The sequence below is a fragment of the Crinia signifera genome, chromosome 2 (assembly GCF_055691185.1).
Source record: "Crinia signifera chromosome 2, ASM5569118v1, whole genome shotgun sequence".
In the NCBI taxonomy this organism is placed as follows: Eukaryota; Metazoa; Chordata; class Amphibia; order Anura; family Myobatrachidae; genus Crinia; species Crinia signifera.
Genome location: NC_139218.1, coordinates 316,938,211 through 317,226,568, shown reverse-complemented (window position 1 = coordinate 317,226,568; position 288,358 = coordinate 316,938,211). Strand labels below are relative to the sequence as shown.

At 44.0% G+C, this 288,358-nt stretch overlaps 1 protein-coding gene across 8 annotated transcripts; it reads left to right on the top strand.

Annotated features, from left to right (window-relative positions):
* The first annotated feature begins 70,950 nt into the window (after positions 1 to 70,950).
* ADCY6 (adenylate cyclase 6) lies at positions 70,951 to 266,877 on the top strand. 8 transcript variants are annotated; one of them, XM_083169056.1, is made up of 24 exons: positions 70,951 to 71,256; positions 122,097 to 122,182; positions 128,169 to 128,330; positions 131,820 to 132,678; positions 215,673 to 215,822; positions 216,916 to 217,037; positions 219,008 to 219,119; positions 220,809 to 220,936; positions 222,970 to 223,128; positions 223,297 to 223,438; positions 225,284 to 225,412; positions 231,747 to 231,772; positions 232,646 to 232,793; positions 234,943 to 235,040; positions 235,584 to 235,671; positions 238,620 to 238,736; positions 238,942 to 239,100; positions 239,977 to 240,152; positions 247,220 to 247,252; positions 248,006 to 248,135; positions 248,702 to 248,965; positions 252,617 to 252,821; positions 256,866 to 256,990; positions 257,502 to 266,877. In XM_083169056.1, the coding sequence occupies exons 4-24, from the start codon at positions 131,824 to 131,826 to the stop codon at positions 257,628 to 257,630; spliced, it is 3,495 nt and encodes a 1,164-aa protein (XP_083025182.1). In that variant the 5' UTR covers positions 70,951 to 71,256; positions 122,097 to 122,182; positions 128,169 to 128,330; positions 131,820 to 131,823; the 3' UTR covers positions 257,631 to 266,877. The 8 variants fall into 8 exon arrangements, with proteins under 8 accessions (XP_083025182.1, XP_083025183.1, XP_083025186.1 ...); XM_083169054.1 differs by lacking the exon at positions 70,951 to 71,256 and adding an exon at positions 74,033 to 74,277; XM_083169055.1 differs by lacking the exon at positions 70,951 to 71,256 and adding an exon at positions 74,302 to 74,422.
* Positions 266,878 to 288,358: the final 21,481 nt, after the last annotated feature.

Sequence of the window (288,358 nt, the reverse complement as noted above, 5' to 3'; positions counted from 1 at the left end):
GGTCGTTGCCTAGCAACGCCCCGACGCCCGAGTTCAGGACGAGGCGTGAGACGCTGGCGGGGACCACCCCCAGCGCTCTCATGCCCTGTGACGTCTGCCGGCTGTCCGGGCGCAGGAGATCCCGGACAGCGGCGTTTAACAGTACCCCCCCCTTGAGGAAGGGTCAACAACCCCTTACCACCAGGTTTATCCGGAAATTCTCGAAAAAAAATTTTTTTAAGGCTGGGCGCATGAAGGTCCTTATCAGGAACCCATGACCTCTCCTCAGGACCAAAGCCCCTCCAATGCACAAGAAACTGCAATAAACCTCTAGTAAACTTGGAATCCAGAATTTTCTCTACGTGAAACTCCTGTTGTCCCCGTACCATTACTGGGGAAGACCCGGCGTTACTCCTGCGATGAAACTTCTGAGAAAAGAACACAGGCTTGAGGAGGGAGGCATGAAAGGTATTGGCGATCCTGAGGGACTTTGGTAGAGACAAGCGAAATGCTACCGGATTCACCCTTTTAATGATCTGAAAAGGACCAATAAATCGAGGTCCTAGCCTGGCTGAAGGTTGATGGAGTTTGATATTACGGGTCGAAAGCCAGACCCAATCACCGACCTTAAAGCGACAAGGACGCCTAGACTTGTCTACAGACGCCTTCTCTCTCAATGCAGCCTCCTTAAGAGCAATGTGAATACTCCTCCAGATGACTCTGAGTCGAGAGGCCGAAGACGACGAGGCCGACCCAGAAGCTTCAGGTCCCAAGGAGTTGGCTCGCGGATGGAACCCATACACTGCAAAGAACGGAGAGGTCCTAGATGCTGAATGATGTGCGTTGTTATACGCAAATTCAGCAAGCGGTAAAAAGCTTGCCCAATCATTTTGCAATTTGGACACAAAGCATCTCAAGTATTGTTTGAGGGATTGGTTCAACCGCTCTGTTTGTCTGTTGGACTGTGGGTGAAAAGCCGATGTCAAACTGGTCTTGATTTTTAATGCAGAACAGAACAGTCTCCAAAACTGTGCCACAAATTGCGGCCCGCGATCAGACACGATATCTGTGGGTAAACCATGCAATCTAAAAATGTGTTGCAAAAACAGAGCAACCAACTCTTTGGCCGAAGGTAATTGTCTCAAGGCCACAAAGTGCGCCATTTTTGAAAACCTGTCGATCACGACCCAAACCACTTGACAGTGAGTGGATACAGGTAATCCTACAATAAAATCCATGGCCAAGTGTGACCAGGGTCTGACAGGAATTGACAGGGGAATCAACTCTCCCATGGGTCGAGACCTAGGAACCTTATGCTGTGCGCAACCATGACAGGATAAAACAAATTCCCTGGTATCACGTGACATGCCAGGCCACCAAACAACACGAGAAAGCAGTTTCAACGTTTTGAAGACTCCTGGATGGCCAGCCAGTTTGGAATCATGAAACTCCGATAGGACTTTACGTCTAAGAGACGGGGGAACATACAACTTGTTGGTGGGGGTTTGAGCCGGAGCCTGACTCTGAGCTTGGCGGATGAGGGCTTCTAAGGTCTGCTGGGCTCCTGCATGAATGCAAGATGCAGGCAAAATGGGACTCTTGCTGATCTTGTCGTCGTGTCGGGGAAGAAAACACCGAGACAGCGCGTCGGCTCTGACGTTTTTTGAGCCTGGTCTATAAGATATGGAGAAATTAAAGCGCATGAAAAACAATGCCCACCGAGCCTGCCGGGCGTTGAGCCTCTTAGCTGTTTCGATGTATTGCAGATTCTTGTGGTCAGTGAGGACAAGAATCTGATGAACCGCTCCCTCCAACCAATGACGCCACTCATCAAAAGCCCATTTGATGGCGAGCAACTCTCTATTTCCAACATCATAGTTGGCCTCTGCCGGGGAAAACTTTCGAGACATATATGCACAGGGATGCAAGTCCAACGACTCTGGATCCCTTTGAGACAAAACTGCTCCTGCCCCTACTTCGGAAGCATCCACCTCCACAATAAAGGGAAGGTCAGGATTAGGATGTTTAAGAACAGGAGCTGAGACAAAGGCTTGTTTCAAAGATTCAAAGGCCTGTTCTACCTGAGGGGACCACTGTGACGGATCGGCCCCTTTCTTGGTTAACGCCACCAACGGAGCAACAATAGAGGAAAAAGAGTGAATAAATCGCCTATAATAGTTGGCAAATCCCAGAAAGCGTTGGATTGCCTTCAAACTGGTAGGACGGGCCCAGTCTACCACAGCTTGAAGTTTCTTTGGGTCCATTTGGAACCCCTGAGAAGAAATAATGTAACCCAAAAAAGAAACCTCTGTAACTTCGAACTCACATTTTTCCAGTTTGGCAAATAATTGATTCTCCCTCAATTTTTGCAGGACTTGACGCACCTGAATTCTGTGAGACTGTAAATCTTGTGAAAAAATCAAGATGTCATCTAAATAGACGACTACAAACTGCCCTAAAAAATCACGAAGGACATCGTTGATAAAGTCCTGAAACACAGCGGGGGCATTTGAGAGACCAAAAGGCATCACCAGGTACTCATAATGCCCCGTCTGAGTACTAAACGCCGTCTTCCATTCATCGCCTTCTTTGACTCTAATGAGATTATAGGCGCCTCTGAGGTCGATCTTGGAAAATATCGTTGCGGATCGTAATTGGTCAAAAAGTACCGCAATTAATGGAAGAGGATAGGTGTTTTTCACAGTGATTTTGTTTAGGGCCCGAAAATCAATACAAGGCCTTAAGGAACCATCCTTCTTGGCCACAAAAAAAAACCCCGCGCTGAGGGGGGACTTAGACGGGCGGATGAACCCTTTTTTTAGACTCTCCTGTACATAATCATCCATCGCCTTAGTCTCCGGAATGGATAAGGCGTACAATCTACCCTTGGGTAAGGTAGCGTTGGGGACCAATTTGATGGCGCAATCATATGGGCGATGGGGCGGAAGTCTGTCCGCCTTCCCCTTAGAAAACACATCCTCAAAGTCTTGATAAGGAGGAGGTATCTCGGAGAGGGAGACAGACGCCACCAAGGCCGAGGTTTTAAGACAATGCTGAATACAGAAGGGACTCCAACGAGCAATCTGCGCCGAACTCCAGTCAATAATGGGATTATGTTTGACTAACCAAGGATATCCCAATACTATGGGAACAAGAGGACATGAGGTTAACAAAAAGGAAATCTCCTCCGTATGAAACAAACCGATAGTCATCAAAACTGAAGGGGTTTGAAAAGAAATTGCCCCATTGGACAAGATATTCCCATCCAAACCCCGAAGAGTAACAAGACCTTGGAGTTTCAGATGAGGAATACCCAATGTCTGGGCTAAGGTGATATCCAGGAAATTCCCGGCCGCACCACTATCTATGAATGCTGTACCGGAAAAGTTATTTTCCTGAAAACAAACACCACATGGAACTAATAAAGAATCGTGAGAGGAAAACAATTGCAGGCCTAAGTGAACCCTCTCCTCGTTCACTTGGCCAAGGCTTTTACTGGCCTGTTGGGACAATTTTTAAGGATATGCCCTTTGTTCCCACAGTATAAACAAAGGCCCGAACTGAACCTACGGGCTCTCTCCTCCGGAGATATGCGAGTCGCCCCAATCTGCATGGGCTCATCGATCTCCTCAGGAACTAAGGGAACGTAGGGAAGTGACCGTGCTTGTATACCCCGCTCAGATCTCCGTTCACGGAGACGGCGGTCAATCTTTATGGCCAGTTCCATTAATTTATCCAGAGAACTGGGTGCAGGGTACTGGATTAAACTGTCCTTGATGATATCGGACAAACCACAGCGGAACTGACTCCGTAAGGCAGGGTCATTCCATCCACAATCATTTGACCACCGGCGGAATTCGGTACAATAGGCCTCTGCGGGGTCTTTCCCTTGTTTAAGGGCTCGGAGATGAGTCTCCGCGGAGGCCTCTCTATCAGGGTCGTCATACAACAAGCCTAGCGAAGTGAAGAAGCTATCAACCGAAGATAAGGCCGGACTGTCAGAAGGTAGCCCGAATGCCCAAGTCTGAGGGTCCCCCTGTAATAAAGACATCACCATGCCTACTCGTTGGGACTCAGAACCGGATGACCGGGGACGGAGCCGGAAATACAACTTGCAACTTTCCCTAAAGTTGAAAAACGCCCTCCGATCCCCAGAGAATCGGTCGGGCAAATTCACCTTAGGTTCCGACACCCCTGGATCTGGAGGACGCATCCTCTGTTCTTGGGAGGCTACCTTTAAAGACAGATCCCGGACCATTTGGGTTAGCCCCTGGAGTTGATCCGAGAAAGTCTGAGGAGTAGGATTCATTAAACAAAAAATGGCAAGAAACACACACAAAAGAATTTGTTATATAAATCCCCTTTATATAACCTGTATGGCCGGTTATAATGTTATGCTTGCAGCTAGACTCTGGGGAACAATTACAGGGAACGGGGAATTGGAGGTCAGGCGTGAGCCTGTGGCCGGGACCGCCGGTTAGGACGGCCACGGCGAAACCTACGCTGACTCTGTTGAGTACCCCGGGCAGATGACAAACCCCTGCAGGTACTAGGCTTCACCTGTGGCCGCCGCGTTCGAAGGAGCGAGTTAGGCCCGCTCCAACCCCGATGCAGCTAGGTCTATGAGGGGACAAGGGGTAAGCAATCGTCAGGGGTAACTCAAAAGGAAGAACCTAACTACCGGGCCTGACTGTAACGAAACCCCTGTCTGCCGGCACCGGGCCAAATCCGGGAATGTGACCCAGTCACAGGCACAAGTGACAAGAGACGGGGAATCTCCACTCAGAAACACAATAACCAGAAGACTGGCAGTGAATCCCCAAAACAAGGACTGGGACAGGAGATGGGAAAGCCCTGCCTATCCAAAATAAAACTACAGGCAAGGACGGGAGTGGGAGTAAACAATGGATAAAGAGGTGTGGGCCAGGCCCCACGGAGGGACAAGGTCCTGAAACACCCACAAAATCACAGACAAACGGCGGGACAGCCTAAAGGGCAAAAAGAGCTAGGCAGCTCCAAAGAAAGGAAGGAACCAGGCTCCACAGGAGCACTTACGCGACCACAAGGCAGATCACCAGGGTGGCTGGGCTGGGAAACAGGAGCCGAATGGAGAGGTTCCAAATCCCCCCAGCAGGCATGCAGGAGCTCGAGCTGGACGACCAGGGACTGGTAAGGAGCTGGAGGCAGGGACTGCACCAGGGACCGGGGGACAGCTTGAGAAGCTATAACCGGCGTCTGTGCCCAGCAGACGCCGGCTTATATTTGAAGTTCGCGCCGCCTAGCTGACGTCAGCTGGCGACGCGGGGAGCCGCCGGGCGGAAGTTCGGGGTCGTTGCCTAGCAACGCCCCGACGCCCGAGTTCAGGACGAGGCGTGAGACGCTGGCGGGGACCACCCCCAGCGCTCTCATGCCCTGTGACGTCTGCCGGCTGTCCGGGCGCAGGAGATCCCGGACAGCGGCGTTTAACAGGGAGTAGCTGCAGCCCCCAGCAATCACCCTGTATTAACTTCTCTGGTTCAGGCAAGTCTCTGCGCCGCGACCCAGCGCACACCCATGGAGCTGGTTCCCCCCTCCACCGCTAGGGCTGCTGAGCCCTTATTACGCCACTGCCCACATCGCATTGAATATGTGATATGATGATGATGATAAATGGGCCTATGTATTGCAAGCTAATATATTCCTTTTGTTTTCTGAATGAACATCTGATGGCCTTCCCATCCACTGTATTTCATCTCCAGGCATCATCATTAATTGCTTAAACCAACTAATAGTTTCCTACCCTTTTGCAGCATGTTGGAGACTCCTTATTTAGTGTAGAGTCTTCCGCTGGTCTGCATTATAACTCAAAACATTAAAGGCCCCCATACACTATGCGATTTTGGGACGATTTCATCCGATTTCGGCACTTTGGGCAGATGACCGGGTGAAATCGGCCCAAAATCGCAGTTGTGTGACATCAGATCCGATCCGATGCGTGGTCCTGTGCGCATCGGACCGGATCAGGGAGGTAGGACGGTCAGCACATAAGATCATGTCCAACCTCCCTGTATGCTATGCATATGCCTGCCCACCTGACAGGCATACAGTATGCATGCAGACTGACCGGGAGCAGCACGGCGGGTAGCGGGTCCCTGAGCACTAGCACGCACACTGACCTGGCCGGGTATGTTGTGATCACAAATAGCAGCGCTGCGGGACGGGCAGTGCAGTGGCAGCTATTAGATTTTTAAAATACCTGTCAAATGACAGGCCATTCTCTTATTGGTTGACAGGTATTTTGAAAATGTAATAGCCGCCACTGCACTGCCCGTCCCGCAGCGCTGCTATTTGTGATCACAACATGCCCGGCCAGGTCAGCATCACTTGCCGCACCCGGCACCCGCCGGGAACTCATTTGAGAGCCGCCGCCCATCACCACTACTACCGCTGCCTTGCTCCTCATTGGCATCGCCGCTGGCCGCCCCACTGCTCCTTACCGCCCTGCAGCTCCCCATTTGTTTTACATGTGATAAATCGCAAGCGATTTATCACATGTAAAAACTGGCTCATCAAGTGCCAAATTGTATGTGAGCCTCCCGGGGAGCTGCCGGGCGGCTCACAGGAAAATTGGGTCCGACTTGTCCTAAGGACAAGTCGGCCTAATGTATGGGGGCCTTAAGTTTCTTCACTGAAGCTCAACTGAGCCTTCTGCAGGATCTCTCACAGAGATGTTACCATTTGTAGCTTATATTTTAGCATCTCTCACAGAGATGCTGGCACTCAAAGGGTTAAACTTGAAATCAAAGAATCATTGAACTAGCTTAGCTAGACTGGTGTTACAGGAGCACAAAAGGACAGTGGTCTACCCAGAAACCACCATGACCATGCAACATTTTGAAGCAGGAAGGTCAGTCGCATACATGGAATTTTACATAACACACGTAGTGTATAATACTTTAACATGGCATTTTATTAGCTGAAGCACGTAGAAGTATTTTCTTATGTGACATGGAAATTTGCTGGGCGTTTCAGGCTAGTGTGGCATGGTAATATACAAGGGTGATGTCAACCATTGTAAGAAGTAAGACGGATAATTTAATGGACATGCTAATTTCTTGCAGCCAACATGTTCTGTGTAGCTGCTTGTTTTGCTTAATTGACCAGAATGTAGAATAATTGGATTATGGTCATGTTCTATTGTGAAACAAAATACAGGACGTTGATTATCATAAAAACAATTAAGAAATGTTGTTTGTAGAGGAAAAATATTGTAACACACATTTCCAAGCAGTTATCACCTTTTTTCCATCATCCGTTGTAGCCATTATCATACTTATCAGCAGAACTTGTCCTTGTCCTAAAGCCACATACACACTAGGACGATCCTGCTGAAGCCGATATTGGTGGCAGAGGGACCCGGCGGGGAGAATCTGCATTGGCAAGTGCATATGCACTTTATAAAACATGTTGGGGAACTTGTCGAAAAAGTTGATAATGGGAATTATTATATATTTCAAGAGGGATTCTATTGGATCTAACAGCACAATGCGGAAAAAAAGCATAGACTGCTACAGGGTAATGCAAGCAATAGCGGACGTTACCCTCCGCATTTAAGTCCAGGCCAGCATTGTATATATGAAAATGCCGTAATATGCCTGAAAACTGTTTTTATTCCATATTTTCCCTTTAGCACATCACATGCAATGTAATCACATTTTAGAACTCTATCACAAGGGAAGTTGCTGTTGATATTACTATTATTCATTTATAAGATACATGAGTATATTCAACTGACAAAAAGTTATTAAAGTACAAACTACACTTGGGGCAATTTTAGCCCCATTTCTAATCGATCTGACTAGATCACTTAGAAAATAAGCACAAATCTCTGTGTGTGTGCGTGTGTGTTCCCCATAGCAATAGAGATGCACAGCCCAGCATTAGATATAGCAATAATGACCCCCAATACACAGAGAAGCCTTGATGACAGCTTGGGGGCTTATTCGCAAAAAAATGTAGCCAAAATCTCTAAATTCTATTGCCATGCACTATTTATATCTGGTTACTGGTGTCTGTCAGTGTGCTAGGGTAACCATGTATTGCTGGATAGCATCTCATTGTTCTTGATCCCTGGTCACACAGCCTTTTTTCAAGATATATACATTTCTAGAGGAAGGGCCTCAATATACTTGTACATTACTCAGGGTTACCTACTTTCAGGCTGCCCTCTCCAGGAGAGGGCAGCCAGCTCAGGAAGTAGGGGGCAGGGCCAGCGTCCCTGTCACAAAAGGGGTGGAGCCAGAGGCTGGGCTATCAACATTATCATTAGAGTGGGGGTGTGGTCATTGCATTTGCATCATTGTGGTCACGCCCCTCGCTGTTTAATGTTGGTACTGTATTTCAGATATTACACAGCAGTTGGTGGTTTCACGATGACGTGATTCGAATAATCGGGTGGAATGGACACCCCCCCCCCCCCTTTTCTGGGGGGCCGGGTGGCCAGAAATTTTCGGGACCCTCTCGGTCATTCCGTGAGGATAGGAAAGTATGACTCTACTAGACATAATTTACATAACAAGAAAGAGTAATTACATCTCTAGTCATAAACTCTTTGCAAAATTATATTTTAACCTTGGATTTATAGTTTCATTTTTACATTCAGTCCAACCATCCAAGCAGGATTAGACTGGTTATAAGCCTGCTCATGTTTAACACATCAGAACGTAGGGGACACTGAGGCAGATGTATTAAGCCTGGTAAAGAGATAAAGGACCTTATTCTGGTTGATTCGCAAGGCTACAAATTCACAGCCTTATGAGTCCACCAGACGCCGCCCTGCAAATGCCGGGTCGACATCCCCCCCCCCTTACACGCCACATACGCTCATATGGGCTGCAAATCAATGTTTTACATAAACATCCATTTGCAGGTTGTGTGGGAACATGATGTGGAAGGCACACGCACATCTAAGGTTACTCTGAGGTAACCTTAGGTGTGCCAGGGCATTCGGAAGGAAGTGGACAGGCAGCTGACATCCGGTGATGTCGACTGGCCGCCCCAGGCACCCACGTCACCAGGCGATTTCCATTGGAACGCCCATAAAACACTGAGTGTTCCCATGGACAGGTACCCTGGCCCGCCGCCCCACGCCGTCCCCACTCCCGATGCAATGTTGGGTGCATGCTCCCAACAAACAATCTGTTTGCCAAGGCTGCACGCACCCAGTATATGCACATGCTTAAAAATGTGGCTTTGCCAAACATTGGTCCCCATGCGAACGTACGGTCCGGGTTAAAGGACCAGAATAACCCCCAAAGTCGAGATAAAGTGAATATAAAGAGAAAGGAGATAAAGCACCAGTCAATCTACTCCCAACTGTCATTTTCATACACAGTTCATTGGCTGGTGCTTGATCTCATTTTACTTTGGGCGGGATTATCTAATAAATGCGGCTGCACATCGCCGGCATTCGCATAGTTAATAATCGCATATGCGATCAATTAGGCAAAGGACAGCTCTTGCAATAAGAGCTGTTCTTTGTGCTGTGGCCGATGATGTGCAGCAGGTCCCCCCTCCCTCCCTGGATCCGTACCCGGTTCTGCCTCCTCCTTCCTGCACTCAGAAGCGGTGCAGGGAGTAGGAGATCACTGGTCCGGGCAGCACAGCAGAAGGCTGCCCGGACACAGGTGAGGGGGGGTGGCGCAGATCGGCGCGGGCGGCGGGGGATGTGAAGGGAAGCCCATAGGCTTCCATTGGGTTACGCCATCTAGAACTGGCGTAACCCCCGCAGCGAAGCCCCAGCGGCAGGGCTTTGCTGCATATGAAAATGCAGTAAAAACCCAGAAAACTGAGTTTTTACAGCATTTTTTGTTTGCAGTATCTCGCCCCTAATCTCAACTTTATTTCCACTTTATCTCTTCTCCAGGCTTAATACTGTACATCTGCCCCACTGTTAGATCATATACTGTAGAACAGAAACTGTCTATCAACTTTCTCAGAAGTATAGGGGCAAATATCAACCTTTGCAGAACATATATGACTACCTCTATAATAAATTTAGATATTACAGATAATGTTTTTCCCCTCCATATATACAGTATACAATACTGCAATGTTAAATGTACAGATACCATCCTGCTATAATTCAGATGGTATTGCATAAAGTAGTAGTGATCTTGCTTTCTTTTTCTAAACCAAACTGTTTGACCATGTGGTGGAGGGAGGATCATTAGGCACATATATAAATACATGTTATAATCATAGGCATGTGCACAGGCACCTCCTAATGACCCCCCGCTCGATTGACGGCGTTTCCGTCCTTTTTTTTTACTAAAGTTTGGCGTGTAGTGGGCATGACGGTGTGAGGTGTAATGTGTAATGGGCATCACGGTCTGAGGCGTACCGTGTAAGGGGCATCACGGTGTGAGGCGCAACGTGTAATGGGGATCACAGTGTGAGGCACAAACTGTAATGGGCATCATGGTGTGTGTGGCATAATGTGTAATGGGCATTACAGTGTTTGGTATAACGTGTATTGGACATTTTGGTGTGTGGCATTATGGTGTGTGGAATTATGTGTAAAGGGTATTATGTTAAGTGGCATTATGTGGAATGGGCATGTCCCTATTGACCCTATTTAAGAAAAAATTGTCAAGCCCTGGCATAATGTATAATGGGCATTATGGTGTGTGGAATTATGTGAAATGGGAATTACTGTATGTGGCATTATGGTGTGTGGCATTATGTGGAATGGGCATTACTGTGTGTGGCATTATGTGTAATAGGCATTAATGTGCATGGTATTATGTGTAATGGGCATTACAGTGTAAATTTTTGCAGGGTACTTGTGTATTATTATGGCGCCCACTACTCCATTTGCGTAGAGGGCTAGTGAAATCGCATCGCATTGCATGCCATATTGTACTGCGATTCGATGCGATTTTCCTATGTAATGTATTCACTGCTCTGTGTCAGTGAATCCATTAAAAAGATAGGATGCGATAATAAATCGAATCGCATCGCATGCCATTATTGTATGGCATGCAATGCGATGAGATATTGGTTCTGATGGAACCTAGAATAATGCCATTTAATGGTAAAATTACATATAAGGGGAAATTTACTAAGATTTGTTTTCTACTTCACATGTGATGTTGCTATGGGATACCAATCAGATTCTGTCTACTATTTTTTCGAGGGTGCTAAATAAATAAGAAGTAGATTCTGATTGGGTATAGAATCGTGGATAGTGGGAGTATGAAAAGGTCGGTCGGACGCGTGGGGGGGGGGGGACACACAAAATATATGACATTATATTTTGTGTGTGTCCCCCCCCCCCACGCGTCCGACCGACCTTTTCATACTCCCACTATCCACGTCGGCGTGGAGTTGATTTCATATAGTGTGGCGAACGCAGCGAGCCACCGAGCCCGAAGCGTGGCGAGCGCAGCGAGCCCCGCGAGGGGACGCATAATACATGTGACATAATACACGTCCCCTCGCAGGGCTCGCTGCGTTTGCCACACTTCGGGCTCCACGCCAACGTGGAGAGTGGGGGAATGAAAAGAACGGTCGGATGCGTACCGCCGACCCTCTCGGGATCACGTCGATACTGTGGGGGCATTAATAAATGACTTTATATGTCATTTAATGCTATAGTACATTAAATGCCATTATAAGCGTCAAAATCGCATCGCGTCGCATGCCATACCATAACGGCATGCAATGCGATGCAATGCAATTTCATTACATTTGCGTACGTAGTAAATTCGGGCGCCGCGATAATAAACAAGAACCTTTTGCAGCCCTTTCGGTGCGCACTGTCTCTATTTCTGGTATGTGTGTGGGGGAATGATTAATTCTGAAGCCCATATACATAAATAAGTCACCTTCTGTTTAGTTTGGATTGATGCCCAGTAGGTGGTAATGGACATGCCCATTAGGCGGTAATGGACACGCCCAGTAGGCGGTGATGGACACGCCCCTCCAATGGTGCACCCCCTAAGAAAATGGGCTGCGCACACCTATGGTTATAATGTATGTATGTAATATACTGTATGTGCTGGATCAATCCCCTTGGATATACATAGTACATACATGAAAACATGTCTGTATATATGTACCTAGCGTCCGCGCTCTCCACTACATGGTCGCGGCTGCTGGAGGCCTAGTGAATTAAGCTCTCAGCGCTGGTAATCCCCTGGGATGGATCCAGCACATGTATTGCATACATTATAACATGTATTTATATATTGCACCTAACAATTTGTGGGTGGGGCCATGGGAGCTGTTTTGGTTGGGGGAAAATTGTGAACAGTTCCAGATCCAAGCACTGGCAAGTGTCTTCTTTCAGTTACCTATCTATTGCTGCTTTCACACCGCAAAAAGGGCATTGACCCGGTAATTTAAAACGTTTTTAAAAATGGGTCAGACAGCCTTAACCCCTTTTACACTGCATATCTTGAACGGTATATTACCCGTTTAGCTGCGGTCTGAAAGGGGTATTACCGTTTCAATGCCGTTTTGTCCCATCACATTACACAAGGACACTGAAACGGGTAGGACCCAGCTTTTTAACCATTTTGAATTACCGGTTTTCTTGAACCGGTAAATTCAAAACGGACCTTTCACACTGCACATATTACCGTTTTGAAACAGTAAAAAAACAGCATACAGTAGGAGCAAGTTTCATCTTTGCTCCTTTGGGCGTGGCTAGCCATGGCTAGCCATGGCTATTCTATTGTTCTCAGCTGCAATACAATACGTATTGCAGCTGAGAACAATAGAATAGCCATGGCTGGCTTATTACCCGGTAATAAGTGCGGTCTGAAAGGGGTATTAGTCTGTCTCTGTCATGTCTGTCATATCCCCACCCCTGTCTCTCTCATCTCTATCCCTCCTTTCCAAGTTGCTCTCTTTCATCTCTGTCACATCTAACTAAATATCCCCTTCTGCCTCTCTGTCATCTCTTTTCTCCGTCCAGGGCCAGATTATGATGCACATGGTGATTTATGTCTGCAGCATTGGCCACCTCAGAGGGGTAAATATAATTATCTGACTGCACCCATTATAGATATGCCTATGGTTGCCATCATAAATGTACTAAACTACTGTATGTGACAAACATTCTCTCCATGAGGTCTAACAGAACCCTGTTCTGTCTGCCACTCCTTGGTAAACATGAATAACAGGTGTTACAGAGGGAATCAGAAATGCAAAACTCAAATCCATAATTTATAAAGCCAATTCTTCCATGGAAGTCAATCCAATCAAACACAAATCAGCATTACAGTATTTATACTAGATGTATTTAATTGCAAATGCTTATTGCATGCAGATTTTTGTAACTATTTTTGTAGCAAATGATAAATGACTGTTGCAAGCAGAATTGTGATTCCTTACTGTTCATATCCGTGTATTGCTTCTAGTAACTCATGTTATCATGTATGTAGACTATATGGCTGCCTTCATCACAGGGGCGTAGGGAGGGCAGAGCCGGTGGAGCATAAGCTCCGGGCGCCGAGGGGATGCAGGGCGGTGGCACACACCTTAAATAAATAATGATGTGCCTGCCCTGCCTTTGTGCTGCCCGGCGCCTGCCACCCGCCCGGCTGAACCTGCAGCCACCATTCCAAAAGGCGTGCGCACCTCCTCAAAGACCGGCAGCCGCCCCAGCTGACAAGCAATAGTACACCCGCCTGAGCTGACAAGGGGAGGGGGGGGCGGCAGCGGCGACCGGCTCAGCTGGGACTTGAAACTTGGTGAGAGGCAGCACTGTGTGTGCGCGTGCAGCCACCTGGACTAATCCAGTGTGCACCATTCCTGTACTCCTACTTGGCTTAGAGCATGCAACCCCTGGCATAGAGCATGAGAGGCCTCCGCTAAGTTGCCCCTGCTGCCCTGACCTAGCAGGGCCCTCCTACTCAGCCTAGAGCATGCAACCACTGGCATGGAGCATTGAACCCTTGGCATCAAGCATGAAACATTGAAACCCTTGCTGTCGAGCATGAAACCCTCTCTGAATTCTCTCTGTACATTTTACATCTACCCCACCTGCAGTGCACATGGATTTGTCCATCTAAGAAGGAATTTGTCAGAAAGAGTAAACCAAAATTACCCCCATTGTACCAAGTGCTTGCTTATTAGAACTGCATCAGTGTGTTACACTGAGCCTGTTACATCCTGACCATCCATGTTTAAACATCTTATGCTATGCCAATTATTCTGTGAATATATATATCATAACTGCATTATTGAATTACTGATTGTAAAGCTTTGTTACCTTTTGCTGCTGTCTTCCATCACCTCCATGCTTAATAAGGACTTTTTACATTTATTTTGCTGCTTCCTGCATTCTGGTCACGCCTTCAGACCAAGTACCACATTGTGGTTTCATCTCATGTACAAAATCTGCATTAAAGCTCCCTGATTTATTCATCGGTCTGACTCTATGCCTGTGGCCTCCACTACTCAGACCTCATGACACTTTATTATAGAGATCTATTCCTAATCCAAATGTACTAATAGTTGATTTGGAAATCATCCAAAAACAAATATATCGTCTAAATATCGAACATTAAAAACAAAAAACCACACAGTAGATATGCAAATTAGCCCAGGAATGAGGGTATTTGTGGTTAATAAAGTGCATATGACTTGTTTTGGCCCATAGGAATGCTTTTAGATAATTTTGCTAATTTTTAGTCCATTTTCAGCCAATGATGGCATGAGTACAAATAGCAGTGGAGTCAGGTTATCATGGCCAAGATTTTGGACAGTTTCTTGTGGGTGCAATAGATAGGAACAATTCATGAAAAGGAGAGTGTACTTCCATGATGAGCAGTGACGTGCGGTGAGGTGAGGCAGTCTTTCCTGTCATCATCAGTATACTCTGGAATTTGAATACTAGAAATTTGCAGAATAAGAGATTATTATACAGTATTATATATTCTTTGTAGTATTCTAATTATTTTTATAGTCAAAACTCCTCTGGAGTATACTGGAGTTTGTCAGGTGTGGAAATGACACATATCTGATCTAAACTCACCATATTGTAAGCAGTATACTGTATACTGCTGCACCTGTGTATAATACCCACATGAACCCTTGGGCTCATATATTGTCTGCAAATCTGGCTCTGCTACTAACCAGTCCGACCCATATGGTTCCTAGGTCTCTCTCTCTCTCTCTCCTACTCTTGCTGCTGGTCTGGGTTGCAGGCACACATACAGCATACCTCCCAACTGTCCCGCTTACCACGGGAACATACCTTTTTTGGGGCCTTCCCGCGTCCTATCCGGGCCCGGCAGTGTCCCTTGATGGGGGGGGGGGGTAGTTGGGAGTCCCCACTGTTGCTCGTGAACAGACGCTGTTCATGCCTCACAGCAGCGAAAACAGGGCGCGGCCTAGCGGGAGAGTCACGAGTATAGGTCACACCACTTTCGCTAGGCCATGCCCCCAAAATTTCTGGCGCGCATGTGAGCATCCCTGCTGCTGCATGAAAGTTGGGAGGTATGATACAGTAATGTTGAGGTGGTTAAAAGCACAGCAAAACCATTCATTACTTACAGTATTTATTCATCCATCATGACTGTTATTTGAGTCTTACAGGAAGAGGATGAAATGTCCCAAAAAAACTAGAATGGAACCCTGCCCATCTCTGAGCATTTTCTGTACTTTGAAGAATCCCGCAGCAGGGATTAAGAAGAACACAAACTGTACAATGCAGTTATTGAGCGACATGTACTAAAAAGTAATTTTTCAAACACAGCCTGTAGCAAGACAGGTAGGAGCTGATTGGCTGGAGGTTAATCACTCTCCTTTTTATCACTTTTCAAGCTTAGAACATCTGGTCCATAGGCTGCTGTACAGAGATGGGGCGGAGCGAAACACTGTAGGTGGGAAGAAAACAGGAAGAAATAGTTCTTCCCTACTTATCTCCACCAACAAGACTTGTTACTCCACTCTGAGATTGTGCTATGATTTCTTCAAAGCAAATGGTAAGTGAAGATTACGATATATAAATTGCAGACATACTCGGTGAGGGTGGGGGGATCTGTTCCATGAATAGCTAAAAGCAGTGAAAACCCCTTTTATCACAGGTCACAACTGATAAGGAGCTTTTCAGTGGTACATGAACAGACCCTAAAGTGGCCTACACACAAAGAGATTTGCTGAGCGTTCTGAGAGGTGCTAGATCACTCAGAACGCTCAGCAAGATCCCTCAGCACACAACGATGTGTCAGTGTTGTGTGCTGAGTGATCTTTTAGGGACAGTGTTCTCTGAAGAGAACACTGTCCCGAAACGTCGTAACTAGATTTATCCAGCATGCTGGATATTAATCGCTGGGTGATAGCGACACTCTGGGCTGAGCATCGCTATCGTTATGGCCCCTACACACGGAGCAATGTAGGGGCATTTACTAAGCGATCTAGTGAGAATTGCCCCATGTGTAAACCCCATTAAGGCATTATTTTTATTAAGATGGGAGTTCTATATGGTGAGGGCAGTAAAGGTGTGGAACTCGCTGCCAGCGGAGGTGGTGATGGCAGATACATTATATATATTTAAGATCAGCTTGGACAAGTACTTGATGGGGTAATAACATTCAGGGTTATAATCAGCAAGCCATAGTCTAGTGGGGAGTCCAGCGGGTTAAAAGAGGCCATATAATTAAACTTACAGATGACATATAAACACATTTAATCATTTTTTTCTCAATTTCTCTAGAAGAAACTTATGGCCTAGAGGTGCTACAAATATAATTCTGATACTCTAGGGTGCCGTAAGTCCAAAAAAGAATGGGAACCCCTGAAGAAGTTGTTAGCTAGACGTCCCCATAATTAGTTACCATTGTATTGCTGACCAGTCCACCTAATTAATATACATTACCCTGTGTTTGAACCCAGTATGTTTTTGACCGCTAGAAATGTGTCTAGCCCTCTTTTACATGTATTTAATTAGTCTGCCAACTCTACTTCTTCTGGCAGAGTATTCCAAACATTAACTGCCCCGACTGATAAGAATCCCCTCCTTCGGAGAGTATAAAATTTCCTCTCCCTACTAATTGCAATAGGTGCCCATGTGTCCTATGCATAGTCCTCAAAGTAAACATGGCAGTTCCGTATACTGCCCCCTGATATATTTGTAGATATCGATTATGTCCCCTCTTAAACGCCTATTTTCCAGCTTAACCATACCCAACCTGGATAACCTTTCCGCATAGCTCAATGACTCTAGACCAGGGGTCTCCAAACTATTTTGCTCGGGGACCCCATCAGACAATAAAAATAATTACAGGACCCCAGTAAGTTACTACAGAAGGTCATCCCATCACATGTGTAGTCAGCAGACAGCACATACATGGCAGCATTGTGGAGGCACAAAATGATGTTAGGGGCCAAATGTAATAGGGTGAGAGATTTTGGGAGAGTTTCCCCATGTTTTTTAAAGCAGCAATCAACTACATGGTAAAATCAACCTGGTTTTGCAGTGCAATTGATTTCTGCATTAAAAAACATGGGAAAACTCTCCCAAAATCTCTCACTTTCTGAAACTCTCACCCTAATACATTTGGCCCTAGGAGTCTAAAATAAAAGACAATTCAACAGATTTTTCAGACTCCTTGAATTACTGACAGATTAGAAAATTAATCAGTCTGATGGTCAGTAACATGGAGTCGCGACCCCATGTTGAGAAGATGGGGATCCATCTTGGGGTCAGGAGCCACTGTTTGAGAACCGCTGCTCTAGACGCCCTGATCAGTTTAGTTACCCTTACTGTACCTTTTCCAATTCAATTATATCCCTTTTATGATGTGGTGCACAGAATTGCACTCTAAATTCCAGGTGAGGCCTCACCAATGGTTAATATAATGTTAATATTACTGTGTCATTGCTTGCCTCTATACCTCTCTTTATACAAGCTAGTATCCTATTTGCCTTGGCTGCTGCTCTGTGACACTGAGCACTGCAGCCAAGTTTGTTGTCAATTTGTACCCCTAGGTCCTTTTCCATTAGTAATTCACATAGCACTAACCCATTTAGTTTATAAGTTGCACGCTGGTTACTGTTCCAGAGGTGAATGACCTTACACTTATCTACATTAAACCTCATTTTCCATTTATCTGCCCAATCCAAGTTTTTTTAAGTCCCTCTTTAAAACTAAGGCATCTGATTTAATAACCCTGTACAATTTAGTGAAAAAGGGGGTGAGCAGCGCTGGGTTTCACCGAAAGTATTGATATACACAATGTATTATGAAAATATATTTAATGAAAAACAATATGTAAAAACAGAAACAACATTCATAGATAAATATACGGCCTCGAATTAGCAGCAATACACACTATTAACATGTATATTTCTCCTGCGATATTGGAATGATAAAACGCACCCTTTTGTGAGATTTGGTTGCTAGAACCTGAGTTCAGTTGGCAATGCAATGAGGGCTCCTTTTGTTGATGGAGGAGTAGGGCATAAAAATATTGCCAATGTTAGAAAAAGTTCCGGTATAATACCCAGCTTGGGGAGAAATAATTACCCTATTGGGTTGCTCAAATCTGTCTGCATGTGTCCGTGTATTTGAGCAAGTCTTCCTCGCAGAGCTGTTCCACGGGGACGGTGAACTTCATGACCTCAGGACTCTGGTGCTGGTCCAGAACTGTGACAGGTATCTCAACGCGTTTCGGTGTATAAAGCAAACATGCATTTCGCTGTATAATGCAAACAGGGCCGGATTAACAATGGGCCTGATGGAGCTACAGCTCCAGGCCCACTCTCGAAATAGGCCCATTTTGTAGCTGAGGGCCAGGGCTTTCCTACGAGCCCAGCCCCGTGTCGCTAGCCCCCCGGGAACCGGAGATACCGCCAGGCAAACCTGGAAAATTTTCCCCATCGAATAACATTGGACCTGATAACTCCGACCTCCACCCGGTTCCAATGGCTGCCAGTTCCCCCTCCGGCATCACAGAAGCTCGAGTTTGATCTCAGTCGAACCCAAATCGCTGGGCCTTCAATCTGATACCTGGTCCATATGGGTTCATTGGTTCTAGAGATATTGCGGGTAAACACATTTTTTTTTTTTCATTTCTGGCTGTTCATTATGTTTGAAGACAGATTTCTCTGGAACCAAACAGCCAATTTTCACGGGACCAAAATCATTTGAAGCCTACATGTAAATGGTTCAGTTGGTTTCGAAGACATAGCTGGTTGTTTAAAGGGGGGCGGTGGTGGTTTTCTCTCGCCCTCGCACCAGAAAATGCAGAGACTAGGCTGGTGGAAAACGGGCCCGTCCGGGAATGTCCCTGCATGATCCTGGGACCATATTACCGGGTAAGTCCCTGCATTTTCTGGTGTGAAAGGGGTATTATTTTAAATAGCCGGGACATGCAGTGCTCTGAATACAGCCGGGCAGCCCCCAATTAACTGCTCGGCTGTCAATGGCTGTCATTTCTGCCCGTCGGTGCTGTCCCCCAGTTACCGCGAGCATGTATTCCCCCTTGGCAATGAGCATGTAATCCCACATGGCAATGAGCATGGAACCCCTGGCAATGAGCATGAAACCCCTGGCAATGAACATGTAGGTAAGCAACACTTATGTAGCATAATTTTTAATAGGCATTATGGTGTTTGGCATAATACGTAATGAAGATTTTGGTGTGAGGCTTAACATGTAATGGGCATTGTGGTGTAAATTTTTAATGCGCGCCTTCGGTGCGCAATGCCCCTATTGATGAAGCATATTGTGCATTATTGCTCAATCTGTTTGGTATAGTGCAGGCATGTCCAAACTATGGTCCTCCAACTGTTGTGAAACTACAAGTCTCATCATGTATTGCCACAGTTTTGCTATTAGGGAATGCTAAAACGATGTCAAGGCATGCTTGGATGTGTAGTTTCACAATAGCTGGAGGGCCTGGTATAGTGTGTATTTTGGCTCAAGCCTCAAGCCATGTAGCAAAATGTGAATTTTGCCTAAATCTGTGTGCCATAGTGTGAATTTGGCTCAATCGGTGTGAATTTTGGCTCATTCCATGTGGTATAATGTGTAAGAGGCAAGTACAGTATAAGGGGGTTTTCCGTGTCCCCTCGCGGGGCTCGCTATGCTCCCCACACTTCGGGCCCAGTGGCTCGCTGTGCTCGCCACACTATATAAAATCAACTCCATGCCGACATGGATAGTGGGGGTATGAGCATACTAACTATAGTGGGCGCCCAACTAACATATAAGTACCGGGGTTACTATTGTGTTGCATGATTTGTATAAGGGGTATATGGTGTGGTAAACTTAGGTGACCACATAAAAGGTGCTGAAATGTTGTCTACCAAGTTTCGACTTTCAGTATTTTATTCATGACTGGAGTGCCGCCTCACCCCGCAAGTATCTTAGGACATCGGCATCCTGTGGGTGCACCTTTAGAGGGCATATGCATTTTTCTAATATCAGCCCGCTGCCTTTTCCAGGCATATATAATTAGTTGAAAGTATTTACACAAATAGAGACACACCCATGAGCAGCCCACCAAACCTGAACCCTGGTCACGCCCCTCACATTATTAGGTGCTCGCTACAACCCCTAATATTGCGCATAATAGGCCCTTGATCATTTTCAGCTCCAGGCCCATTTAGACCTTAATCTGGCTCTGAATGCAAACACCTCAGGAAGGTGTTTGCTTTATACACAGAAACACGTTAAGCTACCTGTCGCAGTTCCGGACCAGCACCAGAGTCTTGAGGTTGTGAGGTTCACCGTCCCTGTGGAACAGCTGGAGGGCAAGACTTGCTAAAATACACAAACACATGCAGATAACTTGAGCAACCCAATAGGGTAATTACCTCACCCCCAAGCTGGGCATTATTTCAGAACTTTTTCTAACATTGGCAATATTTATATGTTTTTTTATTAAATATATTTTCATAATACATTGTGTATATCAATACTTTCGGTGAAACTCTGTGCTGCTCACCCCCTTTTTTCTCTTTTTCTGTTCATTATCAGATGAGGGTTTCCACAACCCCTCAGAGCAGCAGCTTAGACCGCGCCGCTTCTTGATACAGCTTTCTCCATTTGCCTGTACATTTTAATGTCATCCGCAAAAATGAACACCTTCCTTTCCATCCTCTATATCTTTAATAAATATATTAAAGAGAAGACTCTGCAACCACAGAGGGGTCAGGAGGGGTGGAGTATATAGATGGGAAGCTGCAGCTCTTCCTGGCTATCTAATTACATACTGTACACTACTGCGAAGTATCGCATGTCTCCCTCGCATGCAATTTCCCGCCAACTTTCTGTCGGGGAGCTGACCGGCTCCTGGGTAGAAGTCCCGCTAATTGGAGACTCCTGATCAGGGCCACCGAGAGGGGGGCAGGTTCTAATTACCCAGGCCTGGCTTGCTGGAGGGGCCCTGGCCCTTCCCCTTCCGTTCCTCTCAGGCAGCAGCAGCACACACCTACAGCATGTGCTGTGCTGTCAGCAGGCTCAGCATGAGCATCTTACTGACAGCGTGAGCCTGCTGCTGTAGGTGTGTGCTGCTGCTGCTGAGGGGGTGACAATAACACTCGCCCCTCGACTTTAGAGTGTTTTTCACTCCTTAAAATTTTTGGGGGCATGGCCTAATAGCAGAAGGTGGCCACGCCTCCTGTGATAAGGCCACCCCCAAAAAATGTTTTTACCAGGGCTGCCCTACTCCTGATGTCCCTCCCACGGTCACAATGTCCTGCACTGCAGACAGGGAAGGCAGTCAGGGAAGCTGGAGATCGCTGAGAAGATGCCATGTGCATCTCTTCAGTGCAGGGAGGAATCCGGGTATGTCCCCAAAATGATAAAAAAAACTGTGGGTGTCACAACTGAAGGGCTGGATGAAGTCGTGTGGTGTGTAGCAACCGGAGACGGACCAGAGGAGGAAGGATTAAATCGTGCAGGTTTAATAATAGAATTCATAAATAGAACAATACACGCTTGAATACTTTGTTAAGTGGCAGTTTAGCAGTAATAAGAATTGAGCCGGCACGGCACTTTGTAAAGAAGAAAAAGTTCATTTAAACAATGACAGTTCAAGCACTGCGGACTGCAGGCTGGGGTCTTGGGAAATGAAGAAATCCGGAAAGAGAATGTACTTGATGGTAATGAGGGATCCTTGAAGACTGAAAGAAGATGGATGATGACAAAAGAATGGGAAGTTGCTTGGAAGCAGACGACTTGAAGAACTTAGGCCAGGAAGCTCAGGGATGCAGGCAGAGACCAGACTGTGGAGAGATCTGGCAGCGATGGGGTTAAGCTGAATCGAGACCAACACAGAGCACTGAAGCAAGGCACCAAGTCAGGAGAGGTGAGTCAGAGAGCCGGAGTCAGCTGGGAGCTGTGAACGCCTCTGGAGACTCTTTGTACTGACACTGAACAGGCCTAGGCAGATCCCCTATATCCCTAGAGGGCGGCTGCCATTGGCTGTCAGGTCAGTATGGGCGGAAACCTCAGACAAGGACCAATCTGCTATTTGCCCTTAATCAAGATGGCGGCGCCAACCTCCCGGCGCCCCTACAGCACATACCGCTACACTTGCTGGCGTCCCACGCTGCCTGCTGCCCACCAGACTGCCGCTGCCTGCTGCCGCTGACCTGGAGACCACTACACGCTAGCCGACGGCGGGCGCGAACGGGTGAGTAGTAAGCCCGCCGAGCACCGCCGCGGCTGCGTGTGACAGTACCCCCCCTTTCTGGGTGACCCCAGGGCACCTACGCACCTTGTGTGGATTTCTTTGAAAGAACTGTCTCACCAGACGAGGAGCATGAAGATCTGCAGCATCAACCCAGGAATTCTCTTCAGGACCGAATCCAAGCCACTCTACCAGATACTGAAGATGGGTATTGCGGCAACGTGAGTCGATAATGCGCCTCACCTCGAACTCTGTTTCTCTTTCCGAGCCAATCTTGGGCGGTTTAGGCACCTTCTTCTGATATAAGTTCAAACGCAAAGGTTTCAGAAGAGACACATGGAACGAATTTGATATTTTTAAGGAAGGAGGGAGCTGTAGTCTGTAGACCACCGGATTAATCACCTGAGTGATCGGGTACGGCCCGATGAACCGAGGAGCCAGCTTCATGGACGGTAACCGAAGGCGTATATGGCGGGTAGACAGCCATACTCGATCTCAAACCTTCAACTTAGGAGCTGCTCTTCTTTTCCTGTCCGCCATCCTTTTATATGGAGCGGATGCTTTGAGGAGAGCTGTATGGACATCTGACCAGATCTTTGCAAACCGTTGTAGGGAAGAAGCAGCTGCAGGGACTTCGGACAATGATAGATCTGAGTACTCCGGAGATCGGGGATGCTTGCCAAAGACAGTGAAAAAGGGAGTGGTGCCGGAGGAAGAATGATAAGAATTGTTGTGCGCAAATTCCGCCCAAGGCAGAAGGTCTACCCAGTCGTCTTGAGAGGAAGAGACGAACAAACGAATGAAGGCCTCCAAGTCTTGGTTGACTCGTTCTGTCTGCCCGTTGGTTTGTGGGTGGAAAGCAGTGGAGAACTTGAGCTTGACTTGAACAGCAGAACAGAGGGCCCTCCAAAACTTTGCGACAAACTGCACGCCACGGTCAGAAATAATCTCTTTGGGCAACCCATGGAGTTTGAAGATGGTGGAAATGAAGAGCTGAGCCAACACTGGAGCAGATGGAAGACCTTTCAATGGGAAAAAGTGCACCATCTTTGAAAAGCGGTCGACCACCACCCAAATTACTGTATGCCCTTTGGAGGGAGGAAGTTCGCAGATAAAGTCCATAGACAGGTGGGACCATGGTTCTGTTGGTATGGCTAGAGGTAGAAGAGGACCGACAGGAGACGTTCTGGAGGACTTATGCTGAGCGCACTTTACACAGGAAGCGACAAAGGAGTTTACATCGCGACGGATGGTAGGCCACCAGTATGACCACAACAGGAACATTAAGGTCTTCTGTGCCCCGGTATGCCCTGCGAAACGGGAAGCGTGTGCCCAGGACAGCACTCTCTTCCGGAGATTGAGAGGAACGAAGGTCTTGCCTGGTGGAGGTGAAGGCTGGACTGTTACTTGAGCAAAGACCAGAGGATCGAGGATGGGTCGAGGAGGAGTCTCAAGATCAGCGGAAGTTTCAAAAGAGCGTGAAAGGGCATCGGCCTTGGCATTCATCGTCCCGGGTCTAAATTTGATTTGAAAATCGAAGCGTTCGAAGAACATGGCCCAGCGGGCTTGACGAGCTGTAAGACATTGGGCCTGCTTGAGGAATGAGAGGTTCTTATGGTCGGAGTACACCGTAATTTTATGTCGTGCCCCCTCCAGGAGGTACCGCCACTCCTCTAACGCTGATTTGACTGCCAGTAACTCCTGCTCTCCAATGGGGTAATTCTTCTCCGCTGGAAGAAACTTCTTGGAAAAGAAGGCACAGGGATGAAGCACCTGGTCCTCCCCTCTCTGCGACAAGATTGCCCCTACCCCCTCTGAGGATGCGTCCACCTCAAGAATAAAGGGTTTGTCGAGGTTTGGCTGGAGAAGGATTGGGGCGGAGACAAAAGCATCCTTTAGTTGTTGGAAGGCTTGAGAGGCTTCAGGTGACCACTGACTTGGATCAGAACCCTTACGGGTTAGAGCAGTAAGAGGTGCAGCAAGGGTGGAGAAGTTCCGGATGAAACGACGATAGTAATTTGAAAAGCCCAGGAACCTCTGGATGCCTTTGAGCGTGGTGGGCGCTGTCCAGTCTAAGATGGCTCTTACTTTCTCTGGATCCATCTCTATCCCAGTGCTGGAGAGGATGTGGCCAAGGAATGGAATGGAGGTAACCTCAAAGACGCACTTGTCTAGCTTGCAGAATAATTTATTTTGTCGAAGGCGCCGCAAGACCTCAGCTACTGTTTGCCGATGGAGATGGAGGTTCGATGAAAAGATGAGAATGTCATCGAGATACACCACAATGGAATGATACAATAAATCTCGAAATATGTCATTTACAAATTGTTGGAAGACGGCTGGAGCGTTGCAAAGACCAAAGGGCATCACCAGCAGAGCCAGATTAAGGTCTAAATGGGCCTGGAGCTGAAAATGATCAAGGGCCTATTATGCGCAATATTAGGGGTTGTAGCGAGCACCTAATAATGTGAGGGGCGTGACCAGGGTTCAGGTTTGGTGGGCTGCTCATGGGTGTGTCTCTATTTGTGTAAATACTTTCAACTAATTATATATGCCTGGAAAAGGCAGCGGGCTGATATTAGAAAAATGCATATGCCCTCTAAAGGTGCACCCACAGGATGCCGATGTCCTAAGATACTTGCGGGGTGAGGCGGCACTCCAGTCATGAATAAAATACTGAAAGTCGAAACTTGGTAGACAACATTTCAGCACCTTTTATGTGGTCACCTAAGTTTACCACACCATATACCCCTTATACAAATCATGCAACACAATAGTAACCCCGGTACTTATATGTTAGTTGGGCGCCCACTATAGTTAGTATGCTCATACCCCCACTATCCATGTCGGCATGGAGTTGATTTTATATAGTGTGGCGAGCACAGCGAGCCACTGGGCCCGAAGTGTGGGGAGCATAGCGAGCCCCGCGAGGGGACACGGAAAACCCCCTTATACTGTACTTGCCTCTTACACATTATACCACATGGAATGAGCCAAAATTCACACCGATTGAGCCAAATTCACACTATGGCACACAGATTTAGGCAAAATTCACATTTTGCTACATGGCTTGAGGCTTGAGCCAAAATACACACTATACCAGGCCCTCCAGCTATTGTGAAACTACACATCCAAGCATGCCTTGACATCGTTTTAGCATTCCCTAATAGCAAAACTGTGGCAATACATGATGAGACTTGTAGTTTCACAACAGCTGGAGGACCATAGTTTGGACATGCCTGCACTATACCAAACAGATTGAGCAATAATGCACAATATGCTTCATTAATAGGGGCATTGCGCACCGAAGGCGCGCATTAAAAATTTACACCACAATGCCCATTACATGTTAAGCCTCACACCAAAATCTTCATTACGTATTATGCCAAACACCATAATGCCTATTAAAAATTATGCTACATAAGTGTTGCTTACCTACATGTTCATTGCCAGGGGTTTCATGCTCATTGCCAGGGGTTCCATGCTCATTGCCATGTGGGATTACATGCTCATTGCCAAGGGGGAATACATGCTCGCGGTAACTGGGGGACAGCACCGACGGGCAGAAATGACAGCCATTGACAGCCGAGCAGTTAATTGGGGGCTGCCCGGCTGTATTCAGAGCACTGCATGTCCCGGCTATTTAAAATAATACCCCTTTCACACCAGAAAATGCAGGGACTTACCCGGTAATATGGTCCCAGGATCATGCAGGGACATTCCCGGACGGGCCCGTTTTCCACCAGCCTAGTCTCTGCATTTTCTGGTGCGAGGGCGAGAGAAAACCACCACCGCCCCCCTTTAAACAACCAGCTATGTCTTCGAAACCAACTGAACCATTTACATGTAGGCTTCAAATGATTTTGGTCCCGTGAAAATTGGCTGTTTGGTTCCAGAGAAATCTGTCTTCAAACATAATGAACAGCCAGAAATGAAAAAAAAAAAATGTGTTTACCCGCAATATCTCTAGAACCAATGAACCCATATGGACCAGGTATCAGATTGAAGGCCCAGCGATTTGGGTTCGACTGAGATCAAACTCGAGCTTCTGTGATGCCGGAGGGGGAACTGGCAGCCATTGGAACCGGGTGGAGGTCGGAGTTATCAGGTCCAATGTTATTCGATGGGGAAAATTTTCCAGGTTTGCCTGGCGGTATCTCCGGTTCCCGGGGGGCTAGCGACACGGGGCTGGGCTCGTAGGAAAGCCCTGGCCCTCAGCTACAAAATGGGCCTATTTCGAGAGTGGGCCTGGAGCTGTAGCTCCATCAGGCCCATTGTTAATCCGGCCCTGTGGCCATCTATCCATTTTCGTGCCATGGGCATTAAAGTTCTTATTTTGACCTCTACAAATGCAGGATAAATTTTTGGTGGTGTGTATCTTGCTTAGTATTCACCCTGGTTGTTGCAGTACGTATTCTGGTGTCCCCATTTCTTTCACCATTGCATTTGCAGGGTAACACATGTTTGGAGATATGCAACCTCTTGTTCTGGCTGTTTTTTTATTTTTGTGTCTATTTTATTTGTTTATTTGATTTATAACATGAAAGTGTCTACTAAGCTGTGATGCTGAACAGCAAATACATTTATTTTACCAATTAAAACAAAATTGTTGTATGTGTAATTTCTTGTGTGAAACAAATACTAGATTTATGTGTACTTACTGACCAGGGTATTTTTGAACATTTGTTGAAGTGTGGTCGAAGTTTCCCATGTGTAACCCTCTCCATGGTCATTCCCATGTTCCTATCCAACTTTTCCCTGCTAATTAGTTTGTGTCAGCACATGTGCAGAGCAACTTAATAGGTGAGAAAGCAGTTTGTGTGCAGGTGAGGTAGCTCCTACAGTAGTAGGTAAAAGCAGGTCCAGAACAATGCTTTCCTCATGGAGTGGGTGAGGCAGACAAACAAGGGTCAAAAGGTACATTTGTGTAGGAATGCATATGTGTCCTCCCTAAAAAAAGATGTGTGAATCGGCCAAACATGATAAAATTGCTTGTGAACAAACATGTATAAGTTTTTAAATATATATGATTTTACAGTGTCATAAGCAGATGTAGGAATCCTTTGTTAGAGAGATGTGAGTGCAATAATGTGATTGGTGGCATCTTACATCCAGAGTGTAGTCAAATCCAATTCATAGCAGATCAGATAGTGGTACAGTTCTGTATTTTGGGTACTATACAAAGATTGTGTGCAAAATAGTGGCCATGGGCTTAAAACATTGCTGAAACATCCTTTGTAGGTGTTAGATGTGGTTTATGTTATTGTATCATAAATACAAAACCTATGTTTGTATTAGAGTGAACACGTTGACACATGTCGACATGTGTAGATTGAGTGTGCTACTGTGTAAAGTCTATGAAAGCACGTAGTGAATGTGTCTAACTGTTTAGCAAATAGCTACCTTAGCATATATAAGCAGGTCTTAAAAAGATTCTTACCTTAAATTAAACAAACCTTTAAATGTCGAGAAGTATAGAAAGATAAGCTTCCAATGTGTTTGAGTGCTGTGTGTGGCTTGCAGGTAGTGAAATCATGGTTTGGACTTAATAGACTGCAGCATTGCTTATTACATTCAGGTGTATGTGTTTGAGTAGTAATCAGCGTTAATTAGCAAACCCAGGCGCACGCTGGCATGCGGTATCTGTAGGGGTGGTTTGAGATGGCGGTTGGCGGCCGCCTGTTTTGTGTCCGAAATGAACGGTGCCTTAGTCGATCGTGCGGTAGTAGCACCGCTCATTTTTGGTGCACACCCCCGTGTACGCCCATATTTACGCCCATTTTCCCTCATTATTTCGGCCGCTCCCCTCATCACGCCCCTATGCCGCCCCCAATGCCCGTACACTCGCGTATAGGTTTTTTCGCACGTAGAGACCCGTCCGTAAGCGTTGTGGAGTGTTCGCGCCTGCGCATTAGCGAATGTACGCATGCGCAGATCATAAAAAACCCCGGGACGTACGCGTACGGCCCGGCCGCACCAACCAGAATAAGGCCCAAAGAGTGGTTGTGAATAGTGCCGTATCAGATATGATACCGGTACTAAGTGGAGTGCCACAGGGTTCGGTTTTGGGGCCCATTTTGTTTAACATTTTTATTAACAATATTGGGATAGGGTTACTCAGCAATGTATCCATCTTTGCGAACGATACAAAACTTAGCAAAGTCTTCAAATCATCAGAAGATGTCACCATGCTTCAAAATGATCTTGCAATTCTAGATGAGTGGGCAAAAAAATGGAAGATGAGGTTCAATGTAGATAAATGTAAGGTTATGCACCTTGGGAGACACAACCAGTGTGCAAGCTACAACCTTAGCGGAGAGGAACTGGGTAATTCCATACTTGAAAAGGATCTAGGAGTCCAAATAGACAGCAAACTAGGATGTAGTGCCCATTGTAATGTAGCTACAAAAAAGGCCAACAAAATTCTGGCATGTATTAAGAGGGGAATGGAAACTAGGGACTCAAGGGTAATTATGCCACTATATAAAGCATTGGTGAGACCTCACCTAGAGTACGGTGTACAGTTCTGGGCCCCACACTATAAAAAGGACATCATAGAATTAGAAAAAGTCCAAAGGCGAGCAACAAAGCTTATTAGGGGAATGGAGAATTTAAGCTACGGGGAGAGATTAAGCAATTTGGGACTATTTACATTAGAAAAGAGACGTTTAAGGGGAAACATGCTCAACATGTACAAGTATATCAAGGGCCAATATAAGGAACTGTCACACACCCTCTTTTCTACTAGAAAGGAATCTAGGACGCGAGGGCATGAGTATAGATTAGAAGAAAAAAGATTTCATTCAGCTAGTAGAAATAATTTCTTTACGGTCAGAACAGTCAAACTCTGGAACTCACTTTCCAGAGAGGTGGTAATGGCTGGCTCATTAAATGCGTTCAAGGCAAAGTTGGACAAACATTTACTGGAGAAAAACATCCATGGGTACAAATAAGAAATATAATTTGTCTGTAAAATACCAGAACCTACCAAATCAGCAATGGATATCTATACCAGGTTGAACTAGATGGACGCAAGTCTTTTTTCAGCCTTACCTACTATGTAACTATGTAACTATGAGCCAGGAAACACACCCATATCCTGAGTCACCTAAAACACAGATAGGAAGTTATTGCCTTATATGTAAGGTATGTGCTTTGTGCAAACAGGAGACACTGGGAGAACATCAATATGCTTGTGAAACTGGAAACACACACATTAGAGCAGGTACAAATAAGGACAGACAGGGTAATATGTGAAAATGTACTTACCTAGTAGCCAGCCCTCTGGCATTTGTTGTTGGGTAAATCGGTTCCAGAGGCCGGAGTGTCTCAGAATATAGGCGTCATGGCAGTTCCCAGGAAAGCCTGCGACACCACTTAGGATTTTGAGATGAGCATTGGAAACAACCTGCACGTTCAGGGAGTGCCGCCCACGCCTATTGACATAGACGTGGCCCCGCACGTGCGGTGCCCTAATCCCAATAGAAACATAGAAACATAGAATTTGACGGCAGATAAGAACCACTTGGCCCATCTAGTCTGCCCCTTTTTTTAAACATGTTACCTCAAACCATATTTGATCCTTATTTTTTGTAAGGATATCAATATGCTTATCCCAAGCATGTTTAAATTGTACTACTGTATTTGCGTCTACCACCTCTGTTGGGAGGCTATTCCACTTATCTACTACTCTTTCTGTGAAAAAATTCTTCCTCGCATTTCCCCTGAATCTTCCTCCCTGTAGTTTCAGTGCATGTCCTCGTGTACTGTTGCTCCTCTTCCTGTGAAGAATGTCTCCCACCTGTACCTTGTTAAAGCCCTTGATATATTTGAAAGTTTCTATCATGTCCCCCCTTTCCCTTCTCTGCTCTAAAGTATACATATTAAGATCTTTTAGTCTTTCCTGGTACGTTTTGTGATGCACCATTTTAGTTGCTCTTCTTTGTACAGTCTCTAATGTATTTATATCCTTCTGGAGATATGGCCTCCAGAACTGAACACAATACTCTAGGTGAGGTCGTACCAATGACCTATACAGTGGCATTATTACTTCTTTCTTTCTACTGCTGATACCTCTCCCTATGCAACCAAGCATCTGACTTGCCTTCTTCATTGCTTTGTTACATTGCCTACCTGCTTGAAATAGTGAAATAGTGACACCTAGATCCCTCTCTTCCTCAGTAGTTTCCATTATAGTGCCATTTATACTATATTGAGTCTTTGGATTTCTGAGACCCAAGTGCATGATTTTGCATTTTTTGGCATTAAACTGTAGTTGCCATTCTCTTGACCATTTCTCTAATCTGCCTAGATCCTCAATCATTTGTTTTACCCCTCCTGGTGTGTCTACCCTGTTGCATACCTTTGTGTCATCTGCAAAAAGGCACATTTTACCCTCAATTCCATTTGCAATATCACCAATAAAGATATTAAAAAGCACCGGTCCAAGTACAGATCCCTGGGGTACTCCACTTGTAACCTTTCCCTCCTTTGACTGTACTCCGTTTACTACAACTCTCTGTTTTCTGTCCTGCAACCACGCTCTTATCCATTCAACTATCTTAGAATCCAATCCCAAGCTTTAAAGTTTATTTAACAGTCTGTGATGTGGGACAGTGTCAAAAGCTTTACTAAAGTCTAGATAAGCTACATCTACAGCCCCACCTTGATCTATTACTTTAGTCACCCAGTCAAAAAAGTCAATAAGATTTGTTTGACATGATCTTCCCCCAGTAAACCCATGCTGTTTTGGATCCTGTAAATTGCTGGTTTTGAGATATTCTACAACTCTTTGTTTTAAGAGTGTTTCCATCAATTTCCCTACTACTGATGTAAGGCTCACTGGTCGATAGTTGCTTACCTCTTCCTTGCTTCCACTTTTGTGCAGTGGGACTACATTCGCTGTTTTCCAGTCCTCTGGGATTACTCCAGTAGCTAGTGACTGGTTGAATAATTCTGTTATTGGTTTTACCAGCTCCCCTTTAAGCTCTTTTAGTATCCTTGGATGTATCCCATCTGGCCCCATTGATTTATCCACTTTCAGTTTTGAGAGTTCTGTGAGGACTTTCTCCTCTGTAAATGTACTTGTCTCTCCCTCAGTTTTCTGACTATACTTGCAACTTAACTGTGGCCCCTTCCCCTCTCTTTCAGCAGTGAATACTGAGCAGAAATAATTATTAATATTATCTGCTATTACATTGTCCCCCTCAAGAAAACTTCCACTCTCTGTCTTCAGTCTAATTATTCCACTTTTTGTTTTTCTCCTTTCACTTATATACCTAAAAAAAGTTTTCCCCCCTTTACCCACTGACTGGGCCATTTTCTCTTCAGCCTGTGCTTTTGCACATCTGATTACCTTCTTAGCCTCCTTCTGTCTAACAAGATACACCTCTTTGTCCTCATTCTTCTGCGTCTGCTTAAATTTCTTAAAGGCCAACTTTTTTGCTTTCACAATACTTGCTACTTCTTTTGCAAACCACAATGGCTTTCTTTTTCTTGTGTTTTTCCTAACTCTTTTGACACAAAGTTCTGTTGCTTTTAGAATTGCACTTTTTAATTTTTCCCACTTATCCTGCACTCCTTCCAAGTTCTTCCACTCTGCCAAAGAATCCCTTACAGAGTTTCCCATCTCTACAAAATCAGCCTTCCTAAAATCTAACACCTTTGTTTTTGTGTGCGATGAGTCAGTCTCTGTCTTTATTTTGAACCATACTGCTTGATGGTCACTGGATCCCAGATTTTCACCCACATTTATGTCAGATATTCTGTCACCATTTGTAAGTATTAAGTCTAATATTGCGTCCTTACGAGTGTGCTCCCTCACCAATTGCTGGAGGGATGCTCCTTGTAAGGAATTCAGCATGTCCCTACTTCTGGTGGAACTTGCAACAGGCAGCTCCCAGTTTACATCAGGTAGATTAAAGTCTCCCATGATTATCACCTCTCCTTTTAATGCCATTTTATTGATGTCCTGCAATAGGCTCTTGTCTAGTTCCTCTTCCTGACCTGGTGGTCTGTAGATCACCCCTATACGAAGAATCGCCTTCTCCCCTGTTTCTATGGTCACCCAAAGGGCCTCCGTTTTTTCTTCAATACTTTGTATTAAGGTAGTCTTTATATATTTTTTCACATATATTGCAACCCCTCCTCCAATTTTTCCCATTCTGTCCTTCCTAAATAAAGTATATCCTGGTATAGCTATGTCCCAGTCATGATTTTCATTGCACCATGTCTCTGTAATAGCCACAATATCCAGTTCATTCCTTGTCATTATTGCAATTAGTTCTGGGATTTTATTTCCTAAGCTCCTACCATTTGCACACATAGCTCTTAAAGTTGTGTTTGTGCTTCTCCTGCTGCTAGCTATGTTCATCTTTCTGCCTATATCTATTCGGTTTTGATCGGCATTATCTTCTGTTGCAGTGGATAGGCTTTCTGTTCCATTTGCCTGCAGAGACAATACCTCTAGGTTGGGGGAGCAGATTTCTTCATTCTTATGTGTGTGCAGTCTATAGCTCCCAGCATGTGAGGGAATGCTGAGAGTCTATAGAAAGCCACCTTGTGGTCCTGCCACTCCAACTCAGAACTGGGGAATCTGATGTATGTCCGCCACAACTTCTTTAAAGCAAGTGACACTTGAGTAAAATGCTTAGAGAAAGTGGGCTGTGATACCCCCAAGGACCATGAGGTCACAGACTGAGTGGAGCCTGTGGCCAAATAGTAGAGGGTACACGTTAATTTCTGCAGCCCAGACACTGCATAGTTGCCTCCCCCAAAAGGGTCCAAATCATCTCTCACCTGCTCATATAAGTCCAACAGGTTATTGCGGTTCAGCCTAAACATCCCCACAACCTGTTGATCCGAGAGGGAGTCCAGGTACAGCCGAGCACGATACATATGTGGGGTACGCAGTAGTCGGGGGGCTACCTGGATCTGGTGCGCAGCTTCCTCCCTCCTACGCAGCTCCTCCAAATGGGCCACATCACAAATAAGCAACTCCAAACCACTCTGCAAAATCTCCATGTCTCAAACCCTCACAGGTGTCCTAAATGCTGTTGGGGTTTATGTAGGGGTGTTTGTGAGTGAAAATGAGGGCACCTGTGCTGAAATTAACCATGTGTGCACTTGACCAAAGTGAGTTCTGGGCCAAATCGCCCAACAGAACCTGGTCTGAAAAAAGTGCGATTATTAGACACCTAAAAAGTGCGATTTGCGAAAACACATTGCAATAAGCGATTTGTATTCTTTTCTGTACGAAAACATCTGGATGCGATAAAAATACGATTTTTTCACGCACTTTTGGTCCGCATGAGTTATCGCACATAATATGCGATATCCGTCCCTTAGCGCTTCCTATTAAATATGCGATTTCAATGAAAAATGTGATGTCGCCATTTTACTAATATTCGCAAAAAAACACAAATCTCATCCCATAGAATGTCACCCATTGTATTATGTGATTTATTTATTTTTTACTAAGGGGCACACAGTACAGGAACCGTTTTTGGGCAGAATTTTTATTCTTAGAACTATTTAATGAAATAGTATCTACAATAGTATCTACATACTTACCTATAAAGCTTATCTTAAGGCACTAATTTTATTTAAAATGGACATATCACAGTGCAATAAGAAGCTAGGGAACCTAGTCAAATGTCCTACCAATAAGAAGTCCCATCCTAAATATGAGCATATAAAGATTGTTTCGTATTTACAGGAATTGAAAAGCACCAAAGTACAGAGGTGCCCTCATGTGGCCACTGGTTAGTATGACACGCAAGCAGCCTACTTTGTAAACAGTGTTTTATCGTATTTGTGTTTGGTATGTGATGGCTTTAATCACGTATCTTGCATGGCCACATCGTATGACATGGTTGTATACCATGGTTGCATTTCCCTTTGTCTACGGAGTTTGAAATGGAAAACAATTCTACACAAGTACAGAACTAATATTCAGCTGTCGTCCACCCCCAGACTACAATGCTGTACACCACAGTAGTGGCACCCTAAGGCTGGGTACACACTAATAGATATATCTGAAGATCAGTTGATCTACAGATATATACAGGTAGATATACTGGCCATTGGGTTAGTTGCACAGCCAACAGGATAGGTCTGTGAATGACATCGTTCACAGACATATCACTGTCGCACACTGGCTGAGAGTCCAGTAATATACTGTATATTGAATGTTTCATTAAAATGCCGATATATTATCGGCCAGTGTGTATGCAGTACTGTTTTTAAGGAGCTTGCCCTCTGGCAGCCAATCAGGAGTGGCAGTGGTAGCTCCTGATTGCCTGCTGGACCACTAGCTCCCATTGGCGGGAGATTTTAAATAGCTGTGGACCTGCTCTGAGGACAGCCCACCGCTCTCTGCCCGGCTGTCACTGCTGTCAATTCTGCCTGCCTGGCTGGTGGCTGTCTGGTCACAGCCTGCCGCTCGTGATAGGTGCTGCCCCTACGCCTCACGTGTCTACTGACAAATCCGGCCCTTATGCTGTGCAAGTCATGGGTAATGACAGGAGAGCAACATTGCTAATTTTATGATGCGTACATATGGAGTTGCCAGGTGACATTAGCAATGTTTCACAGTTTTGAAGTTTTTTGTCAGCAGAAAAAGTTAGGATTCTTTCTGACCCAATAAAATAGATTAACTCACCTGTGCATGCTTAGAAAAATCCACAAAACATGACCTGTTGGTAGTTAGTACTTGAGGACTGAAGTTTAATGTATTAAAGATAACATTTCATAGTAGTCCAAACATCTATTTTCTCAATTACTATACATTTCTGTGTGCTCCTCGGGGTACCAACACTGAGAAATCTTTGTATCTGCTGTACAGACATCCACAAGAATCACAGACAACAAAGAATGAGATAGCTGCTTCTTGCAGTCCTTTAATGTAACCTCATTTATTTCTGCACAACAAGAACCATAAACCCAGGGCCCTTAGCCAGAACTTGGGCATCTGTCCCAATTGCTTAGCAAGTGGAATGCAACTTTATAACCTGGGACTAGCCCCCCCCTATGTCTCTGGGCCCCTTGCACCTTATATAGGGGGTTATTCTGGTCCACTCGCAAAGGCCAATCACTCTCTAATGGGCAAAACCATATGCACTGCAGGTGGGGCTGATGTAACGTGCAGAAAAGTGGGTGTTTTATTGTTTCTGTGCAGGGTAAATACTGGCTGCTTTATTTTTACACTGCAATATAGATATCAGTTTGAAGTACAAACCCCACCCAAATCTAACTCTCTCTGCACATGTTACATCAGCCCCACCTGCAGTGCACATGGTTTTGTCCATTAGAGAGTGATTGTGACTTTATGAGTGAACCAGAATAACCCCCATAGTTATGACAGCGCAAAATCCCTAGCCAGTCTTAACTTCAAGATTCCGTTTAGTCTCCTGCAATGACCTTCTATCATACTTACCTACTCACTCGGAGCAGCCAGGAGGTTTCCCCGAAATCGTGAGGCACTCACATCCCCCTAGGAAAGTGGACAAGTCCCCCTGATCCTGCCTTCATTGTCCTGCTACCTAATCCTAATGTTAACATTGGTCCAAAGACAAATTCCTTCTCAAATGGACAAAACCATGTCTACTGCAGGTGGGGCAGATGTAACTTGTGCAGAGAGAATTATATTTGGGTGGGGTTTTACTTTAAAGTAAGATATACTGTATATTGCAGTGAAAAAATAAAGCATTCAGTATTTTCCCTGCACAGAAGCAAAATAACTCACCCAAAACTAATTCACTCGGCATAAGTTACATCTGCCCCACCTGCAGTGCACATGGTTTTGTCCATTTGAGAAGGAAATTTCCTTTGCGAGTGAACCAGAATAAGGGCCTTTATGCCAATGTTCACATTTCGCAGGTTTACATTATGATAATGTCGATTCTCACTGTGGGCAGCTCAGTATCTTCGGGATCCCCAGAGTGACATAAATCATTTTTGGGGATGTGATACCTTGCCCCCTTTTCTCAGCATAGATCCTTTGGTGCCATACAAGGTGTCATTGGGGTAAGTGGAAATAGAGGCTTCCTGGAAACATTCCCCTTTCAGTAGTATTGTAAAAGCTATTTCATTTGTAATGTTTTTAAGCAATCCACACACAAAGCTGATGTTCTCGTAGTCGATGGACTTTTCGCAACTGCGCATGCATGAACATTTCTATGGTGAATGTTTTACAGAGTATACGCAAATAGGTGTTGTTGCAATCTGGACCCATAGTATCAGAAATCTGGCAGAACCGTGATGGACCTTCTTGAGCACCTACTCAAATTGAGGAACGTAAAAATGGCCTGATATGGGAGTGTCGGAGGCATGCCAATTTAAGCAGCTGCATTTACAGATGCACAGCTGCATACATACATATGGTGCAACCAATAGTGGCATCTAAGGACATATCAGTATTGCAGCTTGTACAGATACAAAAAAAAATCAGGCCCACAGTCCTACTGTGGTAGAAAAACAACAACAACATATAACTAGAATTAAAGAAAAAAGATACAAAAAATAAAATATAGTAAATGTGCACAAAAGAGGGCATTAATCACTGATATGGTATATAAAACTAGATAGAAATAGACACTCTCTCAAAACTACTCCAGTAAGCCACGAAAAACAGGATGCCAGGAATTAATTAGTAGGACTGCCAGGGGCAACTATAGAATTGACAGAAACCATGCAAGGACAAAAACATCAATAGATCCTTCATTTTCCTAATCTGCTGCTCGCTTAAAATGCAGCTTCTGTTGGAGAAGCTGCTTTCAAATTATTTATTGCGACATAATTCATAATGCTGCTTATAGTCCATGTATTTTCAGTAAACAATAGCATCTTATGGCTGCCGTCTGGCTCTCTCATGACACTGATTGAAAATATAAAGAAGAGCATTGTGTCTGTATTATGATACTCCCTATCCTTTTTGCTTTGGACAGATTCTATGCAAGGTCGTTCATCATAAGGAGTTAACCTTCTCTTACAATAAAGTTGTTGTATGCAACATTTTTGTTCAAATATATATTACATGCAGGGGCGTAACAAGAACATTGTGGACCCCATAGCAATATATTGAAGAAGCTTCTGTCACATTGCTTCTTGCGAGATACGTCAGAGCGCAGAAGTATTTATTTTATGCCCCCTAGTTCCTTTTCTAAACCATATATGTTCCCTAATTAATATTATGCTCCACAGAAATTTCTTAGTTCATTTTTTAACCCTTATAGGCAGATGCGGATTTTCCACAAGGCAACCTAAGTACCTGCTTAGGACCACGAAGATCTCAAGAGGCTCCATAAAGATATCCTGGACGTTCAAAAGGTTCCCAGAGGAAAATTGCGCAACTAAAGCATGACATCATGACATCACATGGACCCACCCACACCACAAGTCCCTTTCATGTTCTTTGATGGGGCAAAAAAGTTTGGACGCACATAATGGTTTCATCCAGTGTATGTGGGCACTCTATTCTTCTATTCCATTTAAATGTGACACAGGTATTAAGCCTATTTCTAAAAGACCTAGAGCCTGTCAGATTTGTAAGCATTGCCAATGTTCACACAGCTGAACATTTATTGGTAGACTTTGCCCATTCCAAGGTGCTCTATGGAATGCCGGGTAAGGTTTAGCCAGTATAGGGGAGGTTAGTGTTAGGCTGCAAGGGGAAGGGGGGGGGAGTGTTTGAGGATTTGAGTATTAGGCACTGAAAATGGAGGGGTTACGGTTATGTACCACAGGCATAGGCGTGCGCACGGGGGGTGCCGGGGGTGCACAGGCACCTCCTAATAACCGGCACCCCCACAATTACAGGACCTCCTTGACCGGCAGCAGCAGTGATGAATCTGATGCCGCTGGCTGCTAAGTAAGCTGACCAACACATCGCAGCCACGTATTTTAGTCCCCACTGAAGCGCATAGAGAGCCCGTTGTGCAGCAGCCGCCCCGCCCCCCTTCATTCTATCACAGGCGCTGTCCCCACCGGGCATAGAGCTGCCAGCCTACAGAGTGCAGCTTTATTATGAATGAGTCAAACAGACTCATTATACACCTCCGCGCTGCTCAGCACACTCTGGCCGTGACAGCACAGCACACTAAGCTGGCGCCACGTTCCGGGCAGTCAGGAGGAGGAGGCGGAGCTACCCTCTCATCTTTCCCCAGCTCCTCTCCTCTGCTTCCTGTAACTGTTATGGCTGCTGGGGAGACGGGACTAGTTGGGTGATTCTGCAGTGCAGGCTGTGCTGCTGGGGATGATGATTGTGGCCAGGTGGATGCAGTAAGAGCTGAACCCTGTCCCTGCCTACAAGAAGAGCCATCCCATCTCATCCTGCCTAAAGTGTAAGTAAACTTATCAATGTCACAGCCTGTTGCCATCTCACAGCTTTCATCCAATATCTCACCATCACCCACTATGTCTGTGTCACCCACTATGTCTGTGTAACCCACTATCTCCCTGTCAATCACTATACAGTATGTCACCCACTATCTCTGTGCCATCCACTATATTTCACCCACTATCTATGTGTCACCCACTATCTCTGTCACCCACTATCTCTCTGTCACCCACTATCTGTGTCACCCATTATATGTCACCCACTATCGCTGTCACCTACTATATGTCACCCTCTATCTCCATGTCACCCACTATTTCCCTGTCTCTCTCTATCTGTCACGCACTATATTGTCGCTCACTATATCCCTTTCACCCACTATCCCCCTCTGATACATATTTCTGCGGCTGTGATTGTGTCTGAGACTGCGTCTCCCGGGGCACTGCATCTCCACATGGCATTGAGCAGGTAATCCCCCGCTGGGCAATGAGCACATAATCCCCTGAAGGGCAATGAGCATGTAATCCCCTGCTGGGCAATGAGCTTGTAATCCCCTCTGTGAAACAAGCCTGTAATCCCCCCTAGGCAACGAGCATGTAATCCCTCTGGGCAACAAGCATGTGATACCCCTGGGCAATGAGCATGTAATCCCTGCTGGACAACGATCATGTAATCCCCCTTGACCAACAACCAGGAAATCCCCTGTGGAAACAAGCATGAATCCCCTGGTATCAAGCATGTAACTCCTAGCAATGAGCAGTGTAGGTAATCACTACTTATGTGGCATAATATGTAATAGGCATTATGGTGTGTGACATAATGTGTAATGGCATAATGTGTAATGGGCATTAAGGTGTGTGGCATACTGTGCAATAGCATCATGGTGTGAGGCGCAACATGTAATGGGCATTACAGTGTTTGGTATAATGTGTAATGGACATTACGGTGTGTGGAATAATGTGTAATGGTCATTATGGCATGTGGTATACTATGTAATGGGTGTGTGATGTGTAATAGGCATTACAGTGTATATTTTTGGTGCGCACCTTCAGCGCACACTGTACCTATTGTCCATGTTTTACAAAAATGTGTCAAGCCATGGCACAATGTGTAATGGGCATTATGTGGAATGACCATTACAGTATCTAGTATGTGTAGGGGGGGGAATGATTCCTTCTGAAGGGCATTTACATAATGCTTCTATTTAGTTTGCATTAATGCCCAAAAGACGTTGATTGGCACACCCAGTAGGTGGTGATGGACACGCCCAGTAGGCGGTGATGGACACGCCCAGTAGGCGGTGATGGACATGCCCCTCCAATGGTGCACCCCCTAAGAAAATGGGCTGCGCACGCCTATGACCACAGGGGTGCGGTAGGGTTATGCTTCAGGTACGGAGGATTAGGGAGATAGCGGAAGAGAAGTGCCCTATAAAATTTTATGAATAATGGCAGTTTCCTAGTTTACATGTTGTCACACTGTAGGGCTCTGAGTACACATTAGGCCCTGCAGTATCCCTAATTCACATTATGACCTGCAGTGACCCCAGTTCATATTATGCCACATTACAGTTCCCCATGTTTGTTGACACTATGCCACACCAAGCTTGATGTTTCCTGACAGGGGCAGAGGAACAGAGTCCTACAAGCCTCAACACTGCATGGGGATTTGGGCTTTGCTGCTGACCACTTTAGTCAGTGCAGTCAGTGGAGTGTTGTGAATGATAACTGTAATGAAGTGGTTCCAGTAAGTTGTGCAAATCAAGAAAGTGTGTGATGCAGGTGTAATTTCAAGTCTGTGAGGCATTTTTGAGGGCCAAAATAGCTGAGAAAAATGTTTCAATGGCACACAATATGCAGAGCATCTGAGTGACCTCCATGGAGTATGCAGAGCATCCCAGTGACCCCTATACAGTACACAGAACACCTGAATAGCCACAATAAGGTATGTGGAGAATCCTAATAACCACCATATAGTAAATGAAGCATCCCAGTGAACACCATACAGTACACCATTTATCCAGTGACTATCACACAATACAGCAAGCATCCCAGTGAATACCATACAGTACACAGTTTATCCAGTGACTATCACACAATACAGCAAGCATCCCATTGAACACCATACAGTACACAGTTTATCCAGTGACTATCACACAATACAGCAAGCATCCCAGTGAACACCATACAGTACACAGTTTATCCAGTGACTATTATTATACTATTATTATACTTTTATTTATAAGGCGCCACAAGTGCTTCGCAGCGCCGTACAAAGGAACAATACAGGGAGACAAAACTTGGCATAACATAGAATAAATAACAAAAATAGAGTACAAATAAAGAGCGCCACAGCTCAATACACATTACAGCTTAAATATAAGTAGGGAGGACTCAATCAACATACAACTAGAGGCTTGAGGCCGATGATGGAGATGAGTATGCAGACGACGATGGTCACTATCTTGACTATCACACAATACAGCAAGCATCCCAGTGAACACCATACAGTACACAGTTTATCCAGTGACTATCACACAATACAGCAAGCATCCCAGTGAACACCATACAGTACACAGTTTATCCAGTGACTATCACACAATACAGCAAGCATCCCAGTGAACAAAAAATGATAATGATAATTTATTGTTATGGTCAAGGGCATAACCAGAAGTTTGTGGGCCATATAGCAACATACTGGCCCCTGTCCCAAAGCTTCTCAAGTGACAGCTCTCCATAATAGTAATTAATTTTATGCTCCATAGAAGTTCCTTTTCTGAACCATCGTAAGGTCCTGGATAATATTATACCCCACAGAAGTTTATTCTATGAATAATGGCAGTTTCCTAATTTACATGTTGTCACATTGTAGTGCTGCCAGTATACATTATGCCATGCAATATCCCTGATTCACATTGGGGGCCAGATTCTCTAAGCTTCAAAAGTGATAAAATGGAGAGTGATAAACAGCCAACCAATCAGTTCCTGCTTGACATTTTTCAAACACAGTCTGTGACATGGCAGGTAGGAGCTGATTGGCTGGCTGTTTATCACTCTCTATTTTATCACTTTTGAAGCTTACAGAATCTAGCCCTATAACATGCGGTATACCCAGTTTATATTATATCACATCACAGTGTCCCATGTTCATACTGTGCCACATTAGAGTGCCCTTCAGGTAAAATTATGCCATGTTACAGTGCCCCAGTTCATATTATGCCATTATATAGTGCCTCCATTTCATATTGTGCAACATTAAAGTGCCCAAGTTCTTATTATATAACAATACTGTATACTGCCCTTCACATTACAATGAGCAGATCACGTAATGCTACAGCGTTCAGGGACAAACGCAGGATTTTCAGAAGGGGGGTTCCAGAGGGGCGGAACAAAGCATGGAGATGGACACTTAGGTGACCCAGTATATGCCGGGTCAGTTAAAGTATTATAGATAGACCAAATGTATATTAATAATAATAATATATATGTGTATACATATATACACACACACACACACACATGTATACATATACATATATATATATATATATATATATATACATACATACAGGGGCATCAACAGCAGTGTAGACCCCTGGGCATAGCAATGTATTGGGGCCCCTACCGATCCTCCAGCGGTAGGGGCGGGGGTGCTATGAGCAGAAGCTTTGATGTCCTGCGGGTGGCTCAGCTGGTAGGGCCTGTATCAGTAATTTCAACTAATTACCCCTTTACTGCACAGGTGGTATGAGATGGGGTGGGAGAAGGGGGCATTGGCCTGAATGAAGGGGCCCTGATACATAACTTCCAGGGTGGTAGAGGATGTTTAATATGCAGAGGAGGGGTGTATAGTGGAGTGGGCTTATTATTCATAATTTTCTGATGGGAGGACAGCTTGCTTGACTGCAGATATCTCCAGTTCCCGGAAATAGATTTCTTAGATTTTAATGGAATTAAAAACTAGAGAATCCCACCTACCAAAGGTGGGACTAGGGGATCAGAGTTCAGGAGGCAGAGCAATCTGCCAACGAGGATATAAAACTACATACCAGGTGTGTGGAGCTGGAGCAGTAACCAGCTGCTGGAAGGCTGATATCTCTGGTTCTGGGAAAAGTAAAGACAAGCTACTAGTGTCCATTAAAGGGGGAGAGTCCCAGCTTTTGAAATATACCCTCAGAAAAACTCTAAGTAAGACAGAACCTGAAATATCTGACTGGGAACAGCAATTAACAGGCTTGGATGGGGACCACTGCTTTAAAGTCAGATATCTCTGGTTGTTATCTAAAGTTCTTATTTGGTCCTTATGTGGTGGCCGGTGCACGAAGTGAACAGATTCTCCTACCTTGGTGCTTCAGTGGCGACAGGTTCGTCCGTTCTATTATCCGGTGGACGGGAGAGGGACACTTCAATGAAAGGGGACACGTTCTGCTGTACAACTCAAATTTATTGTAAATTAGGTGCAACCTTTGCCCACTGACCCACTCGGCGGAGCAGTAACAGAGATTGAAGGCACTTTGGTGAACAACAGATAATTACAACGATTATTCCGACAATTGGTATCTGTACTAGGTAACAACAAAGAACACGCCGCTAAGGCGTTTGAATTACCAAGCCGGCTTGATAGTGACAATTACAAACAACCTAACCCAGGTACCTGTGTGTCCACTAGGACTTGCAGGCCTCACGTGTTCAGAGTACCGTAACGGCACTCAGGGTCAAACACCCCCGCTTTAAGGTTACTACTGGATCAACAGGTCGACACAGTACCCTTAACACTGAGGTCTACCTGCAGCATATACATACATCAAACTTTACATAGACATGTTATGTTGATAAGCATAACAATAGGCCACAAATGGGTTAACTGCCAAATAATCTCGAAATGTTTCAGTCACCGCCCACACCAGCACCAAGAACTCCAGCTTAAAGGCGCTATAGTTGGCGTCCTTCCTCTCGGTGGGTTGGAGGCTGCGGCTAGCGTAGGCGATGACCCTTTCTTGGCCCCCTTGCTTCTGGGCCAGGACTGCACCAAGCCCCTGCTTGCTGGCGTCTGAGTAGAGCAGGAAAGGGATGCTGTAATCGGGGTATGCTAGCAGTGGGGCGGTGATCAGGGCCTCCTTGAGGCTGTCGAAGGCTTGTTGACGAGATTCGGTCCATTCTATCGGGATCTTCTTATGGTACCCCTCCTTCGGAATCCCACGGAGTAACTAGGCGAGGGGACCGGCTAACTTCGCAAAACCTTGAACGAATCGCCTGTAGTAGCCCACAAACCCCAGGAACCGCCAGATATCTTTCAATGTCTGGGGTATAGGCCATTCCAGTACCGCTCTGATCTTCTCTGAGTCGGGCGCGACCCCCTCAGCGTTCACGACATGGCCCAGGTATCTGACCTCCGGCTTCAAGAGATGACATTTCTCCGGCTTCAGCTTGAGCTAACTGTTGGAAGACCTTTCTCAAATGCTGGAGATGTTCACCGTAGGACTCGGAGAAGATAATGATGTCCTCCAGGTACAACAACATGATCTCGAAATTCATGTGGCCCAGGCAATGCTCCATCACCCGTTGGAAGGTTGCGGGAGCATTGCATAGGCCAAACGGCATTCGGTTGAACTCGTAAAGGCCCATGGGGGTCACGAAGGCCGTCTTCTCTTTATCTTCTTCTGCAACCCTGGTATCCGCTGGTCAGGTCCAGAGTGGAGAAGTACTTGGCGACCTTGAGGGCCGTCAGGGACTCCTCTATACGAGGAAGGGGGTAGGCGTCCTTGTGAGTGACGCTGTTGAGTCTCCTATAGTCCACGCAAAAGCGTAATTGTCCATCTATCTTGCGGACTAGGACAATCGGGGCCACCCATGGGCTGTGGCTTTCCTGTACCACACCACTGGACTTCATTTCCTCCAGCATCTGGCGGACTGGTTGGTAGAGGGCTGGTGCCACCGGTCAGTGCTGTTCCTTCACGGGATGAGCCTCTCCTGTTGGTATGTGATGGCAGATGTCTCTCAGGACTCCTATATCGGACGGGTGCTTGCTAAAGACGGCGGCGTGTTCTCGCACCACTTCCAACACCCCTTCCTTTTCTCCTAGCGGTGTATTTTCGTCCCCGACTTGGAGACCCCTCCACCAAGTGGGCGGCTGTTCTGGGCCGGCGTTCATGCTGCTCTGCTGTCCCACGGACAGTGGGGGCACTACATCCTGAAAGGTGGTCCACCTCAGCGTCGCTAGCGGTTGATTGCGGTACACTTTCACCACTCGGCTGTGGGGGTTCAGTACCCTTACGGGGACACGGCCGCCTCTGACGGTCACAAGGGCACTTGCCAAGACGACGTTGTACCGTGCCGGAATCAGTCCTGCTTTGACTAGTGCGTCGTAGTCGCACCCATTGGGTCCACACATCGGGCCTTGCCCCATAAGATTGTCTCGGAGTTCGGTTGGAGCTTCACCGGTTTCCCATCTGTTAATCTGACTTTTCCGACTTCACCTGTCTTGGGTACGAACCGTTGGTGCCCTTGTAGCACTTTGATGGTTTTCTGTAGGGCTTGGTCCCCGGCCGTCGCGCGCCTAGTTAGTTTGGCCTTGAACGTGGTTCCCAGTTCATCGGGGCACCTGTGCAGCACATTTATCCCCAGGATAACGGTGGCGAACTGGTCTCCTTCTACAGTCGTGACTAGGCATCCCTGTTTGGGCAGTAGCGTGTCTCCAATTCTAATGTCAGCTTCCCAGTAACCCACGCAGGGTATGGCGAGATCATTGCCGGCTATTAGCTGTAGCCACGACGGAGGTGGCAAGACCACCCGTTCTTCATCCCAGTGTTGTCGAAGGGTCGGCAGCTGGATCATGGTGATCTGGGAGCCGGTGTCTAGCATGGCCGGAATCTCTACTCCCTCGATGGTCACTGGTACAATCGGGCATCGTCCGATGAATTTGGGCCGCCACTGGTTTGGGTCTGGTTCTACTCCCTGTATTCGCTCCGAGGTCCGGCACTCGACCTCGGGGTGTTGGCGTTTAAATGTTCCTCCTGTCCGCAATTTCTTTCTATATGCCCGACTTCCTGACATTGGCGGCATATCGGACGTCCTTGGCCGTCGAACTGATCGGACGATCGCCGCCTGTACTCTCGGGGGCGGTTCCCACCTACTTCGAGCCGGTCTTTGACTTTCAGCCCTCCATTTTAGCTCTGTGTAGTTCGGTGCCGGTGAACTTGCCATTCGGCGCATTTCTCTCTGCATCTCCGCCATCCCAACGGCCAGTTCCTCCATTTGTTTCTGGAGCGTTTGCAGTGCGTCTCTGTCGGGCTGTTGGCCACCTTGTACTGCCAAGTCTTGGGTCCGTTTTGCCCTGTCGGTGCTACTGGCTGTGGCTCCGGTTGAGTTCGCTCCTTCTTTGAAGCCGATCAGTTCTGGGTACTCTTCTTCCCTATTTTTAGGGTTACCAATGATGGCGAGGGCAGCCGTCTTAAAGTCCCAGAAGGTCTTGCCTGGCATCTGCGACTTCAACAACCTTAGTTGGATGCTAACATTTTCTTGAGCCGCTCCTTCGACAAATTGGATGGTTAAGGCTTCGTCGGCATTTCGCACTTCTTCTGGGTCCACCGCTCTAATAGCCTTTAATGTCTCCTGTAAACTCAGGGCTTAGTCCTGTAGTGTCTCATTTGGCCGTTGTTTGCGGGCATACAGTTTCATCTTCAGCTTGGGGATGGTCTTTGTTTCAAACATCGTGAAGATTTTCTTTAGCATGTCTGTCGCACTTTTTCTATCTTCCATTGGCCATGAGGCCACTTCTCTGTGTGCTGACCCTGTCAGCTGCCCCATCAGGATTTCCACTTTCTGCTGTTAGCTAGGTGTATATAGCCGGAACATGGATTCTATGTTGTTCCTGAATTCTGCGAATGGGGTCTTCTGTAGCTCATCATCGTCTCCACTATAGGTCAGGAGCCACGGGCCCCGAAATAGTACGTTAGAGTTATAGCCGTGGCTGGTGTTGCGTCTTGTGCGGCCTGTTCTTGGTTTTGTGGGTTTGGCGGCTGCGCCGCCCCTCCGCCTTGCTGCTGCTCCATTTTTCAATGAGTTGTCACTCTCCTTGTGCACACGGATCCTGTTCATGACGCCAAGTTAATTTGTGGTGGCCGGTGCACGAAGTGAACAGATTCTCCTACCTTGGTGCTTCAGTGGCGACTCAGGTTTCGTCCGTTCTTCTATTATCCAGTGGACGGGAGAGGGACACTTCAATGAAAGGGGACACGTTCTGCAGTACAACTCAAATTTATTGTAAATTAGGTGCAACCTTTGCCCACTGACCCTTTCGGCAGAGCAGTAACAGAGATTGAAGGCACGTTGGTGAACAACAGATAATTACAACAATTATTCCGACAATTGGTATCTATACTATGTAACAAAAAAGAAGCGTAACACGCCGCTAAGGCGTTTGAATTACCAAGCCGGCTTGATAGTGACAATTACAAACAACCTAACCCAGGTATCTGTGTGTCCACTAGGACTTGCGGGCCTCACGTGTTCTGAGTACCGTAACGGCACTCGGGGTCAAACACCCCCGCTTTAAGGTTACTACTGGATCGACAAGTCGACACAGTACCCTTAACACTGAGGTCTACCTGCAGCATATACATACATCAAACTTTACATAGACAGGTCACAATGATAAGCATAACAATAGGCGATACCCTGAATAGCTGGTGCACCAGTATAACTCTCTAACTAATAACCAGAGGTGACGTCACCCTCAGTGTAGCTCAGTCTCGGACAACCTGTGCACAGGGGGTGGGATAATGTCAATCCGGGGTAACTATCCGGTGCAAACAGTGGCCCCAGTATTACCTTTAGGGCAAAGGCCTGTTGATCAGGGGTCAGGACAGCAGGACTCCTGAGGGGGTTACACCTCTCAACAACAGGGGAGGTGTTCCTGGATTTGGCCACAAGATGGCGTTATTTCCTTTCAAAGGATTTCTATGGCCGCAGGTACTCGGCTATAAGTACACCCTGTGGCAAAAGGCAGCAAGCCTAGACAGGGATTCCTGACTCCTGGACCTCCTGGAATGCTGCAGCCCTCCAGAACCCTGCGAATGTGCAGCGAATCCTAAACAGGATTCGCTGCACATGGTGAAAAAACACATTGAATACTGCCCAAGGTGTATTTTAAAAAAAAATACAATTAAATGTGGTGGACTTCTGCGCTGATGTGGGTAGCAGCTTAGCAGTGAGGGTGTGTACACATGTTGCAATTTGGTTGCTCTGCAATTTTGGCTTAATATCACTCAGCAGTATTTTTCTCAGCGACCATATTGCTCAGTGTACCGGCTTAATATCTCTGAGCAATATATTGCTCAGTGACCATATTGCTCAGAGTACTGTTTTCATCAGCGACCAGCAATTTTAGCTGAAATTTGCAAGCAATTCTGTCTCAGCGACCATGTTGCCAGCTATATGTGCTAAAATTGCACCGTGTGCACACAGCTTGAGGGCTGGCTGCGGGAACACACTCCTAGCAATTTAACTCCAACAACACAAAAACACACTGGCGATATGGTCACGACCATTTAGCCAGCAATAATGGCTTAAATCGCCCGGTGTGTAAAGATAACAATGTGTAGTATAAACCAGGTGTTGTGTGGCTAGGTGTAGAGTGAGCATGCAATCACATTTAATAAGGGAAATAATGGAAAAAAAAGAATAAAAATAATAAAAATAGAAATAAAAAAATGAAAAATAAAAATACAAAATAAATAAAACAAAAAGGAAAGAAATGAAATAGCTTAAAGGATGAAAAAAAGGTTTAAAAGCACTGACTGGTGGTGATCAATTGTCTGTAGTGTTACAGCATCTTTTAGAAGATAAACATCGCACTTACCCAACCTTTTATATGCGGTGAGGGAGGGATGTTGTTCCTTCCTGGCTTGATATTATGCGCCGGTATGAAGGTTTGGCTATGCCGCAAGTCCATAGCCCCTTCTTCTTCTGGTATTGCTTTTTCTAGAGACCGAAAAAACACTAGTCAAGTGCATTTGCCAACAATAATGAAGCCATCTGGGAGAATCTTGCCAGTATAATAATATAAGCCTCAACCAACTTGCTTCCCTGCTCTGGGGTCTTAGGAAACTGAAGTGCTTCCAGCTGGAGAGACTGTACTCCTGGCTGCCATGACAGAGAGGTAGGCCTGCTGGACAATTGTGGGTTTCAAGAAGAGGTAGAAGTAATGGGAGGAGAGACACATAAAACACATACATGCACAAACAGAACACATACATACACACATAGAACACATGCATACACACAAACATGCACACATAGAAGAGAATACTTACATATATGACAGCCTGCTGATGCTGTAGCCAGATCAGGAGGGCTACTGCTGCACTTGCATCAACTCTCAAGCCCGGTATTTAGAGGAGTTAATTTGTAAACTCACACGAACACTTTCCTCGTGGTAACGAGTGAGGCCTGCATGTATGATACACTCAACAAAGACTCAATAGAATTGACAGTGTACAGACAGCTAGTAGGAGCCGCAGATGTTGCAGCACAAAAGGGCATACTGAGCAGAGGGTTTATGTGCTTTTTATGAGGGACTGAGATTTATTAAGAATGATGAAGTGATAAAGGGGAAGGTGATAACGCATTTTTCAAACCCAGCCTGTAACTCCACTTTATCACTTCACCAGGCTTAATAAATCTGCACCACAGTCCCCACAAGGTAAGGCATTGGGCTGTCTGGATTAATAATCCAGGGGGTGGCGTGATCAGGTGGTATGCTGCTCTCTTCCATCAGTTCCCCACCGGTTGCAGAGAACACTAGAGAACTGTAGGGTGGTGCAGGAGGGCACAGGAATTGGCAGCTCTCTAATGGCGGAGGGAGTGCTGTGGCTGCTTTTTTGCAGTGGGTGGTGGAAGCTAAATCCCAGTGACCCAATACATGTGTGACTGGTTGCTGAGGGCATACATCCCAACATGACCTTCTCCAGGAGGGACAGAATGCTCTATTTCTGGACTTCCCCCTTAATTAATGATTGCCATCACCTGTTTTAATCAGGTTAATTGAGAAGAAAGGTGTTTCAGCAATCATAAATTAAGAGAGAAGTCCAAAAGCAGAGCATTGTGTTCCTCCTGGAGAGGGTCATGTTGGGAGGTATGTGGGGGACTCAGGTCACATAGCAGCTGCCAATGGAGTTGCTAGGTGCCACGGTGTAATTTCCTTTACTGAGCTGCTTTTCGATTCAGTGCAGTGCACAATACAATATATATATATATATATATATATATACACCTATACCTAGAAATCATCCAAGCAGGTTCCGCTGTTGACAGGTGACAGTTCTCCCTCCCTCACTGTACGGTATTGCTAGAGTCTCCTCTCACTGCTTTGTACACCAGCCTGCAGCGCTGCTTGTTTCCTGTGCTCAGCGCCAAGACCCGACCTGCACAGTGTGACAGGGTGAGTGCGGGGCTTTAATTTTTGGCGGGGGGGTGTGTATGGCGGTAATTGCTGAGGCCCGGTAAGTTGGAACATGCTGGGGAGTCTGGAGGCTCAGAGTTCGCGGACAGAAGCGGTAATTGCTGGAGGTGGGGTGCAGTCCAGCTATGGACTCTGACACCGGGCAGAGCGGGGAGCGGCGAGCAGGGTGGGGAAGCCAGTGGCAGGGTGCACGGCTCCCGCGCCCGGAGCTCGTGCTCCACCCTAGCTATGCCTCTGGCAGCTGCACCTCCTGCGCCCACCATAGTTATGCCATTGGTCATAATGCCTCTACGGAAGGTCCTTGTGACTAAAATGCATTAGGCTTGTGACACTGATCTCCAGGAAGGACTGCTGAAGTGACTGTCCTATACTGACCTGGGTATATAAGAGCTCCTGGTTCATATCATCCATTAGCATCCTATGGGCTAGGTGAAGTCTGTAGACCTGACCAGAAAACCCTTCCTGGAGATATGCTTGCCTTCATTTTTTTAACATGTGATGTACTAATAAGCCTTGGGGGGGGGGGGGAGTTTGTGTTGCTCTCCTATTTGAATTTTGGACAGCGATGCAGCCCCTCCTCTGGAGCTGCAACTGCTCCCGCAATATATTTGTATCAGCTAATTCTGTAGGATAATGTAAATTTTCCTCTTCATTTATCAATAGATCAGTGTTAAATGTTACTTTTGATTATCTGTAGAGGGAGTAAGGAGAAGCCCCAACAGTGGGACCTCATTCACAAAGACTCAAATCCTTAAAAATATCGGTTGAAGGGGTTGGCTGATGTGTTTTGGGGACATCCTTGATATAGTAAAAATATGTATAGTGTACCACCAATGCACTAGCTATATCCTGGTCTGTTGAAGTTCACCTTTCAGTGTCAAATAGGGAATCAATTTTATTCATAGCCTGTTTACCCCTCCACTTTCTAATAATTGGAAATAGCATTTTTGGTTGAAGCAAAAGAAATCGTTCTAATATATTTCCATGGAGGTCTTGTCTAGTTAGCTGTTTTAGGAAGGCTTACATCTTGTGGGTATTTCTTTATTTTGAGCTAGGCTTCTTCGTCCTATAGTCTTAATGCTATATGGATGACTGTTCCCCTTAATACTGCCAGTATATTACACCACAAATTAGTGACAGAGCTATCTTCCTATTTATTTGTTTTCAAAACAATTCCATTTGCAAGGATTGTATAGCTGATTTAGAGGCAACAGAAGCTCACCTGCAATACCATGGGGAGCTAGAATTGGGCAGCAATTCCAGGGGAGAAGTGGGATGTGGTCTTATTAGGATGTTGGGGTATGGTGCCCTTACAAATCTTTTGCACGTTCTAATTAACTGTCAAAAGCTAGATTGATTCAATAGTATACCTAGGGACATGGAGAAACAAGTATAATACTTTACTGTAGGGTATTTCGCTCAACAAATGTCATACACCAACAAAATCTACCAGAATGAAGAGGATGGGTCATATCAGTAACTGGCCTTCCTTGTTTTATTTGGCTTCGAACTATCCATTTTTTGGGGGGAACAAGTGCATAATAAAGCCACAGATGAATAGGCTAGAGCAGTGGTTCCCACATTTTGAATCACAGGACCCTAGAGTATCAGAATTATCTTTCACGACACCCCTATGCCAGTTTCTTTTTGAGAAATTTCCCAAAAATATTGGGTGAAATGGAAAAGGATGAGAGATTCAGAAAGTGAGAGATTTGCTAAGAAATCTCTAGTTTTTTAAAGCGGCAATCATTTACACAACAAAAGCGAACTGGTTTTGCAGTGAAAATGATTGCCGCTTTAAAAAAACTGGAGATTTCTTACCAAATCTCTCACTTTCTGATCTCTCATCCTATTCAATTTCACCCATTGTGTTTATAATTTTAATTATGTGGTGAGGGACAAGATTTGCTTCTGTTTGTCCACATCTTTAATGATTGGCAGCCATCAGCTATTACAATGACTGTAAATAATTGATGTTTATCCTGTAGCACTATCCAAAGGCACCCCTGCAAGTGTCATGAGGCACCCCAGGGTGCCACGGCACACACTTTGGGAACCACTGGGCTAGAGCATTTCCAGTCCTTCTACACCTCCTTACATAGTTCCTAATGAATAATAGTTGTTCTGTGTTTGGGGCATAGCCTGAGATCTAGGTAACAGATATCCAGAATCTTGAATTTCAACTAGAAAGTATATTAATCTCAATGGATTAGTTGGGACATTTGATTTATAGCAATGAGGATATGGTAAATCATGGAAGGAGAGTAGGGAAGAACTGGTAATGAGTTTCCATGATTAGCACAATATCAACCAAATATTGATGACTTTCTTGTATTGGGAGAGTTTTCATTTTTTTGTATTTATCATGAAAAGAGAAACCATTACAGATAGGAGAGGGAGTTGCTACTTATACCAAAAGAGTTCAAGGCAAAGGAAAGCCTCTAATAACCTTAGTCAGAGAGTGTAAATATGTCTATCCAGTTACTGTAAGTGTGAGTGGGAGGGAATGGGGAAAAGGAAAGGCTAAGCAATGGAAAATTAATAAAGAGCAACTGGAAAACTGTGCAGTGTCTCGGGTTAGTGACTTAATCCAATTAAATGAAGTACACAAAATAAATATTTCAACACATCTCACTGAATTTGTTGATGGCACCCAATTTACTGAAACACATACAATGACCATCTATTATACATATTAGGAAAGAAATGTACCTTATTATAACTTTAACAAATAATATAGGAAGGAACATGAAAATAATTCCATATAAGGCTTTTTTCTCGAACTGTGTGTTAGCTATGTGTGAACAGACCCACGGTCCAGGGTTGCTCCATGGACTGACCCAAGTTGCCTGCGGTCTGAAAGGTTTTACTCTGGTCATGATGTCCTGGGTCAAGCCTAAAAGGAGTCGATTGATATCATCTCCAAGTATCCCCTGTGAGACAGAAGACCTGGTCACTGGAAGACCAGTGGTAACAGCAATGATCAAGAAATAACCCATATCCCTTACCCCGGAATGCTGAATCGGACACTACAAGCTCCGGAGTGCAGAGTTTGATGTCGGGTCCGGCATTCCGGGGTCTTGTTCGGGTCTGGTTTTTACCCTTACCTATCGGGGGGGGGGGGTCCCTGTCAGGGGGTGTCCTGTCTGGGGGGCTGCCTGTGACAACTGTCACCAGAGAGAGGAGGAGGGGGAGAATAAATCCTCTCTCTATGGTCCGGGCTTGTAGCAAAAACCAGAACAGTCCGGACCACAGGAGGACGCTGTAATCTCCAGTGGCGGACTCGTACCAGTAATCGGCCCTGGCATTTTGAGCACACAGGATCACCTGCAGTAGGCGGGACACTTGTGCGGCGAAGCCGCTTGGTAAAAAGGGTGTGTGGCTTCATGGAAAGGAGGTGTGGCATCACAAAAAGGAGGCATTACACATTATGGAACATACCGTTATGCCCATTAAACATTGCCACACACTGTATTGCCCATTACATATTAAGACACACAAGTAATGCCCATGTTATGCCCCCAGTAATGTCCCTTACACATAATTCCCCCAAGTAGAGCACCTTAAACATTGCTCGCATAACAGCCCCTCCAGTATTATTAATATTAACAGCCCCTGTCCTCTAATTAAAATTTCTGCGCCCCTCCCCTTATAATAATACATACATATTTGTAGATGGCAGTAGTATGTCAGTACACAGCAGAGGCAGCACCCTGAGCCCCTGAAGCTGGAGGAGCAGGGAAAAGAAGCAGTCCGGGACCACAGAAACATATGCCCGCCCACCGACTCTGATTCCATCCTAACAGCAGCAGCCACCGGCAGTGTGCAGGCACACAGGGCTCCCCGTGCCCTCCTCTCATACACAACAGCAGGGATTGGGCGGCCGCGGCACAGCACTGGGCGGATCAAATGCATGGCGGTCACATTATGACATGGCCACCCAGCGCTCAGCACAGTAGGCGGTGCTGGAAGCGCTAAATCCTGAATATATGGCTGCACAAAATCGGCCTACAAGGCCATCGGCCCTTCTGGCATTTGCCGGAAGTGCCTGATGGCCAGTCCGGCCCTGGTTGCATCCACGACCAGATGCTGCGTCTTCAGTTTGCATATGTATATTTCCTACAGACACCTCCTTTGACATTAGACTATTAGTGGTATGGTATTGTACAGATATTTTCTTTGCAGCTGTGTAGCATGAACCACATTGGAATCAGGCCCTGTCGTTTTAAGAGCACTGCATTCATGTGAAAGTTCAGTGAACATATAATTTTTGAATTTTTTTTTTTTTTGTAAAACAATTTTATTGTGCGTCATTGTTTTGTACAACAAAAGATTTCAATAAACAGTAATTACTTACGCTTATTGTTTTTTTGTTTTTCTTCAAAAAATAACTAAAATAATAAACAGACAAAATATAATCACATTTCCAATCAGTCTAAATAAAACCCAACTCCCTAATCCTCCCTCCCCTTCCCCTCCCCTGCAGGTGTCATCCAGAACATCTCAAGACAATGTACGAAGTAGATACCACGTGGTGCCCTCAAAAATTTTTGAAGACATGCGTCTTTGTGTCATCATCCAATGAATCGATATAAACGCCCCACTTTTTGTGGAAGCACTCAACCCCATTTTCTATATCTAGCAGAGTGGCCCGCCTTTCAAAATACAATATTTTTAATAATTCTGCCTTAACCGAAGCCAAAACAGGTGCTGAGACAGAGGTCCAGGGCCGCAAAATCACCTTCTTTGCCACTGTAATCACTATGGTCAAAAAGGGGGTGATTTTCTTCTTATTCCCCTCCAGATTCCACGCTGAGATATTAGCAAACATCATGGCTATCGGATCTTTCACCAAACGTAACCCACAGATCCCGTTAACAAATCCAATCACCTTGTCCCAAAATGTTCTAATCTTGCCACATTCCCATAAGCCATGAAACCATGATGCATTTGTACACTTGCACATCAAGCATAAATCCAGTTCACCGGGTACAAAGTGTTTGCGTTGAGCTTGGGACATATATGCCCTGTGTAGGGTTTTTTCGAAGTGTTTAATCAAGTTGTCTTGAGATTCTACTGCTGGGATATTCACCTGCCATGACCTCGCCACTCCTGCCCATATATTTTTAGGGTCAACTGGGAGCAAACCTGTATACATATATCGCAGTCTGTATGGGCCAGTGGAACTTAGAACAAAAATATTAAGAAGTGTGGGTCCTGAACATTTTCTTTTATCATGGCCTTAGGCAAAGACTGTATATAGTGCCTTATTTGTAAGTACATAAAGAAATCTTTGTTATTAATGGAGTATTTGGATACCAACTCTTGGAATGGCAAGAGTTTGCCCCCTGGATCGAAAACATCTCTGATAGCTACTATCCCTTTGGACTTCCAAGTTGAGTACTGTATGTAGCGTTAAGTGTGCCTGGTAAAAAATTAGGGTTGCCCCAAAATGTAATGTGTCGTGTTACCCCATATCTCCGCCCAATTTTCTGTTAATAGCTAACCATACTAAATATTTGTGGGTGAATAAAATATCCTGCATGGCCTGAGGAGGAAGTGCATACTTAGTAGTGTGGACTGTGGAGTATTTTTGTATTATTATGTGCTATAGTTTTGCACAGCCCTAAAATGATATTTCAGTTTTGATCCTGTGTGAACGGGATAGTTGTTAGCACTATGCATAAACAGAACATTCTCATTGGCTATTATTTCCACTTGTCCTTTAATTAATGTTCTTTACATTCATAAGTGTCCATGTGTGCAGCTCAAATTACATTTAAATTAACAGATACACTTTTTGCCTTTCCAGTTAGGCAGGTTTAGCTCAGTCTAATTAGTAGGTCAGTAGTGAGACCAAGTGCATAACCAGGAAGAAAACATTTAAACAATGCAGTTCCAAATGAGATACATCACAATGCTTATACACTAGATAATATTGTTAATGATTGTTAAGTCCAACAGGTCAGAAGGGCAGAAGCGTGGGTAGGTTCGCTGTGATCTTGTCTATGTCATTGTCCTTGTATTTGTGTTTGTTTATGGGGTACTCTTTACCTAGAAGGGCGGCCATCGCGGGCATCGCATGCACTAAAAAAATCGGGTGCGATGCGACCGACGCGATGCCCGCGATTTCCCATAGGGAACAATGTTAAATGTCTCAATTGACCCGATTTTCCTGTTCAATGCCTCAATTGATTCGATTTTTCCATAGGAAACAATGTTAAATAGGCCACAGAGGCCAAATAGGCACCCTGCAGTGTGAAATGGCCCCCACAATTGTTAACGCCACCCCACGATCAACGTGAACCCGAAGCGTGGCGAGTGCAGCGAGCCCGCGAGGGGCGGCGGTACGCGTCCTACGACCTTTTCATACCCCCACTATCCACGTCGGCGTGGAGTTGAGAATAGAAAGTGTGGCGAGCGCAGCGAGCCACCGAGCCCGAAGCGTGGCGAGCGCAGCGAGCCCCGCGAGGGGCCGCGGATACCTTCACAGGTATCCGCGTCCCCTCGCGGGCTTCACAGCTGTCCGCGTCCCCTCTCAGGCTCGCTCCGCTCACCACGCTTCGGGCTCGGTGGCTCGCTGCGCTCGCCACACTTTCTATTCTGAACTCCACGCCGACGTGGATAGTGGGGGTATGAAAAGGTCGTAGGACGCATACCGCCGCCGCTCGCCACGCTTCGGGTTCACGTTGATCGTGGGGTGGCGTTAACAATTGTGGGGGCCATGTCACACTTCAGGGTGCCTATTTGGCCTCTGTGGGCCATTTAACATTGTTTCCTATGGAAAAATCGGGTCAATTGAGTCATTGAACAGGAAAATCGGGTCAATTGAGACATTTAACATTGTTCCCTATGGGAAATCGCGGGCATCGCGTCGGTCGCATCGCACCCGATTTTTTAGTGCATGCGATGCCCGCGATTTTTTTACTAACGATGCCCACGATCAAAATCGTGGGCGCCGTTCTAGGTAAAGAGTACCGTTTATGGTAAAAAAGTAATGTGTAATAAGTTTTGTATGCAACACGGATAATATTTTTTGTACTGTATGTTGTTTATGTGTTTTGATATGGAAAATTAAATAAAGACGCAATTAAAAAATAAAAAAGTCCTACAGGTCAGAATGAAAAACTGCTACTGCGCATGCGACACCCTGCTGGGCTCTCATTCGGAAGGATCGCATACGATACACCGTATGCGCTCCTTTTGCATGCAATATATCAATATCATATATTGTATTGATCTGACAAATACATGTGGCAGCCATGGTGATCTCCGTATCCGATCTGATGCGCAGGGGATCGCACATTGGATTCGAACCGAAGGTAAAACACATACGATATGGCAATTTTTACGCCGTTTATTGGCCTGATGGGTTGAAATTGTGTGAAAAGGGGTCATATCGTATAAGTGTATGGGCCCTTAATTATATTCTAGTGTGTATGCACTATTTTGCTGAGGATGCTCACTCCCGTGCATTGTTATATGCATCCACCGTCAGCCCCGCATGCAGGAGACATTGCTAGCATAGGTCATGCAGATGGCCCTACCCCTCATTGTCATGACGGGCATCGAGATGCAAGCCGCATGCATGTAACCCAGAAATGTCAGAAACCTTGATTTTTACACTGTAACCCCGATATGAGTTTGGACAACACCCTCTCACATATAAACCTCTCTGAATATTTTCTGCCTCACCTGCAGTGCAATTTGATTTTGCCCATGTATAAAATTACTTTTTTTGCCTTGCTCCGCAATTTAGAATTAGCCCCTGAGTGCACTGACAGGGAGCTTGGTGATGATGTCACAGGTCAGTAACAGATATTGTAACAGTGATGTGAGGTATGGAGAGGTGAGGTACAGCCTTTCCTGATGACATACTCCAGTATAAGCCAAGCCAGAGTTTTGACTATATAAAAGTATATAAAAAATACAAAGAATATATTATATGGGTTGAAATCTAGTCTGCTACCTTGTGATTGCATCTGTGTTTGTGCATGTGTGGTTATGGTTGACCCACAAAGCTGCAAAATTCGCAGCTTTGCAGGTCCTCTAAACGCTGCACGGCACCCGCACAAACGCCCGCCCTACCTCGCATGCTGATTTCAGATGGACAGGGCTGGGGCAGCGAGAAGCTGTACACTGTGTACAGCACATGATTACATTTTTCTGTAGCATAGTGGCACAGCAGTAGATGGGTGGAAGCCTGGCAGATTGATGGCAGAATCAGATTGATGGCTGGGGCAGCAAGAGGCTGGATGGGACATCTTGCACTGTGCACTTGGATTGGAAGGTGACCACTGGCACTGAGTCTGACTGAGGTCAGTGTAGGGGGAGGAGGGGGGGCTTTGCATTGAACGGAGAGTGTCACAGATACTTTTTTTTTTTAAATGAGTAATTTTTATTAGCAGGAATAAATCAGTGCACATCTGTACAATTGCCAAATAGACAGTTGAGTGAATGTGGAACATATTGAAAAAGACAGAGATATCCGTTAACAATAAACAAACATAAGCCTTCCAGTGGTGTCCGTGTTAGATTTTGTTCTTGTTCGATGTGATCATCAAATCGAGTAGGCTTAGGAACAATACAGCATATGCATATGGATCGGTTAGATATAAAAAAAATTCTCCCTTATAAACTTAACCCGGTAACCATAAGATAGAGTACCATCACCCCACCCCCCAAACAACTTGAAGAAAACAGAGAAAAAAAAGAAAAGAATGGCAATTACAAGAAAATGCAATGTATAAGAGAAAAAGAGAGAAAGGAAGAGGAGGGGCACAGCACACTTAACAGGTTAATATTCCCACTAAACAGGTGGGGTAAAGAAGTGGCTTCGTTTTTAGACCATGCTGGGGAGAGGATAGATGAACAATGTAAAAGCTTAAAGTGGGTATTAACGCACTGACTAATTCTGCTGGGGATCTGCGGACAGGGCAAATCTGGAGGAGGTCCATCTACTCCACTTAGCTATATAGGGGGCGAGTGAGCCCCTTGATCTGTAGGTGAATCTCTCGTGGCCTGTGACCTCATTGACAAGGGCTCTCCAGTTGTATATGTTCGGGTGTGAAACATCAAACCATCTCCTGGCAATCAGGACCTTCGCCAGGGCGGTCAGGCAGAGAACATATTTGTATATTGGAGGCGAGTAAGAATCCTCAAGACCAAGAGCGAACATACAGTATCTGGGGTTCATGGTGGGGAGAGATGGTTCAGTAGTGATTATGTCAGCCCAGACCGCCTCCCAGAAGGCCAGTACCGGTGGACAGGACCATAGCATGTGCCAGAAGTCCACGCCGGGCGAGGCGCATCTGGGGCAGGCGTCATCAGATCTTAGACCTGCTCGAAACATGGACACTGGAGAGCGATAGGCTCTGTGCAGCACATAGAATGAGATTTGCTGGTATTTCAGGCAGGGGGTGGCATATCTGACCGAGTCAAGGATCTCGGCCCACTGCCCTTCATCCAGTTGTTTAAATTTGGGGACCCACTGAAGCGGGGAGGTGGTCGGGAGCCTGCCAGGGATCCTACCCGAGAGGGGGAGAATACTGGATTTCCCCCAATTAATGAGCAAACCCGAGAATGTCCCAAAGGATTCCACTATCTGCAGCATCCCCTCCAAGGAAGCCTCAGCATCGTTAAGAAATAAAAGAGTGTCGTCGTCATAGAGGGCAACCACATCCTCCCGTCCACCCAGGGGGATACCTCGGATGATTGGGGAGTCACGTACCAGGGGTTCAATGGCAAGGGCAAAGAGGGCAGGCGACAGTGGGCAGCCCTGTCTGGTGCCCCTACCGAGTGAAAACGCCGAGGTCACAAACCCATTGACTGAGATGCGGGCCACAGGTGAGGAGTATAGCAGGCGGACCCAGCCAATGAAGCTGGGGCCAAAGGCAAAGCGACGCAGAACCTCCCACAAATAGTCCCACTCAACAGAGTCGAAGGCCTTGGCAGCGTCCAAAGACACCACCACTGCCCCCGACCCCGACCCAGTCCCCCCCTGTAAGTGACAAAAGAGTCTCCTAAGATTTCGAGTGGTGGAGCGGCCTGGCATAAAGCCGGATTGGTCCTCGTGGATAAGTCTAGTAGCCAACATTTTGGCTAATATTTTCACATCTGCTGATAGGAGTGAAATGGGGCGGTAGGAGTCTGGGAGGAAAGGATCCTTCCCAGGTTTGGGGATCACAACAATAATTGCCTCCGCCATGGACGGTGTAAGAGCGCCTCCCCTTTTTAGGTCAGTATATAGCTGGAGAAGATAGGGCACAAAATAGTCTTAATACTTTATACTTTTTGTACACCTCTATCGGTATGCCGTCACTACCAGGGGCTTTTTTATTGGGGAAAGAGGCAATTGCAGACTATATCTCAGAGGATGATATATTTGCTTCCAGAAGGGCAACAGACTGTTGAGACAGGTGAGGTATGTTGATCCCCGAGAGGTACTGCTCTAATTGGTAGGGGGTGTATGCCGCTCGGGACGAGTACAGCGTTGAATAAAAGGATAGGAAGGTTTGTGCTATCTCCGGAGTGGTGAAGTGCTCCATGCCTTGTGGGTCACATATCTTTTGAATGGAGCTGGAAGATCTCTCGTCCCGGGCCAGATACGCCATGTAACTACCTCCCACATCCGATTGGGAATATCTAGCGTGCGCTGAGAAGAGGAGTCTACGCTTGGACTTATCGAACAAGTGGTCAGTCCAGAGTTTATGGGCCACATCCCACGCCAATCTGTCTCCAGGGAGACCAGAGCTCAAGTATGCACTCTCGCAGCGTGAGCATGCGCCCTCCAGCATAACCTCCTCCTCCCTACCAGCTCTCTTAATTTTGGCGAGTGTCACAGATACTTACCTCACGACGACTAGAGGACCCCTGAGCTTTGTCCCACAGCTGACACTTTCTTCTCCTGCAGCCACCGGTCCGCTTCTGTCACTGCCGCGTCTCTTCCGGGATGGCTACTGCGCATGCACTAGATAACGGCGATGACGCAGCCAACGTGATGACGCTGCATCATCGCATCATTGCGTTGGCGGCGTCATTGTGGTTATCTAGCGCATGCGCAGTAGCCATTGCGCCAGGAGAAAGGGGGGCTCTTCCCAGGAGTCCGTGAAATGACCCACAATTCCGGCAGTTTCACGGACATTCCGGGAGAGTCGGCAACGCTGACTTACTAGGCTTACTACATTGTGCCAGTGCTGACTATCGTCTGCTCAATACCCCCAATACCTCATGTAACCCTGTCTTTCTGCCACTCTGCTTATTTGGGTTTTATGTCCTCTGATGGAACAATCTTTATAAACCATGTACTAGTCATGTACTTCAAGTCCCTGTTTTCTTGTTTGTTTCGTGATGAAAATCCCAACCTGAGCAGTGATAATACTGCAGATCAGCGAATAGCTGCAAATACTTTCACAACTCACTCACCATCAAATGATTTTTCTTGTGTGGGTGTAACCCAGTCTGTGTGTAACCCTGTAGCACCTATTCGGCCAGTGCTATAGAAAAAGGGTGATCAAGGCCGGAACTGACGTCACACACCCTCCCTGAAAACACTTGGGCACACCTGCGTTTTTCCTGTCAAACCAAAAAAACGCCCGGTTAACAACCCCAGACGCCGGTTTCCTTTCAGTCAACTTGTGAATGGCTTGTGATTAGAAAATATGCTGGATTTGTTCACAGAATGGCCTCGCATATGTGTGCTACAATACATATGCATAAGCAGCCGATTTATAATTGACCCGCCTGTGAATTCGCAGCTCAGCAATCAGCTCTGAATAACCCTCTTTATTAGGTGCTGCAGAACCTTTGTGGCGCCATATAATTAAAGGATAATATTAATAACTGTGTATGGGTCTAAGGGCCTTATTCTAGTTCACTCTTAGAGGCAAATTCCTTCTCAGATGGACAAAATCATGTGCACTGCAGGTGGGCAGATGTAACAGGTGCAGATAGAATTAGATTTGGGTGAGTTATTTTGTTTCTCTCTGCACAAGTAACATCTACATCCTCTGCAGTGCACATGGTTTTGTCCATTTGAGAAGGAATTTGCCTCTAAGAGTGAACCAGAATAAGGCCCTAAGTCACTAACAAGTCGCACAGCACATACATCCCACAGTGTGAGCATACAGAGTCGCAGGGCTTATTGTAATGAGCAGGGTAAAAATGTATTGAAAACACAGTATATTGGGCGCTCTTAGGCATAACTGGGGGTGGCTATCCAGATGAATGCAGATGTACCTTGTGGGTGTGTTACAGAGCTGGTTGTGAACTCAGATGCTTATTTACCTATATTTGATGCCATATGCTAATGAACCTAGCATGGGGCTGATGCAAGGTTTGATGGTGCATCCAATGGTTGTTTTAAATGAAACAATCAAGTGGGATTGCAGCATCTAAGGACACACAAAGGTGGGTAAGGTATTAGCAGTGGTGCTTCACCACTGCTCATAGGCTCACCGGGGACTATTCTATTAGCCCCGCCGATGCTGGCATTCATTTACCTAATACCCGCTGTTATCCGATACTATGCTTCGTGTACCTGAGACACATGAAGCATCATCCCTGATAAGCAGCTGTCAGGATCCACAATAACACATGAGATTGGGGACAATTTGTGGCCGATAATAACAGACACTAATTGGATACCGTGATAATTGCCATCAGTCATTAATTGTGATAGCCAGACATTTTTATCGGCCGAAACAGCATCAGGGCTAATAGGATAGTGCCCAATGTGGCATAGTTGCCCACCTTTAGAGTCTCCCCTCCAGGAGAACCCTGGAAAGTATTAGGGATGGCCATCGACTATCAATGATTCAAAATCATTGATGGTTTATGGCTGATGTCGAATACTTTTGCCATCGATGTGGAAGAACCAGATGGTTTCCCTACATCGATGGTACAGCTGAAAAGATGTTTCTGTTGTTTTTTGTTTTTTTTCAAGGTGCAGGGACATTGAGTATACCTCCGCCCTTGACAAACCTGAAGCCCTGCCCTCACATTTTGATTGGCCTATGGGCCAGTCAGTCAAAGAGAATGAATCATAGCATAAACTATCGATGGGTGTCCACATTGTTTGTAACTATCGATGGCTGGTTGCAGAATCACCATCGATGGCCATCCCTAGAAAGTGTATGCTGATTGCACCACTGAGGGTGGGGCCGGGCTGTCAGACACTAGGCCTCACCCCAGATGGTGTGAGGCACATCTTTAAGCCCAGACCCCTCCTTGCAGACCTGCAATTCCTTGTAAAATCTCCTCATCTAGCACGTTTCACTCATTAGTTGGGTGCAGAGTGTGAGAGGGGTGTTGGGGCAGTGCGGTGTGGTGCCTGCTGCCGTGCAGGTGTCTCCGGACCACTTACCTGGCGCCGCACCCTCTCACCTTCAGGTCGTGACAAACCACGGTCCTGGAATTCTCCGGCATCCGGACACGAACTCCTAGGGGGAAGAAGAGGTGACCGAATCGCCCTCCGTCCCGCGACGTCTCTACAATAGGAAGCTCTGGGAAACATTATCATCGGCGCACGGCCTCAGAGTCCGGAGTGTCACCTATTGGCACTTGTGCACCTAGCTGAGGCCTTGATCTCGCATGGAGATGCGAGGTTCACATACGTCCTGGATTAAGGAAGGAAGGAAGGAAGACAGACAGGCACAAACACACAAGGATGGACAGACAAGATGACACTCATCGTCGCCTTTCTTGTACCTTCTTCAAAACGCAACACCGTTCAACACCATTCAACACCATGCAGGGCCTAATACTTACTAGTGTAACACGTAACTAGGTAACTACATCACATAGCCCTCAAATTGACTATGTGTGTGTGGTGCGACACAAAATAACAGTACTAACAATCATACACAGAGATGCCCTGCACAGAAAACTGCTACAAAACAGTAAAAGGTACAGTATAAACACAAACCGTCTCTTCAAACCTTTGCTTATTCTCAGGTGTAACTATTCCCTTCCTGACTAGAGCTGGCCAGCTTACACACTCTAAATATTCCCGTTAGCTACTTGGGGACCCACAAGGGGACTGCCGTGGAGCACGTCCACCTCTTAACCCCAACCACCCACAGGAAACCACAACAATATGGGGCCTAGAGTCCTTCCCTACTCACCTGCAGGCATAGGGGCCTGAATAACACTCACAGGCCTAGCTCCTGCCTATCCACACTAGAGTGACTTTGGCCTAATGCCAAAAAGGCGCCAATTACAAACAGCCACCTCTCTCCGCCGCAGCGTCGCTCCCCCAGCCGGACTGTCAGCGATGGGATTGGTTCTTTGGTCCCAGTGCTATCTGGAGCTGCGTCCCGGTAGGGACACAGCTCCATCTCTTCTGCATGCCACAGGGGCTCCGGTGCTGGGAGCATGGAAGCTGTCCCAGCACCAGGCTACAATATTACACAGAGGACTGCCTGAAAAATAACAGGAATCTCTTGGCACTTGTGGGAGAGTAGGCACAAAATGCACATGCAAAAGTAAGGATGTGCACCAGGGAAGGGCTTATACTAGCCTTTACCATAAACTGGCAAACAGACTTGTGCAAAACATACAAAAACAGAGGCCAATGCATCCTAATTATTTATTATAACAAACTGTTGTATTTAGTAAATTCTGTGTGACAGTTGATAACATGCAATGCTCTTCAATTATACTGGTGATGCATCGAAAAAGAGCCAAACTGCCATTGTATGCAAGGGACACACCTGAGCAACTCATGTCTAAAGCGTGTAACCGAGTAAGTAAATAATACTACAGAACATACTCATCCATTTGCGGTGCACTGACCAGTGATGGTGCATTCAGCAGGCCATCATAGCAGCCTGTATAATGTTACAAGCAGGGATTGCTGAATCTTATAATAAATATGTTAAGCATAAAAATAATACTCTACTTTTAGGAGGCATCGAACAGGCCAAAAATAGAACAAGCAGTAGTTTTGTCCGCCTGGCATTTGCTAAAAATACAGACAGTCCTGGAAAGGAAAATATGTAATTTTGCTGTATATTTTTACAGCATGCACAGATCTTAAAGCTGCACTACAGCTTGGTCAAATATGTTACTGAGGTCCCCTTTCCTTGTTTGGATGGGGTAACACTTTTACTTTCATTACACTTTTGAAGGCACGTCTGAGCTATAAACAACACTCAATAGATATTATAATATTATTATAAGCAAATTAGCTGACAAACACTACGGGGGAAATTTACTAAGATGGGAGTTCTATTTCAGATTGGATGTTGCTATAGGCAACCAATCAGATACAGATGGAGCCCCCATCCACTAGCCTGCACCAGCACATGAGATCTGGTGGACAGTGGGCCGCCTCCCGGTGTCCGTGAGCGGAGACCGAAGGCTTCCCTGCCCGTCTCTGCTTCAGGGAGAAGGGCAGGGAGCGGGGGCAGGCTGGGGCAGAGCGGCCAGGAGCTGGGAGATGGGCAGAGGGCTGTTACAGCTTCCAACAGAACGGGGCCTGCGAGCGTCTCGTGTGCACTTGCCCCATTCTGACGGAGGATGGTGGCTGGCGGGGGACGGCGCATGACGATTTTATCGCCAGGAGCTGCTCTAATGAGAGTGGCTCAATCTGTACTAGCTGTATCTATTATCTTCTAGAAAGGGCTAAATAAATAAAAAGTAGATTCTGATTGGTAGCCCATAGCAACATTCCATGTAAAATAGAACTCCCACCTTAGTAAATTATATATATTTAAGTCATACTTTAAGACTTTTGACCCTGGACATGCTGGAAGTGTGAGGTGCACAGGAAATTGCTTCATTGTAGGGATGACCATCAGTGCAGTTGCCATCGATGGCAATACTGCAACTGGCCATCGATAGTAATAAACTATGTGATAGATATCCATCGATAGTTTTACCTATCGATGGTCATCCATTTTCTTTGACTGACCCTTAGAGAATCAGAATGTGGAGGCAGAGCTTCACCAGTGTCCGTGGCAGAGCTATGCTCCGTGTCCTGGCACAAAAAAAAAAAAAAAAAAACATTGGTTTTGCTGTGCCATCGGTTGAGGGAAACCATTTGGTTCTCCGCAACGATGGCAAAAGTATTCAACATCGGTCATAAACCATCAATGATTTTGAATCATCGATGGTTGATGGCCATCCCTACTTCATTGAGCACTAGCTCCCTGCTGTACAATGCTACTGTTTGTAGTATCATGCAGCTAGAACCATGATGATATAGCATATGGAAAAGGTGGCTGTCTGAGATTTGGAGGAGTGATATTCCTTTCATAAACAAAGATGGGGAAGCTTTGAAGTTCCTGAGAGGAAAATTTCGGTACTTGTTTCCTAGCACGGCCACAATCGCGGGCATCGGGTGTCATTTTTAGTGGTATACGACGCGACCGACGCGATGCCCCCGATTTTCCCATTGAAATGCATTGAAAAAAGTCAAAATCGCGTCGGTCGCGTCGTATGCGGCTAAAAAAGGCTTAAATGGTCCAGACGCGATGCCCACGATTTCCCCATAGGAAACAATGTTAAATGGCTCAATGTACCCGCGATGCCCCCGATTTCTCATAGGGAACAATGTTAAATACCTCAATTTCACCAAATCATCATAGGGAACAATGGTAAATGGGCCAGAAAGCCCCCAAAACACCCCAGAACAGTGAAATGTCCCCCCAAAAGTAGTTTATGCCACCCCACGATCAACGCGAACCCGAAGCGTGGCGAGCGCAGCGAGCCCGCGAGGGTCGGCGGTACGCATCCTCCGACCTTTTCATACCCCCACTATCCACGTCGGCGTGGAGTTGAGAATAGAATAGTGTGGCGAGCGCAGCGAGCCACCGAGCCCGAAGCGTGGCGAGCGCAGCGAGCCCCGTGAGGGGACGCGGATACCTTCACAGGTAAACGCGTCCCTTCGCGGGCTTCACAGGTATCCGCGTCCCCTCACGGGGCTCGCTGCGCTCGCCACGCTTCGGGCTCGGTGGCTCGCTGCGCTCGCCACACTATTCTATTCTCAACTCCACGCCGACGTGGATAGTGGGGGTATGAAAAGGTCGGAGGACGCATACCGCCGCCCCTCGCGGGCTCGCTGCGCTCGCCACGCTTCGGGTTCGCGTTGATCGTGGGGTGGCGTAAAATACTTTTGGGGGGACATTTCACTGTTCAGGGGTGTTTTGGGGGGTTTATGGCCCATTTAACATTGTTCCCTATGATGATTTGGGTAAATTGACCCATTTAACATTGTTTCCTATGCGAAATCGGGGGCATCGCGGCTAAATTGAGCCATTTAACATTGTTCCCTATGGGGAAATCGCAGGCATCGCGTCGCGACCATCGCACCCGATTTTTTAGTGCTTGCGATGGCCACGATGCCCCCGATTTTTCCTCACGATGCCCACGTTAATGATCGTTGTGGCCGTGCTAGGAAACAAGTACCAAAATTTCCACTTCTTATGGATAAAATCAGGGGTTAAAGTGAGGGGGAACTGGGTGGAACTGAGTTCCACCACCTCTAATGTTTGGGGGAACTGAGTTCCACCTCCACCATAGCCCTGAACAGTAATTCCAACAGAAAAACCTGTCCCATCGGCTTCTTCTTCTATCACGGCGTCCATAATGTAAAGTTAAGATGAACAACTGTGGGCATTATGTGTATAAGGGGAATTACTGTGTGACTTAATATGAATCAAGGGCACTACATGCGGTGTAATGTGTATCCGATTGTGCTACCATGTATGGTGGGACCATTATCCCTTTATGGGTGGTAAGGCACAATTCCCTAGCACTGTTCTCGGCTCTGCCTAATGGGGGTAGGGGGCGGTGTTAGGGAAGCGGAGTTCCACCACCTCTCCAGGACCACTTTAAGCCCTGGATAAAATCTTTAACGAATCTTGCAGATTAATAATAAGGCATTAATAATGTCACCCAGGCGACCTGCAGCAGGCTCCCCCTATAAAAGGCAGTTCCTGACAGACATTCTCTGCCAGAGTATAGGCATTCACACCTACTCCAACCTCCCAGTGCTTATTGATCTCCTGACTACTAGTTATTGACCTCGGCTATCTTCCTGACTAACCTTCTGCCTTATTCTCCTGTACTGCGTATTGTGACCACCTGCGTATGACCCAGCCTGAACTTTGACCTGCCTACGTTTGCTCCTTCGGTTCCTGTTTTGACTTCCAGATTCTGACCCGTCCATGAGAATTCCAGCACCCCACCCTTTTACCCTATCAGGATATACCAATTCCAAGAGGGGAACCTGAACAGAGGACTACGACCGGCGAGTTGGTTGCGGCGAAGCCCAAATCACGGTTGGAGGGGTCACTGGTGAACACCGCCGACATGGTAAGATATATCATGGCACGTGAAATGCTCCAGTGCTTGCTGACTACTGTTGGACAGTGACAAGAGATGCCTTAGAAGAAGAGAACAAGGGACAAGCAAAGAAAAAGCACTCTAATAATTGGCCACTATTTGACATGGTTCTTTTAGATGGTGTATTTTGCTTATTTTTGAGTTCTACAGTTTTGTGTTTGATTTAATTGAAACAACTTAAGCTTATTTATCTTGTATAAAAAAGAGTATTTTAAAATAGCTTTTCACTATAAATACACTATTGACGTACATACAGTATAGCACAAGTAGCTAATGAAAACATTGTACCTGATAGACAATGTCATTGTCAATAGAAGGCGAAGGGATTCTTTTTGCTTATGCTGCTTTCAGATCGCAAATACCGGGTTGCACCCGGGATTTAGAGACGGTCCAGTGCGACCCAGCATTTGCACTGAATGTGGCTCTCAGTGACTTGGCTTATTACCGGGTCACTGATTTCATCTGGGGGCTTGGCAGAGCGGCATGCGGGGGTGGGGGAGGAGGTTGTACTGAGGTGACACTGCTACCTCCTCTATAGGAATGAACAGGACTCGGGTTGCTCGTTACCTATGCACATTGCCCAGCTGCCTGGATCCCCGCGCTGGCCAAGTACCAGGGAATGGGTGAAAACGGGTTCAATGTGAAAGGTACAAAAAAGGTAATTAACCAGTAATACCCCGTTCTCACTGCCGCAAAAACCCGGTATTTGTCAGGGCAAGCAGTCATTTCCCATGTCCTGTCTCAGTGTGAAAGGGTCTTTGTGAAATTCCCAGGTTTTATGCCCTGGGAATTAGACACGTTTTTTTTTGCAGGGTTTTTCCTGGATAATACATGGGTGTATGGCAGTGTGAACAGCACAGATCCGGGTTTTTCTCGCAAAATGCAAAAAAGCAAGTTCATTGGGGGATGTAATCATGTGATATGTGACAGCCAGCCAATAAAAGCTGGTTTTTAAACCGCCAATCACAGCAATTTGTACAAATTTCCCAACACCCATTCAAATTCCACACACTTGTTGGAAGGCAGACAATGGAAAGCAGTGTGAAAGGGGCAGACACGGGAAATTCCCGGGTCTGAGGTGCATTATGAAGGGGGTCTGTTGAGCTGAGAAGCTCTGAGCCCCACCAAAAATCCGGCAAGAAAAACCCGGTATTTTGCAGGGGTGGCAATGAGAACGCAGCATTATATACCGTTTACAACATGCGATGTGAAAGGGGTTTAACTTGCTCTGACCCGTTTTAAGAAACATTTAAAAAAACGGGTCAAATCAGGTTTTGCAGTGTGAAAGCAGCATAAGAGGAATCCAATAAGCTCCCTCCTAGTCTCCCCCATGGCTTTAGCATTCTCAGAAGGACTACTAGGTCATAAACCAAATATTGTCAGTGCTGTCTTTGCGATTTTATTTGATAATCTACATAAATACCAGTGTTATTTACACCTGCAGGCTTTACTGAGTTCCCAATTGAAGAAAGTTTGATACAAATTTGCATGTGTCTGCAGCGCATTATACAGTAGTTTGCTGTAGACAGTGGTACGCTACCAGCAATGGAATGGGGGACAATTTCGAGGAGGGGATGTTGCTGTACCCAAACAATGAGTTGTTATGTTTATTTCACATGTTGTTTGTCCTAAATGAAATTGTAAAGCATTTTGGGGTTGATTTAATTGCTATTTAGGTGCCAGCCTCTGGCCACTCTATGAAAATGAGTAAAAATGTCCCATATGTGACACTGTATTAACACTGGAGAAGTTTCCTTTACAGGGGGTGGGCATGGCAGCCACATTTTGAGGAATGTGTTCAGTATGACTGAGTACTTTTTTTTATAAAAAAAAAAAAAATATATGAGCCTACTTAGGCACTTGATATTGCAACCATCTTTTTTTTTTAAAGCTTTTCTTGCGTTAAGTTTTAACTTTAATTTATATACCACAAATGTCCATTGTACAAATGTCCCATGTGTGGCAGTAGAATGGCCCCACTAGAGGGCACCCGTCGGTAATGAGATCTTTTGACCCTAAATTGTAGAACATGGGAGTATACTGTATACCTGTTGCAGGAAAGACACGGCTAGCACTGACACCCACTGGCTCTTTAATGACAGCAGGCAGGAGTCACTAACCCAGTCACTGCGCGTGCCCGCCGCCTTCTCCCGCTGCTGCGCATGCGCAGGGCTGCTGAGTAGTGGATGGCAGCGGGGGCGCGTACGTCGTAGACTGGGAACACTGGGGATACCAACTTGCTTATTCTGTGATACCTGGGCAGAGGGCGTTTTCCCTGGGCAGGAGAAGGAGCTGGAGTCGCTGATAAGATAGATTGATATATAAGGGAGAAAAAGTGGGGAAACAGCAGCCTCTAGAGGCAGAGAGCAGCTACACCGCTCCATGGGCTGGCTATAAGGATCTTGCAGAGTCAGTGAGGAGGATTCCTAGCAGGACATCAGCTGGCACACAGCAAGAAGCAACACCGGCACCCACTCATCCACCCTCCCGGGGAAGCCCCAGGTCAGTAATCCAGGTAGGAGGGAGCTGGTGTGGATGGTAATGGGGCATGGTGATGTGTGCCACCTGTGGCAGCCGCTCTTACTGGATACAGCCTAGTAGTGATGCCTGCAGTACTGCTGTAGCATCCCCCCGTCCCCCTGTCTGTACAGCCCCGCTCCTCCTCCCAGAGCCCTCTCACGGTAGTTGCCTGGCTGACACCGAGAGACCGCTTGCCCTTCACCCATCTGCATTATTGGATTCACTCATGCCACCCAAGTCTGCAGCCATATCATTCATGCCAAGTCATTACTTCTGACTAGTGTATGTCTGTCACCATCTCATTCATGCCAAGCCATTACCTCTGTAGTCCATGCCTGAGCCATCTCACATTCATGTCATTACACCTAACTGTCCCTCTAGCTTGCACCCATCTATATTTCATGCCCAGTCATCATTGCCACTTACTGTACCCCCCAGCCTTCAGTTGTATCTCATTCTTGCTCAGCCATTAACCCTTACTGTACACTCACACTTCAGCCATCTCTCATTCATGATGTCATTAACCCTTACTGTACCTCCAACTTGCAGCCATCTCTCATTCATGCCCAGCCATTAACCCTTACTGTAACCCTAACTTGCAGCCATCTGTCATTCATGCCCAGCTATTAACCACACTGTGGGCCTGATTCTCTAAGCTTCAAAAGTGATAACATGGAGAGTGATAAACAGCCAGCCAATCAGATACTGCCTGCCATGTCACAGACTGTGTTTGAAAAATGTCAGGCAGGAGCTGATTGGCTGGCTGTTTATCACTCTCCATTTTATCACTTTTGAAGCTTAGAGAATCTGGCCCTATAATCCTAACTTGCAGCCACCTGTGCCCAGTCATTACATCGAATTGTACCTCTAACTTGCACCCATCTATATTTCATGCCCAGCAGGGATGGATTGGCCATAGGAACTTTGGGGAAGTTCTGACACACCTGTGAGGCCACCTGTTGGCCAGTCACTTATTATTTTTGACCTGGCCCTTCCCAGAGTAGTGGCCCTGTCCCCCTTCTGAGAAGAGTACCGTACGCTGCAAATACTCATCTATATCCATTGTGACTGGAGTGGGTGCTATCTGAGGCTGTAACAATTTCAGAGGTGTTTTTGGGCTCCACTGGAGAGGAGTGGGAAAAGCTGTGGTATACAGGGGATTACGTTAATGCGCGAGATGCAGCAAGCAACGCAAGAATCTTGTGATGCTTACCACCAGCCTCCACATGCATACCGACGTTTACTAACACTGTATGCGTGAAAAATTTGGAAAGGATGGCTCTTGCGGTAATAGCTGTCTTGCGATGATAGGACTTCTGGGTTTTGGACCCGGAATCCTATCTGCGCATGTGTCGATCAGGTTGGATCCCTCACAGCAGATGGGCTGTGGGCAACTCTGATTTTAAAGTCGCATTACCCACCGCATTCAAGTCCTGTACTGTACCGCATTACGGGCTTGGTGCATATGGGCGCTGCAGCCAAACCTCCGAAAACTGCATTTTTTACTTTCATGTATCTCGCCCAGTGATGGGAATGAGGTATTATTTGAAATGTGGAGGTTTGTGGTTTGTCACAGCAGCTCAATTGGCTGGGGGTCACTAAACTGGAAAGCACATTGAAACCAACAGCTTCCATCCAGGTATAGCGATGTATCAATCCCGCCTATTTTGGTGTTGGCTCCGCCTACATTTGATTTGGTGTCGCTCATGTGAGGTCACTTCTAGTCATTTTTCCAGGGCCACTTTTATTACCCAATCTGCCCCTGATGCTAAGCCTGCCATCATTATCACTGTGTACCCTCAAGCTTAAGCTATATCTCACTCTACTACTATAGCTGCCCATACACGGTCCGTTGTGGACCGGCTCCGTTCTTTACTATGGGATGCGCGCTCCCGCGCATCACATAGTACGGTACAAAAAGTATGTGCTGCACATACTTTTTGTACTAGCTACACATCGCATTGCATGCACACTGCATGCGATGCGATGTGTGCTATTTAAGTCCCAAACGGATCCATTAAACGGACCGTGTATGGGCAGCCTAAGTCATTAACCCTTACTGTAACTATAACGCCAGCCTGTAGTCATCTCTCATTCATGCCTAGCCATTACCCCTTACTCTAAACCCTAATTTGCAGCTGTCCATTGTGCCCAGCCATTAACTCTTACTGTATCCCCAACGTGCAACCACCAAGCCATTACTTTACTGTACTACCAACCTGTAGCCACCTCATTCATGCCCAGTCATTCACCCTTACTGTACCCACAATTTGCAATCATCTGTCATTCATGCCCAGTCATGATCCCATACTGTACCCCCAACTTTTAACCATCTGTTATTCACAATCAGCCATTAACCCTTACAGTACCCACAGCCTTCAGCTGTATCTCATTCATGCCCAGTCATTAACCTTCACTGTACCCCAGCTAGCAGCCATTTCTGTTAATCTGCACTGTCTGTTGCCCCGGTCCCTCATTATTTGCCTTCCCTTTGCCCACTCTCGCCCGAAATTTGTTCCTCTCTTGTTATCTCCCTGCACACTTCTCTGTCTCCCACCCTCTCCCATTCTCTCTCCTCCTCCCATTTCTCTCTCTTCCCCTCCCTCCTTCACTCTCCTCTGTGTGTCTGGAGCAGCCTGGCTGTGCTGTGCGGACCTTCCTCCGGGACAGAGATATGAGGGGGGGCTGCTCTCTGCTGCCTTGCTCCCTGGGATGGTGGGGGCGGATTGCGGGGGTGTGAGGTAGGTCTGCGGGAGAGGATTGCGGAGGTTGTGCATGTGAGGGAGCTGCTGCTGCTGGCTGGGTGCTGGTAGATCAGCAATGCAGAAGGGCCAAGCTGTGCGGGAATGTGCTGGAGGCAAGCAGCGATTGGAGATCTACCGGTAATCACAGAGCAGCCTGGCCCCCGGAGGCTGGGGTCTGCTCTGGTCCCTGTGTGCTGTACATGGAGCTCTGACCTGCCCTGGCCTCTCCGGACTTCCTATCTATGCACATAGGACAGAGGTGTGATCTGCTGTGCCCGGACTTCCTGTGTGTCACTGTGGGCTAGCATGGGGTCTTCTCTGCAATTTGCATTATGTCTTCTAGGAAAGAGGCACACTGAGGTGTGAGGCTGCGGGTGCTCTTCTGTGATGATGAGGCTTGCCAGGTGTGCATTCGATTTGTTGGGCCTTTCTTATTTTGAAATCCTGTAAAAGGTCTGCTTGGGTTTTGTGCAGGTATGTCTAGTGACCTGTGTGTGTGTGTGTTTGCAATGTGATGCAGCAGCAGCTGATGGTGTGTATGCTGCCACATACAGTGTATGATAGGCCTTCCTCTATGCTTGTTGCAGTTCTAGCATGATCTCCTCTGGTCTTACTGCATGTGCATATATTGTCCTTGGTGATGCCCATAGCCTGTCTTCAGTACCCCGGTAGGTGCCATATGATGTGTGCTGTTAGTCTCGGCTGTGTAAGCTGTTGATCTGCAAGCTATGGTTTTACCACTAACATGTCAGATTATGAAATTTCTATGTACAAACAATTCATCAAAATTCACACTTCTCTCTGAACACCATTCCCAGCTTCCCTAGCAATTAATTGCATGAATTATGACTTTCTTAAAAAAAAATTTTATGTAGATTTGCTCAATGGGTCTGTGATTGGGCATCTAGTCGTAACACCCTGGGGTGCCTCAAGACACCTGCAGGGGAGACTTGAATTGGTGGTGCAGGACCAATACAAATTGGTTTCATAGGCAAATACAGAGATGTTGGCTGCCAGTCTTGCCCCTCAAATGACACATGAACACAGTAGTAAATAAAAAAAAAAAAGTTTCTCTACTTAAAATATTTGGCCTAGGGGTACCGTGAATTTTTTTTTTAATACTGTAGGGTGCGGTGATTTAAAAAAGTTTGGGTTTTTAGAAATGGAGATGTTTCCCATAGCTGAAATGGCTATGGCTGTCATCTTCTGGATGGTGGTAGATAATACCGCTTTCACATGGCATTGCCGAGATCCCGGGTCCAGCACTTTCACATTAAACTCTGGATGCCCATTATACACAGGATGTCCCGGGCTTAACCCTTCTTACATCCCAGGTCCAAGTGGCGGGTTAGACGATCCAGGATATAAGGTTTGGTGCTTTTACGCTGCACCTTGTCCCAGCAATAACCGGAGTTTGAGGAGTGGTGTAAAAGGGGAATATATGATAAGTAGAATAGGACTAACTGCCGTAAACAGCAAACCCGCACTTTAGTAAATCTATTCCCTGTTCCTCCTTTGCCCTGTAGTAAATGCTGCCTATTCCCTATTTGCTTATGCATAGTGTAGGTGCTGCATTATGTGTTGGTCTTATATAAACAGTAATTATAATTTATTTATTACCAGTTACTTATATAACGCACACATATTCCGCAGCTCTTTACAGAGAATATTTAAACACATCACTTGATGAGTTTGAAGAAACTCAGGGAGCCCGAGGTGTGCTCCCACCACCACCAGTGCTGTGCCTAAACACGTGCAAAGGGGGCAGCCGTACGAACGTGTGGGCCCTCTCCCAAAGGAGAAAGGCCCCATGGTTCCCCTAACCCCCCTCAACCATAAGGCCGAGGAAGGGAAAAAAGGGATCGGTGGGTCCTCTTCGCCGAAGCTCAGAGAGACCCGCTTTTCCTCCACCCCCGGAAGGGTTTTGGACGGTGGGTCCTCCGCACCCGAAGGTTTGGAGAGACCCGCTTAGGCTTCCCTCCGCCTTGCGGCTCGGGGTTGCCCTCGAGGGGACCGGGACTCTCCCCAAAAGGTGAAGAGTCCCAGCCACGTTTGGGGAACGGAAGGCCTGTTAGGGACAGCCGCACTACCCAAATCAAAAAAACGTGACAAACTAACGAAAAACGTGAAGTGCTCAAAAGTGCAAATCAAAGAAATAAATAAAAGAGGCCCTAGCCAGAAGGCCGGGGTGGGGGGTGTAAAAAATTGTCCTACCCCATCCAAAAGGACGAGGTAAGGACGTGTAGCCTAACCTAGAGGGAAGTGCGCAGTGTGTGTGCCATTCAGTGCATGGTGCTGGACATCACCAGTGCAAATCAGGCACCCCCGAGTTTCCCCGGGGGCACAGTGCAGCCTCGGGCTCCAGGCAGCCGACCCTTCAGCGTCCGACCAAGCTTTTCTCTGTCTCACCAGCAGGCATTTTCCAGCCCCCGGCATGGGAATGGGTACTCCACTGGGCTTTTCGAAAGACTCCCTTAGGGGCTGCACCCCCCTCGGAAGAGCAATCTACTCAGTCCCAGTGTTTCTCCGCTCCCAGGGTTAAGATACTAGGCTGAGCTTTTCGCTGTGCCCAGGCTGGTGGTTAGCCAACCTGGACCAATCTACTCGGTCTCAGCTTTTCTCCGCTCCCTGGGAATGGATACTAGACTGAGCCTTTCGCTGACTCATCCTTCGGGGGCTACGAACCCCGTCAAGAGAGTCAATCTACTAGGCCCAGTGTTTCTCCCCCCCTCTTACCAGTGGATTTACGGAAACAACACCTCCTACCAAAGGCAGAGGTGAAGATACTTAGTGAGACTTTTCACTGCTCCCGGGAAAAAACAGAGGGGTCCCACACCCTCCGCCCATCAGAGCAGCTACTCAGTCCCACCTTTCTCTATTCTCTGCCAGAGGCCAGTCCATACCCACTGATAAGAACAGATACTACACTTGATCTTAGCCAAAAGGCACTTGATGCCCCAGTAGAGCTTACAATCTATATTCCCTACTACATGTACACGCACACACATTCATTCTAGGGTTAGTTTCTAGTATCTTTTTGGATTGTGGTAAGAAACTGGAGTGCCCAGAGGAAAACCCATGCAAGCACGGGGAGAATATACAAACTCTGTACAGTTAGGGTCATGGGAAACAAACTCATGACCTCAGTGCTGTGAGGCAGTAATGCTAACCATTACATCATCTGTGTTGCCGTAATGTAGAAAGCTGCTGTTTTATGGTCAGTTGTCTTGGTGCTATAGGGACCTGTGTGAATATATGTTTGAATTAGTAATTTGTGGGCGTATACACCTCAGTGACCCAGCAGTAATGTTATGTAACCATATATATCATCGCCATACACCCTCCAAGATCTGCATTATATTGTTACATGCTTAATGTAACTACACGTCGTCATCTGTCACCTTGTTCCGATGTGCAGCACATGAGAGGTGAAGATACAACCACACTATACACCGCATACAATGATCATTGCAATCCATCACTGATCACAAGATCCGCCATTATACTTTTGGGAACCTAACTTTAGATCTGTGAAGGTCGATGTATCTGTGGCTGACGGCCAGACGAGTAATAGAACTGCCAATGTAATATCTGTTCTTCACAATTTGTATATACAGGTATTTTATTCAATGCTTCGGACTTAAATAGTTTTAAACGTGTTGGTTTTTTTGTTGTAATTTTGAGAATAATAATTAAATCTGGGAATGAAAATTAAAATCTTGAAAAATTGCTGCTGTCTTACTTACCCGTCTTCAAAAATAGTTTTGACAGTTCCTCAATTAAATTTTGTAACAAAACAGTCAGTGATTATAGAGCAGATGTACAAAAGCCCCATACACACTAGCTTACCCTTTGCCACCACCGCAGGTGGCCGATATTGAGTGTACACACTGAACGATATTGTTACCCGATATCATTCAGTGACGTCATCGGGAGCTGCTGAAAATGCAAGTCGTTTGGATATATAGCCGTCCTCAAGGCCCCATATACAGTTCACATTTCCCAGGTTTTCACAACTGTGTAAGGTCCTGGGTATTGAGTTTAAGAGCTGGCGTGTAACCAGCCTAGAGGGACTGGAGTTGGGAAATACTGCACTACAATGGGCCAGATGCACTAAGCTTTAAAAGTGAAATAATGGAGAGTGATAAACCACCAACCAATCATCTCCTGCCTGTCATTTTCCAAACAAGTCTGTGACATGGCAGGTAGCAGCTGATTGGCTGGCTGTTTATCACTCTGCATTTTATCAGTTTTGAAGCTTAGTGTATCTGGCCCAGTATGTGGTTTCCTATATGTTTGTAGCAGTGTTCAATAGTACAAATCATCTGTGGTGCGGTGCCGGATGACTCGCAGACAGTTGGGATTCTGACCGTCGTTTCTCCGACATTGGAATCCTGACTTACACGGGCTATTTTCCCCCATGGAGGTCCACGACCCCCATAGAGGGTGAATAGAATAGGTGGCAAGTGCAGCTTGCCACCAAGCCAGCAAGGGGCTTGAATGCACTCTTCCCCCCCCTGTCGGGCTCCTGGCAGTCATGATTCTGAAGTTGTAGAAACGACCATCAGATTCCCGACTGGCGGAGACTCATACCATACCCCTGTGGTGAGGCTTGTTGTGTGACTGATCTTTTGTATGTAAAACTTACTGATAAGGGAGTCTGTGTCTTTTTATGTAACTGTAATCTTGGGAGCTATCATTTCTAAAGGGAATACTTCTCCTGTCACAGGCATCCGCTGTGTGCCCTGAGAATATAACATTGTATCATGTAACTCCAGTGGGGATTTCTGTCTATTAATTGCTAATTTGTATAAGAATAAAATATATAAGCTTATAATAAATAACAAGCTCCTTTTTTGTTTAAAAGGGTAATTGTAACAAAACCATTAAACCCTGATAAACACTTCCACATCAGCTCAAGCTAGTTTAATCCTACTTTATTGTATTTTAGTTTATATATAGTAATTTGTGTATGTTGTTGCCAGCTACGTTTTCTGACCAGTATCGGGTGAGACGTTCACTGGGGCGGGTACAAGCTGTTTGTTGGCAAGAGACTGTTCAGTGTGTAAAATGAATTATTTGGGAGCGGCATCAGTGATTTCTGTCATCATATATTGTCTTCAGTATGCTTCAGTTCCCTTTCTATGTACAGACGGTATACTACTGAAAAAGAGGCTGCTTAAGGTCCATACACACTGGGCGATCTTGCTCAGCGTGTATGGACAGCGATGTCATCGCTGGGGGGAAAGCCGCTCAGTGCATACACACTGAGCGTCTTTCCCCACTGCCTGGTGCTGTCAGCAGGGGGCGGACATCTTTGCATAGCGCAGCGCTATGGAAAGCCGTCCACAAAGTCGCTCATCTGCTGGTTATACCTCAGGAAAAAATATCTGCGATGTGTCACTTTTCATGCAATCCTTCGCAAGCAATGCATCGGCATTGCAGAAGTGACCATATCGCACTAGTGGATGGCAACCTTAAGTAGGTGTTATGTATTCATTAGAAGAACCTTTGTGAGATTTAAATTTAACACACCCCAAGTGTATGCTTGTATATCTCGTATTACTAAATGTACTTCAGGTTTGCTCTGTTTTATTCCTTCTCCTACTTCTCTCGTGTCCTTATGAAGCTGCCAATGTTCTCCTGCACCTCCCTCCTTCCCACTTTGCTGGACAAAAGGTCAGCTATACATTGCTGTATCCCAGTGCATTTTACCCACTGCTCCTACCACACCCAAGACATCATCAAGTACAAACTATTTATTAAGACTGGTGATATCTTAAACTTGGCTTTCTTTTGCACTCTGAGATGATTTTTTTGGTGATATCTTAAACTTGGCTTTCTTTTGCACTCTGAGATGATTTTTTTGATGAATGCTCGCCTTCTCTTCTGTACAATAGCTTGTGCATGCCCAATGTGTCTTTTTGCTTTCTTTACTTTCTTGTTTATTCTATACTGTTATGCAATACATAACATTTGACAGCCCTTCTAGTCTGCCCCTTTTTATTATATCCTTTTGGTAACTTCAACCCTATTTGTTTCTTAGTGTGTTTAAATTGCTGTACTGTCTTTGGAGCCCATTTATCATTCAATATTTGCGGCTAATTCCAAGAAAAACACACATTTTCAGTAAAGATGTGCAGGCTTTGAAATCAGAGTAAATCAGAACCTGCACATCTCTAATTTTCAGTAGTTTGCCGCAAATATTAAGTATCCTTTGCATGTACAGGGTCTGTCCAGAAAGTAATTAAAAAAACAATTGATTGATCTTACAGATGCATAGGGTTAATAATAGTGTTCATTCAAGCACCCGCCATCTTTGAAAACCCATGCAGTTCCTCTTCCCTGCCTGGGGTGTCGCTGTCTGCTGTGGTGTTTCTAGCACAGGTCTGGTTTGCATATCATTGCTGATATACAGACCACACTGTGCTAGAAGCACTACAGCAGACAGTGACACCTCAGGCAGGGAAGAGGAACTGCATGGGTTTTCAAAGATGGCGGGTGCTAGAATGAACACTAAATAACCTCCAAAGTATTACCCTTGAGCAGCCATACACTATGGCAAGCGTGTCTGCCAAGCTTGGTTCACCTCCTGGAAGGCATTAAGCAGAATGTATTTGAGCGCCCTCGTCCAGGCGCAGCCACTTTGTCTATGGTCTGAAAACAGTTCTCTTATAAATGAATCCTGGGCAGTAAGATCCTGCCCCGATCACATTGAATATGTAGTCCATAATAAATGGGCCCTTTGCCTCTACCACCTCTGTGTGTTATGCTGGATCTCTCTGGAAAAACCATCACTGGCACTGGTGGCCACTGTTCAGACCAATTGTCATTAAACTAAAATGTGATGAAAGGAATTAGGTGCATAACTACTTGCATTACTAAAGGCCCACACACACTGGGCGACTTTGAGCTGAAAGTCGCTCAAAACACCCAGTTTGAGCGGCTTTCAGCTCAAAGCCGCCCAGTGTGCATGCCCCAGCGATGAGCGGTGAGCGCTGCTGCGCGCTCCCACATCATCACCGGGAAAGCCGTTTATCTGCTGGTTATACCAGCAGATGAGCGGCTTTGAGGATGGCTTTCCATAGCTCTGCGCTATGCAAAGCCGTACTCCCCCCTCCGTTGGCGCCGGGCAGGGGGAAAGCCGCTCAGTGTGTATGCACTGAGCGGCTTTCCCCGCAGCAGTGATTATCATCATCGCTGTCCATACACGCTGGGCATAGTCGCATAGTGTGTATGGACCTTAAACCTACATTGCTAAGTTGGCATACTAGGAAGAACAGCCTAAAAGTTTGATGGGTAACTGCTTCTCTCAATTGTAGAATTGTTGTATGATTTATTCCTAGGGTTGCCACCCCTCCAAGATTACGCTGGACAGTCCGGTAATTAAGAGCGACGTCCCGGACTATACAATGTCTGGGAATAGGCAACTGCCTGTTCCCCGGTCATTGTATTAGTCAGGGAAAGCCACCCCTCTGGACTCTGGTCTTAATTGCCGAAGTAATCCCAGACTGATGGTGGTAACCCTATTTATTCTACACAGTGGAAAACATCCAAGCAGCTGCATGATTGATTACTCAGGCACTTAACTAGCTAATAACCGAAGGTACAGTACATTGCATGGCCTCTGTTCATAATTTGCTTCCAGGGTTACAAATTAAATGTTATTACATAATATATTTTATTATGCTAATAAATAAAAAATGGCAGATACCAGGTTCATTTTATTTAACTGCTGGAGTAAGTCTTATTATTGTACAGTAATGAATGCATGTTGCTGCAGAAAATCATGATTTTAGTCTGCATGCTTCCAGAAACCCTAATCAAATAACTTTGTTTCTGATTATGGCATTTAAACTAGGTGACATGTTTTTTTTAGGCTGGCTAGTTTAGGTTTTGATTCAATCACAAGTGCACCTTTTCTGCAGTTTGTTTTTCTTCCACATTAATAGTAAATTATTTACAAATTATACCCTTTCGGTCTATCTTTTGTCTAGAAGACTTTGGTATGGTTCTGTACCTGTTTCAGTTGGCCCAGTCAGATGCCATGCACTATTTGCACTGATATGTGCCCCTGTGGTGGTGGTCATATGATACTTACCACATAAAAACCCAGGCCTTCTGAGATAGGTACTCCTACTAGATTGTAAGCTCCTCAGAGCAGGGCCCTCTTCTCTTCACATTTCACTCACAGCTATCCCATACTCAGTGACCATCTTTGTCCACATATACCCATCTCCATCATTGGCCACAAGCCTCTAGTAGTCCTCACTACTCATATTTAAGCTGTAATGTGTATTGAACTGTGGCGCTCTTTACCTGTACTCTATTTTTGTTATTTATTCAATGTAATACTAAGTTTTGTCTCCATGTACTGTTTGTTTGTACGGCGCTGCGAAACACTTGTGGCGCCTTATAAATAAAATTATAAAATTTTTAACTTGCCAACCATAGGTTGCTTCCCTGTTTGGTTTGCATGATGCATTGTGTACCAAATTGCTACCCACCCATATTTCCCCATCCTTGCCCTGTTATTTATCCTACCCAGTTGCCCAGTCTGTGGCAGGATATTAATGTTTGGCAGTTCAGATGTATATATTTATGGTATGATAGTTCATTGTGCATTGTATAAGAAGGTTGTATGTACTACTGCGAGATGTTTTCATTGTTTGTCCTGTGGCGCTGCATATACTTGGATGCATTTTAAATATACGTTTTTAATAACTAATTCTGTATTTTGTTGCTTTTCTTCTAAATAAAACAAGATCCCTCCCCATTTCTTGTTTTCCCTACTATTCCTTAGTAGAAAATGTCCTGAATTGTGACCCACATTGCAGGATGCCGACATACTATTTTGAATCACTCATTTGAAATCACTTAAATGCCATTATCGGTGCTGATATTGCTTCTCCCCCATGTTCAGTAACTCTGACATTGCCCCAGACAGTGCTGTCCGAGGCTGTGGCATCTGCCAACTCTGGGCTGCACTTGAGATCTTGCAACATGCTCAGTGGGTGCCGTCCGGAGGAGAGACAGAATGTATTCACCCTAGGCCAGTGGTTCCCAATCTTTTTTGAATCACGGCACCCTAAGGGTATCAACATTTTTTCACGGCACCCCTAGACCGCACAAAAATGTATTAGATTGGGTTTATATGCTATTCCCAGGGTCAGTTATGTGTCAAAGACAGGATTTGCTTCTGTGTGTACATATTTTATTATTGGCCATCACCAACACTGGTTTTTCACATAAATAATTAACCATAATTAATTTGAATTGGTCCTGGACCACCACCCCAGGGCACCCCTGCAAGTGTTCCAAGGCACCCCAGGGAGCCACGGCACACAGTTTGGGAACCACTGCCCTAGGCTTATGCGCTGTGGGAGTCTGGGTGCGATTACTGGAGGTGGGAGTTTTCACTGCCTCACCTGAGCATCTGAGATGTTAATTTGTGTAGGAGCTTCTGCTTCCTGCTTTGCCTCAGTAAAAAGGTGAAGCAGGAAGCATCTACCTGCACGTATGGTGCGGGTGTAATGCGTGTTTAACCCTTACTACTTTGTAGGGATCTCATTATGCCAATCTTTAATTGATCTATTTTCTTAATCATATTTTTATTGTTTCATAATAAGATAACTATTACTTTGTCAGTTTGTTACATTCTCTGTTTTTTTCCTATTAGTCTTTATCACCGGTTCTCAAATTCGGTCCTCAGAACCCCACGCAGTGCATGTATTGTAGGTCTCCTCACAGAATCAAGTGAAATAATTAGCTCCACCTGTGGATCTTTTAAAATGGGTCAGTCAGTAATGAGTGCACCTGCCAGGTGACCTGGAAAATGTGAACTGTGTGGGGTCATGACTCATGAGGACCGAGCTTGAGAACCACAGGTCTATGTACTTCTTCTCCAACCTATTATATGCCATGTTTACTACTGAAAACCGTTTTAAAAATCATTTAATACCATTCAAACATTCAACCCGTTTAACTCCAAGGGACACGTTTCAAGCCATTGAAATAGAGCTGTTCAAACTGCCCAAAAAACGGCTTTGAACCGTGTAGGACTCTGCTTTCTCCTCCCAGCAGCAGGGGACACTGCAGTCTACACGTGTGGGATAGTGTGGGTGCATTGGAGGAGTCGGCACTTTAAGAAATTTGAATACAGCTGGCTCCTCCCCCCGCTTTCCCCCAGCAGACTCCAGTCTTAGAAAAAGTGCCCGGAGGAGTCGGACTCCCGGGCTATGTCTCCTAAGGAGATTAGGCTTTTTATTTCTTTTTTGTTTTTTTTTATATATACTTGGACACAGACAGGCTGGGAATGCCTTGTCTGCGACGTGGGACCCTGGAGGGACATGGTCGGGCCTGCATGCAGCCTCCCTCCACTGTCCAGCCACCGGAGCCTCCGTTCCGGGGACCCGCCCGCAGCTGCATGCGGTGTGCGTCGCGGGTCCTGGGCTATCTCCCCCGAACTCCAGGGACGCCGGTGACAAGTAAGGGCGCTGTGCGCCAGACAGGGGGCGGCCATTAAGCGCGATGGTCGGTGGCAGAGAGAGAGCTAAGTCGCGGTGGTGACGTCAGCGCACCCTCCAGTATGCCGGCTGTTTGGGGCGGGCTTGGTTTTCGCGCCTCAGCGTAAGAGAGGAGGGCGGAGCTTGCTTCTCTCTCCTCTCTGAGCTTTTGAGCTGTGAGGTGGCTTTTGCGGTGCTCTCTCTCTCTGCAGTTGCTGTACAAAACGGGACCTCTGTTACCTGTGCAGCTCAGCGCTCCCCAGCGGACTACAGGGACACTGTAAGTCTTAAGGGGTACATTACACACACAAGAATCGGGGGTTATTAATTGGCTCCTCTTCCCCTGTAACTTGCCAGACTTCAGGGCTACTTTACTGGGTATTTCCCTGCTGTTGGGCTGTTTTTTTGGGGTGTTTCTTGTGTGACTGGTGTTTGTGTGTCTGTCAGTATTGTTACATTTACTGGGCAGGATGGCAGGAAAAGCAACTTCATCTAAGGCTGCTTTGAAGGTTTATTCCTGCAAGAGCTGTAAGCAGCAATACACACAACATGTTAGAGGGTGTTCATTCTGTGAGATTTGCTATAAGGCTTCTCAAATTACTGCTGCTCCTGCAGCACCTGTGCAGGCAGCTGCTGTTTCCTCAGAGGTGCTGCAATCATTGCTGTCTAATCTGAATGCTGAAATGGCTGCCTCTAGGAAGGATAGAGAGGTGTTTCAGACTCAGCTTTCTAGACTGACCTCTGCAGAGCCTGCTTGGGCTCAATCTTTAATTCAGTCAGTGGACTCTTTAACTCAGTCTATGGCAGGTCCTGCTAAGAGACCTTCGCCTGCTGCTGTAATTAAAAGAAAGGCTATGCCCTCTCTGTTTTTGGCTGATGATTCAGACCATGAGGATTATATTATAGAGGAAGGAGAGGTTCTTCCCCCTGTGGAGGATATCCAACCCTTGGATGTAGGGGAGGATGAATCACAGGGTGTGGAGGGGCTTATTAGAGCTGTTAGGTCCACTCTGAAATTAGAGCAGCCTGAGGTTACTCCCCAGGTGTCCATTTTTGGACGCTCTCAAAGACAGGAGTTGTGTTTCCCGGATTCGGAGGAATTAGACTCTCCTCTCCTCTCTATATGGAAGTGTCCGGATAGGAAATTCCAGGTGTCAGCTCGCCTAAGGACACTATATCCTTTCTCTCCTGAATCCAGGGCCAAGTGGGAGACTCCTCCCACTCCGGATATCTCGCTATCCAGGCTATCTAAGCGAGCCACTCTGCCTGTCCCCGGGGTGGCCTCTTTGAAAGAGGCGCAGGATAGGCGTTTAGATTGCTCACTAAAGACCATTTATTCCACGGCAGGGGTCCTTTTGCGTCCTGCTTTGGCCTCTGCTTGGGTGGCCAGGGCCATGGAGCAATGGGCTGCTGAGCTTGTGGCTGGTCTGGAGCAAAATATGCCTGTGGCAGATTTGTTGCCTATGGCGGAAGGCATCAGGGATGGTTCAACTTACATAGGTGAGGCAGCGGCAGACATTTCGACTCTAGGAGCCAGAATTTCTGCGTCAGCTGTGGTGGCCAGACGGTCGGTCTGGTTGAGGTCATGGCAGGCTGAGGCTGAAATTAAAAAAGCTGTTGAAGCCTTGCCGTTCACAGGGGATATGCTTTTCGGGCCAGAGCTCGATAAACTTATCTCCCAGGCCACGGGGGGTAAGTCTACATTCTTACCTACAGCCGCTCCTCCGCCTAAGAGGCGGTCCCTCACTCAGTCCTTTCGGTCCTTTCGAGGCTCCTCTGCCTTTAGAGGCAAGCCCAGAGGAGGTTTTACGGCCTTTAGAGGCCGCAGAGGTAGAGGGGCGGGAACAGCAGCGGCCGCTGCTGCCCCAGCACGTCGCCAGGAGCCCAAGGCTTCCGACAAGACCGTGGCATGACGGTCTTCCGGCTCTAGTGGGAGAATCCAGGGTGGGCGCTCGTCTGTTGTTGTTCCCTCAGGTTTGGAAGACTCACTGCAGGGACGAGTGGGTCTTGCAAATTATTACACAGGGATACAGACTTCAATTTTCAGCGCCACCTCCAGTAAGATTCTTTCCAATGGGCCTTCCAAAGCTGGATCAGACAAAAAAGGCCTTACAGGATTCAGTTCAAAAGCTTTTGGACGCTTCTGTAATAATACCGGTGCCAGAACATCAGAGGGGACAGGGGTTTTACTCCAATGTGTTCGTAGTCCCCAAACCGGACGGCTCCGTAAGGCCTATCCTAAACCTCAAGGATCTAAATCAATACATCTGTTACAACAGGTTCAAGATGGAGTCCATACGGTCCGTGATTGCATCACTGGAACCGGGAGAATATCTTATGTCGCTAGACATAAAGGACGCCTATTTGCACGTCCCTATTTGGGAACCTCACCAGAGGTTTCTAAGGTTCGCAATACAGGCTTCTCATTTCCAGTTCAGGGCTCTGCCCTTCGGCCTGTCGTCCGCTCCCAGGGTCTTTACCAAGATCATGGCCTGCATGGTGGTGGTACTCAGGTTACGGGGGATAACGATCATCCCGTACCTGGACGATCTCTTGATAAAGGCTTCTTCTCAGGACAAATTGATAGCAGACGCTCTGGCCACATGTTCTTTTCTGGTCCAAAATGGTTGGATCTTGAACTTCGGCAAATCTCAACTCAATCCAACACAGAGGCTTCAATTTCTGGGCCTTATTCTGGATACGGCGCAGGAGGCGGTATTTCTTCCAATGGACAAGATCTCGGCGCTGCAGTCAAAGGTTCGACAGGTCCTAGCTCCCGGCAGAGTTTCGATCCTGTTGTGCACCAAGATGCTGGGGATGATGGTAGCCTCTTTCGAGGCCATCTCGTACGGCAGATTTCATACCAGAACGTTCCAATGGAACCTACTGTCACAGTGGTCAGGGTCGCATCTACAGATACATGGGAAGATTACCCTGTCAAGAGCAGCTCGTCAGTCACTTCAATGGTGGCTTCACACTCCCAATTTACTCCAGGGCCGGAGTTTCAGTCCATGCAGTTGGACGATACTGACCACCGACGCCAGCCTCAGGGGCTGGGGAGCTTTTGTTCTCAACCAGACTTTTCAGGGGCGGTGGTCGGCCCAGGAGGCAAGTCTTCCGATAAATGTCCTGGAATTAAGAGCAATCAGGTTGGCTTTGGGTCAGGCACACAACTTGCTCAGGGGACGTCCGGTAAGAGTCCAGTCGGACAATGCGACTGCGGTCGCATACATAAATCGACAGGGAGGAACCAAAAGTCGTGCGGCCATGCGCGAGGTGCGTCCTATCTTGGAATGGGCCGAGGCGTTTGTTCCCCGATTCTCTGCGGTGTTTCTGCCGGGCGTGGAGAATTGGCAGGCGGATTATCTGAGCAGACAGGACTTCCACCCGGGAGAGTGGGCCCTTCATCCGGAGATTTTTCATCAGTTGACGGTCCGGTGGGGCATGCCTCAGATGGATTTGATGGCCTCCAGGTTGAATCGGAAGGTACCTCGGTATTGTGCCAGGTCTCGGGATCCGGAAGCTCTGGCGGGGGATGCATTCTCCATCCCATGGGATTTCCAGCTGATATATGCGTTTCCGCCGTTTCCACTCATAGCAAGAGTGCTCAAGCGCATAAAAAGAGGGTCCGCTTCAGTAATTCTGATTGCCCCGGACTGGCCGAGACGGGCCTGGTATTCGGACCTCAAGCTTCTTCAAGCGGATGTGCAGTGGCGTCTCCCACTCAGACAGGATCTTCTACAACAAGGACCATTCATCTACCCCGGCTTAGAGTCTCTACGTTTAACGGCGTGGCTGTTGAAGCCGACTTTTTAAGGAGACGTGGAATACCGCAGTCTGTAGTTCCAACTATGCTGAAAGCTAGGAAGGAGGTGACCGCTTCTCATTATCACAGGATTTGGAAATCCTACATAGCCTGGTGCGAAGCTAGATCAGTACCAAGGGCAGTGTTTCATCTTTCCCGTTTTTTGGAGTTCTTACAATCGGGTTTAGAGAAGGGTCTCAGACTGGCGTCTTTGAAGGTCCAGGTGTCTGCCCTATCGGTGTTTTTTCACAGAAGGCTGGCTCTAATTCCGGAGGTACAGACCTTCTTAAAAGGGGTTGTTCGTATACAGTCTCCCTTCGTTCCGCCGTCAAAACCATGGGATTTGGAGTTGGTTCTGAAATTCCTAAGATCGGATACTTTTGAGCCCTTAGATTCGGTGGATCTAAGGTTCTTGACGTGGAAGACGGTCATGTTGATGGCGCTGGCTTCGGCTCGCAGGGTGTCGGAGCTTGGGGCTCTTTCCTGTCGTTCCCCGTTTCTGGTTTTCCACAAGGACAGGGCGGAACTCAGAACTCGCCAGGGTTTCCTTCCGAAGGTGGTTTCGTCGTTCCACGTGAACCAGCCTATTGTGGTTCCAGCCCTTTCACGAGATATGAAATCCTTGGACGTGGTGCGCGCTCTGCGTATCTACGTTTCCAGAACGGCATCGTGGAGAAAGACGGATAGTCTTTTCGTGTTGTATGGAGCAGGAAAGAAGGGTTGGCCGGCGTCCAAGCAGACGCTGGCTCGGTGGTTGTGCCTCACAATCAAGGAGGCCTACGCTAGGGCTAACCAAGTCCACCCTTCAGGGATTTCCGCCCATTCAACAAGGGCCGTAAGCACATCGTGGGCTGCGGCCAGAGGTGTTTCGCTCACACAGGTTTGTAGGGCGGCCACTTGGGTGGGTGCTAGCACCTTCGCCAAGTTCTATAAGTTTGACAGCTTTGCCAGTGAGGAGGCATCTTTCGGCAGAGCTGTTTTGCAGGATTCTCAGCGCTCTCCCTCCTGGGTTTAGTGCTTTGGTACTATCCCGCACGTGTAGACTGCAGTGTCCCCTGCTGCTGGGAGGAGAAATAAGGAATTTGGTACTTACCGGTAATTCCCTTTCTCCGAGGCAGCAGGGGACACTGCACGCCCTCCCAGCGCTTTATTCCTGCCATCTTACAAGTTGTTTTACTTTAACATTGAATGTTTGCCGATTGCAAGTTGTGAGTTCTTGTTATGAGTTATTCTTGCTAATCTTTTCTCTTCTGCGAAGTGTCTCCTCTGTTCCAGGGATCGAGCCCTGGCCCCTATCCTCTCTCGGTCACAGTTTCTAAGACTGGAGTCTGCTGGGGGATAGCGGGGGGAGGAGCCAGCTGTATTCAAATTTCTTAAAGTGCCGACTCCTCCAATGCACCCACACTATCCCACACGTGTAGACTGCAGTGTCCCCTGCTGCCTCGGAGAAAGGGAATTACCGGTAAGTACCAAATTCCTTATTTTTAACCGTGTTGAAATACCGGTTAACTTTAACTGGTAAATCAACTCTGGCACTTTCACATTGCAGCCTTAAACGTTTCAAAATGGAAAAAAACGGCAATATACCGTTTTAAAAGTGCGATGTGAAAGGGGTATTAGTTATTAATGTTCTCTACTGCTTCAAATGATGTTCCCCAACTTCTCACATGCCATATGTTCTCTACTGCTTCCTCAATCTACTACAGCTGTATTCACTACTGCTTCTTCATCACTAATACAGCTGTATTCACTACTGCTTCTTCATCACTAATACAGCTGTATTCACTACTGCTTATTCATCACTACTACAACTGTATTCACTACTGCTTCTTCATCACTAATACAGCTGTATTCACTACTGCTTCTTCATCATCACTACTGCTTCTTCATCCTACTACAGCTGTATTCGCTACTGCTTCTTCATCACTACTACAGCAGCTGTATTTGCTACTGTTTCTTCATCACTACTACATGTGTGTTCACTACTGCTTCTTCATCACTACTACAGCTGTATTCATTACTGCTTCTTCATCACTACTACAGCTGTATTCACTACTGCTTCTTTATCATCACTACTGCTTCTTCATCCTACTACAGCTGTATTCACTACTGTTTGTTTTGCATGCCTACTGCTTCATCAACCGATCAACTGATTACATGCTGTGTTCACTACTGCATCCATAGTTCACCTATTACTTTCCCAACCTATTACACACCATGGGGTTATTCAGACCTGCTCGCTAGACTGTGTATATAAAAAAACGCTGGATGGAGCGATGGGGTGATGGGGCCAAATTCGGACCTGTGCAAACAGATCTGAATTGGTCCCCATGTTCACTACTGCTTCCGCAACTATTGTATTCACTATGGTTTCCTCAATATATGCGCTGCTTTCCACACATCTTTTATGCTATGTTCACTACTGCTTCCTCAATACATGTACTGTGCTCACTGGTTATTTGCTAACGTATTTTATCCTATGGTCTCCACTGTGCTATTGTACATGCTATGTTCACTACTGATTCCTCAATCTTTATACTATGGTCACTAATTATTTTATGCTATGGTCACTACTGTGCTTTCATAGATACTATTGCCTCATTGATTTATTTACTACTCTTCCTTTTGTGTTACATATTCTTCACTATTACTTCTGCAATGGTCACTACTGTAATCATCTTGATGTATGTTGGTATGCAGACATATTTTTGTTGTATCATTTTGCAGTGAAGTTCTTGCATGCTATGTTCACTATTGCCTCTTCGTTATATTACTGTGGTCACTAGGTATTAACCAGTGTATTATACATGCAATGTTCGATATTGCCTCCTTAATGTATCTACTGCTTTTGTTACGTATTGTGTTCACTACTGCATGTTTCTTTTCATACAGTTGTATTGTTGTAGTATTTTGCAGTGATGTTTTGCTCCAGAATAGTATATATTATGACTCCCTTTTCACTTGAGTTGAATTCTACAAAGAAAAAATGTAGTATAGAAAAGGCCTAGAACAGATGTGGAATATGATGTCTAATTTTGTATCTATCCTGGTTTATGTAATGGAAATAAAAACGTGTAGTAGTTTTCTACAAGTGGATAATTGCACCTGCCTGGGTGTGTTGGGTGCTTTCAGTGTGTAATTCTGCTTCTTGTTTCCCACTGGGTTTTCCAACTTGTTCACTACTGCTTCCCTAATTTGTAATGGGATTGGTTTGAATGTAATTCTGGATATGTAAGAATGAATTATATGATGGTAAATCCATAAATCCTTGGAGATTAATTGACATTAATATGATTGGATTAGTAGTCTCCAGCTACTTAGTAGTTGTTATTTACTACAGGCCAGGAATCAGGCGATACTGATACAGGATGGCATTTGTTTTAAGGGCTGTCCACAGTGTTGCAGTCAGGAATTTTTATTGCATGTTAAATATTTAATAAGAGCAGATGCCTAAATGTATGTATATGTGTGTGTGTGTGTGTGTGTGTGTGTGTGTGTGTGTATGTACAGCAAAATGACTGTTTCTTCTTCTTACTTCATGGCAGCCCGACAATGGGTTCATCCCTCTCTCCTCTCATATTCAGACAGGTAGTTTTTCCCTAGGACACTCCCCCTTCTTCCACCTGTATATTAACCAGCACCTTCCCCCATGCCTCCAGTCTTTTTCCTGTCTCCTAAGAGCTAGACAGGGTAGTATAGGTTTATTTTTTTTTTATTTATTTTTTTTGGCTTACTGGTAGGCGTTATGCTGCCAGTCCTGGGCAGCATAGGGATGGCGGTGCCAGTTCCCGTGAGGATGTCCTGGCCGGTGGCATGGACGGATGGTGCACAGATCCCCTTGTGGACGCGGCGGTCGAGGGCCATTAGATGTGGTTCCCGGAGTCAGCGTCCGCGGTAACGGCATGGCAGCCGGGCAGGCACCCTGCAGCAGTTAGTATCCGCCGGAGGGATCACGCTGTCTGACTTCCGGCGGAAGTTCTATGCGGGTCAGCGGCGTGCGTTCCATCGCGTCCTCTGTGGATGACGCGCACTATGCCCGACGCCTGGCCGGAAGTACTGCGTTCCGGCCCGGCGTGCGTTCCAGCTGGGGGGGCGGAAGTAGCCTATATTATGCGCCTGGTCGGTGTAACAGGCGCTTCCGAAGTTTGTGCACTAAGGTCAGGGGCTGTGTTCTGCTGACAGCACCTTGCATGAAATTACGGACGCAGAGGAAGCCTCTCAAAAAGTTTCTGCATTGCTGCCCAGGTAAGTCCTCTTAGAGGACTGTTTCATTTTTATTTTTAGTTTTGCTTAGGTTAGTTGCGGAGTCTGGCGAATTAGTCGAGGAGGAGCGCTCATTTAATTTGGAACTTGTGGAGATTGTCCTTAAAGATTTGTATAAAACGTTGAACTATAAACAGCCGGTGAAGACTGAATATGACGCATTATTTGAGGACAGATCCAAAAAGGGAAGGTGTTTTCCCGTTCATAAAGTTGTTAAAGAAGTCCTCACTAAGGAATGGGCCAATGCGGATAAGCGTATTGGTTCCATTAAGAGTGCAGAGAGAATGTACCCTATAGAGGATGTGGAGTTCCTAAAATGGTGCAATATTCCCAAGATAGATGCAGCAGTGTCTGAGGTCACCACTAGAACAACAATTCCTCTGGAGGACGGTGCCTCTCTTAAAGATGCTATGGACAAGAGGATGGAGAGTGCATTGAAAAGACTTCATATCTCCAGCTCAATATCCATTAAGTCAGGTGTGGCCATAGCCTCTTCAGCGAGGGCTCTCAGAATCTGGTGTGCCTCTCTACAGGAGGATCTACAGGAGCGAGTGGCCAGAGAACAGATCATTAGTAGTCTAGCTCAGATACAGCTAGCAGTCGACTACATCTGTGAGGCATCATTAGACGTGCTGGATTATTCAGCTAAGTCGTTAACGTCCGGAGTAGTTGCAAGGAGGGCCCTGTGGCTTAAGTCCTGGGCGGCAGACTCCCACTCTAAAAATAAGCTGGCTACCCTGCCGTTCGAGGGGGAGTTCCTCTTTGGCAGTAAACTAGACCAGATGATACAGAGGATGCCAGGAGGTAAGTCGGTGAGACTTCCCCAGGATAAGAGGGGAAGGGGCTCTAACTATTTCTCCAGACAAAATTTTAGGCAGGCCAGATCCTATAGGCCTGGGAGGCCATTTCGGGAGAGATCTACCTCGGATTTCCAGGGCATTCTTCTGACAGACTGTTAAAAGAGGCGATAAAAAACAGTGACAAACCATGTCCCGTGGAGAGTATCCAGGTGGCCGGAAGATTGCTACAGTTTGCTCACGTGTGGAAGCAAACGGTTCGAGACACTTGGGTACTAGAAGTAGTGTCCACGGGGTATCGGTTAGAGTTCCTTTCGAAACCCAGACGGGAAAATTTTTTCGTTTCACAGCTCCCAGTTTCAAGTGTGGAGCAGGAGGCTCTGGTCTCAAGCATAAAGGACCTGATAGAATCAGGAGCAGTAGAGACTGTTCCAGAGGCAGAGGAAGGCCTAGGGTTCTACTCTCGCCTATTTGTAGTAACAAAAAGTTCTGGAGGACTCAGAACAATTTTAGATTTTAGGGACTTAAATGCCAGAATTTGGAAACGGAAGTTTCACATGGAGACAACCAGGTCTATCCTAATGGGACTAAGGAGAAACGACTACCTCGTCTCAATAGATCTAAAGGACGCTTATTTTCATGTCCCTATATGTACACAAGACAGAAAATTTCTCAGGTTCTGCGTCAAAGGAAACCATTTTCAGTTTACCTGCCTTCCCTTTGGCCTTACGTCCTCACCGAGGGTATTTACAAAAGTGCTAGTGGTCATGATAGAATGTCTGAGGAAAAAGAATATAGCGGTATGGGCCTATCTGGACGATTTACTCATCTCAGCAAGGTCAGAGGCAGAAGCTGTTCGAGACGCAGAAACAGTCATCCAGTTTTTACAGGATCACGGGTGGTTGATCAACTGGAGCAAGACTCATCTGTCCCCTATGCAAACTATTCAGTATTTGGGCGTTGTCATAAACACGGCAGAATTCGAAATTACTTTGACCAGTCAGAGGTGCAGCAAGATTCAAGAGTTTATTACTGTTATTCAAGAGAATCAGAAGGTTCCGTTGAGACTAGCTATAAGTCTTCTAGGGATGATGTCGTCAACAGTGGAGGTGGTTCCCTGGGCCAGATGGCATATGAGGACATTACAGTGGCATCTTCTCCGATATACCAAAAGTGGGGTCTCACTGGACCGCTACATCATGTTACCCCGCCCAGTGATCCTATCCCTGCGTTGGTGGCAAAGCAGATATCTAGCATCCAGAACAATGTCTCTATCAAGTCCGCAGTACGTGGTGTTGACAACGGATGCAAGCGCCACAGGGTGGGGAGCACATTGTTTAGGCAAAACTACCCAAGGTATTTGGTCCATTCAAGAGTCAGATCTGTCGTCAAATCACAGAGAACTCCGAGCAGTGTGTATGGCCATGGAAGCTTTCAGTGCGGATATAGTGGGGTCTCATCTGCGAGTTCTCAGACAATATAGCCACAGTCGCGTATATCAACAAGCAAGGAGGGACAAGAAGCCTCCCACTGTTGGAAGAAATTCGGTGTATCATGGTCTGGGCAGAAAAACATCTGTTGTCAGTCTCAGCACTGCACGTGCCCGGAGAAGAGAACCAGTTGGCGGACTTCCTGAGTCGAAATCAAGTATTGCCAGGGGAATGGGAACTAAAGGACTCTGTTTTCCAGCAAATAGTTCGCCGATTCGGACAACCTAAAATAGATCTCATGGCGACTCCAGGAAATTCTAAGGCTCCTCTGTTCTTTTCCAGGTTCCTGGCGCGAGGGTCAGAAGGTGTCGACGCTCTGTCTCAGAGGTGGGAGTTCACTCTCGTGTACATATTTCCACCATTCCCACTCATTCACAAAGTCTTGTGGAAAATCAGGTCGGAGAGAGTTCAGGCGATAGCCATTCTTCCATATTGGCCCAGGAGGTCCTGGTTCCCGATGGTGGAAAGCATGGCGGTGGCAGAGCCATGGTTTCTTCCAGTATCGCACGATCTACTGAGACAGGGACCAGTAGTATGTCAAGACCCACAGAAATTACGTTTAGCAGCGTGGAGTTTGAGAGGAAGCAGTTAACGGACAAGGGGTTTGTCTCCGGTTGTAATCGACATACTTCTGCAGGCAAGAAAAAAGGTGTCGTCAAACATATATTACAGAATCTGGAGGATCTTTGCGGGATGGTCAAATGATAAGTTCCCATTTCCTAATGCAAACATGTCACATATTTTGCAGTTCCTCTGTGAAGGGTTCAACAAAGGACTCTCAATAGCGACTCTGAAAGTACAAATTTCTGCACTCAGCGCGCTACTGGATAGGAAATTGTCCGACCACGCTCTAATAAAAAGATTTTGTCAAGAAATGAAGAGAATCCGACCAAAATTCAGACCGGTAGTCCCTCAATGGGATCTCAAATTAGTATTAAATGGTCTCATGTCAGCTCCATTTGAACCGTGTGAAAGGTCCAAACTGAAATTTCTCACGTGGAAAGTGGTATTCCTGGTGGCCATCACGTCAGCGAGACGAGTGGGGGAGCTACATGCTTTGTTATGCTCCGAACCCTATCTTAAGTTATTTCCGGACAAAGTAGTCCTTAGAACCAAACCTTCTTTTTTGCCGAAGGTTGTTTCTTCTTTTCATATGTCAAGATAATGTTTTACCTTGTTTTTTCCCAAATCCAACCAGTAGAAGAGAAGAGGATCTTCATACATTGGACATGGTTAGGACAATAAGAGTTTATTTGGATCGAACGGCTGGCTTCAGGAAAACGAAGTCATTGTTTGTGATTCCGCAAGGGGCAAAGAAATGATTCGCTCCTTCAAAACAAACTATCTCTAGGTGGTTCAAAGAAGTAATTTGTTTCACGTATAGGAAAGTTGGCCGGCAAGTTCCAGAAGGTATAAAGGCACACTCGGCTAGAGCAATGGCAACTTCCTGGGCAAGAGAGGCTAACGTCTCGGTCAAAGACATATGCCAGGCTGCGACATGGTCGTCCATGCATACCTTTGCGAACCATTATGCATTGGATGTGTCTGAGGAATCTTTTGGGAGCAAAGTTCTACATCAGGCCTTGATCTAAGGTATTGTAGCCCACCCTACTGCTTTGGTATATCCCATTGTCGGGCTGCCATGAAGTAAGAAGAAGAAAGCTACGGATTATACTTACGATAATTCCTTTTCTTCGGAATACTTCATGGCAGCCTATATTATTACCCCCCCCCCCCCCATGTTTGTGTTTTTCCCTAGGATCGGTGGTGGAGACATGTCAAAAGACTGGAGGCATGGGGGAAGGTGAAAAGACTGGAGGCATGGGGGAAGGTGCTGGTTAATATACAGGTGGAAGAAGGGGGAGTGTCCTAGGGAAAAACTACCTGTCTGAATATGAGGGGAGAGAGGGATGAACCCATTGTCGGGCTGCCATGAAGTATTCCGAAGAAAAGGAATTATCGTATGTATAATCCGTAGCTGTCGCAAGCATTTGCTACAAATTGTGCTGCATTACTTCTGAATTTGCCTGCGGTGGGGTTCTGTGAATACATTGTAAAGCATATTGGGGGAATTCATAGAGCATTATGCTAAAGAAAAACTATGAGACTCATTTATGAACATGTTTTTAAGCTCCTCCGAAGCAAGGTCAAATTAGCTATACATATATGTACGTAACCCCATAACCGCATGGAAGACATTTTCATTCCATAAATAATTTCCTTGTTATATTTTTTTCAATATAATTGTTGTTAGCCTAGAGCCAGCGATCATTTGGATTGAGTGGTCAATAGAGAACACCATAATTCCCACTTAGAGTACATGAGCAAAAATAAAAGCGTTCAAAAGATGCTCGTTTACTAGTGTTAAATAAATTTTAGGCTCCCGTCCTAGGTTATAGTGGGGATTGGGTTTTGCTTTATGGTGCAGTGGGGCTCTGCTCCAGCCCTAGGTTATAGTGGGGATTGGGTTTGCTTTATGGTGTAGTGGGGTTCTGCTCCAGCCCTAGGTTATAGTGGGGATTGGGTTTGCTTTATGGTGTAGTGGGGCTCTGCTCCAGCCCTAGGTTATAGTGGGGATTGGGTTTGCTTTATGGTGTAGTGGGGCTCTGCTCCCACCCTAGGTTATAGTGGGGATTGGGTTTGCTTTATGGTGCAGTGGGGCTCTGCTCCCGCCCTAGGTTATAGTGGGGATTGGGTTTGCTTTATGGTGTAGTGGGGCTCTGCTCCCGCCCTAGGTTATAGTGGGGATTGGGTTTGCTTTATGGTGTAGTGGGGCTCTGCTCCCGCCCTAGGTTATAGTGGGGATTGGGTTTGCTTTATGGTGTAGTGGGGCTCTGCTCCCGCCCTAGGTTATAGTGGGGATTGGGTTTGCTTTATGGTGTAGTGGGGCTCTGCTCCAGCCCTAGGTTATAGTGGGGATTAGGTTTGCTTTATGGTGTAGTGGGGCTCTGCTCCCGCCCTAGGTTATAGTGGGGATTGGGTTTGCTTTATGGTGTAGTGGGGCTCTGCTCCCGCCCTAGGTTATAGTGGGGATTGGGATTGCTTTATGGTGTAGTGGGGCTCTGCTCCCGCCCTAGGTTATAGTGGGGATTGGGTTTGCTTTATGGTGCAGTGGGGCTCTGCTCCCGCCCTAGGTTATAGTGGGGTTTGCTTTGCTTTATGGGCTGTAGTTGGGCTTTTAAGTATTTAAACTTGGTGTTGCATAAACTGTCACTGCATGCCAAAAGTAATTGTGTTTGACATGCTATGGTTAACAAGCTTTGTGGTTGTGGGGGTCAATGGAGCACAGACATAAATGAAGCAGACAACATTGGAAAAATTCTGCTGCTATGCAAATGCTCCTGACTGCAGGGTAAATACATGTTGTCATTGTTAATTAGAACCAATGACAATGATCCCATATCAATTTACATGTTGTTAGTTGTGTTACAGTGCTAGTAAAAGTTTGTACAGTATAGTAACCCGACTAGAGAGTTGGGCTTCGGTTGGTTACCAGCTGGGGTAGGTGTTGTGGTATACATCAAAGATTGCAATTACAAGCCTTATGTGGAAACAGATATAAACATCAGGCGTTCACTGTATAATTTGCAGGTGGGATAAGAACTTATTCATGTTTGCATATGCATCCAGTGTGTAAGGGATTTTGAAACTTTTCCATTTATTTCAGTGGGTTTTCCATCCTGTAGAAATTGAATTGAGATGAATGGGAAATCTCAGCCGCTCTGTAGGCAACGTGACTGTAACCTAGATTCTCCAATAGTCCCAGGGACAAGCATGGAGTATGATGCAGTACATCATGGGTTAGTTTAACAAAAGCGGCCAACGGCATGTCGTCTTGCTTCTATAATTGACAAGAGAACGGACTGTAGACATGAATGGATATAAATACAATACAAGACTGGTTAAACTGCTAGTGTAAAACCCCAGTAAGCATGTGCTATATGCTCACTCATTGAGGTTAGTGTACTATATCATAGGCTGTGACATGCTGAAATCTATTTAACTCGAAGTGTCATTTAGATCCCTATTTTAATTGGTGATCATGCACATTGTGTGATCCTCTTTATGTAAAGGGAAGTTGGTGTATACTGTACAGCAATGGTACCCAGTTTACATTTCCCCACATTTAATGAGTGCACGGGAACAATAAGGAAGATACATTGCAAAGTACCTTCATGGATAATTCTTGAGTCATTCTGCGGCATTTTCTGAATAATTTGCTTGAGGTTTTTTTAATTGTGTATTTTTTTTTTTTACTCACAAACTAAGCAAAATGTTGTCAATAAAACACAGACAAAAAAAAAAAAAAAACGTTTTGTAAGATGATTTGCAGACTTATGTTAGATAATGATAAATTGGGGGCAGTTCAATTGTGTCTAGCTCACATAGCCCCCATCTAAAGAGCCCAGGAGCTATTAATTTGTTTCAGATGACCAGCCCTGTAACTGAACTGAACAAGTGCTGGCACTGCTTTATTACACACTTGATTTCCGTAAATGTCCCCCCAGCAGATCAGCGTTCTACCCCACAAACTAGAATTCATGGTGACTTGTGCGCTGGAGCTTGTTAGGAACTAATCTCCACAATACACTTTGTTCTGTTATGTTCATAGAGACGAGATGTCCAGGCATTTGTCCAGACATGGCCTGGTGTTTAGTGTCTTGTGATCGGCAATGTCCTGCTGTGATAAGTTTTTGCCCTCTCTGTTCAAACATCCGTAGTAGCTTTACAGAACTCTTGTAACATAAGAGAACTTTATTGCTGGGAATATGATTTGCTTCTATTAATAATAACTTTTCAGTACTGAACAGACCAATACACAATGGTGATATATATATTACCAAGGCATATCACATGTCGCTTCGTACCCAGATGGTTTTCATTTCCCTAAATATGTTAGTATGCTTCAAAATGTGTTTCGATCAGGAAAATTCAGCATACACTATGAAAATCATTGCTACAGGTTACTGTGAATAGAACCTGGTGTTGCTCATAGCAACCAACCAAATATAGGGCCCAATTCAGCATTTTGGAGAGGATTCACAAAACTACAACTCCTTCCATTAGCATGCGACCAGCACAGGGCAAGGCCTCCCCACATGCCGGGTCTCTCGTCGCAATGTGGTTGCAAAATCATGCAATGGCATCAATGAGATGCAAACGCTTCGCTGTATAGCAAATAGTTCACCTGCCTGCGCAGCCTAGCTGCAGTCACCATGACCAACCCCAAACAGTCCAGATATGCCCCTGTTGTCCAGATCGCACCTCTCTGCCGACACTTAAGGGGCATACACACGTAGAGATGTTTGCTAAGCTATTTAGCGTAGGCGATTTCCTGGTGTCCAGATCTCCCCTGGGGAGCACATACACATGCAGAGATTTCTGCTAACCGATTTTGCTAAGCAATTTTGTTTAGGCAAAAAAAAAGGCCAAGTAGTGGTTCAGAATGAGAGATTGCGACCAGTATCTCTCATTCTGTACACAGTGAGATATGCCGTCACTTGCTAAGCAATTTGACTAGATTTTGACTACATGCACTGACTAAAGGCCCCCATACACTATACGATTTTGGGACGATTTCATCCGATTTTGGCACTTTGGGCCGATAACCGGATGAAATCGCCCCAAAATCGCAGGTGTGTAATATATGATCCGATGCGCGGTCCCGTGCGCATCGGACCGGATCAGGGAGGTCGGACGGTCAGCACATAAGATCATCCGACCTCCCTGTATGCTATGCCTATGCCTGCCCACCTGACAGGCATATGCATGCAGACACCGGGGTAGCACGGCGGGCAGACACACTGACCTGGCCGGGCATGCTGAGATCACAAATAGCAGCGCTGCCGCTACGGGACGGGACGCACAGTGGCGGCTATTAGATTTTTAAAATACCTGTGAAATGACAGGCCGTTCTGTGATTGGCTGAGAGCTCTCTCAGCCAATCACAGAACGGCCGGTCATTTCACAGGTATTTTGAAAATCGAATAGCCGCCGCTGTGCGTCCCATCCCATAGCGGCAGCGCTGCTATTTGTGATCACAGCATGCCCGGCCAGGTCAGCATCACTCGCCGCACCCGGCACCCGCCGGGAACTCATTTGAGAGCCGCCGCCTGCCCCCACTACTGCTGCTGCCCGCCCCACTGCTCCTCACCACCCTGCAGCTCCCCATTTGTTTTACATATGATAAATCGCAAGCGATTTATCACATGTAAAAACTGGCTCATCAAGTGCCAAATTGTATGTGAGCCTCCCGGGGAGCTGCCGGGCGGCTCACAGGAGAATTGGGTCCGACTTGTCCTAAGGACAAGTCGGCCTAATGCATGGGGGCCTTTAAGGTGGCCATATATCTACAGATTGATTGTCAGATTGGCTGGTTGGAACCTGAGTGACCGTTTTTGGCAGCTTTCCAGCATTTCAAAGCAAATGGTCAACTGTCATTTGCTCTCACCCATTACCATGATTTTGTTCCAACCAGCCCAATCTGACAATCGATCTGTAGATGTATGGCCAGCTTTAGGAGATAATTAATATCTCGGGGCATACACATGGAGAGATTTGTGCTTACTTTCTAAGCAAAGCTCGGTGAAGTGATAAAGTGTCTGATTTTTATCACCGGCCAATCGCCTCCTAACTGAAGTTACAGGCTTGGTTTGAAAAAGGACAGGTAGCAGCTGATTGGCTGGTGATAAAAAACAGACACGTTATCACTTCACCTAGCTTAATAAATCTACCCCCTAGTCAGATTGCTTAGAAAATAGCACAAAAACGCTCTGTGTGTATGCCCCTTTAGACTTGGGTAGCATTTTCCTGAGTCTCACCACAGTTTAACGGCTCTCGCTGCCGCGTGCATGCATGCACTGATTATTGAAAATTGGCCAATATCAATTTTTGCTAATAAGCGACTGATGCTGAATTACCCCCATAGTCTTTCCTCTTTTAACCTGTAATGAATATCGCAAAACTTTCTACAGATATCTGTATAACATTCTCATAAATACCCTTTCTATAGTTTGTACTGTACAGCCAGGAACAACGTATTTCTCTTAACTGGGGGAATTGTGTATGCAGCTTTTCCATGGTTACCATATTGTTACAAATGTCAGATTGTGCTTCTGAATTAGGGGAAGTTGGGGACTCTGCTTTTCTCACATACTTCATTTGAAGAGAGTCCCTTGACAGTGCATCCTTCCGTTTTTGGAACTATAGTATTGTGTATTGACAACATCCTGCATGTGCACTGATGTATCACATCTGTGGGTAACACTGAGTGTCTAACGAGAAATCATTCACTTTATTCAGACTGGAAATATTTTATTTGTTCTTTGCTTATGTTATTTGTTACCTACTATTAGATCAATGTATCCTTGGATTACTCTCTTTTCTTCCCTTCAATCCCTGACATTGGCAGTAGTTGTGAGTTTGTTTGTTCGTATTAGGTGTATGCATAGAACCCTACACAAATAGGTTTTCCTGTTATTGTTATTTTCCATGTCTGGCGTCAGTTGTCAAGTAAGGGTGAGGAAAGAGTCAAGAATATCTGCAAATATAACTGGAGACAGAGGTTACCCTTGGAATTTGTGCAAGCTTCTGCTGACTGACAGGCAGGATTAATTGTGGGTGTAATGCCCACAAATCAAATCTGGCCATGTTCTAATTGAAAGCCTCAGTGTCACAGAGCAATGTAGAATTTATTTTTATGCTTGCCAAATTTATAGGATTTTTTGGAAACGTGGCTCTCCGTTCGCAGAGAACATCCGGCTGTGTTTAAAAGTAGCAACACATCTGCAACTGTAGTTATGGTTCATCTCAATAAATGCCTTCCTGCTGATTATTTTGTTATTGTACTTAGGATGATAAACTTGAGGTTTGTTTATTGACTGGTAGAGACGGTATGAGCACCCAGCAGAGGAACCATTGGAATCCCCTGTGACATGTGTGGAATGCATTTGCTCATCAGGTTGTGTGATCTGTTCTAAAATGTCAAAAATGATTGTAAACAAAGGGCGTAATTCAGCACGGATCTCTAGTTAGAGGGAAAGCTGTTGCCTGCAATTAAAACGTCGCTTCCCACAATGAATGACCGCCCCTTTTTAAAATAGCAACGCATTTGCAGATCCATTCACAAAAAGAAAAAAAAATAACCCAGCGGACATTTTTTCTATCTGAGTAAGTCTAGGGCTTCCCCAAATCTGCTAAAGAACCGCAGTGGAAGTGGTCATCGCTAATGACTGAAGTGGACATTCTCTGCTGAATTAAATCCATTGTTTGAGAAATTCTTTATTGCAGTAAATTTAGGCCTATCATGGGTTTAACACTGATTTTTCTCTTTCTGAACATAGGGGGTTATTCAGACCTAAGCACTGTTCTGCTAAATTGCAGAGCCCTCCGATCAGGTATACACCACCCCGCCCCATGCAAGCCTGCAAATGACTTATTACGGCTTGAGAAAATTAGCTGGGTCGGCGATTAGCTGCAAATCCATTCACAAGATGCTCCCCATCGAATGATGACTTATCCAGTGTGTGTGTGTGTGTGTGTGTAGGCCAGGACTTGGCGTCTGTGATTAAAGCAGTCAGATCAGGGCCAGAGCTGATGTCACACGCCTTCCCCTCAAACGCCTGTCCATGCCTGCGTTTTCCCTGACACGCTCAGAAAACGGGCAGTTGCTACCCACAAATGGGTGCTGCATGTCAATCAACTTGCGTACAGCCAATGATGGAACAAGTAGCAGGATTTTTTTGCATGACAGCCTCGCGTATGCACGCTACAATCCGTATGCATGTGCCCATCCTGTGAATTCGCAGCTGTGCCATCAGATCTGAATAACCCCCATACCACTAAAAGAACCTACCTTCCCCAATATTATTATTATTATTATTATTATTACATTGTATTTATTAGGCTCTGCAGGGGTTCCGCAGCACTGTACTAAGTAAGTGCAAGGGTCTACAGACAGGGGAGTGACATACAAGATCTTAATAGAAAGCTTATTGAGCCCTGTTGTTTTCTACTCTTTGTATAACAGGATTGGTATTATGTTGGCTACACTCTCTGCAAAGTCAGCAGGAATTTTGCAAAATTGGCCTGTTATTGCAGCATGTGACCCCAAACATGAACCCTATAATAAATGGATCAGGTATGCTGAAAAACATGGTCAGATGATAAATTCGCTCCCACCTGTATGGAAGCCTTTTCCAGTTAGTGATTCAGCTTTTTTCAGACCCATGAGCTGGATTTTGTCCACGTTGGCATCCATCATGTGTAGGCAAGTTAAACATTAAGCTTGTTGCTCACAACTTTACTATTACCAGGACCTGTTACTGTTTTTGAAAGATGACTGCATTACACACGCAGCCTAATGGCCGTCCTATTCTGTATAAATGTACTGACCTACCTGATCATCTAGTGCAGGGATGGGGAACCTCCAGCTGTGTGCTGAACTACACATCCCAGGATGCCCTGCTACAGTTTTGCTATTTGGCCCTGCTGAAACTGTTGCAAGGAATGCTGGGATATGTAGTTCAACAACAGCTGGAGGGCCGAAGTTTCCCCATCCCTGATCTCTAGTGTCTGTGCGGGTCGGAAACACTGCTATCTGTTGGCAGTGAGTGAAACTGCTAGCTTTGGAAGCATTTGCTTTGAGCGGGCTTACACTGTATCTGTTGGCAGCAAGTGAAACGACATCTGCTAGCTTTCGAAGCATTTTGATCAGGCAAGTGTCCGGCTTGTTCTGAAGTCACAAGCTGTGATATTGGTCTACCATTTCCAACATTGCTGCCAATATCTGGCTGAACCATTAATACAGTAGCAATTAGTTGACCAATCGGTGGGAAGGTTTATTCCTGGTGCTGTGTTCATTTTAATCAGCTCACAGTGGAACACCTAATCTTAAAATTGAGAAGCTGTAATAGCAGCTGTAAGCTCATAATGTGCTTATTTTTTTTATTTCATGTGATGTAAGCTGATTCCAATATCATTAAAAAAAATTGCCCAGTATAAGGATTAATTGATTTGCTCAAAAAATAAGCATCTGCACCAAAAATAAATAAAAAAATTTCTCATGTTACAAACATTGTTATGTTATCTGGCTACTGGTTTTTTTTTTTTTTTTTTTTAATGATCAAGCACCTTTGGGTGTCAGCCTGGTGCCACCTGTTTGGGGGCATAACTTTGCACCATTCAGTAAGAATGTATAGACGAACGAGTAGCCTTAACGTTTAGAAAAGTGAAGGATGCCCAAGAAACATGTTTATTAACCCTTTGAGTGCCAAGTGAATTTGGCAAAATATGTGTGAAAATTGCCAAGCAAACCTTTTTGTTCATCATAATGACCTGTAATGTTACCTTATATAGGAAATATAATCTTTTTTTACACAACATTTTTATTTGAATTTATATATAACAATTGTGAGCGACGCTGGCATTTTTAGCGGGTATTTTGAACATGTCTCTGGTTTTACTGGTACAGGTTGAGTATCCCTTATACAAAATGCTCAGGACCAGAAACATTTTGGATAATGGATTATTACATATTTCAGAATATTTTTATATTTCAATGATGTATCATTAGGTATCTTGCATTTATGTTGTACAAATATATCAAACACATGAGATATTGTACATACAAATATATTTTATTTGTGCATACAGCAAGGTTTCAAAACCTAAAACAAAGTTTGTGTACTATCTCAGACACATATTTAGTGCCAGTTACATATCATGTCCCCAGTGGTGCCAGTTACATATCATGTCCCCAGTGGTGCCAGTTACATATCATGTCCCCAGTGGTGCCAGTTACATATCATGTCCCCAGTGGTGCCAGTTACATATCATGTCCCCAGTAGTGCCAGTTACATATCATGTCCCCAGTAGTGCCAGTTACATATCATGTCCCCAGTACTGCCAGTTACATATCATGTCCCCAGTAGTGTCAGTTACATATCATGTCCCCAGTGGTGCCAGTTACATATCATGTCCCCAGTGGTGCCAGTTACATATCATGTCCCCAGTAGTGCCAGTTACATATCATGTCCCCAGTGGTGCCAGTTACATATCATGTCCCCAGTGGTGCCAGTTACATATCATGTCCCCAGTGGTGCCAGTTACATATCATGTCCCCAGTGGTGCCAGTTACATATCATGTCCCCAGTGGTGCCAGTTACATATCATGTCCCCAGTGGTGCCAGTTACATATCATGTCCCCAGTAGGTTTTAAGCAAGAAATATTTTTTTTCCCATTTTCTGCAATGTATGGTTTTTAGAATAATTTGTATAATGGATATTTGGGTAAGGGATACTCAACCTGTATGTGGTCAATTGTTCATTGCTTATACCAGGAATCTGGATTTATAGACCTTTTTTTATGTAAAAGAGAAAAATATGCATAGAGTATCTTTTTAAGCTAGTTGTTAATGTTTACAGTATAGTAGACTCAAATTACAGTATTTGTATATTCTCTTGTAATATGCATGAAGCAGTATAATGTCCTTTATTGTATAGAGTATAGCATCCAAAAAGAGGAAGAAAGTTATTCTACCAAGTATTGGGCTCATTTGTCAGCTGTACAGTCTAAAAAGTAGATGTAATGCTAGAAAGATTCATGGTCGCCTTCCGGTAAAACTGACGCACGGTGAATACCATAAAACAGGTTTGCACCTATTAATTTAGCAGAAATTCTGATTGGGAAATGCGGTGTGTTTTTTAAGTTTGTATGTAACAAATTGATTAAGGTGTGGGTTAAGGTGCCCATACACTATGAGACTTGTCCCCTTAGAGTAGTTGCATCCATTCCCCCACCGGGACCCTCCTTCTGCATGCTATGTAGTGCATACAATCCCCTTTCCCATCCACCGGGAGGGGGTCTGACACGGAGATCTTATGTGCAGCGCAAATGATGTCCGGAGACAATGCGCATCGAATTGGATGTCACACACATGCTTTTTGAGCCTATTTCCTTCGATTTCTTGGCCCGATGCATAGTAATCAGGTAAAATTGGGCCCAAATCGAATAGTGTGTGAGGGCCTTAAGGGTTGCTAATATGTTGGTTGCTTAAATATTAAATGCATTGTACTGGGACATAGTGTCCACCTAAAGGAATTTTTCCTTCTACTAACTTTAATCACCGTACCTGTACTTACAATTGTAAACTCACCTTTTCCAAGCAACGGGTTTGGAAGTCATGTACGTGCTTTTTTTTATTATTATTGGATCAGGCTCAATTTGGGAATAGTCTTAAGTTAGAGACCCAAGTGATGCCTGAGAGTTGCGTGTGGAGACCGAAGTCACTCACATGGCAAGGTGTTGGTAGTGTGGGATGTGTGTATGTGAAGGGGGAGAGGTGAGGGTTTAATTTGCTGATAGGTTTAGACAGCGGGAGATGAACTGAAAATAGGTTTAATTTGCAAGGGCAGTGTTTCCTTCCTCTGGGCCTCACGCGCCCCACCTTATATAACATGTGACTTAATTAGTTGTCTTCAACCTGCAGTTCTCCAAAACCTGGAGTGTATAGGAAACTAATGGTTTGTACACACGGGTACAACCTGCATGACATTTTGACTATATAGTCAAAATCTCATTGGGATCGCATGCAGATCGCACGGGTTTTTAACCTTGCGATCCCGATGCGCGCTCACGTATCGCAAGCAGAAAATCTTGGCTGCATTGACTATATAGTGCAGATCTGCACTATATAGTCAAAGTTGTATGCAGATCGCCTGCATGCTGTGCAATGCGATCTGATCGTGTCAGGATCGCATCGCACGGTACTCGCACCATGTGTACACACCATAAGACCAGATAATGGGAACCGGGTGTGGTATGGGACTCCGACAGTCGGGATACCGACAGTCATTATCCCGACGTTGGGATCCCGACTGCCCGGAGTCAGACAGCATGGCGAGTGCAAAAAAGCCCCTTGCGGGCTCGCTACGCTCGCCACGCTGCAGGCACGGTGGCTCGCTATGCGAGCCACCTATTCTATTCTTCCTCTATGGGGGTCGTGGACCCCCACGAGGGAAAATAGCGGGTGGCCGTCGGTCACCCGGCTGCCGGCGTTTTGACAGTCGGGATGCCGACGTCGGGTAAATGACTGTCGGGATCCCATCCGGCACCCATGGGAACCACTGGCCTACAGTTAGTGACATTGTTTTTATAAATAAAATAAATATTTTATATAAAGTATCAATGCTAAGGTACCTGTCAGGGCACACCTTGGAAAAGGGCTTTTGTAGCCTGAAACATGTTGGTGAGTGGAGAGGCAACATAGTTACCTTTTCCATCTGGTACCACTTCTGTCCTGATCCGGATTCAGGATAGATCCTGGCTTGCTGGGTGCATTTAAAAAAATATAATAAAAAAGTTTTAAATTTTTTTATTGTATTTTTTTGCTTGTTACTCGGATTAAATAATTTGTATGGATGGATGCCTGGCATGAATTTAAGGGTTCCTATCACCTTTTAAGGTATGTAGGACCTCTTTTTGAGTCGTATGTGCAAAAGGGTCGCTGACATTGGTGTATTTGATTCCATAGAAAAAGTTAAGAGCAAAGATCTGTTATCCCGGAAAATAAACCGTTATATAAAAATAGGGCCCATTTCAGAGGTCAGTATTTGCAAGAAAGTGTGTGACATAGGATGTTGAGATTGGTTAAAGAGAGAAGTTGTACCCAGTAAAAGAAATCTTTACATGAAAATAATGCCCATTTTAGAGGGAATATTGGATAGACAGCATCTAGGTCGACAGGGTCATTAGGTCGACATGGAATTTTTCAAGTTATTTGTCCTGAATGTTGACACAGAAACGTAGCACTGCGTCCCCTTACATGGCTCACTGCGCTCGCCATGCTTTGGGCTTGGTGTCTCGCACACTATTTTATTCTTCTGCCACGCCCTAGTGGACGGTAGGGCATGAAAAACCGCCTGTCAGCACATGTCGGTTCCAAAAAAAAAAGTGTGAAAAACCCATGTCGACCTTTTGACTGTCGACATTCCCCATGTCGACCTAATGCTTGGGTCATTCTAATGACCCATGTCGACCTAGTGGTATCAACCTAATGCTTGTAGACCTGGTGACCGTATCCCTTTTAGAGGTCAGTATTTACAAGAGCGAAAGATGCAATATGGGATTCTGAAGCTGGCGAAGTGATACGGTGCATCCATTAAAGAAACCTTTGATGTGCACATAGAGCATAGTCACAAGGTCAGTACGGCGACGTAGGGAGCTGTTCTGGCATTTCTGAAGACATGCATTCATTTAACCCAAATTACAGAGGGTTTGAAGTCAAACTGTAGGTGACTTGTAGACAGCGCCGTGAGGTGTTCTTCAATTTTGTTTTAGATGTTGAGGAGAGGGTGTGGTAATCCCAGGAGGATGCTGTACGTCTTCAGTCCAATTAGGCGCAGAACTTCATCTATATATTTTAGGGCATGCAATCTTCCCAGGGTTTTCTGCTATTTATTAACAGTTTCTTATATTACGCACACAAATTACGCAGCACTTTACAAAGCAGTTATGAGCAAAAACACATAACGAATTACAGCACAAGACAGTTTAGGACAAGTACATGGTAAATATGGATAGTTGCACCAGGGGACAGGACACTGAAGCAAGCATCAGGGTGGCAGAGGTTTATATATTCTAAGAAAGGTACATAAGGAGAGAGGGCCCTGCTCGTGAGAGCTTTCATTCTAAAGGCCAAGAGCGAATATTTCAATTGTAGTAGAAGTAGTAGTAATTATTTAATTATTAAAATTTTCTTATACCTTCTATAATGATTTAATTGTATGTAAAGGACTGTTACAATATAGGGAATAGAAGTTTTATGGATTTCATTACCAATGAAGTGATTAAGCCTTCTGAACACTTATTTTCCTTCCTCTCACTATGGGGGTTATTTTGGTTCACTCCTAACAAATTCCTTCTTAGATGGGCAAAACCATATCCACTGCAGGGGGGGGGGGGGGGGGGGAGATGTTGAAATGTGCAGAGAGAATTAGATTTGGGTGAGTTATTTTGTTTCTGTGCATGGAAAATACTGACTGCTTTATATCTACACTGCAATATAGATCTCACTTTGAAATCCCCACCAAAATCTAACTCTCTCTGCACAAGTAACATCTACCCCACCTGCAGTGCATATCATTTTGTTCATCTAAGAAGGAATTTGTCGGAAGTAGTAAACCAAAATAACCCCCTATATCAGGATTACTTTTAAAATCAATATAACGAAGGATCGCAGATAGAAATAATCCTTGCTATTATAGTTTATTTGCCAAATGTTCCTTTATCATGGGAGAAGTTCATGCTGTAAGCACTGCTTCTTGGTTTAATAAATCAGACCTGATTCCCACTCCTCCCTCTCCTGACTACACCAGTGCCATTGTGCTAATTCCTCACTTGTTTGTTTGTGGCCTTATCTCCTAAAGGTTGTGTTAGTGCCCATGGTGGACAAGGCTTGTGACAGCTGTCTCCATGACAACGGGGTGTGATGTCAGCGGTATGACGACTGAGTCTTTGCTTGTTCCCAGGCAGAGCCCAGTACATGAGAAGGGTGGGGGTGTACTACACTGACAAACTGGGTGAGCAACAGGCAGGAGACCCAGAATTACAGGAACCATATAAGGCAGGTATTCTAAATGTATTCTGCATATAGAGTAAAGCAACATTTTCTTACATGCTTTTAAGGCAGGATTTTCCTGTCATTTAATAATGCTGTTTGAAGGTTTTTTTTTTTAATGCATGTTTATTCCTAGTGCTCAGTAGAACACTCATCCTGTAGATATATTTAAAACATCCTGCTTTCCGTGCTGTAAGTATGTTTTTAATGCAGTATTTTACGCCTCTCATTTTAAAGCACAGCTGTAAGATCAGTAAGACACACCATATCGATTGTTCTCTTCAAAGCACTTAAAGAAGGGTTTTGTAAGCAAAGACAGTAGTCAAGTAGGGATTCCTGCCCATAGGGGCACCCTCCCTTCGCTTACGGTTGCTGCTTACTGTAGTTCACAATTGTTATATGAACAGCAGCAAGAACAGTCCTCTTCTGAGTCCCAGGTGGAGATGTGGATAAGGATTTGCCTAACTACACCTAATCCTACTTGCCTGGTTCGAGAAATTCACGAAGTTTTTATTTTAAATATATATAATTTATTTACAGTTTCTTATATAGCGCAGCAGATTCGGTTGCGCTTTACAATTGTAGACCATAATGAAACAAACTGGGTGACATCAGACAGACTTGAAGGTTAGAGAGCCCTGCTGAAAGCTTACAATCTATAGGGATATAGGAGGAAAACACAAGGACAGGCACCAGTAATAGCATAGCAGTCCCACCAAGTTGCAAGTCCAGAAGAAAAGCTATATAATACATAAGTACCTCAGAGGGTTATGCGTGTGGAAAATAAATATGATAGGCTTGCCTGAAGACGTGAGTTTTTAGGGAAAGCTTGGAAGTTTGGTGGCTAGTGGAGAGTCTTAATGTGCGTGGAAGGGCATTCCATAGGGTGGGAGCAGCCCGATGAAAGTCCTGTAATAGTGAATGGGAGCTAGTGATCCGTGCAGATGAGAGACACAGATCTTATGCAGAGCGTAGCGGTCAAGATTGGAGATAAGTAAGTAATTCCGTTTTGGAAATATTGAGTTTGAGTTGGTGAGAAGACATCCAAGATGAGATGGCAGAGAGACATTCAGAGACTCAGCCCAAAACCACTGGTGACAACTCTATAAATCAATAAGAATGAGAATGGAGCTCTTCTAATGCTAGACAACCTGGACTAATTCCTTGTTCTAGCATAACAGGGAGACCATGTGTGGTCAACAAAAAAAAAAAGGCCCTCGGACGGACAGTGCACAACATGCATTATCCCTCATCTCACAGAGGCTGGTAGCCACGCTGACTTGTGACAGAGTGACAGTCTCCTGGACTGTAGCGGATTAGGGAATTACCTTTGGAGCCCTTAATGGCTGATTCAGTTCTGCTCCATGGCCTTGATGTGCTGATCCAGTAAGGCACATCTTAGCCAGCAACTTCGGAAGTTTTTCCTCTCGTAGTGGTGTGCTGGATAGCTTGTGGTAGTAATGGTTCTATGGGCCTTATTCTAGTTCACTCTTAGAGGCAAATTCCTTCTTAGCTGGACAAAACCATGTGCACTGCAGGTGGGGCAGATGTAACATGTGCAGAGAGAATTAGATTTGGCTGGGGTTTTTCTTCAAAGTGAGATCTACAGTATATTGCAGTGTAAAAATAAAGCAGTCAGTATTTACCCTGCACAGAAACAAAATAACTCACCCAAAGCTAAATCTCTCTGCACATGTTACATCTGCCCCCCTGCAGTGCACATGGTTTTGTCCAGCTAAGAAAGAATTTGCCTCTAAGAGTGAACTAGAATAAGGCCCTATATGTGGGGAAGTGTGCAGCCGAACATTGTGGTAATCATCGGAACATCATGCAGATTTGAAATGGCCCTTTAAGGTGCCCATACACTAGTAAGATTTATCTTCAGATCTGGCTGGTTGGAACAAAAACATGGTTATGGCTGAGTGACAGTTTGTCAGTTTTCCAACATTTCCAAGCAAATGGTCAACTGTCATTGACATTTTCATTTGCTCTCATCCATAACCATGTTTTTGTTCCAACCAGACAGATCTGCAGATAAATCTGCATGTGTATGGCCACCTTTAGTGTGACAAAATGGTTACTCCCAGTATAATGGGAACTATTTAAAAAGCCCCATAGTAGAAAAAAAATAGAAACAAAACAAGAAAAAAATTGAACACCCACAAGGTAGTGCTGATCAATGTTAAATAATTGGGTACCGGATGACCTCCCAACAGTTGGGATTCTGATGGTCAGTATACCAACATCGGAATCTCAACTGTTTAATGCCGACAGTTGGGATCTTGACTTACAGGGGCTATTCTCCTTTGTGGGGGTTCACCTGAAGACACATTGGTAGTCAGAATGCTGGTGTCGTTTTGGTTGATGAAGAAGTTTTAAATGCTTGGCAATGAGCAGCCCTTTTTGAAGGTTGTATGGTAGCATATGATGCCCTTGGTATATATCAGGTTGCCATTCACTATTGTAATATATGTACAAGGTTTTGTGCATGTCCTAGAGACATAGTGCATTTTCTTTGTTCTCCATCTGCTGATTTACAGCTCGTTGAGGTTGACAGGTTCACATATGCCCTGTTTTAAATCAATGATTAACCTGGTATTTCATCAAATTAGCATGTCAAATGACTGAAACTTCTTCTTTTTCTATTTAAAACATTTATATTAGCAAAAAATATACACGCACAATTAAAGCGTAACACTGGGCTGAGTGTTGGGAGCAAAAAAAAAAGGAGTAACTTTCTAAGGAAAACTATGCTCTGCAGGTGGGGTAGATGTAAAGGTGCATACACACTGGACGATTTTGCCCAGAGTGTATGGATAACGATGATAATGAAAATCGCTCAGTGTATACACACTGAGCCCTTTTTGCCTGTTTTACTGAATTTTCCCAGTGATGGACAACTTTCCATAGCAGGACATTATAAAAAAAGTTGTCCAACCCGTCGCTCATCTGCTGGTAATACCAGCAGATGAGCAGTGGCCGCCAGCGATGATGCTGGAGTGCGCAGCAGTGTTCATTACTGCCCTGTACACACTGAGCGTCTTTCGAGCTGAAAGCAGCTCAAACAAGTAAACTGAGCTGCTTTCAGCTCAAAGTCGCCCAGTGTGGTATGGTCCTTTTAGATGTAGTGTGTTCTAGCTCAAAACTAAACTGCAGTGTAAAAATAATCTGTCAATCATTCACAAAACAGACAGAATTTACCCTGCATGCATGTTCTAAAATCTAAATGTATTCGCTATGTCATTATTGGCTAATTAGGTAGGTGCACAATTACTATTTTACAGTGGCAGCTTCATTAGGTAGACCTGCTCATTTCATGCAACTACCTAATCAGCCAATAATGACATAGTAAATAAATACATTAATGCTTACAGACAAGGTGAATAGGTTCAGCTGTTCCTCAGACCTAACAACGGAATGGTGAACAAATATCACCTAAGTGAGTTTGACCATGAAATGATTGTAGATCCCAGATGGGCAGGTTTGAGCATCTCAGAAACTGCTGATCTCCTTGGATTTTCACATGCCAGTCTCTACAATGTGCAGAGAATGGTGCTCAAATCAGAAAACATCCATAGAGTGGCAGTTCATTGGGTGAAAATGCTTTGTTAATGAAAAAGGTTAGAGGAGAAAGGTCAGACTGGTTCAGGCGGACAGTGAGGTGACCGTAGCTGAGATGACCTTTAGTTATAACAGTGATATGCAGAAGAGACGCTCTGAATGCTCAGCAGTTTGTGCCTTGAAGTAGATGAGCTACAGCATCAGCTAAAGTACTAAGGGCCAGATGCACTAAGTGATAACCAACCAATCAGCTCCTGCCTGACATTTTTCAGACACAATACAAACAGGAAAGAGAAAGTACTCTCTGGTTTTGGGGGCACGACTTGTTTAAATGTTTACTTTAAAACTTAACTTTTAATGTTTTTACAGTAAAGAATAAAAACTCACAACATAAAGACTACAAGACAAATACGAACAAATAAATAGATGGTGTGGGTGGTGTTTAAATTGTATCACACACTCACAGGTTATCTCCATATTCCACATTATTTAGGTCACCACTGGTTTGGGTAATTTTGGGTGACATATTCTTAAGGCCGCCATATACTATGCGATTTGGGCCCGATTTGACCCGATTCGGAGGAATCGGGCCGTGAAATCGGGCCAAATCGCATGTGCAGACATCCCATCCGACCAGATGCGCGGTCCCATGCGCATCGGGTCGGATTCGGGAGGTCAGATGGGCTGCACATAAGATTTGTTAAATCTTATGTGCAGCCCAAGGCGGGCAGGGGACGCAGCGTATAGTACAAGCGGTGGAGGGAGCCGAGCGGGGGACTGTAAGCAGGGAGCCGGGCTAGAGAGGCAGTGGGCGCACTATCCTGGGGGGGGGGGGGGGAATGCCGCAAATAGATACTTCCAGGCGGTGAACGCCGCAAGGGGATCAGAGACCGGGTAGCGTAGGGGAAGCCGAGCACATAGAAATGAATGGACAGCCAGTCATTGGCTGAGAGCTCTCTGACTGAGAGAGCTCTCAGCCAATCACTGACTGTTAATTCATTTCTATGTCCGCCCGCTGCTGCCCGGCTTCCCCTACGCTACCCGGTCTCTGCTCCCCTCGCGGAGTTCACCGCCTGGACCAGTGCGCCCACTGCCTCCCCTGTCTGGCTCCCTGCTTGCAGTCCCCCGCTCGGCATCTGGCTCCCTTCACCGCAGGAACTACAGGCTGCGTCCGCTGCCTGCTTGCAGCCCCCATGCCCTGCTCAGCTCCCGGCTCCCGCTGACAGCAGCTCCCCGGGGGGACTGCATGTGATAAATCGCATGCGATTTATCACATGCAAAACCTGGCACATTAAGTGCCAAATCGTATGTGACCCCCCCAGGGGAGTTGTCAGTAGATTAGGTCCAACTTGTCCTTCGGACAAGTCGGCCTAATGTATGGGGGCCTTAAGACTACTGACAATATGGATTTTCAGTTTAGGTAATTCTTTACTGTAAAAACATTAAAAGTTACGTTTTAAAGTAAACATTTAAAAAAGTTGTGCCCTCAAAACCAGAGAGTACTTTCTCTTTCTTGTTTGTATTGTTCTATCCTTACTCTCAGGGGAGAACCTCCACACACCTAACACTGCATACCGGCAGACTACCAATCTTATTGTGGATAAAAAATTCTAGTCTGTACTGTATCTCACTGTCATATTCAAAGTGCTAAGAGCTTGTGCATCTGTACCCATCCACTTCTCTTTCCCTGTGTTTAAATTTTTCAAACACAGCCTGTGACATGACAGGTAGGAGCTGATTGGCTGGCTGTTTATCACTCTCCATTTTATCACTTTGCCCTGTAGATAAAGATATGAAAAAGTTGACTTTTCTGACGGGCCACGATAACTGCTGTGACGTGGTAGGTTCAGAATATGGCGTTGGGTTTACGGTGTACAACATTGTCGCTCTAAAGCACTACTGTGATGTTTTACAGCAGTGAATGGCTGCCTGGGACTTACATTGCATGCGACCCTGTTCCCCCCCGCTGCCTGGAGGGGGGGGGGGGTCTGAGTCAGAGGTCGAGCCTGCATGGTCTGACCTCCGACTCAGGTCTGGTGAGCACAGGACTGCTCATCTCACCCGATGGGGCATCACACATCCGATTTGTGCTGATTTCTCTGCCCGATTTGTCGTTGTGTGAATTTGGGCTAAAAGTAGCCTGTAAATGGTGCCATTGCTGTTGTTATAACGCTGTGGCAACATCACCTGACGTCTAATTGGATTGAGCTGCCATAGTGTTCATCCAGATTAGATATATTTTCTCTTCAAAGCCTCCTACATATACGAGTTCAAATTAATCTCTTTTACATGTCTTGGAAAAGTGTAGTAAATGCTCACTAATGCTGGGGCTCCAAAAATAATGTCAACAAACAGACCCTTTAACCTTTTTGACAAGTGTTTGATTTCCTTTTCCTTTCGATGTTCATGAACATTAACGCAGAGCTGCCTTCCACTAAACCAGGGGTGGGCAAAATACGGCGCACCCCTCTATAACTTGCTGGAGGCCCACCAAGCCCACAGCAAGAAAGCAAAAGGATGATAAAGATCTCCATCATTACACCTGAGCTGCATACTCCCGCCTCCCCCACCACACACACATCCACAATGAGAAGCTACAGCAGCGGAGAGTGCTGAAGACTGTGTGAAGTTGGCGGGAGGTGGGACAGGCTGCATTCTGTAGCAAAGTATGGGCTAAAGGCGAGGTAATGCATGTGAGAAGAAGTGACTCTCTCATGCCGTTATCAGCTACATGTTCAAGTTGGAAGCCTAGTGGTTCATGTCATAAGTGGAAGAAATTATTGGTACCGGTGGGTAGAGAAGTGTCTGGTCTGGTACCCCTATTACTGTTTGTTAGTACCCAGTTTTATTTTATCGCTGTTGTAAAGCGCACCTAAATTTGCTGCCCTATATAAGACACTATTAAATAATATAGGAGTATGTTGGAGGTTTGCTGGATTTACAGAGATCGGGTGACTGTAATTTGTGCATTGATAAGGCGTGGGGGGGGGGTACCAATTTATTGATAGGAGGATAATGATTGTTGAACAGATTTGAGTATTAAAGGGATTGACGAGCAGTGGCTTGCGCAGAACTGAGGAAAAAATGTTTGGTTTTAGGATACATGTCAATGATTATAATAGAGATGGATTTTTGTGGGCTATCCAAAAATGAGGGGAGATCGGGAGAGTGGGGTTATAAGCCGAAGAAACAACCACAAGCCATAATCAATTGATTAAGTAGATCTCTGCTTGTGATTGGTCCTTTACTTTACTAAATCAATTGGCAGAAATGCAGCTTTAAAGCCTTGTACAATATAATGGAGTTCTATGGGTGTACACTATGCTTCAGGCAGGGTTTGTAAATGTTTTGAATGGCTGTCATAGGAAGACAAATGACCAGGTTCTGTAACCGGCGTTAGTTTTCAGTAAGTCGGTTAGTACACCAGTCTTGTGTCTCCACATTGCTGTAGCTTGTATAGTTCAGCTATTTTAGCATCGCACCAAAATGGTATGTACGAGGCCTCCCTATGTCTATAACATGGTTTTGGTGCAATACCAGATTATCACCTACAGTATATCCAGATGTACTGTGTGCCAGCAATTTTGGTGTGTGCACAGTTAGGATATTGGTCATTTGTGGGCTTTTAGGTATTGCTCTAATATCCATCACTCGAATATCCAATGTAGTTAAGATGAATAATCTTTAAGTAGGGCTGTTATTATGCTTTGTGTACAGGGATCCAGAAGAGGCTTCCACACCTGACAGAGTATGTCCATCTTTATATCAATCTGTTTTCCATTATGATTTTGACCAGAGAGAAAACAGCTGATTACTCATTACATAGAAACATAAAATTTGACGGCAGATAAGAACCACTTGGCCCATCTAGTCTGCCCCTTTTTTTTAAACATGTTACCTCAAACCATATTTGATCCTTATTTTTTTGTAAGGATATCAATATGCTTATCCCAAGCATGTTTAAATTGTACTACAGGTCGAGTATCCCGTATCCGAATATCCGTTATCCGAATTATTCCGAAAACCAGACATTCCAGAAAGTGAAAAAAAAAATTGTTTTTTGCTAAAAACTCACTGGGGACATTTGTAACAGCACTACTGAGGGAATGATGTGTAACTGGCACTATATATGTGCAAGACAATGATTGCTTGGCATTCAAATTCAGTGCTGAGATGGTACACACATTTTGTTTCATGTTTTGAAGCCTTGTTTTTTGAACAAATAAAATATATTTGTGTGTATTTTATGTGGTAATAAAATATATATGTGTGTATTTTATGTGTTTATACAGCATAAATGCAAGATACTTCAAAATACATCATTGAAATATTAAAATATTCCGAAATACAGAATAATCCGTTATCCAAAATTCTCCTGGTCCCGAGCATTTTGGATAAGGGATACTCAACCTGTACTGTATTTGCACTTATCTACTACTCTTTCTGTGAAGTAATTCTTCCTCACATTTCCCCTGAATCTTCCTCCCTCTAGTGTCAGTGCATGTCCTCGTGTTCTGCTGCTCCTCTTCCTGTGAAGAATGTCTCCCACCTGTACCTTGTTAAAACCCTTGATATATTTGAAAGTTTCTATCATGTCCCACCTTTCCCTTTTCTGCTCTAAAGTATACATATTAAGATCTTTTAGTCTTTCCTGGTACATTTTGTGATGTAGGCCATGCATCAATTTAGTTGCCCTTCTTTGTACAGTCTCTAATGTATTTATATCCTTCTGGAGATATGGCCTCCAGAACTGAACACAATACTCTAGGTGAGGTCGTACCAATGACCTATACAGTGGCATTATTACTTATTTCTTTCTACTGCTGATACCTCTCCCTATGCAACCAAGCATCTGACTTGCCTTCTTCATTTCTTTGTTACATTGCCTACCTGCTTTTAAGTCCCCTGAAATAGTGACACCTATATCCCTCTCTTCCTCAGTAGTTTCCATTATAGTGCCATTTATACTATATTGAGTCTTTGGATTTCTGAGACCCAAGTGCATGATTCTGCATTTTTTGGCATTAAACTGTAGTTGCCATTCTCTTGACCATTTCTCTAATCTACCTAGATCCTCAAACATTTGTTTTACCCCTCCTGGTGTGTCTACCCTGTTGCATACCTTTGTGTCATCTGCAAAAAGGCACATTTTACCCTCAATTCCATTTGCAATATCACCAATAAAGATATTAAAAATATGCTGGCAGTGTACTTAGATTTGTGGGAAGGCTTGAAGGATAAGCGCCACTTCAGCGTCCAGCATTCAGCCACCTTAGTACCACCGCTTTCTTTAAAAGAAAACATAGGTACTTGTGAGTTATCTGGGCGCCCGATTTCTAAATCGGGTCGGATCGGGCACATCGCATCGCATCGCATGCGACCATCGGATGCGATGCGATGCGATGACCCGATTTTTCCATAGGAATCAATGTTAAAATGGACTGAGTCCATTTTAACATGGAATTCAATGGGAAAAAAGGGTTCTTTTCATACCCCTACTATCCAAGTGGGCATGGAGTTGGATATAAACCTGTGGCGAGCGTAGCGAGCCACCGAGCCCGAAGCGTGGCGAGCGTAGCAAGCCCCGCGAGGGGACACAGAATACCGTCCCCTCGCGGGGCTCGCTACGCTCGCCACGCTTCGGGCTCGGTGGCTCGCTACGCTCGCCACAGGTTTATATCCAACTCCATGCCCACTTGGATAGTAGGGGTATGAAAAGGACCCCTTTTTCCATAGGAATCATTTTAACATTGATTCCTATGGAAAAATCGGGTCATCGCATCCGATGGTCGCATGCGATGCGATGCGATGCGATATCGCATCGCATCTGATTGTATGCCTTAACTTAAGGCATACAATCAAAAAATCGGGCCCCCAGATAACTCACAAGTACCAAAACATATCTGAAAAGTTTGATTGCTTTCACTGTTTTAAGGCTTAAGTTAGTCATGATGAGCTTTTATGGTATGTGGCACTTTTTTTATTTGAAGGTGAAATGTACTTCTCCATCAAATTGCAAACTGACCCAATAAAAATATAGGGGTTTATTCTAGTTCATTCTTTCTGACAAAATCCTTCTTAGATGGACAAAACCATGTGCACTGCAGGGGGGCAGATGTAACATGTGTAGAGAGAATTAGATTTGGGTGAGTTATTTTGTTTCTGTGCAGGGAAAATACTGACTGCATGACATTTACACTTCAATATAGATCTCACTTTGAAGAAAAACCCCACCCAAATCTAATTCTCTCTGCACAAGTTACATCTGCCCCACCCGCAGTGCACATGGTTTTGTCCATCTAAGAAGGATTTTGTCAGAAAGAATGGACTAGAATAACCCCCATAGTGCTGTGCACCCTTCTACAAACCCCAAATATGCCACCTGTCCATCCACCTTCAGGGATTCCATGCACAAAATTCAATATGATTTTGAATAAGAGGACCCAGTTTCTCCTGACTGTGTGTACATTTTGATAAAATATTCCTACACTTTATGCAGTAAGTTTAAGGTGTATGTTTATATTATATTTATGAGTGTATATTTTGTATGTTTTATACTTTAGCTTGCCATCCCTTTGCTCTTGTGACCGTAACAAAGCATCAATCGGTAAATAACCGTGTTATACCCCTTTCATATCACAAATGCCAGGTCGCACCCAGGAGCGACCCGGCATTTGCAATTTTTAGTCCCCCACAGGGGCCTGTCAATAAGCCGGGTCTCTGACATTCGAAGGGGGCAGGGCGGCACGGCGGCGTGCCATTGGGGGCGGAGGAGGAGGCAGCGCTTGGAGTTGATGCGGTTTCCAAGTGCTGCCTCCTCCATAAAAAGGTTGGAAACCATTGTTCTAGAAGTTGCTAGACAAATAAGTAATAGTATCTGATTGGTTGCTATGAGCAACATCCCATCCTCCATAGAAATCCAATTTTAGTAAATGTACCCCTTACTGTACTTGATTGCGCAGGGTAGCATTGAGATCTCACGCCATAACAGACATTCTTTTCTGCATACTTCCCCTTCCTATCAGCCTGAACGCATCTGGCCATTCTCCTCTGAGCCCTCTCATTAATAATGTTGTTTTACTTGTGTGCAAAAACAGATTTCCACGGCCAAAGTAACTTCTTCATGTTTCTTCTCCTTTCTGGTGTTTGGTCTGAGCCAAGACTGAACCTCTACACCATTCTGTATGCATTGAGTTGCCATGTAATGGACTAGCAGTTGGATGGTGTAGTGGTTAGCGTTACTGCCTCACAGCGTTGAGGTCATGGGTTCAATTCCCACCATGGCTCTAACTGTGCGGTGTTTGTATATTCTCCCCGTGCTTGCTTGGGTTTCCTCCGGGTACTCGGTTTCCTCCCACAATCCAAAAATATACTGGTAGGTTAATTGTCTCCCAACAAAATTAACCCTAGAATGTCTGTGTGTGCGTGTACATGTGGTAGGGAATATAGATTGTAAGCTCCAGGGACAACTATACTGTGTAAAGCGCTGCAGAACATGTGCGCGATATATAAGAAACTGTTAATAAATAAATGAATAAGCAGGTGTACAGGGATGTGTGTTTATGTGGCAGAGCATTGTGCATGGTTTGTTTATTGAACAAAGTAACAGATGTATTTTAATAATGCACTTAAATGGAGCGCTGCGCTGCTGTCTTAGAATGAATGCAGAGTAATGTTTCCTGTGTTCATTTTAAGGAACTCATTTTTTCCATTTGGAGACTTGGATTACAATAACCTCTCCTTTTATCTACGCTTAAGAATGTGTTATTTATATGGGTCGAGGGTTTTGAATTTTGCTCCAATAAATTCAATGTAGGCCATTAACTAGACACAAATGTGTAGTCATTGTCAGGAAGAGCTGGCATTTGGTTTTCCTGCTGTCATTTCTTAATAGATAAATGTAGCATCTCCTGCAGCCGGCTGCGTGGGTGTTACACTATCACTGGACAAGGGAGGAACGTGTTCAAACAAGATGCCCAGGGTTTTATAGGTTTTGTATAGAACAGAAATGAGGACAAACCTATATTATTTGATCACCAGGATTACACACAAGACCCACACAACAGATAACGGACGGGGACTTTCTGCTTTACAGGGAACATTTGTAGATGGAACCAGATCACATGGTGAGTCCTTCAGCCCTCACCATCAATAGTAGGGGTGTGGGTCAACACTGAAAAAGGTTGACATGGCTAAGATCGGCCGGGTCAAAAGTTCAACACAAGCATTAGGTCGAAAATGGGAAGGTCAAATGAGTTTTTATGTCCCGAATGTCGACATGGACACCGGAAGAGTTTTCCCCCGTCCCCTCATATGGCTCGCAGCGCTCGCCTTGCTTCGTGCCCACTGCACTTGGCACATTATTATATTCTACCTCCATGCCCTAGTAGATGAAATACCGCCTGTCGGCACATGTCAGCTCAAAAAAATGTAGAAAAACTCATGATGACCTTTTGACCCTGTTGACCTTTATCATGTGTCGGCCAAATCCCTGTCGGACTTCAGTAATCGACAGTTAATAGTGTCCACCTAACAACCGTATACCCAATAGTAGTATCATTGTGAGCCATTTTGACTGTGTTGCCGGCCTTTCTGACAGATTTGTTGTCGGTGAAGAGAGGTTATTATACATCTGGAAGATATCTGTATTGTTCCTTGGTATAGCACCACAGTACACTAGAAAAGATTTGCAGGTGCCAATTGTTGATGCATCCAATCGTACATACAGTTGGAGCCTCTGTCAACTTTGTTCCTTAGGTGGTGGCTCACCATGGCTAGCCATGGCTATCCTATTGTTCTCAGCAGCAATACAATACATAGAACAATACAGTAGGGCAGTGGTTCCCAAACTGTGTGCCGTGGCTCCCTGGGGTGCCTCCGTACACATGCAGGGGTGCCCTGGGTTGGTGGTCCAGGACCAATTCAAATTATTAATGGCTAAGTATTTGTGAGTAAAACAAGTGCTGGTGGCTGCCAATTATAAAATGTGTATAAACAGAAGCAAAGCCTGCCCTTTACCACATAACTGACCCTAAGAATTGCATATAAACCCAATCTAATAAAAAAAAATTGGCCTAGGGGTGCCGTGAAATTTTTTTTGATACTCTAGGGTGCCGTGAATCAAAAAAGATTGGGAACCCCTGCAGTAGGGGGTTAGCATAGTAATCCTGTTACTTAATCCTATTAACAGGCTCAGGGGTGAATTTATGAAGCTTGGAGAAGTGTTATCTATCCCCATAAAGAACGTTATGAGCAAGGTGATAATGGTTCAGCCAATCAGCTACAATATGTAAATTGACAGGTAAGACCTGATTGGCTGAACCATTATCACCTTGCTCATAATCAGGCAGATGTATTATCCGACGTTATGGGGGAGAAGGGTATCAGCGCACGTTATGTGCACTGATACCGCTTCTCCCCCATGTATGATGGAGCTAGCGTGCGGTAATGGACAGGGGCGCTATGCGCCCCTGTCCATATCGGCGCTGCTATAAAAATGATAGCAGGCCGAATGTATGAACGGTCAGCATCGCTGACCGTTCCGCACGAAGCCGGCTTTGGCTTCGCCAGCATCAGGCTGGCGAAGCCCTATCTAAACAGCAGGGACAGCGCTGTCCCTGCTGTCAGCTGTGGGCTGCGCTGGGGATCTCGCGTGAACAGCGAGATCCCGCGCATGCCCAGTGCGGCCGGCCGGGGGACAGGAGATAGCGCATCAGTATTAACTGATGCGCTATCTCCAGAAAGGGACATCGCTGAAGGGGGGAGTTAACGCTCCCCCGCTTCGGCAGACAAGATGTTAATACATCTTGTCGATGTCCCTTCCTGCTTCGCCTCGCTATTGAGGCGAAGCAGGAAGTATCATAGCGGCGCGATAAGCGCTGCTATGATACATCTGCCCCAACAGTGACGTAAGTTCGTCCCAGGCGCCTGGAGGCAAGATTTTTGTTGGTGCCCCCCATCACCACTACTTATTAAATATGATGTACAGAGCCGGCCCTAAGCGCAAATAGAACTTTGTGGGACCCATAGCAACATTTTAAAATGTCCCCCCTCTACCCCTACCCCATCCTTTGTCAGTACAATGCCCGTAGGAGAATAGGAGACAGATGGGAGTTAGAGAGAAAGAGGGTTTCATGGGAAAAGAGGGAAGGAAAAGAAAGAGAGGGGTTTCAGGGAGAAAGGGATGAGAGAGAAAGGACATCAGAGGGACTAGAGCAGGGCTGGGCAATTGTGGCCCTCCAGATGTTGATGAACTACACATCCCAGGATGCTTTGCATTAGTTTTGCTATGTGGCCATGCTAAAACTGATGCAAGGCATGCTGGAATGTGTAGTTCATCAACATCTGGAGGGCCGATGTTGCCCAGCCCTGGACTAGAGGGAGGGTTTCAGGAGGTAGGGAGGTGCAAGAGAAAAGGCTGTAAATGGGAGTGAGAGTGTGTCAGTGAGGATAGTACAGAGAAAGTTATGGAAACAGGGTAGTCTCTAGCTGATTGATGTGTAACTTGCTACAGCACTCGTGCAAACTGGTGTCATTATAAGGGTTTTAAATGACTGTGCAGGAACAACACTAACACTAAGTACACAGCTTTTGAACAATTCCTGTACAGCCACTTACTGTAATAAGTGCAGAGCACTCAGTGCTCACCGCAGCATCCCCAACACAGTCCTGGACGCGTCAGGCAAACAGCATCTGCCTTGCCCAGGAGACTACAGTCCGACCTGCAGAAATGCCACATTGAATCCCGGAAGTGCGCTAGGGGTTACAGCTCACGGTGATCAGCAGCAGGCTAGGTATTACAGCCTCGGACACTCTTCCTTCAGCACACGCTGCACAGTGCTGGCCACATCATCCGCACACATCTCTGGACGGCGACGCTGTAAGCGGCTGACAGGGAAGTGGAGCGCAAATCTTAGTAGCTTGCCGGGAGATGCAGTGACATGGAGGCAGCCAGTGATTGGGGGCAGGGGGAGCTGCGGACCCTTGATCAGCAAGGGTCCCATTGCAGCTGCACCCCCTGTAGTTACATCACTGCTTAGCGGGTCCACGCCCCGTGCATATCTACCTCGCGGGGACCCAGCGCAGCATGGGTCTGCTTGTGTTGGGGCCGGAGCAATTCTCCAGAGTCTCCCGCCCTGCTGGCACGGAACATAGGGAGGCAATGGAGCCAGTGCCCCCTTTAAGGCTGGCGCCCGGCGGCAGATGACTCCATTGCCTCCGGGAGTTCCGCCACTGTGCCCCAATGTTCTTTATGGGGATAGATAACCCTTCTCCAAGCTTCATAAATTCACCCTAAATGAGGAGGGCTCTATCTGTACCACTTGGACAGCTGTTACTGGCAGATGTTTATGTTAATGCCTGAGCTTTGGAGCACTTGTCTGCTGGAGGCATAACCCATTTAGACATGGAGTTGTTTCTCTCTGCTGTATATGTAGATGATTATTATATATATAATGTAAGCATACTAGAATTTTATAACTATGTACATTTTGTTTAAAAAAAAAAAAATGGAAATGGCTTTAATAAGGATTATTTGCTTTTATTGGGTCATCAGTGAGCAGAATAGGATTGAACAGCAAACTGGTGTTAGTGATCTAATGACAGTACATCTGTATATTAATGTCCATAGTATTCCAATTAGCTTCTACCTTTCTAACCTCAAGTGGAGACAGAACAGAGAATTGAAGTCTCACAATTATTTTGATCTTGTGGACAGTGAAAATCCCCTAAAACAGGGGTCTTCAACCTTTAAGACAACGTGGGCCACCTAAAAAAATCCAGTGAAGCCCGAGGGCCACTAAACTCTACTGCGGTATTTCGGACAGCCCCATAGAATCACAGCTCCCCTATAACATCAGCACAGTCCTTCATAGATAGTTGGCACAGCCGCCCATACTCAGCACAAAACCCCCCATACACACACACACACACACCCCCCAATAGTCATCAGCAGCCAATTTGGGATACAAAAGGGGTGTGGCCTAATTATAAGGGCGTGGTCTAATTTTAAAGAGTGTGAACTAGCAGGAAAACAATTACCTGACACCTCTTTTGCAACCTGCATGACCAGACATTGGTTACCGCAGGAATGGTCTTTGTCCTCACACGCTTAAGTTGACTGAACAGTGACATATAAGCATGAAGGCCCAACACAGTGAACTAGTATGCCTCACAGATCAAGCCCAAACAATGAAAGGCTACTTAAATCAATATAAACTGTTACACATTGTGCATCACACCATAGTGTCCATTAGACATTATGCCACACACCGTAATACCTGTTGTACATTATGTCATACACCGTAATGCCCATTACACATTATGCCGTACACCGTGATGCCCATTACACATTAATCCACACAAAATTATGCCCATTGCACATTATGCCCCACACTGATGCCCATTATGCCACAGACCATAATGCCAGCAGTACTCCTGCTTTTACATATGATGCCCCAGCAGTGCCCCCACACAGTGCCCCAGCAGTGCCCCTCACACACAATGCCCCAGCAGTGCCCCTCACACACAATGCCCCAGCAGTGCCCCTCACACACAATGCCCCAGCAGTGCCCCTCACACACAATGCCCCAGCAATGCCCCTCACACACAATGCCCCAGCAGTGCCCCTCACACACAATGCCCCCAGTAATGCCTGCAGCTTTGCCAGGTCCCCTGCTCCAGCCAGCTGTACCTCCTCATCCTGCAGCTTTGCCGGGTAACCATCCATGCCTCCTCCTGCAGTTTCGCCGGGTCCCCTCCGCCAGCTGTGCCTCCTCCTCCTGCAGTTCCTGCGCCAGGTCCCCTGCTCCCGCCAGCTGCGTCGCCTCCTCCCGCAGCTTCGCCGGGTCCCAACTCCCCAGCTCCCACCAGACGTGCCTCCTCCTCCCTCAGCCGGGCTGGATCCACTCCTCTGCCCTGCCTGCAGCCAATGAAAAATCGGGTAGGCGGCACCCGGGGGGACTCCATTACCCTGCCTCCCTCGGCAGCGTTTTCTTTTACTTAAAAAAAAAAATCCTGTGCATGGCTGGCCGGTGGGCAGAGGGCCACTGAGATCAGCTCCGCGGGCCACTCGTGGCCCGCGGGCCATGGGTTGAAGACCCCTGCCCTAAAACATTCTAATGCTGGCCACACATCAGACCAACTTTCCTCCAACCATCCAACTAGTTGTTTGGATGGAATAAAAACCTGGTACTGGATAGGAGCAAATGTAATTTGTAATTAAGTCATTTGTTTCCCAAATCGGAAAATGGACAACACCTGTCACTCAGACAATGTACTGTGGTTGGACCTATTTGATTTAAACAATATCACTGAATGTTTTTGTCCATTCTCCTGAGTTTGTGGGAAAATTTCTTATTGGCATTTGCCCCCATACAGTACCAGATTTTCATTCCAACCAACCAACTAGTTGGATGGTTGGAGGAAAGTTGGTCTGATGTGTGGCCAGCATTAGGCAGCATGGAATGTCTGTTTTGGAACACAGATATTAATATGTTTGGATTACCTAGATCACAATATAACATTCAGTTTACCGTCGGTGTTTTGGAACTGTTTATATTGGAATTTAAGGGCATGTGATGAATTTGCATTTATTTTATAACTAGAGTGGATTCTGTGTTACTGATGAATACAAATAAACATCTAGGGTGTATTCAAACCAGGATTCTGAGTATAGGGACATCTCGGAAGTCAGAATTGCAGGAAGTATTTGTTGATCCGACAATAACTTGACTGTCGGAATGCAATGTTCCGACTGTCGAGTGACGGAAAGTCCGTAAATTGAAGAAAACGGTCGCGGATTGTCGAAAAGCGGCAGTGAATTCGACAATCTGCGGCCGTTTACGACAAAACAGATCAACTTTAAAAACTGGCAGCATTGAATAGGTGAGTGCTGATATTTCCCCTGGGGAAATATCGTCACAGATTGAATACTCCCCTAATTTCTGCTCTGCACCTTTCACGTGTATTACGCTACCAATCACCAAAATTGATCTGTCTTGTCTGGCCCTTGCAAAAAATGTTGAGTGTTTTATTATTGTCTTGTTTTTATGTTGCACTTGTGCATTTTATGACTAAACCTATTTTACTCCACTTTTACTCCACTTCTTTCAGGTGCCCAATTGAAGTCTCTCCTAATCTCCCTCCTAATGCCATAGAATTAGCAAACTCTGAAGCAGAGGTCCTCTCCCACCTATCCGCCCGACGAAATAAATGCCGTGTTTCACCTACCCAGCCAGGAGCTTCAGGGAAGCTGCCACCTCTCAATCAGGAGAGGTAAGTGCTGCTATGTTTCAGTCAGATGTAGGGCTTTCTCAGGGCTTAAATACAACACCACCAGTAATAGAATGGTCTGGAAGAGGCAACATTGTCTAATCATCAGTAATAGAATGGTCTGTAAGAGGGCAACATTGTCTAATCACCTGTAATAGAATAGTCTGTGGTACTTGTGTAGTTTCACAGCGCCAGTAAATCGCATGCGATGCGATTTATTACCTGATTTTATATAGTGTGGCGAGCGCAGCAAGCCACCGAAGCGTGGCGGGCGGACACTGATTACTTGACATGTATTCCACAGCCCCTCGACGGGCTCGCTGCGCTTCGGACTCCGTGAATACATGTCAAGTAATCTGTGTCCCCACGCGGGGCTCGGTGGCTTGCTGCGCTCGCCACCCTATATAGAATCAACTCCGTGCCGTAGTGGATAGTGGGGGTATGAACACGTAATAAATTGCATCGCACATCGAATTGCATTTATTTACTGACGCCGGGAAACTAAACCAGTACCTAGTCTGTAAAGGTGCCTACACACAAGAAAGATTTTTTTTACAGATTGGCTGATTTTCTCTAAATTGGTCAAAATACCGACCTTTAAAATCCCGACAAGGTCAAAATACCGACCTTTAAAATCCCGACAAGGTCAAAATACCGACCTTTAAAATCCCGACAACATCAAAATACAGCCATTTAATATCCCGACAAGGTCAAAATACCGACATATAGAATGTAGACAGGGGAAAAAATAAACATGACTTTCGGTCGACAGGTCGCTAGGTCGACATGATTTTTTTCACAGTTTTTTGACCCGACATGTGCAGGCAGGCGGTATTTCATGCCCTACCATTTCATGCCCTACCATCCACTAGGGCGTGTGAGGGGTTGCGGTTGACTTCCAACTGTGCCCATGTCGACTGTATCGACATTTGAGTCAAAAACAGTGAAAAAACCATATCGACCTTTCGACCGAAAGTCATGTTGACTTTTTCACCTGTCTACATTCAATATGTCGGTATTTTGACCATGTCGGGATTTTGACCTTGTTAGGATTTTGACCGTCGGTCAATAGCTGTCGGGATTTCATACCGAATCCTAGAATACTATATCTTACACGCACTGTTAGCTTAGAATATATACTGGCCACCCATTATTAAAACTTTATATTTTACTTCCAAGTCCCCTAATTTTAAGAGTTTTGGTTAGATTTGTATTTTCCGGCGAGCACCAATACTAATGGAAAATAGATGAAGATTAAATTAAATAAAAAAAGTACTTACAGTACCTTTCATGCTCTGCATACAAGCAAGAGAAGCTCCTCTGAGCTCATAATCATAAACCTTATATGAAATGGAATTTACAGGGGAGTAGCATTAACGCTTGCACTGCCATCTTTACCCAGGGTGCGTGGGCAGAGGAATGTGGACACCAGCCTGGAAAGTACTTTTATTTAAAGTATATTTGACTTCTGGGTGGAAACAACATTCACATTGCATAAGAATTATTTTATCCTGTGTTCATTTGTCCTTGTGTTGTGCTTTGTGTTTTTGATTTTTCATTTATTTTTTTCTAACAATACTTTTCTTGTTGTTATTGTTTTGGAAGAATGTTGGACTAATGGGTGCAGTTTAGTAATGCATATAACAAAGTTCATGCATTTCATCTGACCTAAGGGAGGCAGAGGCAAGGTCACCAAGATGACCAGAATCGCTTATTTATTGTGTAATCTGTTTGTAAACTGAAAATATTTGTATTTTGCTCTGCGACTTTATATTTCCATGTAGCGGGGGGGGGGGGGGGGGGGGGGGCGATATGCTTCAAATTAATTGTAGCCACCCACTCCCATAATGCTATTTACTTATACTGCACACTTCAGTGTATAAGGGATGCAGGAGCGTAATTTCTTATGTGTAACATTTATATATTTAATCATTATATAGATGCGAGAAGAGTAGTATTCACAGCAGAGGATTCAACAGTTTGGGAGAATTTTGCCTAAAACGGACAGGAGCTAATTTAATGGTTTGAGCGATGAGCACCGCACTTTTTGCAGCGGCTGCATTCTTTTGCCATAATGCAAACTATTGTGAGTAGACAAGTAAGATACATATAGCCTTAAAGCCCCCATACACTAGTCTGACTTGTCCTAAATACAAGTCCGACTCAATTTTCCGAACCCCCCCCCTGGCAGCTTCCCGGGAGACCCCACTTACAATATGGCACTTGATGAGACATTTTTTACATGCTATTTATCACATGTAAAGACTCCCAGGGAGCTATAGGGCCAGGAATTTTTAAAAAAAATAACCTGGTTAACAGCTGGGCAGGCAGTGGCGGGTGCCGGGAAGCGCTGAGTGGCAGGTGCTGGACAGCCAGTGGCAGCATAATTTTTTTGGTACTTATGTAGTATCTGGACGCCCGATTATCGCATCACATCCGACCAAATAGCATGCGATGCGATGGACCCGATTTTCCATAGGATTCTATGGGAAAAAGGGTCCTTTTCATTTCCCCCACTATCCAACTACGCAACTACCACCGAGCCCGAAGCGTGGCGAGGGGACGCGGATTCATTAAAAAGTATTCCGCATCCCCTCGCGGGGCTCGCTGCCCTGCCACGCTACAGGCTCGGTGGCTCGCTACGCTCGCCACAGGTTTCTATCCAACTTCATGCGTAGTTGGATAGTGGGGAAATGAAAAGGACCCTTTTTCCCATAGAATACTATGTTAAAATGGACTCAGTCCATTTTAACATTGAATCCTATGGAAAAATCGGGTCCATCGCATTGCGATTTGGTCGCATGTGATGCGATGGACCCGATTTCTTAATCGGGCGTCCAGATACTACATAAGTACCATTTTTTTTTTTTATTCAAAAGAAAGGCTAGCCTTTGATTGACTCAGATTGCTCTCTCAGCCAATCAACGGCTGGCCTGTCTTTTGAATAGATTGTTTTTAAAACTCTTCTGCCACTGGCCATCCATCACCTGCCACTCAGCATACTGGCACCCGCTATTGCCCGTCACTGCACCCCCCCCCCCCCCCCCGCTGCTTACCGACAGGTGCACTCATTATTGACACATTTTAAAAGATCCACAGTTGAAGCTAATTATTTCACTTGATTCTGTGAGGAGACCTGCAAAATATGCACCGTGTGGGGTCCTGAGGACCGATTTGGGGACCTGTGGACTAGTGTATGGTGGCCTTGAAGACTGGTTTCCCCAAACAATTGAATTAGCTCCTGACCACTTTAGGCAAGTGCTAATTCTCTGAAATCACCTTTACAGAATAAGGCAACCATGTGACCTAATGTGGGCTTTGACCACCTTTTTCTGGTAGAGCGAAAAAAGCGGACTGTCCTGGAAAATCCACAGAAGATGTGTATTTGAGTAAATTATAGTAGTTGTTGAGTATATTGATATTATTAGTAGAAGTGTGTCTCCCTGTTCAGGACTAATGCTGTATATCACACAAATGTTCTCTCTTCTGCAGCAGAATGTCGTGGTTTAGTGGCATCCTGGTCCCCAAAGTGGATGAACGTAAGACGGCATGGGGGGAGCGCAATGGGAAGAAGGGTAAGCGCAAGAACACCTCTCTGTGTGGCCCCCGTTACATGAGCTGCCTTCAGGACCCTGAGATGGAGCGAAACAGCCGCAACAACTTTAGCCTCCGCTGCACTTGGCAAGAGGATCATTACGGAAAGAAAGGGGCAGGGGGTGACCTGGGACTCAAATCTGTGGCCCTCGGCTTTGAGGACGGGGAAATCAAAGGCTCAAAAATGGGTTCAACTGAAGCAGTGGGCTCAGATGAGGGGGAACACCATATGACCCCTAGGGAGTGCTGGACGAGGTTTCTGCAGGTTTTCCAATCAAAGAAATTTCAGTCTGCCAAACTTGAACGCCTTTATCAACGCTATTTTTTCCAGATGAACCAGAGCAGTCTGACCATGTTAATGGGTGCACTGGTCCTAGTGTGTGTGGTTATGCTAATTTTTCATTGCACTCATGGTGACCCCCAGGTACTCTATGTTTCTGTACTTGCTGTTGCCATGGCCTTGTTTCTGTCACTCATGGTGGTCTGCAACCGTAATGGCTTTCACCAGGACTATATGTGGATCGTCAGTTACCTAGTTATTGTCGTCCTGTTTGCAGTGCAAATACTTGGGGTTCTTATGGTCAACCCTCATAGTGCCTCTGAAGGGATTTGGTGGAGTGTCTTCTTCATCTACATCATCTATACTCTGCTCCCTGTGCGCATGAGGGCTGCAGTGCTGAGTGGGATTATCCTCTCCTCTCTACATCTCATCATATCTTGGAGGCTTAACATGACCGATGTCTTTCTCTGGAAACAGGTATGTGTCCTGCAAACTTGCTTGTGTATATATAGCAGACATTTGTGGTAACATGTTTCTGGTATTGAACTTTTTATTAGTAATAAGAAAATAAACCAAACCTGTAAACGCCATAGCTCTTCCAGCAATCATTTCTGGGTGAATGTGTAACGCAGATGACTTTTCTTCTGGTACGATAATTGCTTTTAACAATAACTTTTTATATAATCATGGAGAAGCTTTATCCCGCTCCTATTAAGGCAGAAATGAACTACAGTAAGCTGCTTCTATCAGAGTCCCCTGTTAGTCAGACTAAAATGTCTAGTTTAAAATGGCAATAGTAAGGCCCTTGTATATATTATATAACTGTGTATATAGGTGGATTTTCCCTTAACCTTATGCAGTCCACTTTTTTTTTTTCCTTCAAGTCGAACAGTCTGGTTTAAATGTTTCAATTAACTATCATTATTTAAAAAAAATGTTATTCAAAAATGGTCTACATTGAATGTTGAACGATGTTAATGTTCTTATTTTAAAGTGGCTCACCACTGGATCTGCTACCAGCGCTAGGGCTGGTGAGCCTGACTAGACGGCCTTGAAAGGGTTAATGGGTAGTGGCAAATAATTTTAGTATTTTAAACAAGAGATAACTTTCTGCTTCGCTGAATAGCTGCAAATGTAAGATGCCTAAATCCTCATAACACCTTTACAAAACCTAAATATAAAACGAAGTTTAACAATTAATTAAAACTGCAATTTCACATGTTAACAAATTGTGATTTCACATAGAAGGACATTTCCTAGTCATTCTGGATTTATATTTGCATAATGCCATTTTATTGCCTGTTGCCAACATGCACACTTTTGTTATAGTGTATCCTTTCAGGTGTATGTTTGCATTTACTAAATGTTTGATGCCTTCAGAAATGTTTATGGGATCTAGAACCTACTAAGAGAACTACTAGATAGATTCATGCTGGAACCATCCAATGTATGATAGCTGTAATACAAGTGTCCTTAATGTGTACCACCTTAGAGAGTAACCACTGAAGAAGTCTGTTGGAGACAAAACACAGGGTAAAGATTGTAGGACCCACTTTGTGAACCCACAACTGGGAAATCATGCCCATATTAAACAGACGAGCAGTTCTAACTCAGAAGTGAAATACCTTACAACAAAGTGTAAACCTTTGTACTGCATGAATTACACTGTGTTACTATGTGAAATTGCAGTTTGTTGAACTTCGTTTTCATATTTATGTTTATAATTATTTATATTTTACAGTGTGTGGCATAGTGTGTAATGAGCATTATAATGTTTGGTGTAATGGACATTATGGCGTATGGTATATGTAGTGGGCATTATGGCATGTGTAAATTTTTTGTGTGCTCCTTCAGCGCACAGTGTCCCTATTTATTAGTTTTTTAGAAATTTGTCGAGACCTGCCCTATATTTATGCAATACAAATAATTTGCTCTGAATGTTAGATTAAGATTCCTACTATATTCCCTGGGATTTATAAATTACTATTATTTAAAGACCTGTAGATAAAATTACAATTTATATTATGATTGTACATGTGCTAGGGATTATGTTCTACAGACATCCATAGTTTAATTATAACATGGTCAGATGTTTTCTCAGAACAGTGGTGAGTGTGGATGAGAGAAGCAGATCTTGGGCAGAGCAGAGGGTCCAGTTGGGCAGGTTTGTCCTGCCCCAGAAATACCCACCACAGCACTTAGGGGCTGCCCCCATCGCTCACCACCAGCCAGTGCAGTCCGACTCCCCACCCTGGATCGCCGGGTTTCTCCTGCCACTGCACCCGCCGCCATTCACAGACAGCAGTAACCAGGCGGCAGGCTCGGGGGGACTCGGGCGCGCTCGGGCACCCAAACTCCCGTCTCTATCTGAGCCGTCCCAAACTTTCCCAAGCGGGGCATGCCGTTTTCTTACTGCTGCAAATAGCGGCGGTAGCAGCAGGGGGAGTCAACACTGGCCGGAGGGGAGCACAGTTGGATTTTGTGTATTGCTCAGCTGGATCATTCGGTCGACAGGGTCCTTAGGTTGACCAGCGGAACGTCGACAATGCAGAAGGTCGAGACATATTTTTTTAGGCATCTAGATCTAGACGTCTAGTTCTGGACACTGTCTAAGCGAACGGCGGACCCTCACATCGCTCGCCATGCTTCGGGCACGGTGCCTCACTGGGCTCGGCACACTATTCTATTCTTACTCCATGCCCATGTGGATGGTAGTACATGAACTACTGCCTGTTCTGGAACCACAGTGGGGGAAAAAAAACAACATGTTGGCCTTCTGCATTGTCGACCTTTCAACGGTCGACCTAAGGACCCTGGCAACATTCTGCCCGTTGATCTTCCAGTGTCAACCTAAGGAGATGTTGACCTTTCTTGTGTGTACCTAACGACTGCATCCCCAGTAATGTGCAGAAAAACACTAAAGGGTGTATACTTAATGAAATATGGCCACTTATCCCTGTTCTTCTGCAATGCATACTGTCAGGAGGAGAGGACTCTTTTCTAACCTCACTAGCTGATGGTGACACAGGTTACCAGCTCTGGTTGATTGATACACAGGGATAGGGCCAGAGATACCATGGCTCAATGAAATTTGACCTTTAATTTGTGGCACACGAACAAGACTTTAAAATTGCCAAGGTGTACCATCTGTGCCCTGCTGGAAAAAAACCTTAAGCATTGGCCCCAATGAAATTTGACCTTTAATTTGTGGCACACAAACAAGACTTTAAAATTGCCAAGGTGTACCATCTGTGCCCTGCTGGAAAAAAACCTTAAGCATTGGCCCCCACAGTAATTAAAGTGATGCACTAGTAATTCCACAATCTGCGCCCCCCCCCCAGTAAATTGACCACACAACAAACCTTAATAGTAATTCCATGTATTGCCCCCAAGCCCTCCCCCCCCCCCCCTCAGTAATTCCACCACACACTGACCCTATAGAAATTGCACACATGAACACTGACACTGGGCTGCAAGACATGACCTGCTTGACCTATCAGTTATGCTACGTCAGAGATCATAGGCTGGACTGTGAGCGCAGAGAGTGAGGGTATTAGGACGGGGCTCTGAGTGCAGAGAGGGGGTATTAGGACAGAGCTGTGAGTTCAAAGAGAGGGGGTATTAAGACAGGGCTGAGAGTACAGTAAGAGAGGTATTAGGACAGGGTTGTAAGTACAGAGAGGGGGGCAGTATGTTAAGATATTTTGAGTGCAGATGGGGTATTAGGACAGGGCTGTGAATGCAGAGGGGGGTATTAGGTCACGGCTGTGAGTGCAGAGCTAGGTGTGTTAGGGCAGAGCTGTGAGTGCAGAGAGGGGGGTATTAGGACAGGGCTGTGAATGCAGTGGGGGATTTAACAGAGCAGAGAGTGTATTGTGGAAGCCTCTTTTTTAAACTACTTTTGACTTATGTTTTCTGTAGGGCGGAGGTTCTGTCCCTACTGTTACTGCCATGTATTATTATTACTATTACATTTTATTTATAAGATGCCACAAGTGGTTCACAGTGCCAGTGTAAATATATTAATTTTTATCATCATTATTCTTTAAATGTATGGATGCAATGTTTGTTTATTTTTTTTTTATGTTTCTACATATTGTATTTCACAATTTTGTACAATTTTCTTGTATTTTCTTTGCATTCTGGATATATGACAACATGATAATGTATTAGTGTACTCTAGTGCACAATATTTTGGAAGCTAATGCTTTATAAGGGATGGTGTGTCATTTTCAAGATCTACCTTTCTTTGTGTCTATTCCATTTTTGTGGTCAATTGCAAGTCCTGTATTGATTTACTGATATTCTCATTGAAAATAAATAAACAGAATAAAAAAATAAAAAGATCTGGCCACCAACCTTCCCTTCCATCCGGCCAGTCTCACACCTTTTTCTATGATGTTAGCAATTGGGTGCTTAGTGAAAAACGCAAAGCTTAGTCTCCTCTCTTCTTCTGCTGGGCTCATGATGTTCAGTCTCTTCCATTTGACGAAGGGTCTTCCATTCTGGTAACCAGCAGTGGCCTCAGCTGGTGGTATTATAGGCCAGGTAATTTTGGGAGGGTTCTGCAGGTGGATCCAACAAATTAAAAACCCTCTAAATATTTCTTGCTCCTCAGCTGTTACTGGTTAGCTACGGGCCTCTGCTGCCTCCATTCTCTCTAGGTGGCTTAGAGTGAAGTCAGATTGTGATAAGGATGGTGGCTTGGGGCTGTATGGGTGTGGAGTCTCATGGCTTTCAACTACTACCCTGTCGATCTTTTTGTAGGAGCTCTTGAATCATGTATTTCAGGGCAGTGCCAAGTGCATTAAGTCTTGTAAGTTGGTAATCAAGTCTTCCGGTGATCATTTGGGTCATTATGACTCCAAATGAAAACCAGTCGGCACGGGCACTGTACTTCTTGCCAGAGTGTCCTCAGGTGCAACTTATCCACATGTTACTGTGAAGCCATTGCCCTCCAGTCTTCAAGGACGTTCTGGAACGCAAGACCGAAAGCCCGATCTAGCCACCAGGAATTTCTCTGGCTTGAGGTCAGGATGGATTATGCCTTTGGAATGGAGGAACTGTATACCCGAAAACGAATACCCGTCAACCCATATTGTGTGTACACACTGGAGCAACTTTAATAAAAGACAAAATGGTCATGCTCCATCCTTCATCAGCATACTATGGGATGCTAGTGATTATAGTAATAAGTTCATTTTTCACATGGACGGAGAGGAAGTACTAATCAACCCGATCCTAGCTGTCATTTTTCAGCACGGCTTACAACATGCAGTTATAAGCTGGCAGGTATTTTATCTGCACTTTATTTCTCTCCAATGCTTAGTATATAGACCCCTGTATTTGTGTAGAACAGTGGTCCCCAACCTTATTTCTCTCCTATAGCCCTTTTTATAGGCTTTTTTGTTTGCGTACCCCCTCCTCTCAATCTGAAATATCCACAGTACTTACAAGTGAAATGGAAGTAAATGGTATGCATATCCTTATATGTGTCCTTATATTAAGGAGGAGCGGAGGAGTAGTGTGCGGTCAGGAATCTGAGTCTGACTGCTGGCTGTGTACTGTCTCCAGGGTTTCCGCTAACACCTGTAGGATTAATGCTGCTGTTTCCTCCACACGTGTCAGCGCAGGGCAGTGCGGGTAGTTCCCAGTTGATTGAAGCTGCAGACGAAACCGGGAGTGACTCAATGTGGTTCGTCTCCATGGCATTGGGTGACTACTTCTGCCATCGGGAGACTTCTTCTTCTGCTGCCATTACCAATATTATTTTCAAGTTTCAAGTACCCCCAACTGGTCCGCAGAATACCCCCAGGTTGGGAACCCCTGGTGTTTAAATTTAACTGTGTCTGGCAGCCATACTTTATTTCTGTCCAGAGAGGTTTTGAAAGAATATAATGATTTACAGCAGGAATATGCAAACTTGGCCCTAAAGGACCCCTAACAGGTCATGTTTTCCACACCACCTCTGGATTTAAAAAAAATATTTCAGTTATTAATGAATAATGATATACACCAGATAGACTATCTGGACAACATAACCAGTTCAGGATCTTTCATGACTGAGTTTGGCCATCCCTTTACTTACAGGAAGATGTCTAGCAAAAAATAAAAAAGTATTTTGCTATTTAAAGCACACACACAAAAAAAAATGCTGTGTAATTCCTGCTTTAAATATATAGTACACAGTGCTGGAGGGCAGCTTTGAGAAACAGTAACTAGTGCACTACTTACTTCCACTTTTAAAGTGAGGACAAGTTAAATTCTGCATTTTCTATGCATTAAATAGTTTTTCCGTACCTTTACAAGCCCATATTCTGCATTTTGTTTTACACTAATGGGAAAGAAAATAATAAAAATATCTGCAGAACACCCTGTAACCGTGGGCATATGAATTGAAGAAAAAAGAACAAAGCTATTGTTTTAAGCAGCATTGCCAACTAATCACTTAAGCCTACTCTGCTTTTTCTTTCCCTCCTCCAATGTTTTTGTAACCTTGTACCACCAACATTTTTCCCTTTGTTACTTTAAAATGTCTGCGATGGTGATGTCCGAATGGGATGACCACCAATAACCTCAGTGTTCCTGATTGATGCGCCACTATCGCTTGTCTCATGTTCCATCAAACTGTTCTGGATGTGAATCATGAAATAAAATTGATGCACAAAACCGTATTAGTAAATTATTTGGTGGCCGTGCAGCTTTAATATGCATGTCAAACTTAACTGCAGAAGGTTATGGAGTTTGTTTGACAATTATAGTACTGCACTGGATTTAGGCAGAGCTACACACAGAAATGAAACTCTTTTATGAAGCATAAACTTAAAAATTAAGTCTCCGCAGGTTTGTCTGCTCCAAAAAAAAAAAAAAGAGATCTTTGTTGGTTTCTGTTCTATGACAATGGTTATGTGTATAAAACATTCCATGTTATTGTTTATGGTTTCACTTCAATTCTTCCTCATACCTTTATTTCCTATTCAAAAATCCCTGAATATAACCCAGGTCTGTTGTTATGCTATCATAAAACAAGGATTAACACATGTATCAACATCCCATAGGACATGATAGCAGACTTGCCAATTGCAAAAAATTCTGTTAGACAATTTTTTGGTTCTACCAATTCTACAGAAGGCAAACTCTCAGTTCATTAGGAACCAGTGACCTCTGGCATAAGACGTTAAATAACTCAAAATGGCTTCCTTCACAAATATTAGGAGCAAGGCTGCTCAAGTACTCTATTATGGTGGAAAAGAAGCTATTTTTGAAGCACTTGACAGCAGATTTCTCAGGCTCTTCACTTTCCCTACATTCTTTGGCAAAATCCCAGAATGACTTGCACATGACTTCTTGGACCAGACCTGCACTTTTATTTTTAGGTTTAGTCCTGCATTAATATTTGGCTTCATTAAACAAGTGTAATTATCCTTAAAACATGACTTCATGGCTCATTTAAGACCAAAGTACCATGGGATTTTCACAGTTGCCAAATACCTTTTCTACACCACCCTTGTGACATTAGTGGTTGTATTCACCTGCAGAGTAGAATAAATCTATACACACCAACACTGGTCAGGAGAGTTAACAAAATTGTTAGTCTAATGTAATATATATATATATATATATATATATATATATATATATATATATATATATATATAACGGACAACAACTTGGGTTGCCACTCCAATCCAAAAAGGAAGAATGTAGCAGACAGGCAGGATGGCACTCCCAAGATTTGGCAATACTGCACGGCGGCAGGTTTCAAACAATAAATAGTCAAACACCAATAACTTGTGTCAACGTTTCGGGCAAAGCCCTTTATCAAGACATTTTATTACATCACACACACACATTTATTGTGTCGTCTATGAAACCATCTTGAATGGTGCACAATAAGGCCATCCTGTGGCTCTCCAGACAAGTCCGAGCGTAAAGTTTTGCCATTCAAGATTGCTGAAACTGTGGCATGCTGGGATGTGTAGTTTCACAACAGCTGGAGAGCCACAGGTTGGCCAGGCCTGGTATAGGGAGGAGATATATGGATATTTAATTGACATGCACTCTATTAGAGTATACATAGTATCCTATAAAAAATATAATACAGTCCAAAATTGACACATCTTAGGAAGGACACAGACACAGCAATAAAGCATCAAAATGTAACGGTAACAGATGGGAGTAGGGAAACAATGTATTGTAAGGAAATGGCGAGTATAGAGGAAAGCCTTTTCATACTTTTTTAGTCTGTGTTCCAACAAAAAAGGCAAGTTTACAATATCCAATTTATTAAAGAGTACCTTTGTCAAAGCACTAGGCGCACAGGTGACATGGGTAGTTTTAAGGAGATAATGAGGCTTCTGAATGAAGGGGGAGGGTGACCTAGGAAGATGAGCAGATAACGGGAGAGGTAAACAGGGATTTAGGAGTAGGGTTGCGGTTACTGAAAAGGTATTTTGAGAGCACAATTGAAGCTGGTGGGACTGGTAGAAAGTATTTATATAGGTGTATCCCAAACTCATTCCTATATAGGCACTCTATGGGGGGTATGCAATGTGCCGCCGCTATTTCCAACGTGGGAAATAGCGGAGGCTCCCTATTCAATGCTGTCATTAACGACAGCACTGATGCAGGATCACGGCAGAATGGGCCCGACTTCAGAAGCTGTCGGGCCCCTTCTGCCGATAACGGCCGTGGATTGTCGTTATCCGGGCCGCAGATCGACAATCCATGGCCGTTTTCGCAGCCACGCCCCCTTTGCGCCCATCGGTAGGCGGGACATTGAATCCGGTCAATCTGACCGCAAACGGGCCAGGATCATGGCTGTCGGCGGGGATCGACAGCCGTGATCCCAGATTGCATACCCCCCAAGAGTCCAGGTTTCATGAATATCCATGTTACAGAACAAATTAGAGCACGCTGACTGCCATGCTAATCAAATCACTTGTGTTTAAATGTGGATATCCTCAAAACCTGGACAATTAGGTTGCCGTTATTACATAGTGGTACAGTGTATATAAATTGTTACTAATTATGGATTCAGTCTCTGTGTCGTCATAGGACGAAATTATTGTTTGTGTTTTTTTGGACACTTTTAAGTAATGGCGTCTGATGGAGTTATATAGTTGTTGCTCCAGTTGAGATTGTTTTCCCCATTTTTTTACCAAAATACTACCTCAAACTCTATTTACTCCTTAGGTCTTTGTAAGGATATTGTTTAAATTGCTTTACCGTCTTAGCCTCTACACCACTGATGGGAGACTATTCCACTTATCCACTACCCTTTCTTTGTAGGCATTGATCTCTGTAAATTTCCCCTGACCCTCCTTTCAGATTCAGTGCATGTCTTCCTGTTCCAATAGTTCTGTTCATCTGAAGAATATCACGTCGTGGAGACTCATTAGAGTTGTGCAAAGGGATTTCTAAACCCCCTGTCACCTACTAATTGTTTCAATTAAATGAGAAAATAATTACCACTATAGATGCTGCATAAGTACGCCCTAAACTGAATTGTTAGTGCTTATACAGAGCATATATTGGCATTCCATATACAGTAGGACCAAAAGGTCTACGCTAGAAGACATCTTTGTTTCTGCTATTAAAGATAATAAGTTTAATTGCCCTGAAAACATTAGAATACTTTGCTGTTTTGTGAGATTAGTCATCTGAGAGTAATTTCATAAAGATCTTGTTACAAAGGTCAAAGTAGTATCGCTGGCTCTTAAATATAAAAAAAACTAAATAATTATATGAATGAGCAATACGTTGCGCATTCCATAATGGTCAACTGGAATAATAAACTCCTTTCAGTTAATGGATTATTTTACATTTTGCCATTCGACAATGGTTGTGCTAAATAGCAATTTAAAAGGCACCCGTGTAGATCTGCTCACCCCATAGGGTTCAAGCTGGGATGTGAGTGGTTTGACCAATGGCACCCACTGGTAGGTCATAATAAGGGGGGACTTATCAAAGCTTACTAAAAGGACAAGTGGCGTTCATGTTTATAGCAACCAATCAGATTTTACATTATACACAATTCTAGCTAGAATCTGGTTGGTTGCTATGTGAGAGAACCTTCCATTTTTTTTTTTCTCTTTACATTGTTTGATAAATCTCACCCTAATTTCTTATGAATCAGTGATCGGTAATATTATCAGATTTAGACTGGGGCGGGGGTGATCCACCTGGTATATAATAGGTAATGTTTATTTATATAATTCAAATTTAAGTAAAAAGATTGATAGCATAGCATTCTAGGTCTCCCCAAGATCCTGTTAATTCACTGTCTCGCAGTGTCAGCTGGTCCCTGTAGTGCTGAAGGTTTTTTATTCTGGTCTATAAAAATGATCCCATACAGAAAGAAGTTAGTGGGCACATCTAGAGTATATTACTGTACATTTCTAATACGCTACTGTTGATCGTGATACTAAAAATAAAAAAAGGACTATTGGACCTTTTTAATGGCAGATCCTATCTGGGGGTATTCAGATTTGCATGCACGTCAGCAACAAATGTGGCTGCATTTCATGCTTGGAAATAAAGGTTGCTCTCTGTATTTAGATAATTGAATCTGTATGGCTGCCCCTATTCATCAGATGTGAAAGCAGTCAGAATAATATTCAGTGTGCATTTGCACCAGCCCTATCTTCTATCCTTGGTACAAGAGATCCATCTGGATCCATCCATCTGGAGTAGCCCAAAATTCCACCCTCAGAATATCCTTTTGTTTGAGGGCTTATTGAGTTGCATCTACTTCGCTGGAGAGACTTGCCTGCACTTACATTACACAACTTATTGGACCCACTTTATTATTTATTTATTAACAGTTTATTATATAGCGCACACATATTACGCAGCACATTACAGAGCATAGTTATAAAACACATAACAAATTACAGTACAAGACAGTTTAGGACAAGTACATGGTTAATATGGATCATTGCACCAGGGGACAGGACACTGAAGCAATTATCAGGGTGGCAAAGGTTTATATATTCTAAGAAAGGGACATGAGGAGAGAGGGCCCTGCCCGTGAGAGCTTACATTCCAAGAATGTAAGTCATGCTCTGTATTAGTCATGCTTTTATTCCTAACATTCCACAGAGACAGCAATTAAAGTAGTGAATGATCTGTTCACTGCTAAAGTCTAAAGAGATTTCAACAGGAGATTTTGACTAGATAGTCAAAATCTCCTATAAGGTTAGCCAAAATCTTCCTATTTTTCTACTGCTTAAGGTCCATACACACTGGGCGACTATGCAGCGTGTATGGACAGCGATGATTGCTATCATCGCTGGGGGGAAAGCCGCTCAGTGCATACACACTGAGCAGCTTTCCCCCTGCCCTGTGCCGACAGCGAATTTGCAGCCCTCCGAACAGATCTGAATCAGGCCCTTAGTTATGCAACATATTTGGTCAACATGGTTTTATTCACATTTCATAGGATACTAATACATGTCATTTCCCTTTTCTTGTTAAACTGGAACTTCTTGCAGCTCTAATAAAAATACAAATCAGAATTTTATCGCACTTTTGATCTGAAAACACAATTTATTTGTTATCTGTCTGTTGGCCACAGCTCATTGTAATTCCATAGGCAGCAAACCGAATCATGGTAAAAGTAAGTTATATATAAGAGATTGTAGAGTTTAAAATAAACGTATTCATTCTAATCGTTTTGAGTCTATTAGAACCTCCTTCTAGGTACCTAACTCCCCCCACGCCCCACACACACACACTTTGCTGCCTAGCCCTAAGACCCCCCCCCCCCCAACTTATGACCGGATTCCATCACCAGTCTCCCGGTTCATACTATCCTTTGTTATGCTCAAATTAATATGACATTTATGTTGGTTAGGCGGCCTATCACTTTGCTTAATTAGACTTTATCGTTAGTAGCTGTTTTGTGTTGAGAGTTCACAGAATTGACCAGTTTATTTCAGATGTTGCATTTACTCTGAGGTATAGCACATTTGTACAATGTTACAGGTTGTGTTTTTCTTGTGCGTTTTTGAACTAGATATACCGTAAGGGGGACATACAATTACACACAGGGGCCACAGTAGGCCTTCTGTAATGGTACAGCTCTACCATTGACATTGCAAATTGTTGGCTGAGCTGCCTATGTCCCCCGAATATCATATTTTATGGTGAACTATCTTTAAATAGACATAACGCCACTATGAGTTTCCCCCTTAGTTACCAGTACACATTCAAGCTTGTATCTTGGACTGATTCTCAATAGTGTGCTGGTTCAGCTTCTCTCTAGCTAGAAATATAAAAATACCACTTTTTCCAGTATAAAGTATATTACGCTCCTTAATGATGGAAAACACCGTAAATTAGACCAAGAGTAACGTATTTAGATTTGTATCCTATGATTGATACAAGGCTCTAATATAATTTTGGAAGCCACCAACAGTGTTCCCAGCATGCACAACAACTCACAATCTAATACTCCCCAGAGTAAACTGTGCGAAGACTGGGACTCATTCTATATATAACTGTCTGAGAATGATATTCCCAGAAGAGAAATGGGAGGAAGTCTCAGACGATGACACATAGAAATGTAAAGGCAACACTTGAGATCCCACTTATAACTAAGCTAATACTGTGCACTTCTGTGATGCAAAAGGCAATTCTTTGTGTATCACACTAATCTCTGTTCTGTGTGAGGACACAGGGAAATTTACTAAGATGGGAGTTCTATTTCACATGGGTTGTTGCTATGGGCAACCAATCAGAATCTACTTGTTTATTTAGCACCTTCTAGAACAGGGGTGGCCAAACCTGTCCTCAAGATCTACCAACGGTGCATGTTTTCCAGGCAACCTGTGGATCTATAGTAGGAATGAATGCAGCTGGTTTGAAAATGTGACAGTTCGTAATGACTGCTGCTGTGAACCAGCTAGGTAACCTGGAAAACGTGGACCGTTTGTAGATCTCGAGGACCGGTTTGGCCACCCCTGTTCTAGAAGATAATAGATGTCGCCTGATTTGGTTGCCCATGGCAACATCCCATGTGAAATAGAACTCCCATCTTAGTAAATTTCCTCCACAAAGTCTGACTTTATAGCACCCAACTTCTTGTATTTATTCACTTCCTTATTAATATCGCTGTATACTACTTTTTAACTTTTTTAACGTTGCGTTGACTCAGTGTTCACGTTTCCATCGTCATTATCTCCACAATACAAGGTCGATCCCAAGGAGTGGAGATGATCAGGCGGAGGCTAGTTGTGGCTCCCCAGCTTCTGTAAACATGCTTGGCTAGGAAAACCTGCTGGCATTTGTAGTGCCACACCAGATGGGAGAGCCTGTTACTTTATTTCTGTAATAGTTAACTGTAATGAATATACTCCATGTAGTACTATATTTCTATTCAGCTTTGTGTGCTGCAGCCATAAACCCACCAAGATAATGAATATTTGTTATGGCACCGCTTGTGCTTTGAATTGAACTGCCCCCATTGACCTGGCCTTTCCGTTTCTCAAGGATAATCCATGCCCGCTATTCCTCCAGTGAAGAGGGCACAGCCTGAGACAGCACAGCCCTCAGGCACGTCTTCAGAAGCAAAGTCAGAGCAAAGGGGCTGTGGTGACGCAGAGCATGCTGCTTTTGTATCTGGAAATAAAATGGAGGAAGTGTCATGGAGCAGTGAAAGAAGGCAGACTCCATAGCTGTGGGGCTGTAGTTTCATGTTGAGCGACATATGTTTTTTATCAGGCCTTTTGTGCTGCATGTAGTCTCTGAAAGCTGCCAGATTTCTTATGCATTTGGCCCCTGCTTCCTCTTCCTGAATCAGCACGTCCAGCAGCCACTATTCACTTTTCAGTGACATTAAGCTTACTGTATAGTAGTCAAATTAAGGTCTGTGCCAAAGTAAGCCCCTATTCAAGGCACAACGCAATATTAACTCTTTGTCTCGGCATTCTTACAGCCAGTCACTTCTCCACATATACACATTGTCTTGTCTGTCAATAAATTTGCAGTCATTTTATTTTCAGTATCAAACCATACATATGAACTGTGTACATATTAGAGGTCTATTACAGGTGTGAAATTGTCTTTGGTGACTTCACTTACCTTGATCTGCATTGGTGAACCTAGATTACCATCAGAGTGCATGGGGCAAGATGATGGCATTTGAGGAGGAACAAACGTCTGCAGGGCCAGTGGAAAATGTTGGGCTGAGATTAGTGTACCCCTTCCTAAGTATGGCAAGATACTGCTCCTAGTTGGAGTTTTAGCAGAAGGAGATTATTGAAATGAGATAAGATGGATGGGGATATTTTCTGATGGGAAAATTGTAAATGGGATATATTGCGCATTTTGCAGAGAAATGCATTTCTAGATGTTCTTTACCAAAGTATAAAAACTGCACAGCGGTGAAGAATGTCATTATAACCGTCCAATATCACTTTAGCGTGTGTGTTTACATCTATAAAGCAAGAAAAGTCGCATAGAACTTGAATTGCGCCAATAGGAGCAAACCAAAGACCTTTTGCGCTTTGTTAATGATGTCCATCCTATTCCACCCTTAGAGCAAAGTGGAATATGACATATATGCCTTCACACAGGGGATTATCTGTCAGAGGAGTTTCCTGAATTGAAGGCCTAATTCAGACCTGTTTGCTAGGCTGCGTATACTCGCTGAATGGCCATCACCCCTTCCACTCCCCCCGCAGTGTGAAGTCCGCTCGCAAGCATGCAAGTGGATGTGTTCGAATACACATCCACTCACATATGGCCAAATGGAAGATAAACCAGTCAATGGTCGCTCACATCTAATGATTTCTCTTCCATTCGTTAATAAGTCAAGACTGACTTTTATTTTGGCCGGAGATGGCTGAATTTGGGGAGGGCGCTGACGTCCATCCTCCCGCCCTAAGCAGGCATCAACCTGCCTGCATTCGCAGGCATACACCCAGTGTTTTCCTGGGTAGCCTGAATTCGGCCAGTAACGAATGGGAATGAATCAGCCCCTAAGATTCATTACTTGTATATTGCATTGGTAATTTTAAAAGGAAACATTGGTGAGTGTCAGGGCACTAATACCTGAGGGGTTCAAAGCTAAATAAAATCAATAAGTCCTTAATTGAATTATATTGCATTAGCCCACAACATGGATGTTTCCGTTGCTTGTGGCGCGTTGTAAAAAAATAACCTCACCCTCTGGCTATTTTGGTTGGGTGCCGGACTCAATGGCAGTTGGAATTCCGACAGTCATTACCCTGACATCGGAATCCCAACTGCTAAAAGCCAGACACACGGGCAGTGGGTATTCTTCCTAATGGGGGTCCACGACCCCCATAGACGGAGAATAAAATAGCTGGTGAGCGCAGCAAACCACTGTGCCAGCAGCATGGCGAGCGCAGCATGGCGAGCGCAGCGAGCCCGCAAGGGGCTTTGTTGTGCTCCCCCGCTGTCTGAGTCTGGGCAGTTGGGATTCCGACATCGGGCTATTGACTGTCGGAATCCCGACTGTCAGTGTGTTATACCACACCTATTTTGGTTATAATCTTCAAAATATCCCATGTATAAAGCCGGTTCAATAGCACCTTTTGTCTTTCTCTTGGAAATATAAGCAAGCTCAAAGGGGTTGAATGGTGGCAGGCTGGGGGACATACAGTGAAGGAGGGGCACGCTGGGGGACATACAATGAATGGGGGCATGCTGGGGACATACATTGAATGGAGTAGAGTGGGGGACATACAGTGAATGGGGGCAGGCTGGGGGAAATACAGAGAAGGGGGGGGTCAGGAGGGGAATATAAAGTGAGTGGGGGCACGCTGGGGGACATACAGTGAATGGGGGCATGCTGGGGGACATACAGTGAATGAGGGCAGAGTGGGGGACCATTTTGATGTGATTAATGGGTCAAAGAATGTCAGGCTGAATGGTCGGCCCCCATACATTTTCACGTCACCATATCTGGCCCTCTTTGCAAAAAGTTTGGATGGTACTTATGTAGTATCTGGGCGTCCGATTTAGAAATCGCATCGCATCGCATGCGACCAAATCGTATGCGATGCGATGGTCAAGATTTTTCCATAGGATTCAATGTTAAAATGGTCTGAGTCCATATTAACATAGAATTCCATGGGAAAAAGGGGTCCTTTTCCTTTCCCCACTATCCAAGTGGGCATGGAGTTGGATATAAACCTGTGGCGAGCTTAGCGAGGCGAGCGGACACAGAATACTTTTTAAGAAATATGCGTCCCCTCGCGGGGCTCGCTTCGCTCGCCACGCTTCGGGCTCGGTGGCTCACTGCGCTCGCCACGCTATATACTGTAAAATCAACTCTATGCCCACTTGGATAGTGGGGAAATGAACAGGACCTTCTTAACATTGAATCCTATGCAAAATCGCATCGAATCGCATCGCATCTGATTGTATGCCTTAAGGTAAGGCATACAATCACAAAATCGGCAGCCCAGATACTACATAAGTACCGTTTGGACACCCCTGTACTATAGCATCTTGTTTATAAATGCTTAAGGGAGCCTGAAAGGAATATTGACATATATGGGAATAGTGGAGCATGTGCATGCTAATTAATGCAAATAATCTCTGATGCCAGTTGTGTAGGGGGAAGTCAACTTTCCAGACAGAAACCCAATTCCAAAGTCATCTTATTATGGGTTCATTTTTAACTCTCTAACCAAACCTAGAAAAGTAGTTTAAGTATGTTGTATATGAGGGTAAAGTGTGCTGGCTCTTACTCTGACAAACAAACACCAATATGTGAGAAAATACGCAGTGGTGCCAGAACAAAACTTGCTTTATCAGGACAAGAAGTGATCTCACTTCACATCCCAACATGCCCCATTCAGGGAATTAAGCATGGCAGGAATAAAAGCTTGTCACCATATCTTTTCTATTTAATACTGTTTACAGCCATACTATATACTCCTTTACATTCAGTATAACCAAGGCAATTCCACTTGTAAGCTTACTGCCATGATAGCTGCTATTAAGGGTAGTCATTAATTGTGATGGAATTGCAAGAATGTAATAAAAAGCTTATTGCAATTACCAGGAAAAATAGCATAATGCATACAATGACCGGCATGTTGTACACGGAGTTCAAAAAGTCTCTTCACAGTGATTGTGTGATAAGCAAGTCTCCACATAGAGAATTGGGCTGATTAAATTCTTGCCGGCGCCCCCTGTGGGGCATCTATGCTAATGTGTGTCTATTGGAGCTAATCAATTATTGATCAAGATGCCTATTAGCATGGGCTGACCGTTTTGGGCTTAGCTCTGTAATGCAGCTAAACTCATCTTAAGGTCCATACACACTGGGCGATTTCTGCCCGGCGCTATCAGCTGGGCTGAGGACTTTGCACAGCGCAGCGATATGCAAAGTCACCCATAAAGCCGCTCATCTGCTTGTAAGACAAGGAGATGAACAGCTTTCCCGGTGGTGATGATGCGGGAGCGCCCATCACCACTCAGCGCTCATCGCCCGGCCGTAGACACTGGGCGGCTTTGAGCTGAAAGCTGCTCAAAACATCAAAATTGAGCGGCTTTCAGCTCAAAATTGCCCAGTGTCTATGGGCCTTAACAGGCGGATGAGCATCTAAACATCCCGGATCTGGACGCCCAAACTGCCATCTTTGAGCACCTGTTTTTCTCGCATCCATGGATGTGTGAAGAAATGTAAACCGCGGGTAATGGGCATCTACCAGAGAAACAAGTGAACAGCTCCGATAGATGTCCATTCGATTATAGACAGACCAATGTGTGCTAAGTAATATAACAATGTGGTTGTTAGTAAAAACTTTATTTGCATGATTGGGGCAGGTGCTGACGTTAGATGCCCTCCCCGGAAACGCCTGCGTGCCATCTGCGTTTTTTTTTTTCTTTTCAGGATCTTCCCTGAAAACATCCGGGTCCCTCCTTTGAATGCCGGCTGTCTGTCAGTCAGCCAGTGTACGGCCTGAAAAGAAATCAAGAATCGGCAAGGCAGGGAATGGATCTGAATTAGGCCCAGATATACATTTCTACTGCATTATGTGTATTTTTTAGGACAGCTCTTGGTTTGTCTTATTTTGCTCAGTGTATCATATACAATAGATTGTATTGGATCACTTGTCCTCCACACATGTCCATTTTTTTGGTCAACTAGAAGTAAATTGACAAGCTGTGAATTATATGGCAGGCTATAAATGAGATGAAATCCTGATAACACAAAGAATAATGAAGGGCATTTCTTGTATACCTTAAAGTTCCAAGCAGGCATACAGTGAGCAGCATTGTACTGGGCTGAACATGGCAAGCAGTGTACAAGAATAAATCTTGTGCATGGGAACGATTGAATGAATGGTGACAAGAGCCCATTGTATGTAGTATCGGCTTTCTCAATTGTGCACAATGAAAATCAAGGCAATGTTTGGAGATATGAACTCTGAGCCCCAGCTGCACAATGATGTATGTACATTAGCCATAGTCATGTAACACATACAGTATGATTACAGTACTATTCTGTCGCATAACACTATGGAACACTGGAGCAGATGTATAAAGCCTGGTGAAGAGATATAGTGGAAGTTGATAATGCACCAATCAAATCCTAACTGTCATTTTTCACACACGGCTGGTGCATTCTCTCCTTCTACTTGATCTCCACTTTATCTCTTCACCAGGCTTAATACATCTGCCCATTGACCCTTATTTAGCTTCAGTTGTTGTTTTGTGTAGATGCTCAAAGCTATAACTGATCCCTCTGTCATGTGGGGGCTGCAGGCCGACCTGCATTTAGCGAAGCGTTCGCACATTGGGGCAGATGTATTAAGCCTGGAGAAGAGATAAACTGGAGATAAAGTCGAGATAACGTGAAAGGAGATAATGCACCAGCCAATCAACTCCCAACTGTCATTTTTTAAACACAGTTCATTGGCTGGTGCTTTATCTCCTTTCAATTTATCTCTACTTTATCTACAGTTTATCTCTTCTCCAGGCTTAATACATCTGCCCCATTGAGAGTAGCCCCCCCCCCCCCCCCCCCTGATGCGCAGCCTACTGTAGCTGCGAAGCCAGGGACGGGGTTGCCGTCTTTGGGTTGCAGACAGTCCAGATATACCTGCAGTAGTGTTCATGCTATGCTGTTTTAGCAGTGTGCCCTGCCTGCTATTTAAAGGGCAAAATGCACCCTGCCTCTCTAGCAGCGTCCTGTTAGAACAGCCTGCTGTCTGTCCCCGCCGATGTGCATGGGGAAGCCCAGCACCTCCGTAGATGCCCGGCGCTTCCCTCACAGTAACTTTGTGGGACCAGGACCACCCACAATGGTGATATCGGTGGGCCTGGCCTGTCCTCTTCTTGCTGCCCCTTTACCCCAATGCCCTGCACTGCCCATATCTTAGAAGGATCACTACTGCAGTGATTGGATCTCTGCATTCCTGCCTTCCACTGCCTTCCGTTTGATTTTAGGTATTGAAAGAAAGATACAAGGAGTAGAGGAGTGGATCATATCATACTGTATTTGATAATATTTTTAATGGAAAATCACTACACTGTTCAGGTGAAATAATGCCAAAACTCTCCGATCTCCCGAAGCTGCAGCAGATTTCCGAGTAGGCCACGCCCCTTATACTTGCTGACATTTGATACTGTCCTGAGAAAATCTGGATTCTTGGCAGGTATGGTAAAATGCAGGAAACACAAATTAACAATCCCCTTTCATATGTTTGTATTGGAACAAATTCGATTATATCCTCAAGGTGTTGCACAGTGCAGTGAATTCCAGCAATCTGTATGAGCTGTTTTTAATTATAGTGTGTTTCCTAATTTATCATGGTGAATACAGAGCAGAGAATTTTATAGGATGTCTGTTATTACCATCCTTTACTGTGTCTTACATTTAGACAGTATTTTAAGTTATAACAATTTATGGAGCACTACAATTGGCAATGGCTTCTTTGAAGCATTGTATGCCATGTTACAATCTATATCCTAAAGTGGTTGCAGGAGGTTGGTTGCCAGCATAGGCGAATCTAGGGGGTGGTCCGGGGGTGCACTGAGAGATGGGGCTTTCCAACGAGCCCAGCCCCGTGTCTCTAGCCACCTGGGAACCGGAGATACTGCCAGGCAAAGCTGGAACATTTTCCCTATAGGATATCAAGGGGACCCGCTAATTCCGACCCCCACCCAGTTCAACGGTACTATGGTGTGTGGCATCATGTGTAATGGGTACTATGGTGTGCGGCATCATGTGTAATGGGTACTATGGTGTGTGGCCTTATGTGTAATTGGCATTACGGCGTGTGGATTTATGTGTAATGGGTATTACGGAGTTTGCTAAAATGTGTAATGGGCATTACTGTGTATGGTCTAAAGCAGGGGTGGCCAAACCGGTCCTCGAGATCTACCAACGGTCCACATTTTCCAGGTTACCTAGCTGGTGCACAGCTGTAGTCATTTTCTAACTGTCACATTTTAAAACATGCTGCATTCATTTCTACTATAGATCCACAGGTTGCCTGGAAAACATGCACCGTTGGTAGATCTTGAGGACAGGTTTGGCCACCCCTGGTCTAAAGTGTAATACCACACCCTTTTTGTGATGACACGCCCCCTTTTTGCCGCATGGCTGCGCCGCGCAAAGGTCCCCCTTCTGTTGTGTCTAGATCTGGGACCACCCATAACCATTATTCTAGATTCGCCTATGGTTGCCAGGATGTGAGTTCAGTGACTGGGGTAGATGCGCCATTATGTAATCAATGCTTTCTGTGAGCTGTGACAGCGAGCAGGGCTGCCTGCTCGCTGTCACAGCTCGCAGAGTCAGTATTCAACTGACCCCCTGCACACGCCGTTTCCCCCCCTCACTAGGTTTTTGGAGCGAGGGGAAAACCGCATATGCGCCTGCTAAAACAGCGAGACTAAATGCAGTGGGCTCCCTGCATTAGCTGCGAGCCTCGCTGTTTGGGGGATTCCTCGCCGTCCTCTGACAAGGAGGATTTCCCGAGCGCATTGAATAGGGTGAGCGGCCGGCAAGGGGGTTAAACAGCGAGGATCGCTTGTTTTTGGTGATCCCTACCGTTTAACCTCCTCACAGTCTGCATTGACATACACCCCAGTACTGTGTGCAAGTTACCGGAATTTGCTGTATAGGGATACATTATTACCAAATAAAAGTATAAATTGTGGAAAAATGTGAAATGTTAGTTTAGGGTTTGAGTAATTATTGCTTCCTGAGGTGCGAGAAGAAATGTGCATTAAGTCCACATCTAGGGTGTCCAAACGAGAGTTTGGACACCCGAAGAAGGCGTTTAGATGGGTCTAGGAGTTTTATGCTGCTAAACCCTGTCTATTTGGGCACAACATGTGCGATATGCATAGGCGCCAAAAAAAACCCAATTCAATCCTGATTGTTCTTTGAGCATATAAACATCCCGTTTAGATGGAAAAAATAGATGACCCTAAACAATTGAATCGTCCCCAAAGGGACTATGTAATTAATTTGTTGTTTATCATTTGTTTAATTTGGTATTAATCCCAAAATCGCAAAAAAAACAACTTTTCAATAGTTTGCATGTTCCAGAAGCAAACACCAAGAGAATATAATTGAGTCTCTATGATTCTGACTCAGTGAAGTACCTTCAGAAGAGTCTGCGCCTACGGCTCGCACTGCATGGGAGAAATGGCTGGCTGAGCTGAAGTGCAGGAGTTGGGCATGGTTAAGACTTTCTAAGTAAAAAGAAAGACTGTTTAGGCACATAGATGTGTGCCGCGCTGAAACTGAATAGGTTGGACGTTACAATTTTGCACAGGTAGAATCTGGTTTATTTGTGCCATACCAGCTTGATGTAGGCTAAAAAGTATAGTGCCTGTGAGATTCATTGCAGGAACAAAGAACATAATGGCAATCCTCTCATCTGGTCACAGTGTCTCTGTAGATTTGTTTTTTTGTTTCCCTCTCTGCACACCAGTGCACACTGCTAGATTTTGGAGACCGGATGGTACCAGAATCCTGGCAGTGGCATCCCAGCCTTCAGAATCCAGACTGATCCCAGTACATACAGTATTTTAACCCTAACACACCCCTTCTACATCCCAAACCTAACCACCTCCTCTACTTGCATGCTAACCCGAACTGCTCCCATCCCGCCCCACCCCGCAGCCTAACTCTATCATGCAGCCTAACCTTAATCCCTATCCTAGTCCCTAATCCGAACCCCACTATTTACCATCAGGATCCATCAGAATTCTGAGTGCCGGGGGTTCTGATTGCATACCAGTAGAGATGTCCTATGTACACCAGTGCAAAACCAAGGCATTTTGCTTTGCTCATTGGTTTCATTCTGTAAAACGTCCCCTACTGTGTACAAGAACTGCACAGGTCTCATGTCCTCCCTACATTAGGCTACAAAAGTAAAGCGGTTTAAAATCAGATCTCCATGATGAAGGTTGATTTTTGTTTTTGCCTAGTTCATTGTCTCCTTCAGTTTCAAAAGAAACAAGACAGTTTCACGCCTGGGGCAGAATTGGCAGCCTCAACATCCAATGTAAAGGACAACTGCGACTCCCACGCATCCACGCTCTCTTCCCTCTAGTGCATGGCTGTATTAACACATTTATGGTCACAGGCAAAGTTCTCATTACACCCCTACTCCAGATGTGGCTTACACTGTAAACAAAAAGTTGAGTTTTACCTAGAAAACTCTGTAAAGGGGAATTGTGTAACAGATCGGTAACAGGTGGCTCCAGTGCTCTTTAAAGCCTCTGTTCTCCAGGATCGAGTGGGCTTTAGGGCAAATGCCATATCTGTACCTTTAATTAAACAAAAAAAAAGTTTGAGCCCTGCTTTTACAAACACTAATAACCCTTTCCAACATAAAACTCAGATTTAATCTGGCTCGGACCCCAGGCACTGCACACTGGTTGAAGCTGGGGTTTTTGTACTTACTTTAATCCCTGATGGACACAGGTCGTCACCTCTCACACCTGAACTGGGTCTGTACATTTCAGACCGCAGATGACCTGGGTCTGCTCACCCTAATCTACTCCCCCGGCTCAAATTAGACTCCCTCTGCCCCTTAGAAATTGTTACCAATAAATAAAGTGGTTTTGTTGGCTAGATACTCTCTCCAGCAAAGGTGACAGGAGCTTGATGTGATGAAACATCCCTACGATGTGAATAAATGTCTGTCAGAGAGGATGACCAAGGTCCTATGCGGAATTCAGCTATTTAAAGATCCCCAGCACAAAAAAATTTATGTCCTATGAATGTCAGAATTGGTGATGCAGGATAATGATGACATCAGTGTAAAACATATATCCTACATAAATCAGGGCTGCATGTAGGTACTTTATAGATATTGTCTGGGAGTATAATTAGTCAGTGAGCATAATTAGCAGCTTCAGTATAAAATCTGATTTAGGAAGGAAAACTCCTTAGAGGTAAATGTCTATTTAAAATGAAAATAAAAAAAATATATAAAAGTTTATGTAATAGTGGGGCAGATGCATTAATCCTGGAGAAGAGATAATGTGGATATAAGATAAACAGAGATAAAGCACCAACCAATCAACTCTCAACTGTCATTTTCAAACACAGCTGATTGGCTGGTGCGTTCACTTTATCTCCAGTTTATCTCTTCTCCAGGCTTAATACATCTGCCCCAGTGACAGGAGACATATACAGTATATTTAGGCATAAGTATTATTAGTCATTTTCCAACTATTTGTAGATTTGTTCAGTTCAAATTCTAGGCTCATCAATTCTAATTTACAGAGAGTAGAACTGTGTTTAGGAAAGCTTTAATTGTATTAGAAGTCATTAAGTTGACTCAGCCTTGTTTCATGTTCTGTTACCCTTTTCAATGTTTATAATTTTTTTTTCTGTGCACTTTAATAAATCAATCAGTCAAATCTTGTATTGTCACTACAACATTAGGAAATACATAAGTAAAATTACATGTTTATTTTTATTTAATTTATTTTGTTTGGGATGAGGTTGTTCTTTGCCCAATGTGCCTATTGTTCTATATATGTATAGTATGTCAGTACCTGATATGTGAGAGTAGCTGCTGTCTGTTGCAGTCTTGGCATTGGCTATTTCCAAAACCAACATCACTCCCATTTTGTATTGCTGGTAATCTATTTGGTCATATTTACAGGCACACAGTACCACATTGTAGCCTTTTTGGAAACACTGATTAGTTTCAGAATGTTTTAGGAGTATATAATAGATTATATATTACATAAGTAAACTATGAAACTGCTAATCGTCCAACTATGGGAGTAAGCTAGCAATATTGCTAAGAGCAATAGATCATTATTTTGGGTACTTGTGTATTTTGGCGGCGCCCATCGCATCGCATACCATAATGCATACGATGGTATGCGATGCGACGCGATATCGTTCGATAGTGCACGATGGCATACAATTTTGAAATTGTATGCCATTGTACATGGCATACAATGCTATACGATGCGATGCGATTAAACATTGTATAAGCACCCTAATGGGTGCTTATACAATGTTAAGCACCCAAATGGGTGCTTACAATGTTAAATGCACCCCCACGCCACCCCCCCACTATAAACGTGAACCCGAAGCGTGGCGAGCGGCGGCGGTACGCGTCCTACGACCTTTTCATACCCCCACTATCCACGTCGGCGTGGAGTTGAGAATAGAATAGTGTGGCGAGCGCAGCGAGCCACCGAGCCCGAAGCGTGGCGAGCGGACGCGGATACCTGTGAAGCCCGCGAAGGGACGCGTTTACCTGTGAAGGTATCCGCGTCCCCTCGCGGGGCGCGCTGCGCTCGCCACGCTTCGGGCAAGGTGGCTCGCTGCGCTCGCCACACTATTCTATTCTCAACTCCACGCCGACGTGGATAGTGGGGGTATGAAAAGGTCGTAGGACGCGTACCGCCGCCCCTCGCGGGCTCGCTGCGCTCGCCACGCTTCGGGTTCACGTTTATAGTGGGGGGGTGGCGTGGGGGTGCATTTAACATTGTAAGCACCCATTTGAGTGCTCAAAAGCACCCTTTAGGGTGCTTATACGATTTTTGGTCTTATAGGGGGTCAAAATCGCGTCGCATCGCATCGTATGCCATCGGGTGCATGGCATGCGATGCGATCTGTTCGTCGTACGACGGACATCGGGGGCGCCGCCAAAATACACAAGTACCTTATTTTGTTCTTAGCTTTCCATAGAAGAAACATCCATCCTCTACTATTGGTATAATAATGGTAAATACTAAAATCCCCCATATTGGTTGTGTGATAACATGTATTATTTGTCTGCATTTAAAAATCATACTTTCAGTCGCACAGATGCAAAGACAATTTTTTATAATGATTCTGCTTCATAAAAATGTGATTTCCCCAATAGGCCTGTGTATGGTTGTTCTAGCTGGGCAATTTACACGTACCTGTGAGATCACCACTGCTGTGTTAGGAAGTGCCGTGCCACAATTATGTACAAACACAGATTCCTAAGCGGTGAATCATGAGCTATTTAAAGCAGCAGCATGCGGTTCTGCAGCAAGTTCTTTGGTAACAGGCTGTACTGTATATTTATGCTTCCCCACTTTATTGATTTTAATGCTGAATGGCCAATTGTCTTAAGCGGAGTGGACCTAGTTGGGATAATTGAGGTGTATACAGACTAGACAATATAGTTAACGATATGCGCGGTAATGACCACCATCATTGATATTTATATCGTCTAATGTGTGCACACTATCGTTAATGATGTGCACTTCTGCAGGTCGTTAGCAATGTCCTCTGTCATCTTTACATGCAGGAGTATATCACTTTTGATTGGCAAAGCTAATATTCTGGAATCAAATCTAGTTAGCATTCCAGGAGGGGTTCACGTTCTCGTACATACACCTATCTATAACTATATACTGTATATATCACAATTAGCTTTTTTAATGCATTTAGTACAAAATAAACTCTTAGATTACAGATATGTCCCCATTCATCTTTGCTGCATTCACACCTCTCGGCACGCCAGGTCCCACATGGCTCTGCTAGCGTCCGATGTCTTTTACTGTGGATGTGTCTTGGACACAACTTAACATGTGCTCACTAGGAACTGTGCTGATTAACTTGTATATCTGTATGAATAAGCCTCTGAATCTGTATATGAATTGCTACAGCCACAGATTTTTATCAAGTGTTATTGCATTTCACATACAGACAGTAACCCAATATATAAGTGTAAGATACATTTTTAAGAAACAATATGCACAATGCTATTATAATTGGACCTGTCCGTTCACTCGCACCATGCATCTCGCACTGAGGCTACATATATGAGGACACCTCTGTATGTCCCAAGAGCCTCCTTTCTTTCAGACACAGGCCTCTTGTCCTACATTACTATGGAAGTGTCATTGAAGCTGCTTTACTGAATTTCCCATCCAGACCTGCGCATGTGAAAAAAGTTTAAACATGTGTTTAAACAGATTACCCTGGGAGGTGCGACCACTTTCGGGTCAGTTGTTGAAAAGTGATAGGTGTTCTTTGGTGATGATTGAGAGGCGGTTAGTAGTGCAAACCCAATCGGCCTACTGGCACAGATGTAGAAATTGCACCTGACATATGGCTGGTGAATCCTTATGCGCCACCATTGGTCACACTAGCTGGTATCACAGCGAGCATTAGTGTAAGAGTGGGTGTGTGTGTCCTTGCACATTGAGCTAGATGGAAGTACACGGAAAGCATTTGTATCGGCATAAACTCACAGATGGACAACAGCCAATAGATGCTTCTGATTAAGCTTTTGTGTGCAACGCAGAATCGGTCCCTGTACGTTCATTTGCCCATTTATTATTCCAAAGTACAACGGTAATGTTGCTGCTTTGCGTCACTTAAACATCCACATCCTATAGTCCTGAATGAGGCTGAAAATACAACTTTAAATATTTAATCCTCACTTTTCTTACCGAATATTAATAATGCCCTGACCATTCACTACTTCCACTGATGACTATGAAGTCATTATTTAATATGTACGGGTATCAGACAATCCACTCCACGATGCTCCTGTGTCCTTATTTCTGCTGTTGGAAGATGGCAGATAACGCACTACTTTCTTTTGTATAATTCCCTCGTGGTAGTTGTATGTATGAGCTGGCAGTGTGTCAGAGACTGCAGTGTATGTGCTTCTTTTGTTTCCACCAATGACCATTTTCGTACTGGATGCTGTATTGGAAAAGAAAAACTGTGCAATACATTGCTAGCTATTTCAACATTTATTTTAGATAAATATTGGGGTAATTATCACTCACGAGATTTGGTTTAACAGTTATTTGTGTATCTGAGAACTGTTTGCGGGGGCATATCGGCAGGCCAGAGTCTCCCGCTGTTCTAGAGCTACAGCCCCGCCGTGCTGAAAGGTCAACAAGACTTGTCTCATTATCAGGAGGAACACTTTAGAGAGACTTATATAACCAGATGACGTGTAACAAAAAAATATATACAGGTCTTATTTGGGATCACTTGGGTAATGATGGCTTCCAGAAAGTTTATTGAGATGAGTTTCATGATTTTTTTTCAAGGCAGTACAAACCATATGGTAGCATGGGATGTCCATTGCGGCTTCAGTTTTATTGTATTATGGACCCGTTATTGGGTGGTTCTGGGAAATGCCGAATGCATGGATAAACTTGAATGTGTGTGCCGGGGTATTGTTGCTGGTCCTGATGAAGGGTCTGTGTCTCTGGAAACATTTGACTACTACAGATATCTGATGCTCCTTTATATTAACATGTTTGCTAAATGAGCTACCTGAGTGCCATTTCTTCTGGACACTCGATGGAACAAATTATTTATTGGCAGGAAGGGAAAGCAACATTATCTGGTTAAAACTTTGTGGATATGGAGAGAGGGAGCTGCGAAGTCTAATGTGGGGTACACACCAGGACGATTTGGCCCAAAATGTGCCAATTTAGATACAATCTCGACCAATTGTATGTAAATTGGCCATGTTTTGAGCCATTTTGCTGCCGTTTTGATGCGATCCCGATCCGATGCGTGGCCCCGCGGGTCGTTAGGTCTTTTCTGAGATCCTACCTGCTGCAGGTAGGATCTGAGAAACTTCCATTGTAGTGGGTGTGGGTCGCGATCGGATCGCGATCACATCAAGTGCCTTTCCTGTGCAGGTCGGCGGCGGCTCCATCAGCTCGTGAGCGGGTCGGACGTTCCTATGACGACCCGCTCACGAGCAGCATCGTGCTGGTGTGTACCCAGCAAAAGATTGGAAGTAGGAGCAGATAAGGCCTGTGCCGTAATTTTGATTTGCTTTTTTTTTAACTAGTATATATTAAAATGTAAAATGTTCTTTAGAATGTAAGCTCTCACGAGCAGGGACCTCTTACCTCATGTACTTATCCTTTCTTACTTTCATAGTCTTTGACTGCACCAAAGCATGCTGGATACTTATGTTGCAGCAATTGGCTGATGTTCCTATAATCATTTACCCTGTACTTGTCCTGTATTGTCTTCAACTGTAAAGCTGGGTACACATATGTACAATTTCATTTTTCTTGCGACCGTTCGATCGACCGAATACACGTTCGGCCGTCCAAAACATAAGACCGATCTGCGCGTACACATATGTACAATTTTACTTGCGACGTCCGATGTACTCCCGTCCAAACAATCGCAAGAAAAAGATTGTACCAGGCCGGGATGTTCCCATGTGATGCGTTGCTGCCGTGGGACCGCTTTCCACTACATACACCACCATGTTCAAATGTGTTTGATGTTTTTTGGGTGGGTGGGCGTTCCTGCTACACCTTCACACGTGGCACTTATGTCATGACAAGCACCTGTATGTGACACTCTGTTCAGGTCCGACCACCGTTTTACCTCAAATAAACAAAGTGTTCACAGTATTTTTTGTCAGTATTTCTTAATAAATGTTAAGTGTTTATGCAGAACAATGAACATCAAATATCTATCTATCTATCTGTCAGGAATGCACACACAACGATTATTTATTTCAAAAGGAATGCACACACAACGAATATTCTTTAACAGCATGGCGCGGAAAGTACGGGGGGAGAAGACTTCCTGTTGTTTACATGCTGCGCTGATGGAGGGATGACGCAGCTAGTCAACACCCACATGGGCGTGCTGCTTTTGGGAGGAATGATCGCAGGAACGGGCTGCATATCGATCGAACGTGCGTACACATGTCACTTTTCTTTCGATATGGAGCCGTCCTGTCGGAAGAATATTAAGCAGCAAAGAACCTGCGACCGACCGACCGTGGACGGCCAAGAGCGTTTTTGGCCGTTTATTGATCGCAACGAAGGGATCGGGACTGCGTACACATATATACAATCGAACGGCCGTTCGTCCGCAGATTGGAAGAACGGCCCGACGATTGTACATATGTGTACCCAGCTTAAGTTACTGTTTTCCTGTTTTGATTATGTGTACTCTAACTGGGCGCTGCGGAACCCTTGTGGCGCCATATAAATAAAGGCTAATAACAATAATTAAATAGTTGGTACAATAGTGTTTTGGGCACCTCTATAATTAATGGTCTCTAGACAGCAATTCAGTTATTGCTGGTGCCCATTAATTATCATGGTTTTTGTGCCCAAGTAGACTGGTATAGCAGAGTTTAGTGGCTAATCTCTTCTCTCCACCTTTTGGAGGCAGCGGTCAGGGATCGATCCCCCAGCGTCACTGGTATCTTAACAGAACAACAACTGAATTTCTTTAGGTGGCGCCCTATAGTGAAAGCTGTATGAGAAAACAATTGAAACCCCTCCATGGAGTGCCATGTACTCCTTGGATTATATTACTCTATTATTCTGGCACTTGAAGCCGATATATTGTTTTGTGGTGAGACGCACCATATGTGTTTTAGGTGTTTGATCATTTGTTTGTAGATCGCAAGGTTTTACAAAGCATTTCTGAAAAGTGGATATTTACTACAATGAGAGTTGTATTTCAGATGGGATGTTGCTATGAGCAACCAATCAGCTACTATCTATAACTGTATCTTCTAGAAGGTACTAAATTAAATAAGAAATAGATTCTGATTGGTTGCCCATATGAAATAGAACTCCCATCTTAGTAAATTTCCCCCACGATCTCTCTAGTTTGGTGATAATGAAAAGATTAATAAAATAAAAAAACACTGGTTTCCTGCTACAGCTTTGCTGCATATATAGCACCTTGCTGTAGAAGGTACTAGGCTGTCTCTCATAGGACTTAATGGGTGGAGGGTGCATGCACACATCAGCTCCCATTGTAGGGTATGCCTAGAGTGAGTGTGCGTACACACACAGCCCACTATGCCACCTACACATCCCAGTAACACCGTAAAGTACACATATGTAGCAGCTACATTACTGTTACCAACACTCGACCTGACTCTGACCCAGTGCCACTCCCATAAGGTGGGTCTCCAAATACACAGCTAATCAGCAGCTTTGGAAGGTAAATCGTGATTAAAACTCTAGGTTGCGATTATCACACTGCAGGCAAGCTAGGTCTGACTGACATTAATCTATATAATAATGTGGTGAATCTGTTCCTTTCCCTACTTCCATGGTCAATGGAAGCCAGGGCATGTGTGCCCTCTATCGGCTACCACTGCATATGAATTAATACAATTTTTGGGCAAATTTAGGATTTTTATCTCATTTAAATCAGTGAAATTAGAAAATTTTGTAAGTGCGCTTAAAAGATGACTGCTACTGACCTGTCTGGGTAATCTCTATAAACCGTTCCCAAAAAATGTCAGATTCTTCATTCAAATATTTGCTTGTTTCAGTTATTTACTCCATTGTATCATGGACATAAAATAAATAAATATATATATCCCTATAAAGATGTAAAGGAAGTCCCTATCTTTTCTCCCACAAAATATACAATGTCACTATTTGAGGAAAGCTGGCACATTGCTAAAATATGAAGACTACAAAAACATTCCCGTTGTTTCGTTTTCTGTTTTGCATGCGTCCTTTAGTCCTCATTTCGGAAAGACTTCTTTGAACCATGGGTCCTGAGAGGAGTGTGGAACTGGGAGCAGGGGAAATTTGGGTAGATTATGGGAGGGGCTAATTGTGTCCTATTTTTGCTTTATAAGCGGTATGCCTTTGTGTAGAGTACCCCAAGCAAGTGAGAGACAAACAAACAAAAAATAGTGCATGATAGTGGCAGGTCCACCTTAAATCACCCATGATGCTTTGTGTTTATCCTACTATGTTTCGAGAGAGCTTTGTACAATACTGTTTCTGTCTGGCACTGCAGGGTAATCACACCCTATTCATGTGTCCGTGGCATTGCTCTACACAAGTGAAAACTTTTTTGCTTTCCTTTAGGAAAGACCCAGTTTTTAAGCGTGTACATCGGTGTCCGGGTGCTGTGGGTATCACTAATATTAGTTCTTGCAATTGCTATTTCTTTAGAAGGAGTGGCAACACCGATAATTGCACAGGAATTATCTCTGCAAACAATGAGCTATAAATAATATGCTACAGTTGCTGAGCGATCCCTGGAGCAATTCTGAAAATAAATGTGTGTTTATGTAGATTAAACCGCAGTAATGGTTGCTGTTGTAGGCTGCCAGTCTTTAGGAGGTGCGCTGTTGTAAGAAAAAGCAGGACGACTCTCACTATTGTTTAGGAGGTTTAAAAAAAAAAAAGACTTGAAATTAAATAATCATTTAATATGATAGTCTGTGGTGCAAAACATAGAGGCATTTAGATAGCATACGTAATAAAAATTAATATTATGCAAAGGAAACCTGAACCTTCAGCTTAGCAGTTTATTATCGGTTCAGGTCTGGTATTTACATAATTTAAGTAAATGTAAACAATGTAGAACATATCTGAAGCTGAAACTAATTGGATAATAGAAGAAAAATGGAGTTAGGAATTCAAAATATAATGTTATCCAAATGAGTATCCAATTATCCACAATTTTTCTGATGTTTCACCAGTATTTTTTAGGGGGTATCCAAGTAGAAAAATAAAACAAACACAGGATCAGTGAAGCCTGAGTGTTTTTGCAGCTGTAGCCCTGAAAAGCCGATGCAATTTTTCTCCGCTTGCTTAAGGCAGGTAAAACAAAATTCCTGATGATCTGTGGTTTGTGCTGGATTATTGGGGCTAATAAGATACCCCCCCCCCCCCCCCCGGGATGACCTACTGCATTTGTTTAAAGCAAATGAATGATTTGTTGCCATTCATTCCTTAAACAGTATCTTGTATCTCTTAATACATAGTTTTGTTGTATGGTTCAAGTATAATCATATACAGCATATTATAAATATTATGAGGATACTTTAACTTTAATGCTGACTAAAAAAAAGTTAGTTTAGAATTTGGAACTTGGCCAATCTTATGTTAGATAAGACAAATATTTCTTGTCCTAGATAATTATGCTGATATGTATATTAATAAAACAGACATGAGATTCTTAACTGTTCATCTACTGACCGATGAAGGTAATTAAAGGGATTTTTCTGCTTTTTATAAATCCTTTAGTAAATCCTCCTTTTTTCCAATAAAAGTACTTGATGGGGTACCTCCATTTGGATCCTCACCTGTTAACTAGGATGCTTGACCTTCTCTACTTTCTGGACACAGATTAAGCAAGACTTCACTATACATTTAACTCCATATCCGAATCAGAATCAACTTGCGTATACTATGATTTTTTGCGGTTAGGTTGCAGCTTCAAGCAAGGGTACAAGAGGAAAGACATGACTTATATTAGATTACATTACATTTGTTTCACATACAATAGTCAGTTCACATGTGTTATGCTTTGCCTAGATAGACAATTCAGTGGAGGGATTAGCATTAGGTTAGAGTACATTGTTTAACTGGTGCATAGCTATCGGAAATAAGCTTCTTGCTGTTCTGGGCGACTTGGCAGAGATGGTCCTGAAGAGTCTGCCTGATGTGGAATATGCTATGACCAGGGTGGAGCTTGTCTGCCACGATCTTCGTTGCACGCTTCTGCACCCTGGCCAAGTATAGTTCCCTTACAGGGGGGAGTTCAGTCCAGATGGTCCTCTCCATGCCGACCGCACCACCCTTTGAAGTCTTCATTTATCAGCCTCATTTGCTCCTTCGTACCAGATTGAAATAGGATCGCTGTGTAGAAGACGTGCAGCAGCTCTTGCGGGATGTCAAATTTTCTGAGTTGCCTCAGGAAGAACAACCACTGCTGGGCTTTTTTGACGATAATGCTTATTTTGGGCCCCCATTTAAGGTTATGGGAAATTTTTGTCCCAAGGATTTTGTAGGATTCAACCCACGACACCTCGCTGTTTGAGATAACTAGTGGGACCAAGGCATTTGTTTTTTTTTCTGAAGTCTACCATCATCTCGACTGTTTTGGTGGGGTTTAGTTCTAGGATTTTCCTGTCACACCACTGTGTTAGCCTAACCACCTCCCATGTGTATGCAGACCTGTACCCCTTCCTTGATTAGGCCAATGACGGTGGTGTTGTCAACAAATGTTATGATTTTTTACTGATTGCTCAGTAGAAGAGCAGAGGGGAGAGAACAACCCAGTGCCCAGTGCTGATTGTATGCGTAGTGGACGTGAAGGCCTCGGCTTTCAACGCCTGTTCCCTGGCTGTTAGAACTTCACAATCCAGGAGCAAGATGTTTATATGTGAACATGCAAACCTTTAGGTCTCCTTTAAATAGGCATGGATTGCAATTTAGAGACTAGAAAATCTCTTCCAGTAAATTGCATAAATGTACAAAATAGGCAATAGGTTTAGGTAGGACTCCTTATAATACCACTTGTATTCCCTTAAAAGGAGTATCATTCCATACATACAATGACCTGAATTCACAGGAGTGTCAAGTAGACAATACAGATTAGTTACAGGTTAATTTATGCATATAACTTTATCTACAGTAATACTAGTCGTAAGGCTTGTCGACAGACAGGTGAAAGTTAATTCTTATGCAATTCTCAAAAGTTTTGTAAAGTGAAAATGTTTTTCATTTAATGGCTCCTTATAGGCCTTTAACCCTTGTCGCTGATCTCCCCATGTTGCCGATCCACCCCGGGGCTGCTCGTTGAGGATCAGGGATGCTCAGGGAGGTTCAGGCATCCAAACACAGCAATGCCTGAACACCCGAGCGTTCCCTGAGTCACCCCAATCGGCCACGAATTTCTACAAGCATCCGCAAACAGCTGAAGATGGTAGAAGCAGTTCCAATGGAGCCGGGGTGAGTATTTCTGGGGCAGGACAAACCAATCCTGGTAGGTTTGTCCTGACTTAGGAAAACCCACCACTCAAGGGGTTAAAGGTCCACTTAAAGGAGTCAGTGTTTATTGTGCGGAGTCAGTGTTTATTGTTTCTGTATTCGGTGTCATCGAGAAGTGTTGGGGGAGCAAATACTTTTTACCCAGGCCCGGGTCTGATGGAGGGACCCAGGTCCTGCACCCCCTCTCCTGCTGTAGAGGCCAGGCAGTGGAGAGCAGAGGCTGCTGCAGCAGCAGCCTGTGTGTCGGCAGGCTGCCTGCAACCTCTGCAACTTTTTTTACAGGGGCGTGGCCTATCCCCCTCCTGTTGACCAAACCCCTCCTGTTGACCATGCCCATTTTCCCCCAGTAGCACAACGCCACTTTCAGCATCCCTGGTTGTATTCAGAAAGTCTTAAGCTTTCCAACGACATATCACAATGCATGAAAACAACAGAAATAGCATGGATCCTCAAACTTAGATTGTCCCTTAAGATGATAGGTAGGTAGTGTGCAAATTTTGAAAAAGTTAGTTAAAGCTTTCGAGAGTTGTCGTGGAACATTCATACACATACATACACATCATTTACTTCTACTTATGTAGAATCATCCTCCTAAGTTATAATCTCTGCCCAGTCTCCTATTGTTTTATTTCATGCTACTAATTTCTTGCAATTTTGCCTTTATACAAGTACAGTGCACACAATATACTGTATATTATGTATGTGTTCACAAAACTCTGTATGTTAAAAGTGCAGTCTATTGCATCTGTGCTTCTACGCTGAATGTTTTCTCAGCCTCTCCCTTATGCATTGATTTGTGGGTCACCCTCTCTAGTAATTAAAATCTGGTTCTCAGAAGGGGTGTTACTCCGAGAACCTTAAATTATCACAAGGCTGCGTTCTAAAGGCTCTCCTATGTCTGTGCAAGCCTTCATTTTGTACAGGGAACTGCTAAATATAAGCTGTAATTGGCAGTTTGTCTGTGAGTGAGTGCATACAATAGAAACTAGGAATGCAACCATTTAAAGCAGTGACTTTGTTCCCCTTATCTCCCTAAGTCAATAATACATTTTCAAAGTCTGGCTTACATGGTATCAGGTCCCTTCTTTAGATTCCTTTCATATAAATTCTTTACAATCTTTTTAGCTTTTTACTATAATGTCCCTTTCCCTATTCTCTGTCCAAGATGTTCTTCGATGCCATTATGTTATAAAATGTCTAGAACAGAAGCAATGTGATCATTACCATATTTAATGTTCTCCTTGTTTTCTTTCTCTTCTTAAACTGCGATTCTTAAGAAGTATTCTGCCTGCATGAAATTATGTAACACTATAGCTGGGTACTCCCTGGTGCGACAGCCATTCGTTCTGACATAGGTCAAATGCCCTTGAGCAACCTTTTTACCTTGCGGCACACTAAATAAGATTTTAAAATTTGCCAAGGCACACCATGAGATCCCCACCGGGCAAAACACATTGGCCCCCACAGAAAAAAAATCAAAACTATTGGCCCCCATATAAAAAACAATCACACTGGTCCCCACAGGTAACAAAAATAAAATACATTGGCCCTTTACAAGAACTGAGGAGACCAGTAAATAACAGTTGAACTGGTGGTGGCTGTAAACTGGTTTGGGCATCTCTAGATTTGGGGGCACACTTGAGAACAACTCAAGGCACACTAGGCACAGTGGTTGAAAAACACTGCCCTTGAGCATAGATTCTGTATACACATTGGATGCAAGTTTTATGAAAGCTAGAACAATCCATTTTCCATCTTTATAAGCATAAATAAGGTCACTAGCGATAACACTAGATTTGGTGTGTAGCACATCAAATCTAGCATCTGTCCCTTGCATCCCGAGAGCACCAATCACCCTTAAACATTGGGCAATGAAGGTGATTTGTTGTTTCAAAACAGCAAATGTGTGACATTGCTCCATTGTAGTAACGTAGGCAGGGAGGGAGGTTCTAAGAACTCACACCCCCTCCCCCTCAACAGCTCACAGCCCCATGATCAAAGCCTCTCCCCTCTTAGCATTATCCTGTCTGTGGGTCTGTAGTAATGGGGAGGGGCTCATATAGCACTATTCTGTGAGAATCACTTAATTTTGGCCCCTCCCCCTCAGACACGCACAGATAGCGGTATAGTAGGTGGAGCCTAATCATGCAGTGTGCCCCATCCTCGTCGGCACCTGTGCTGCCTCTGCCTGTAGCAAAGCAAAAGTAAGTGTACGCACTCGCAGGTTTGATGTGTTGATTAGATGGCAGCTAAGTTGGAGAGGGGGTACATTGGTAACTACTTTTTGATAATGCTTTTTTAAAACTAACTTTCTTTTAAGGTCTATAAAGCAGTTGAAGCTTCATACACACTGGATGATTTTTTAAAACATATTGCTCATCTTGGCCTTTCTGAGCAATATTTATAAAACAAAAAAAAGATTATTTAGTGTGTATGCTCAATATTGTTAACGCTGGTCATTCACGCGCGGAGTTTGGCCAGGCTTACCACCTATATCATTAATAATAATAATAGATCCAATTATTAATAATAGATCCCAAAATAAAACTCTTAAACCCCAAACTCTTATGGGGCTTAAGCGTTTCTATTAATAGTCACTTATTCTGTGCACTCGGGGCCTGATTTAAGATGGCCGATGTTTGCGCAGTTGGCCGATATTTTTGATGCTGTGCATGAGTCAGAGCTGCACTCCTCAAATGCAGGAGAGGTGTGATTGCTTTGATGGCGTCCGGGTCAACTGCATCATATTTTGCAATGGTTCTGGCCCAAATGTCTTCCTTGCAACCTGCATTCTGGGGTTGCATAGAGGTCGGATGCTGCGCCTCTGCACAAAAGCTGGTGCCTGCGACATTTGCATATCTTCTCAGATCCGGTACATATGAAAGCACAAAAGTGAAGCAATTTGCGTCCATCCTGCAAATCAGGCCCTGAATGATCACTGCCAACGATCGCCTTCTGACCATGGCGTACTAATTAAACTGTGCAGTGCTTTAAGATTTACAAAACTTCTAAGAAACTGTTGTAATTCCTACCATCCGATTACGTTCATTTATTGTCGTGTACATGCTTGGATGCTTGTAAATCAAATTAAGAGCTCAGTTCTTTTACACAGACGTCATTATCAGATGCCCTTCCACTTGGATGGCAACCTCTAGTGCGCAGTGCTGAGAAAAATATTTGCTTGACAGGTCCACTTTATTGGAAGACCACAGGTTTTTTATGCAAACACTCGCTCTTCTAGAAAATGTCGACATGCGGTTTTCACATTTTTTTAGCCGACAGGAGGTATTTCATACCCTACCATCCACGAGGGTATGGAGGAAGAATATAATAGTGTGGCCGAAGCATGGCAGGCACATTGGCACACTGATACGGTGTCCATGTCGACTTACTTCGACAAATAAAAGTAAAAATCTCATGTTGACCTACCCAGTGTTGACCTAATGCTTGTGTCGACTTTAGACTATTTCATGTGTCGACCTTTAGGGGTCACCCTAATGTATGTCGACCTTCACACAGTCGACCCTATGACCCATACCCCTTTCAGACATTTGTTTATATTATTAGACAGAGCTTATTTTGTTACTCTTGGATACAGCACCATCTTGCAACACTCTGGATGTATTGAGTATAGTTGTGTGTTGTATCCAGAGGCAACACAAATAAACAAAGCTACAGTATCTGATAAACTAAACACATACCTGAGAAGCACTGAAAGTTTACCCACTGTGTGTAGAAAAAGCTTCAGGAGGGCAAAGGCCTAAGTAATATGTACAGATCGGTGAGTGCACAGCTAGTTATATCACAGAGATGGAAATTGTCACTAGATGGAGTCACTCCGCTAGCTCGTACAGAATGCGGTAGGTCACTTTTCCTGCGCAACATAAGTGGTCTTACCTCGCCACTCCTGGGGTATAAGGGTTCCCTCTAACCATCAGTCCCCTTGTATGGATTCCTCACATCGTATGGGAGAATGGTAATCTCAGGGAGCCAATTCTAAAATAAAACTATCTGTCTGGCTTGCAGAGCATAGTACAGTGTAATTGTTTATTTTGTGGTCAATCCCATCTAGTTAGACACCTAAAGATAGTCGACCGCATCTAGATAGACAGTAACGAAAGTTAGACACAAACGTTAGGTCAACAGGAGCGTAATGGACAGTCGACATGAGTTTTTCAAATTTTTTTGAGTGGCTATGTCAACATTGGTCAACATGGACACCAAATATGGGTACAGTGTCCCCTCGCATGGCTCTCTACCAGTGCTTAAAGTGGTCCTAGAGAGGTGGAGGCCACCTGGGACAAGCCTTCTGTTGGATGTGCATGGTTGTGGTGGAGGGGAAACTAGTTCCCTCTACTATTAGAGGTGGTGAAACTCAGTTCCACTCTGTTCCCGCCCACTTTAACCCCTGCTCACTACGCTCAGCATGCTTCGGGCACACTGTTCTAATCTAGCTCTATGCCCACTTGGATGGTAAAGTATGAACCAAGTGGGAAAAGAGCTGAAAAACTCACGTCTACTTTGTTTCTGTCGATCAAGTTCCCATTGTCCTAACTTTCATTACTGTCGGTCTAGACGCTGCAGACTATCTTTAGGCATTTAACTAGACGCGTTCAGCTTGGTTGACCATAGCATGGTTGATTCAGTCACTGTCGATCCATCGACCAGATACGGGCTAATGTATCTGACCAAAAGGTGACTACATTTGCAATGTGGTACCGGTGGGTATATTGCACATAGAAAATAAAATGCCCACAATCGGTTGGTTATTCTTTTTAAACCATTGGACAAATGAATGTACTGTTTGCATCTTTCAGAAAATGCAGTGCACAGTATATTTCCTATAAATTGAAATTGCTTGAACTACACCAGACAACACGCCAAACTCCTGGGCACTGTCACCTGTGTCAAGGCGTAGGTGTCTCTAAGGCTTTTGTAAATAGCTTTTTGTTTGACAGCCAATAGTCTTGTTTTTCCATTACACATCTATGAACCTCCACAAAAGCAGGGCTGTAAATGCAAGTTCCTACCCATATTAGAGAACTTATTGCTGGAGTTCATTTCTCACAGACCGTTCAGAGAAGTTATTCCTAAATCTATGCTGTCAGGAGTCCAAAATTAATGCATTTTGGCAGAAAACAAATTGCAAAACTGAAATTCTCATGTCTATAATAACGACTGAATTTTATGACATTTTGAAATGTATAATTAAATTAGAATAAACTGAATAGTATGACAGTAATGGCAAATCCTTTCTTTCAGCCAGTTTTTTTTTTTACACAGCCATCTTAAGATCTGTCTCTTGCCAGTTCTTGCTCTCTTTCCAGTTCGCTGGTTCTTGTTCTCTTTGTTTTCAGTTTGTTACACTAGTGCCCTTTCAAGGGTTTATTTGCTCCTGCGCTCTCACGAGTATGGTTGCTCTTATGCTTTCTCTGTAGTTTGTTCGGTGTCACAGTTCGCCAGCTCTTGCGCTCTCTCTCTCTCTCTCCATTTCCCCCGCTCTCGCATTCTCTCTCCATTTCCCCCGCTCTCGCATTCTCTCTCCATTTCCCCCGCTCTCGCATGCGCTCTCTAGATCACCCGCTCTCGCGCGCTTTCTCCATTTCGCCCGCTCTCGCGCACTCTCTCCATTTGCCCTCTTTCGCGTGATCTCTCCATATCGCCCGCTCTCTCCATTTCGCCCGCTCTCGCGCGATCTCTCCATTTCGACCCCTTTCACGCGGTCTCTCCATTTCGCCCGCTTTCGTGCGCTTTCCATTTCGCCCGCTCTCGCAGGCGCTCTCCATTCCGTCCGCGCTCACGCTCTCTCTCCATTTTGCCCGCTCTCTCTCCATTTCGCCCACTCTCGCGCTCTCCGCCCATTTCGCGCGCTCTCCATTTCGCCCCCTTTCACATGGTCTCTCCATTTCGCCCGCTCTCGCGCGCTCTCTCCATTTCGCCCGCTCTCACGCGCTCTTCATTTTGCCCGCTCTCGCCCCATTTCGCCCGCTCTCTCGCGCGCTCTCCATTTCGCCCGCTCGCGGGCGCTCTCTCCATTTCGCCCGCTCTCGCCCCATTTCGCCCGCTTTCTCACGCTCTCCCCATTTCGCCCGCTCTCGGGCGCGCTCTCCATTTCGCCCGCTCTCGGGCGCGCTCTCCATTTCGCCCGCTCTCGAGCACGCTCTCCATTTTGCCCGCTCTCTCCATTTCGCCTGCTCTCCATTTCAGATGCTTTTTCGCTCTCCATTTTTTTTTGCTCTTAAGCTCTCTTTTCAGTTCACGCTCTCCATTTTGCCCACTCTCTCCATTTTGCCTGCTTTCGCAGTCTCTCTCTATTTTGCCCATTCTCTCCATTTTGCCCATTCTCTCCATTTTGCCCGCTCTCGCAGTCTCTCTCCATTTTGCCCACTCTCTCCATTTTGCCCATTCTCACACTCTCTCTCCATTTTGTGCACTCTTTTGCTCTCCAGTTTGTTTGCTCTTAAGCTCTCTCTCCATTTCACGCGCTCTCCTCTCCATTTCGCTCACTTGCTGCCTAAACATTGGATTAGTCCAGAACCACAGAAATTTTTTAAGCATTTGATTAATCAACTATCATTGTTTAATTGATAAATATTTGCATCCTAAAAAAAATAGGCATTTACAAAATTGATTCATTCCTCTGACCTCTGTAACGAGAGTAAACCATACGTTTTAGGTATCAGAATTTGGATGCCTGTGTTTTAAGGACAAATGTGAAGCTATTGCTGCATTAACACCCGCCAGTCTGGCTGTGCCTTGATATTGTTCATAACTCAGTGGGATTAAGATGGGAAGAGCCTCTTACTGTTCCGTGGAAGCACAGCTGCTGTACAGTATCCAAGCTATAAAATATCTACAAGCTGTATTTCTTTTCCCAGGAGATCATACCATTACAATACTCTACTGTACAAGTCTTGTATTAAAGAGAATCAGCACATGTGGAACAGACTTGGATTAGGTGTTTGATAGTCTGGGAATCTATGCATACTCTACTCCAAATCCAAGCTATACTTATACAGATAATCCTAGATTACAAATTGGATAATGGCTGATGAGATAGAATTAGAAATCACAAATATTATGTGATTTACATCCATATATTTAAAGGAATCCAGCTGCATCTCTGAGTGAAGAAGGTTGGATTACCAATAATGACCCTAAATTCTCAGTGCAGAAAACCAAACACCTATAAATATTTTGAGATGCCTTTTATAATACCAAATTAACATTTGCGTTACGCTAAGTACTCCTTCTAAACAGATTAAAGGTCATCTAAAATGTAATACCCCTTTCACACCACAACTAATTATCAGGTACAAACCGGTTTATTGCCAGTTCGACCCGGTAATTAGTGCGATGTGAAAGGGGTTACTGAGTCCAACACGGCAATACGAACCGGTAAAAAAAAAGGGTTTGTTTACCGGTTCATTGCCGTGTAGTTTGAACGGGTTAAATGGGTCGACCAACCCGTTTCCCATTCACACTTCGGAGGAGGCAGCGATTGGAGCAGCGCCAGCTCTAAGGGCTGCCTCCTCCCCCACCCACGATGAATACCAGTTCACTGAGGGGATGTGAACATCCCAAAATGCAGGGTCGCACCGGGACTGAACCGTTTCAAAGTCCCGGTGCAACCCTGCATTCTGCGATGTGAAAGCAATATAAAATATAAAACTATTATTTCTTCCATTGCTCATACCCCATCATGCCCAAACTGTGTTACACAAAGTGTGCGATATTTGTATAGTGTGACATCAATTCTCTCACAAATGCTTATGGCACAAAATGGGACGATTGACTCCACAAACCCTGCCAAAATACATCCGTTCCGCAATATTGGTTTTATTCTTTGTGGTTCCTCATCCCTTTTCCGAAACTAAGAATTGTGTTTTACCCATGGCCAGTGGCTATATACTACAGTATAAAGGGATCAGAAGGTGCATTTAAATTATTTATTTCTCTACCGTCCAATGGGATACTGGGCTTCACTACTATGGGGATTGAGACCTCCGCAGGAGAGACAGGCACATAAAAGAACTTTCAGTGTGGGTGCACTGGCTCCTCCCCTCAATCTCCCTCCACTAGTCAGTTTTGAAAAATGTGCCTCAGGAGAGGCAGTGCTTCTGGATGCTCCAGAGTTTTTCTACATTTATTTTCAAGTTTGTTATTTTGGGGCGCTGTGGTGACCACACAGCTGTCCTGCTTCGTGGGTGTCAGGGGAAGGGTCAGTCCCCGACCTCTTCAGGTGCAGAGCTGACCCTGCTACAGGACATTTTGGTCCTGCGTGGGACTTGTCACCGCACAGCATTGCGCTGTGGCGAGCAAGTCCCCTAGCCGCCGCACACCCCTGACAGGTCAGAAGACTTCAGTGGTGAGTACAGGCTGGGGGTCCCACAAGGGGTCCCCGCAGCCATTTCTGGTGCGGCAAGACGACGGCTAGTAATGGCGGCCCTCCAGCAGGGACTGCGTGAACACCGCGTCTGGTAACTGGCATAGGGGTGCTGCCGCTGGACCACCAGGGACACCCCTCAGGTTAAAATGTATGATACATATATATATATATATATATATATTTTTACACCTAATGTCAGTATAAATATATAGAAGCGCCAGCTCCGTGTACAGGGGGCGGGGCTTCACTCAGAGCGGGACCAAGCTCTGCTGGGCGCGCGCTGTCACTTCCTGCTTCTTCACACGCTGCCAGACTCCATTACAGAGGGCTCCTCACTGGCGTGGTGGATCCGGGTACTTGCAGCACGGCAGAGACAGCAGGTTTTTTATAGCTTTTTAGCACTGCTGCGCTATCTGGCTGATTCAGACACTGTGTTGTTCATATCACTGTGTTTAGCGTTACCAGCTCACCCAGATCTGTGAGTTCAGGTTAAGGGTGCACTTGGCTCCCCAATCGCTCTGTTTATTCCCCACTGATTAGTTACAGCACAGCATAAAACAAACACATAGTCTGTTTTTTCACATCCAGCAGTGTGGTGTGTGCACGTGGGTGACTGCGTGGGGGTTGTGTTGTATTGCAGACATTGTAGTACTATCTCATCATGGTGAAAAAGTTCACTTGTATGGTGTGTAGCACCAAGTTTGTGCCAAAGTCACAGTCCCAGGTTACTTGTGAGGCTTGTATGTCACCACAGCCCAGTAGTGCTGACACCCAGATCAGTGGGGTTCCCCCACAGCTTGCGGGGCAGTCGCAGGCAGACGAGCAGGAGCCTGCGTGGGCCTCCAACATAAAGACCTTGTTGGATTCTGTGGCTTCACAGCTGTCCACTAACACTCAGCAAACGCAGAGGGTTCAGAGGGAATTGTCCATGTTAGCTGCCAGGGTGGATATTCTTCATACCCAAAATGTACCTCCTCCTCCCGCACAGCCTCAAAAGAGGCAGGCTACTGCTATGGATCCTGACACAGATGAGGATGATGAGGACATATTGGAGGAGGGTGAGGAGCAGGGTCTGCAGGAACCAGCTCCTGAGGCGGCAGTGCATGGTCCCGAGCCCCTTATCAGGGCCATTAGGGATGTTTTAGATCTCCCAGTAGAGGCATCCACAGAAGGAGATCCTTTCTTCATGACTCAGAAGAAACAGCCAGTGTACTTCCCTGAGCAGGCAGAGTTAGAAACTGCTTTCAGGGCTGCATGGCAAAACCCTGATAAGAGGTTTACTCTTTCAAAAAGGTTCACAAATGCATATCCTTTTGAACCTTTGGGCAGAAAGAAATGGGAGGAGCCACCGGTAGTGGACTCCTCTGTTTCCCGCCTCTCTAAGAAGGTGTTGTTACCAGTCCCAGGGGTATCCACCCTTAAGGACGGGGCGGACAGAAGGCTGGAAGCTACCCTCAAGTCCATATATACGGCTAGTGGGGCATCCCAGCGTCCAGTTTTAGCCAGCTGCTGGATGGCCAAGGCTATTCATACCTGGTCAACCCAGATTCAGGAAGGGTTGTTGGGTGACATGACTGTGGCCCAGATAGGGGACAGCCTGCGTCACATTTAGGATACCGCAAAAATCCTGTGCGAGGCACAAAAGGAATTGGGCGCAATAAACGCGCGCAATTCAGCCATGGCGGTTTCAGCCAGACGGGCCTTGTGGCTGCGTCAGTGGTCTGCAGATGTAGACTCAAAGAAGAGTGTGGTGGAGGGTATTCCCTTTACAGGAGAATGGCTGTTTGGCAGTGAATTAGACGGTTGGATTTCCAAAGCCACGGCAGGAAAATCTACCTTCCTTCCATCAGCCCCCACGGTTGCAAAGCGTACCTTCACAGGTGCTTCCCAGCAGTCCTTTCGTGGGAACAGGTTTCGCCCCAAGGCTAGGGGCGCCTCCAATGCCAGCAGGGGCACGAGAGGCAAGTTTAGGAAGCCTAACACCTCCAACACCCAGGACCGTCCAAATGCCGCGACTTCCTCTAAGCCTGCAGCATGACGGGGTTTTCCCGCCACGAGACTCTCTCGCGGTGGGAGCGCGATTGTTGCACTTCAGCCATGTGTGGGACGCCTCGGGTCTGGATTCCTGGGCCAGAGGTCTCATTTCTCTAGGTTACAGGCTGGAATTCGACAAACCCCCTCCCAGACGATACTTCAGGTCGGCACTTCCAGCATCCCAGGAAGATCAGGTGCTCCTTCAGGGGGCCATTACCAGGCTGCTTCAGTCTCAGGTAATTGTACCGGTGCCAGACACGGAGCAGGGCCAGGGATATTATTCCAACTTATTCCTGGTACCGAAGCCAGATGGCTCAGTAAGACCCATCCTGAATCTAAAGTCACTGAACCCCTTCCTGCGCGTGTTCAAGTTCAGGATGGAGTCCTTGCGCTCTGTGATCGCCAGCCTAGAAAGAGGGGAGTTCCTGGCCTCTATAGACGTCAAAGACGCCTACCTACACATTCCTATCTGGCCCCCACACCAAATCTATCTCAGGTTTGCCTTGGGGAACGACCATTACCAATTCCGGGCGTTACCTTTCGGCCTGTCGACAGCCCCGCGGGTTTTCACAAAGGTAATGGCGGAAATGATGTCACTACTCAGGCTCCGAAGGGTGAATGTAGTGCCATACCTGGACGACCTGCTAATAAAAGCAGGGTCGGCGGAGGCTTTAAGCAGTGCTCTCAATCTGTCCATACAGGTTCTAAGAGACCACGGGTGGATCCTGAACATGCCCAAATCATCGCTGGTTCCAACCCAGAGGATGGTTTTCTTGGGCATGATCCTGGATACATCGGAACAAAAAGTTTTTCTGCCGATGGAAAAGGTCACTGCAATACAACAGCTGGTCAGGGAGGTCCTACAGTCACCTCTGGTACAGATCCATCTTTGCCTCCGGCTTCTAGGCAAGATGGTGGCTTCATTCGAAGCAATACAATTTGGCCGCTTCCATTCCAGGACTTTTCAATTGGATATTTTGACAAAATGGTCCGGCTCCCCCCTGCAGATGCGCAGAAGGATTGGCCTTGCAACAAGAACCAGGATCTCGCTACAGTGGTGGCTAGATTCATCTAATTTGTTGGCAGGCAGACGGTTCCAGATCCAGGACTGGATTCTGGTAACCACGGACGCCAGCCTGAGGGGCTGGGGAGCTGTGACACAGGGAGTCCGCCTACAGGGTCGATGGTCTCCACTGGAGTCAGGCCTTCATATCAACAAGCTGGAGTTGAGGGCGGTCTACTATGCCCTGTTACAGGCAGCTCCATTGTTACAGGGAAAGGCGATCCAGGTCCAGTCGGACAATGCCACCACTGTGGCCTATATAAATCGGCAGGGTGGTACCAAGAGCATGCCTTGCATGAGAGAAGCGTCAAAAATTCTGTCCTGGGCGGAACAGAATGTCCAGGCCCTGTCTGCCATTTTTATCCCGGGGGTCGACAATTGGGAGGCGGACTTCCTGAGTCGTCACGATCTTCACCCGGGAGAGTGGGGCCTTCACACTCAAGTGTTCAATGCCATAGTGGATCTGTGGGGGCTCCCTCAGATCGACCTGATGGCTTCACGATTGAACCACAAGGTAGCAATGTACTGTGCACGGACCAGAGACCCAGGGGCGATAGCGGTGGACGCTCTCACCTGGACCTGGGATTTCCAATTGGTGTACCTCTTCCCACCTCTCCCATTGTTGGCTCGGGTGCTAAAGCGGCTCCGGCATCAGGGGACGGAGGCCATACTGGTGGCACCAGACTGGCCAAGAAGGGCCTGGTACGGGGACATTCAGGCCATGCTAGTGGAAGACCCGTGGCGTCTGCCCCTAAGAGAAGACCTGCTCCTCCAGGGCCCGTTCGTCTTCCAGGACTTACAGCGGCTACGTTTAACGGCCTGGAGGTTGAGCGGCAGATCTTAGTCCACAAGGGTCTCCATCCCTCTGTCGTCACTACAATGATAAAAGCCAGGAAGCCGGTGACGGCGTCTTATTATCATGTAATATGGCGCAGATATATTGCCTGGTGTGAGAAGAATGACTTGCCTCCGGCCAGTTTTCGATTAAACAGTCTGCTACGTTTCCTTCAGGCTGGCCTGGATAAGGGACTCAGATTGGGTTCCTTAAAGGTCCAAATCTCCGCACTATCTGTGTTTTTCCAGAAAAAGATTGCGGCCTTGCCGGAAGTGCAAACCTTCTTACAGGGGGTGCTGAGGATTCAGCCCCCCTTTGTGCCTCCCACTGCACCATGGGATTTGGAAGTAGTTCTTACTTTCTTAAAATCAGCCCGGTTTGTTCCACTGGAGGAGTCTGAGCTGCGACACCTCACTTGGAAGACTGTTGTTCTGCTGGCTCTAGCTTCGGCCAGGAGGGTGTCCGAGCTCGGGGCCTTATCTTGTTGGAGCCCTTACCTTGTGTTCCACAACGACAGGGCGGAACTCAGGACTAGACCACAATTCCTTCCAAAGGTGGTGTCAGGGTTCCACCTAAACCAACCTATTGTGGTTCCTTCTAGCGCGACACACCCAGATATACCAGATACCTTGGATGTGGTCCTCACCCTTAAGGGGTATGTCAAGCGCACAGCTAGGATCCGTAAGACGGACAGCCTGTTTGTGCTTTATGATGCGCAGAAGAAGGGTTTACCTGCTTCAACGCGTACCATTGCCAGGTGGATAAGATGTACTATCCAGCAGGCTTATGCATCAGCTGGTTTGTCGCTTCCTTTTTCAGTAAAGGCTCATTCAACCAGGTCTGTAGGTACCTCTTGGGCGGCTGCTCGAGGGGTGTCGGCAATGCAGCTATGCAGGGCCGCAACTTGGTCAGGGCAACACACATTTGTGAAGTTCTACAAGTTTGACACCCTGGCCAGGGAGGATTCCCAGTTCGGGAATGCGGTTCTACAGCAGAATCCGCACGTTCCCACCCGTTCTGGTAGCTTTGGGACCTCCCCATAGTAGTGAAGCCCAGTATCCCATTGGACGGTAGAGAAAATAGGATTTTGAGTACCTACCGGTAAATCCTTTTCTCGTAGTCCATATGGGATACTGGGAGCCCGCCTCAGTGCGGCTTTTTCTGCTGTCAGACCTACTTCATTGTTAGGCTTATTGCCTTGTTTTCTATAGGATAAATATGACTATAGATTTGTTCTAGTTACAGGTGTCCTCTTAAGTTGTTAGGATTCACCTCTTTTATATGTTTTTTGTTCGTTTGGGTGTGCTGGATGAATCTCACCACAATACATTATCACATACTCCTCACATGCTCTCCTTCGGCACAGTTTTTGCATTAACTGACTAGTGGAGGGAGATTGAGGGGAGGAGCCAGTGCACCCACACTGAAAGTTCTTTTATGTGCCTGTCTCTCCTGCGGAGGTCTCAATCCCCATAGTAGTGAAGCCCAGTATCCCATATGGACTACGAGAAAAGGATTTACCGGTAGGTACTCAAAATCCTATTTTTTTAATAATTTTTTTTTCTTTGAGGTTATGTGAAAAAATCTGTTAGAAAACTTTGAAACTTTTTTCCTAAGCACGTAAATAAGAATCTATTTAGGGGGTATTCAATCCCTGCCAATATTTCCGACAGGGGAAATATCGGCAATTAAGGTATTCTATCCTGGCCGGGACTCACCTGCGACAGACCTGTCATGGATTGTCAAATCTTTCCAACAAAACAGGCATGTTTTCGCCAATCTTCAGAGTTTCTGACACTCGACAGCCGGAATAGTGAATTCCGGCTGTTGAGTTGCAGTCGAGTGGACCGAAAACTGCCTGGGATTCCGACTGTCAGGAGGTTCCGCCAATTGAAGTTCCCAGATTGAATACCCCCCTCATTCTAATTTGAGAACATAGGAAAACGATCTATTTTGGGGGTAAAACAATAGTAAAATGTACTTGCATGGGAGGTACTGGGCAATCTGATTTGGTCTTTTTATGAAATAGGGCAAAGCAATCTGCCTAGAAGTGGTTAAAGGGATTTTGTACCTTCAGGTGATTATTATATGTTTTCCTGTAGTGTGTCCGAGTCTTTGATATATAACTTTTTCTAGCTTTCTTTTGGGATTGCCCATGGAGTTTAATCTACTTCTGTTTCTGTGCTTTTTGCATTGGAGACAGTTGAATAGAGTAAAGCTTTGTGTTGTATCCCAAGACAACAGAGAGAAATAACCCTGTGAGATGATATAAAGGGGTGTTAGGTCTACAACAACTAGGTCGACAAGCATTGCGTCGACACCACTAGGTTGAAATGGGTCTAGGTCTAGGCTTGAAAAAGCTCTGAAGAGCGAAACGCGTTGGTGTATTGGAGCCCTGACACCCACCACTGCTACCCAGGCACAGCTACCTCTCAGTGACCGGACCAGCTTTCCACAAACTAAAACATCCCAGCAGCTTCAACCTACAAGGACAAGCATCCCATGTACCAGGTTGAGCCCTACAACAACAGGGGCTCCCTCGGCTGGGAGAATTTAAACTAGGTCGAGCCCACCAAAAACAGGGGCTCCCTAAACTGGAGGACTACAATACTCCCCAATTACCATCGACCAGCCACAAGGGATGTACCAGGAAGCTTAAATAGGAAAGGACACTGAGACTTTCATCCTGAGACAACTGGGTGACTATCACGGCTCCCAATTTTTATTCTAATGCAATTATCAGCAAAATTACTAATCCATTTTATTTATATGTGATATTTTTTAACAAATGCTATTTTAATAAATGTGTATTTTTCACCTAAAAATTGTTGCAAATCAATAGGTGATAGCGCGGTTTCACACCCCAACCTTTTTCTTTCTAGGTCGACAGGACATTAGGTTGAAACAAGCATTAGTTCGACATGGGCAATGTCGACAGTCAAAAGGTTGGCATGGCGTTTTTCACAGTTTTTTTGACCCAAATGTCAACACAGTCGACATGGACACAGTTTGAAGTGCACCGCATCCCCTCGCTTCGCTCACAATGCTTTGGACACAGTGCCTCGCTACGCTTGGCGCACTATTTTACTCTCCCACCACACCATAGTGGATGGTAGGGCATGAAATACCGCCTGTTGGCTCAAAAAACAGTGAAAAACCCCATGTTGACCTATTGCTTGTGTCCACATAATGACCTTTCAACATAGACACATGTCGACCTAGAGCCATGTCAACCTTGTTGCCTGTCAACCTAGTGGTGTTGACTCAATGCTTGTTGACCTAGTTGCTGTAGACCTAATGACCGTATCCCATATAGATGCATGGCTGCAGTGTGCTTGCAGAAAGAGAAAGCACACAATAGTGAATTGGCTTGTGTAATTTGCTTACATGTATCAGCTCCACATACAATCGCTAATGGAATTCATTCTTAGGTGTTGGCAAGTATGTTACTGTTCCATTAAAACAGCAAGATAGGCGTCAAATCATTTATCTGAGAAGAAATTCTTGTATGCAGTAAAAAGCCGATCATGTCACAGGGGGGTGATCCTGTCCATCCATCAGTGACTCTAATGCTAGGGTCTTTGTCAGATGAATGACTTAGTGCAACAATGACTCTGCTGCATAATAAATCATCTAGGAAGGAAATATATTTGGGACCCATGAGGATATGAGTGTAAAACAGCAGAGACAGGAACAAAAGCGGAAGTCCTTTAACAGTGTAATAAGTAAGCAGCTCAGTCAAAGAAGGCACAAATGAAAGACTGGGGATTTGTGTGATTCAGAACATTTCTCTGTGAAAATCAGCATACAGTAGTCGTTGTGTAAAGCAACAATATTAAGGTGGTCATATACCATGCAAAGCACCATTCAGCAATGCAACTACTACTTCTGCTCTTTATTTATTTATTTATTTATTTACAGTTTCTTATATAGCGCAGCAGATTCCGTTGCGCTTTACAATAGTAGACAGTGATAAGACAAACTGGGTAACAACAGACAGACTTGGGGGTTAGAGGGCCCTGCTGCAAGCTTACAATCTATAGGGATACAGGGGGGAAAACACAAGGACAGGCACCAGTAATAGCATAGCAGTTACAAGTCCAGAAGGGAAGCTATATAATACATAAGTGCCTTGGAGGGTTATGCATGTAGAACTTTAAATATGATAGGCTTGCCTGAAGAGGTGAGTTTTCAGGGAACGCTTGAAAGTTTGGAGACTGGTGTGCATGGAAGGGCATAGGATGGGAGCAGCCCGATGAAAGTCCTGTAATAGTGAATGGGAGCTAGTGATCCGTGCAGAAGAGAGACTCAGATCTTGTGTAGAGCGTAGTGGTCGAGATGGGAGATATTTTGTGATAAGTGCAGAGATATATTCTGGTGCAGTATGGTTAATAGCTTTATATGCAAGTAGAAGTGTTTTATATTGAACGATAATATACAGGCAACCAATGGAGGGACTGGCAGAGTGGATCAGCAGACGATGAGCGTCTTGCAAGGAAGATCAGCCTAGCAGCAGCATTTAAAATTGATTGCAGTGGTGAGAGTCTGTTCTTGGGAAGACCAGTTAGGAGACTATTGCAATAATCAATGCGGGATATAATGAGTGCATGGATAAGAGATTTGGTAGTGTCTTGTGTGAGATAGGGTCGTATTTTGGATATGTTTTTTAGATTCATTTAACATGATTTGGAGACAGATTAAATGTGGGGGAAGAAAGGACAGTTCAGAGTCGAGGATGACCCCTAAGCAACGAGCTTGTGGGGTAGGGTAGATTATCGAGTTGTCAACAGCGATGGAGATGTCAGGATGGTAACTGTTCTTAGTTGGCAGGAATATAAGTAATTCCGTTTTGGAAATATTGAGTTTGAGTTGGCGACAAGACATCCAAGATGAGATGGCAGAGAGACAATCAGAGACTCGACCCAAAACCACTGGTGACAACTCTGGGGTTGATAGATAGATTTGAGTATCATCAGCATACAAAAGAAAGCAATGGGTGAGCCCACTCATGGTAATCTATGTGTGAAGCCTATAAAGGTTTCTTTATGGCACATTCACTTATAGAGAATCCTTTCTTCTTGTCCCAACAATGGGGTAACATAAACATGAAGTAACCCAGAAGGTAATCAGTTAAAATAAGTTTAATAAAATATATCTCCCATGCATGAGATAAAAATGTACACACAGAGTGGTAAATTTACTAAGATGGGAGTTCTATTGACAGACAGTAGGGTAGTGCATAGGTAATGAGCTGCTCATTACATATGTGCATATGTAATGAGCGGCTCATTACATATGCACTGTGTTCGTTACATATGTGCATATGTAATGAGCAGCTCATTACATATGTGCATGTGTAATGAGCTGCTCATTGCATATGCACTGCGCTCTCATAGCTACTGCCTGAGTCCTATATACCTTTTTAAGAACCTTTCCCACTGTCAAAAAAGGGGTACAGCAATCTGGAGCTTTCCCACTGCAGCTCTACCCATTTGAAAAGGCTAAAAAACGGCAATTTACCATTTAAGAGCTGCCGTGGGAAAGGGGTATAATACTACAAAAGACAATCCTAAAAGTAGAGTAAGAATGGACATAAAAAGGCTTTTTGGAAGTAGATGAAATATATGTGATCACTCATATTTTCATAGGTTGTATCTGCACTCATTTATTAACTGAATTTTGTATTTGAGTGACTGATTACTTTTATTCCATCTGCTTCCAGAAAGCTGTTCTTTTATGTTCACTGTATTCTGTTTTTTCTATCACTACCATTTTATGTCTTCAGTTCCAGGATTTGCCTATTCTGCCCATAGTAGTCCTATGTAGTGTGCCTCAAATAGCTGTATCACCTGAAGGCTTTGTGGGTAGGATGAATGATCCTTGCAAGTGTGGACTCAAATGGGCTGTCACTCCATTAGTATTATCTTTGCGGCCTCTGTATTTTATACAAAGCTAAATGTCTTTTTTTTATACTCCTAGTTTAGTTTAGGCTGTGGGGAGGGGGTTAGAGTTATGCTGCCCATACATTTATGCGATCAGATGGGATGCGACATCGCAATGCGATGTCCATCGCATCCGATCGCATCTTATGGTGCAAAAAGTGCCCTCTTCCAGGACCTGATGTCTTCCGAAGGCACATTGGGTGATTGAAGAGGGTAGACTGAGAGCGATGGAGTAGCATAGCTGCCCCCTGCCGCCCGCTAGTGATCTTTCACAGCGCTAAGCTAGACAGACTGACACCACCAGCAGTCCCTCCTGCCCCCGCTCCCCAAACCCGACTTTACCAAAAGCGTTCCCTCCGACCCCCACCCACGGATAGCATTGGAGCGTTCACATGTGGTTAAAAATCCATGTGATCGCTCCTGCAATTCGATAGATATATGTGCAACACATACTATCTATCGATGCGACATTCGGCTGATGCATTGTGTCGCATGGTCCCTAAAATTTGATTTATCGAAGAGATGTAGTTGAAATTGAATGATTGCATGTAATATCTCATAAGTGTATGGGCTACATTAGGTTGCAGGAAAGGAAGGCAGGAGTAAACTAAGTATACTTTCTGGTCCCCTGTCTGGATTCCCTACATTGAGATGCAGGTGTTGGTATTCTGACCATCAGCATACCCACCGGCAGTCATCCGTATGTTTTTTGTATCATGTTGGTACTGTTAAGTCCTATTGGAGAAAATTCTCGATATATTGTATATAAAAGGCTAACTACTCCTCACCTCTGTTAGGTAAAGTACCGCTACTGACCACTAGAGGCCATTCCACAGACCAAATGACTCCTTTGTGTGCTAAAAGATGTCATAACAGAAAGTGAAAACCGTTTTTGCAGGGACACGGATCTGTTTCAAACTTGCTGGATATGCAGATAGGGAGATGTGCAGACAGAGGGCCTTATTCTGGTCTGTGCGGACGGAGCCGAATATGCGGCCAGGACCGTGCGTCCTAAACCCCTCCTTTCGTACGGATCGCTCACTCCGTCCGAATGCGGTAAGAAGCTGTCCGAACGGACCGCAAGTGTATTTCTCATGAATACACCTCCTCCATCTCAGGGAACCTCCCCCATCATTCGATGGTCGCAGACCATCGAATGCAGGACCGAGTGGTCAGGCAGCTCCCGCAACCTCAGACCACACGGGCATTTCTCCGTGCAAAAGCAGGGATCTGGGCGGGCAGCTGACATCCGGCAATGTCATATGTCCGCCCCCTACACGTGCGTCACGACCGTATTACCATACGTACGCCCAGCGTTTTCATGGGAACGCCCATGAAACGCGGGGTGTAAACATATGGTAATGAGCCCAAACAGCCCTTCACGCCCCTCTCCACCCCATGTTCGTAGTGTACACATTTCATGCGGAATTTGGACGTGCGTCCTGTTCGCACATGCGCAGAGACGCCTCTGCACATGCGCAGACACAAAACATCGGCGGACCGACCGCACGCGGACATTACCAACCAGAATAAGGGCCATAGTTTTGGAGGTAAGCGTAGGTAGGGACTGAGGGTGGGGAGTTTGTGGGCTAAAAATAGTCACAGTTCAAAGTGAAAATACATTGCAGAAACCGTCATTTTGATAGGCTTTTTACTAGTTATTGTATAAATCAAATGATCAATATTACTGAATTCTCCACTTTCTCCACACTCCAGTCATTAGTATTAATTAATGCGGATGCATTTGATGCAGGACTAGCCGTGTAAACTTGTGCTGGTACAGTGCCAGGCCCGACCTAGATGATTCCCATGTGCCTATACTTGGATTGCATATTTTCATAGATTTTGTTACCTGCTAGAGGTCATTGATTGGCGCGTGTAGCTTTTTATACATTTTATGCTATGCAACATCTCTCCTCTGCAGGCGAATTGCATGATACAAGCTGCCACCTTATATCATGTGAGGCCAGCAATATAAACAAAGCTGCAGATAGCGACTTTTAACCTGATAACTGTATTTAATCTACAACACAGATAGCAAAGGTACCAGCAGGGTAATTGAAGAAATGGTCTGGCTTCCTAAAGCCCCATACACACCAGGCGACCCCATCGACTCCAATACCGGTGGCAGGGGAAAGGCGTGGGGGGGGGAGGGTGTCGCTGTAGCATGGCCATTGTTAATGAGTACCTCCATCATCAGGACATGCTGGATGAAGGAGGGGGTCGCAAACAACGCGCGGGTGCGCACATTGTTAATTGTCATTAAGCGTACACCCTACAAGATAAACTAAAAGATATCTTTCAGAATGGGCTTTCTGATCGATCTTTCACTTTATCTTCTAGTGTGTATGGGGCTTAAGAGCAGTGCAGGACCACGGTGCATTGCTGTGGAGTATGTAGGTATCCATAGAAACAACAACTGTTCACTCTAGCTTGGGTATCATTGCTGCACTGCTGCTAAATTTTTAATGCCGAGCTTTAGAAGGGCCGAAGAGTCTTATGACAAGCCTTTCATCTGATATGTTTGGATAAAACATCTTTGCAGGCCTGCAGACATTATTTTCACCAAGTCCATATTTGAACTGTTCATTATTTTGGATTCTCATGATGCTCTATATTCTTCTTTGATTTCCAGGTTCTCTAGGTTCTCTCGCATATAGTTAGAATGTGTAAAACAGAACTATACAGATGTTTCCTTATACATTGCTGTTGTAATCCTGCCAAACACCCCTTTGCAGTGTATCATGTCTTGTTCAGCTCTGGTATTTTTCTCATTATTTCCACTCAGTTGTGTGTCTTTATCGCAGTGAAGAGACCAAACTGCTTCAAGAGACCACGCTGATTAATGTGATATGCAACACTTGAATGTCCGTGCACAACTGATTCTTTATCTGTATGTGAAGGGCTACAATGCAGACACCACAGACATTTTTCACGATAAGTTACCTTGTTTTATTTATATATATATATATATATATATATATATATATACACACACACACAGACTCTGTCACACACATTGCATATCAAATAAATCTGCACATTTTTTAAGTGGTTTGATTGCATCTGGTTACTTCTAATGTGGCCTACACACGGGGAAACACTGCCGAGCAATGTAGATTACTGAAATTGCTCAGCACACAGCTCTGCACAGCGATGTGTCGGCGTGGTGTGATGAATGATCTGTCAGGTCCAGTGTTCTCTAGCGAGAACACTGACCCTGACCGGCAATCTCACTAGATTTATTCTGTATGCAGGATCTTAAGGTGGCCATACATACGCAGATTTATCTTCAGATCTGGCTGGTTGGAACAAAAACCTGGTTATGGATGAGAGCAAATGACTGTTGACCATTTGCTTGGAAATGCTGGCAAACTGACAAACTGTCACTCATCCATAACCATGTTTTTGGTCCAACCAGCCAGTTCTGAAGATAAATCTTACTAGTGTATGGGGGCACTAAGTCCCGGACGATAGCAACATGCTGGGCTGCACATCGATATGGTCCCTACAGACGGAGATATGTAGAGGCATTTTCTAAGCGATCTAGTGAGTTCGCTTAGAAAATACCCTGAAATCGTCCCATGTAACACACGTGAATGAATCCTCACTGCAGCTGTAATCACAATTCGATCACCGCATGGGCACATTGGGCCTTATTCTCGTTCACTCTTTCTGACAAAATCCTTCTTAGATGGACAAAACCATGTGCACTGCAGGGGGGCAGATGTAAAATGTGCAGAGAGAATTAGATTTGGGTGAGTTATTTTGTTTCTGTGCATGGAAAATATTGACTGCTTTTATTTTTACACTGCAATATAGATCTCACTTTGAAGTAAAACCCCACCCAAATCTAATTCTCTCTGCACAAGTAACACCTGCCCCACCTGCAGTGCACATGGTTTTGTCCATCTAAAAAGGATTTTGTCAGAAAGAGTGAACTAGAATAAGGCCCATTGTGAATGTGAATCATGTGCAGGTCACCAATAATCACTCACAGCTGTGTGATCATCAGAACAAGGTTCAACTATGAACCGAGCCCAAAATCCGATATTAGTGGAATGGTGACATGTTACATTTATCACTACATTTTGGTCCAAGGTAGTAGAATAGCTTTAGCTCTTGATAGTAGGTGTTGTAAAATAAAGGAAGATAGTTCTGGAAATTATTAGCATCAATTTCAATGAGAATTATTAATATTTTAGTCTTGGATAATTAACCACTTTACTATAAATACAACAGTAATTGTTTATGCCAAGGTTTATTATGTGAAGCATTGGATTGCAATTAAGCTATGTTGACAGACAGCAGCAGGTGTCATCTACAGTAAATTAGGTCAGATGTCCATTGCACACCATTGTCTGTAGTCAGTGGCATTCTGCACGAACATGAGAGCTGTGTGTCTACTAGACATTTCCACTCCTATTTCTGTCCACACAAATAACTTATTTTTTTTTTCTTTTTGTTTGACTTTTCTTTCCTCTGTAGTGTTTACATAATTCTAAATGTTTAATCCTGAAGGATCCCAACCTCCTGTCTGCTAAGATTAGAGGAAGGACAGAACCTTGGTGTGGTGTAGAAGACATGACAAGTTCTTCATAATTCTTTATAATTTGAAGGGCTGTTAATTCATTACGTAAGCCCCTTATAGACTCATATGCAGCTTTGCACATCTCCCATAGTCCTTTGCTGCAGGAATGATCGCAGACATTCCCACCATAGCGGTCACACTACTTTTTCTAGTCCTGTTCATTGAGCATGTGGAATGCACTTACTTATCTCTAATGGCAATCTAGTACACCATAAATGTTTAATGAACAATTAACTTTTAATAGAGTTAATTTAGAAAGTAGAACACACGCGGACTCATATAATTGTTGGACTACATGTGTAGGATCTGTATGTATATATACAGTATATGTGTGTGTGTTTTTATATATGTGTGTGTGTGTGTGTGTGTGTGTGTGTGTATGTATGTATGTATGTATATGTGTGTGTGTGTGTGTATATATATATATATATATATATATATATATATATATATATATATATATATATATAGTTACACTCTGTATAATAGTACATTATTTTTTTCTCTCAATAGAATGTATTATATTTACAGTTTCATGCAAAGCATTGGGCATGTATGGTGTTATTGATTATCACTGACTGTAATATATTTCAGTCAATCTCTTCATGAAAATAAAAACATGGCCATAATGAAACTTTCACTATATGGAGTCGTCTTTACCACATGGCTTCAACTCACGGGTAAGGTGCCCGGTGCAATTCAATTACAGTCCCACAGTCCCCTTTCAACTAGCCCCTCCAGAGGTGCAAGAATCTCTGTTAAGTGCATTCTATGGGTTAGTTGCAGGAGTACCACGGGCCACTAGTGAAATAGCTCCAGGCTTTTTACCGGAAAGCTACAGCTATGTGGTAAAGCCAACAGCTAATTTAATTCCCCCGTATGTGGAATGCCACTAAACTTAGTAAATATTTTATATGAGGCATGAGACAGATTCAGTGGTAAATAAATAGTTCTAAACTATGCTTATAAGCGAAAGTATGATGCCGGACCAGGTAAAAATGCACCAAAAATGGAATAGGTAAGAGATACTGAAAATGAAATTTCACTTTAAATGTAAAATTAAAATTTTTCCTCATTTTTATTTTTCCTCTCTGTAAAAAATAAATAAAAAGGAACCAATGTGACAGAGGAATTGCACTCTCACAATGTTCGATGATATTGCTGGTATTTTATTTTACCTTGTACAGTGCCATATTTTCAGTTATCTAATTTAATTTATTAAAGGAAAAAAGTTATCCAATACCAACTGGTCCTCTTTGAAATAGTAAGTGCCCCTTAGCTACTCATTCAACAGGTGGACTGGATGCCAGCAGTCCTAATACAGACGCCGGCCTCCCATTTACTATGAGGATGCCGCTGCCAGAATGCTGACATCTATGAGGATGCTAGGGCTCGTAGTGTTAGGCCGGGGGTGGAGGGACGGTTATGTTTAGGCAATAAGGAGGAACTTTGGGTTAGGCTGCGGGGCAGGGGTTTTCGGTTTAGGCGGGTGGGAGGTAGGAGGGCTAGGCACTAGTTGGGAGGGTTATGGTTATGCTGCAGTGGGGAGAGAGGGTTAGGGTTAGGCTGCGTGGGGCTCCTATCTACAAAAGTAAATGGCTGTCTAGCTGAGCTCCAGGAATGGATGAGTGCCAGTTGGCTGAGACTGAATCCTGATAAAACAGAGGTCCTTATTATTGGACCTCAACATCAAAGGACAAGACTGCAGCACAGCCACCCAACTGGACTGACAATTGGGGGTACAGAATTACAAAACTCTGATCATGCGGAATCTTGGTGTGGTACTAGATGGTGGATTGACACTTAAACATCAGATATCAGCCACAATCAAATCCTCATTCTTTCATCTGAGGAACATAGCCAGAATCAAACACTTAATCCCATCTGAAGACCTGCCAAAAGTCATACATGCATTTGTATCATCTTGTTTGGATTACTGCAATGCCCTTTACCTTGGTCTACCAGCAAAAGAACTGCATCGATTACAGCTGGTACAAAACACAGCTGCCAGGCTGTTAACTAAACAGCCCCGCTCTAGCCACCTTACTCCCATTCTCTACTCCCTTCACTGGCTGCCAATAAAATGGTGAATAATTTTCAAGATCAATCTACTGAGTTTCAAAGCCCTACATGACCAAGGCCCAAGGTACCTGAAGCAGCTTCTGATTCCATACTGTCCCACCCGATAAATGCGGCCTGTAGATGAAGGACTTTTAGCAGTACCTAGGATCTCCCTTAATTCATCTGAGGGTCGAGCTTTTAGCCATTCAGCTCTGACTTTATGGAACTCACTTCCCCGCACAGTTCGAGCGACCCCCACTCTAGAATGCTTCAAAAACAGACAAGACTTTCCTATTTACTCAAGCGGTTCCTTCAGTCCCTTAAGTATTGTTTATGAAAAGCTTTTCTGTACTGTATTACATTCATTCTATCTGTTAAGCGCCTTGAGTCCTATTGGAGAAAGAGCGCTATATAAATAAAATAATTATTATTATTATTAAAAGTAGAAAACTTCAAGCAGTAGTGAATCTACCCAGGAGTGGCCGACTAGCCAACTTATCCAGACAATCACATCAGTCGATGTCAGTGTTCATAATTCCACCATAAGGAAGACTGGGTAGAAATGGTATCCATCAGGCTCGGTGGCTCACGCTGTTTACTAGGAGGAACAGAAAGGCTTGTCTCTCACAGTTTCTCAACCATTTTGGAATAATGTTCTGTGGACTTCTAAGAGCAAGGTCCCATTATATGAGGTGTAATGCTAATACAGCATTTCATAGTAAGACCATTATACCAACAGTCGGTGTAGTGTGATGGTGTAATGAACTTCAGGACGGGTATCTAATGGAATAATGAATTCTAACAATACATCAGTCCTTGATCTGAGGCTCATGCGCACTTGGGTTATGCTGCTAGACAATGATCTGAAGCAGAGAAGGGCCACCTCTGAATGACTCGTAAGAATCAGAATAAAGGTTTTGGAGAGGCCTAGTCACTATTGACTTTTTTAAATACAGATGCTCTGGAAGGACCCTAAACAGGCAGCTGATGCTAGAAAAGCCTCCATTGTGACTAAATAAATTCATAGGGGGGCGTTCAAATGTTAAATTGAGCACGATATATTGTCTAAAGTGATGGGAGATCGCAGGGTCATATTCAATTTATGATTCTTATCGCATTGATCGCACCCATTAAGGTCGGGTTTAGGCACGCATTGCAGACCAAACTAATGAGCGCAACGCAAAAAGTCCTGTTTGCGCACCCAAATGGGTGACTTTTCACACATTTCAGCTCACCATCCCAGACGGGTGCGAGCTGATATGTAGGAGCTGGCAGCCTCTTGTGGCTGCCATTGTAAAAAAAATAAAGATTTTGAATCTGGAGTGGGACAAAAATCCTTCCACTGATTACGCTTAGGAGGGCAATTAAATTTTTGGTACTTGTATCCTAGCACGGCGCCCGTCACATACCATCGCATGCCTTAATTAGTGGTATGCGATGGGACCCGATTTTCGGGTCCTAAAAGCCGCACTGTACAATTTTAAAATCGCATTGCATCAAATGCCATTAAAATGGCATGCGATGCGATCAAAACAATGATTTAATTGTCCATGCACCCTGATGGGTGAATAGTATGTTATATGCACCCCCATTGTTAACGCCACCGCCACTATTAACGCCAACCCGAAGCATGGCGAGCGGCGGTGGTACGCGTCCTCCGACCTTTTCATACCCCCATTATCCACGTCATCGTGGAGTTGATTTTATATAGTGTGGCGAGCGCACGCGCAATACATGTGAAGTTATCTGCGTCCCCTCACGGGGCACGCTGCGCTCACCACGCTTCAGGCTCGCTGCGCTCGCCACACTATATAAAATCAACTCCACGCCGACGTGTATAGTGGGGGTATGAAAAGGTCGGAGGACGCGTACTGCCACCCCTCGCGGGCTCGCGGCGCTCGCCACGCTTCAGGTTGGCGTTAATAGTGGTGGTGGTGGCATTAAGAATGGGGGTGCATATAACATACTAATCACCCATCAGGGTGCATGTACAATTAAATCATAGTTTTGATCGCATCGCATGCGATGCAATGTGATCGATGCAATCAAAACGATGTAATAAGATTAAAATCGTGGGCGCCGTGCTAGGAAACAAGACCCAATTTTTGACGTTTGCGTTGGTGTTGAATAACTTTTTTCCTCAAAAAATGAAATGATCAATTAAAATTAATTTTGTGTTTAATCCTGCTACTTTATCAATTTCAGTTTTATTTCAAGCTCTAACATAAATAACTGTAAAATAGTTGCATGGAAATCTTTTGCCCCTTTCCTGACGTCTACTATTTTTGCATATTTGTCACAGTTATTGACCGCTCTGAAAAGTGAAACTCCGCTGCACAAAAGGATAATGGTGCAAATTTATCCTTTATTTCCTAATTTCAGCAGTTTGCAAACTTGATGCAATTTTCAGAAGTTGGGGCAGCTTTCCAGTTCGTTAGGGATTTTTTAATTTACCTTTTAGGCTATAAATTTATGCCAGATATGGACATATCTGTAGATGTATAAGTTTCCTGCCATGCCTGACCTCCCAGCATGTTATGACTGCTTTTCTCAAACATAGGCTTCCTCCAAGCACTTGTTTGCGGTTTTGAAAATACATACCGTACATTTGTCTTACTGAGCAGTGCAGGCTATCAGAAACATCTAAATGCTTTCAGCTTGGATTTTCCACTGTCACAAACAAACCTTTGAAGTTTATCCGAGAGTCCGTTAAGAAATTGAAGCTGAAAAAAGTATGGATAAATCTGGATATATCTACAAAACTGTGACCAAAACGTACCTATAAATACACCATGAAGTACTTACAGGAGCAAAAGATTAACAGCGTCTGCAATGCCCAGATTTGAATATAATTGAAAATGTCAGAATATCTCAAACATACAGTGTTTGGAAATAGAAACAAGAGTGGCTAAACATTCTGAAAGCCAGACTAGAAATAATTTTAGCTGGCTGCAAGAAAAGTTTCTACGTAGTGTTTATGTATTAACATTAAATGTTTTTATGGGGCATATTTATCACAATCCATGTCTCAGAGGCAGATGGGATATTTATAGAGTTTTCCAGTTTTGCATTGCAATATTTGAATACCAGGAATGTACAACATTTTTAAAAACATATGCTGAGACTGCGTCACATTCTCTGCTTGGTACCACTCCTCCCCCTGCCCAGCAATACAGTGGCATATATTCAATGCCGTGGGCGAGCGGTGAATGCGAGCAGGACTTTTTGCTCGCAGTCACCGCTCACCCTGTCAGTATTCAAATGACCCCCCTCATACGCAAATTACCCCTCGCTCCGTTTTTTGAGCAAGGGGGAATTTGCGAATGTGCCTCCAAAAACTGCAAGAATCGAGGCTAATTACAGCGAGTTTGCTGCACTAGCCGCGGCTCTCGCAGTTTAGGGGAATCCTCGCCGTTCTGTGACTGCGAGGATTCCCCCGGAACGTTGCATAGTGCGAGCGGCCGGCACGGGGGTAAAACTGCGAGGATCACCTGCCACTGTGCTTATCACATGGCTGACCACAGAATTGGACGTCGTGCTCTGCATTGCTGAGAATTGCAGAGCAGAAATAGGTGAACTGAAGATGGCGTTCTTATCACAGGGTTATTTGATTTGTGCATGTCTGTTTATAATCATTTATCAGAGTTACAAATCCTTATTTGAGGTAAGTAGAATGCTCTCTGTAGATTGTATAATTCAACTCTTTTGCAACATAGAAAGATATTGGAAGTTACAGTGTGCAGGATCATCACGCGTGACTTTTAATGCTTGTGATACATATGTAAGTATATTGAGCAGGTCGGGAATGCAGATCCAACATTGCCACTGGTTATACTGACCAACCTCTGATATCTCCCAATCACATGTAGCTGAGGATCGGTACACATTTTGGACCCTTAAGGTGCCCATACACAAAGCCGATTTGGGCCGATTTTGGCTGATTGCGACCCTGTTTGATATCCCTTAAGGTCAAATGCGCGGTACTGTGCGCATCGGACCGGAGCAGGTGTTGGCCGTCTGATCACCCGTCCTGGGACCTCCAACGCAGCTGGTTGGGTGGCTGGCAGTGGCGGCAGGGAAGCAGCATGGGACAGGCAGCGGCAGTTGGAAAGTGGCATGGGGCGAGCAGTCGGTTATCACTCCCTGCGGCGCTAGTCAGTGGGTCCAGCGGATGGGAACTGAATGAATAGCGCTATTCGCTGGGCGGCGGCGCAGGAAGCACTGGTGAATTTGAAAACACTGGCCGGACGCTGATTGGCTCAGTTTGCGTCCCCTCGGGTCCAATGCACGGTCCCGTGGCTATCCGACCACCCCTCCTGGGACCTCCGACGCGTGCACCAGGGGGGGGGGTGTTCCGGGCAACTGGTTGGGTGGCGGGCAGCAGTGGCTGGGAAGCGGCTTGGGGCGGGCATCGGTGGCTGGGAAGCGGTGGGGGGTGGGCATTGGGGTTCTGAATGTGAAAACACTGGCCGGACGCTGATTGGCTGAATCTCAGCCAATCCGTATCCGGACGGGTTTTTAAATTCAGAAGTGCTTCCCGCAGGATTGGCGGCCATCAACGTACTGGCATCTCTCTTCTCCACTGCAGTGACAAAGCAGGCACCAGTCTCCCTGCAGATCCCTCCAAAAATCCACTGCTGAGGCAGCATCCTTCCAACATGATTTTTGTGCCTCAGGAAGAGACTTCAACCACCATGCCGGGACCCCCAATTTGCCTATGGGGCTGGGGAATCAAGTCCATAGTGCATGCTTCCCGCATTAAGCCATTGTACTGCACTGCATTTTTGTTAGACATGTGCAGCTCCCGGTCACAAAACGCCACACTTGTCATCTCCTCCGCCCATGAGTAGATAAAGCGGACAAGGGTGAGGATGGGTAACCGGCACCCCGGGAACCAGTGCGCCACTCTCAGGCTCACCTTTTTGTGGCAGCGCCACATGCTTTCCTTCATGGATAGCCGCATCGGGTGCCCGTTGACACAATTCTGCGTGACCAGCAGCAACTGGTGGCGCTGGCAAAAGATTACAGCCTCCTCATCTGTATTTGGCAAGGTGAACATGGTGACTGGTTCACCTGCCATCACTGTTACCTCAGTTGCGTTATCAGCTCTCCCTGATGCAGCCATCACTCTTATTCACCTCAGACTGAATCTGACAGGGACCGGGAACACTTACACAAGTTCTGACTAACTACGCTATTTGCGCAGCCTACGCTTATTCTGAAAGTACAGCTACGCTACCCGGCAAATGTCCATACCATATTAACTACTGAGATCGCATTGCACGCCACTAAAACTGGCCGTGCGATTTCCTTATGCTTGCGTACTTATGTTATTTGGTGCGCCCTGGTACTACACAAGTACCAAAGTTTCTCTTGTTTTGACATCCAGATACAAATGAGATAATGTTAATGTCAGATAGCTCCATCGGTTGATTTCCTCTTTAAGAGCTCAGTGTTCCTTTATATAATGTTCCTTTATATAATGGGTTTTTGCACTGTCCTGCTTTGTTTTGGAGAAATTGTTTCACATATGGAAAATAGTTTCTCGTTTTACCTTTTTTAACCATCATGCTGGCTTAGAAGGTTTTCGCAATGCAATACAAGACATTTGTTGTATCCTTAGGAAACAAAGAGGTTCATTTTAATACATGTCAACATGATTTAAAGCAGTGTTATTTTATTTGATTTGCGTAGAACATTGGGTGCTCATGTAATGATGTAAGAGGCCCACAATGTGGCTCAGTGACAGAATAATGTATAAGAGTGACACATTGTACCAAGCTGCCTGGAAGGGTGTGAAATCTTTTTCCACAGACATATATGTGAACCTCAGCTGCACAATTTTTGGACAGAAAGTTTATATTCATGTTCTTCATTTAAAGCCTGATTAAGCAATTACTATTAAAAATGGAAGCTTTTTTATTTAGTTATGCTTTTCTTAAGAAGGCACAAAACTGAGGAATAAAGATTTATCTCATGAAAAAAAACACTGGTAAGGATAACATGTGTATTCATGTACAAAGATTCAGGACTGATGATATTTGTGACCTCTGCAAATATGATGTTCTAATTGTGTCAGTAATATGTCCTTAATTTAGGAAAAGCACTGGTTTGTCTATATGCACAAGGTGGGTGAATGCATTAAATGTGATGTATGCCATTTGACTGCTATGGGAACACCAGCAGCGACTCCCGACTTCATCCCCTGCATTGTGAGCTTTACTATGTACCCCTTTAGGTTGTGCTGAAATAAGCATGATATTTGACTAAAGTATAAACATGAGATGTGTAAATTACTCATCGTCCTGTACCTCACATCTGAACATGCAGGATTATATTGCATATAATTGAATTGCCCTATTAAAGGAAAATAACGTCCTAAAATTCACTTGCATCTTATGGTGCCCATACACTTCTGCGATTGGATGCGATGGGACATCCTAAAGCGATGTCCCATCACTTCCTGTCTCATCTTATAGTGCAAAAAGTGCACTCCGCTGCTGGAAAAGGGCGGGCAGGGGAGTAGCATAGTGCTGTGAAGTAGCGCTGGCTGGTGGCAGGGGTCCGTGTGGCAGCAGAATTTGAATAAAAAAAAAAAAAAACCCTGGACAGCCCTCTGAGAGAGCTCAGCCAATCAGAGGGCCATCCAGTATTTTAAACTTTGTTTTTTCAAATTCTGCCACTGACCCCAGCCGCCTGCTAGTGCTCCTTCACAGCATTACGCTACTCCACCAGTGCTCCCTCTGGTCCCCGAACCGCAGCTGCCGAGCGCGCTCTGTCCGGCCCTTGCCCAACGATTGCATTTGCATCATGTGATTCCATTAATATTATGTGCAGCACATATTATCTATCAATGAGACATTCGACTGGTGGGTCCGCGCATTGCATTGGTAGACCCATTCAATGTGCATACAATCCTTTGAATTATCCCAAAGATGCTGTCGAAATCGAAGGATTGCGTGCAATATCGCATGTTGGGCAGCATATGCTTTTAATAATTCAAACATGCTCCCGAATTATTAAAAATCATATAAAAACTGTAAAAGAGAACCAAAGTGTCTGGGATCCCTCTATAGCACGGGTGTCAAACACAAGGCCCGCGGGCCAAATCCGGCCCGACAGACCTCGTCATGTGGCCCGCGCAGCCGCCGCCACCAGCCTTCACCTTTTATTCTCTTTTTTTAGATCTTTTTTGAGAGGTTTTTTTTGCACTGCCGGCGGCCATGTTCCTGTGGTCCTTAAGATGTCTGCGGCCACAGGAACATGGCCGCCGGCCTCCACGGCTACGTGGAGGAGGGCCCGGCAGCCTGTTCCCTCTTATCGAGGCAGTGGCAGACGCTGGGTGGGGACGTCATGACGATTACGCCTCCCACCCACGCATCTGCAGAGGGGAAGGAAGGCAGGCCGAGTCGGGGGGCCGCAGCAGGACAGCCCACGGCGCAGAGAGTGAAATTGAAATTACTGGAGCCACAGCAGCAGCAGCAGTAAAGGAGCCTGAGGGATAAAATAGCGTAAGTTACATAAAAAAACAATATATCTGGTGGTGGTGTCATGGCATTACTTTTATATTATACAGGGGGAGCAGCCTGTGGTGTCATTATTATTGTACAGGGGGAGCAGCCTGTGGTGTCATGGCATTATGCCATGACACCACAGGCTGCTCCCCCTGTACAATAATAATGCCAGGACACCACAGGCTGCTCCTCCTGTATAATATAAAAGTAATGCCATGACACCACAGGCTGCTCCCTCTGTATAATAATAATAATATGACACCACAGGCTGCTCCCCCTGTATAATAATTTGTGTCATGGCATTACTATTGTTATATTATACAGCGGGAGCAGCCTGTGCTGTCATTGCATTATTATTATACAGCGGGAGCAGCCTGTGGTGTCATTGCATTATTATTATACAGCGGGAGCAGCCTGTGGTGTCATTGCATTATTATTATACAGCGGCCATTTGAGGGTGACCAAACTGCTGATGCGGCCCCCGATGAATTTGAGTTTGACACGCCTGCTCTATAGAGTAACCACAACAGAGCTGGAGTAACACCACTGCGTATAAATTTGCGGGAAGCACTTCCGGTCTCCAACTGCTCACTTCTGGTCAGCTGCAGCAGCAGCAGCAGAAGTAAGCAAATGTCCTTGGCAAAGGGCTTGAGCCCAAACCATGTTGTACCTGTTGTATGCTACCATTGTGACTTTGGAACACATCACCTATCAGTCTGCAAGTGTCAGAAATAGGTAGTAACTGCAGACTCCCTGTTCCTTACCATCCCTCCTGACACTCACCACTGCATTTTGGCAGGATTCTGTTTTCATTTGCACCTTGCACTTTTTTTATGCTGTATATCGCTGAGGATATCGGATTAGAACGCCCGTGAGCATCAAAAATAGGGAGTTGTTTTCGAACTCCCTATATTGATGGCCATCGTCCCTTTTGACAATCACCACCGATCTTTGGTAAGATATTACCCATGATTTCAGAAATGTTATATATTTATATATATATATATACATATATATATATAGACAGTTGGATTCTCAGGTTAAAGATAAAACTGTTCCGGTGCCAGGCACATAATGTGGTTAATAGAAAGCACTTACCCCCTCGCAGAAAGGATTTGAGCCGGCACACGGTAGTAGGTGAAGAAAAAAAGGGTTTATTGCAATTACATCATTGCACAAAGAGACAGATGCCGACCTGACAGCCGTTTCAACTGCATGAAAACTGCTCACATGCAGTTGAAACGGCTGTCAGGTCGGCAGCTGTCTCTTTGTGCAATGATGTAATTGCAATAAACCCTTTTTTTCTTCACCTACTACCGTGTGCCGGCTGAAATCCTTTCTGCGAGGGGGTAAGTGCTTTATATATGTGTGTGTGTGTGTGTGTGTGTGTGTGTGAATATGGAATAAATACATTTCATTGTCAATTTAAGAACACCATGAACCTGAAAGGAGTTGTGCTTATTTTCTTATATAAAATTAATTTCCTGGATACCGAGAATACCCCAGCACTACTACTTTGGGCAGCACTGACTTGGACCCAACCATGTTGCACAATACTTACCTGCTTTCTGACCTAATGATTATGTTGACATTCTGACCCTGTCAACCTTAGTCATGTCAACCAATTTTAGGTGTCAACCTAAGCCCTGTCAACCTTCAGTGGTTGACCTAATGTATGTCGACCTTCATTGAGTCGACCCGTACCCGATTTCAGTGACCAGGTAACTAGAAATGTGGACCTTGTTCCTATGGAAAATAATTTGTCGTGTGCTGGATGATTTCTCCTCTCATTGTTAATGTGTACAACATTTCAGGGTCACCTTGTATAGAAAGTTCCCAGCTTATGATCCTATTCCCGCTGTGCTTGTCTTTGGCATGAAGCCAAAACACTTGATGTGGGGCAATTCTTGTTAGATTCTCTGTAGGCCCATAATACGCACACCAGCTCTGGCCAATCAGATTTTCTCTTTGCATAGGCTGCAGCTGACAAGCACCGGTGTAATATATTGCTAGGTAATCGATTTATAGACTCCCAGCAAGTCATACGTCTTCGTATTTTGTTTAATTGTCCTCTGATCATTTTGCATTCCACCCTGGAAGGGGTCTGTGTATTTTCATTGTTACACTATGCTTAATGGAAGTTCAAGGTAACCCCTTCCCTGAGAGGACGGAACAGATCAGTCATTAACTTGATCAAGGCTACGTGGTAGAAAGTAAATCGGGAGAAAGATGTGTTTGGCGCTGTCGCCTGAAATGCCACATAAAACTGTCCTGCTTAACCTTCACAAACCTCCGTCTAAATGACTCCACTGTGCAGAGCTGCCATAGAGTGTATTTTATGGCTTGTTTTATAGCTCAATCCAATATATTGTTCTTCCCTCTGCCTTATATGAGGCGCGTTCATTCTGAACTATTTCATAGGACTTTCTTATTGTAAATTACGTAACTTAGCAATGGTCGGAGTAGCACATGTAACAAAAATGCTCAATGCTTCTGTCCTGAGTACTTGGGTATTACCAGTATAGAAAGTCGCTGTTTATCTGCTGTATGATTTTCTGTCAACAAAGATAAATAAATGAAAAATGCGTGTCATTCTGTTGAAGTACCTGTTCTATGTTGTAGACCCTAGATTGCAGAGGTCGACATGCATTATGTTGATTATATGAAAAGTTGACCGTGCTTAAGGTCAACATGTATAAAAGGTCACAAAAATGGTCAATAAACATGTTCTTCTGTGCGGAACTGCAAGTCTCCTTATGATAACACCATGTTTGGAATTAGGGTGTGCAGTCCAAGGTCACGCCCCCACTGAATCTTTGTGCCTGTCTAGCTATTGGCTGTGTAACTAGATATTTTAAATCGATCATATCACACCCAATGGCAGCAAAAGTCAAAATCCATGTAGATGTGGCATGTGCTGCTTTTTCACCAAGCCCCTCATTTTCAAACATTCCAATAATTTGATGTCATACGCAAGGAGATATAAGAGCGGTATACATGCTGATATAAGTGGCAAGGGACAGAAATGAGGCTTAAACACCGTCCTCCTATAACACTGTTATTACCTACCTAGTACATTAGAACATAGATTACATTGATACTGCCTATTGCTGCAGCCCTTTGGGTCCCCTATAAAGATCGTTGTAAGATGCTGATGGAGGCTGGTTTTCTTGCTGTTTGCCACATTGAGTAGTGCGCAGATCATCTCGGGATCCTGACACCTCTGATATCTTTAATGTTATTATTAGCTGTATATGAGGAGCAGAGCAGCATACCGGTACATCCTGTGGGAGTCTTTGTTTTGATACTGAAGAAATAAAACATTGGGGCGTATTCAACCTTTTCCGCCCATCGCGACATCCGTGCGCACCTGCCGGTGATATTTAATTGTTTTTTCCAGTGACCGTGCTATCATAATAGCAGCTAGCTAACCCCTGGGTGGTGAGCTGAAATGTGCAAAAAGTCACTTGTTTGCTCGCTGAAACAGGACTTTGGCAATGCGCACATTCGTTTTATTGGTTTTAGCCAATATGTGCGGCTAAACCCGACCATAATGAGAGGGATATGCCTGATAAAAACTATAATTTCAATATCGCCCCATTATTATTATTATTATTTTATTTATAAAGTGCCACAAGTGTTTTGCAGCGCCGTACAAAGGAACAGTACAGGGAGACAAAACTTAGCATTACATTGAATAAATAACAGGAATAGATTACAGGTAAAGAGCGCCACAGTTCAATACACATTACAGCTTAAATATAAGTAGTGAGGACTCAATTAACATACTAGTAGAGGTTTGTGGCCAATGATGGAGATGAGTATGTAGACGAAGATGGTCACTGAGTGTTTGAGTATAGGAGAGGTGTGAGTGAAATGTGAAGAGCAGAGGGCTTGGACAACAGGAGGGAAGAGGGCCCTGCTCGGAGGAGCTTACAATCTAGTAGGAAGGGGAAGGTAGGAAGCCCCATGATCTCCCTTCACTTTAGACGGGAGATCGGGCGTGATTAAACATTTGAATACGACCCATTGAATTTAGATGGCATTTTTGAAATTATGTTTTTAACTATAAAATTTATATTTATATGAGCATTGCTACCTGGCAGAACATTGTACAACAGATATCTTCTTGAAACAAGTAGTATTGTAGTAGTTGCAGGTGAGCCAACATGTTCTGATGCCGATGAATGAAATTATTCAGATAATTTTGTATGAGATTGCAAAATGATAAATGTATTGGTTCCAATAAGCTTCTGTATTCTGGATGACGTTCATGCAGACAGTATTGAGCATGGATAGATAGATAGCACGTATTTATAATTTCCCATTACTGGCTGCCTGTCCTAGCAGAATGGCACAGGACCAAGCTCCAGCTGGCTGTGGTTAACCGCTCCTACCACACAGGAAGGTGTAGCTTGTGCAAAGGCCTGGCTGAGAGATCAGTTCACTCCTTTTCTCTCCTCTTTTCTCTTTGTGGAAACTGCCTGCTTCCCACGATTCTCTTCTCATTAATATAGCATTGAGAAATCATTACTCGTGGTGTTTTTGTCCATAATTTGTCTTCTCCTGCTGTTCCTTCATTTTATGTTGAATTAGCCAAGATCCCTTTTACACGTGCATAAGAGCACACGTATGTTGTAAAACATTCACACACGTTCTGGCCAGTAAATATCTCTAAGGGTTTTATTTTGTAGCTGACAATGAATATTCAATAGGAAACCTATAGTAAACAATGCCCTGTGCCTGAGGTCATATTGCAGTTCTGCATGTACACATTACAGACAGAAGCTCAGTCTGCATTCGTTGCCCTGTGCCTGAGGTCATATTGCAGTTCTGCATGTACATATTACATAGTGCTCACTCCAGCATCCCAGGAGGGCAGAGTGTTGGAGGAAAAGGGGCACTTTGAACATGGCGGGGCCCGCACACCAACGTCACGAATGTGGGTGTGCCTGCCCTCCGACGTCACGAATATGAGGGCCTGCCCGGCAACATCATGAATGTACACATTAAAGACAGAAGCTCTGTCTACATGTGTTGCCCTGTACCTGAGGTCATATTGCAGTTCTGCATGTACACATTACAGACAGAAGCTCTGTCTCAGATTTGGTGAAAAACTTGCAATTTAGGGGTAGATGTATGAATGGGCATTGTTTGTTCCTAACTTACTGGTACCGCTTTACCGCATTGTTGAAGAGAAACTGGACCGCGTATCAGCTTCAGGGCCGGATTAAGCGTTGGAGGTGCCCAGGGCACTTAAGACAGGGGGGGGCCTAGTGGAGTGTGGTGGGAGGGTATATTGGATTATGCTGATCTCCCAATATCACCCATTCCAGCTCATGAACCCTCATACCCCTGTGTCTCTGCCTGCACTCCATACTGTCCTGCTTCCATTCTGATTGCCTGGTTCTGTTGCTGCATAAGAGGGGACAGTTTGTGATGACAGTGCACTCTGGTCGGGGGTACAGTATGCCCTGCGTCCCCACCTTAATCTGGCTATGTCAGCAATATGTATTAAGTTTACTAGAGCTAATATGGCAGTGCATTATGTCTCTTTATCAGTGATCCACTTCTGCCACATCAGCCTTCTGGTGACCATGGTAGTAGTGCGTGTGCTCCGTCTCTTTCACTTCCAGTATGCCCAGTGCTTGAGAGCCAGTGCATGCATGTGTCACCTACAGATAGCTCACTGGGCATGCGCAAGATCTCGCTACTCATGCAAGGTCTCCAGTTCGGTTAGGAAAGCTGTAATCACTGTGCAACATACTGTATCTATACTGTGTACAATAGAAAAGATGTAACCACACTGCTACATACTGTATCTATACTATATACAATAGGAAAGATGTAACCACACTGCTACATACTGTATCTATACTGTATACAATAGGAAAGATGTAATCACACTACTACATACTGTATCTATACTATATACAATAGGAAAGATGTAATCACACTACTACATACTGTATCTATACTATATACAATAGGAAAGATGTAATCACACTGCTATACTGTACATTGTATACAATAGGAAAGATGTAATCACACTGCTACGTACTGTATCTATACTATATACAATTGGAAAGATGTAATCACACTACTACATACTGTATCTATACTATATACAATTGGAAAGATGTAATCACACTACTACATACTGTATCTATACTATATACAATAGGAAAGATGTAATCACACCGCTATACTGTACATTGTATACAATAGGAAAGATGTAATCACACTGCTACGTACTGTATCTATACTATATACAATTGGAAAGATGTAATCACACTACTACATACTGTATCTATACTATATACAATAGGAAAGATGTAATCACACTGCTATACTGTACATTGTATACAATAGGAAAGATGTAATTACACTGCTACGTACTGTATCTATACTGTATACAATAGGAAAGATGTAATCACACTGCTACGTACTGTATCTATACTGTATACAATAGGAAAGATGTAATCACACTGCTACGTACATTATCTATTCTATATACAATAGGAAAGATGTAATCACACTGCTACGTACTGGATCTATACTATATACAATAGGAAAGATGTAATCACACTGCTACGTACTGTATCTATACTGTATACAATAGGAAAGATGTAATCACACTGCTACGTACATTATCTATTCTATATACAATAGGAAAGATGTAATCACATTGCTACGTACTGTATACTACATGGAGTTCATGATGTCCCTCTACAGTGATTGTGTATAATTGTTTTTAAATACTTTATTTACATGAACTACAAGAGTATTTGTTACATAATAAAATACATCAAAGGGCGGTATTTATCAAAACATGGAAAGAAATAAAATAAGGCGTCTTTGAAAAATGAGTGTTTTATGTCTCTTCGTGCTTTGCGAAATACCATCCCAGGGGGTAAATTTGCCAAGATCAGCAACCACTCAGATTACTTCTATTGTCTTTTAGAAGGTGCTAACATGCCATCTTCAATAGAACTCCGACCTCAGTAAATTTACCCCTAAAGTTGCCCACACACGGTGCAGTGTGCGATGTGCTCCATGCAATTTGTACTAGATCACATCACATCTAGTTCAAAATGCATGCAATATGCTAACACACCTTGTGCAATTTAGTACAAAATGCACAGAGCACCGTGTGAGGGCACCTTTAGGGGTAAATGTAATGTTCTATTGAAGATGGCATGTTAACAGACAATCAGATTCTACTTCTAATTTATTTAGCACCTACTAGAAGATAATAGATGTCGTCTTATTGGTTGCTATGGGAACTCCCATTTTAGCAAATTTACCCCCTGGGATGGTATTTTGCAAAGACAAGAGACAAAGCACTCGGGGTAAATGTATGAAGCAGTGATAAGGGAGGATAAGTGATTGAGGGTAGATTAATTAAGCTTGGTGAAGTGATAAAGGGGAGTATTCAATCTCCCGCAGCCATCTCCTGACGGGGGGGAGATGGCTGCGGGGCCCTATTCAATTCTGTCTTCCTCGACAGCATTGAGCAGGGGATCTCACAGAACAAGCAGTCAGGCTCGACTTGCCGAGCTCCCGGCCACAGCTTGCCGATTCCCAGACACTTCTGGCGGCCACGTCCCTTTTCTTCCCGCAGCATGTGGGATATTGAATTCCGCCTGCGATTTCTCGGGCGAGCTGACTGAGAACGGGACAGGGTCACGGTTGTCGAGCCAGCTCGACAGCCGTGACCTCACATTGAATACCCCCCAAAATGTCTGGTTGTTATCACCGGCCAATCAGCTCCAACCTGTCATTTTTCAAACCAAGCATGTAACTTCACAGTTAGGAGCTGATTGGCTGGTGATAAAGTACCAGGCACTTTAGCACTTCTCCCTTATCACTGCTTCATACATCTACCCCTCACTTCCTGTCATTTTTCAAAGACATACTTTTTGTACTTTGCAGTGTAATGCGTGTGGGAGCGTGCATCGCAAGGTAAGAAACGCTCCAGGTATGGGCACCTTTAGTGTTGAAAGTGGCTGCAGAGAAGATCCCCTACCACGTCTAACACCCCCCCCCCCCGCAGTATAACCCTAACCTTCCCCTCCCTGCAGCCTAACCCTATGTTCCCCAACTAGAGCCTAAACCTGACACATACTTACCAGTTTGATATCCCCGCTTCTGTAATCCAGCATCGGGATCCTGATGTATTTGGAGTTCCGGTGCCGGTGTGGTGAAGGCAGTCGGGTAGCTGGCGTCGGTATATTGAATGTCAGAATGTGTTAACTGCATCCCTATATTTTACCTTCCAGTGCAATTCATGTTCTCTCTCTGCCCCTCTCCTCGCCTTCTGCATTATTTTTATTTTATTTATTAACAGTTTCTTATATAGCGCAGCATATTCCGTTGCACTTTACATAGGGGACAGTGAAACAACAAAACAGGGTATTTACAGACAGTCAAAATGTAGGAGGGCCCTGCTCGCAGAGCTTACAATCTATATATAACAAGATGTGACAAGATGACTAAAATGCATACTTCTGAGTGCTAGAGTACAGGTTCTCCTGGACCTTTCTTGCCTGTTATCCCCTGTAGGATGTTGCTAAAACTTCCTATATTCAAGCTACAACTAGATGCTTCATTGCTAATACATAGAAGCGGAAAAGTTCAGGTGCCATTTTATTTGTTTGGTTTGAGCAGATTTATCTGTTACAAACCTACAGTATATGGAGAAGATCACCTACCATTGTATGACAATGACCACAGACTAATACAGGTCTGGGCTCTATGACTCTTAAATCAATTCATTGAAACAACCCCAACTTCATAAATTGCACAGTTTTACCTTCACTTATGTTCCTTCATTATCTTCAGCTCATACTCTGTTCAGTACCTTACACATAACTGTGCCCATAGAACTCTCCAAAACTCTCTGGGGTAGATGTGTGAAGCAGTGATAAGGGAGGAGAAGTGATAAAGTGCCTGGTACTTTATCACCGGCCAATCAGCTCCTGACTGTTAAGTAAAAGACTGGATTTAAAAAGGGGCAGTAAGGAGCTGGTGATAAAGTACCAGGCACTTTATCACTTCTCCTCCCTTATCACTGCTTCATACATCTACCCCTCTGTTTCACAGGAACCCAAGCTGGAAATTAGTCAAACACCCCCCCACCCCCCCACCCCCCCCCCCTCCCCTCCCATTTCATTCTTGCAAATGCTAAGGACCTAACACAAATCACATCACTGATACTGTGCTGTTTTTTATAGTCTCTTACAAGAGCTTCTCTCCTTCAGATCTTGGCTGTAATTTGTAAGTTTGCATTTATTTTTAGATTTTTACTTTTAAACAAAAGCATTTCTTATCTGTTTTTGGTTAATACTTAATTTGGAGACTGTTTTCTCTGGTAGCAGATAACGATTGTGCTGTGTAATCATTACATGTAAAATAAGCAAACATTATCGTGGAACACTTCAAAAATATGCTGCCATTTCCTTCCTGTTGTCCAGTAGCAGCGCAGCCTTCCTCATCATGTCACTTTATTAAACACTGAGGCTCTGGGTGTTATACATTTATTGTAGATATGGGTTATACATAGAAGGCAGGCACATAAACAATGTCATAAGCTGGTCCTATACATTAATGTGTGCCTGTTGTTCAATGCCTGATTATCCAATAGGCTGATTACACTGTAGCCTAGGGCCCAGCACTGGGGCAGGCCGGGGGGAAATGAAGGGCTATTTTATTCCATGCTTTGTAGCTAGCACCTGTCCCGATGTACTGTGGACGGTAAAGTTCTTAAGGTTACTGCCAGGTGGCTGTGCCAATGTAACTATGATGGGTCCATTACTAGTACATTGTGCTACAGCGCCAGCTATTCATCCTAAAGCCAACGCCTCCTTCCTACACCACAAGCATTGGGTCCTACATGCCAGTTGTATAACCTTTGTTACATGCACATGGGCAGTATGACTGGCAAGTGACCATACATGTGTGTTTAGCAGCATTACAAGGGGAGCTACAAGTGTATAAGCCTAAAGGTGCCCACACACTATAAAGATGTGGTCATAAATTAGCCTTAAAATGTTTTGTCCTTCCTGGACAAAAGATTCCAGGCAAGCGCACATCTTCACCAAATACTTCTCTTAAGATCCCATGTGCGTTCCTATTGGTCTTTTGCTAAATCTTCTGATCTTTCAAGTGACATGTAAGATCAGAAAATTTAGCAAAAGATCCCCGGGAGCGCGCATCCGATCTAGATTGGCCGTTTTTTGCAGCAAAAAAATTGCTGTAGTGTGTTGGCACCTTTAATCTGACCCTGCTCTTGAGTAGATGCAGTACCTTTGTGGGCTGATTGCAGCCTATGGCCCGTAGTCAATGCGACCGGCGAGCGGGGATTGCAGAAAACAAGTGATCCTCGCTGTTTAACCCCCGCGCCGGCCACTCACTCTATTGAATGTTCCGGGGGAATCCTCGCTGTCAGAGGCTTGTAGCTAATGCAGGGAGTCTGCAGCATTGAATACTGGCCTATGTACTGGCATATCATTTAAAAGGCAACACCAACCTGGTTTAGCCTTTTAAATGATTGCCACTTTAAAAAAAAACTGGGCAGACTTGCCACAGCCTTGCTGACGTCTGCAACTCGCAGGCTAAAATATAATAGTCCCCACTGACTGTTTTGGAACATATGCAAAATTCCTCAGCTATCCAAAAAGAAACAAAAAACAGCTATAACACATTGCTGAATAAATAAGACACTGGATGTAAACTGTAACGAAGTTTAGGCCATGACATTTATTAACAGTTCAACAAATGTAATACATAACTATAAAATATCATAAGAATAATTAACTGAGACAATTACTATTTACACAATAGACAAAGACGTTAAGCTTAGCCAGCTAGCTGTAGCCTTCTAAAGGGCACAATTCATCAGCTGTCCAGAAAGCACTCCTTACAGTTTTAATCTGGGTGAATCCCCCACCAGCCTTGGAAGCTTAATATTCAGGCTGGAATGCCCCCCAAAACATGACGGCCTTTTCAGGCATGCTATTGTATTTAGTTTGCCAATTTATGAGACATGGACTGTGTCCATTATTTATGACAAACCATTAATGTTATCTGCTAAATTGTTGTTCCTAAATGAAAAAATGATAATTATGGGGTATACATTTCTCAATAAGCCTACTGACTATCTTCCTAATCTGTCCAACATAACTAGCACTTTAAAAGCTCAGTCCAGGGGTTCATTTCTGGCAAAGTAAAATCACAGCCATCATACAGGGTAGCTTGGCACGGTACACTCTTGTTGTCTCCTGGATTCAGTATAGTGTTATAATGCAGCTGATGGCATTACCCTCTTGCTGTATAAAATAGCCAATACCTAACTTTGGAATTCAAATTCTTAAATATGAAATTAACATTGAACCAGAAACCTTAACATTATCCTTAACATTATCCTTGCCTACAGATTATTTTCGGACTTGCCTCTTAAACCTAGAACAGGGGCTGATGCAAGTGCGGATTGAACACAACTGTTAAGGACAAGTCGGACCAGTTTGCCCTTGAGCTCCCCACGAGGCTCACTTACGATTTGGCACTTAATGTGCCATTTTTACATGCAATAAATCACATGCGAGCGGGCCGCGGGGTCCGGACATCTGTGATCAGCGGGTTCTGGGCAGTGGTGAGGAGCACGTAGCGGTATATGCAGGGCGTGAAGCGGCTGCTAAAATTTTTAAATTATTTTGAAAAGGCTGGCCAATTATTGTCTGAGAATACTCTCAGCTGATCAGCGGCCTTCCATCTTATTGGCTCGCCCGGCCAGTCTTGTCAAAATATGTTTTTAAATCCAGCAGCCGCTTCCCGCCCCACCGACTGGTATCTGCCGCTACGTGCTCTGTGCTATACGGACCCCGCTGCACACAGGTGTCATTCTACCAATGGCCCCAATGCCTTTCGTAAAAGACTATACAACAGTGCTGTATCTATGAAAAGACCATTGCCAGTCATCTACAGTATAAACACAGATTTCTGTTTGGTTCTGTAATTAACCAATATTTTTTCAGAAGGCAGTCTGAGGGTAGATGTATGAAGCAGTGATAAGGGAGGAGAAGTGCCTGGTACTTTATCACCGGCCAATGAGCTCCTAACTGCCCCTTTTTAAATCCAGCCTGTAACTTTACAGTCAGGAGCTGATTGGCCAGTGATAAAGTACCAGGCACTTTGGGGTAGATGTATGAAACAGTGATAAGGGAGGAGAAGTGATAAAGTGCCTGGTACTTTATCACTGACCAATCAGCTCCCAACTGTCATGTTACAGGCTGGGTTTAAAACTGGACAGTTAGTAGCTGATTGGCCAGTGATAAGTACCAGGCACTTTATCACTTCTCTTCCCTTATCACTGCTTCATACATCTACCCTTTTATCACTTCATCCTTATCACTGCTTCATACATCTACCCCGAATACCATGGCAGCTACCTACCAATTATAATGACAAGACATTCCAAGCAAGTGCCAAGGTCAAATTGTCTTAGCCAGGTACCAATAAAGTTGCGAGATGCAATGACATAATAGAAACAATAAACAATAGAAACAAGAAACATAAAAGAAAATGTAAACCATATCAGCAGATATTTAATTTACCTTTAACCTTGGAGAACCCTACAGACTAATTGACAACAGCCGGAATGCTCATTTTAGTACTGTAATTGTTATCGGAGCACTCACCCTTATGTTCAAGGCATCATCAAACAACAAAGAAGAAACTGAAGCGATTGTCTACAAATGTATGCAGCCCTAGAAAACAGAGAATTTTTATTTTCTTCCTTATATTTTCTGTTTTAACTCTTTGTAATTTTTCCTACACTACTCATTTATGAATTTTTGTTTCCTTTGTTTAAAGTACAGAATTAAAAATATGGATATTAAAGCAAAAACAAATAGAAACAATAAAAAAATATTTACTCTCAGTAAGTTTGCTTGGGTACTTAACATATTTATTTAAAAATCACAAACAACGTCCGTGGCAAACATCACTTGGCTGATCAGGTAAAAGCTCCTGATCACCCGAGGACTGCGTGCCCAGTTAACCCCCCCCCTCCCCCCCCTATGAGCCGAGAGGTCTGCATGCCCCGTACACACTGTACAAAATAGAAATAACTCGGCATATACAGACATACAGTATTTGGGATCAGCAGATAAGTTGCCACCTCTCGATCCAAGACATTTATTGGCTGACGCTTCTTCACTAGATCTGCATACAATCATCGGCCCATACACCCAAGATCTGATGATCAGACAGTGGATTGTATGGGTGTGTACCCAAGTTTATCTTTGCTTTCTAGAACCCTGGTATCTGCTCCCGCCTCTACAAATTGAACACTAAAATCAATCATCACCTAAGTGCACTGTGGCTCCATTAAAGGTGAAACCCAGAACTTTCCTTAGTTGGCTTTGCAGATGATGAAACCTTTTGGGTAACATTATTAATAAGCCTATATTCTTCAAACATTATTTTAATGCGGATTGCCTGCCAATGTCTTGTCTGAAGCTTTCCTCATCGGTGATCCAAAAAGTCCCTGGAAAAACACTGCAGAAAATTTGTTTCTGTAAATCCAGGAAAAGGGGTAAGAGCATTGGCTTCAATCAACTCTGTCCCCTCTATCGAGTCATGTGGCCCCCGCTTAGTGCTATTGAACGTGCTGTGTAATTCAGTGATTTGTATGCCCAAATATAAACATGCTCTTATAGAGTTAACTTGTTGAGTCCCATCAATATGACGGCCTCATCACTGGGATTGTTTTTACTTTCACTTTGAGCTTCGACCGTTTTTAGCTCACAAACTCTCTACCCCACCCCCATTCCCGATCTGCTCCTACCTTCAATCTCTGTCTTCACAGCTCCCTCTCTCCAAATCCAGCAAGTTTGAAACACATCAGTGTTCCTGCAAAACTTGCTTTCAATTTTGCACAGACAATCGACAGAAGGGTTGGGATCGCATACCAAAGCGGGCAGTATGCAATTACCGCAGTTGTACAGCATAAAAGACTGTGCACAGCACCTTTTACCAGCGTTGGAGCGGTTACACCCGCCTGGACTCAGGACAATGCTAGGCCATGCCCCTAGGGCAGTGGTTCCCAAACTGTGTGCCGTGGCTCCCTGGGGTGCCTCAGGACACTTGCAGGGGTGCCCCAGGTTGGTGGTCCAGGACCAATTCAAATTATTTATGGTTCATTTTTTATGGGCAAAACCAGTGCTGGTGGCTGCCAATCATAATATGTGTACAAACAGATGCTAATCCTGCCCTTTACCACATAACTGACCCTAAGGGTCGCATATAAACCCAATCTAATTCATTTTTTGGAGGCGTAGGGGTGCCATGAAAAAACTCCGATACTCTCTAGGGTGCCGTGATTCAAAAAAGATTGGGAACCCCTGCCCTAGGGTGATAATTGTATGCCGCTCTCTTTGGGATGTGATCTCAACCCTTCTGTCGATGTGCAATAAAATGTTACTTTTAAACTGCACTATGGAGCACCCTTTCCTTTTGTTTTAGATTTTTTTTTCTGCCTGTTGGATTCAGGATACCCTGCGGAGTTGATTACGGGGCAGTCGGTTCTAATTAAACCTGAGTGCAACATAGAACTCTCTTCTTACCTATTGTGGAAACCACACTTGCTGGGACGATTGGTTCCTTATGAGACTTTGCTGAATATTAACTCTTTAGGGACTTTTTTCTAGTTCCTTATTTGACATTAATAAATATTAACACTTTGCGCAAAGTTTTTTTGTTTGTGCGTGTATATATATATATATATAAACAAAAGGGTGTGGCCTCCGTTATGCGCTAGTTCAATCCAATATAAAGCTGCCCCTCTGATAAGACTCTCCTGTTAGTGAGAGACACAATACAACCATACACCAAAATATTATCAGAGTGCGCTCAACAAGTATCACCTTACTTGACCCAATAAAATATTGTCCTAAAAACATGATCTACCCATCACACTTAATGTAACCAATGTTTGTAAATGTTCAGATTGAACCGTAGAATTTGTTCAGGAAAGTAGTCTTTTATTAAAAACCAACCCACCGCGTTTCATCAAACGACTTTATCAGGGGCGTGGCTATAGGTCAGGGGTGGGGAACCTCAGGCCCTGGGGCCGTATGCGGCCCCCGTAGCCTTCTGAGTGGCCCTCCCACCCACCAGGTGGCTTTGCCGGGAGTCGAGTAAAGGGTAATTCTCGCGAGAGGTCGGTAGTTCTCGCAAGATTCCTCTTAAATCAACAGCAACTGGAGACTGTCAGTCCTATTCAGCGGCAGCCGCCAAAGCGTGGGACGGCTGCAGCAGGACAATTTGTAAGAGACATTTTTACATATGGGCCCCGAAGGATTTTTTCCCTATACAAACGGCCCTTGGCACAAAAAAGGTTCCCCACCCCAGCTATAGGTGATACAGAAAGAAGAGAAAGGGCGAACTATGAACATCATATATATATATATATATACTCTAGTTGACCAGAGTGCCATAACGCAACAGGGTCTCTAAGTAGACTATTTGTTTATACCTCTTCATACCTCCATGGATTGCAACTTTTTTTGCTCCACTAAGGCAGACTTCTCAAGTAGAGAGGCTGATTAATTGCAAGCTCTTCAGTAAAATGTCGTAACAGGCTTCAGAAAACAGCTGCTATCAGAGAAATGTGCTGCTTGGCGCACGTTATTACATGGCCTCTTCAGGACAATATATTAGTGTTGTAGTTACCATGAATCCTTGGCGGAATCAGAGGAGCAGAGGAAAATTTCCTAAACAAAATAAATGTAGTGTGTGCTATGCAAGTCTTAATGGCATAAAGTGCTTTGTGTAATATAAAACATTGGTTTTACTTATTTAAAGTCTGTTGCATATACACATAGAAGGTAAGGTACAGACTGCAGCATTTTACTCACTCTCTCACTATTCATAAAATGTGAAATAATATATTGTACAATGAAAACGAACAGCTAATGTTATTGTGTACTTTGTGGGAAGTGTAACTTGTGGGCAAATTGCTGGCTGTATGTAGTCTGCAGGGATATTTGACATGTGTTGAAAAGTAAAAGTCAGAGGATATAAGGCCTCCTGGGAAAACATATGTTGTCCTTGTTGCTGGTGGGAACGAAATGTGGCACGTGCAGTGCTACAGGAGATACTCAGGAGTCTGAAGAAATATGAAACCTTGTGCGTGCGTGTGTGTAGTGTGATAGTTGTAAGCTGCACTCGGACAGGGTCTGATGTGAATGAACGATATTTCCTCTGCAGAGCGCTGCGTATTGTCTTCATGTTATCAGAGATGACACTGTTGGGGTATGAGGGGAAGGCTCCTCCGCAGTGTTAGAGAGCCAGGTGCTGCATTGTTACATTCTCATGCAACTCTCGGCTCCTGTCACGGATGACAATCTGGCAGTGATGGAAGAGTCTCCAGGGGTAGCCCTTTCTCAATGGGAGTTCTGGGCAGAGTCATTTGATTGGGGGCTTGCTGCAAGACCATGCCCCCTTCTGCAGGATCATGCCCCAATATTGAGACAATGGGTTCTCATGAGGCCTTTCCCCTCACAACAAGGTTATACCCACAAATTGAGACATATGATTACTTTATACTAGGCCGCAAACTCCTTTTGTACATGCTCGCCAAAGAATCCGTATACCAAACCCAGTGACCTCCACATGTTGCATAACTAATAATACATAACTGTTTTAGAATGTGACTGGAAAGCCTTCAACAGGAATATGTTCCTATACCCTCAGAAAATGTATAGTACCTGGCTGTTTGTGTCCTAAGTTTTCTACACTTTTTTTTTTCCCCAGCTAAGCGCCAACGTGCTGATCTTCCTCTGCACAAACATCATTGGCATTTGCACCCATTACCCAGCAGAGGTGTCCCAGAGACAAGCATTCCAAGAAACCAGGGGCTACATCCAGGCCAGGCAGCACCTGCAGAGAGAGAACCAGCAGCAGGTTAGTGTCCAATGCATATGTGCCATAGCAGGTGAGTGGCAATACGGTCACTAGGTCGAGCACTAAAGGACAACAGGGCTTAGGTCGACACATGAAATATGTCGACATGGATAAGGTCGGAAGGTCGACACAAACATTAGGTCATCAATGGAATGGTCGACAGTCAAGAGGTCGACATGAGTTTTTTTTTTTCACTTTTTTTTTTAGCCGACTTGTGTCGACAGGCGCTATTTCATACCCTACCATCTACTAGGGCGTGAAGGCAGAATATAATAGTGTGTATGTGCTATATCATTTGTCTGGGAGTTTGAGGGATATCGTTGATGACATCGGATCTTTTGCCTGTCGTCAGGCAGCAGGATAATGTGTAACGGCCCATACACACTGGGCGACTTTGAGCTGAAAGTTGCTCAAAACAGCAGCCGCCCAGTGTGTATGGCCGTCGATGAGCGCTGCTGCGCGCTTCCGCAACATCGCTGGGAAAGCCACTCATCTGCTGGTTATACCGCTATGCAACGCCGTCCTCCCCCCCTCCGTCGGCGCCGGGCAGGGGGAAAGCCGCTCAGTGTGTATGCACTGAGCGGTTTTCCCCGCAGCGATGACAGCGGTCATCGCTGTCCATGCACGCTGGGCATAGTGTGTATGGACCTTAAGACTACGGTGTTCTAGCTGTGACAACAAAAGCTGCAGTTTTCAAATAACATTAAATGGTCACTTAATGACCCTTTTTAATCCTTTTGAATAGTTAGGCCCCTAAACTGTTAAGCCCCCCATACAGTATAAGACTTCTCCGAGGGGAGAAATCCTATGTAATGCCCATTGAAACTTCTGGGAGCTTCCTGGGGCGGCAGGATTACATACGATATATCGTATGCGGTCCTTTTGCATACCATATATTGTATGCGTTCCCATTCACCGGGTAGGCTGTCCGGATCGAAGGTCGGACGTGCAGCTAATCGGATCTAATGTCAAACACATGCGATTTGGCCACTTTTCACCTGACTTCTTGGCCCAATCCATATGCCCAGCTTTAGTTCTCATTATAAAGTGTATTAATCATCCATGACCGTCTCTGCTCTCCCATGTACTGTAGGAGCGCCTCCTGTTGTCTGTGTTACCCCGCCATGTTGCAATGGAAATGAAAGAGGATATCAACACCAAAAAAGAGGACATGATGTTCCACAAAATCTACATACAGAAACATGACAACGTCAGGTAAATGTACAGCTCCGTTTTTCCCCCCATAAAAGTAGATCTCACTATCTGGAATATACAGTTTCTAGGTTGTGATTTTAACTGTAAAACAGAGTAGAGTAATGCTATAAAAGTTATCATATTCTGGTTAATGAGATGAAAGAAAAAAATAAGAAACCGTTTTAAAATAAATAAATAAAAAAGGATTATATGAGATTTCAGCTTTTGAAGAACACTTTTAGTGTACGCACAGTGGAGGCAGTGGATTTCTTAACTCTCCATCTTGCTTCAGTAATGTTACTCGTTGCTACTGAATTGACTTCTCTTGCATAATGGTCTAGGACAGTGATGGCTAACCTTGACACTCGAGCTGTTGTTGATCTACACATCCCAGCATGCCATGCATCAGTTTTAGCATGACCAAAAAGCAAAACTGTAGCAGAGCATGCTGGGATGTGTAGTTCAACAACAGCTGGAGTGTCAATGTTAGCCATCACTGGTCTAGGCCAGTGGTTCTCAACCTCGGTCCTCAAGTACCCCCACCAGTTCACGTTTTCCAGGTCACCAGGCAGGTGCACGGGTGCACTCATTACTCACTGACACATTTTAAACAATCCACAGGTGGAGCTATTTATGTCACTTGTGATTCTGTGTGGAGATCTGTAAACTGTGCACTGTTGGGGGTATTTGAGGACCGAGGTTGAGAACCACTGGTCTAGGCCACCTTAAGTACACAACTGGTAACACTTAATAAATAATAATAATGATCTGTAAACTTACTTGCAATACTGGCTTGAATGACTGGAGAAGATTTAGTATTTTGAATATGTTTTACAATCCTAGGAACAAGGTTTACCTCTGTATTTTCCCTATACATTGTAAGCAGGACCCTCCTACCTTTTGACTGTCTGTAAATACCCTGTTTGTTGTATCACTGTCTCCTTTGTAAAGCGCAACGGAATATGCTGCGCTATATAAGAAACTGTAAATAAATAAATATCATAAGAATCAATAGAGCTATGGTATTTTGAGCTGAAATCTCCATGCTTGCTGACCATTTCCAGTACAATGCAGCCCTTTTGTAATGCTCTCCTCACCGTCCTCGCTTGATCCCAACTGGCTCCTCTCCAATCTGTCCTCAACTCTGCAACCAGGCTTATCTTCCTCTCCCGCTGCTCTAATTCTGCCACTCCCCTTCAACAAAATCTGCATTGGCTCCCATTCCCCTACAGAATCCTCTTCAAACACCTCACACTCACATACAGGGCCATCTCTAATTTCATTGCTCCATATATCTCTAACCTTATCTCCATTCATACACCCTCCCGCCCTCTACGGTCAGCTGATGACTGTCGTGTCTCCTCCAGCCTGATCACTGCTTCCCATGATGGAGTACAGGACTTTGCCCGTGCTGCACCACTTCAGTTGAACGCACTCCCTCACTCCATTAGACTCTCCACGATCTTGCAAAGCTTCAAACGGGCACTGAAAACTCACCTCTTCATCAAAGCGTACCCTTCCACTGCATAAACCAGCTGGTTCTCCGACCCCTAGCTGGTTCTCTGGCCTGTTAACATCCTGCTATCTAACCACCACCCACTTGCTTGCACCTTTGTTAATCTGTCTGTCTCCCCTTCCTACTAGATTGTAAACTCCTCCAAGCAGGGCCCTCTTCCCTGCTGTTGTCAAAGCCCACTTCTCTTCACTTTTCACTCACAGCTCTCCTATACTCAAACCATCAGTGACCTTCTTCGTCTGCATACTCATCTCCATCATTGGCCTCAAGCCTCTAGTTGTATGACGATTCAGTCCTCACTACTTATATTTAAGCTGTAATGTGTATTGAACTGTGGCGCTCTTTATTTGTACTCTATTTTCGTTATGTGTTTTGTCTCCCTGTACCGTTTCTTTGTACGGCGCTGCGAAACACTTGTGGCGCCTTTATAAATAAAATTTAATAATAATAATACCCCTGTTTTATGTCCTTGCAGTATCCTGTTTGCTGACATTGAGGGCTTCACAAGCTTGGCATCCCAGTGCACAGCCCAGGAACTAGTCATGACTCTGAATGAACTATTTGCACGTTTTGATAAGTTGGCAGCAGTAAGTACCCTGTATTAGTTCTAGGGGCAAGGTCCCACATCATAGAATATGCTTCATTCGCTCATTTTTGCATTCATCTCATAGGGATGTGAGCAAACCTGAGCAATGTTTACCTTTAAACACAATTTGAAAGAAATGTAATAGGTGAATTTGCTATAGAACCTCGCGGCCAATGAAATTGTATCCTTAAAGTGGGACTTTTCTGTTTTAAACCATTTATTTCACTCATTGCCCCTTTGATAACCCTCCCAAGTGTGCGCCTATGGTCTCACAGCAAGCTTAGACCCAACAGTTACAAAGACAGTAAATTTATGGCTGAATAATAAATTGTGCCACACACAGACTGCAGCTATTCCAAATGGCTGAGTATGAGAGAGGCCCCCTGGCGAGGTTTGGCACGCGGCTCCTCTCTCATAAACAAAATACAAACATTGTCCTTAGTTGCATACAATTCTAAAATGTAAACCCTCCCTTGGAGTTTGTTCTTGTATATTATGTGGTCTAACTAATTCTGTTACTGAGTCATCGTGTACTGATCTGTTGTTTATACTTTCCTTATAAAACGTTTTATAGATTTGAGATCGTGCTGAGCTTTTTAAATAGTACCTATGTCCAATCAAAAATTAAATTACATTTTCTACCTCTACCCTATTAAAGGGAACAATATTACAGGTGACGTTCTCTGCATGAAAGAAAATGCAAGTTCTCAGTATGATATTTATTAAGGTTCATACACACTGGGCACTATGCCCAGCGTGTATGGACAGCAATGATGTCAATCACCGCTGCGGGGAAAGCCACTCAGTGCATACACACTGAGCGGCTTTCCCCCTTCCCGGTGCCGACGGAGGGGGGAGGAAGGCGTTGCATAGTGCAGAGCTATGCAAAGCCGTCCTCAACGCCACTCATCTGCTGGTATTACCAGCAGATGAACGGCTTTCCCGGCGATGATGTGGGAGCGCTCATCGCTGGGGCATACACACTGGGCAGCTTTGAGCTGAAATCCGCTGAAACAGGCAGTTTTGAGCGGCTTTCAGCTCAAAGCCACCCAGTGTGTATGGGCCTTTACACAAAGCAATAATGCCATATGTATAAAAGCAGAAAACAAACAATTCTTAAGGGGCATACACACAGGAAGATGTTCCTGCACAATGATGTATCAGCGATGTGTGCTGAGCGATCTGTCAGGGCCAGTGTTCTCCGGTGAGAACACTGTCCCAGACCGGCGATTTAACTAGATTTATCCTGCATGCTGGATATTAATCGCCGGGGAGGTAGTGATGTGCGCGCCCGCGCGTCACTATCACTATGACCCTTACACAAGGAGCACTGTAGTCTAATTTGGTGAGATCGCTTAGAAAATGCCCTGAATCACCCCGTGTGTAGGTCCCAATAGTTCTTGTCACCACTACAAATCTATATTTATCTATCTGAGCAAAAGCACAAGGAATTAGTTTTTATTATAATTAAAGCATTTTTGCTTGCAGGTCAGCATCATGGATTCTCTAATTCATGGCACCAACCTGCAAGTTTACATGTTTGATCAAAATATGAACTAATTCCTTGTGCTTTTGCTTAGCTATATACACATACTGTAGCTATATATCAGCTGCCTGTATTGCAATGAGTAATAATTACTTTTCCTCAGTCTGATCTGTTAGAATATAATTTATCTCATACTCATTTTAGGAGAACCACTGTTTGCGTATAAAGATCTTGGGGGATTGTTACTATTGCGTCTCTGGATTGCCGGAAGCCCGCGCTGATCACGCTCACTGCTGTGTGGAGATGGGAGTTGACATGATAGAAGCCATCTCGTGAGTGGATCTCTACTTGAAGTATATCTGCACGTAGTTTACATAGGTGTACTGTGTATATCTTCATTTCTTCTTCGGGTTCCATGGTCCCACAGGATGACATTGTGGTTGTAGGCCAGTTCAGAGGACCTTGGCACAAATCAGCGAAGCTTTCAGGTTTCCCAGGAGCACAGTTCCTCTACCATATAACCCCGCCTCCATGCCTAGCTCATCAGTTTTTTGTTGGTGCCAGCAGGAAGCTGGAGCACCTTTATTTTCCCAAAGACGTTTTTTTTTTTCTTCTGGTTTTACACTGAGCAGCGTTACCGCTGCTGGGCTGCCTGCCTGCAGCACAGTCAGTCACATTGACGACAGCGCGGCAGCTCCAACCCCTACCGGCGCCGAAACTCCCCCACGACCCTGGTCAAGAGGGTTATGCAGCAAGGTCTTCCGCCGTATCTCTCACCCCGCATCTCCTGCCGCCTGCACCCCCCCACCGGTGGAGTGGCGTGGCAGTAGCGGCCGCATCACCCCCATCCCCACCTGGGGCATGCCGGTGCCAGCCCTGCTTGTGCTAGTCTGTTTTTTCTCTCTTTACATGCTTATTACTGTCACTTGTTTCATATACCTCTGAGTCAGAAGAATTAGAGGTTTATCCTCTTTAGTCACATACTGCTGTGTTATTACTCTAGGTTTTCCAATCAAGACTATACCTATTGTTTATATTACCTCCATGTTTGTCTGTTCTCAACATGACGGGGTAAACGGGGGCGTACTCAGACAGTCTCCCTTGCTCTTATCATGTAAGGCTTGTGCTGCAGGCCTGTCTGAGCAGGATGTTATCCAGGAGGGGTTATGTGTCAATTGCTTTATCTCCCCTGGCCAATCCTCTGCCCTGGTGGCTGTACAGGAGCCTCCTTGGACAGCCTTTCAGCAGCTTCTGGGCACCTTAGTAGATCGCCTTCAGCCCCCTGTAATTACACCCACTGTACAGGCTCCTCCACCATGGGTAGATACCCTGACGACCATGGTGCAAACCTTGACACTACGGGAGATGAGAATGATGATAATGGGGATGAAGATGATGACAAAGCTGATGGGATTTACGGGGATCCCACTCTTCCAGAGTTAGGGACACCTGTAGTACAAGTGGATATGGCAGATGTACCAGCTCTTATTAACTCAATACGGCTAGTGCTCTTATCTGACACTGATGAGTCTGAGCCAATGGCAAAGCCCAGGGATGTTTTAAAAAAACAAAAGGTTATCAAAGCCCAATTCCCACATTCGGACCACTTATTGGAGATCCGTACTGACCAATGGGAGGCTTTGGGCAACAAATCCTCTTTTTCTAAGAGAGTTCTAGCCAGATACCCCTTGCCACCAGAAGATTGCAAATTGTGGGAAGCTCCTCCCCCCGGTAGATTCCCATGTTACAAAACATGAAACAAAGTTTGTGTACAATCTCTGGCACTGAATATAAATGCTAAGCAATGATTTTCTTGCACATATTTAGTGCCAGTTGCATATCATGTCCTCAGCTGCCTCAAGTAGGTTTTTAGCAAGAAAAATATAACAAAATGCAGTCTTCAAGGTACCATAACGGTCCATGTTTTTGTTATCTCAATGCTTGGCCACAGGTCACTTAATTAGTACCTCAGTCAATTTGATTTAACCATCTGTGCTGAGTCACGAATATTGTTAAAACCTGCACTATTACATTGCCTTGAGGACCATGTGTGTGTGGTAATTTAAGTGCTGGGTTGTGATTTTTGCACATTACGTGCTTAGACACAAACAATTAGATTCAGCATTATCCCAAAAAATGTTTTGCTTTGTCCTTTGGTCAACACTGGTGAGAATGGCTGAAATATAACTTTCTTATAAAAAGTTTGATGTCTCAATGAAATACAGATAGAAATATGATCTGTGTGTGCTTGTAGATATTGCAGTTAGCATTTGATGCCTCGTTCCCTGTTTTCAGTAATCTGCAATGTACTGATATAAATCAGATTATAACAAGTCTTTGCCTTTCTCACAATCTCTTCCATAAGGCTAGTTCGAGAAGTAACTGGTGTAAATGTGAACATGCGAGTGGGAATACATAGTGGACGAGTCCACTGTGGTGTCCTTGGCCTACGCAAGTGGCAGTTCGATGTCTGGTCTAACGATGTGACTCTTGCCAATCACATGGAAGCTGGTGGCAAAGCCGGGTGAGTGAATAGAATGTTGCCCTATTTCTTCTTACCTCAATAGTGTGGAGTCATAAGGGAGGATTCTGTTGATTATATCGGTGGAAAACATAGGTAGACATTCACGCTATATGTAAAAGTTCTGTTGTGTCTCAGTATTCAAAACGTGCTATTTTGCTCACCACACAGACGAATACACATAACAAGTGCTACTTTAAATTACCTGAATGGAGATTATGAGGTAGAACCTGGGCATGGAGGTGAGAGGAACGCGTATCTGAAGGAACATGACATCAAAACCTTCCTTGTGACCGGATGCAGCCAAAAGAGGGTGAGTGTTTAGGCCTTTTCTGTCCCAACAGCTCATGGAATGAGTTGAAGTGTAATCTACTTTACTTACATTGTCTAAAATACATTTTACTAGAGCAGAAAAATAATAATAATGTAGACAGTGCTTAAGGTTGACAGTTTCAAAATGTTGACATGACATGGCAAGGGTTTACACACATATGGTTACACATGTTTTATGAGGGTTTTAAATTATTTTTCAACTTGTGCTTCATTTACCATCCATATGGACTACGATTGGGAATAGAAACCTGTACTCAGCGCAACGGTGTGCGGCACCTTGCCTGATGCATAAGTGAGCCAGCTTAGGGTATATGTGTGCAACAAATGAGGTCACATATGATAAAACAGAGAAAATTACACCCAAAAGAAAAAAAGTTGTGTTGAATTTTTTTTGTGTCGACCATTTCTATATCGACTGTTTGTACTTGCGGACTTTTTCTGCTGTCTACCTTTTTCCTTGATGCATGTTGACCTAATGACTATCTAAATTACTCTAGATCTTCTATACCATACCCATACTGAGAATGTTATAACAAGCACCTTTGTTTTTGTTCTTTTGTCTATAACCCTCTTACATGTTACCTTGTAAGAGTGAAGCTCTCTTCACTATTACATTTACAATGAATAGTAACTTATGTGTAAATACATAACATTGACATTTTAGCGTAAGTATTCTAAATACAAAACATTTGTGTATGTCCCTTCACTGTTTACTAGGTGATAGTAAGTCCCCCCCATCCCCACACACACACACACGCACACCTGGGCTATAGCTATCAAAACTATAAAATGACGGCATTTATGTCCAGTCTAGCGCTGTCCATTTCTCACAGTCAGCAAATGTACCATATGTCAGTATTGCTCAGCGGTCTTCATCTTAGCAGTTTTCTTGTTTCTATTTAAAATACACTTCAAAATTTCCTTTCACTTGTTGCTGACTTATTTGGTATTTTTATGCAGGTAGACTTTGGTTAACATTTAACCGTGTAATGAAGGCGTCTTTAATTCTTTGATCATGTTGAGCGGAGTTCCATAATTCCACAAAGAAAAGAGATCCTCTGGTACTTATGTAGTATCTGGGCTGCCGATTTCTAAATCGGGTACATCGCATCGCATCGCATGCGACCATCGGATGCGATGCGATGCGATGCGATGACCCGATTTTTCCATAGGAATCAATGTTAAAATGGACTGAGTCCATTTTAACATGGAATTCAATGGGAAAAAGGGGTCCTTTTCATACCCCTACTATCCAAGTGGGCATGGAGTTGGATATAAACCTGTGGCGAGCGTAGCGAGCCACCGAGCCCGAAGCGTGGCGAGCGTAGCGAGCCCCGCGAGGGGACACAGAATACCGTCCCCTCGCGGGGCTCGCTTCGCTCGCCACGCTTCGGGCTCGGTGGCTCGCTGCGCTCGCCACAGGTTTATATCCAACTCCATGCCCACTTGGATAGTAGGGGTATGAAAAGGACCCCTTTTTCCCATTGAATTCCATGTTAAAATGGACTCAGTCCATTTTAACATTGATTCCTATGGAAAAATCGGGTCATCGCATCCGATGGTCGCATGCGATGCGATGCGATGCGATGCGATATCGCATCGCATCGCATCTGATTGTATGCCTTAACTTAAGGCATACAATCAAAAAATCGGCAGCCCAGATACTACATAAGTACCGATCCTCTTTTGCTACACTTACTGTAAATCTGAATTCTATATCCTAAGATGAGCAGGAAGACAGTGTGGCAGTGTATGTTTTGTAGTCTTCACAGTATGCTTTATTTAAAATGTACTTAGAGTAATTGATATGTCTCCTTACACATAGAAAGAGGAAAAAGCCATGCTGGCAAAACTACAGCGAGCACGAGCGAACTCAAACGAGTGTCTTACCCGTGTCTGGGTACCTGAGAGAACTTTTCCTCGCAACAAAGGTTCAAAGGCTTTCCGACAAATGGTGAGTGTTAAACAAGTAACTGCTGGGAAATAGTTGTTGGGTATTATTGAACCAAAGTAACAATATGCTAAAATAACCAAGGACTAATTGTATAAAGGGCAACCATCATGGCCCCTTCTAGTGCCAGACTCACACAGTATTGTACACTGCTTTAGGGGGCTGCATATAAAAATCAGTGATCTGGGGGCACTGTAAGTACTTACTCATACCCATGAATACATCACGGGTAATTGGATTTCTCCCATATTACTGGTAAGAAAGGAACAGCCAAGTGGTGGGAAACTGTCACTGCCAACGACTCTCCAAGACTCGATGAAGAACCTCCTTGTAAAGGTGCCCATACACTAGTAAGATTTATCTTCAGATCTGGCTGGTTGGAACAAAAACATGGTTATGGATGAGTGTCAGTTTTCCAGCATTTCCAAGCAAATGGTCAAATTGCTCTCATCCATAACCATATTTTTGTTCCAACGAGACAGATCTGCAGATAAATCTGCGTGTGTATGGCCACCTTTACACTGGATACTTTGTGCAGTGTTTAGGCAACAAAATGAGATGGTAAGATTAAATTGCATTAAAACAAAAGTGTCTTTTAGTGCTGTGTAACACAAGCTAAATCTGGGTCTGCTATAATAAGGCCTAGTGCTGAGCGATCTATCCGGGATCTGACTAGATTTATGTAGCATGCAGGATCTTAATCGGCCGGCTATAGCGACGTGCGGGACAGCGTGTTGCTATGGCCCGTACACATGGAGCGATGTAGGGACATTTCCTAAGAGATCTAGTCAGAGCGCTTAGAAAATGGTCTGAAGTCACCCCGTGTGTAGACCACTCACCATTTTACTCTCTTAAATATAGGTAACAGAAATATAATATTACAAACAAATGATTGTTAGATTTTTTCATGCAGCCAGATTTAAAGCTGCAATATCTTTAAAGACCTAACAAATGTCACTGTGTAAAAAGTTGTCTCATAGCCTATTGCAGGCCTGACCAACCTGTGACTCTCCAGTTATTGTGAAACTACACATCCCAACATACCTTGCTACAGTATTGCTATTGGGAATGCTAAAACTGTGGCATGGTATGCTTTGATGTATGCTTTCACAACAGCTGGAGAGCCACAGGTTGGCTAGGCCTGACCTCCTACGTTCCCATCTTCATTTTGTGCTCCTTTAGCTGCACCAGCACAGAGTATTTCAGGAACTATTTGTGGTTATCTTCATTAAGACAAAGGCCTGTCCAGTAGAGAAACTATGGCCCATATGTCATAGAATACAATATGTCGGCAATGCAGCTGCTACATTGAAACAGCAGTTTGGTTTTACCGTAAACATTTTTTGCTTTAACTGTTGTTGCTGCTTCTATCTCACCGGCAATTATATTTGGGCCTATGTTGGACACAAGAACCATAATATGCACAGTAACGCCAACTGGATAAGTGATTCCATAAACCGCTTGCTTGGAATTGAAGGCAACAACTTTTAAATAAGGAATCTGTCAGGCTTGCCAAATATCTATTTTCCAAATAAACCTTTAAACATACCAGTGATTAAGCATACAGGCTGCAGCAAATCAAGAGGAATGTGCAGTCTTATTATAAGTGATGTGACAGCGAAGCTGCGTTGTTTGTGGATTCTGTAACCTCACACAGACTGCTGACTTTCCCAAGGACTGAGCGTGAGAGAGGCCTCCCGGGGAGGGTAGGCAGAGACGACACAGGGACGCACAGCTCCTCTTGCAGAAACACTTAATTAAATAGTTTGTCAGAGTCCCTCCTGTGGGATCTGACTAATGAGACGTGCCAAGGGGCAAGCAATACTCAGCTAACATGCCTTTTTCTGTCAGATCCGTCCTAAAGGAATGACGCAGCCTTGTCATAGATACCCTAAAGACTCTTTAGTGAGAACACGCTAATCTGTAGGAGTCTAATATGGACAATACAAATAACAGCATGTACATGTGCACTTGGGGTATCTTTCCCATTGTCATCTCTTCTAGTATAAGCTGAAGGGAGGCTGCTGGTCCTAGATTTGTTTATGAAGTCTGAGCACATTAAAGCTCCTATCTTCAGAACATCAGATGCAGAGCTGTAAAATAAACACTCTAGTAACAGATGTGTAGTGTCAGATATGTGCCGACCTTCGGTGGCCTATGCTGAACATTCCACATCTGTACAGCTCCCATGTGTCTCTATTTTCCACGTTTGTCATCTCGGTTTTAGTTTCCAGAGATAGTTCTCTTGCTATTCTCATGCGAGGTTTCACACTGCCTACTTACTCAGATTAGCAGTATTTTTTTGGAATGGGTTCAGATGACTATTATCTTCATAAGCTACCCCAGTGGCGGCATGGAGTTGGTGTCATCCAGTAAGTAAATAAAAAGGGAGCATGGCTTCATGGGAAGCTGTTGATAACATCACTCCAGGGGTGTGGCTTTGAGCACACCCCCGTTTTCATTGCTATTGGTACATTCTCGGAGATGCTGGGATACCCCTGTAGACTCTTCCTGCACTGCCGGCTCCTCCTTAGTAACAGAAGCCATAATGTCCCTGTGCAGCACCCAGCTCCCAGTAACCGAGGGCGAACCAATCAAAATAATAATTGAAACCAATTACAGTAATCATACCCTTCTCCTCATGTGGTCATGTGCCATCTCTCCACATGCTTCCATACAGTCATTGACTGCCAGTACTCACCAATCAGCACGCGGGACTGTCTAGCTGTAGGCTGAGAAGCAGGTAGAGAATGCTGGCTGGCCTCTCTTGATTGATTCCTGCTGGAAAACCCATAGAAATGTTGAAGCTTGGGCAGGCTGTGTTTGGGGGTGGGCAGCGTTCCTGAACACAATGATGTGTCATGCCCCTTTCCAGGATGTGCCAAGGCCAGTGTCTGTGTCTTCTGATGGTCGCAATGGTAATCCAATGCTTCGACTTTAGCCCTCAGGTGTTTTTGGCACTGATGCTGCATCCAGACACACAACAGCGATGCTATTAGATCCTCTGAATCACCGCCTGAGTCTTTTCTAATGGTATGATATGCACAAATAAAATGCTGGGAAAGGGTTGAACACTCTTAGGCACTATAACGGCCCATTCTTCTAGGATTGTTTCCTGTCTGGAGACAATAGTTCTTGTATTTGCAGCTGTGTTCGAGCACTCAGTTAACCCAGTGCGATTTAATAGAGTTGAGGAGAAGCTGCAGCCATCACATGCACTGAACGGTATAGTTTACGGCATTAGGAGGGTTAATCTTGCTTGAATTATCTGCATAGCTACCGTACATGAATACTTGGTTGTCAGGATACATACTGGTACTTGGAAACAGCCAGAAACTGACACATTTGCTTATTACGTTTGTATATTATTGCAAATATGTGCAGACTTTGTCATATAACAAAGATCTGTCTGCAGATGTCTGGTCTGTGTCATAGTACTCCATCCTGTTGTTAAGAAGCACAGTGATTATGTTTGAAGTTCCAGCAAAAGTGTTGCTTTGTTCATCTCTTATTCCACACTCCTTAATTAATCACACGGATGTAATGGAAAAATGTCATCAACATACGTCTATGTTTTTAATGTTGTGCACAAGAACCTAGTCAGATGACGATAAAAAGAAAAAGGGCGGGAAGGTCAGCATCCATCTGTGTTTAACCAATGGTGAGAGAGCAGAGCGATACATTACTTCCATTACTTCTGGTTAATAGCAGCCCTTCCTGTGAGCAAAACACACGTCTAAGACATCCAGGTGTTAATTAGGTTGTGGCCTAGCTACTAGCAGCAGATTTACATGCCTTCCAAATGTTGTGTTTTTAAAATCGGGACCTGCCGCGTTGTCAGGAAGGGGCAGAGCTACAAGACAGGTGGGTGTGACCTTGGACATTGAGGGCAAGGCCTAGCACTGCGACCCCCTGTTTTTGTCAGCTGTGGCAGCTGGAAGAGCTGGTAGCCGCAGGTAATAGAGAGCTAAGCAGCAAGTCAGCGGAAAGAACTGACAGCAGCTGCCGGCAGAGAGTTCAGCGGCATGTTAGCAGGTGGGGGGAGGGGGCAACTGGAACAGTGATTGTGTGCTACCACCGCTGTGTGCCGGCTCCCGTAGCACTTCTGCTTGCCTGTTCTCACTGTGCCCCGGGTGCATAAGCTGCTTCTCATTAAGAAAAGAGCCGCATGTGGCTTAAGAGCCACAGGTTGGCCACCCCTGCTATAGACTGTATTATACCTCACTGCAAGTTTTTACGGGTTTATTTTATTAGTCCAATTTTTGAAGTTTCACCATCTCCTTTTGCGATTCATTTCTGCATACTATCTGTAGAAATTTGTAAGATGGGAAGAAAATTATAAAAATATATGTATCCAGGTTCCTTCTGTTTATCTTTTATTGACACTCTTTATATCTTTTCTCAATGTCCAATATAACGTGTGCGCGTGATCTGTCCCAGATCTGGCCTGTGTCACATTTCTGTTTACAAACAGTCCTCCGCTTTTTTTTTTTTTTTTTGCTGTGCCAAACGTGACATCACTTCTAGATGACTCACCAAAATAATCCAGGTTTTTAATTGTTTCCTGTGATATATTACAATATGCAAGTTCTAAGAGCAGATGTGTGTGAGGAAGTTATTTATAAACGAGATGTGACTAATTGCTCAAAGCCTGTACGGGTGCTCTAACAATCAGCTATTTTGATCACACTTATTGTTTCTGTAGACAAAACAAATAGTAAAATCTTATACAACATTTTACACTATTTACTGTATTTTACTGTTGAGCAAATGATCCGTTGTAGATGGTATAAACATGCACAGCCTTTAAATAAAGTATACAGCATACAGTAAGAGGCGTTTACCAGGGCCTGTAATCAGATTTCCATAATAGTCCTTTTACATGTCCCCATTTTTTCACAATAAATTCCTTCTTTTTGCATATTGAGTATTGTACTTACATTCTCATTATTGTGGGTGTTATACATTAATATTTATTAAAAATAAGTATTAAAAATGCAGAATAAATAGAATATAATAATGCCGAGACAGTACAGTCCGATGCCGTGCTATGTGCGCTTACGCGCAGACTATGCCACCATGGAGCTGGTGTCAGAAAGATGCTAATAATGATTATATGACAAGTGTAGGACAGCAGTAGAGCCATCACACTAACAGAGATTTACCCTAAGGTGAAATAAAACACAGTTTTCCTGGATCAAACTTGAAAAAACAAATACAGTACTTACCTTGGCTAGATGTTGTCACTCTTTATTACCAAACCTGAATAACATTTTTAAACAAAGCAATTAAAAAATGTGTATGGTCACAGAAACACCATTTATACTAAAATCCTTATATAGGGTGGCATGAACTCCCAGCATCAAAGAAAATCCTTTAGAGTAGCAGCAATAGGTACAAAGCACCAACACACACATATAGGGAGTTATTATGGTTGATTCGCAGCCTTGCGAGTCCACCAAACCCCGCCTTGAGACTGATTGCTTGGCCGCCACCAATTCGCAGCGTGTGTTCACGCGCACTGGCAGCAAATGGATGTTTAACATAAACATCCATTCGCAGGCTGCGGGGAAACACCCACATCATTCGATGGTCGCCGAGCATGGAATGTTGTCAGAATCAGAATCAACTTTATTGGCCATGTATGCTTGCGCACACGAAGGTGGGGGGGTGAAGGCTTTACATACATTACATTAAGACATTACATGTGGGGAACACATACCCGCCGAGCTGCACAGCGCCTAGGCAGCCATCAGCGGCGCCACTGGTCGTTGCAACAGCCAGGAAGGTAACATTAAGCAGAGACAGCACAGTTATCACATACTGTAGGGAGCACATACCCGCCAAGCTGCACAGCGCCTAGGCAGCCATCAGCGGCGCCACTGGTCCCCGAAACAGCCAGGTAGGTAACAATACAAGCAGAGACAGTACAGTTATCACACATGGAACATATTTGGCTGAGCTGCACAGCTCCTAGGCAGCCATCAGCGGCGCCATCTTGATCATGCTGCTCAAAGGCAGCAGTAATAATATTATTTTCATGGCAACTGAAGCCTTCCACTGTTGTGGAAGGCACACTCACATCTAAGGTTGCTCTGAGGTAACCTTATTGAGGAAAAGTGACAATATTTCCCCAAAACATTTTGTTTCTTATCTTGGTTTCAATGAGTAATGTATACTCTGCTTTTTGGCTACAGATGTAAGTTAGTCCTTGTGTAATGAGAAAAAGTTTTGGGGGTCCACTAACTATATGCCTACAATATGCACATGTATTTACATGAGTGGTATTGCAGTTCTAACATGACATACTTCTCTCATTTGTTATCTCTCGTCTTAGGGCATTGATGAATCAAGTAAAGACAAGTAAGTAGAAGACAGTAGAACATCTTATTTCTCTTTTCTACAGACCAACCTCTTTTCTACAGACCAACCTCTTTTCTACAGACCAACCTCTTTTCTACAGACCAACCTCCCTACACTTGTTCTGTCTTGGTGTATACAGTAGCTAATGCTCCATTTCTAAACACAACTCTGTAATGCTGCCCTTACACGGTGCGATGGGCACCAGATCGCATTGCTTCTAGTTCAAAACGCATGCCATGTGCTAAAACAGCGTGCGTCTTGAACTAGATGCAATGCGATCTAGTCCAAAAAGTACGTTCTGCACATACTGTATACATAAAATAGACCTTTGTAGACTAAGTAAACAGCTGCTGTAAATGTCATTTGTGACAACAAGCTGGCTGTGTTCTTTCTATTGATTGTGTTACTAACACTCTTCATATGAGTCATATTGCATCGCCAACATATAGTGATGCCACAGGCATCTGTTAAGAAATGGCTACAATTATGTTCAGTTAATCATTGGGCATGTTGGGTAATGTGGTTAGAAGATTACCACAGATTCCATCTGATGCCACCTTCCCGCCACAATAGCAGGCCACAATGAGGGAGCAATCACATATAGTGCGGCCATCTGTAAGCAGCAGACTTAGATGGAAATTAACGAAGATGCGAGTTCTATTTCACATGTGATGTTGCTATGGGCAACCAATCAAAATCTACTTATTCAGTTAGCACCTTCTAAAAGATAATATATAGTATCTGATTGGTTTCCCATAGCAACATCCCATCTGAAAACAAACTCCCATCTTAGTAAATCCCCCCCTACCCACAGTCTCTGTTTGGCTATAGACCTCACACCTGTTTGGTTTTTCTCCTTTTGGCTTTTTGCAGCAGGAACACACAGGAAGCTCTAAATCCAGAAGATGAAGTTGATGAATTCTTGGCAAGAGCTATAGATGCACGAAGTATTGATCAGTTACGGAAAGATCATGTTAAAAAATTCATCCTCACCTTTCAAACCGCAGACCTGGAGAAGAAGGTGACACACTGCTTGTTAAAACAGAATTTCTGTCAAAGTGCTCCTTGGATGCTTCATAAAATGCACTGTGAATAGGAAATGCTTTCCCACTCTTTTTGTATAGAGGATGGGGTATATATCTGCCTTTGCAATATAGCAGCCTGTATTCTGAATGAGATAAGGGTACCACCTGATATCCCTTGAAATAGAACAAATCGGGAAAAAAGAAAGGTATAATATGGGTCTAAAGGTCTAATATGGGCGCTTATGAGAAAAGGGGCTAATACTCCCCTATATTTGTGGTTCGTCCTGATGCGTCTCCTCAATTCACTTTCCCCACAGTGGTTGGTATGAAATGACAAGAGGGGAGATAGAGGACAAATCTCCTTGTGTAATACAGTTCAAACAGAGGATAATTTGAAATAAGTTCTATTGAACTCTTTTATAGCTCATAGGTTAATAATATATTGGGGTGTTGTCCCCCTTTAAAATGCACTCACAAAATTTGTGAAACAAATATATCACACCCTCAAGGCTGTATCTGCAATCACAATTGGCGAAGATAAGATGTGGTGGGGTAGACACCCCTAATCAAATTACTCACATAGAGCTCTATAGTAATAGCATGCCTGGTGGATCTTTCTCCTCCCGTATCTTCCTCAGTTTTCAATATGTGATCAGATACGCATACCCATATGAAAACAGACAATGAAATATGGATACTGTTATATGCTAAAAACAGATATCCTTCATTATAAGACTTTATTTCACTCTGACTGAAAGCAACATTTCTGCAATTGGTCATTTTTCCCTGAAGCCTTTGTGCCCTACAGACAGAGTTTTCTTGCCCTTGGAAGTGACACAGAATGGCTCTTTGGATTTTATTTGTATTAAGTGAAGAGCTGAGATGTGTTGTATCCAAGTGCAACAAATATTAACACAGGTGAACTTTTACAAAACAATAAGGGAGAGCTATGTGAAGATGGAAATTCCCTTCAATATACCTGTCATTCACAGCCTTCACTGAAAGGACATTGATAATTGCCAGTGCCAGGAATGTGGAAAAGCATGCTTGTTTTATACATGTCATAAAAAGTATTTCAAAAAGTCATATTTTGTTTTAGAATTTTTTATAATCTACCAAGAACTATGTCTCCTGCACTCAGTAGTGACAGAGATTTACTGTAAGTGCAAACTCAGTAGGGGTTTGTGACCTCAATGAGACCTACATAGGGCATCTGAAAACTGTATCGTTTCAACATTAGCTCTTTAAAACGCTATGGGAAGTTTAACAAACTGTTGGGCAGATGTATTAAGCCTTAAAAAGGCAAAGGTGATGAAGACTAATAAAAATCCAGTCAGTGCCTAACTGGCATTTTCAAACGCGTGGATCTCTTTTTAAGGCTTAATACATCTGCCCCTGTATTCAAATTGGTATTTTTGTGTGTACTGTATCAGTAATGTCTTTGTGGATTAGAATACTGCAATTCAGTGTTTCCTTTTATGTCTGCCACTGCACATCATGTGTCTCACAAAGGGAAGCATTTATTTTCTGCTGCAATACAGGATAGTATAGCTGCAGAAGGCGTGGGAGTGGGGTGGCTGTCTGCTGAGTAGAAGGGGGTTCCAATTCTACTCTGCTCACTATAATGTGTCATGTGACTGTCCGCTAGGTCATGTGTCATGCTAATCATATGACAGTGGGCAAATTATAAATGATTATTAGCATCATCATAACTCAAATGAAAAACAATCTCCCTTTTTACAAGTAACCAGAGATATTACTGTTACATAAGCACACGATGGGTGAGATTTAATAGGATGAGATATTCAGAAAGTGAGAGATTTGGGAGGAAATCTCCAGTTTTTTTAAAGCGGCAATCATTTACACTGCAAAATCAAACTGGTTTTGCAGTGTAAATGGTTGCCGCTTTAAAAAAACTGGAGATTTCTTCCCAAATCTCTCACTTTCTGAATATCTCATCCTATTAAATCTCACCCCTTGATTTTACTGAAGATAGCAAGTCTGTATTTTTATTTTATTTTCCAATTTACTTACAAGATAAGATCAATGTCAGGCTGTCATATTCTATTACTGTACTTCACATTGACTGTACATTATTGCAGAGAAATGTATGTGTATGTATTCCTCACTTTATGTATCTTGCAGTATTCCAAGAAAGTGGATGATCGCTTTGGAGGTTACGTGGCCTGCACCCTGCTGGTCTTCTGCTTTATTTGCTTTATACAAATTGTCATATTTCCCCAGTAAGTTTATAAATGTTGATCTCATGTTATCTTTATATAACACTAGCTAAGCCCGTTTGAAGCAAATGCTTCGAAAGCTAGTCTGCTACCTTGTGATTGCCTCTGTGTTTCTGTATGTGAGAAAGAGTGTGTGTGTGTATATATATATATATATATATATATATATATATATATGTATGTATACGTGTATATATATATATATATATATATATATATATATATATATGTGTGTGTAAATATAAATTAATTTATAATGTAGTACTTATTAATGTACTGTATATGTTTGCATTGAGGCCCTAATTATCAGTCTGTTATCAAAAATCAGAATCTGTGTTGAGTCAGGATTGGCTCCCAATTCAGTAATTTGATGAATTTGGCAGGGAATATGCCCAGCTTGGTTCCATAATGTAGCCCAGCTATGTTGCATAGAAGGCATGTAGAGAACACTATTAAAAAAATAGACCTTTTTATTGCATTTGTCCAATGTGCTGAGAGAGATTTGCAGAGAGCATTACTGCAGTGTAACAGAGTTTCTTTCTGCAGTTCCTTCCTCATGCTTGGAGTCTACACCAGCATCTTCATCATTCTGGCCAATATACTCTTTGTGTGTGCTGTATACTCTTGCATAAAGGTGAGTGCCGTTAGCAGTGATATGGGGTGGGATGGGGGGATTCATATTTCTCTTACATTCAGTCTGGGGGACACTGCTCACCATAGGGTGAAAAGGCTGTTGTAAAACGGCACTTGTTTGTAAGCTAGCCCCTGCTCTCTACATCCTGTAAGCTCCACTGAAGCTAACATGAATAATCTACTTTATGTTACTGTGGAGTACTGTAGTCACCCTCTTCAACTTGCTGCCGGAGCAGTTTTGTAAGATGTGCTTTTTTATTATTTGCTTAAGTGTTTTTTGTTTGTATATTGGGAGATAGGTGGACGGGGCAGGTATGAGCACAATGTGTAACACGCATGTTCCAAAAACCTAATTTGGTCCAGGGCCAGCTATAATGGCTTTTGGGACAAGAAACAGCCAACATGACAGGGTCCCAAATCAAGACCGGTGTGGTGGGGACATGTCTCTTCAATTTCAGTGATCAGTGGGTGACTGCCTCCTTAGACCGGTGGTTAGGAGGTATTGTGGAAAGAGGCTGTGGACGTTATCTAATAGCTTGTGAGCTGCAGGCTGTGCAGGAATTCCAGCGACCCTACCTGGATTTTTAAAGCTGCAATAATTTAAAAAAAATAAAACTTTGCCACGAATGGGAAGTAGCGGGCCCGATCATTACATATGCGCATATGTAATGAGTGGATCATTAATATGCACATATATAATGAACCACACATTAATTATCCACATATTTAATGAGCGGCTCTGCTACTTCCCATTCGCGGCAGGGACCCCTGCTGATAAAATGACAATCTCATAATGGACCCGCTTCCTTCTCCTGAGCACGGTCCTGCCCGGATCCCCAGTGCCCCCGCTGTCTGTGCATATGCTGCAGCCTCCACCAGCATCAAACTCCTGCATGATGCTTTCATGCATCAGTCCGTGACCTGCGGACTAGGAACCCTGGCACGTCCGCTGCCTACTCTTCCTACTGTGCTGCCCGGATGGATCGCTGACAGGTACCAGGGGAAGTGGGGGAGGGGGGGGGGGTACCAGCTGCAAGGTACCAGGGGAGAGGGGGGCAGGGGTACCAGCTGCAAGGTACCAGGGGAGGGAGAAGACTAGTGTGGGATCCCGTTTAAGACCCTTTCCCATTGCCAAAAAACGGGTCTTAAACTTTTTACCCGTTTAAGAAAAAGCTTTCCCACTGCAGCTCTACCTGTTTAAAAAGGCTAAAAAAACGGCAATTTACCATTTAAGAGCTGCAGTGGGAAAGGGGTATTACTCATTATATGCGAGTACCAACATTGTGCATGGTATTCTTTCTGTCTCCCATTGCAATAGAGGGATTAGTGTCTGGTGTCCATAGATGTCAAAGGTACTTACTTGCATGTCACAATTTGAGGAGGGGGTGATGGTTATGTCATACCTAGATTACCCATTGATCTAGGCAAAGTCCACTTCAGCTTCATCATCTTTTGACAACAGAAACATTGGCGGCTCATGGGTGGATTTTTAGTTATCCCAAATGTAATCTGATTCCTTCTTAGCATTTGGTGTTTCTGGGCCTTCTGTTAGACACTAGACACTGTAGAAGGTGTCAGTACAGTACCCTACTGCAAGCACATATTAGGAAGGATAGTGTCATATTTTGGGGTGATCTGTTATGCACATTTCCATTCACAAGACTTTTCAGGGTTATTTCTTGACCCTTTACTCCTGGACAAATCCCTGCCTGGAGACTCCATACTTCACACACTCCCCAGCAATTGTACAGTCCCTACTTTAATGGCTGGCAGGAGTCTTCTCATTCAGTTGCTGCTCCTTTCAGTAGAGGCATGGACGATCGTAACCATGGTTACCAGCAGGGCTTAAAGTGGTCATGTAGAGGTGGGGGGACTCATTTCTCTATGCCACCCAATTACATTCCTTCCTCTCCACCCATTAGGCAGAGACAGTGCCAGTGGTAGGGATTTTGGCATCCCCCTGTAAACTAGAATGCTTTTCTGTGAGAATTACTGTGCAGGGCCAATGTGGAGGTTAAAATGTTCCACCTCACCATAACTCAGTTCCACCCCATTCCCCCTCACTTTAACCCCTGGTTACCAGTCTCTCAACTGGGGAGGGGCTTTCATTTAGTCTTTAGTTTCAGGGTCCTTGGTCCTGAACCAAGGCAGCGATCAATGTCCTCAAGCTCGGGGTAATTCACAAAGTTCTCTTCACTGGAAACCAATATGGATGAAATATTACAATACTGTACCATGACTGTGGTATATGTAAGCCACCATGGGGTACTTGGAATGCATTGGCAATAGCAGAGACTGACAAGATTTGCCATTGGGCTGAGAAGTTTGTTCCAGTGATATGGGCTGTGTTCATTCCGGGAGTAGAGAACTGGGGAGCTGATTATCCCAGCAGACAAGCCATTCAGGCAGGGAAATTGTGTCTGCATCCTGTTTGTGGAAGGAAAAGAATGCCAGCCCCAGGTGCAAAGTTATGTCTTCCCATAGGGACAGCTTTGAAATGGCCCCACGGTGAATAGTGTTCCCCAGATTGGATGCATCGATGGTATAGAAGCCCCCATGGTGGTGCCAGTTGGTGCTGCCCCAACTGGTTAATGCCACCCCTTGATGCCCTTTAAAGACCTTTCCCCAGGTTCTGATCCAGTGAGTGTGAGAGTAAAGATGACCTTCATCTGTTGAAACTATTGATAGTCCTCCATTTCATAGTTTGTTACCATAAATTGTCACTTACAGTTTCACCATCAATGGTGAGCTCACCAATGGCCATCCCTGTTATGGAATGTAGAGGGGAGGGGTTATCTTACAAACAAGTGTTGCTTTATGTGCCGACTTCTCACAGCAACCCCTATACCTCACGGTGAGCATCATCACCCAGATGGTTTAAGCTTAACTTATTTATTAACAAGTCCTGAAAATCCTATTATGAGGCATTAACTCTGGTATCTTCTACAGCTTTTCCCATCAGCCTTGCAACGAGTGTCTCGAAAAATTGTCCAGTCACGAACAAACAGCACCCTCATTGGGATCTTCACCATCCTATTGGTATTCACCTCGGCCTTTGTAAACATGGTATGTATCTGCCACCAACATTGTGCCATATAGGGCCAATAGAATTTTTCCTTACTGAACAATTATTCTTTACTTTCGTTTAAATCTCTTCCACTTTGTAATTATTATTATGTCTTTGGAGGTATGTTATAATGGTGAGGCTGTCAACAGTCTGAAAAACAGATTTGTGGGTCTGCTCTCAAAGTCTCTCATTTGATATTTGCAGTTTGCCTGTAATCATCAGAGTCTCTCTGAATGTGCTGCTCAAGAATTGAATATCAGTCAGGGGTCCGTCAATGCCTGCCATTTCCAGATCCTTAACTATAACCTGAGCATGGAAACTGCTCCCTGTGGCTCTGATCGTCCATCTTGCAACTTCCCAGAGGTAAGAGAAGATATGTCCTAAACTCAGTCTCACAATATAGGTCACATCCTACTGAATGAATCCTGGGAAGGTGGTTCCAGTATTACACTGGTCTGGAAGGAGGAAATCTGTGTTTTGGTTTTTTAAAGTTACAGTTCAGCACACTTCAAGTACTTTTGAAATAAACTCTTAAGGCCCCCATACACTACTAACGAGAAATCAGATGTGTATGATATGCCATCGGGTCCGATGCGCGTCCCCGTAAACATTGGACCTGAGTCGGAGGTCTGACCACCAACTCGGACCTGCCTCCCAGCAGTGAGGAACAGGGGTCGCATGTGATACATCACATGTGAAAGGGCCACATGCAATGTATCACATGCGATCCTGCCACCTGGGAAAGTCACGGGCTGCTCACGGGGGATTGGATGGCCATATACCGCTGCAATACATTGCAGCATAAATTTTATAATTTTTGTCATGTTTGCAACCCTGTTGCATGAACACTGTGTATCACTGAGGGCTAACACTTTACAAATGAAAGTAACTTTGTCATCTGTCATCCTACCAAGTTGAGTTGGCGTGGAATGACCCTATAGTCATTCAGCCTAAACCCCACCAGATCCAAAAACCTTCATTTTTCATGCAAAGCCACACCCACTTTATTAGATCTGTTTTGAGTGCCTATAATGTGGGCTATTTTAAGAAGATTACAAATACTGAGAGGTTTGATGTATTACTCATCTAAAACATTAGTAGTAGTAAAAAGCTCCTCTATTAACCCAATGAACCAAGTGGGTAGAAATATATGTGGCTGGTAATGTAGAAGTTTGTTAATATATCATCGTCCTTGCACAGTCTACATAAGACCTTTCTTTTCTTTTTTTTTCTTGGCAGTACTTCAACTACAGCATACTGCTGAACCTGCTGGCCTGCTCCGTATTTCTCCAGATCAGCAGCATCGGGAAACTGGCGCTCATGTTGTCCATTCAGGTTCTCTACATTATCATCATAGAAGCACCAGAGGTCGTTCTCTTTGACAACTATGATTTGTTGGTGACTGCTAATGCATTGTGAGTCCAATATTATCTTGATATTTTCATTATGTCATTAATAATACAATATAAACCCGCAAAATTACTATTTATGTAGGTCCAGAAAATATTTGTTTAGTAATAGCAAGGTGGGCAGTATTTCTGTCACATTGACATTTGCGTATTAATATTTTCAGAGAGATTGTGAGTTTGCGTTCATGGTGATTTTCTTCATTGTGTCACTCCTATATTTATAGTAAAACCACGGTACTGGGCCTTAAATATTTGCAATAAAATTTGAATTTAAATAGAGGCGGTTGGGTTGGATTTTTGGAACTTACCCAATGATGAGTATACCTGGCCATGCTTATGCAACAAAAAAATCCTCTGTTTAATGCATTACAATTCTGATAGTTATGTTTGAATAATGCACCTGCATCTCTTTGTGCATGGCACTAAAAGTCTCAGCAGAGTTAAACTTCTCCCTTTGGGCCGATAAATGTGTTTGACATCTGATCTGATGCACGGTCCCGCGCGCATCGGATCGGATCACGGCGTCGGACCTGCAGAACATAAGATATATCGGAATCTGAGCCATCATGGGTGCTTTTTAGCACCCACGATGTTCAGATCCGATATATCTTTATATACAGCCCCTCTGTCTTACTAGCAGCGGCCCCCCCCCCCCCCCCCCCCCCCGCATTGACGGCTCCCGGCGGAGGTAGTGCAGACGGGGACCGCAGGCGTCGCAGAGCAGAGACCGTCGGCGCGGCGGGAGAATAGGAAGAAATCCTATTCAAAAGACCGGGCGGCCGCTGATTGGCTGAGCCTCCGCAGGGAGCCGTCAATGCGGGGGGGGAGCGCTGCGGGGGACACAGAGTTGGCAGTAACAGAGCCGGGCAGGAAAAGCTGTCAGCGCTGGAAAAAAAAAGCCCATACAATGAATGGGCAGCCTGTGATTGGCTGAGAGAGCGCTCAGCCAATCACAGGCTGCCCATTCATTGTATGGGCTTTTTTTTCCAGCACTGACAGCTCCCGCCTCCCCCTGCCCGGCTCTGTAACTGTCCCCCGCAGCGTCCCCTGCACGCTGCCTTAGCAGCGCCCCCCACCAGCAGCCCTGTTCTGCAGCCCCCCCCCCTGCTCCCCGGGTTTACATGTGATAAATCGAGACGATTTATCACATGTAAAAAATGGCACATCAAGTGCCAATCTCATCAAGCTCCCCCAGGGAGCTGCCGGGGAAGCTCAGGGGGAAGTCGGGGGCGACTTGTCCTCAGGACAAGTTGCCCTAGTGTATGGGGGCCTTTAGTTCTGAGCTTGTGCATTTTGTGACCAATAACATGAGCTGTTTACAATTATGGGTGAAACTATCAAAGGCCCAAAATCCATCATTTCTAAGCCAGGCTCCCACAGAAGGTTTTCTTTCTCCTGAAACGCACTACATAGTGGGTGACTATTAAATTAAATAAAAGCTTAACAAACGCCTAAATCACAATTTTATGTATGTGGGAAGAAACAAAAGGATTTTGAAAATAGTAATATACAGACATGGAAAAGAATGTTGGCACCCTTACAGCTCATTTTAATAGAATTAAAAGCTATTATCTCATGTATATCTGAATTCCTTTTCTATGCCATGTAATAGAGCATAGAATATTTTAAAATGGCCCAGACAGATTTGTGTGTCCCTCTTAAAAGATAATAATTGGATTATAGTGATATTTCAAACTATTTGCTTTGTCGAATTACAGTAGCGTTACACGTATCTTCATCTCACTCAGCCTATAGAAATGGAGAAAAGTTGTCACAGTAATGTTTGGTATCATTGTGTGCACCACACAGCACATGGACCTGGGAAAGCAAAGGGTAGTATTGTCCGGGGAGATCAGAAAGCACATTATAGGTATGCAGGCTAAATGTAAAGGCTGTAAAACCATTTCCAAGCAGCTTGATGTTCCAGTGACTACAGTTGAAAATATAATTTAAAAAATGAATGGCGTGGGAGAGAGATGACAAACTGCTGCTGCAGTTGCCTCTCATCTCAGCTCAGCACACGGTACTGAGCAGCGTGTGCTGAGCTTAGGAGAGAGGCTGCAGCCTGTCCTCTCTCTCCCCACTGCCCGGCTACCAGAAACCAGGAGGGGGTGCGGGCCTGGGAGGGGATACATGTATGTCTACCGTAGAAGGGGCATGCACGTCCTCTATACATTGCAGTAATCAAATACATAGATGACAACAATATGTTGATATAATAACATAATCAGTTAAGCAATATGCTTTTAGGACTGTTGTATTACTAAAGAGGGTTTGTCATACTGACACAGAGACATGGTGCATAAATATGACTTTGGCTGCCCCAGGCATAAATATGACTTTGGCTGCCCCAGGCAATGGCAAGTTATGGGCTTTAGTCACTGGATGGATGCCCAGTTTTTTTAGGCAAATCCAGGCATGGGAAATGTTTATTTTTGCTGTTTTATTTGCCCATCATAAATTCTCTCTATTGTGTCACTTTCCACTTACCATATGCCTTCTACTTGCATTTAACCATCTTATTCACATAAGCGGTATCGCTGAGAATTGCTCTGGGCACTCTGGTTTTGGAGTAAATTTGATGTAAAATAATCTCTGCTAACATCATTACAGATGAGAGCACTGTGCATTGTAAAGAGCTTTTCTGGATCTTGTAACTCTTCTCTGGCTGTTACTTAATAGTGCCTGCTGATTGGGTACTGGCGGCACAGAGTAGTCAGTGAGTGGGTCTTCCAGCTGGTACTGTATATCTGGAAAAGAGCTTTCTCTCCGCAGTTTGTGACATTGATGACAAATAACATAGGGAAGGGGTTTCTGTGAAATGAAAATGTCTCTTGTAGGGAAATTGTACTTAAATAATGGTATAGCTGTCACTTCCAGGTGAAGGCATTATATACATCTCACCCATGCCTCCATGTAGCTCAGTGGTTGCTTTTGTTTAGCACAACAGATGTCACAGCCCTAAAAAGGACGACATCATTTTTTCACAATCCGGGTGGACTACAATTTGTAACGGTAAAGTGTGCTTTTTCCACAACCTTGTGCTTGTCGGTTTTGCCTTTTAACGTGGGATATTTGCTTATCTCTCCGTCCCTATTATTACAACAAATAAGAACGTAGTGCCTGGCCACTTCCTCTGGAACAGGAAAGTGAGTGGTTCACTTACCACTGACAGAGCATTGTAGATATATAGTGAGATAGATATATATATGTGTGTGTGTGTGTACATGTACAAAATAGTCCGGTACTCACAACCTCCAATGGTGACCCAGGATGCCACGATGCTCCTCCAGGAGAGGGTATGGATAAAATAGAACAGTGGTAAGGGACTCGAGGACTAAGCAACCTTGTGTAAGTTAGTAGACAAGAGTCCAATATTAAGCCAGCTTAATATTGGACTCTTGTCTACTTACTTAAATGACGTTGCTTAGTCCTCGAGTTTGACATATACAACGATAATGTTTGTTTTTGTGTGTAATTTCATTCCTGGGTGTGTGAAAGCTAAATAAATATTCTTGTAGACATAACCTATCACCATAGCCTTATCAGACAGCCCTGCAATTATCGGGGAAACTGTCTTACAGAAAGTGAGACTGGATTTACACATCACACTTTGTCCTTTTCAGGGCCACAATAATTGACTTTGTAGCATTATTTTATTTTCTAACAAGTCTTCTATACAACCTTTGATCTGACATGAGGAAGACTGGCATGCATGATTATTTCTTCATGGTTCTGAATTTAATTTGTTTCAGCTATGAAAACTATTCTGTTTATTGCACTTTATTAATGACAACACTATTATTTTGAGCTATTCGGATGTGGTTCATATTTGTTTTCTTACACTTGCTAACATTTTTAGGTCTTTTAATGTTCTCAAAATTCCAAAACAATGCAGAAGAATAACATTTTTAATTTTGTTTAGCAAAGGAACAATGTGTGCTTTTATTAGTAAGGTTTAAAATTGCAGTAGGGTTACTGGCATCAAATACAAACTATAAAGGAAGATGTTTAAAGACTTGGACTAAGTTTTTTTAGGTTTTTAGGTTGACAACAATGTTGACACAGACAAGCATTAGGTTGACTTTACCATCCCAGTGGGGGTACAGAGGGAGAATTAAATAGAGTGCCCAGTGCAACAAGGCACTGTGCCCAAAGCATGGCGAGCTCGGCTGTACACTAATACGGTGTTCATGTCGACATTGACAACAAAAGAATGAAAACCTAATGTCGATCTTCTGCCGGTGTCAACGTTTTTACCAAGTCAACCTATTGCATGTCAATTCCATGTGTCGGCCTTCTGCCTGATGACCAATAGTGTTGACTTTGACACTGTCGACAAAACAATCCACACCCGAGAAAGGGGGCCAGTTCTGCTACTTGCCACACTTACTTATAGGTAGTTGCCACAAGGTCTACTTGTCTTGTTACAGAGCCTGGAACCATGACCAATTTCAGATTGTCATTGTGGGAGTGTATTTTATAAAACTCCTAGATTTGTTGCAGAACCTATTTTACTTACGTAGGCGAACCTTGCAGAAGGTTAAATACTGTGCAGAGCAGAAGGTACCTGTTGTGAGGCACAGACTGTCTGCGCTGGGACTTCGCCTGGTATCAAAACACCTGAGTAATATCAGCTATGTACTAGTGCTAGCTGAACATTGTGCCTGCCTGTTGATGCCTATTCCCTACCATGAATTAATGCTTTGTTAGATGAGTTGACTGGAAGAAGAAAAGTATATTTACATTTTTGACTTGTGTATGGATTACTGACCCCAAAGGTATAACAATTGACATCCGTCAACCTATACACAACTCTTGAAGTTTATGATCCTGCTAAACAAACCATGATGTGGAGATGAAATGTGAGACCAGAACCAGAGACAGAGTGTGAAGGCAGTCTGTGACTGGAACCATCCCACTAGAGACGGGTGGTAATATTATTGGGCAGTGCATGGAACTACCAGTGGTTTATTCACAATATAACAACCGTATCAAACCACTGACCTGACTACCAGCTTGTGAGCTAGCATTTTTGTAGGCAAAGTACCTCAAAGGAACCCTGAGACTGTCAGGGTGAGTTTTAATAGGATGAGAGATTTGGTGAGAAATCTCCAGTTTTTTTTAAAGCGGCAATCATTTACACTGCAAACCCAGTTTGATTTTGCAGTGTAAATGATTGCCGCTTTAAAAAAACTGGAGATTTCTCACCAAATCTCTCACTTTCTGAATCTCTCATCCTATTAAATCTCACCCTCAGTGTCAGATGTACAAGTAGTAAGAATACTGTGTAAACCATCCACTATCTATAAAGGTCTGTCTTATGTATCTGCTGTTTTCAGCTAATGATGACCAGTGCTGTCACTATGCTAAAGATGCTGCTTTTATATTTGCCAGAGCTAACGCTCAATCTAAAATAAGAGGTTAGTTTGTTCCAGTCAGAGTAAGTCACAAATAGATGCTGCAGGAGCTACATATCCTACTTAAAAATAAGCGGTTCTACTGTATGTCCAAGCCATAGCGTGGTAGAAGCAGATGTTCTCCTACAACTAGGGTCACACCATAGTGGTGTGCAGCTATAAGAGTTGAAGAGTGTCCCATGGCCAAGTACAACCAGTAGCAAGGGCTGCTATCAGAAATTGTGGAGTCCAGGGCTGACATAATAGGTAGAGGCCTTCCTTATGGTGTTGGAGCTATGGATACTGTGGGTGGTGCTACTAAAGGGTTGTGTTCTAGAAGAGCTGGTGCCACAGGAGATGCATGAATATTGCCATATGAAAGGCACCAGAAGGAACAACCCTTCATTCATGACCATTCGTCATTGTGCTTTTTTGAAAAGGTATCTTATGGTGCTGTGACACTATATGTATTAAAGCATACCCTGGAGATATAAGGCTGACTTTTTGTCATAAGGACTATTCTTGGAACTTTGTGCAGTACGAACTGATTCTTTATTTTAATGTGATTTTATAGACTGTACCTTATTGGGGGAAGCGCTTAATGGGCCTTATTCTAGTTCATTCTTTCTGACAAAATCCTTCTTAGATGGACAAAACCATGTGCACTGCAGGGGGGGGGGGGGGGCAGATGTAAAACGAGAGAATTAGATTTGGGTGAGTTATTTTGTTTCTGTGCTGCTTTATTTTTACACTGCAATATAGATCTCAATTTGAAGTAAAACCCCACCCAAATCTAATTCTCTCTGCACAAGTTACATCTGCCTCACCTGCAGTGCACATGGTTTTGTACCATCTAAGAAGGAATTTGTCAGAAAGAGTGAACCAAAATAACCCCATATATGCATTCTACCTACATATGCTGTATGCTCCTGCTCCCACCACCTCCCTCATCCCACAGAGTTTTCCAGTGTGATAGATGGTCTGCCGCGATTCTGCAGAAGTAATGTTGCCTTATCTATGATTCTTCTTAAATGTGATGATTCATTGTGTTCCTATGTATTTGATAGTCCATATTATTTTGTTTTGTCTCCTCCATGGTGGTAGCCATTTTGTAAAGGGCTTTTATTTAATTACAGCTATACACTTGTTTGTAGCTGTAGAGGCAGCTCGGGCTCCCTCTCTTATTGGGGCTCAGTACAAAAGTACCTGCAGTAACCACATGATGGCGGCCCTGCAAGTAGCATTGGTCAGAAATAGCCACGTTAGAAATACCCCATAGGACTGCCACAGTTGCTTTGTATATAGGAACTGTGCACATAAGTGAATTAGAAGTTAGCACTAAATAAAGAAAACAGAGGTTCATTTAGTGAGTACACAATACATACCATCTAATTAAACCAACTTAAGCTTTAGATCACTTTGTTAAACAGTAATATAATATTATAGTGTGGAACATTTCTCACATTTTCATAGTGTTTTATCTAAAATATACACCTGATTTCAAGGATCTCAGTAGGCAGAGTTGCACTTATTATGCAATAATGCAATAAGCATTTGCCTAGAATCCTCTGGTATTTGTACACTCACACAAATAGCACATATGACATTGTTGATGTACAGGAAATGGCTAGTACATTTGTTGCTCATTCTAATACAGTTCATTGTATGTTTCAGTTCCTTCAATCAAACTCAAGAAGGTGAGCAATGGTAAGTAATGTATATGTGAACATTCTCCAAATTTGTATTTTATTTAGTATTTTTATCCAGTTTCCAACAATACAAAAAAAAGACATTCTCCTAACATAGTTGTATTTCCTCATTTCATAGTTAATTATAATCTCCTTAGACAAAGATGTGTATTTAGGAGGAAAGTTGACATGGGTTCCCGCAGTGTCTGCAGCTTCAGATATTAATATGTTATTTGTTATTCATTTTGCTGCAACTCATATGTTACAATCCCTCCATTGGAGAGAGAGTGTGTGTGTGTGTGTGTGTGTGTGTGTGTGTGTGTGTGTGTGTGTGTGTGTGTGTGTGTGTGTGTGTGTGTGTGTGTGTGGTAAGGCTAGATACAAATATAGTCGGGGTTGGAAATAAGTGCATGAGCCCTGTAAGTACCAGTGACATGCCAGTTTGGCCTAGGTTTTTTCCCAAGGAGTTCTCATCAGAACAAGGAGTAGCGATACAGAGCCTTTCTATTGATATGGGAACCTTGTAAGCAAATGTCCTGTTCAATGGGATTTAGCGCATGATGTGACTTCTGCTGCCATGGAACGTCCACATGTGAACATGTTCACTTGCAATGAAATCACTGCTCATTGTTTTAACCATGCTGCTTTTAAAGGTATTTAGGCTTCTGGAAGAACAGCCCACCCTGTATCCTTCTGGTGGAAGGTGCTTATTAAACCCCCATCATTTTTTATATGCATGTCTTATGTTGTTTTGTTTGTTTTTTTTATACAGTCTTGTGGGCAGTAAAATACCTCTAAAGTATGTGACTCCTGTCATCTTGACTGTCTTCGTTTTGGCTCTGTATCTTCATGCTCAGCAAGTTGAGTCCACGGCTCGGCTGGATTTCCTGTGGAAGCTACAGGTATGTAGGACAGAATTGCTGCTCTGCACGTGGGGGGAGGGGGGGTAACCTTCTATAAAGGACAAGTGGAGGTGGTACCCATAGCAACCAATTACATTCTACCTATCCTTTTATGGAATACACTAGCTAAATCATAGCTAGAATCTGGTTGGTTGCGATTGCCTCTATTGAAAATGAGATGTTGCCCATAGCAACCAATCAGATTCTACTTATTTATTTAGCACCTTCTTGAACAGGGCTGGGCAACACCGGCCCTCCAGATGTTAATGAACTACACATCCCAGGATGCTTTGCATTAGTTTTGCTATGTGGCCATGCTGAAACTGATGCAAGGCATGCTGGGATGTGTAGTTCATCAACATCTGGAGGGCCGGTGTTGCCCAGCCCTGTTCTAGAAGATAATAGAAACAATCTGATTGGTTGCTATGAGCAAACTCCCATCTTCAATAGAACTGCCATCTTAGTAAATTTACCACGTCCATGGCCAACTCTTCTACTTGTCCTCTTTAGAAGATCTGACAAATCTTCTCTTATGTATGTTAATGGTTTATTTTGCTTACATATAGGCAACTGGAGAAAAAGAGGATATGGAAGAGCTGCAAGCATATAATCGCCGTCTCCTGCACAACATCCTTCCCAAAGACGTTGCAGCCCACTTCCTGGCCCGGGAACATAGGAATGATGAACTGTACTATCAGTCCTGCGAATGCGTGGCTGTCATGTTTGCTTCAATCAGTAACTTCTCAGAGTTCTATGTTGAACTTGAGGCCAACAATGAAGGAGTAGAATGCCTGCGTTTGCTCAACGAAATCATTGCTGACTTTGATGAGGTGGGAGGATGCTTCCTTATGTATAGTGTTTGTTTTATTCTTGAGTAATCATCATGCTGTTCTATTCCCAGCATCCTCTGCTTTCCAATCACTGTTTAAAAGTTGAGCCTGGAATTCTTCAGTTATTCGGGATTTGGTGTGAAATGATCAGGTCTTGGAAGAAAAAGATTGTTTGATACCAGACCTAATGGCAGCATCAGTCCTCCTACATGTAGACATACATATTTTTATTTCAATAAAATATCAACAACTACACACTGGTCCGTAGCCAATATAAGTGAAAACGTGCATTCATCGGGCAGTATTCAATGCTCCCGATTCACGTTTGTTTCGGCGAATCGGCCCGGAGAATCTTTTCCACTGAAAATCTGATTCACCCTATTCAATGTTCACTGTTCGCCGAAAGCGAACAGTGAATGCCGGCCAGTTCTCCGTTTTATGCTCGCTGCAATTCGCTGGGTTTTCACTGTGATTCGCTGAGAGTGTATTCAATGCTAGGATGGAGAACTGCTTTTACCATGATTTTCCCCATGATTCACCGTTTTGCATTCGACATCTTTTTAAGGTGAACTGGAATGTGTTCTTTAAAAATAAAGGGTTTTTTTGGTGTAAAAAAATCAGTATTTTTATTATGTGAAGAGGCATGCTATTTGTATTCATGTGCTTGCAGCACATGAATATATATTTAATTTGCAATATATATATATTTTTTACACATAACATCACAGGGGGGCGGGGAGCCACTCATTATTCACTGCGCCTGGTCCCGCTCATTACATATGCACGAGCGGGACCAGGGCAGCGCTCCCTCCACCGCCTCCCCTGCCTTCTCTCCCGGAGCCCTCCCTGTTTCCCTGCCAGGCCTCCTTCTCCCCCACACATTCCGGCGCAGGCAGGGAGGCTTCCATCTACCTGCCTTCCGCAGTCCCCTGTGTCCCTGCGGCATGCCAGGGGGGGGGGGGGGGGGTAAAATTTGCCGTCAGGGGCAGCGGGCCCTTGAGGCATTGAATAGGGGGAGAGGGAGGGCTGGCTATGAATGCTCCAGCCCTCCGGAACCCTGTGAATGTGCAGCAAATCCTAGACAGGATTTGCTGCACATCGCAAAAGAAATCATTGAATTCTGCCCATCTTATTCAGATCACCATAAGCAGACCAGCCGGGGTACTAATCTGCTCCAACAAAAACTATTCTTGCCTCAACATTACCCATAGAGAGAACTTGTTATGACAGTGCTATTTATCATTTCACAATAGTTGTATAACTTCAAGTGATTCTTTAGGACATCGTAATGTAATGTCATATTTAATAATGCTCTGCTGTTAGTTATATGCAAGAAAGTTAGGTTTCCTTTCTTTTGGCTATCCTTCACGGCTGACTTGCCTCAGCCTCTTACTTACATGAAGGAACATTGCAATAGTGATTGAGAGCAAACATTTACTTGTTGTAAAGACCTCAGTATAGTCCATAAAGGGTCTATGTTCATCTTCTCCACAGTTTGACAGTTTTCTCATTTCAGATTCATTTGCTTAGAGGCATTTATCTAGCGCTTGTTTTTCTGTGATAAATCAGTCTTTGATTGTCATGGCCCCTAAGCCTGGAACTGTTGTAAAATAAAATGTTTAATTGTTTCGCCTCAAATAAAAGAAAAATGACTAATTGAAGGGAAATATCCTGCAGGTTTCCTAACCAACCAGATACTGGAATAGGGACATTGGAATACTGCTAATGCTGCCTACAGCTAGCTCACGGTGCATTGAGGGAGGTGTGGAGAAGACAGCGCTCTAGTGATTGTGTCACTCATAAAATAATGATGTTTATGAGTGACTTATTCCTATAATGTTTGCCATTGTCTTATCTGGGCACATCAAATACCAAATGATATTACGTATATTTGCAGTCATTGTAGTTGGTTGCTTCCCTTTCAGAATTCTGTGGCTCAGTGTTTGCCTGCCATTTACAATGTATCGCCATTATCCGTTCACTACTCCCTGTACATCTTCTCGTGACCTGGAACAGGTTACGGTATAGTGGGTCAACCGTGACTGTGTCGACACCTGGAAATGGTTTTTTTTTTTTGTCTGTCACATGATGACATGGACACCGTAAAATTGTAAGCGCCCCTCACATTATTCACTGCGCTCTCCACACTATTACATTCTCACTCTATGACCACTTGGATAATAAAGTATGAACCAAGTCGGTTTACACCAAAAAAAAACCCCATAAAAACCTGTGTCGACCATATCCATGTCGACCTTAAACTTGTGTTGAGAGCTTCTGTCAATGCCGACCTATGGTATGTCAACCATTTCCAGGTGTTGACCTGGTCACTGTCGACATTAGACATTGTTGACACAGGGACCGCATTCCCCTGGAACATGTGACCTGCTGGGTGTTCTGGGAGCTGTGACGGTTATTTGCAGTTACCCAATACTAAGCAGTGATTTTTCAAAATTCAAATGGGTTGAAATGTTCTGCCCGGCAAACATTTGTCCATTGAAACCAGGCATATCTGCTATGTAGTATATATTATGTAGCATCTTATTTTATATGGAGTTCAAATGTGTATTGTGCAGGCAGCTGTTTTGCTGTATAGAATTGCCTACAATGTCTGCTAAAACAATGTTCACGCTGATGTAAATAAAAAGTCAATTACTCACACTGGGGCAAATGTATTAAGCCTGGTAAAGATGGTGCAGGTGGAGCGCCTCTCAGCCAGTGCAGGGAATGGTCAGAGCTGATCCATCTGACTGGGACTCGCGAGCGTCTCACACGCATGCGCCCCCATCAGGGGAGAGCTTTCCCCAGGGAGACAGGTAGAGATCGGGGGTGCTGGGGGCAGGAATCGGGGGGGGGGGGGGCGGTGGAGGGCTCCAAAAGAACGGGGCGCATGAGCGTCTCGTGCATGCGTACCCCCTTCCGATAGGAGCTGCTCCATCTGTAAAGGTGAGAAAAAAGTGGAAGAAGATAATGCACCAGCCAATCAACTTTCAACTGTAATTTTTCAACCACAGTTAATTGGCTGGTGCATTATCTCCTTCCACTTTATCTCTTCATCAGGCTTATTACATCTGCCCCACTATTTGGTGCCTACCTCAGTCATATTACAGCCCAGTTTTACCGTAAATACCATACGAGGGGATGCAGCCGACAGAGCATTCTGAAGCATGGCTGTTGTCAATGATAGACTCCTTTGTCTGTGCATGCACAAACAACAGAGGGGCTCGTTAATGACCCACGTATAATGTACAACGTATACACTGGGCGATAAAATAAGCAATATCGCTCAGAAGGGCTAAAATCAACAACATCACTCATTTTATTGCCCAGTGTGTGTGGGGGTTAAACAATATTCTTATGCATTAGTAATGAGGCTGGTCCATGAAAATCTGGTAATTTACTAACCACAAGTCAATTCCTTCAATGATTCCCCTACTTGCACGTTCAGAGAAATTATTATTAACATTGCAATGTGTCAGCAACTAAAACTGGTTGTCAGTATTTCCATCAGATTGTGACTAATGTTTGCAGGATTTGGCAGCAGAGATTAGGCTTAACCTTCAACTTGCTGTAGAAATCCAGAGACGGTCAACGATTTACATGTCACCAGCATAACATTTGTGTGTTTAGCTACCTCTCTTTCTTCAACAGATCATTGGTGAGGACAAATTCCGGCAGTTAGAGAAAATCAAGACTATTGGTAGCACGTACATGGCAGCTTCAGGCCTGAATGATACAACGTACGACAAGGAGGGGAAGTCGCACATTACCGCCTTGGCAGACTACGCAATGAAGCTGATGGAGCAGATGAAATATATAAATGAGCACTCCTTCAATAACTTCCAGATGAAGATTGGTGAGTATCCTATGTCTGACTGAAATATGGAAAGTCATCAGTTTGAATTCTGGGTACAGAAATGTGTGCTTTAATGTAACTGAAGGTCCTGGGTTTGACCCCTGAAGAATGTGTGATTTAAAAAAAAAAAAGAATAATGTAACTAATGACAAAGATTCCCTAATTTAAGTGTATAAATTACAATATAAGAGGATTGGTGTCCAAATCCATTTTCTTGTAAGTTTTCGGGGAAATTCAGTTGGGGGTGGGAGGTGGAGTGTGCTTTCAAGAGGAAGTCTCTCCTTTATAGGTGCCGGCTGCTGTGGGAGGGGCACTGTGTCACATTACAATCACATTCATCCTACCCCCTCCACATTATCTCCCACCACCCCTGCAGCACCCAGACATAAAAGAGGGGGGGGGGGGGGGAGGTGTATATGCTCCCTAGACTCCCTGCTTATGGGAGCATAAAGCAGAACCTGGAGCAGCAGAGGAGGTTTATACAGTTTGTAACTCTGGCTTACTGTACTTTAATTATTATTTTTCACATTTAAAAATTCTTGAAAATGATAAGTCATACGCAGCACGTGTCATTTATAGGTGTTTATGAATGACCAGGTAAACGTGCACCCACTCTATAATGCATTTTTTATTATTATTATTTTATTTAAAAAGGCGCCACAAGTGTTTTGCAGCGCCGTACAAAGGAACAATACAGGGAGACAAAGCTTGGCATAACATTGAATAAATAACAAAAATAGAGTACAGATAAAGAGCGCCACAGTACAATACACATTACAGATTAAATATAAGTAGTGAGGACTCAATAAACATACAACTAGAGGCTTGAGGCCAATGATGGAGATGAGTATGCAGACGAAGATGGTCACTGAGTGTTGGAGTATAGGAGAGCTGTGAGTGATATGTGAAGAGAAGTGGGCTTTGACAACAGAAGGGAAGAGGGTCCTGCTCAGAGGAGCTTACAATCTAGTAGGAAGTAGAGACAGACAGATTACAAGAGGTGCAAGGAAGTGGGTGGTGGCTAGCTAGCAGGATGTAAACAGGTAAGGGGTCAGAGAACCAGCTAGTTTATGCAGTAGAAGGGTACGCTTTGATGAATAGGTGAGTTTTCAGTGCTCGTTTGAAGCTTTGCAAGGCCAGGGAGAGTCTAATGGAGCGAGGGAGTGCGTTCCACTGAAGGGGTGCAGCACGGGCAAAGTCCTGTACTCTAGCATGGGAAGCAGTGATCAGGGTGGAGGAGAGACGTCAGCTGACCGTAGAGAGCGGGAGGGTGTATGAATGGAGATGAGGTTAGAGATATATGGAGCAATGGAATTAGAGATGGCCCTGTATGTGAGTGTGAGGTGTTTGAAGAGCATTATGTAGGGGAATGGGAGCCAGTGCAGATTTTGTTGAAGGGGAATTAGAGTGGCGGGAGAGGAAGATAAGCCTAGCTGCAGAGTTGAGGACAGATTGGAGAGGAGCCAGTTGGCATGGAGCAAGGCCGGTGAGGAGAGCATTACAGTAGTCAAGCCGTGAGATGACCAGTGAGTGGATGCTCAGCATAGTTGCACTCTGGGGGTTATTCTAGTCCATTCTTTCTGACAAAATCCTTTTTAGATGGACAAAACCATGTGCACTGCGGGTGGGGCAGATGTAACTTGTGCAGAGAGAATTAGATTTGGGTGGTGTTTTTCTTCAAAGTGAGATCTATATTGAAGTGTAAAATCATGCAGTCAGTATTTTCCCTGCACAGAAACAAAATAACTCACCCAAATCTAATTCTCTCTGCACATGTTACATCTGCCCCCCCCCCTGCAGTGCACATGGTTTTGTCCATCTAAGAAGGATTTTGTCAGAAAGAATGAACTAGAATAAACCCCTCTGTGAGAGAAAGGGCCTGATGCGAGCAATGTTGGGTAACTGGAACCACTGTAACTGTACACTGAAAGCAAGAATGGGCCAGAGCTTGGATGTGGGGTGCAAAGGAGAGGGAGGAGTCGAGAGTGACACCCAGGCAGCAGAGTTGGGGAACGGGGGAGATGATGGTGTTGTTAACAGTGATAGAGATATTAGTAGGGGCTATATTTACATGTAATATTGTATATTAGTGTAATGCCTTCCCTTTTTTTCTGCACTTTTTGCCCTAATTGGTTATTTTGCACTGCAAATAGGATAAACGAGCCCCATCCTCTATTATAATAATTTTTTCCTGATTGTAAATGTTATTTCATTTCTTGATTACAACCTTGGGTTACTTTTATATAATTTATTTAGGTACTTGTTTCCTAGCACCGCGCCCGTCGTGGGTGATCGCATACCTTAAGCTAAGGTTACTTAAGGTATGCGATGGACGCGACCGACGCGATATTTGGCTATTTTTAGCCTTTATTGCCGGCAATGAGAAAATCGCGTTGATCGCGTCCATCGCATGCCATTATAAAGGCATGCGATGCGACCGACGCGATATTACATAGGGAGCAATGTTAAATTAGCCGGCTATTACAAAATCACGTTGATCGCGTCCATTGCATGCCATTATAATGACGACGATCAACGCGATTTTACATAGGGAACAATGTTAAATGGGCCAATGGCCCCGGTTTTTGATTGTATAGGCACCCTAATGGGTAATGTGTATGTTAAATGCCCCCCCATTGTTAACGGCAACCCACGATTAACGCTAACCCGAAGCGTGACGAGCGTAGCGAGTCCGCGAGGGGCAGCGGTACAGGTCCTACAACCTTTTCATACCCGCCACGCTTCAGGCTCGATGACTCACTGCGATTTTTGATTGTATAGGCACCCTAATGGGTAATGTGTATGTTCAATGCCCCCTCATTGTTAATGGCAACCCACGATTAACGCTAACCCGAAGCGTGGCGAGCGTAGTGAGCCCGCGAGGGGCGGCGGTACGCGTCCTACGACCTTTTCATACCCCCACTATCCACGTCGGCGTGGAGTTGATTTTATATAGTGTGGCAAGCGCAGCGAGCCACCGAGCCCGAAGCGTGGCGAGCTCACGCGTAATACCTGTGAAGTAATGCGCGGCCCCTCGCGGGGCTCACTATGCTCGCCACGCTTCGGGCACGGTGGCTCGCTGCGCTCGCCACACTATATAAAATCAACTCCACGCCGACGTGGATAGTGGGGGTATGAAAAGGTCGGAGGATGCGTACCGCTGCGCTCGCCACGCTTCGGGTTGACGTTGATCGTGGGGTGCCGTTAACAATGGGGGGCATTTCACCAATGAGTGAGGGTATACAATGAAAATTGGGGGTCTGGGGGGCATTTTACATTGGGGCCAATGTAAAATTGGGTCTCAGGGACCATTTGACATTGATTCCAATGTAAAAAATCGCGTTGATCGCATCGCATGCGATTTGGTTGCATAAGATGCGATCAACGCGATTTTTTGAGTCCCGATGGATGCAATTAAAATTGCTGGCGCCGTGCTAGGAAACAAGTACCTTTATTTATATTTTCTTGTATACTAATCTTTTAAAATGTCATCAGTAGATTACAACCAGATTACAACCCCATTTCGATTATGGGGCTAGCTCACCGCTATATGTCACACTTACGGTAACCCCCAGACTCAGGGATTATTGTTTGCAGCCCAATAGGTCTTTGTATAAAATCTACAATTCTGGGGTGAGATTGGGCCATGAGGGGGGCAAGATATGGTGCTATTACCAGCATTACCAGCATTACAATGGCACTCTACCCCTTGCGGCAAAATTAATTAATTCAATTAATTGAAGGACATACAATAGTGTTAAAAACTCATGCAGTTCCTGTTCCCTGCCTAGGGTGTCGCTGTCTGTTGTGGTGTTTCTAGCACAGGTCTGGTTTGCATACCAGTTCTGATATACAGACTACACTGTGCTAGAAGCACTACAGCAGACAGTGACACCCCAGGCAGGGAAGAGGAACTGCATAGATTTTCAAAGATGGCGGGTTCTAGAATGAACACTATACAATACAGTAAACCAGCAGAAGAACTTAGGTGACCATGTGTATTTGTAACTAGTCCTGATTGGTTGTTGAATGTGTCCTCTACAGGACTAAACACCGGGCCTGTGGTTGCTGGTGTTATTGGAGCCCGTAAACCCCAGTATGATATTTGGGGGAACACTGTGAATGTAGCAAGCCGAATGGACAGCACTGGAGTCCCAGACCGCATACAGGTGACTTTCGCTTTGTTTGTTTTTCTTCTGAACCTAGACCTTAAAATAACTTACACATCAGAGATCCCTTTCACAGACAAGTTATTGTAAATCTATCTGTGTGGTATTATTTGGCCATCTGTTGAAAGACTATCATTAAAAAAGAGTAACATAGCTTTCTATGAAGTGATGTTCCCTAGCTGGGATGAGCCGCAGGGTTAGGCAACTCCCTAGTGCCAGATGTACTAAGCTTCAAATGTGATAAAATGGAGTAATTGGCCAACCAGCTCCTTACTGGCATTTTTAACACAGCCTGTATCATGGCAGTTAGGAGCTGATTAGTCGTTTATCACTTTCCACTTGATCACTTTTTTGAATCTTCATATATCTGGCTCTAGATGCATGTACTTCTACATATACCATGGCACATTGTTAAATGTATTGATAAATTCAAGTTGTTCATCAGAAAATAGTTTTTCAGATTTACACCCATTTTTGTTGTATATCAAAACAATCCTTTCATTTTCCTTAGGTTACAACTGATCTGTATCAGGTGCTGTCAACCAAAGGTTATCAACTGGAATATCGGGGTGTTGTTAAAGTCAAAGGCAAGGGAGAAATGACCACCTACTTCCTCAATGATGGTCCAGCCAGCAGTTAGCAGGAATCTCTGCGTTGAGGGGAGGGAGGAACAAGAAACCTCATACTGACCCCGTAAAGAGTATCCAGAACAATCAGGAAGCTACCTACATCATCTGCAACAGTGCGGGTGCAAGGGGGCTCTGTAGTGCCAGGCCTCGCACCTGAGATGGAGAGCTTGGCAAGGGACGTGTTTGTATGGTGCTGTGCTCACTGTTTGTGCTGCCCTGCCCAGGAGACTGACCCACCTGTACACTGAAAGCCGAGAGAAGCAGCTTTCACCCTGGCACTTAAAAAGGAAAAAAATATATATGCTCACAGGCGGTACTTACAAGTTATTTATTGTGAACGAGACATTATGCTATTTACTTTCATTTTTCTCTTCTTTATTTTTGTATTGTATTGGGTTCAACACAACAAGATGACTATTTTACAATAGACTTGTTAAAAACTTCTCTATAAACTGACCAAAGAGCCAGAAGTCCAGGCCACAGCAGGGAGCAGGGGCATTGCCTTGTACGTTTTTATGCGCTGTATGTTTTTTTTGTGAGCGATTGACATGTCTCCAGCAGCAGGTGGAATGGTTCTCCACTCCATAGGACCCCCTGTACCACCTGCAGGGACACAAAAGGGCAAGAAATCTCTGCAGCTGAGTTTTTTCCTTCCATTCCATGTCCCAAATAGCTCTCATTTGCTACACTTCCTCACCTCCAGGTAATGGTGACTGTCAAACAGGAGCAGGTGATTTCCAACCTGGAACTCTCAGGGGGTTCCACATTACTACATTTTCTTTCTGTTTTACGGTAAGGAAGTGTTTTCAACAGACTCTCTGTGACCCCCTTGCATCCCGGGAGAGTTGCATGGGGGAAGTACATTCTGACAACAGACTCTCTGCCTTTTTGACTTCTTCCCTAAACTGCCTTTCATTTTGTGGAGTTAACATAAGCAGAGGGTGAGAAGAATGATGTGTGTCCACACCCAGCAACGCACTTGATTTTTTTTTTCACTGTGAAGCTGTCAGAATCTTTGTCTCATTTGCCAAATTCACATCCGGCCTGGGGATTAAGAGAATCTCCGGCTTGGAGACAAAGGATAACCGCCTCATCAACTTGGGGGCAGCACATACTGTGTTAGGTACTAGCTGGCCAATGAATCTTCAGGCTGCAAGGATAGCCAGCGCCTTAATCCATACATTGTAGAATTGGTGCACTGTGCACGTTTTGTAACGTCAGATGCTTGATCAAATCTTGGTCCTAATAGATGGGATCTCAGATTAAGATGAACTTTTACATTGAATGCAGTAAGGGAAATATAACCTTTTCAATGGCAGTATAATCTGCAAACCAGTGCGAACCAGCGAGTTGCCTAATTTTGACTCAAGTAGTTACAGGAATATACGGAGTCTCACGTAATGACAATGACTGTCGAAAGAAGAGGAAATTTAACTCAAGAAATATATTTATGCCTCAAATGTGTAGAGGTAACAGTTAATAACCTGGGTCCTTTCAACTTGTATCACCCCATTTAAAGCGGGGATCCGGTGTTCTGAAGGTTTAGTCTCAGGCATAGATGGTCTTGATCCCCAGACAAAGGGTCTAAATCAGACATCTTTTAAGTAAAATAGTATAATACAATATCCTTTGGGACGTGCAATTCCATGTCTGGTGCCAAAGAAGGGGGGAGGGGGGTAACAAGAATACACCGAGGATGCTTGTGTTGGCACTGTCATGTGTTTTTACAGTTTTAGCCAAACAATACAAAAAGTATTTTTAGACAAGAGCAGGCAGAAAGTTCAATCTCCATAAAATAGGTCTTGTTTATATTTGTTAAATAGTAAAACCTCTAATTTTGTAATAACTACAGTTCCTGCATCCACATAACAGAGATATCCATAAATGCCCGAAATCAGTATAACGTTTATTACCATAGGGTTCTGGCTAGATGTGGCACTACGACAAGACCCGGCATCTCTGTGCCAGATTTGCCATAGCTTACAGATGCCTGTAAAGTCTTTTTTTCTGGAATTACTTTTTTTTTTTTTTTAAACCTGGTTAGGTAGTAATACAAGTCTATAAGTATTGGCACTCTCTTATCTGCCATGAGACATACTGTGTGCAAAATGAGTATTCAGTATAGTGAAGGTCTTCGCTGAGCCAGCAACCTTTTTGGGAAGGATAGTGAAGTGCCTTGTACAACTTTGTAGTACAGTATATACCAGCCTCCCAGCTACTGCTATATTGCTTCAGCGCACCATATCTCCACATCCCATATTTTTCCTATGCATCCTGCCTTTCTGCCCATTTACTGATAATGCCTGTATCCTTTCCACTGAGTATGTTCTTAAATTCACCACCACTTGCACCACAAGCAGTAAGGCGGTGCACCAGCTGGCTTTCTGTGATCTATGTTTCTCTAGTCCAAGTTAAGTTGCAGTGTGTTATTTGGAATGCTCCATGTTCCATTTCAGTGCATCAAAGCAATTGCAAAATGATATCTCAACAAGAGCACATTGTGAACTGGTATGATGTGGTTAAGAAGCGTTTACATATACTTGACACTTAACAACATGTTGAACATCTCGTTCGTCACAGACAGAACGCTGTTGTAAACGCATATCCATATTTCATATGCCAGTACATATGTACCATAAAGCTGGGTTTAAAACCTGTGGCACTCCAGCTTCTGTGGAACTGCGCATCCTAGCATGCATTGCCATAGCTTTGCTGTTAGGGCATTCTAAAGTTATAGCAGGACATGCTGGTATTTGTAGTTCCACGGGATCACCATTCTAAATATAGTTGCACAAATCTAATAGCCAGTGTTGGGATTCCATTAGCCTTATCTTGTAAATGGATCAATGATTTGACTCTATACAGGCCAGATGCTGTAGACTAGTTTTAAACAATATAACTGCATTCATTATTGCTAAGGTAGGAGGGCTGGGAGAGGGTGTATTGAGGTAAAGCCGGTGTCCTGTTTCATTTAACTCATCAAAACACTCATCTTCATCCAGGTGGTTAAGCATTGAATTATGGAGAAATTTACCTGTGGGCCTCATTTAAAGGGAAACTATAGGCAAGACACACACATGTTGATTTAACGGGAATGTCTTGCAACACTGACAAGTATATATTTATAGAAGTTCCCATTCGATATGTATTAATTAGATAACCAGTATTACTCTATGCTTCGCTGTGCTACTTGACATTATAAGGTTTGTGAGGATTCCTGTTGTGCCCTTCAATAGCCTTACACTCATGCCTGTTCTGTAGAACAGAAAAATCAGGAGTGCGTCATTCAGCTGGTTCCCTAATTGTGGGTTTTCAGTTATCTGTGAATGCAAGAAATACTTTGTATATTATGTAGTTTGTATTGTAGCCACAATTTTCCTTTTGATGGAAGAGGTGACTTCATTGCTAAAAGACATAGAACTTTTGTAGCTGGCGATACCCTACCACATGCTACAATAGCCAATGTAGGAAACAATAGTTCCCATTTATAGTCCGTGTGATTTTAACCCTTGGAGTTTCTCACACATTCACAAGAATGAGACTTTTAACACTTTGTGCCATATATTTGTGTAAAGGGTATTCGAACTAATGAGACCCTTCTGTAAATGAAGGGTAAACTGCTCTGCTGGAGAAAGTTAAAAAATTTGGTTTATTTTTTTAAAACCTTTTGGTACGATGTACATAAATTATATTACTGTTTAAGAGGAAATTGTTCTTTGTGAAGTCGGATGTTTTCTTGCATCAATGTAGATAATATCAAGACAATGAGGAGGATGATACGAGACTTCACCACATTTGTTTTTGTCTCCTAATTTCTTAAGTAGTGGATTCCATTACACATACAGGTCTAATAATTTTATAGATGTTTTAAAGTTATATATAAAAATATAATTTAAATATATATCCTATAGTCTATATATTTAAATTATATTGGGTGGGGTTATATTTGAATGTACATGTATATATATTTATATGTTGCCTTTGTACAAAAATAAATTAAGGAATGTATGTGTGTGTGTATATGTGTGTATGTATGTATGTGTGTGTGTGTGTGTGTGTGTATATATATATATATATATATATATATATATATATATATTCTTCAGTTGATGCTTGCTTACACTGTTGATGCCGTATATTAATAGGGAGAAGTGAATCTAAAGTCTTTTTTTAATGATTATTATAGACTATTTAATGTATGGAGACTGGAGCTGATCTTTTAGATTGCATTTAGACGGCTCTAAACCAAAGCGATGGGAATGTTCTATAGGTGTAAAATGTATATAATTGCATAGATGAGGATTCTACTAGACGGACTCTAGTAGCTGGAGAAAATGTTTTCTTTGTGTATATAAATATAACACAGCATTTGCTTGTAAGCACAGACTGCTATAGCAGAGAAGATATGTAGCAGGTGTGCAGTATTTCTGTGTGACTGATAAAGGCCGGATTGGTGCGTGCTTGCGTGCGTGTGTGTGTCATTTGTATGTGTGTGTGCTGTGTCACAGCTTAAGGTGCTTGACAGACCATTCATTCTGGTTGGAAGTATTTCTCTCACAGCACTCTTACTTTCGATATCATTATTTGTTAATTAAAAAAGGCATACACTAAATAAAAACTTTACAGAGAAATTCCACAAATAAGAGGCTGTGTTAAGTAGTGTTCATTCTAGCACCCGGTAGCTTTGAAAACCCATGCAGTTCCTGTTCCCTGCCTGGGGTGTCGCTGTCTGCTGTGGTGTTTCTAGCAGAGGTCTTGCTTATCAGTGCTGATATACAGACCACAGCACAGTGACAGCCCAGGCAGGGAAGAGGAACTGCATGGGTTTTCAAAGTTAGCGGCTGCTAGAATGAACACTATTAAGAATGTGATGCTTGGGTTAGGAAAAAGTATGTTACACAGAGTAGAAATAAGGCCTCCTTTGAAAGTAGTAATTATTTTCCCTACCGGAAAGCATGGCGCCTGTTGCAGCCTGTGCAGTATTGTGTGACATGAGTCCTCCAGCACAGTGAGGAACAGCTGACTGCAGTATACAAACTGCAATACAGTAGATACAATGAAGCCTGTTTTTTCTTTTTTTTTCTTTTATTCAAATATATATATATATATATATATATATATATTTATCTCTATGTGACCTATGTTGCCCTACTATGATTGCAGTATTGTTTCTGACAATTGCCCTGTAAAGGAAAAGGCAAAACAATTGAGAGTGGCATAAGGATACCAAAGGTAAATTCCTGTATTAGTAAGGCATAACTAGATTTCCTTAGCAACTGTTATGTGCACGTTGAGTTAACTCTTCTGTGACCATAAACCAGATATTTATTTTCCTTATTTGCTCCATGGCTGTGTCCCACACAATCTGGGAGCACACACACACACACACAAACGTGTGTAAGGAAAGCCTTAAAATAAAAAAGGTCTATTTCAGGTTTTTTACTGACCCACACCTACTGTACATACAGATGCATAATTTAACATTCCCCAGAGCAGAAATAGGTAGAATACTGTACAGTACACAATGCACATTTCAGATGCACACTGTAATAGTCAGAGTGATGCACAAAGCATTATGGGATCTTTTCTGGATCTTTTTTAAGGTAAATATTAAGGATGAGACTACAGGCAGGGTTACACATGGCTTGATTGAGTATTCCTTAATAAGTTCCATGCTGATGGTATGCTGCCACTAAGTTCCATGCTGATGGTATGCTGCCACGGAGACTGTTACAAATGTGTTTGGAATGTTTTTTTCTTTAATACTGTTTTCAAGAATACTTACTCAGATTCCCAAATGGAGCCGTTCTATTACTTTTTTGTGTAATACATGACCAATAATCAAATCCTTGTTAATGATGGTTGATAGTGGTGTGGGAGTATGATAAATACCATTGCAGGACCATTGTATCAATCAGTGTTTAGCCCTGGTACAAGTGGCGGAGAACTTGTCTGCCACTGTTCCCTTTCTATTGCTAATTAGCTTAAGACCGCCATACACCAGAACAACATTGGACCCGAACGTCCACTCTCGACTGGTCATGTGCACAGGATCCCACAATGGTCAGCCCTCAGATGAGACGCGCTGCACGTCTCATCCATCGGCTTCAATTACGCTTACAAGCAGATCGTATGTGCTTTTTAAGCACAACTGATTGCTCCTTTGACCGTTCCACAATCTGCCTGTGATCAGGTCGTATGCAGATTGTATGCAGGTAGTCCTGATGTCTGGCCAGCTTTAGATAGTGTCCTCCTGCAAATGAAACACAGTGCTACAGACAGGCTAATAGCTTACAGAAGGCCAATCATTTCTTATGTTACATACATTACTTCAGCCTAAATCAAACTACGTTCAACAAGTGTACTTAATCCACTAGATACTTTTGAAGGACCTTATTTTAGTTGTTTAAAAGGGAACCTAAAACATAATTTAAACAGTTGCATAAAATTATATATAAATATATATATATTTAGTAGATTATAATGTGGTGTATGCTTTGGTCTGCCAATCTGTTTGTCGCTCCACTATGTTTCAGTTTGTGGGACAGATTAGCCTCAATTCATGTTTGCCAAGCTGGCCATACACCAGAACTAGTTGGCTTGTTGGAATGATAATCAGGCAGTGTGTGGAACCAAACAATCATTCATTTGCTCCTACATGCCGAAAACGGCAAAAAAACTTTACAACTAGTTGGGAAAGTTAAACAAGTTTGATTTCTACCTACGAATCATTCTAGAGCAGGTTGAACTTAAGGAATTGCACAGCTGTAATTCAAGTTTAAAATGCAACAGAAGGCATCTGCAGGAGATGTATTTGTGAGAGCTGAATGCTTCATCTGTGGATGCAGCCTTGGATCACCATGGCAACGGTCAGTCGCAATTGGCAATGTTTGTAGTCACTGGTCAGTCTGCATAAGCTGAAGATTACTCAGGCTGGCCGTTGGATCTGGATTCCTGTGTCCAGTAAGTCAGTGTCCCTTGACACAGACCCTGGACCTTTCACGTCTGCAAAACGTGGACGGCACGCAGCCCAGTCAGAAGAACATGAGCGATATTACATCACATTTTCGGTACTAATCTGGGTTTGGCCTCAGTCTCCTCTCTAACCAAAATTCAACTAAAAAGAGAGAGCGCATTTAATATATCAATATATTTAATTAATACAAAGACACATTTTAAAACAATTCATTTGTGAATAGATATAACATGATAAATAAAATAAGAATCATCTTTAAATATCGCTCAAAATTTATCCAGAGGTCAAATGTCATCAAACTGTAGCTCCAATGCTCTTACCCACTTAAGTCCTTGTATTGAAGGGGGGATGTCCTCTCTAACCAGTAGTAGTGACCTGATCTAAAATCTGATGATATATATAGGCATAACATTGTGGCTAAACAGTATAAAATAAATGCAGTTTATTTTATTAGCAAAATAAGCAAAGTTGTAATTTACTTTGTACTAATTTTGCATGTAATATTTTATGTTGAGTATATGAATATTCTTCCCAATGTACGTTCGGCATTCTACATTTTCACAATGTCCATATCCTTTGTTACAAGTCTTTTTCTCTTTCTTTTCCTCCTTTCCTTCCTATATTGATCTTTTTTTAATGTGTCTTCCCCACACTTTGGGTCTGTTTTAGAAAGATTTATGTAACCCCAATGGTTTCTCTACATCCCCGCTGTGCACATGCAGTTCTCCTTCTGTTCGCTCACTTGCAGTTTCCCCAAGCCCGTTGGAGGTTTCCAGAAAACTAGTGGCCACTATGGTGATCCGATGCTACATCTTTGGACTGAGCTCTCGGATCTGAGAGGCTAGTCGTAGGCACATTTTTCCTTCAGATGCCTCCTGTAGGTATTACCATATTTTTGCACTGTACCCGTGTCCCAAAAAAAATAATTTTATTATGGTCCTATCTCTCGGGCTGTGTTTTTTTACTTTGTTCTTGGGTTCATTCTATCTCTGTTTCTTGTTTCTTATGCGGTTTCTGTTTCCATGCATTTTGATGGTTCACACTACAAAAGAGCACAATATAAGTTTTGTTGCTTTTTAATACTTTAAGAGGGAACATTTTTACACTTGCTCTTATTTAAAATTGTTGCGCACTGACCCTCAGTAACACTTCAGTAGGAGAGGGCACCCTACTAGGGGTAATGCTCCTAAACAAATTAAGCTTCTTGATAAGTTTTCCTGTAATAGGTTACGCCATTCTTTATGCATAACCAACATTTTTTCAGTACTTTAATAAATCAAACATAGGAACACTATTTTATGAGCAAATACAACTGTTACGGAAATGTTACTTTAGTTTTAAGGACTATCAGTTTAAAGTTTAATTGTAGAATGCTGGGGAAGTGACAAACGTATGGACTGAAACTGTATCTGTCACCTATACAAAGTGGAGACAGCCATTATGCAAACTAAACCAATATTTGCGAAAAGTGCAGGTTTAACTAACTTTAATTTCCAGGAACCATCAAGGAAATGAAAGAGTTGTCCCCGTTGTTTAATATTCATCAGCCATACCATGAATTTCTTAATTTCCTACATTTTAAAAGTAATTCTTTTTGCTGTATAAGGTTTTATTTTTTTTTTATTTTTTTTTATTTCAAAGTATGTATTATGTTTTGCTCAAATTCCTAGCATGGTGGGGACTGGGTTGCTACATTATCCTCACTTCCCGCACACAGTGCTCATTTATATCCATCGGCTTAGCAGCAAAAAATGCCGTTACTGCATTTCATGTGTTTGAATCTAGCCAACTGTGTCACTGGGGTCTGTGTCACCCAGTGCACCAAATTTACCCAACATGTGACCAAAAATTGGGAGTGGCCTTGTGGGAGAGGTGTGGCCTTTGCTGAAACCCCTCAGATGTTCTCCACAGCCCCTAGTGATGCCCCTGAACATAAAATACAAAATGGCTGCCTCCACTCAGGTACATTCTAGGCCTCTTCTGTGATTTATATAATTTATACTGAGATTTCTGCTGCCTGTTGAATATTATAGGCGCCAGTTGTCTGAGTGGGAGGGTGTTTAGACATTAGATTTTTGTGCTGACTTCAGAAAGCATTCTAACCATGTCCCCTCATTAGCTGTGACTGAAATCTGACATTTCTGGTAATGCGACCACCTCTTACAGCTACATAACACATTTTCTATTCCCATTGTGACCATTTCTGATTTTGTGAGAATGGACAATAAAATATTTTTAATTTAATTTGAAATAAAATGCCAATCAGTGTCTTTACTCTTTTACTATTATTGTGTGACAGTTATTACTTTACCATAAACATTTCATTTTTTATTTAAAAAAATCAACTGCATTTTACGTTATGACAGCGGAAGGGTACAGTATTTCTTTTTTCCATCTTATTGGCAGGTAATGCATTTGATCCATCAGGATGTATTTTACTTATATATCATTTACATTAGTAGGCAGAATTAAAGCCAGGCTGCATAGAGCATTTACATATTGTAATGCACAGCAACCAATCAGATACCAACTAATATCTGACTGGTTGCTATAGGTTACAGAATGTGTCTTCCTTTTACGCAGCTTTCTTATATAATCTGAATATATTGCAAGCCATTAGAGGACACCCTAAACACACATAGGCAGTAGTGAAACTTTTTGAGTGGCGGGCCCAGGTGCAAAAATATAAATTGGGCCCTCATCTCTACCCCAACCCAAGACGTCAATGCTGGTCTTGACAGCAGTAGGCCCATTATTACTCAGGGGCCCTGGTGCAATGCACCAATGGTAGTTCTGCCTCTGCCCAGTGGTAATGTAGCACATACATGTCTGTGACATTGTGACCACTCATATATGCAGTATAGATTCAGATGCAGATTCTGGGGATTTTAGTTGGTGTACATAAGAGTTAACAGTGATTTAAGCTGCTGCATGTGCATCAATTAAAGAGGCTACAACGAAAGACATGGAACCCCTTACGCCGGAGACCAACTCCTGTCATAGGGCTGGTGTAAGTTGCTATGGCGCACCAATGGGCGTCATAGAAAGCCAGACAGAAATGCACCATCTCCAGGCACTCAGAATCAAGCCATTAATTTCACTGCATGTAACTATTAACCATTAATATATTTTTCAAAGGAATATGTTGTTGAAAATAATAGATTAAGAAGTAACATGCAGGATGCAGTATTGAAATAGGCAACATTTATAGCATAGGGAAGCGGGGACTCTAATTCAGTACCGCCTGCTATAAGCTTTTAAACAAAAGATCAGCTTAACCTTTTTTTTGCGGAGATGTATGACGCAGTGAAAAGAGTGGAGAAGTGAGCCAGTGGAGATGTTGCCCATGGCAACCAATCACCTTCTACCTATACTTCTATAGCATGCACATGATAAGTGCTACCTCAAAGCTGATTGGTTCCCATAGTAAACCCATGCTGTTTCGGATCCTGTATGTAGCTGGTTTTGAGATATTCTACAACTCTTTGTTTTAAGAGGGTTTCCATCAATTTCCCCATCAGTAGTAGGGAAATTGATGGAAACACTCTTAAAACAAAGAGTTGTAGAATATCTCAAAACCAGCAACTTACAGGATCCGAAACAGCATGGGTTTACTGGGGGAAGATCATGTTAAACATATCTTATTGACTTTTTTGACAGGGTGACGTAGGTAAAGTAATAGAACAAGTTTGGGCTGTAGATGTAGCTTATCTAGACTTTAGTAAGGCTTTTGATACTGTCCCAGATCGCAGACTGTTAAATAAACTTGATTGTTTGGGATTGGATTCTAAAATGGTTGAATGGATAAGAGCATGGTTGCAGGACAGAAAACAGAGAGTTGTAGTTAACCAAGTACAGTCACAGGAGAGAAAGGTTACCTGTGGAGTACCCCAGGGATCTGTACTTGGACAGTGCTTTTTAATATCTTTATTGGTGACATTGCAAATGGAATTGAGGGTAAAATGTGCTTTTTTGCAGATGACACAAAGGTATGCAACAGGGTAGACACACCAGGAGGGGTAAAACAAATGATTGATGATCTAGGTAGATTAGAGGAATGGTCAAGAGCATGGCCACTACAGTTTAATGCCAACAAAATGCAAAATCATGCACTTGGGCCTTAAAGATCCATAGACTAAATATAGTATAAATGGAACTATAATGGAAACTACTGATGAAGAGCGGGATCTAGGTGTCACTATTTCAGGGGACTTAAAGGCAGGTAGGCAATGTAACAAAGCAATGAAAAAGGCAAGTCAGATGCTTGGTTGCATAGGGAGAGGTATCAGCAGTAGAAAGAAAGAAGTAATAATGCCACTGTATAGGTCATTGGTACGACCTCATCTAGACTACTGTGTTCAGTTCTGAAGGCCATATCTCCAGAAGGATATAAATACATTAGAGACTGTACAAAGAAGGGCAATTAAAATGGTGCATGGCCTACATCACAAAACGTACCAGGAAAGACTAAGAGATCTTAATATATATACTTTGGAGCAGAGAAGGAAAAGGGGGCGCATGATAGAAACTTTCAAATATATCAAGGGTTTTAACAAGGTACAGGTGGGAGACATTCTTCACAGGAAGTGGAGCAACAGAACATGAGGACATGCACTGAAACTAGAGGGAGGAAGAATGACTTCACAGAAAGAGTAGTAGATAAGTGGAATTGCCTCCAGGTGGTGGTAGAGGCAAATACAGTAGAGCAATTTAAACATGCTTGGGATAGGCATATTGATATCCTTACAAAAATGAGGATCAAATATGGTTTGAGGTAACATGTTTAAAAAAGGGGCAGACTAGATGGGCCAAGTGGTTCTTATGTGCTGTCAAGTTCTATGTTTCTAGTCATCTTCCCACATCTCCCATTGTCTCATGTCTAAAGTGTATATACATTGATGTACATTATGCAAAAGTAGCCACAATAACAAAACAACTTACAAGATGCCTAGAATTTACATTTTAAATGTGTAAAAAGGACCTTACAAATATCTGGGCTATACCAGCGATATAGGTGGAACAGTTCCTGTTTGAGGGCTCATTCGATCAGGACAGCTTTGTGGGATCAGAAACAATTATTTAGATCAGGTTTATGCCTCAAAGCAGGGCGGCCAAACCTGTCCTCAAGATCTACCAACAGTTCATGTTTTTGAGATAACCTGTGGACTTATAGTAGGAATGAATGCAGTTTGTTTAAAAATGTGACAGTTAATAATGACTACAGCTGTGCACCAGCTAGGTGATTTGGAAAATGTGGACCGTTGGTAGATCTCCAGGACCGGTTTGGCCACCCCTGCCTTAAAGCAATGTTAGTAACTAATCTTCTCTGTGTTATGTCGGTCCTGGTTTTAGTTCTTGCTGGTATCCTGAATTAGACTACCTAGGCTACAAGTCGCCTGTTAGAAATTGTGCCGTAACGTTAATTCTGAGCCTAACAGACTTCATCTTGTTATCACAGTTGCACATAGTGATCAGTTGAGAGGTATGTGAGTAGGGCTCCCTTAGCCAAATGTTGCTATGTTGGGGCTTCTATGTCACCGCTTCTCAAGCCCTGCTGTGACCACGCCCACAGTAGCTTCACCTATGTATGTGAATTATACCTGTGCCACTACAAAGCATTAGGTGCAGCCGCTATCTACGGTATAATGGGTTCAAAGTATGCGGTGCACTCGGACCCCTAAGTCCAGGGTGTCACACACCCTACACCCATTTCTTGAATACTTACCACTCCGGAGACCCACGTTGGTGGCAGCCGCATTGCAGAAATTGAAAGGAAAAAAGGGTGGTGGTCACTTTCCCTGCACTTCGCGCAGGAGCATTATGAAAATCACTGGGAAAATGGCCACCATGCCGTTTCCACTGAGACATGCAAATTAAGCTCTGGTACATTGCTAGGGCCTTTAGTGTTTAGAGTCTTTTTAGCTGCTAGCTAGAGTGGAGGGTACAGATGGAGACTGCTCACAGGCCACCTTTTCTCTAAATGCGCCACTGATTAGGTGGGAATATTCTGAACATATATTTAGTAGTACATGTCACCAGAGGCAATCTTAGCACATTAATTATGGTGACTGACTAGTACTGTCACTACCAATGAAAGACAAAAAGCCAGTCGCACCCTCAGGCTTCCACTCTACCCTATTTTATAACAATGACCATGAGAGAAAATTTGCATGGCATTTAAAGGTTTCATTCATCTGGGTAATAAAAGAATTTTAACCCATACTAAACTACCTAAATGTTGTCTTCCACCAAAAAAAAGGACAAACCCCCCCCCCCCCCCCCCCTAACAATGTGATAATTACATTAGCAGTGGTATGTTGCAAAACCACAAGACTGCACAATGCAAGCCAAAATGATCTGGCAGAGCTAGTTGCCATATACAGTGTATTTCTCCAAAAATTAAATGTTTGAAAATAGAAATTCCACAGCAATGTGGTCTTAGATCAGCCATGCAGGAATAAAGTACTGTGAGGGGGTCTCAGCACGACCCCCCCATGTGGATTTTGAGTTAAAATTCAGATCTTTATAAACATGGTTTATTATTTCATTATAACTTGCACCCCACACTGTGCTTATTCTAGCATTTTCAAAGTACTTCATTAGATGCATTTTTTAAGTTTTATTTCTTAGTCCACATGTATCATCTACTATTGACAACTTGTGTGGTTGTGCTTCAGTTACTGCTCATCTATACCTAGTTCTTACTATGGTACCTGTGTGTGGCATTCTTCCCTATACCAAAATGATGTTGACACTGGTGTTTTGAGGATACCATTTAATGAAGCTACCAGTTGAGGACCTATGAGGCATTTGTTTCTCAAACTAGAGACTCTAATGCACTTGTGTTCTTGCTCAGTTGTGCACCAGGGGGCCTCCCACTTCTCTCTCTCTACTCTGGTTTGAGCATGTTTGGGCTGTTCTCTGAAGGGAATAGTACATGTTTTAGGAAATGTTCAGTTTCTTGCCATTTTCTTACATGGAATAGCCTTCATTACTAAGAACAAGAATAGTCACATGAAAGTTCTCTTTTTCTGGCTATTTTTAGAGCATAATCAAACCCACAAATATGATGCTTCAGATACTCAACAAGCTGAAAGTAAGGCCAATTGTATAGCTTCCATAATGAGCACACCCATTTTAAGCCATGCTAACATAATTGCACAAGGATTTTCAAGGGATTTGTAATCATCCATTAGTCTTCTAGCGCGATTAGCAAACACAATGTACCATTAGAACACTGGAAGGTGGATGCTTGAAATGGGCCTCTATTCACCTACGTACACCTTTAAAAACCAGATGTTTGCAGATAGTATAGTAATTTTAACATTAACAATGTATAGAGTGTTTTTCTCATTAGCTTACTGTTATCTTCATTGAAAAAACCCCAGTGCTTTTCTTTAAAGAATAAGGACATTTCTAACTGACCGCAAACATTTGAACGGTAAAGTATATATTTATGACTATATGCATAACCACTTTAGGAGCACTGCAGTTAACCTGTCCGGGTGCAGAATGACGTTCCCCGACATTGTAATCCCGACTGTAAAATACCCAACAGTCAGGATACTGATTGACAGGGACTATTCTCCCTTGTGGAGGTCCATAACCCCCATAGAGGGAAAATAGTCACTGCGGCAAGCGGAGCGAGCCTGGATGGGGCTTCTCTGTGTTCACCCCCCCTGTTGGAGTACCAGCGGTCGGAATTCCGATGATGGTATAATGACTGTCGGAGCACACCCAACCAGTCCATGCTTCCATTTGGAGCCATGCTGATATCCCGGCACATGTGCAAGGATTAGTCTAAAGGGGGTACTTAGTGTGTGCCAATATTTCAACAATTGAAAATCTCAACACACATCTATTCAATGTGGCTATGTCTGACCACATTGAAGCCTCTCAAATTCGACTTTATAAAGTCGAAACGGCATCTGGATTGTCGAATCGGGGCATTTTCGACCAAATGCACATGGATTTTGACAATCTATGTGTAATCCAACTGTTGGAACGCTTTTGCCAGTGTGAACATTGAATTCTGAGGGTTGAATTGACAGCAGATTAGCCATGATGTCAACTGTCGGAAACGTTCCATTAGTCCGAACCAAACATTAAATACCACTGAAGGAGCACAATCATAGGTTTTAGTTTTATTTATCTGGAATCAAGCAAAGCCTTTTCTACTTCCTAGGTACCCAGTTGCTGTCTATAGTGCAGGGGTTCCCAATCTTTTTTGAATCACGGAACCCTAGAGTATCAGAATTTTTTCACGGCACCCCTAGACCAAAATAAAAAAAAAAGAATAAATATAACATTAAGTAGATTGTGTTTATATGTGATTCTTATGGTCACTTATGTGGTAAAGGGCAGGATTTGCTTCTGTTTGTACACATATTTTATGATTGGCAGCCACCAGCACTGGTTTTGCTCATAAATAATTAACCATAAATAATTTGAATTGGCCCTGAACCACCAACCCAGGGCACCCCTTCATGTGTCCCGAGGCACCTCGGGGAGCCACGGCACACAGTTTGGGAACCACTGCTATAGTCTAGTACTATCTCAAGATGGACTTTCACAGCAACATTCAGCCTGATAAAAGTGTCCATCCGTCCCCATAGAGGTCAGTTGTTACCCAGAGTTACAAAGCTGAAATTGCAATATGGTTTCTTCAGGGTTAACTTTTTGATAAATTGAGGAGGGGGGGGGGGGGCAGGGAAGCCCTGTGAAAATTTTTGCTTTATTCGACTTCATAAAAAGTATCATTAGGGGAATACTTTAAGGTGCATACACACTGGGCATTTTTGCCCAGTGTGTATGCGGAGCGATCATGTGAAAATTGCTGACCGGCAAAACGATCGGTGCATGCACATTGAGTGATTATTTTTCGCCCAGCCCAGCGATTTTCATGGGCGGTGAACCACTTTCCACAGTAGGGGAATGTGCATAGTAATTCACTCAACCAATGAAACAGACCGGCAGTGGCGGGTGATGATGCGGGAGCGCTCATCAGCCGGCCATACACACTGGAGTATTTTGAGCTCAAAGTAGCTCAAAACGCCAAAATGTGAGCTGTTCAAAGTGAAAGTTTTACTGGTCTACCCTGTGTCCTATGCATGTGTGGCTGTTGGTCTGTACATACATAACTTGGGGAAGACATAGAGCAGAGGTAGCCAACTCCAGTCCTCGAGAGCTACCAACAGTTCATGTTTTCCAGACCACCTAGCCTACTCACTGCCAACTTACAAAAGATCCACAGGTAGAGATAATTACTTCACTTGTGATTCTGTGAGGAGACCTGGAAAATGTGAACTGTTGGTAGCTCTCCATGACTGGAGTTGGCTACCCCTGACATAGATGGATCTTGGGGACAAAATCTCAAAGACTATTATGGACAAATGCCCTCTGCACATAATCAATAATTATTTATAGCAAATAATTTAAATGTATTTAAGCTATAAGGGTGACTTGCTTCATCTATAAGCCATGTTATTGTGAGTTAGTATTTATGATGATGTTTATTGAGCAGCAGGCAAATATGTTAATGTGACAATTTGCACCATAGCTCTGAAACCCACCATTAATGTGCTACTTGTACAGCATGTAAAGGGCAGTCATAAAAAATTATATTTTTGTTATTTTATTTACCAACCGTACAGTTTTATTTAATTACGCTTTGTTATATCTTGCTTGGTATTAAGGGCTTTAATTTGTTTTGATCAGTTGTGTTCTTCATACAGATGTTTATGGGATAGAGTAGAAGGAAGGCGCAGAATCCGAGATTACCTGTAGGTGACAAATTGGCCGTTACTTTTTGCACACTTGTTATTAATATGTTACTAAGATGGCATATATAGTAATATATCCGTTGTGTATGTGTGATATTTTTAACAACTATATTTAAGTAAATGCATTTAGGGCTTGACAAATGGTTTCATTACCTAAAGCCTTCTAAGATATTTATATAATGTCCAACTCTTGTTTCTTGCCAGTGACACAGTCCATGTTAGTGTTAGATTTAGTGTTGGGGCTTAAATAAACCCTTAATGCAGGCGATCTGACTGTCGGCGTAACATACTACACCAACACAATGCAGTAGCTCATTTATAATGCGTACAGATAAGCCTGCTATCGTATTAATTAATTAGCCCCTAAAGGACTGAAAACAAAAAATAAAAACCTGCTTATCAGACCTGTTTTGATCCACCTGCTTCAATGGATTTCCCAGATCCATTTCTCTCTAATAGGCCTAACTGTGTAATCACTGGATTATTGATCTAATACAGAGGTGGATATCATTTCACAGCTGTGTGACTCTGTATGGAGCTGCTGTGCAATAATATGCAAATTATGCTGGAGACACACTCCTGTAGGTAGACTACTTGTTCCGGCATCTCAGATCTGCTGCTTTATCTGAAGACACATATTGGATCGTCTGCAGGAACACTGGCCATCCGTGTAACTTTCAGGTTACTCAAGATGACAGGTGTTTCATGTTGCCTTGGAATGCCCAGAAAACGAGACTCCATTTTTCTGATATGCTGGCCATTGTCACCTCTTCCCTGCCCCCAAACTGCATCATTATGTCAATCATGCTGTGGCTTAGGGTGCCCCATGACTGTCCTCACAGAAACAGATCTGCACAGGCACAGTACAAATCCTGCATCGGGTTTATGTGCATCTCCGAGTTAGGCCCAATGTACGACGTATAGGGCATGTATAAGCCTAGACTCTCTAGTGGCTGCTAAGACTGGTATTGCACAGTAAATTTGCATGTTTGGTGGAGTAATTGAAAATGTTATCGCCCAGAAAGAAAGAATAAAAGGCCATTGCCAAATTGTCGAATTAATCAAAAATTGCAATGCTTTCGCAGATCCATTTGCAAAACCCGGAACATCAAAGAGTACTTTCCAAGCTACATCCATGCTATTCAATGAAGGCAGACAACGATATCCTTACCAATTTCCCTTGATCTCCCTGGAGGTTCAGAATGAATGATATAGTGCATACACACTGAATGATTTCAAACAATAAAGATAAATTGTCTGATTTACCACTTTTATGAAAAATGTATGTTTATCATTGTATATATGCACCTAGTCATAAACGATAGGCAGAATTTTACTGCATGTAGAGACGAGTGAGGGGGTTGATAACGATGTTATCAATCATACGCACTAAACGATATGGACAGTAACATCATTAATGATATCCTTATCGTGCATATAGTCTTAAGCCCTGTACAGACTATGTGTTATCGTCTAACTCTTCCACAAATCGTTTAAAGAAACAGGCTGGAAGGGGTATTGCTGACGTCAACGACCGTCTCCAAAAACCCTGCATTTTGACAAACACAGCCGCGATGTTTAAAAAACACAGGCACCATTTTGCCCCTAAATCAGTGGTTCCCAAACTGTGTGCCTAGGCTCCCTGGGGTGCCTCAGGACACTTGCAGGGGTGTCTTGGGTTGGTGGACCAAGATCAATTCATATTATTTATGGACAATGTACCAGGCAAAACCAGTGCTTGTGGCTGCCAATCCTAATATATGTGGACAAACAGAAGCAAATCCTGTCCCTCACCAGATAACTGTGACAAATAAACACAATGTACTTAATTTAATTATTTTTTTCTGAATTTCTCGATAAGAAGCATTTGGCCTAGGTGTGCCTTGAAAATATTTTGATGCTCTAGGGTGCCGTGATTCAAAAAAGTTTGGGAACCACTGGTCTAAATGCTGGTTTCCTGTCAATCCTACTGCAATTGCTATGCATACGGATAATTATTGGCAAACCGCAATGCGAACAGTTTGATAATTGGCCGGACTGTTAATTCTCTAAATAGCTATCAATGTTGAATCAGCCCCACAGGTCGGTGTCATAGTAGTTTAACTGTCCTCACTAGACCTAGGAAAACTAGGTAGCTGAAATCCAGGTAGGACAGCAGCATGTCACGGAGTACAGACCTAAATCTCTTCTTAAACTCTGGCATTTAACAATATGTCTGTAAAACACAACAATGCATCCAGAGTACATTGTCTGGGACTAATGGTTCATTTAGTACTGACTTTTGTTTCTAGAATATCTATTGATACATGTAATGACATTGTTCCTTGTAGTGCGTGCAGCATTACTACAACTGGTAAGTAGGTTTTAAGGTAGAATTAAAGGGATTTTGTTTGTTGACCAGAGAACACAATATTGAGGTTTAGAATTGTAAAGCATAATTACTTAAGTGCAGATTATCAGAAGTGGAGATGTTGCCTGTAGCAATCAAAGTGGACTCTAGCTTTTATCTTCTAGAACAGGCATGTCCAAACTATGGCCCTCCAGCTGTTGTGAAACTACAAGTCCCATCATGCCTTGCCACAGTTTTGCTATTAGGGAATGCTAAAACTATGGCAAGGCATGCTGGGATGTGTAGTTTCATAACAGCTGGAGGGCCACACTTTGGACATTCCTGTTCTAGAAGGTGCTAGATAAATGAAACATGTATGAAAAATAATAAAAGTAACACCTGATTCATTGCTATTAGTAACATGTCCACTACTAAAACCTGCACTTTAGTAAATTTACCCTGGAGACTGTTCTCCGGCATGATAACGGGGGCGGGATGCACAGCCAGTGGGACATGCATTACAAAAGTACAAAGGTGACCACAATCCGTTCTTGACAAGTTCACACATTTTTATTTAAACATAATTAAATGGTAACAACCCACAGATAGAGACCACAGAAGAGAAACTCACTTGAGGAAAGAGCAAAAGAAACTACCAAGAGGAAGTGACCTGGGAGCTTACACGGGTGGTTTCACTAGGAGCGCCTGCTAGGGAGGGGGAGGGGATAGTCAGTCCCAACATAGAAACAAAACCAAACATTCTAGGAAAACTAGTGGGATTGTCTTAAATATTAAACATTTAATAATTAGAAATGGTGATAACAAATTTCCAAGCATAATAGGTATTTCATAGGTAAAGCGATAAAATATCCACAAATGACCACATTTGATTCAAGCTGGCTTGTTCCTATAAATCACTGGATGAAGTGAATAGATCAAATAATGTGGGAGTCCTTGTGACAGTCAGAGATGACCACAGGAATTACCTTGATCCGATGGAGGAATAAGAGAGGTCCCTTGAAAAGCCCTCTTGAGGTGATTGTCCTCAGAGTTAGCACAGAATGTTCAGATGAGAGGAAGTCTGTGTGTCTTCATGTTTATGTTCTCCCAAAAGCATCCAAAGCGAAAAAAAACAGTGTGGTTCAAGCATCAAAGTGGCATGGGGAAGTAGATAGTTTAACTGACGCGTTTCGCTGCTTAGGAGCAGTTTTATCAAAGGCAAACAAGTAGAAATAAACGGTGGAAAGTTACGCCATAGGTGTGCACCTTTTTACTGTATTACACTACTGTAGCAGACTTATTGCTAATGCATACACAACATTTTGACTCATTCACCTATACATTGAAAACAAAATATTTGTAAGTAAAGTAAAAAGCAAGCACCTGGGAAAAACCATGTTGCACTGCCGGTGGGGTAGAGGTTAGATTTGGGTGGGGTATGTCCAAACTGAAATCTAACTGTAAAAATAAACCAGTCTAACATGTATGGGCTACATGCAAATGCAGCCAGTATACGCTCAGAAGAAACATGAATGTATTTGCTCCCCTTGCATGACGACATGGTTTCTTCCAAACACAAAGATACTTATTTTGCTTTACTTACAAATCTGAATTGGGCCCATGGTACTGTGCGTGTAAGGCATTTTACATGCATTTTGTTATACAACCTATTGCATTTTCACACGAGTGAAAGGTAATGCTGTGTTCAGAAATGTTCTAACACCGTTTGAAAATTAGGTTTTCAGACATTTTAGCTAAATAGCACATCATAAGCAGCAAATAGGTGTGAACAAGCTGTAAATGCTTCAGTGATGGAGGAACGATGTACTGTAGCAATAATGGACAGTGGGGCAGATGTATTAAGCCTTAACAAGAGATAAATGCAAGGGTGATAAGGAGAGATAAACGTCCAGCCAATCACCTGCCAACTGCCATGTTACAGGCTGTGTTTGAAAAAAGTCAGTAAGGAGCTGATTGGCTGGACGTTTATCTCTCCTTATCACACTTGAATTTATCTCTTGCTAAGGCTTAAAACATCTGCACCATTGTGTCCATTTTTTTCCAACATGATTTTCACTAACATTAATCATTTTACAGAGGAACCTAAAGGTGATCGCCCAAATCTGTTTTATTTCAACCACAGTGGAGCTATCCATTACTGCTCCCCCTCAGTCATTATCACACTATCATTCTGTTCTCATCATGCAGCTTGCAAGTACAACGCACAGTCATCCCTTTAGCTGCATGCATACATTGTTATCAGCTAGAGGATTGGGTATTACTTCTTAGGAAAACTAGTACACTATAAAAACTGTATGTATAGATGTGTAAATCAATAGTAAAACCCACTGAACGGTCTGCTTTTATGGTGAAGTAGTGTTTATTATGCATAATTTTAATAACCTAGCAAACAACCATATCTGTACAATCTGGCCCCTCACACATTTCCAAAGATCTGGTTGTTAGGTGATTGGGCCAAGTGAACAGATCAAACTCACCTAGTATTATTATATGGAGGCTTATGTTGTGAAGTAGAATTTGTTTGTTCTTGGTTCTTCTTCCCTGTATAATATAGGGGCTGGAAAATAAATCGCCTTCTCAGAAGTGTATTTGACTTCTGCTTGCTTGACAATATTTATTGTCCTGGGACTTCTAGCCCTTTCCATTATAATGACTTATGGCTTTTAGTTTTCATACAGAATGATTTAGGCACTGTCTGCTTGTCTCAGTAATTCAAAACAAGACCACAAGTTGTAGTAGTCTACTACTCTGAGGAGACCACGGTATTGGTAATATTGTACAAAAGAGAACTATGACCATGGTACTTGGAGGAGGCATCGTCTCATGGCATCAGGAAGTGGAAGTGACTTCACCTCTTCTGCAACCCATTGTGGTGTGTGGGGGACAACCTGCAAAAAATCGGACTCATCCTGCGCCTGTTGTGTCAGCGTGCACTGTTATCACCAGCTCTGTGTATCTGCTTTATTTTACCCAAGTAAAGTGATTCAATCTGGTTTTTGACTTCTCAGACATTTCTGGCGTCCCTTCTTTTTGTGTTTTTGTTTAAATGTCAAATGAATTGAAAAAAATCTGTATATATACATATTGATGTGCAGGTATATGTATGTATGTTTGTGTGTGTGTGTGTGTGTGTGTATATATATATACACACACACACACACATACATACACACCCTCTTGTGTGTTTTTTTTCTGATAAAATTAAAAGCTTTCTATGAAATCTTATCCTCTTTTGTAACATAAAGCCAACAACAATGAATTATGTATTTCACTGAAATATTGAATATATTTAAGTATAAATAAAAAAATTAATTATTTGTAACAATTAAAGCTCACATTTTATTTTATTTTTTTAATATCATTCTTTATTGAAGCACCAGGTGCCAGGTCCACATACAGGCTGTCAAGTAATACATAAACTCACCATCGGGTATCTTCCGGTCCACACCTTGTCTGCTGACACACTTAAACATAACCTTAACTTTAATCTTAACTAACTTAACCTAAAATAAAGACACGGACAAGTGCTGGCGTTTCAAAAAGAATGTCAAATTTATTTTTGACAGTAAAACTATGACTATAAATGGTGGCGGCACTAAAGAACGGTCACTATAGGAAAGGTGGGGTTAAAGATCACTAAGCATACATACATCACTGGTGATCACTCTCCCTGGTCAGCCACCCGGCCTGGTGGTGTGGCCATCCCCCGTACAGAAGCATGGCCCATGACAATCGATGTCAAGGGAGAGTGCACCCACTACCCACACACACACACACAGAGTTCTTAAAGAATGACCGTTCTTTACTGCCGCCGAAGAAGAAGAGAAATAGGGAAGGGTGGGAGGGGCTTCTTCAAACAGAGGGTAATCACTTAACGTGATCATTCCTACCCTGTCTAAAACCCTCCCCCTGCTCTGATAGGCCTTGTGCACATCCAAATTAACATATCACGTGACCAACAGCACTGTGTAACCTGTAAGAACCCTCAGTGGTTTCTTGTTCCCTCAGGCTTAATCAGCCTTCTGTGTTTCTATAGATAAAAGTCTGAGTATACTCAAACATTAACATGAATTATTTTCATCATGATGAGGACTGCCCACACTTTGGGGTGAATTTATGAAGCTTGGAGAAGTGTTATCTATCCCCATAAAGAACGTTATGAGCAAGGTGATAATGGTTCAGCCAATCAGCTCTTACCTGTCAATTTACATATTGTAGCTGATTGGCTGAACCATTATCACCTTGCTCATAACGTTCTTTATGGGGATAGATAACACTTCTCCAAGCTTCATAAATTCACCCCTTTATTTTTAAATGTTGATTGAGGACTACTAGTGGAACGGACTGTGATTAAAGAAAATAATGTACAGCAGTTAGATCGTGTTCAGAAGGCCAATATCATAATTATTACATTGATTAGGATTGTGTGCCTATAAATGTAATCTGTCACCATTTCCTGATTAATACGTAATGAATTAACAGGTAATAGAATAGATATTTGTTCCAGAGATGGTTGGTTGCTTGTTTTAGCTGGCACTTCCTCCCTAATGTTCCTGGCAGTAATATGCAAGTAAGACCGTAAGATGCCCCTGTCCTGCATCCAAGAAATCCCCATGGGTGCTTATGGATGTGGTAGCTTTTTGGGGAATTCACAGAACAAAAATCACACAATTTATGGTATGTATACTGGTATAATATTCACTTTGCATTGGTCGCTGGTATATATTTTTGCGGGATTACAAAAGTGGAGATGTTGCCCTCAAGAACCAGTCACATGCTGGCTATTCTCTTCTAAAAGGTTATATTGGTTGCAACTTGTCCACAGTTGGAAACCCTCACTTTAGTAAATATACCCCTCACTGTCTGAAGGGAAAAAAATAAGTTTATTCCAAGTATAAGGGCCTCAGTTAGCCAAAACCTTTTTTGTGCTTGCAAATGATCTAACGAGGAACATTTTGTGCCCTTTTAAAAACAAGCATTACAACCGGTTCCACCACTGTGCTCCAAGTTCTTGTATGTTCCCACACTGGACACTTAGGACCCAAATGTGATGGGTGCTGCAGTATGTGCCCCTCCAGAACGGAATCCTCCACCGTCCATCCTGCTGTTTGCATTGCAGCTCTGTACATTGGATTAAACACTGGAAGACCGAAGACGATCCCCCTGGATTTAGGTGTGCAATAAATTAGAGAGAGGGTGTAGGGAGGATTTGTTATTTGAACAAAATACTTTGTCACGTTACCAGTGTTTTTATTTTTACACGTACCTGCATGCTCTGGCAGCCACGGGTTTGTTGGCACTCGCAGATCATCAAATACCAGTTTACCAAAGCATTTTACCATGTACAGGACTTGCTGTGAGGAGTTGTACCTTAAACATATATGCTAAACATTATCTTTAGACTCAAACATGTATTGGAAATGGATGTTGGGAGCTGCCTAATGCTGTACTTTTCTAGAGTGACCACATTTTAAATTTGCAGAATCAATTGGCCATGGCAGACTGGGCAGAGGAATTGAGCCATGTGCTGGGCAGTCTGGGGCTGTGACAGATTATGACATGGACTTGCCCTACCTGCTTGTGCTCTTCCCCTGCAATTACTGCAATTGTAATTGGCTGCAGGATTCCTTTTTTTTTTTGTCATCATCATCGACTTGCATCTCCACTGTATAATGATATGTTTAATGCATATGATGCAGATTAACAAGTATTTCCTGGCAGTGGACACATTTACCATAGTTTGCTGAGTCACATACATCTCAGTGTACACATGTTATTCAGTCATATATATTTTTGAAGGACAGATTTTATGCTTTTTATGTTACAGTGAAAGCATTTTCTGTCTGGCATTGGACTTTTGTTTTATGACCTATTAATGCTCAACATGATTCAGGCATGGAATAGTCTTTCTAGTCTGGATAAAAAATTGTTTCTCCCCCTACTAATGTAATTATTTATTTATTTGTCATGTTAAATGTCAGTTAAAAACTTCCAACACCGTTGTAGGAGTATAATAATAAGAAGAATAATGTTATTGATAGAACACTTTTCTCCTAATAGGACTCAAAGTGCTTTACAGCTCAAACATTAGGGATTCACAGTGGATGTTAGGGAGTGCTGAGTAAATCGGTAAGTCTAAAGGATTCTCGAGTGGAGGCTTCTGTGCGGGAAAGAGCGTTCAGCTGTACAAGAAAAGATCCTGCAATTTGCACTATATGAATGACATGGTTTGTATTTAGTCTAGAGTTTGATCATTCATTTGTCATATATCTCCTGGGTGACTATCTCCTTTAGAATGAGCTTCGCTTTTTGGGCATAGTTGCCTACCCTCCTGCATTCTGCAGGAGACTCCCTGAAATAGCAGCAATCTCCCTCATTAGTCTAGCAATCTCCCTCATGTCACCTAGCCCACATTACACTGTTACATTTTGGGGGGAAAAAGTAATGAGAGATAGATACATTTACATTGAATCATCTGCACCTTTTCTCAGCACTTTATCAAGTATAGTAACTCTTACTACCTGTTTAGGGGCTCATCTACATTTGGATATAAGTCCTTTTAAATTACACACACACGCGCTTTTATGTGCCACATTCACAATCTCTTTTCACAATCTCTCCATATATGGAACTAGACACGCCCTTAGGGTGGAGCATGACACGCCCCCTCAATGGGGCGCTTTGCAAAATTCTACTACCAACTATAGTCTCCCTGAAACTAGTTTTCAAAAGTAGGCAAGTATGTTTTTGGGGTATGAACAGTTGTTATAGGGAAAAAAGTGGTACCTGCCTGCATGTAGGAGGAGAATTATGCTAAATAATAGGGGTGCTCGTCGATGCTGTCTTTAAGATATGTGGGGCAATGAATGACCGATCATTGGCAGCTGTCGAAATCGATAGTTGCAGGTATCTTGCCCCATTGATAGCAAATGTAGTGGCTGCTGCAGCTTCAGGCATGGGCTGTGCACAGGAGATCTCTCAGTAGTAGTGAGATCTCGTGCACACACACTGGGGGGAAATGTGTGTGGGCGCTGACATTCAGCTTTCAGTTTTCACTCCCCTCTCCGGCAACTGAGGTGTTAATACATCTAGGCCCTTATTCTGGTTCACTCGCAAAGGCAAATTCATTCTCAAATGGCCAAAACCATGTGCACTGCAGGTGGGGTAGATGTATCTTGTGCAGAGAGAGTTAGATTTGGATGGGGTTTTACTTAAAAATGAGTTCTATATTGCAGTGTAAAAATAAAGCAGGCAGTTTTTTCCCTGCACAGAAACAAAATAACTCACCCAAATCTCTCTGCACAAGTTACATCTGCCCCACCTGCAGTGAACATGGTTTTGTGCATTTGAGAAGGAATTTGCCTTTGCGAGTGAACCAGAATAAAGGCCCTAGGGTGTTGGTGCTTCCAGCTTTGTCTTGGTAAAGAGGCAAAGCAGGAAGAGCCATACTGTCACGTTATGTGCCACTTTCAAACATTTACCACTTTGTCTTTTTACTTGATTTTTATTTATTTTTGTAGACACGTATAAAACATGTATGTACGTGCTTTCATATACCTATTCTTACAGCACCACACTGAAGAGAAGTATACGATGAGCCGTGGGTAGGTTTATCCTGAGGTTTGTGGCAAGTGCACATTTGCTTATAGTCTAGTAGGTACTTAGGATTAGTATTTTTAGTTGCATAGCAATTGGTATAAAGTTGCATATTAAGTATAACAATGTATGGCACGGTCACTGGCATCACGGGTCACTTGTATATTTTGCCTTTTTACCCAAATTGGCGACTTACTCCTGACTTTTGTGTCTTATTTTGCTTATAGTGCACTAAGCGGATTACTCAGACCTAATCGCTGCTGGGCGATTTAGCAGAGCCCTGCGATCAGATAGCCCACCAACCCAACAGAGTGATAACCCGCCCTGTATAAGGCTGTGATTGGCTTGTAAAAAATCTGCAGACAGCTGCAAATTACTCCCCATCAAATGACTTTTCCAATCTGTACATAATGCAGAACCGACTCTGCCTGTGCGATAGAAACAGGCTGATTGAGCCCAGAGCTGACATCATACGCCTTGGGCACGCTGCATTTTCCTGACACTCCCAGAAATCGTCCGGTTACCACCCCCAAACACCGGCTTCCTGTCAATCTGCGAATGGCTTGCTATCAGAAAAGATGCTAGATTTTGTCACTATTTAGCCTCGTGCATGTATGCTACGATCCGTACGCATGCGCACAGCGCCTATTCAGCGACGCAGTGGCCAAAACCAGCATGCGACCTAATTTGCATAAGCCATACCCTCATTTGCATACACCACACCCCCTTTTCGGGCGCTCGCACGGCAAAGTCCCTATTATTCAAATGTAAAAGTTGGGAGGTATGCATCTGTGCTGCCCAATTACAGGGAGATGTATGAAAGTGCATGGAAAGAAAAAGTGAGGAAGTTTCCCAAAGCAGCTCCTGTCCTCTTATAAAATAATATACTTTATAAAAGCTATGGACAACTTCTTCATTATTTTCCTCTACAGAAGGTACATCTCACCCTAGGTAAGTGGCCTAAACTGTTCAGACTGTATTTACCTACAGCATGCATTCTTTTCTATTGTTGCCCTCTGCTGACCATTCTCTTTAAGCCGGCGTCAGTCAGGTCGGGTCATTACGACCCGGACAGTTTTCACTTCTCTGTATTTTTTTGGGTACTTGTGTATTATCACGGCGCCCACGATATTAGGTCGCACGACATATAATCGCATTGCATGCCATCGCATGGCATACACCTGATGCACAGCGATGCGATTTTAAATTGTATAAGCCCCCTATACGATGTTTAATTGTATAAGCACCCTAATGGGGGCTTACAATGTTAAATGCACCCCCACTATGAACGCCAACCGGAAGCGTGGCGAGCGCAGCGGTACGAGTCCTACGACCTTTTTATACCCCCACTATCCACGTCGGCGTGGAGTTTATGTTATATAGTGTGGCGAGCCCGAAGCGTGGCGAGCGCACGCGTATTACTTTACATGTATTCCGCGTCCGCTAGCCACACATAAGCAACTTTTGGTACTTGTTTCCTAGAACGGCCACAATCGCGGGCATCGTGTACCTTAAAGTTAAGGTACACGATGCCCGCGATGGACCCGATTTCCTTTGAAATCAGGTCCATTTTACCGTCAAAGGCAAAATCGGGGGCATCGCGTCGTTAACATGGCCCCCGACGCGACCGACGTGATGCCCGCGATTTTGCCATAGGCTTCAATGTTAAAATATTTTTTAACATTGAAATCGGGAGCATCGCATCGGTCTTGTGCCATTATAATGGCACAAGATGAGATGGACTTAATTAAGTCCATCTCACATAGGAAACAATGTGAAATGGGCCAATATGACCCATTTCACATTGTATATGGCCCCGTCGTCACCCCACGATTGACGCCAACCCGAAGCGTGGCGAGCGCAGCGAGCCAGCAAGGGGCAGCGGTGCGCGTCCTCCGACCTTTTCATACCCCTACTATCCACGTCGGCGTGGAGTTGAGAATACAAAGTGTGGCGAGCGCAGTGAGCCACCGAGCCCGAAGCGTGGCGAGCGCAGCGTGCCCCACGAGGGGACGCGTATACCTGTAAAGTTATACGCGTCCGCTCGCCACGCTTCGGGCTCGGTGGCTCGCTGCGCTCGCCACACTTTATATTCTCAACTCCACGCCGACGTGGATAGTAGGGGTATGAAAAGGTCAGAGGACGCGCACCGCCGCCCCTCGCGGGCTCGCTGCGCTCGCCACGCTTCGGGTTGGCGTCAATCGTGGGGTGGCGGCGTTGAGGGGGTAAAATTGGGGGTCTGGGGAATATTTTACATTGAATCCAATGTAAAATAGGGTCCCAGGGACCCTATTCACATTTGATTCAATGTAAAAATCGGGTCGATCGCGTCGGTCGCATCGCATGCGATTTGGTCGCATGCGATGCGACCGACGCGATTTTTCCGACACGACCACCCCGATGTAAATCGGTGTGGCCGTGCTAGGAAACAAGTACCCAACTTTTTTATGAGTATTTTAACTAAAATATACCAATGGATTTACACCCGCCTGACTGCTGGTGTAACAATTTTCTACCCTACTGACGCCAGATTAAACTGTTGCTTTACTTGACCCTCGCAGATGTAATTGCAGCTGGTATTGTAGCTAAACATACCCACCTATTCTTCACCATTATATGCACCGAATCATGCAATGGGCACAACTTTTAGATGGGGTGCAGTTGCACCTGTGAAATTATATTTTATCCAGTCTGCTCTAGTTTGCTGTGAAGGTTTCAGTTACGTGTGGCTTTGAGCAATGTCATCAGAAATTAATGTTACGTATTTGTTTACCTGATGTGAAGTTCAAATAAAATCAACTTTCTTTTTTTTAATGTTTTTTTTTATTTATTTTTTTATCACGGGAAGATAAAACAGAAAATGTTGCGTGTACAATATAGTTTTATATTTATATGAAATACATTTGTTCTTCAAAACAGCAGGAAAAGATCTAAGATGGGGGCACAGAGGGGACAACATAAACCAGACCATAACCTTCTATGAGTATTGTGGGAGTAAGCAGAAGAGAACAAACCAGAGGGACATCTGCAAGATACGCTTCAAAATAAATGTGCGTAAGAAGAATCTAGTGTTAATAATATGGGTTCCAGTGTATAGCATATTTGATTACTTTTGAAAACTAGTTTCATGGAGATTATAGTTGGTAGTAGAATTGGTAGTAGAATATTGCAGGGCACCCCATTGTCATGTTCCATCCAATGGGCGTGTTTGGTTCCATATATGGAGAGATTGTGAACGTGGCACCTAGAAGCGTGGGTATGTACTGCTACATCTGAGAGGAATCTTGTAAAATGACTTATCTCCAAATGTAAAATGTAGATGAGCCCCAAAGCAGTTAGTAAGAGATAATATACTTGCTAAAGTGCTGGGAAATGGTGCTCATGATTCAATGTAACTGTATCTGTGTCTCATTCCTTTTTTCCCAAAAAATGTAACAGTGTAATGTGGGCTAGGTGAAATGAGGGAGATTGCTAGACTAATGAGGGAGAGAGGGAGATTGCTGTTATTTCAGGGAGTCGTCCAGCTAGGCAGAAGCCGGCCACCGCAATGCATTAGGAGAAGGGCGGAAGTGACAAGGTACTGGCATTGGCCGGAAGCCCCGGCAGCCAGGATTCACAGCCCACAACACAGAACAGCCGGAAGCAATATCCGGCAACCACGTAGAACTACAAGGAGAAGGTGTACCCCAGACCCTAATAGACTTGGGGTGTAGAAACTATGTTGGGGACCTCTGGAGTGTTATACCCACGTTATGAAGCCTGTATGTTGCCTGACAGAAAACGTCCCATGCTCTAACCTGTGAATTTATCACAGGTTACAGCAACCCTTCTGTCATGCTGTCAACCCTGTATGCTGTCTGCCTGCTACAATAAAGAAACAGACTTCTTGTATCCAGTGTATGTGATCTTCACTGTATGTGTATGTCACACTATGTACAATTTTGACTATACTGTACTATAGATTGTATACTTTCTAGTCAAACTTGTGCTGCCTGCACAGTCTAATTTTTCTTGTGATACCGACCCCACTTGGGC

Bases quoted from the DNA above. Each gene is read 5' to 3' on its own strand.
- ADCY6 (XM_083169052.1), top strand. From the start codon at position 73,987: ATGGTGGGGGCGGATTGCGGGGGTGTGAG. The intron at 220,937-222,969 runs GTGAGTGGATCT...CTCTTCCATAAG, and splicing joins GACATGATAGAAGCCATCTC to GCTAGTTCGAGAAGTAACTG. The intron at 232,794-234,942 runs GTGACACACTGC...TGTATCTTGCAG, and splicing joins CCGCAGACCTGGAGAAGAAG to TATTCCAAGAAAGTGGATGA.